General features: G+C 43.9%; 4 protein-coding genes and 1 long non-coding RNA gene across 7 annotated transcripts; 3 read left to right on the top strand and 2 right to left on the bottom strand.

Moving 5' to 3' along the window:
* Positions 1 to 27380: 27380 nt before the first annotated feature.
* CDH16 (cadherin 16) lies at positions 27381 to 131052 on the bottom strand. Its single transcript, XM_069968593.1, has 17 exons — positions 130984 to 131052; positions 130188 to 130268; positions 121264 to 121404; positions 118890 to 119007; positions 115244 to 115387; positions 106541 to 106737; positions 95562 to 95687; positions 93905 to 94055; positions 91705 to 91935; positions 86848 to 86924; positions 81435 to 81623; positions 68696 to 68946; positions 52775 to 52908; positions 44918 to 45145; positions 43086 to 43202; positions 29585 to 29701; positions 27381 to 29046 (listed from the first exon to the last, which is right to left on the bottom strand). Exons 1-17 carry the CDS (start codon positions 131026 to 131028, stop codon positions 28949 to 28951), a joined length of 2445 nt encoding a protein of 814 aa, XP_069824694.1. The 5' UTR covers positions 131029 to 131052; the 3' UTR covers positions 27381 to 28948.
* Positions 131053 to 152973: 21921 nt separating this feature from the next.
* LOC138789781 (GTP-binding protein RAD-like) lies at positions 152974 to 172663 on the bottom strand. Of its 3 annotated transcripts, none has more exons than XM_069968591.1 (5): positions 172588 to 172663; positions 156067 to 156423; positions 155136 to 155209; positions 153901 to 154105; positions 152974 to 153719 (listed from the first exon to the last, which is right to left on the bottom strand). In XM_069968591.1, the coding sequence occupies exons 2-5, from the start codon at positions 156419 to 156421 to the stop codon at positions 153442 to 153444; spliced, it is 912 nt and encodes a 303-aa protein (XP_069824692.1). In that variant the 5' UTR covers positions 156422 to 156423; positions 172588 to 172663; the 3' UTR covers positions 152974 to 153441. The 3 variants fall into 3 exon arrangements, with proteins under 3 accessions (XP_069824692.1, XP_069824693.1, XP_069824691.1); XM_069968592.1 differs by lacking the exon at positions 172588 to 172663 and adding an exon at positions 172426 to 172485; XM_069968590.1 differs by lacking the exon at positions 172588 to 172663 and adding an exon at positions 156959 to 157034.
* Positions 172664 to 180075: 7412 nt separating this feature from the next.
* LOC138789780 (uncharacterized) lies at positions 180076 to 182271 on the top strand. The gene is made up of 3 exons (XR_011362795.1): positions 180076 to 180211; positions 181489 to 181667; positions 182184 to 182271. It is a non-coding gene; the product is annotated as an uncharacterized lncRNA (long non-coding RNA).
* Positions 182272 to 182296: 25 nt separating this feature from the next.
* Positions 182297 to 221068, top strand: LOC138789300 (ankyrin and armadillo repeat-containing protein-like). Its single transcript, XM_069967905.1, has 8 exons — positions 182297 to 182402; positions 186873 to 187010; positions 209578 to 209822; positions 215787 to 215943; positions 217091 to 217238; positions 220295 to 220414; positions 220857 to 220927; positions 221013 to 221068. Exons 1-8 carry the CDS (start codon positions 182297 to 182299, stop codon positions 221057 to 221059), a joined length of 1032 nt encoding a protein of 343 aa, XP_069824006.1. The 3' UTR covers positions 221060 to 221068.
* A 9786-nt stretch (positions 221069 to 230854) lies between these two features.
* On the top strand, positions 230855 to 259596 carry LOC138788430 (fatty acyl-CoA hydrolase precursor, medium chain-like). Its single transcript, XM_069966280.1, has 13 exons — positions 230855 to 230971; positions 232726 to 232930; positions 233171 to 233309; positions 234563 to 234696; positions 238027 to 238180; positions 240449 to 240562; positions 240884 to 240979; positions 254596 to 254736; positions 255460 to 255537; positions 256008 to 256155; positions 257313 to 257462; positions 258226 to 258298; positions 259278 to 259596. The coding sequence occupies exons 1-13, from the start codon at positions 230911 to 230913 to the stop codon at positions 259462 to 259464; spliced, it is 1680 nt and encodes a 559-aa protein (XP_069822381.1). The 5' UTR covers positions 230855 to 230910; the 3' UTR covers positions 259465 to 259596.
* The last annotated feature ends 6663 nt before the right edge of the window (positions 259597 to 266259 follow it).

Here is a 266259-nt window from a genome sequence, read left to right as displayed (position 1 = left end):
AAATCTTTGCCCAGCCCAATAAAACTCACAGAACCTCTTGGATCGAAAAATCAAGTTCAATTTGGCTGAAATAAGTACTTCGTATGGGACCGCATGGAAATCCACGGCCGTGAGTTGGAACATTTCCGTCCTCAAACAATGGTCTTGTTCATTTTTCACGGCGCCGTATACGATCCGGTCGTAAGTTCATACGTAGTGTGCACTGTGCGGACGTATATCGTATACTTTCAAGAGAACGCATCAACCTCAAAACTACGTGCGTATATTCGCGGTTTGCACTACGGCCGGAAAGATACGTAGTGTGAACATAGCCTTAAACATCTACACTGCAAGTTAACTTGTATGCAAGAAATAAGAATGTATTTTAGTGCAATGAAAGAAAAACATTTTAGCAGCCTCTTACAGTACCAAAGTAGAGTTATGCAACCACCCGCCAATTATGCATTGGATGGTGGATAATATAGTGGCTCTGGGACACTGCACTGTCACCACAATCATTAGATAACTGTGCTGTCAACGTGCAGTTTTCATATCACTAATAATTTTCCAACAGTCACAGATTGACAGGTACTGGTTCCAAAACAGAAAAAAATTCTTACGTGTTTGGTGATATTAGTAGTTCCCCTTTTAACTTCAATTGTTGGTGTACCACATCAGAACAGCCCTTATGCTGTATGCACATATGGCATGACCGCGAGCACGCGTGATCACATATTTTCCATGTCATTTGGCTGTGCACATATCTCTGTGGGTAAGAGTGAGTTATGTTATATTTAGCCTGCGACATATTGCCCTGCTATAAACAGTAAGCCTTTCTAATCACAGCACCACTGCTCATTGAACTTTCTAAGTCTGTGTTCCATAAATAGCTGCAGTTCAATACCTTCCAATCAGAGAATGGCTATAAACAGGCCCTGCTTAGCCCTGGAGCATTTTCATTGTTCATTCCATGCAGTGGTTTTTTTTTTGGTTCTTTTTTCAGTGTTTTGTTGCTCGAGGTGTTGACTGCCACCACTTATATCCCAGGCTGATAGATCAACAGGCGGCTTTGTTGTTCCAGGGAAAGCTGTGTGTCAAATCTGTCACAATCCAAACACACATCTAACTCGATCGATACAACAGACTTTCAGATGCCATAAAACAGAAGGATATTTTTTTATTGTTTACCACAAACGATGGAAGAGATGGGGTATTAATTTAGTTTAAAATATTAGTGAATAGTGCAGAATAAAGGTTTACTGAACTCTTTATTGAAGCCGGGCCATTTGTTTATTCCAGTCCTGGAGTAATAAAGCATATGGCTTCAGTTTAGTAGACTCTGTATGGAACATCAGCACATAGCATTTAAGTTAAACCTAGGGTTCTTGGGAGATGATTTTGTGGAGGACAGTAACTTGTCCACTGCTGATCATAGGGACAGCAGACAAGAGGGCGGCAGGGCATGTTTAGAACAACTATTCTGAAACTCATAATCTTTTTCATTTTATGTTTGTGTAGCTCTTTGTCAGTGAAATGTTTCATTGATGTATAGTGGAGATTAAATAGTAACAAATTAATGAAACTAGGATCCCGTAAAACAACTGAAAACTTCACTGAACAGTTCTGCACAAATTCAATAAACATGCAATATTGTATAGCACAAGAAAAAGGACAACTTCTACACTTTAAAGCAAGAGAAGTTTGTCACTGTCCCTTTAAAAATACTACTAGCTTCAGATTAACTGGACACTTGGGGGGAGATTTATCAAAGGGTGTAAAATTTAGACTGGTGCAAACTGCCCACAGCAACCAATCACAGCTCAGCTTTCCTTTCAGCACTGCCTAAAGCTGAGCTGTGATTGGTTGCTGTGGGTAGTTTGCACCAGTCTAAATTTTACGCCCTTTGATAAATCTCCCCCTTGGAGTCTAAGGCACTTTGGCAGTTATGTATAGCTTTGTTGCTATTGGTCTGTATGTATCTACTTAATGGGGACTTGGTCCAATTAGACTAGATTTTGCTTACGAGGATCTTTATCACTTGCCCAAATGGTTAAGAGGAACTATTTATACTCACAGAAAAACTGCAGATCTCAGGGGAACTCAAATATGGTCAGCACAATCTCTCTCTGACTTGAGGCCTAATAGGAAAATGATAGATGGCAGGGGTTCCTTGAGTAGAAATTAGCTAACCCTGGACTAGAAGACAGTGTAGAAACATAAGGTTATTCTCACATCAGACTGGTGGCTGTGACTTGCTTGGATGGCGGGTTCAGGGGCCTGGAGAAAAAGCTGTCTCCTATGACCTGACTTTTATGGACAAGTAGCTTTATGATCTGGGCGAGCTCAGAGGCAATGTCAGGATCCTGAAACTTGGTCCTGGAACTACCTCCTTATTTGCTTGTCTCTCTCTCAGGTGTGAAAAATGTTGCTGAACCCAAGCAGTTGGGCAAGTTTGCTCAACACTATTCCTAAGAGTAAAGCTGTGTTCATACAAGGTCTTTTTTTTTTTTTTTTTTTTTAAACAAAAATATGGCCATAATGTGCATAATACGGCTTGTATTTTTTGCTTCAAACTGATTGCAGTCCAAAAAGGTGGCTGAAACATAGCCAAAAAGAGATGTGTGAATGTGTGACTGCCATTACCTGCATTTTAAAGTTCTGTTGGATTGTAGAGCCTCAGAATAGAATTTTATATCCCTAGTAATAAATATAGTGCGGTAATCCCTGCCTGCCTTCCCCACCAGTGATAAGTGCATTGCTAGAGCCCTTATGAAAGGTCCTTGTTTAAATATTTGTAAAGTTTAATCTGTCAGGAGGCCACAGAGAGCGCTTCAAAGTCTTGTGGGATTTACAAGATTATATTTAAATATTTCTACTCTGTTTTACACTTTAGTTTTTGGTAGTGACCACTTAACCTAATAATTCCCAGGATGAAACTAGGATCTGTGTAAGGGCATGACTAGAGAAAGGCTAAATTAACATGCTGCCCATTTTAGCTGCTGGTTTGTATTGGTAAAATCGCCATTGATTACAGAATAATACTTGTGGATGCAATTAGTAAAATCTCATCCACAGGCTACAACCTGCATGGAATTATCAATATAGTGTGAATTTTCACATGATTTGTCACAGATTTTGAATGTGGATTTTATTCTTTTTCCTTTTATGCGTAGCTAAATAGCTATGAAATCGCTTCATTATTGAGTTTTTAAATATCACCAACATATTGCTGTATGGCTAAGTTCATATAGGAAAATAAAAGCAAAATATTGTAAAATACGAAAAAAGTACAACCATTTTCTTATATTATAATGGGCTGCCTTAAAGTGTCACTGTTATAACTTTCAAAATCTAAATCAACAGTATATGTGACATAAAGCAGGTTTGCAATTTACATTCATTGTTTTGTTTTGTTTTTCTGTTAGGCTACATGCACACGGAGCAAAAGTGGCGGAATTCCGTGGCAGAATTCTCTGCCGTGGCATGCCGCCAGCCTCCCTGTCTATGGAAGGTTCATGTGCCTTCTTTCTTTACGCTGAAGGATGAACATGTTCAATTCTGCCACATTTGCTCCGTATGAACGTAGTCTCATAATGGAAAACACGGCACTTCCTGTTTTCTGAATCTTTTTTTTTTCTCAGAAAACAAGAAACAGTCAGAAAACAGGAAGTTCTGTGTATCCCAGGCCATCTGAACGCTGACAGAGAGAAGGCAGTCGTGTAATAGATGACACATTGAGCTGTGACTCTCTATACTGGCTGGAATTCCTGTGTTTAGTCTCTTTTTTCCAACCAGCACAAGCCAGAAAATCTGCCTTCAGGAGACTGGACCTGGATTTCTGGTAAGTTCAGCCTTGTTTTACAGCATTATAACAACAAAAATAATGAATGTATATTGCAAACTTGCTTTATTTCACTTTATCTACTGTTGATTTAGATTTTGAAAGTTATAACGACAGTGACACTTTAAAGTCTATGGAAAAAAGGAGCTGATGAAAGCTATGTTAGCCAAAACAAGTCCTCTATGTACAGTACCTGCTTGATTTACACTCAATAATTATTATGTACTGACATAAAACAGGTGAAGAATTAGAGCTTGTTTATTTGGTTATTTGTATGATTCCTAGAATTACGCTGATCATTCTTTGTATTGGAAATGTTGTTTTCAAGCCTTGCATAAGATCTTCTAGAATAGCCAGGCTGTAAACAGGTTATGATCATAAGTGATCTTTATCCAAGCACTTCATTGTTACTGGTAACATTGATACCAGCCATCACTGGGCGCCACAGATCAGGTGTCTTTCATACCTGACTGCTCTCCATGGAAAATCCAGTGTTTCGAAATGTAAATACAAAGACCTTGGTCAGATAAGTTTCACTTGACTATTCATAACACACTAGAACATTATACTAGTATGGGGTCTTTTCTACAATCCCACCATGAAAGATAGATGAACTTCTGAAAGCCCATTATGATGTACAAACTGTGCCAAGTTTCCAGGGAATGTAAGTGATAAGACCTGCAGAAGATACTAACCTTGTGTGTGGGAATAAGTCTTGGTGAAGCTGAAATAGAAACAGTTCTAAGTTTAATGCAGATAGCTAAAAAGAGGCGGCTTCACGCCTGCTATAATTAAGCTTCTTGGATGAGGTGCTCTTGTAAGAAGCCATGTACAGGGTCCTATATTTGGAGTGGCACACGGGCTGAAGTGATAGGAGCAATAGCTCCTTGGATACGCAAACAAACACAGTTAATCAGCTTGGGTGGGAGGAAGGCCAGGAGCGAGGGAAGTGTGATTCCTAAGCAGAGACAGGGAAGACACGGTGCCCCTGTCATGTGGTCATGCTGGGATATATTAATAGTAAAATTCCTTCTATCCAGAAGTACCCACTGGACCTGTTTACTTTTAGCACTTGGATCTGCATCATTTCACCTCAACCTATTTAAACTGGGGATATAGGTCTTTTACAGTAGCATTCAAAAATTTTCAAGGGCCTCAATTAGAGATGAGCAAAGTGAATCTAACGAATCACGCTGTCAATTCACTTTGTTCTGCTAAGCGAATTCACGGTGATTCATTAAGGAAATTTGCAAAAAAAAAAAAAAAAGGCTGACGCACATGCTGTCTGGAGCATCACTGGGCAGGAGAAAGGGATTAACCATAATCCCTAGCGCCCGTCCAATCAGCTGAAGGCCCCTCTGTGATGTCTTACCCCCTATATAAGGAGATTGGTTAACTGAGGTGGCCAGATGGCTGTGTGTGGAGGAGAGAGCAGGATGGCAGCAGGCAGTTACAGCAGAGCAGGGAGAGACTAACAGAGTGATATAAGGGCAGAGAGGAGAGGAATGGTGGTAATTGGATAATTGACTGGCTGATTGACTTTTTTTTAAAATTGTAATATTTTCCTATTTTTTTTACACTTTTACAACACACTTTAACATATTTTCCCTTCTGTAATAGTCCCAGTACTGTAGCTAATATAGTTTTGGCTGTTTTAATGAAGTTAGTTAAGATTCGATTCACAAATGTTAACGAGTTTGACAGAAAATACGTGAAGCTCGCAAAATGAATTTCCACCTGCTTTGTTCATCTCTATCCGCAATGATTGGTCATATTTTGGAGCTCACCTATCTTAGCATTGTGAAGAACAGGAGTAGCAACTTTACAATATTAGTAATATTGGTTCCTGCATTGAAGAAAAGCTGACTGACAACCAGAAAGCTGTAAAGATGATCATATTGGTTGTCACCTAATTGTCCGAATAACAGATATTACTAACAAACATATTCATATAAAATGATTTAAAAACTTTTTTTTTAAGTCAGAATCACATTTATGCTGATATATATAGTGTATTTTTTTTTACTATATAGTAAATATGCAATATTTTTATTTGATTTATATTTTTTGTGTACCATTTTATTACTACTAATGTCTTAACACATATGGGATAACATACTCTGCGCACATCTCATCATCTTTCAGCCACTGTGCAGATCTAAGACAATTGGAAAGGGATAGTCAGCATATGAATTAGGTGGCTGTGAGCTCATCTATCAGGGCTCTCAGTATACTATTTTAATCCCTTAACTATGAACTAGTTATTATATAACTATATATAAATATATAATTGGAAAGTGACCCTGCTGTTTGATGAAGCTCTTGATTGACTAGTCTTCTGGATTAACCCTTACTTGGCGTCTCTGATGTTGCCCTTGGACTGTTGGACCCTTCATTGCCTCTCAGTGTATTCATGCTCTCCAGTTTGAGATAACTTTCTCTAACATTGTTAAAGGGGTTAACCAGTGCTACAAAAACATGGCCACTTTCTTTCAGAGACAGCACAACTCTTGTCTCCAGTTCAGGTGCGGTTTGCAATCAAGCTCCATTCACTTCAATGGAACTGAGCAACAAAACCCCGCCCAAGCTGGAGACAAGAGAGGAGCAGTCTCTGGAAGAAAGTGGCCATGTTTTTGTAGCGCTGGATAACCCCTTTAAGGGATTTAGTTTTGGAATGATGATTTCTCATTCTTAGCTAGGCTTAATCATTCCAACAAACTCCACCAGTAGACAACTATTCTGTGGATGCCCCTTAGGGGTCCTAGCTGCAAAGTCCAGGTCCCTGTTCAGGACTTAAAAGATGAAAACCTAAGAGTTCTTTAGACTCTGTTAACCAGAGTAGCCTGTACTATATCTGGCTGTTAAAGTAAGTTTATTCATACTTCTGTTATATAAGGATTTTCTTCCAAGAAAATAAGATGTTTTGCTATTTTTACAGTTCAAGACATTGGTTTGAGGAAAAACATAAAATCTTCATTTAGCGAAATAATCTTGTGCCAACTTTTGCTTTATTGCAACCTTGGAGCTGTTACTTTCACCTAATGTCCTTGGTTTCAGGTAAGAGAAAGAATAAGCTTTATCCAGCTCCATACATTTTTTACAAAGTACTGAAAGTTGTTAAAAACAACAAAAGGAGTTGTGCTCCCATTACTAATCCCCTGCAGATCCTATGTCAATATTTCCCTGTATTACACCCAACCCTATAATTTTTGTGCTAATGCAATATATTACTAGTATTATAGCAGTGACTTAGTAGTGTAAGGGTATGTTCACACTGAGTAAAACAGGCGTAATTCCACGGCGAAACTCTCCACTGCAAAATTACGCCTTTCTCAGTGTGTCATATCATCTCAATGGGAGAGCGCTGTAACGCCTGGAGTAGTGGATCCACTGGACCGTCACCAGCGATGGCACTAACCTCACCAGGGAGCAGAGTCTAAGGGGCCGCTGGTTTTCACCAGAGCCCGCCGCAATGGGATGGACTTGCTGCGGCAGGCGACCCCCAGGTCGCTACCCCTGGCTTGGTTGCTAGTGACGGCAGGCGAGGTGTGGCAGGAGCAGTAGGCAGGAGATGGTGCTAGCAGAGGTCTGTAGGCGTAACCGCAGGTGACAGGCTGAACACAGGAGCAATAGTGTAACAGAGGAGCAGGAACCAGGAACAAGGACTAGGGACCAGGTAGCGGACAGGAATCAGGAACAAGGACTAGGAACCAGGTAGCGGACAGGAATCAGGAACAACAGGGAGCTGGGCCAACGCTATGGGAAGCATGTAGAGGCTCCAACACCTGGAAGGGGGCAGAGCTGGAACTTATAGGGGAGTGATTGACATATGGACCAATTAGGAGCGCACTGCCCCTTTAAATCTGAGACAGCCGGCGCGCGCGCGCCCTAGGAGGCGGGGACGCGCGCGCCGGCCGGCACAGCGACGAACAGGATCGCGGTGAGGTGAGGCGCCCCCCCGGGCCGAAGCAACAGCAGCGCCGGGTCCCTGCCTATGGACACCGGCTGCTGCAGATGTAGGAGAGAGGGTGCGGCGGCAGTCCGGAGCACGGGACGCCGCCGTGACCCTAACAAGCGCACGCTCCTTCGCAGCCGCCGCTCTCCGCTCAAAGAAGTGACATGCCGCAGAATTACGCCTATTTTACTCAGTGTGAACATACCCTAAACATATCAATGTTGTCAGTGAATGAATGTTGCGGTAACATATTGACATGCCATCATCCCTGGCAGAGGAGAAAATAAGTATTGGCATGCAAGCAGCAGGGCATTGGTCTTTTGGTAATATCCTTTTGGTATTTAATAGGGTTAAAGGACAGCTCCGGCGGGACCCCCCCAAAAAAAAAAAAAAACACAGACACACACAGACACCATACTCACCATCCCTCCGGTGACGATCGCCACTCCATTCACCCGCCGTCCGCCTCACCGTCACCTGCCTCAGCCGTCCAGCGATGTCTCTTGCTTCCGGGTCCATGAGAGAGAAAAGGCTGCCAGTGCGCTTGCGCACCGGCAGCCTTTTCATTGGCTGGAGCGCATCACATGGCTTCCAGCAAGCTCAGCCAATCAGGGCTGAGCAAGCTGGAAGCCATGTGATGCGCTCCAGCCAACAGGGGCGCCGCAATGATGAGGCGACCTGAATCGTCTGCCTCAGGCGGCGCCACCAGCTATCTTCATGGGGGCGGCATTCAGTGGCAGATTATAATATGAGCGGTTCGGGCGGCCGCCCACATTATAATCCGCCACTGACTGTACCCAGGGCCGCTTTAACCAGAGGGCACATGGTGCACGTGCACCGGGCCCACTGGTTAAAGGGGCCCCCCCGAGCAGGCCGGCCGTTGCTATGTGCGACCAGTGCGGTCGCACAGGGCTCCGGCCACCAGCCTGTCATGGGGGAGCGCCATGGATGGGTAATCTACTTACCCCTCCATGGCGCCCCCTGCAGGGCCCCCCCGTCCGCCGCTGCCCCCGTCCGCTGCTGCGGCGCTTCAGCGCTGCAGCAGCAGCGACACTGACAGAGAGAGAGCCATTGGCTCCCTCCCTGTCAGTCACTCTTGTGGCCGCACTTCCTGCGGTCACAAGAGGCCGCACTCTCCCTCTAGCGGCCGACGTCACTGAAGCGTCGGCGCGAGGGTAAGGGGAGTGCAGCCTCTTGTGACCGCAGGAAGTGCGGCCACAGGAGGGAAGAGAAGAGGAACGCGTGGACCTAGGTGAGTAAAAGTGTTTGTTTTTTTCAATGTTATATGGGAGGGGGAGCTATATACTATTGGGGAGCACAGGGGGCTATATACTATGGGGGAGAACAGGGGGCTATATACTATGGGGGAGAACGGGGGCTATATACTATTGGGGAGCACAGGGGGGCTATATACTATGGGGGAGAACGGGGGCTATATACTATTGGGGAGCACAGGGGGGCTATATACTATGGGGGAGAACGGGGGCTATATACTATTGGGGAGCACAGGGGGCTATATACTATGGGGGAGAACGGGGGCTATATACTATTGGGGAGCACAGGGGGCTATATACTATGGGGGAGCACAGGGGGCTATATACTATGGGGGAGCACAGGGGAGCTATATACTATGGGGGAGCACAGGGGGCTATACACTATGGGGGAGCACAGGGGAGCTATATACTATTGGGGAGCACAGGGGAGCTATATACTATTGGGAAGCACAGGGGGCTATATACTATTGGGGAGCACAGGGGAGCTATATACTATGGGGGAGCACAGGGGAGCTATATACTTTGGGGGAGTACAGGGGGCTATATACTATGGGGGAGCACAGGGGGCTATATACTATGGGGGAGCACAGGGGGCTATATACTATGGGGGAGCACAGGGGAGCTATATACTATGGGGGAGCACAGGGGGCTATACACTATGGGGGAGAACGGGGGCTATATACTATTGGGGAGCACATGGGGCTATATACTATGGGGGAGCACAGGGGGCTATATACTATGGGGGAGCACAGGGGAGCTATATACTATGGGGGAGCACAGGGGGCTATACACTATGGGGGAGCACAGGGGAGCTATATACTATTGGGGAGCACAGGGGAGCTATATACTATTGGGAAGCACAGGGGGCTATATACTATTGGGGAGCACAGGGGAGCTATATACTATGGGGGAGCACAGGGGAGCTATATACTTTGGGGGAGCACAGGGGGCTATATACTATGGGGGAGCACAGGGGAGCTATATACTATGGGGGAGCACAGGGGAGCTATATACTATGGGGAGCACAGGGGGCTATATACTACTGGGGAGCACAGGGGGCTATATACTATGGGGGAGCACAGGGGGCTATATACTATGGGGGAGCACAGGGGGTTATATACTATTGGGGAGCACAGGTTAGCTATATACTATTGGGGAGCACAGGGGCTATATACTATTGGGGAGCACAGGGGAGCTATATACTATTGGGGAGCACAGGGGTCTATATACTATGGGGGAGAGCACAGGGGGCTATATATTATGGAGAGCACAGGGGGGCTATATACTATTGAGGGGGAGCACAGGGGGGCTATATACTATTGGGGGAGAGCACACAGGGGGCTATATACTATGGGGGAGCACAGGGGGTTATATACTATTGGGGAGCACAGGTTAGCTATATACTATTGGGGAGCACAGGGGCTATATACTATTGGGGAGCACAGGGGAGCTATATACTATTGGGGAGCACAGGGGTCTATATACTATGGGGGAGAGCACAGGGGGCTATATATTATGGAGAGCACAGGGGGGCTATATACTATTGAGGGGGAGCACAGGGGGGCTATATACTATTGGGGGAGAGCACAGGGGGGCTATATACTATTGTGGGAGAGCACAGGGGGGCTATATACTATTGGGGGAGAGCACAGGGGGCTATATACTATTGTGGGAGAGCACAGGGGGGCTATATACTATTGTGGGAGAGCACAGGGGGGCTATATACTATTGTGGGAGAGCATAGGGGGGCTATATACTATTGGGGGAGAGCACAGGGGGGCTATATACTATTGTGGGTGAGCACAGGGGGCTATATACTACTGGGGAGAGTGCACAGAGGGGCTATATACTAATGGGGGAGCGCACAGGAGGGCTGTATATAACTGGAGGAGCACATGAGGGTCTATATACTACAGGGACACCTTAAAACTATGGAGGCATAGAGGGGTGTAACTATGTAGGAGTACAGAGGGGTGTAACTACTGTATAGGGGTACAAGGGACCTAACTACTGTATGTGTTGAAGCCTAAAATATTTGTCTGGCAGATTCTGGAGAGAAGATTCACAGCCAGGAGAAGACTTCAAGGTGGCCCACGCTGGATGGAGAGAAAAAGAAAAGGTGACAGACTCTGATCGGAGAAGACGCCTCCGGTGAGTCACTGGATGTAACTTCACTCTGTTATAGGCTTGTACTGATAGGGGTCATGGCATGGCGGTATTATGTAATGGTATCAATGGTGATATCTTTCTGTTTTGTTTAGTGCAGTTTTTATGTAATATGTAATCACTGAATGGTGGAAATAGTGTTATAAGGTAACTACTGTATGTATTGGGGCTCTTGATACAGTGTGGGGGCAAATTCAGTACATTATACAATGTGCAGAAAGGTAAGGGGGGGCCCACTCTTGAGGGCTGTGCACTGGGCCCACCAATGTATTAAAACGGCCCTGACTGTACCATGTACTGGAGCCCCCCCGCCCCCGGGCAGTATCTGTAATGAGATGCTGTGAGCGGGGGAGACTGTATTCATAAGCGCCGCGCTGTACTAAATCAGCCGCGCGGTGCTGATACTACAGCGCGGCGCTTATGAATACAGTCCCCCCCGCTCCCAGCATCTCATTACAGATACTGCCCGGGGGCGGGGGGGCTCCAGTACATGCATTCCACGTCCGTGATCCGTCAGGATCACGGAACGTGGGAATGCAGCCTTAGTCCCCCGGCTGATGTGCGGCTGCCCGGGGTGTCCCGTCCTGTCCCCGGCAGCGCGCGCATCAGAGAGCTCCCCGTGCGCCGGAAGTCACAGGCACAGGCGCACGGGGAGCTCTGTGATGCGCGCGCTGCCGGGGACAGGACGGGACACCCCGGGCAGCCGCACATCAGCCGGGACCAGACCAGAGAGGCTCGACGGGGGAACGGAGGGCAGGTGAGTTGTGTGCTGTTTTTTGTTTTTGTTTTATCTGCTGTGCAGGGGGGGGGGGGGGAGAGGGGGACCATCTATAAGGTAGGGGGGGGGGGCCATCTATAAGGGAGGGGGGAAAGAGGGGGACGATCTATAAGGGAGGGGGGAAAGAGGGGGACGATCTATAAGGGGGGGGACCATCTATAAGGGAGGGGGAGAGGGAAGAGGGGGACCATCTATAGGGGGGGCCATCTATAAGGGAGGGGGGAAAGAGGGGGACCATCTATAAGGGGGGGGCCATCTATAAGGGAGGGGGGAAAGAGGGGGACCATCTATAATTGGGGGACCATCTATAAGGGAGGGGCGGGAGGGGGACCGTCTATAAGGGGGGGGGGAAGAGGGGGACCATGTATAAGGGGGAGAGGGGGACCATCTATAAGGGAGGGGGAAAGAGGGGGACCATGTATAAGGGGGCATCTATAAGGCAGGGGGGAGAGGGGGACCATGTATAAGGGGGGAGGGGGACCATCTATAAGGGAAAGGGGACCATCTATAAGGGAGGGGGAGAGAGGGAAGAGGGGGACCATCTATAAGGGGGGGGAAAAGAGGGGGACCATCTATAAGGGGGGGGGAGAGGGGGACCATCTATAAGGGGGGAGAGAGGGAAGAGGGGGACCAACTATAAGGGGGGGGGAAGAGGGGGACCATCTATAAGGGGGGAAGAGGGGGACCATCTATAAGGGAGGGGAAAGAGGGGGACCATCTATAAGGGAGGGGGGAGAGGGGGACCATCTATAAGGGAGGGGGGAGAGGGGGACCATCTATAAGGGGGGGAGAGGGGGACCATCTATAAGGGAGAGGGGACCATCTATAAGGGGGGGAAGAGGGGGACCATCTATAAGGGGGGAAGAGGGGGACCATCTATAAGGGGGGAAGAGGGGGACCATCTCCTAAAAGATCAGCACCCTCCTCTCCTGACATCCTCTGTGCTGCTGGGACTTCTCCTATAGGATTAGCACCCTCCTCTCCTGACATCCTCTGTGCTGCTGGGACCTTTCCTATAGGATTAGCACCCTCATCTCCTGACATCCTCTGTGCTGCTGGGACCTCTCCTATAAAGTCAGCCTCCTCCTCTCCTGACATCCTCTGTGCAGCAAGGGACCAAACATTATGTTTATTGGGGACAGCAGTGGGGGGGCAGTAGTGGATTATAATGTGGGCGGATTGACGGGGGGGGGGGGCGTCATTCTATAGTTCGCCTCGGGCAGCAGAGAGGCTAGAATCACCCCTGCCAGCCAATGAAAAGGCTGCTGGTGCGCATGTGCACCAGCAGCCTTTTCTCTCCCATTCACTCTCAATGAAGACTCCGAGGAGGAAGAAGACCCGGACCGCCCCCAGCTCTGACATCACCCGACACCAGAGAAGAGGACCGTGACGACCGTAATAGGTAATGTATATATTCTTTAACTTCCGGGGTGGGGGGTCGGGGTCGGAAAGTGGGGGAAGGGGGCCAGACCGGGTATTTAACCACATTACAAAGTTATATAACTTTGTAATGTGTGTTAAATAAGCCCAAAAATTTTTTCGCCGGAGTTGTCCTTTAAAATAGCCACTTCACTTTCTACCATACTTGATTTAGTTCCGATTAATTTTAAACATCTTCACATTCTAAGTCACTGTAATAAGAAGACTGAAGTGTTGCTAGTCTACTAGCGGCTAGAACTGCTGCCAATAGGGAAGAGGTGTAAAGTGGTAATTGGTAGTGTTGAGCAGACTTGCCGAACTGTTTAGGCAAGTTTTGGCAACAGTTTCCTCCCATGCCTGCCTCCTGTTCTTCACCCCCAGCCAGGTACCCGTGTATAAAACGGGGGAAAAAAGGCTGTGGCACCGACTTCCCCGCACTGGCGCCGTTCTATACATGGGTAATAGGTACATTCTCATTAACAAACACCAAATAAATGATGCGTGCACCATTTTCAATTAGCAACCTGCTGAGAAGAAAAATATAATGGTGTGTATTGAATTAATATAAATAAATAGTTGAAATTCACAATTTGAAATCCATAGCACATGGGGTGAATGTACCCTAAAAAACTAAAACAAAAAAAACAAAAAGGGCAACAGCAACCTACAGGTGCAAGTGCTTATGGTATATTCTTCCCCCGAAATACACACAATCCTGCTCTGTAGATATAAAAAAATGAGGATCTTAGCAAACTATTACCGTATATACTCCCCCAGTGTACACACATTTTTTGTTTGTACTTAAGCCACATACAGCGTGCAACCTGCAGTGTGAACAGAAGCATAGTCGTGCTGCCAATTTTTCCTTTTTTTCTGGTAAATGTACCCTAACTATGAATAACTAAGAATAGTACTAGTACACTCATAGTCACATTTCAGTCCAATGATTTATATTGACAGATTTCCTCAAATCTAAATTTGACATTGCCATGGAGAGCTGCAGAGGAAAACTGATCAATAGAGACAGACCTTGGCATTACTGACCTACTTTTGACTATGAATGATTCTACTGGACACTGCAATTAGATTGTGTGCAGATGGTGTGTTTAATTATCCTAACATTGTCAATCATCGCCATTAGCAACAGAGACTGTGACGTCGGTAATGGAGCCCAGTATGCATAATCTGTCTGAAATATAATCCATTACAATCCTATGTCTGAGCTCATTGCCAGATGGTAAACTTTTACAGTTAGATTCAGCAGACTGAAAGGTAGAGGAGCTATGCACTAAATCAAGGTCCAACGTAATCTACAGTCACACTAATACAATAGCATGGGTGTTTTCTAAGGAAGTGGCGTACTCTTGTTTGGCAAGAGATATTAAAAGAATTTTTTTTGTTATTCGAAAAACTATTCCACTCAGGAGATTTTTTTGCTTGCATGCAATTGGCTTAAACATATATTAAACTTCCCCACCCTCCACCTGGTGATTGACAGTTCACTGCCTATACACACCATGGATATATAACTGCCAATCAGCAACCAGTGGGCGGAGTTTTCTGCTTCTCATGAATAATGAGGACTATTGAGCTCACGTAACAGAGAGGACTAGTTATTGTCTATGTTATTCAGAAAGATATCTCTGGATCAGCTACACAGAACAATGTAAGTGATACATCATTCTGCTTCTCCGACACTAGTTTATGCTACCCTTAGGGCCCATTCACACTGAGCAAAAGAGGCAGAATCTACGAGCAAAGTCTGTATGGCGGATTCCGCTTCATATTCTACCAATCCTATTGCTTCAGTGGGATTTCTCATGCGCCTCTGCTCTCTGCTCAAAGAATTAAGATTTTCACTAATTGAGCGGAGAGCAGGGGCCCACGAGAAATCCCACTGAAGCAATAGAACAGGCAGAATTTCAAGTGAAATCCGCAGCATGGACCCTGCTCGTAAATTCACCTTCTTTTGCTCAGTGTGTACAGGTCCTAAGATAGAATGACATAAACCTACTGACAGAGAGTCTCTTTAAGCCTTGGACATTGCGTGCCAGGGTAGTTTTGCCCGCACCCGATGATCATGACTTAACCCACTCCTCCCTATCTCAGATAGCTTACTTTGAGATGTGGAATCTCAGGTAGTCACTGCCAAGGAGCAGTTGGGTCAGTCGTCTTCTGCTCGCCATACAACCCCTTTAAAAATACAAAAGGAGGTTTTATGGGGGGCAGGTAGGAAGAAAAGAACACATTTTCAACCGTCCCCATCATGGGGAAGGTTTTTTTTCCGGCTGGGACAGTTGCATTATCAATTATATTGATAATGATTATGTGAGATGAAAAGCGTGGCTATTTACCCAGGGTAATGTTACCAGGGCACAGATTTGTGTACTGCTGTGCAGCAGGCCAACAGTCAGTGGGTAGGGAATGGCTATGTGCCTAGTCCTAAATGGCAGCTATTGTAAAGATCAACTGACAGGGGGGCCTGGTGGGGATCTGTGTTTTTTTTTTTATTAGGGCACTGCAGGTCAAGCATAGAAATAATCAATCGGGCAAGACCTAGCATACCATAGCCAGGAGCAAGCACAGCCCAGCTGTCTCTCGTGGTGACAAGTGTGAATAGCAGGTTTGCCCCTTATAATTGAAGGGAGCAGAGAGCAGGGGTGTTACTACGACTGTAGCAGCCATAGCGGCTGCTATGGGGCCATTGCATGAGGGGGTCCCATGGCCTGCTCCTACAATACATTGGGCCCCTTAAGTTGTCCTTATTTGCAGCACCAGGTGGCCGAGCACGCCTCTCGCGATCTGCAAATTTCCCTTTAATGGAAAGCACTCCTTACAAGCGCTTGCAGTTATGACTACACTTGACGGCTTAGTGGTCAGTCGAGAGGGGGGGGCAATCAAAAGCTTGCTATGGGGCCCAGCCATGTCTAGTTACATCCCTAGCAGAGAGGAGGGGGTGGCACTTGCAATGTAAGCTGACAGGTATGTAGACAGAATGCCATTAGAGGGAGCATACTGTAGGTAATTACTGTATTGGTGGAGGGGTTCAGATGATATAAACCGTCTAATTCTTATTTACCCTTTGGCAAGCACTCAACCTTTGTTATTATATGTTTGCAGTGTCCTTATGGAAATACAGATGGGATAATGAAACTCTTCTTTTTTATCGTTCCAAGTCTGCAAGTACAGTGTGAAAACTCTTTAAAAATAAGGTTAATGTCAAAGGATGCTATACTGTACATATAGATCAGAACAATATTTGTCTCAGAGTGCAATGCTGACATTTTGTACTAGAATGCTAATGAGTGTAGTGCCAGACAGCACAGGGATGAGTGGGTGTAACGGCAGCATTGGAATTACATGGACTTTAATTAGAAATTCGGTTGCTTTGTCAGCCCATGTTTTTAATTACTGGGGAAAGATTAAGGAGGAGAAGGTCGCTACTGTCTTGGAGCTTTCTTGACAAGATTAGGAAATCCTCTACTAGGAGAGAAATGTACAGAACAGATACTAGGAATAGTATAACACTATTTCTTCTCAAATTACCTGGTGATTTATTCCATTACAATACTCTGTTTGGTCTGGTATTAGCTCATGGCACCACTGTTCCCCATAGGGTTGGAGTGACTGAAGAGGATATGCAGAACCAATCTGCTCTGCCAGCGAAGCAGAGGATCCCCACTGATCTCAAGTTGTACCTTGATTTTTCCTGCTATTATACCTTTAGCTGCAAGCTATAATGATTTCTTTTCAAACTCATATAAGAGAAGAAGCTACCTACTTTCTCCATTGCTGATCAAACTGACTTTTATTTTTCTTTAGATGAACGCTCTGGTTAGTCTACGTTTAATGGAAAAATAAAATGAACAGTTGATTGCTAATAACAGATCACATTTATCACTCTGTGTAATCTGGAAGACATTAGAAAAAGAGAGGTGGCAGGCTTCTGGGCTCTGTGACTTAAAGGGGTTGGCCACTTTTTAGTAAAATAGGTCAGTACAAAGTATTAGTAAGTGTGCTCAATGTATATACTGACAGCAGCTCCATGTTTACCTCATAGAGCTAAAATCAGACTCTCCTCCTCCAGGCTGGGGTGCCCTGCTCTGTTTTGTTTCAGTCCATAAAATGGCTGACATGGAGGAGAATGTGACCATGCCCTGTCCCCTGTGTCCTCCATAGACATATACAGGCTCAGTGGTGGACTCTGGGAGGGGGCATGGTCACATGATCCTCCATGTAAGCAATCTTATGGACCAAAACACCACAGAGCAGGGCAGCCCAGCCTGGAAGAGGGGAGTCTGATATTAGCTCTATGAGGTACACAGGGAGCTGCTGTCAGTATATACAGTGAGTACACTTACTGATACTGTACACTGAGCAATTTTACTATAAAGTGGCCAACCCCTTTAAATACCAAAAGAACTAATATGCTGATAATGGGTAATACGAGAGCTAATTGTTATCTTTGGTGTCTGTTACCTTTTTTATATATTGATAGCTTTTGTGGTCATAAGCAACTATAAACAGCTATGAGTTGCATAGGTAGACACATAAGCTATAGATCACAAATAGCTTTAGGCCCTACAGAGAGTTTACATTTTAGAAAATTTGTCTGCTTTAAATCAAGGTTGTTTATTGCCGCCCAGGTTGAATATAATGTATGCTTCTCATTTATTATAATAAGAAATGCTGTTCCTGCACTACAGTGGGGTTAATAGATCACATTCTTCCACTGCATCTGCTTAGAACTCTAATACATGACATTTCCTTTAAGTCCTGTGCAGCATTTACTTTTTGGTGTCTAAAATCAACATGGGCTAAGATTTGGTGTAACAATAAGTGTAAGCTCTTCTATGATTGAGTCAAATGTCCTGCTGGGACCATTATGCAAAGACAGGAGATTTTTGATCTCTTGAGTTGAGAGAGCTATTTGTAATAATAAATTACATTGGAATATAGAATGGAAAATATTGCTAATTCTAATAAGTCACGTACGATTCTCATTGGGGAAAAGTTATCAATAACAGAGCATCACAGACTCTTAGACAGGGCAACATGTAACAGATTTAAAGTGAACGATTCCTATCAGTGAATTTTTCAATGTTTGAACCAATGCCGCCTATAGAAAAGCAACTGGAAATCAAATATTTCTCTTTATATTTAGGACCGTTTTCTGCCCCAGTGTAAAGTCTATTGCTGATCTGTTCATTAGGATTTCATGCCCAAGGTATTTTACTATATACAAGAATATGAATTAATACCATTTGCTCATGTATAATTATACCAGTTGATACTGAGGATAAACTAGAATGCTCCATATCACTATATGCAAAAAGATGTATAATGAATACCTTGTGAACATATACAAATATATCCCAAAATATTCTAAGGAGATACCAAATTGCTCTATATCACTATATAGATAAGAAGATGTATAATTTACACCATTCTTACATAAATAAGTAAATAATAGAAGATGCCCAAGGTATACCTAAATAGCCAATATCTCTACATAAAGATGCAAACATGCAAAACATACAATACATTCCAAAAGTCTTTAGACCCTTTCACTTTTTACTATTTGGCAGTGATCTCAGCCAGGTCATAAAGAAAATACTAAAGGCCCTATTCCACGGGCCGACATAGACATCTTCATTCCCCGCTGGCTGCTGCTGTTATTCCACGTGGCAGCAGCGAGCAGGTGAGTCCAGGGGAGGCTGCCCGGGTGATCGCTAGATCGTCCGGGCAGCCCATAGCATGCAGCAGTGGCCTGCTGCCGCCGCTCCTGTTCCGCTGAGCGATGGCAGCAGATCGTTGCTGTATGAGTCGTTTGTCTTTCAACATGTTTGAAAGACCAACGACGCAACGATCAGCCGACATGAACAATGTCGGCTAATCGTTGCCTTCTATTCCATGGGACGATTATCGGCCGATAATCGTTCCGTGGAATAGTCCCTTAAGATTTATAGGTAAAAAGTGGAAGTCCACAGCTCCAAGTAAAATGTAAAGTCTTTATTTAGAAATCCTCTTAAAATCCAAACATAACAATAAAAAACACGCCGACGCGTTTCAGGACACTGGTCCCTTAATCATGGCAAATTTATACTGAATATTACAAGCTTTTATAAGAGGATATGACCAGTATGTTACAAGGGATACGCCCCCCAAAAGGGAGGAGAAAAACATCACATGATGCTAACAGGTGTGTGCTAATAGTTGAATTAAACACACATATATACAACTTATATACACGACCTCCTCCTAGTGTGGACAGGTACGGCTGATGATGCTCATGATTTTGTTACATTCCTTAATACCAACAGTTTGAATTTAAAGTTCACTTTTCAGTTTGATTCAGAAAAAATGTCTTTTTTGGATGTTCTGTTGTTTTTTCAGGGAGGTAAGATACACAGTAGCCTATATCGCAAACCCAGTGCGGGCAATGGCCTTCTGCATGCATCTAGCCACCATCCACCCCATGTTGTTGAAAATTTACCCATTGGGGAATTTATAAAGGACCATTCAGAGTTGTTCCGATCTTTCCTTATATGATTCAGCCTGTAGGGATCTTACGTATCGCCTCAAGTCCAGGGGTTACACCATGTCTACTATTAATAGAGCTAAAGCCATAGCTGAGAAAAACACCAGATCGTTTCACTTACAGGATAGAGCTACACGCAGTAAACACCTCTCTAGCCCTTCCCATAACATGCCCTCCTTGGTATTTTCTACACCATTTAGCCCACAATATAAAACTATTTGCAACATTGTTCGTAAATATATACCTTTGTTATATCAGGATGCTACATGCGAAACCATTCTATCTACAGGGATTAAATGTGTAGCTCGTAGAGGGGTTAGTTTGGGCAATGTACTTTCGCCGAGTATACTTCCAGAGAACAAGCCAGTCAGCCAAACATGGTTACATATTCTAGGCTGCCATAAGTGTGCTTTATCTCGTTGTCCCTTATGTCGTTTTATTACTAACCAGTCTGTTTTTTGTTCTATTGCAACCGGCATTTCTTACCCTATTAAATCCTTTCTCAATTGCAATTCTACCTTTGTGATCTATCTGGCGGAATGTAGACAATGTCGATTGCAATATGTGGGTTCCACAAAACGTAAGCTAAAAACCAGATTTGCTGAACATCTTTCTGATGCGGTTTCTATACGTACTCGCACATCCAGCAAGTCTATGTCTGGTTTGTCCAAGCATTTTGCTGAAGTGCATGGGGGCGTGTGCAGTAGTCTGTCCATGTGTGCTATCGAGCAAGTCCATCCACCCTTGAGAGGTGGGGACCTTGTTCACACACTGAGAAAGTGAGAGGCGTTTTGGATTTTGCAGTTATGTACACGCATTCCCCAGGGTCTTAATTACAGAAATGGTCTCTCCTTCATTTATTAGACCACTTTTTTTTTTTTTGAAATTTTTTTTTTTTTTTGGGCATTTGTAAATTTTTTTTTTTTTTTTGAAATTTTTTTTTTTTTTTTGCATTTGTAAATTTTTTTTTTTTTTTTTTGGGCATTTGTAATTTACTCTTGTATATATTTATATTGTATATAAGTTGTATAAATATGTTTAATTCAACTATTAGCACACACCTGTTAGCATCATGTGATGTTTTTCTCCTCCCTTTTGGGGGGCGTATCCCTTGTAACATACTGGTCATATCCTCTTATAAAAGCTTGTAATATTCAGTATAAATTTGCCATGATTAAGGGACCAGTGTCCTGAAACGCGTCGGCGTGTTTTTTATTGTTATGTTTGGATTTTAAGAGGATTTCTAAATAAAGACTTTACATTTTACTTGGAGCTGTGGACTTCCACTTTTTACCTATTGCCACTGGAAAATGGCCCGGATCTCTGTTTCCTTCCACCTGCTCCAGACGTAATTGAGGACCAGCACCACTGACTATTGCACACATGGTGAGCTGATTTGCCTTTCTACATTCCCCTTAAGATTTATCCTCTTTTTAAATCCATTACTGGCTTTGGCTTAAAAAATCTGTCAGATAATCTGTCACATAATATCCGTGTAAAAAGACCCTAATCCTGTCCATTTAACTGACCTTACCGCATGTGACTCCAATCAAGGTGTTGAAACATTTTAAAGATGATCAAGAGACATGGGAGGCCCCAGAATACTAATATCTAGGAAATATCCATGAGAAATTTGTTTTTCCATTTTTATAAATTAGCAAAAGGCGCAAGGCCTCAACATAACAACATATAAAATGGTCTTTTGTGTACATAAAGTACATAAAGTGTAAACTAAAAGTTTGAGTAGACATTTTCATGCTCTGGTTTTTATTGTTCTTTTTTATTTTCTACATTGAAGATTCATATTGAAGACATGAAAACTATGAAGGAACACATATGGAATTAAGTACTAAACAAATACGTGTTAAACCAGAATATGTTTATATTTTAGATTCTTCAAAGTAGCTTCCTTTGGCTTTGATGACAGCTTTGCACACTCTTGGCATGTCTCTATTTAAGACATGAAGATCCATTAAACTGGAATATGGCAAGAACTCTGAAGATACCCTCAAGTGTAGTTGTAAAAACCATCAAAGGCTATAGTCAATCTACTCTCAAGAGGACTGCCTAAGGAAAGGGAGACCGAGAGTTACCTCTACTGCAGAGGATAAGTACATTAGAGGTAATATCCTCATAAATGGCAAATGAACAGCATCTAAGATAAAATCAAATCATAAAATAAAAATCAAATTGTATTTAAAGCATTACTGTCTTTTGTTTTGAGAATAACATTATTAAGCCTATGTTCACACACCGTCCAAATGAGGGCTGTTTTTATTAGACGGACATCATTTATTGGCAAAATAACGGCTGTTACTTTTCGTTAAATGACGGCCGTCCAATAAAAAAGTGTGTCATCTTGACAGTGTGTGAACATAGTCAAATTCTGCACATTTAGGTTATGTTCACACACAGTACTTCCATGAGTCTTTTGGTCTTTGTTTTTTTTTTCAACCAAAACCAGGAGTGGGTTGAAAACACAGAAACTGTGGCAAATTATACTTTCCATTATGATTTTGCCCTGTCAGTTCCACTCCTGATTTTGGTTGAAAAAATACTGACCAAAAGACTGACGGAAATACTATGTCTGGGGTAAAGTCACCTACCCCTGCTAAGTTACAACTCGGTTGATGGATGCCCTGCTCAGTCAGTCAGTAATTGGGGTGGGACACTGCCCAAGTCACTGACTGGCTGAGTGGGCTATCTCCTTCACCTTCCCACCGGGTCGTGACGTACCAAGAAAGAAAGAGGACTGCCATTGTACACTCTGCCTTTTAAATTTTTCATGTATGAAAAACATTAGGCTGCAGATCGTTTTCCTTTTGTATTATTATTATTATTATTATTATTATTATTTTATATATAGTATCACAGATCAAAGTCTGAGGAAATAAATAATATTTTGTGTGGCCAGGGGGTGTGGGGAACATAATAAAGAACCTATACTTACCGCTCCCTGTGCCTGCGCAGAGCCACATCCCGGACACCCTCTGGTTTTCTCCATCTCTTACCCCTGCTAAGTTACTCGGCTGATGGATCTCCTGCTCAGTCAGTCAGTAACTAGGGGTGGGACACTGCTCGAGTCACTGACTGGCTGTGCAGGCTATCTCCTGCCCCTTTCCATCGTGTTGTGACGTACCAAGAAAGGAAGAGAGAAATTACATCCAGCGGGGACCGGTAGTGTAGGTTCTTTATTATGTCCTTCACACCCCCTGCCTGCACTGTAATTTTTAGCTTTGCTGGATATCTCCAGGTCTCAGAATTGCAGATCTTTAGTCACTTCACATATAATAAAAATGGTAAAATAATCTAAAGTTGCATTGACCACAAACTGGTACCAACAAAAGTCATAGTGTAAAAAATTAGCCCTTGCACAGCTTTGTGAACAGAAAAAAAAAGTTGTAGGGGATATTTTTTAGCAGTAAAACAAAAAGTATACACATTTGGTATTGTTGTAATCATACTGATACATAGATACAATGAGCTAAGAATAAATTATTGTCCCACAAGTTTAAATATTTTTTTCATGGTTTCACAGTACATTATATGGTGAAACATAGTAAAATATATAAAGTAAAACATAAGCCCTATACAACTTTAAAAGGTCAGGAAGGGGCTACGTACATCCATTGAGAAACTACAGCCAATTTGAGAACCACAGTGATATGCACGTAATGTAGATTTACCCACATTATGACTGGCTCTAGGTTACAACAATAATAAGCAAAAAAAACCACAACAACTACTAATAAAAAGTATATCTTTTTCAGAATAAATCCCCTTTACCATATGTGAATTCACATTGTACATCTATAAGTAGAGATGAATTTAATATGGGTGCTCTGCCCATCACTGGCTTTGTCCTGTGCAGTAGAACACAGCATTAGTTATCCACTTATTGCGAGGCTGACTGGGTGGCTTAGGGTAAACAGACTTTTCGGGAGTGATTTAAGCCCAGACAAATGTTTCTGCAAAGTACTGCACTGTTGGCGCATTTAAGATGTGGAAACTTCCCTAAAAGCCAAATGGAAAAAGCACTGTTGAGTTTTTCTGTGGTTTATTTGATCAGTTGTCAGGCAGACTGGTGACTGCAGATGAGATTTCTCTTTTTTTATGTAACAAATGAGTTTCTTATGTTTCAGAAAATGGAAAAGTATAAATAGATGTCTTTGAAAAACTAATTATTTAAACCAGTGATTTTGATTTAGTGCCGCCATCTTGGGCTGATCACTTTGGGAACATGTAGTCTGATATGAGATGCCTTTGGCAACAGTCATTCTTTATAAGGACTACATTTTCAGTGATTTTAAAGAACTTATCTTCAGGGTGTTCTGCAATATGGTACCATTCATGTAAAGTAATTTAAGACAGTAGCTGTGCAGTATAACTGTTCTCATAGATGTACAAATAGTTTGGCCAATGGCAAAGTAATTAGAATCTGTGTTTATACAGTAGTTCATGGATTAAGGGTCAGGTAATTGAGAACAATGGCTCATTAACCTTCTGATAAATATGTAAAATGTTCTATAGATAAAGACTGTGTGTACATATTGCAAACATCTGAATGTACTGCTTATTATAATGGAAGGTCTTGTCACACAGGACTAAAGGGTCTGATGTTCTCTCTTCTCTCCATGCCTATTTCATGACTGTTGGGTCGATTTCTCATCTTTTTTGCTAACAATGCAAGTTTTCTAGCAAAACCTACCCAGTAGCAAAAAGCATGGGACCAACCAATGTATAGGCACCATCTTGCCAAGAGCCTCATAACAACCTCATAGTGGAATCACAGGCATGTCTCTCTTTGGAAGCAGACATAATTCAGCTTAAAACTGGTTTCATGGTAGAAGATGGACAGGAGCACCTAAGATGTAAACTGTAGTAGAACCACTGATTTCCCACAGTGTAAGGCAGATCTGGGCATCATACGGCCCGCCGGCCACATGCAGCCCGCTGTCCTACTGCGCCCAGCCCACGTCCCCTTTCAGTCACACAGTCACACAGCTTATAGGGATGCACCTCCGCTGTGATGTTTGATCTGCTCACTGCAAGGTAAGCATGCTGAACATGAGAAACAGAACAGAGCAGCAGGACCTGTCAGCGTCTTGCTGTTCTATTCATTGTCACTTTGTGCCCGCAGCCTATACAGCAGGGGGCATTATTACTGTGTGTGTGTGGGGGGGGGGGGGGGGGGGGCTGCATAGCTGGAGGAATTATTACTATGAGTGGGTGGTGTCTGTGCAATATTACTGTGGGTGATGGGGGTACATAGCAGGGGGCATAATTACTATGGGTGGGGGAGGCCTAGCAGGGGGAATTATTACTATGTTGGTGGGGACGCAGCAGGGGCATTATTACTATGGGGCTCAGGGGGGCCTTATTACAAATGATGGTGGGGTCACAGCAGGGAGCATTATTACTATGGGAGCACAGCAGGGGGAATTATTACTGTGGGGTTGCAAAGCAGGAGCATTACCAGTATGTGGGAGTGCACAGTAGGAGGCATTATTACAATATGGGGAATCCTAAATACAAGGTCAACCCACATACCTACACAGCCCGCTTTCCTACTGTGACTTGTTAGCGTCTTTCTGTTCTATTCATTGTCACTTTGTGCCCGCAGCCTATACAGCAGGGAGCATTATTACTGTGTGTGTGTGTGTGTGTGGGGGGGGGGGGGGGTGCATAGCAGGAGGAATTATTACTATGAGTGGGTGGTGTCTTTGCAATATTACTGTGGGTGATGGGGGTACATAGCAAGGGGCATTACTATAAGGGCAAATCAGGGAGCATAATTACTATGGGTGGGGGGATGCCTAGCAGGGGGAATTATTACTATGTTGGTGGGGACACAGCAGGGTCATTATTACTACGGGGCTCAGGGGGGGCTTATTACAATGATGGTGGGAACACAGCAGGGGGCATTATTACTGAGGGGAGCACAGTAGGGGGAATTATTACTGTGGGGTTGCAAAGCAGGAGCATTATCAGTATGCTGGAGTGCACAGTAGAAGGCATTATTACTATATGGGGAATCCTAAATACAAGGTCAACCCACATATCTACTCACTTTACTGTGCATGACACCAAACAACAGAACTACTACTGGATGGGACCCTATAGGTAGGAAAAATAGAAGGAAGTTGAAGGAAAAATGCAGAGTCTAAGATGTTTGTCTGACAGGTTCTGAAGAGATGAATTGTAGCTGGAACATCATGGGGGCCTGGGAGACATGGACAGAAAAAGAGAAAGTGATGCCTCAGATCAAAGAAAACATCATCCGTGAGTCACTGAATGAATATTTTGTTGAACATTATTTGGTAGGGGTGCCCTGAGATGGACAAGGTTGGGAAACACTACTGCCTCACCTCTGCCCCCAACAGAACCAGCATATTGGTCTGGTCCTCAAAAACCATTTCAATTTGTCATGTGGCCCCATGGGACAATTAATTGCCCAGATGGTAAATTAATTTCTCAGATGGTAAAGCTGCCCAACTGTATTCTCAACCTTTAGTCATGTTTTACACCCTGTATTACCTTTTATATCTAATCTATAGACACAACTTAATTCACAGCAAAATCCGCTGCGGACCCCTGGCCTGTAGTTTGTTTGGGAAGCCATACTCGCAGCAGGATGGACATTCCGCTGCGAGTATGTAAGGAGACCGCCTGGTTAACCCCCCACCAAACGGAGCATATACTGTACCTGCTCCAGGATCAGGCTTGCTTAGAGGGTTCCCGGCTGGACGTCCCGCTCAGCCAATCAGTGTGCTACATCAGTGTGCTAAATTTTTGTGTACGTTAAAAAATAAACAAAACATCAATTTTGATCCCTTTTTTTTTTATAATAGGCAACGGAAAAATTGATCCGATTTTTTCTTCTGTTTTATCCCCCATAAAACATATATGTTAAACGGACTGCAAAAATGCAGTGTGAACCCAGCCTTACCCAAGTTCCTGATCTGCTGCAAGCTGTGACTTCTCCTTTCTTCTTCCATCCATGAACCATGATTTCCAACTCAAGCTATTCAGTAATGGTATGATAAATGTGCAGAAAGACGCATGCCTTGGCATGCTATCAATTATGTTATTAATGGTTGTTTAATGAATGTTCTGCCACCCTGGATACATGTGGGCAGAGAAATCAACAAGAACAATGGCTGCCAGCCCTTTATCCAAATGTTGATCACGTTGCAGATGTGCTCAATGGAAGGCAGGTCCAGAGACGCTGTAGGCCATGGTATCATGTTTAGACCACACAGGAAGAGATCGGCTGATGTAGTAAACCAAGTTCTCTGTCATTATGATTCCTCACCTGATCAGCCTGGAGCCATTCCTGCCGCTGGAGGCTCAGGTAACTATGAAAACGTCCATGCAAGGTTGGTTCCATTCAAGAAATTTATTGGATCAGAAGTGACAAGTTACAATAATTGGCCCATTGATGAACAGGAGCCATTGTACAATCATACTGTGCTGAACTGATCTTTACTGATAACCCCTGACCTTCAAGTTTGCAGCCAGAGAACAGAGGTCAGGCGTTTTCAGAGCAGTGAAGCAGAGATCTCCTTGTCTTGTGCTTTTAACCCTTTTTTTGTGTTGCAGCATGTAAGTGAACACTGGATCAGTTACACACTGCAGTAAATAAGGGAATAAGCAGAAGAACACAGAACGGCTTTTATCTTCCCTGTGTATCCCGGGGCCCCTCCTACTCCACAGCCCCATAGCAGCTGCCAGCCCTGCCTCTATTGTAGCTACGCCACTGGGACTGCATATAAAACAACACCAGAAACATACTCCAATATTTATTGGTCAAAACAGAAAATATTTGTTCTTCTTCCAAGGAAATTCCGGTATTTAAAGGGAGTCTTTCAGCAAATTAGGTGGGGCCCAATATGCTGTAGTTGGCAGTCCCCTGAGCATGTGACCTTTTGGAAATTTGTCTGTGGAGTAGATTATGCATGATATCGGGTCTTCTACTGTAATGTAATGAGTTGTTGCTCAGTGCTGCCCAGTCCCCTGCTCACTTGCACTGTCAGCCAGTGTCTGCCTACAGAGGACTGATCTGCAATCTGCAATCACATATAGCCTAATCTTCTAACCTAGCTGTGTAGTAGCTGTAGTTTAGGGGTTGTCTAGAGACCAACAAAACATTTTTTTTTTCTGAGGTCGCTTTCCCTGATCGAAATGAAATTATTATTATTATTTCCATCAGGGTTATCAAACCCATATGTTTTTTTTAACTGGCTTCTAACCCTAACCCTAGACCATGGGTCCCAGAAAGTTAGGTTTGGAGATTGAACAATATTTATTTGTAGATCAGTTCTTTGTAAGCAGTTTCTGTCTGGAATAAACACTTAGAGACACTGGCTGAATGCAGATTATTCATAAAGAAGAAGGAGAAGGAAGCAGTGGTGAGGTGCGCCAAAGTGCAGCACAAATGCTAAGCCACAACTTCTCTTTGGTCTCCTGCTGTAATGAAGAGACAGATATTGTACATAGTCCACTCCATAGACAAATGACCAAAAGGTAACATGGTCACTAGGGGACTGCAAACTACAGCACACTGTCAGCACCTCGGGTAGGTCCCGGGTATTCCCTTTAAATACAATGTATTACAATACTACTATAGGTCAGTTATTGAAATTCTATTGGCTAAATTATTTAGAATCCTCAGGAGAACAACTATGGCTTGCTATGGACTTTTTGGGGGTACAGGTCACTTTCACCCTTAGAACCAAAATAACCCAGTTCTTACAATATTTTTTAAACTTGAATCTTTTGCAATCTTTTTTTTAGAACAGAAAAGTGAGGGAGTATAGTTTGTGAGATACATAAATATATTACAGAAAAAATAGTGGATACAGATGTTAACAGTGCCTGTGTACTGGAATTCATAAAGGAAACACTATTACAATGATACATAATAGAAAGATTGGCTGGTACAAACTGGATTTGCTGCAATGATGATTTCATGTTCCATGTGACAACTGTCCATTCAAGCCATGCCTTTCAGGGGGATGGTGTCTGGCGTCTCTATCTTCTTAATTGGGGGTGAAAAGGCCAAGTGACAAAAGATAATGATAAGAATAAGACCTATAAGAAAGAAAGTCTTATATTATAACAGTGTTTTTAGAGCCCCTATTACACAGAGCTATTATGTGCTGAATCACGCCAATTTGGGAAGATATCACTCTGTGTAATAAAGACAATGATAATGCCAAGGAGTTAGCAATCGTTAACACATTGGCTGATCGTGGTCTTTCAACATGTCTAAAAATCATTGTCTGTTGACCATGCATTGCTCTGTGTAATAGCTGAAGCATGAGCGACCTGTCACTGCAGAGACAGGTTCACAAATGTAAGCAGCGGCTGCAGTCAGCTGGAGAGGTAAGCATTATCTTTATTATTTCACCTTTATTAAAGCAAGGGCTGCACGGACATTGCTAATAGTGTTTGTGCAGCTTTGCCCTCACAATTATCGTGCCGTTTAATAGGTTTGGTAAGCGAGCACCAATCTAGCAGATCTGTAATGTTTGGTGAGTTTGCAGACACAATACTAATATTGAGAAGTATAAAATTTGTGTTTATTAATGGATTCAAGATGAGGCTTCACATGACATACAGTACTTACCTATTGCTGCCAAAGTGCCCAAGATGATGCCCAAGGCTGAAGACACTGTAGGCATGCCCTTCATCCTGTCCACATCTATCTTGCAGTGACCTCTGGTACCACAGCGACATACTGTGACTGAAAGGATAAAAGAAGAGTGTTACTCATATATTTATAATGTGCTTCTAAATAGAGGCTAACCGGTTGCTTTAAATAACATGTATAATTTAGGTTTTAAGGTTTTTTTGCTAAAAAGACAGATACACAAAAAATGTTCTGTTTTTTTTTTTTTAATGTTTCTACTTTCTGATTGTATTCTAATTTTTATTTTATTTTGTACCTTATAATGGGGGAAGCCATCTTTCCTAAGGTTCTACCTCTGCTCTGTTTTCAACATTTACAGATATGCTTCACAACATTGCGAGGAAAGCAGGAAACTAAAGGGGACTCGATTGACTTTTATGGAAAAGTGTTCTAAGTATGCTGTGTGACCTGTGCAGAGTTCATTGTTCAGGGATGGGAAGGAGAGAAGCTGTAGCATCACTGGTTGTCAGATCTCTTGTTAGCTGCTTCGGATGGTTAAGGCATATGTGCACTGTGTAAACAAGTGATGAATAGGAGAAATCCTGCCCAGGGGCGTTCCTAATGATGAGAAGGGAGGGGATGAAGAAAGGAGAGGCGTTGCAGGCCTGGGGCACAGACACTCTAGGCCACACCACATTGACTGCTACAGATTAAAAGATATTTTTTTTACCCTAACTAAGGCACAGGGCACATTTTAAAAGACACGACCGGAAAGGAATTTCGTCAAACAGGTGCTACCAGCGGTTTGGGGGGATACAGATTTAAACTTGATTTAAACAATAGGCCATTTTCTGATAACACATTCAGTTTAAAAAGTAGTGAAACCATAATTACCAGTCTGTCTCAAGTTACTGAACCTCTCACGGGAGTGGAGTAAAAGAAACTAGACATCAATCACATCACCCCATCCCCATCTCATAAATAAGTGTTTTTTTTTTTGGTTTGTTTTTATTTTAACTAATAACAATAGGATTAGATCTTCTTTAAAATGAAATTAATAACAAATCATACAAGAAGATATTGACACATGTACATGAATATAGAACTGGTAGGTAAATATCTGTGCAACGGCACATGGTCGTGTCTGTTATTGCCTACCTGCTTCAGGGTGCACTGCCACGTCCTGTTCACTCTCCTGCCCTTTCTTAGTGTGCTTGCCTTCTGGCATCCTCTCACCTATGCTGGCCAGGCTTCCTGGGGGATTGGGCTCTCTGCAGTGGCAGGTGTATCAACCTGTTAAGGCTCAGCACAGAAGTTCTAGTGAATTCTAGGCTGATCACCTGAGGGTATTTATAGCCATCAAATAGAAACTGTGGAGCGCTTGGCACTGTCCCTTTAACATCCAATAGTGTGGGTTGCTGGCATGCAGTCTTTAGCATGTAAAACGTCTCTGGCACTTCTAGGTGGTGCTCGGCATACAGGTCATCTGATACAGCAGAATGAAGAACCAAAACAGGAATCGGCAACTCACCAAAATAGTGCGGTTTTATTCAAGGCAAATGCTGTACATCAGCTCACAGGCAAGGCAATAACATCCCGATTGTGTCCCACTGAGGCTACGGCCATTTCACGCTTCCGCGCTTCAACTGGCCTCATATTACCAGGTAATGTTTTGGTTCTTCATTCTGCTATATTTATAGCCATCATCTCTAGACCTCTGTGCTCAGTTGTTGGTGTGTCTCTGCCAGCAACCACATCTGTGCTCCCTGGCTATCCACCACTTTCTCGCTTCCTAGCGACTTTCTAGCCGTTTGGATTTCGCTCCATTGCATTTTGGGATTTGACCGCAGTAGGAGAGCATCTGGTCCCGTGCTCCAGTACTCCTTCATTTCTTCAGTCGGTAGTGACCTGGGAGTTTCCTGCTGCAAAGTCCATCCTGCCTTGCAGCGGGTTCTGGTGAAAACCAGAGTCTGCTCCTTGGAGAAGGTACGTCAGCACTCCTCAGTAATCCAGGGGATCCACCTCGTTGTGCCTGGTCCATCTATTACAATCTGTCATCAATGTTTTTACACCTAGCTAATGTCCTTGTGTCAGGGCCACTATGTCAACCGAAATGGCTTTTCAGCCTAATAACTACCTAACACAATTAGAACATGTTATTAAAAAAAAACTTAGGGATGTGATCTTGCTCCGGAGATGATAAGACACTATTTGTTCTCATTAAAATTTTTCTAAAAAATTGTTATAATCAAACTTAATGGACAGAATAGAGCAGCTTGAATGAAGGATGGGCTGTTTTTGATGGGGCATAGGCTGGCATCCCCCTGAGACTTGGGCTGAGCTGCAGGACTGCCAGCTGCCTCTTGTATCTAAATGATCTTTCCTCAGAGAAGCTAGCTGTTACATACAAGCATACAGTCCCTGTGATTAACACACAATCCTCAATTTATTCTGTTGCTGGGAGAAGGGAAACCAGAACAGGAACAGTAAAAATTGTACAAAGCTGTTAAAAGTATAAATATGTAGTTTTAATGATATACAAGCACAAGACATGTACTAGCACTTGCCTTCTTTTCTGATATTAGAGGATAAACGCATTGTCCCTGCAAATATATATAGTTAAGCTAGGTTCAGACGCTGTAACTGTGCGGCTGTATTTGCGGCTGTAATTGTGCGGCGGTATTTTTGGTGGTTCGTGTGTATGCTTGGAAGTATAGGATATGCGGCTGCACAGTGCACACTATGTCTGAATCTACGGCCCTATCGTAAACGGACCCGTAAAAAATGAACAAGACCATTGTTTGCGGCTGGACATGCGGCCGAGGATTGACAGGCGGTCCGTACGGAGTACTTCAAAAATAGCCGGCAATGATGCCGAATGCCGATGCCTCTAATAGTTAATATATTAAATTACTAAAACACATTTTCTTTGTAATAAAGACACTTTCGTTGTTCAATAATTTATTTCTAACGAATCCATCATTTTGCAATTAAATATACTGTTAAAATAAATAGATATATAAATAAATGTATATTTATCTATATATTTATTTTTTGACAGTATATTTAATTGCACAATGATGGATTCGTTAGAATTAAATTATTGAACACCGAAACTGAATTTATTTCCACGAAAATGTGTTTTATTAATTAAATATTAATTAGTACAGGAAGCTCCATAAGCCGTTAATTCATATTCCCGGCAATAGAGCATTCTGTACTAATCATCACTTTACTTTAATTAAAACATCAAATGTTTCTTCTAATTATGTTATGACAATAGCATTATTAGAAGAAACATTTAGAATTATATGTGCGCTCAGCTGATTGGCTGTTCGGCTGAGCGCACATATAATGAGCCGATCCGCAGTACAGTCACTTCATTGTGCTGCGGACCAGCGAAGAGGACACATCAGGGTGAGTATAGAGCTCTCCCCACCCCCTCCCCAGCACTGCACCCCTCCCAGCAAGGAAGGGGGGGTCACTTAACCCCTTCCTTGCTGGGATGGGTGCAGTCTGGCATCAGTCTGGCCCCCAAGGGGTTAAGGGGGATGCAATACATCCTCCCTTAACCCCTTGGGGGCCAGACTGTAAGCAGCGATCTGTAAAGATGCTGCATACTGTAAGGAGCACAACACCGCTCACAATGATGGGTGTTGTGCTCCTGTTTGTGTGTTTTTTGTGTGTTTCTCCCTTTTTGTTTTTCAGATATCGGCATCCTGTGGATTACGTCGGATTCCGTGGACTACGTCAATGACCAGCGGTTGTTGTTTTAATTTTTTTAATAAAATGGTCAATGAGGGGTGTGGGGGTGTTTTTATTTGAATAAAAAAAATTTTAAACTTGTGTCTTCTCTTTATTTCTTTACTTTATAGACTTAGTAGTGGAAGCCGTCTAATAGACGGAATCCATTACTAAGTTGGGGCCTAGTGTTAGCCGGTATAAAATGGCTAACACTAACCCCCCATTATTACCCCAGTACCCAATGCCACCAGGGGTACTGGGAAGAGCCGGGTGCCAGTGGTCCCGGAGCGTCAAAATGGCCGCTCCTGGACCGGGTGGCAGCAGGCTGGTAAGATTTAGGCTGGGGAGGGCCTAAACCAATGGCTCTTCCCACCCTGGTGTTACCAGGCTGCTGTCGTTTGGTTTTTAACCCGGCTGGTTATAAAAATAGGGGGGACCCTATGCGTTTTTTTTTTAATTATTTATTTATTTAAAAAAAAAAAAAACGCATAGGGTCCCCCAGGCGGGAGCATAAGGGGTTAAGGGCGGTATAATTACATACTCGCTGCGGTCGTTTAGACCGCAGCAAGTATGTAGTGTATGGGAACTGCCAGGACCTGCCGGGCTCGCAGCGAGATTCTCGCTGCGAGCCCGCCCGTGTGAATATACCCTTATACATTGAAGCAGAGCAGTTATTTGTATCCCTTTCTGCTCTACAACGGTAAAGGAATGCTACATATGACTGAAGAGCTATGGCTATGGCCCCTTACATACTACCTGATGGGTTTCATAATCAGTTGTTATGGTCCTCCAACAGGTTCATATTTTGGCTACAGAACAGTGACATAGGCTAGGATAGGCTAGGTTCACACTTTGTAAAAATGATGGCTGTCTCTTATAATGACGTCCATTGTGAAAATAACAACCGTCATTTAAAAATAACGGTCGTTATTTGTGTAATGAGAACCGTTATTATGTAAAATGGTAGGTTATTATTACATAGTGTGAACCTGGCCATACACTGACACTTGCTGCTCAGTACAATGACAGGCATTTGGCATCACAGGACAATGTCACATTCACATTCAACAGACCCAAACCTTTATATTATGCAGCTATTTTTGTTCACCTCTTTGCCCTTTACCTAAATATATAAACGTCTGTCCTTGTCTAAAGGTCCAAGTGAACCTCAGCTGTCACATATAATTTGAAAAATCCATCAAATGCATTAATAATTCTCTGTTCATCCTAAAATAGAGAAGCAGCTGATATGATTCAATTTAGCCTAAAAGCTTTGTACTTGCAAGTTGCTGACGACTGCATTTAAAAAGAGCAGAGTAATATGGAATCAACCAGCAGGGGGCAGACTAAAACAGACCCAACTGAGAATCAGCCAGGTGGAGCATGGTGACTTTGTTAAGGGTGACTTTATTATACAGCTTGTTAAAACACCATCATTCAGCTGCCAGGAGGAATAAAGCTCATGTGAAGGAAGAAATGAATGCATTGTTATTGTGATTTTATTTATTTATTTATTTATATTTTACTTGACAGGGATTATACCAGGATACCATATCCTGGCAATGCTAAATGTCAAGTGAATTATACAAAATTAACTGTGGTCTTTGTAATGATAAAACCACAGCAATAATGTGAACTTACTTATTATGTAATTACACTTGCCCTTTACATGGGGAATAATAATCACCTTACACCTAAGGAGTTTACAGTGTTAATCTGCAGTATATCAGAAGCATGCTGCAAAAACTCTGATCTCTTTTAAAGGATACAGGGATTAAAGGGTCCCATGGCATAGACAGAAAACAGCTTGATAGAAGTGTCGATTAACTAGGTAAATCAATCGAAAATCCTCCAGCCAGGCCATTTATTGGGAATAAATGGACACATCACAGTTTTGTTGTTTGTTGTTAACATTTAAATGCACTATGTAAATGTAGTGTATGCTTGACAAGTGTCAGGAGCAACAGGTGTGGACCAAACTTGTGCTATCAAACTAGTTTGGCTTTGGTCATGATCACGAGTGGAGTCTAAATGGCCTCTAGGTGTTCACCATTTATCCTGCTCCAGGATGCAAGAACTGGAGTTCTGCTGCTAGAGAGTACTAGTTCACTCTATAAGCATAGTCCTGGTATTGAGAATGGCTGCCTCAGTGAATTAGATGGTACTGTGGTGTCCCAGCACAGGGTGCTGTTCCTTGGCACCTGTGCAAAAGTTCTCACTCAGATGCCAAGGAGATGTAGTACCTTATTTTCCCCACCAAGTGTAACCACTGTTTTTGTCTTAGGGGAGAAAATTCACTTAGGATAACCCTAGCCCATGCCAGAAACCCTTCTAAAACATGCAGGGCAGTTTCTTGACACTATAGGATCTGACCCCAGTAGGACAAAGCTACCAAGAATAGGTCTACATATGCTACTGCATAGCGCAGGACGACTGGGTAATCTTGGGAACCTGCTACACCTAGATAACCGATGACTGGGGCTTGTGCTACCCACCTAGGACGGGTTCTACAAAACTAGGGGTCAGACTATAGTCTATACATGAGTATAAGTATCTCTTCTTATATACACTCCTGTACCAGCAAAATACATATTCTACATTGGGCAGGGTTCCTCTGGCAACTCCTTTCCTCTTCCTTCTCTTTACAAAGAACCTACTTCAACAAAGCACTGGTTGGTCTACTACTACTACTCCAGGTTACCATGACAAGTGCCCAAGGGACCCTCAACACTCCCGGAGGTTACCGACCATTTGGGGACAACAAAACCGTCCAACACAGGCACCAACACCACACCTGTACAATACCACGGAACTGGCGTCAAGAGTAACATCACAGCACTGGCCGAGTACCACAGTACCAGTGTTTGACATCAGGGCATCAGGAAGGTAAAAGGAGTCAGCAGGCCGTGTCAAACATTGGAGAGTCAGAATGCTACCAGGAACATGGAAAAGGAAAGGTTAATATGAGCAGATGATCAAGCCAGATGGCCCTGGTTAAAGGAGTGGTGCGTTGTTTCAAAATTATTCACTAAATAACACACATTACAAAGTTATACAACTTTGTAATGTATGTTATGTTAGTGAATGGCCCCCTTCCCCGTGTTTCCCCCCCCCCACGCTAGACCCGGAAGTGTGATGCACTATACTCACCTGATTCGTGTCGACCCCCGTCCGCCATCTTGGGACAATGATGTCATCTTCAGGAGGCCGGCCGAGCTGCTCCAGCTGTCCCTCATGCTGGCCCCCTATGCCGCGTAATTAGCTGCTCAGCCGCGATTGGCTGAGCATAATTGTGCTCAGGCAATCGCGGCTGAGCAGCTGATAACGCGGCAGAGGGGGCCCGGCATGAGGGACGGCTGGAGCGGTCCGGCCGGCCTCCCGAATATGACATTGTCCCAAGATGGCGGACGGGGGTCGACACGAATCAGGTGAGTATAGTGCGGGCTGTGGCTGCTGGAGAGGATGATGGCAGGGGGGTGGTCAGTGTCCCTCCAGTGCCCTGTGTCCCTCAGTGTCCCCCTGCCATCATCCTCTCCAGCAGCCACAGCCCGCACAGCTCTGGGAGTCAGGTTGTGACATCACCATTTTATCCAGAAAGTGAAGCCTTGATGCAGTAGTAAGTGTAGGGAAAAAGTACTTTATGTGTATTTCCCATAATAAGCGTACATTGGTAATCTGTATAACTTTTGGGGGGCAATACAATACTTTATTTAAACATTTTGCCAGACTTCTGCTTTAAGTACTATTATCAATTTATAGTTAATACTGAGAACAGCTCTCTGGGTCTTGTTTAAAATACCTTTATTGACCATTGTTATAACACAAAAATATAACCCTCTATTATGGGGCAAAAAGAATAAGTCACTATAAAGAAACTTAAAGGCTGGGTTCACATATAGTATTTTAATTAGTATCCAAAAGTGGGTCCAAAACTCAGAAAAAAGGTGCAACTTGTTTCACTAAAGTATTTCTCTGTGTTGGTCCCACCCCTAGTTTTAGCCAAAAATATTGACCAATATTCTTAATGAATACTGAAAGCCATTTTTACTGGCCAATTATTGGTAAGGAGGGTTGCTAGGAATACTAGAAACTGCTGGAACATACCTAGTCAAAAAGTAGAAAAAGCTTTGCTGCATGGCAAAATAATGTAAGATAAGATTGGTAAACGTTTTCTTCCAATACCATTTACTATTTTTCTAGTCTCCAAACGACCATAGCAAACTAAAATTAGCTTTGCATGCCTTCACCTCCCTAGTCCCATGTGATGTGTGGCTGTGCATGTGTTTGGCACTCGGCACCATCTGCAAACAAAGTACACAGCCATAGTTCACCAGAAGATGTATGCAAGCAAGCGCTTAAAATAGAACAATATGTCTGCCTGGGGGCAGCACGAGTCATAAGTAATAGAAATTCTTCCTTGCTAAAAGAAAAGCTTATTGACCTAGAACCGGGATGGTAACCTATGACACGCATGTCAGCACTGACCAGCGTAGCCATAAAAGTATGCAGCCGCATGCAAACTACAGGACAGCCCCGCGACCTTACAGTGCGGCCTGACCCCACCACGTATTCCCCAACCCACGTACCACCTGGACGCAGCTGCTGTGACGTCACCCGACACAGTAGCTGCGTACTGCCGGCAACAGCGGTCTTGCTTTTGCCTCCAGCGTCGTCTCCTGGTGCCACAGCCCGCATCCTGGACTGCAGCACAATTGTAAGCATAATTGGGGTCGGGGATGGGTCGGTTGGGGTATTGTGTGTGTGTGTGTAGGGATGGAGGTCGGGGGATTGGGGTCAGGGTATCGGTCAGGTGAGAAATTGTGTGTAAGTGGGAAGGCATGGGGCCAAGTGGAGTATTGTGTATGTGTGTGTGTAGGGAGGGATGGGGTCAGGTTGGGTAGTGTTTATGTGGGTAAGGAGGTTAGGTCGGGTAGTGTGTGTGGGGATGGGGGTCAGGTGAGATAGTGTGGGGGGATGGGGTTCAGGTGGGGTAGTGTATGTGGAATGGTCAGGTAGGGTTGTGTATGGGGAGGGAAGGGGGTCAGGTGGGTTTGTGTGTGTGTAACAATCAGGTATGGTTGTGTATGGGGAGGGATGAGGGTCAGGTGGGGTAGTGTATGGGGAAGGATGGGGGTCAGGTGGGTTTGTGTGTGTGTGTGGAGGTCAGGTAGGGTAGTGTATGGGGAGGGAGGGGGGTCAGGTGGGGTTGTGTGTCTGTGTGGAACGGTCAGGTAGGGTAGTGTATGGGGAGGGATGGGGGTCAGGTGTGGTTGTGTGTGTGTGGAATGGTCAGGTAGGGTAGTGTATGGGGAGGGATGAGGGTCAGGTGGGGTAGTGTGTGTGTGGAACGGTCAGGTAGGGTAGTGTATGGGAAGGGATGGGGTAAAGTGTGGCTGTGTGTGTGGAACGGTCTGGTAGGGTAGTGTATGGGGAGGGATGGGGGTCAGGTGTGGTTGTGTTTGTGTGGAATGGTCAGGTAAAGTAGTGTATGGGGAGGGATGGGGTCAGGTGGGGTAGTATGTGTTTGTGGTTTTTAGTTTACTTCACACAATAATTATTTTTTTGGTTTATTAAGTAGAGTTATATATTACAATTACATATTTTTGTTATTTAAACTATAAATATTGCAAAATTATGTTTTTTTTTCCTGAAGTGACACACCATTCGAGTTATACTAGTTTTTTTGCTGACACACCAAGCTGACCTAGAGAGACAATTTTTCTATGTGACAAGCACATTATGCTGGGTTCACACTAAAGTTTTTCTTATTTGCTAACGGATCCGTCAGTATGAAATTAAACAGATAAGCATAAACTGATGAGCAGACTGATGCAAACTGATTGCAAAATGTCCGTCATTGTCCGTTTGCATTTTAGCTTTAAAAAACTGACTTTTGTCCATCAGTTTGCATCAGTCAGCATCAGTTATGTGGCCAAAAAAAATCTCTTGTGGCCAGAGGCAGAATCCTGCGTGCAGCCTCAACAGTGACTGGCAGTGCAGAGAGACAATGTCTGCTTGTTCTGTCCATCCACTGTATGTAACTATAACAGCCTATTAGGAGCCTCATGGTTATACATAGGTGCAGGAGCAGACTACCTTTTGCTTAACCTCTCATGTACTGCAGTGTGTAAGTGACCCAGTGTTCTCTTACATGCTGCAACACAAAAAAGGGTTAATAAGCTAAAAAAAATTAGCTCTCTCCTTCACTACTCCTGCACTGATAAGCAGAGGCGGATTATAATGAGGGCAATCCGGGCAACCGCCCGGGGCCCTGGGCGTTATAATAACGCCGCCACTCACCTCGGCCCCCCCAATCCAGTCCCCCCCGCGCACTGAACGACCGCGGCCGCCACATCTATTTCGGGCCGCTCTGCCCCTTTAAAATATTCTTCTTTAGCAGCAGACGTGCCGCGCGTAGGCACGTCTGCCACAGCATCCTCTGGCCTAGCTGATGTCACTTCCTGGACGCAAGCCGCGGCGAAGGAGCGAGGAGCAGAGGCCGGGAGAGAAGAGGACACAGGCGTCGCTGCGTGAGGAGAGAGACACTGCTGGGGAGCGATGTGACAGGTGAGTTTACTTTTATTATTTTGTTTTTCACATGGGGGCTGCCTATTCTCCATGAAGGGGAAGAAGCTAAAAAGAGAGGGCTACGGTATATAGGAGGGGATGCTACAGAGGGGACTATGGTATATATGGGAGGGGAGCAATCTACAGAGAGGGGGCTATGGTATATAGGAGGGAATGCTACAGAGAGGGGACTATGGTATATATAGGAAGGGAAGGAAGCTACAGAGAGGGGGCTATGGTATATAGGAGGGGATGCTACAGAGAGGGGACTATGGTATATATGGGAGGGGATGCTACAGAGAGGGGGCTATGGAACATAGGAGGGGATGCTGCGCTGGGCCACTCGGCTGAGGGTAGTAGTAGGTGGTAGTACTGGGTAGGAACCCGGGTAGCCGCTTGCCTGATGTTAGGTCACGGTTTTGGCTTGAGGGATAGCAGCTAACCAGCGGGAACCTGACCATGCAGAGGCCGAGCAATTCTTCGTTGTCAGGGCACCAATAATTAAACCAATGCCAGGGTTCAGAAACAACGATAGTTGTGCATTTATTGAAACGGTGATAACTAGTGGCAACAGTCTCTCCGGATGCAACCGGGAATAAGGCAGACTTGGATAAGGCAAAGCAATGGGTGATGCTGCAATAGGCTGTGATGATAGCGTACTGAATGATGGGAGTAGTAGTACTGAGAGTAAGATACTGGGCGGAATGAAGCTGAGACGAATACTTGCTGTGGATGATGATGGGAGATGATGAGAGGAATGGCTGAAGAATCAGCACCCAGATCTTTGGTTGAGATGAGAATCTTTAGCACTTGAGAAGGAAGAACACAGCCAGGTCCCAACTGGACTGGAACACTTCTGGTAACGCTGGAGCAGCAGAGCACACGTGTCTCTCTCCTGACAGTGGGGAGAAGACACACACAGCCTGTCCCCTTAAAGGTAGAAGACAGGACTCACACACACAACCTGTCCCCTTGAAGGTAGAAGACAGGACTGAGGTAGGCAGGAAGTCACATGGTATCCCCAGCCAAAGCTCGACGGCTATTGGGGTTACCATGGCAGCAGGGGCAGTCACGTGACATCAAGCCATTGCATCACCACACCATTAACACTGATAACTGAAAATATACAAGAAATAGATGAAACGACAGACCTGAATACTGAGAGGAGTGACACAATATACAGTTTGCAGTGGACCATAGTTTCCAGAACAGGGACAATAAAATACTGACTGACTCAAATATAAGGATAGTAATAGAAAACTCCGTAGCACTCTTTACATGCAAAAGTGTTCAACAGTTTATTTAACAGCGTGATAAGGACAAGGCCAGGTATATAGACAATATTGATGCAAAATAGAGAATAATGCTTGATTTAGGCGACTGATGACGTTTCGCAGTTTGAGCAGGAGCGCACCGGGTGTTCTCCTGTGCGTGTCAAGCGCTGTGTCGGGGAACACAGCATGAAAAGAGTGCTACGGAGTTTTCTATCACTATATGTTGGGGTTATAAACCCGTCCGTGAAGAGCACCTACAACCCATACCCGTAGTGCACCCCTACCTCTTCCTATCAAATATAAGGATACACTTTTGAGAAAGATAACAAGAGGAAAACTCTGTTCTGGGACACTGCAATGCTACAGAGAGGGGGCTATGCTATATAGGAGGGGATGCTGCAGAGAGGGGACTATGGTATATATGGGAGGAGATGCTACAGAGAGGGGGCTATACTATATAGGAGGGGATGCTACAGAGAGGAGGCTATGCTATATAGGAGGGGATGCTACAGAGAGGGGGCTATGGTATATATATGAGAGGGGATGCTACAGAGAGGGGGCTATGCTATATAGGAGGGGGTGCTACAGAGAGGGGGCTATGGTATATAGGAGGGGATGGAGAGAGGGGACTATGGTATATATGGGAGGGGATGCTACAGAGAGGGGGCTATGCTATATAGGAGGGGATGCTACAGAGAGGGGGCTATGCTATATAGGAGGGGATGCTACAGAGAGGGGCCTATGCTATATAGGAGGGGATGCTACAGGGGGGTACTACACAAAGGAGGCTGCTACATAGGGGGATGTTATACAAACGGTGCTGGTCTAAATGCTGAAAAGACGGCCTATAAATATATATATTCACAGCAAAGCCCTATTCTTCCTTTATACCTCACATAACCTGAAGGATTTATATACCATGTCCTCAGGCTATGTGGCCTATAGATACTGTATAGGGTTTTTCTGCAGTAATTTATATGGTTAATGGCCACAGAAAATCTCTCTGCAGCATTTATAGTTCACATAGCCTGAGGACATGTTATATAGCGCCCTCAGCCAGGATACTGTATTTGTTTAGAGGGCAAGGTTAGTGGCGTGGGGGCAGGGCTAGAGGGGGCGTGGTTGTCAGGGGGCCCACAATTTCTAAACTGGTACCCTTAATCCGCCCCTGCTGATAACCTCTGCAGGAGCTCAGAGAACAGAGGTCAGAGGTTATCAGAGTAGTGAGGCAGAGAGCTAATTGTCTTTAGCATATTAACCCTTTTTTGTGTTGCAGCATGTAAAAGAACAATGGGTCACTTACACACTGCAGTAAATAAGGGGTTAAGGAGAAGGACACAGAAGGCTCTTATCTTCCTTGTGCATCCCCGGGCCCCCCTCCCCCCAGGGGCCCCATAGCAACTTCCTTCCCTGTCTCTATGATAACTACGCCACTGGTTATAGGTGCTGTATTGTTATGTACCATAGAGACGAGTAAAAAGCTTTGATTTTTTTTGCTAATTTCACTTTTTTTTATTTTTTACTATAAAATTACATTGGATTTGTATAGTGCATGATGGCGCGCACTATCTACAGGGGCTTTATTCCTATCTGCATTTGCAAAGGTGAATGAGGCCTAGGGTATTTAGTGGACACCACTTTGTTCAATAAGGACAGTCACAGTGTTTACAATCTAGTGCAGGAATTGTTTAGGCGACACTATTGTTATGTGTACGATATTAATCATGTTGTTTACATAATTCCAATGTGTGCCATTTTCCTGATATGTTGTACTGTGGACATTTCTTTTTCATCCATATGATATATATCATGTTATGTTTAATTTTTTGTTTTATTAATACAAGCATATGATTTTAAAAGGGAAAAATGTGCTCACAGGTTCTTTGTTGGCATAATATATAACATTACAGTACCTTTTAGTTGCACATATTTACTCTGAGGATCAGTTGCATTATCAGTAATGATGACTGGTACATGATGAACTGCAGGTTCGATATAATGAACCGCCATGGACAGATAAGCATGGGTACCTGCAGAAGAATAGCACAATAGCTTTAATACCAATATGATACACTTTATCAATTGCACATGGCTTTAAAAAATACCTGTAAGTAAAAAAAAAACTTTTGACACATAACAGTGACAGAAGGGGAAGAGTTACACCGGGAGAGGAGCAGCAACAGAGGACCATGTGTTTGGTGAGTTTTTTCTTTTCATCTCGTGGTGGCAGCCATCTATTATAGGGGGCTACACAGGGAGCCATCTACTGTAGGGGACTACACAGGAAGCCATCGACTATAAGAAGACTACACAGGGGAAGGGGGGCATCTACTTTAGGGGGCTACACAGGGGACAATCTACTATAGGGGAACTACACAGGGGACCATCTACTATAGGGGGACTACACAGGGTGCCATCCAGTGTAAAGGGACTACACAGGGAGGGGAGGGGGACACATACTATATGGAGACTTTACAGAGTCATATATAAACCCCTTTAAGGATACACTCTAAGTCTCCCCACACAGTATAATCCTCATTTAGTGCTCCACACACAATATAATGCACCCAAAGTGCCTTCACATAGCATATTGCCTTTATACCGCTACTTATCAAAACAGAAAGATATTACCACACACCACCACACCAATCCCTAAACAATAGCACCACACCATGACCACTATTACTACCACTATAGACCCTATAAAAGAGTGCAGTTACATCTAGGTACTCACAGAGAGTGTCTTCTCTGATCAGAGTTGTTTACTTTTACTTTTTCTCTTCATTCAGACCAGTCCAAGTCCGCTCCTGGTTATTAATCCTCTCTCTCAAATCCAAGGCTCCTTACCCACATAGTAGTTAGGCCCCTGTTCCCTAATATAGTAGTTAGGCCCCTCTGTGCCCATATAGTTTTAAGGTCTTTCTAAGGTCCCAACATAATGTATGCTCTGTGCCCCTATATAGTGTAGGCCCGTCTGTGCAATCCCTATATAGTATCAGGCATCTCTGTGCACTCCTATATAGAATGAGACCCCTCTTTGCTGCCCCCAAATACTATAGACCCTGTGTGCAGTCCCTTTATAGTATCAGTTCCTCCCCCCCGTAGCCTCCATATAATATCAGTTTTCACCTGAATCCCCCATATAATATCAGTCCCCCCATCCCCCTCCTGTAGCCTCCATAGAGTATCCCTGCAGTCACCATTTAGTACCAGCCCCATTTTGTATCAGTCCCTCTTGCATGCCCAATATAGTATCAGTCCCCCCAGTCCCCATTTCATCATTTCCCTACCGCCACCATTTAGTAACAGTTCCCCCACAGTCCCCATTTATTCATTCCCCCCCTCATGCAGTTGCCAGTTTAGTATCAGTGCCCCCACTGTGGAAAAAATATTCACCTAGTTTCCGGCTCTGTCTAGCTTCTAGATTTCAGTCTGGATTTCAGTGACAGTGAGGTTGACATGTCAGCACATCACGCCGAAGAAGTGTGCCATTATTTCAATATAACAACCGTTGTTTTAAAATAACAGCAAATATTTGCCATTAAATAGCGGCCATCCACTCAATTTCAACATTGTGTGGACAGAGCCTTTCTGTGTTTTCAATCCACTCTTGGTTTTGGTTGCAATATGAGGACCACAATACTGACTGAAATATACGTAGTGTGAACCCAGCCTTAATAAACTCTTATGCAGCATTGTATTTAGATGAAAACACCACACTGTTCTTGTCATTTTCAGTACGTACCATTTAGAGCCGTCACCTTCCACTGTCGAAGAAGTGCAGCATTGTTAGAAAGCCTGAATGTGAAGGGAGGGCTGCTTCCTGTCAAATCTCTGTCATGGGCCTTAATGATCATCCTTTGTTTTTCTCTTTTGGGTGTACAGAAATAATCATATGTGTTGTTGTCAACGGGAGGGTTCTTGGCATATATCCGTATCATCACATCTGCAGTGGCTGATAGACCAACGTCACCTGAAAAAAGAACCATAACCTTTGTATAATCACATTTCTTTACATTTTCTCCTTATACAAGTCCTCAATGTCCAAATATGTTTTATTCCCTTTCTCAATATAGAAATGGGTTTCTAATAGAATTTCACTTCATGCTCCCCTTTCCATAATTTGTCAATGTTCCACCAACAAAAGATAAGGACATGCATATTAAGATTATCTTCTATCCCACTATTCCAATTGTTTGCACTGATAAATTGTGTCCTTACAGTAAAGAAAAATAGGTAGTATACAAGGACAATCCCCATCCGCTCATTCAGGAAATGTTCACACATAGTATTTTGTTCTTTATTTTAGTCAGTATTTTTTTTAACCAAAACCAGGAGTGGGTTGAAAAGACAAAAATATTGCAGTTTGCCATTAAACATTTTCTCTATTTTTCCACTCCTGTTACTTGGAATTCTGATCTCTTTCCCTGTCCTTTTTGACATTCGTTTTTGTCTGCTGTTTTTGTACTGTTCTTTTATCTCCAGCCAGACCATTCTATATTGTTTTTGTCTGTCTTGTTTTGTTCTGTGTTTTACTTACCCAGCATAGGGACTGATGCCCAATTGTCACTTGTGGTCTAGCACAAGACTAGCAAGTAGCCAGGGACAGTATTGGGGGGCCTAGCTCTAGGGCCCACACTGTTTGTCAGTCCTTGTCTTCAATGCAGGTCCTGGGGTCCCTGACAATATGTATATATGTATATCTGCTTTTTGGTGTGCTCCAGGCAGATGTTACTGCTCTGGAAACTGTGTACCTTTCTTGGTGGAAAATTTCTTGGTGGAATGACTACTATGCGTGTTGGTAACATACCTTTTTTTCCTTTTCCTTTTATTGTCTGCAATAATTCGGATTTGAATTAGAACATTGCAATGTCCCACTACGGGTTTTCTTAAATATCAACCAAGTAAAAGCTGTTCTTTCAGGTGCCACAGCCAAATTATGTAGTTTGCTGTGCATTACTCCAACCACTAGGTGCCACACTCCCACAGGACACAGCTGCAGTTAAGTTGTAAGGTTAGCCTACACACATTTTCTCTTAAACCTTTAGTTAGGGACTTCCTAGTTAGGTCAGTTGGGGAGTCTAGCCCCTGTCTGCAGGGCAGAGGGCAGGGTCTAGTTCCAGACAGAGGAGACCTGTTTTCAGAGTGAAAGACAACAGCAGTTATGCACTGAGAGACCTGACTTTAGGGTAACCAGAGTTATAGGAGTAACCCCTTGTAACCTCTATGTAGCCCCCTAAACCTTTACTGCACCTGAGTAAGGTAACTCCTTCGGGTTCACCTAAGTGGGATGAGGTATCCACGTCAGTTAGTGGTTTTCCCACTAGGTGTCACTAAACTATCTGTTATCTCCTATGTACGGCTGAAGGAGCCTAAGGGTTAACTGTTATGTGTCACATGTTGTTCTTCACCCAATAACAGGTGCAGGTGCTTTCCCTCCTTTTTTTCTATCCTATACTCTGTTCTCTCTCTCCTCACACACACAGCTGCACCAATCACAGGAGGGTTTAGACAATTCCCTGTAGGAAGGAGTTAGTTCCTGGTGGGAGGAGTGTAGTTAGTTGTCTGTAGTCAGTGCGAGAGGTAACAACACAGACAAGTCTCTTTGGCCAGGTCCTCTGACAGGGACACAAGCAAGCAAGCCACAGATTCTTCCTTATGAGAAACACAACCACTATGCAGTGCTAAAAAAGTACCAAGGGGAGAAAAGCCACACAGGGATCACCTTGTCCACGCCAGAAACCTCTCTAAATGTGCCGGGCAGTTACCTCAGCAGTCATAAGAACTGACCCCAATGGAACAAAGTTGCTAAAAGTCTACATATTCCATTGCGCAGTGCAGGATGACTGGGAAGTCTCGGGAGTCTGCCTAGCCCAGATAACTAGGCCCGGGGCTCGTACTACACTGACAGGACGAGTAGCTCGCAACTGTAGGGCAGAAGGCGGTCAGACTGAAGTCTATACATGAGTACAAGTGTTCTCTATATCTCTTCTACACACCTCTAACTGTTCCAGGCAGAGTACACTACTACATTGGACAAGGCCCTACAGACACTCTTGCTCCTCTTCTCTCTCTTTTGCAACACTCTCTCCTCAAAAGCACCTGATCTCTACCTCAGCTGCAAGATTGTTTCTTTGTATTGCACTGAACTGAATTCCTTCAAAGTTTGATTGTATTGCAGAAAGTTCTGACAAGTAAACTGTTCTATTTTTATTTGACTCTGGCCTACTTTTGCACACCCACAGCTACACACATTCACACTTGGGTTAAACTTTATGTACGCAGGGCACCAAACTGTCCAGGTTGGGTCCTACGCCACTCCAGGCTACCGTGACAAGTGTCCAAGTGACCCTAGGCCCACTCAGCTTCCACACCATTGTACCAGCTGACTCAGCAGTGCACCTAAAACCACTGGTGCTTCACCCCACTCATCACACCTACGCTGTGGATCCTAACCTTAGGAGAATCACCCCCTCAAGAAGGAGAGACAAAGGGGACTATACTGCAGTAGAGCACAGTGCAAGTAAGCCACTCTTTGTTCAACTAAGTAAAAAGGAATTTACTAGAAACAGAGGCCTGGGGCTCACGCTACCTTTCGAGACAGAGCCGGAAGCGGTCAGATAAGATAACTAGGAATTATTTTTACGCGAGTACGAGGATTCTTTAAAGATTTTACTTGACACATATCCCGACAGAGTACTGACACTACTTAGGCAAGGGTCTTGGGCAGTGTCAGTTCAAAAGTCTACTTCAATGTCAGAATAAAGAACTACAAGGACCAGCCCTTGCTCTAAAAGGTTTGATGCAACTGAAAACCCTTCTTGGAGCTGAAGCTTTGGTGATCAGCTATTAGACAAGCTGCTAAATGAAAAATGGTTATTTTGCTATAGAATCCTGTTTTGCTTGTTACATGAAAGAAAGTAAGTAATATGAAAGAAAAAAGTTGACTGCAAACTTGTAGTAGTTTGATGCATTTCTTAAACTGACTCTTTTTGAGCATTACACGAGCAGTTGTGGGTTAAGTCTGAGTAATGTGGGGCCACCCCCTCAGTGCATCATTTTCTGATAACCCTAATTCATCAACTATTCTGCATGATGTAAGGATAAAAAAATCTTTACTCAGCACTGTCAATGCAATGACAACAAAAAACCTTTCACAGAAAACAGACCTTGAGAGAAAAATAAAATGTATATTTAAATAGACAATTTATTACCAGCGTCAAGATAGGAACAGGCTTACAGGACTAATTAACTATTTCATAGCTTACCATTTATATGAAAACAATACATAGTGTACACTTAGTAGCATTTGTTAAAGAAAAAATTCAGAAGTGGTTTAAGTTGTTCCTTGTAGATGCCTTATGCATAAATTGTGTTTTACTGTATGGATTTCGATCTTACAATTTGCAATTGTATTGAAAAGTAACTTAAAGGCGTTATCTGGCACTAGTACATTTTTTTACATCTTGCTGCCATATAAGAAAACATAAACATTATATGCTTACCTCTCAGCAGTAACCTGGCGTCCTGATACGGTGTCGTCAGTGTCCCCCACTGTCTGTAGCCACAGTTACCGAGACAAGCTTGCCTTGAGAGTGATAGGCCACTTAGCCAGTCACTGGGCGCGGTGCTGTGCCATCTCAGTCAGTGATTGGCTGAGTGGCTGTCACTCCCAAGACAAGCTCATGTCAGAAGTCACAGCCGATACAGACAACGAAAGCGCATTGGGTCACTGGTAAAGCACGGAGAGGTAAGCATATAGGCGGACATTTACTAACATGCGCCTCTTGCATACGCCATGGACAAGGGGCAGATTCACTCCTTCTCCCTGGCATATGCTAGTCGTATTCCCTGCTCACCTGATGGGAAGGTATGGGGGCACGGCAAGGTTGGGAGGAGGCATGGCCTTCTCCAGCACCTGATTTTTTAAGGTACACATCTGGAAACAGGCGTAAACCAGGCAAAAATCTACACCTGCTCTAAGCAGGTGCACACCTTTGCGCATTGCCTGCGCCTAGCACAGCGCCGGCCGGCTGTACTTAGAGCCATGCCCCTTTAGTAAATCTGGCTGGGGAAAAGGGGGAAGGGCTGTATTTAAGACTAGCATACAAGTGATTGATTCCTACTCTGAATGGCCGCAAATATATGTGGTAATCCAAAGGTTCACTACTGGGCCCACTTTTTGTCAAGATATTTCTCAATAATATAGAGAATGGGATTAAACATACTATCACTATTTCTTTTTTGTAGATGCCACTATGCTTTGTAGTGTAGGGCAATCTATGGAAGATACTTATAACCTACAAGCCATGTTCAGGCATCCAGTTGACAAATGGCCTCCAAGGTGGTTAAATGTATCTGTGTACTAATAATCTGAATGCTTCACATATCCTAGGGAGAATAAAATTGTGAGAAAATCTGGATGTACTTTTAGATATAGGACAAGGCACATAGATGTCGGAAAGGGACATAATATTACTGCTTTAGGGTGCCTTCACACCTACCGTATCGCAGTAGAAAATCCGCTGCGGATCCGCAGCAGATCCGCAGCGGATTTAACTAAATGAATGAACATAGCATTAAATCCGCACTTACAAATCTGCTGCGGATCCGCAGCGGATTTGACTGTGCGTATTTAATGCTGTGTTCATTCATTTAGCTAAATCTGCTGCGGATCCGCAGCGGATTTTCTACTGCGATACGGTAGGTGTGAAGGCACCCTTACAAAGCTTTGGCAGCCTCTTCTAGAGTATGCTGTTCAGTTCTGGGTACTGGTTCATAAAACGGATTTGTTGGTGTTGAACAAAAAATAAATAAAAAGGCACACACAGATACACAGATGAACAGCTAAACTGATAAGAGGCCTGGAGAGTCTAGATATAAGGAAAGGTTTAAAGTATTACCGGTAAAGAGACATCCAAACGCCTCAGAATTTACACATAAAACGGTTAACATAGAAATAGCTAAGCAATGTTTCTGAAGTGATGTGACGGATTATTATACAAAAAATCTCTAAAATTTTACATTAGCAGTAGCTCATGTGTTCCTTACTAATCTCTTATGAACACCTCCTGTTGACATTGTACATTACATACTCTATTTCATGCAATCCTCATTTCAGTTCAGAATTGAACAATATAGCAATCATGGATAATTACAGTGCATGGCTTTTATACACAGCTGTCTGTAAATTATGTGGCATAATAGAGGACTGCACAGAAAAATGTGGAAAAAATAGCAAATTTGTTGAAAAAAACAAACGTACTACTTGCGATCTTTTTAGTTGGTTAGATACTGCAGTTGATATTACTTTAGTAAAACTGCTAGGAATGAACTACTTTGTCAGCATTATTATCTCTAATCCAAAATAGGGTGCAGTAAACCTCTTGAATTTCACACAAGTTAAATTTGTGTCTTATGGCAGAACAAAGTCGTGCACTTGGTTCATCTGAACAATTAAGAGTTTGGGCACTGAGGACAGTAATGCAAATTTCCAAGTGGTCATCCTCACTTTTCCGTATAAGCCACTACATGTGGGCAGCACAGTTATTAATATAAAGTGGAGACATGAGCTCAAAAGCATCACTGATAGTAATGACTTCCAGACTTTTGATATTGTTATGATAGTCCAGCAATTTCAGATCGGTGGGAATTGGATACCTGGCACGCGAATAATCAGTTAATTTAACTGGTCATGGTGCTGTGCTGCATTAAGTATATGTCATTGTTTAGCAGACATTGGTCCAAAATTTTAGTAGTGGCTTTGTCTGGCATTGAACCTCAGTATCCTTGTCCTTGCCACTAAAAAACACCCTCACAGCAGGATCCTGGCATAATCATGCTTCTCTGTAGGGATGGTATTGGGTATTGGGTGGGTGATGAACATTTTCCTCCAGACTTGATGCTTAGAATAAGGATAAAGGGGGTCATTTCTCAAACTTGCACCCAGTGTACTCTAGGAAAAGGGGAAACGAATTTGCGCAAACCATGCTGCTTGCACAAAAATCTGCAACTTTTTCCTGAAGTATACCCTGCTTGCCTAATGGGCAGATAGGGTGGCGAAGCATGCCGGGGTGGACATGGGACCTCCTCCTGGGCCAGATTTATTATGATTTATGACTGCTATAACAAGTAAATCATGGCAAAAGTCTACACTAGCTCCAGAGCTGGAGTAGATTCTCTGCATGTTGTTCAATTTCTGCGAATCTTAGTATATCTGGCATGGCAGTGCTTAATGCAAGAGTGGCGTACTTGTATGACGGCCTTGATAAATTCAATCCCATATGTTCAATCTTGTTTTAAACAAACCAAAGAATCCTTAGGGTGCCTTCACACATACAGGAGCCGCAGCAGATCTGCAGCAGAATTGATGGTGCAGATTTGATGCTGTGTTCAGTTATTAAGATCAAATCAGCTGCGTATCTGCAGCAAAAAATCCACTGCGATACAGTGTGTGTGTGAAGCTATGCCCGCTGTCCTTAAGGGGTTAAAAAAAAAAAATAAAATCACTGCAAAAAGATCCCACCTGTATAGCTAGTGGACATGAGTAAACTACATATACAAAAGAACACACTATTACTGGAAACATGTAGATTAAAACTTAACCAATTTTATTAGATATGCATTAAAAACGTGGTCCAGAGATAAAGGTCAATAATTAGTGTAGGATACAGCACTATATAAAGGAATAAATAAATTAGTGTGTTTACCAATCTGTGCAATGACACACTATACCCCTCACAATAAATCTGTCCTAAATATAATATAGTGGCACCTATCTGCCACCCCGGTCTTTGAGACCACAGTTACCCACAGTTAGCCTGGGACATTATTCTATATGGGAACAATAGCACGGTAAATGGCAAGAGTTCAGCTTAAGCAAAACATCTTTTTTTTGTGTGTTTGAATGTGATTCTGAGTGACATCAGGGAGGGATGAATCACTATGCTCAGTGGAATAAACAACCATCATCCTCTTTACATTATGTCACAAGCCTAGCGGTCACCAATAACTCTTGCACCCCCAGCCAAGGACACAGTTAGCTGCTTTTGGCATAACAAGACCTTCCCCCTCCCTCATGCTCTGTCAGTCAAAAGTTAATGGAAGATACTTGTTTTAAAGGTGGTTCTGGTTGAGTATTGAGTCAGCTCTAAAAATAAAATATTGAACAATATTATGCAGTGTTTTACTGTGTGTATTTTTGGAACAATGAGGAAGATAAACGCTGATGTTCTCACTGAAGGTTCTTTAATAAAACAGTAATGCAGAACGGAAACAAAACTATCCTTAAGGGAAAAAGAGTCCAATCAAATGACTATAAAATGGCAACCTGCTAAGGGCTAAACAGTTGTTATCAGTAATCCATAGCTAAACAGGCTGACATCACAATGTTTAATAAGGCCAAGGATTAGCCAACGAAGAAGCATCGGGTGATCGGGTCATCTGGACCTATCAAAAAACAATTGCTCATCAGTCACACCCCTTTCTGTGTAACAGGGGCAGACCCTCCACTCATTGCTAGAACAATTGTACCCCAAGGCATCTGCCAAATTTTATGTGTTGTTGAAATCAATAAAACTTGTTAAAATTATTAAAAACATACCTCTGTCCTGTGCTATGACCTGCATGCGATAAGTGTCTCCAACCTGCTCCCCGTCCAATGAATGGAGAAGCCGAATCTGACCAGAGTCCTCTTGGATGGAAAACCATTTTCTGGAATCATTTATGATGCTGTAGCTGTTCAAAATTAAGGCAGAGAAATCCAATGACATTTCCGAACATAACTGAATGTCAGAAAACAAAACAAATCAGGGTCAGGGAACATCCCTAGTGCACCAAAGAACCTAATTTAAATATTTTTTTTTATCTATTAGAACAAAATGACCCAACCAATTGAAAAGAAAGTGATATCTTTAGAATCTGCATCAGAACATCTACATGTACATGACAGCAGGTTCATATATATATATATATATATATATATATATATAAATCAGCTGTTAGTTTTCCTTTAAAGCATCTAGGTATATCCCTTATCCATTATCCCTCCAGCAGGATTTATGACAGTAGTTTGAAGCTGCACTGCAGTGTGGATTTATTCTAGAACATGTGTAATGACATTAAAGAGCATAAGATCTGAGATTATCTGCATCTTATATACCTGTTTAGAGCCCAGGTAGTAATAGCTTGGGCTCAGAAAGGAAACTACCTACTGGGGGCCTATATACTCGCAAAACTATCTACTGAGGCTTATATACTTTGGAACCTACCTACTGGGGACCTATATACCATGGAAAACATCTACTGAGGGCCTATACACTGGGTAACCTACCTATTGGGAGAAAACTACATACTGGACACCTATTGGGGCCTATATACTGGGAAAACTATTGACTGGGGACCTATATACTGGTTGAGCCTATCTATTGAGTGCTTATACACTGGGGAAACTACCTACTGGGTGCCCAAATACAGGGGAAACTACCTCCTGGAGATTTATATAATGGGGAAACTATCTACTTGGGCATCTTTATACAAGGTAAACAATCTATTGGGACACCTATATACAGGGCGAACTAAATACTAGGAGACCTATCTACCTGCTGGAGTGACCTACCTGCTCATTGAGAGACCTACCAACCTATTTCTTTCCACCAATGCACTTACCTACCCACTTTACTGTGCGGTACACTTAGGAGAAATTATTACCGTGTGGGGCACTATAGATGGGGGAAAGGTATGGAGGGTGCCCGAAAAGCACAATGTCATAATGTTTTTCAGGTTTTCCAGAAATGAGTTGTGGCTGGAAGAAATCATCTTAACATTCTGGGCCAGGTCGAGTTGCAAAAGACAAAACTAGATTTGCATTTCCAGGGAAATACATAGTGCTTGAAAAGAGCGCCCCTTTACCAGTGACTTCCCTTTAACAGAAACTTTAACCCTTGATACCCTCCCTTTAACCTCTTAAGGACATAGGACGTACCGGTACGTCCTATGTCCTCATTAGCACTTCAAAGCGGGGCTGCGCGGCGGCCCCGCTTTGAAGTGCCGCGATCCCGGGTGCCGCGTGTAGCCCGGGACCGCCGCTATTAGCGGGCACGGTCCGATCGCCGTGCCCGCTAATTAGCTAATCGGAGGCAGCTGTCAAAGTTGACAGCTGCCTCCGATTACCGGAGGCAACGTTTCCCTGGTGTCTAGTGGGGGAGATCGCTCCTCCGGGACCTTGTCCCGGAGGAGCGATCTCCGTTACTGATGCCGGCCGGGGACGCGTCCAAGATGGCGCCGTCCTCGGCTCGGCACTCGTTTGTTTCCGGCTGCAGCAGCCGAAAGCAAACGAGTGCCGATCTCATGGATCTCTGCAGCATATCTATGCTGCAGAGATCTCTATGAGAGATCAAAGTGTATATACTAGAAGTCCCCCAGGGGGGCTTCTAGTATATGTGTAAAAAAAAAAAAAAAAACGTGTTGTTAATAGTAAAAATCCCCCTCCCCTAATAAAAGTCTGAATCACCCCCCTTTTCCCAGGTTTTAAATAAAAGTAAACAAATAAATAAATAAATAAACATGTTTGGTATCGCCGCGTGCGTAATTGCCCGAACTATTAATTAATCACATTCCTGATCTCTTACGGTAAACGGCGTCAGCGCAAAAAAATCCCAAAGTGCAAAATTGCGCATTTTTGGTCGCATCAAATCCAGAAAAAATGTAATAAAAAGCGATCAAAAAGTCGTATATGCGCAATCAAGGTACCGATAGAAAGATCACATCATGGCGCAAAAAATGACACCTCGCACAGCCCCATAGACCAAAGGATAAAAGCGCTATAAGCCTGGGAATGGAGCGATTTTAAGGAATGTATATTGGTTAACAACGGTTTGAATTTTTTACAGGCCATCAGATACAATATAAGTTATACATGTTACATATCATTTTAATCGTAACGACTTGAGGAACATGCATAACAAGTCAGTTTTACCCCAGGGCGAATGGCGTAAAAACACATTTCCCCCAAATAAAAGAAATGCGTTTTTTTTTTCAATTTCACCACACTTTGAATTTTTTTCTGGTTTTGCAGTGTACTTTATGCAAAAATTCAGCCTGTAATTGCAAAGTACAATTAGTGACGCAAGAAATAAGGGGTCATGTGGGTTTCTAGGTGGAAAAATGCAAGTGCTATGACCTTTTAAACACAAGGAGGAAAAACCGAAAACGTAAAAACGAAAATGGGCCATGTCCTTAAAGGGTTAAGAGTGACTTTGGTACAGTCCTTTTAAGAGCAACTTTGGTACAGTCCCTTTAAGAGCAAATTTGGTACAGTGACTTTAAGAGTAACTTTGGTACAGTCCCTTTAAGAGCAACTTTGGTTCAGTCCCTTAAGGAGGGACTTTGGTGACAACGCTTTGAGTGACCTATATACTGTCCCTTAAAGACCAACTTAAGCACTCTCCCTTTAAAAGTGACTAAGGTACCACTTTGAGTCCATTTAAGAGTGACTTGGGTACCGTCCCTTTATGAGCGACTTGGGTACTGTCCCTTTAAGAGCGACTTGGGTACCGTCCCTGCTACATGGCTGCCTCAGCTCTGCTACTTTACTGACTGAACTCTGCTACTTATAATGTTAAAGATCATTGCTCGGTTACCATGACAACCTTACTCATGTCAGTGAGACAAAATCGTTAAGGACCTTCCATCTTCTATTGGCCAATAGTGGACATGTGACTGTGTGAATGTTGTGATATATTGCCTGACAAGATCTTAGACTTCCTATTGGCTGCTACATTTTAGCTATTTGCATATGTGCTGTGATTGGCTGTCAGCGTTTACAGTGTGGCCATTATTTCCAATGGGCCATAATTTCTTTGGGAAATTAGGGGTCTTTAAACGTAAATTTCTTAAAAACAACAAATCCGATCGAAACCGAAAAAAGATACCACACCTGTTACCGCCGAGGGCTTCGAAACGGAGTTTGAACGGAGTCTGTGAGCAAAGCGGTTTGGGCTGTATTAATCGCAGAAAAATGGCTAAAAGAAGAAGAATGCGGATTACAATATAATACTAGATTTGCATTTCCAGGGAAATACATAGTGCTTGAAAAGAGCGCCGCTTTAACAGTGACTTCCCTTTAAGAGAAACTTTAACCCTTGATAAGCTCCCTTTAAGAGCAACTTTGGTACAGTCCCTTTAAGAGCAACTTTGGTACAGTTCCTTAAGGAGGGACTTTGGTGACGCTTTGAGTGACCTATATACTGTCCCTTTAAGACCAGCTTAAGTACTCTCCCTTTAAGAGCGGCTTGGGTACCGCCCCTTTAAGAGCGGCTTGGGTAATGTCCCTTTAAGTGCGGCTTGGGTAACGTCCCTTTAAGAGCGACTTATGTAATGCCCCTTTAAGAGCGACTTATGTAATGCCCTTTTAAGAGCAACTTGGGTACCCTCCCTTTAAGAGCGACTTGGGTACCGTCCCTTTAAGAGCGGCTTGGGTACTGTCCCTTTAAGAGCGGCTTGGGTACCGTCCCTTTTAAGAGCGGCTTGGGTACCATCCCTTTAAGAGCGACTTGGGTACCGTCCCTTTATGAGCGACTTGGGTACCGTCCCATTAAGAGCGACTTATTTAATGCCCCTTTAGGAGCAACATGGGTACCGTCCCTTTAAGAGCGGCTTGGGTACCATCCTTTTAAGATCGACTTGGGCACCGTCCCTTTAAAAAAGACTTGGGTACCGTCCCTTTAAGAGCAACTTGAGTACCGTCCCTTTAAGAGCAACTTGAGTACTGTCCCTTTAAGAGCGGCTTGGGTACCATCCCTTTAAGATCGACTTGGGTACCGTCCCTTTAAGAGCGACTCGGGTACCGTCCCTTTAAGATCAACTCGGGTACTGTCCCTTTAAGAGCGATCCGGGTACCGTCCCTTTAAGAGCGGCTCAGGTACCGCCCCTTTAAGAGCAACTCGGGTACTGTCCCGTTAAGAGCGGCTTGGGTACTGTCCCTTTAAGAGCGACTAGGGTATCTTCCCCCCAGCTCTTCTATTTTACTGATTGAACTCTGCTACTTATAATGGTATAGAAAGATCATTGCTCGGTTACCATGACAATTTTACTCGTCAGTGAGACAAAATCGTTAAGGACCTACCATCTTCTACGTCTTCTATTGGCCAATAGTGGACATGTGACTGTGGATGTTGTGATACATTGCCTGACGAGACCTTAGAGTTCCTATTGGCTGCTATATTTCAGCTATTTGCATATGTGCTGTGATTGGCTGTCAGCGGTTAGAGTGTGGCCATTATTTACAATGGGCCATTATTTTCTATACGAAATTACGGGTCTTTAAACGTAAATTTCTTAAAAGTGACAAATCCGATGCAAACCGAAAATAGATAGCACACCTCACACCGCCGAGGGCTTCGAAACGCAGTTTGAACGAAGTCTGTGTGCAAAGCGGTGTGGGCTGTATTAATCGCAGAAAAATGGCTGGAAGAGGAAGAATACGGATTACAATATAATACTAGATTTGCATTTTCAGGAAAATACATAGTGCTTGAAAAGAGCGCCCCTTTACCAGTGACTTCCCTTTAAGAGAAACTTGGATCCCATTCCTTTAAGAGAGACATGGCTCCCTTCCCTATAAAAGTGACTTGGGTCCCATACCTTTAAGAGCGACTTGGGTCCCTTTAAGAGTGACTTGGGTCCCGTCCCTTTAAGAGCTACATGGATCCCTTTAAGAGCTACATGGATCCCATTAAGAGCGACCTGGGTCCCTTAAAGGGACCCAGGTCGCTCTTAAAAGGGACCCAGGTCGCTCTTTAAAGGGAATCATTTCGCTCATAAAGGGACCCAAGTCGCTCTTAAAGGGACCCAGGTCGCTCTTAAAGGGACCCAGGTCGCTCTTAAAGGCACCCATTTTGCTCTTAAAGGGGTAGTGCACCAAAAAAAAATTTCTTTCAAATCAACTGCTGTCATGAAGTGCCAGAGATTTGTAATTTACTTCTATTAAAAAATCTCAAGCCTTCCAGTACTTATCAGCTGCTGTATGCCCAGCAGGAAGTGGTATGATTTCCAGTCTGGAGAGCAGGAGAGGTTTTCTATGGGGATTTGCTCTTTCTCTGGACAGTTCCTGACATGGACAGAGGAGGCAACAGAGAGCACTGTGTCAGACAGGAAAGAAAACACCACTTCCTGCTGGACACACAGCAGCTGATAAGTACTGGAAGGCTTGAGATTTTTTAATAGAAGTAAATTACAAATCTCTGGCACTTCATGGCAGCAGTTGATTTGAAAGAATTTTTTTTTTTGGTGCACTACCCCTTTAAAGGGACATATTTCGCTCTTAAAGGGACCAAGGTCGCTCTTAAAGGGACCGATTTATCTCTTAAAGGGACATATTTCGCTCTAAAAAGGGACCCATTTTGCTCTTAAAGGGACACATTTCGCTCTTAAACGGACCAAGGTCACTCTTAAAGGGACCGATTTTGCTCTTAAAGGGACATATTTCGATCTTAAAGGGACCCAGGTCACTCTTAAAGGGACCGATTCTTCTCTTAAAAGGGACATATTTCGCTCTTAAAGGGACCCAGGTCGCTCTTAAAGGGACCTATTTTGCTCTTAAAGGGACCCAGGTTGCTCTTAAAGGGACATATTTCGCTCTTAAAGGGACTTATTTTGCTCTTAAAGGGACATATTTCGCTCTTAAAGGGACCCAGGTCGCTCTTAAAGGGACCCAGGTCGCTCTTAAAGGGACCCATTTTGCCCTTAAAGGGACATATTTTGCTCTTAAAGGGACCAAGGTCGCTCTTAAAGGGAGCGATTTTGCTCTTAAAGGGACATATTTCGCTCTTAAAGGGACCCATTTTGCTCTTAAAGGGACCCAGGTCGCTCTTAAAGGGACCCAGGTCACTCTTAAAGGGACATATTTTGCTCTTAAAGGGACCCAGGTTGCTCTTAAAGGGACCCATTTTGCTCTTAAAGGGACATATTTCGCTCTTAAAGGGACCCAGGTCGCTCTTAAAGGGACACAGGTCGCTCTTAAAGGGACCCAGGTTGCTCTTAAAGGGACCCATTTTGCCCTTAAAGGGACATATTTCGCTCTAAAAGGGATATATTTTGCTCTTAAAGGGACCCATTTTGCTCTTAAAGGGGCCCAGGTAACTCTTATAGGGGCCCAGGTCGCTCCTAAACTGACCCATTTCGCTCTTAAAGGGGCCCAGGTCGCTCTTAAAGGGACCCATTTTGCTCTTAAAGGGACATATTTTGCTCTTAAAGGGACATATTTCGCTCTTAAAGGGACATATTTCGCTCTTAACGGGACTCATTTTGCTCTTAAAGGGGCCCAGGTAACTCTTATAGGGGCCCAGGTCACTCCTAAACGGACATATTTCGCTCTTAAAGGGACATATTTCGCTCTTAAAGGGACCCAGGTCGCTCTTAAAGGGACCCAGGTCGCTCTTAAAGGGACCCATTTTGCCCTTAAAGGGACATATTTTGCTCTTAAAGGGACCAAGGTCGCTCTTAAAGGGAGCGATTTTGCTCTTAAAGGGACATATTTCGCTCTTAAAGGGACCCATTTTGCTCTTAAAGGGACCCAGGTCGCTCTTAAAGGGACCCAGGTCACTCTTAAAGGGACATATTTTGCTCTTAAAGGGACCCAGGTTGCTCTTAAAGGGACCCATTTTGCTCTTAAAGGGACATATTTCGCTTTTAAAGGGACCCAGGTCGCTCTTAAAGGGACACAGGTCGCTCTTAAAGGGACCCAGGTTGCTCTTAAAGGGACCCATTTTGCCCTTAAAGGGACATATTTCGCTCTAAAAGGGATATATTTTGCTCTTAAAGGGACCCATTTTGCTCTTAAAGGGGCCCAGGTAACTCTTATAGGGGCCCAGGTCGCTCCTAAACTGACCCATTTCGCTCTTAAAGGGGCCCAGGTCGCTCTTAAAGGGACCCATTTTGCTCTTAAAGGGACATATTTTGCTCTTAAAGGGACATATTTCGCTCTTAAAGGGACATATTTCGCTCTTAACGGGACTCATTTTGCTCTTAAAGGGGCCCAGGTAACTCTTATAGGGGCCCAGGTAACTCTTATAGGGGCCCAGGTCACTCCTAAACGGACATATTTCGCTCTTAAAGGGACATATTTCGCTCTTAAAGGGACCAAGGTCGCTCTTAAAGAGACCGATTTATCTCTTAAAGGAACATATTTCGCTCTTAAAGGGACCCATTTTGCTCTTAAAGGGACACATTTAGCTCTTAAAGGGACAAACTTCGCTCTTAAAGGGACCAAGGTCGCTCTTAAAGGGACCGATTTTGCTCTTAAAGGGACATATTTCTCTCTTAAAGGGACCCAGGTCGCTCTTAAAGGGACATATTTTGCTCTTAAAGGGACCAAGGTCGCTCTTATAGGGACTGATTATGCTCTTAAAGGGACATATTTCGCTCTTAAAGGGACCCAGGTCGTTCTTAACGGGACCAATTTCGCTCTTAAAGGGACATATTTTGCTCTTAACCCCTTAACGACATCGGGCGTAAATTTACGCCCTGATGCCGGTAAGGGAGTTCAGAGCGGGGCCGCGCGGCGGCCCCACTCTGAACCGCGCCGGTCCCGGGTGCCGCGTGTAGCCCGGGACCGTAGGTATTAGCGGGCACGGTCCGATCACCGTGCCCGCTAATACAGTAATCGGATGCAGCTGTCAAACATGACAGCTGCATCCGATTACCGGACGCAGCGTCATCCCTGGTGTCTAGTGGGGAGATCGCTCCTCCGGGATGTTATCCCGGAGGAGCGATCTCCGTAAATGAAGCCGGCCGGGGACCGCTCCAAGATGGCGCCGTCCCCGGCTCGGCACTCGTTTACTTCCGGCTGCAGCAGCCGGAAGTAAACGAGTGCCGATCTCATGGATCTCTGCAGCATAGATATGCTGCAGAGATCTCAATGAGAGATCACAGTGTATATACTAGAAGTCCCCCAGGGGGGCTTCTAGTATAAGTGTTAAAGTAAAAAAAAAAATGTCATTATTAGTAAAAATCCCCCTCCCCTAATAAAAGTCTGAATCACCCCCCTTTTCCCAGGTTATAAATAAAAGTAAATAAATAAATAAACATGTTTGCTATCGCCGCGTGCGTAATCGCCCGAACTATTAATTAATCACATTCCTGATCTCGCACGGTAAATGGCGTCAGCGCCAAAAAATCCCAAAGTGCAAAATTGCGCATTTCTGGTCGCATCAAATCCAGAAAAATTGTAATAAAAAGCGATCAAAAAGTCGTATATGCGCAATCAAGGTACCGATAGAAAGAACACATCATGGCGCAAAAAATGACACCTCACACAGCCCCATAGACCAAAGGATAAAAGCGCTATAAGCCTGGGAATGGAGCGGTTTTAAGTGTCGTATATTTGTTGACAATGGTTTAAATTTTTTACAGGCCATCAGATACAATATAAGTTATACATGTTACATATCGTTTTAATCGTAACGACTTGAGGAACATATATAACATGTCAGTTTTACCCCAGGGCGAATGGCGTAAAAACACATTTCCCCCAAATAAACAAAATGCGTTTTTTTTTTCAATTTCACCACACTTTGAATTTTTTTCTGGTTTCGCAGCATACTTTATGCAAAAATTCAGCCTGTCATTGCAAAGTACAATAAGTGACGCAAAAAATAAGGGCTCATGTGGGTCTCTAGGTGGAAAAATGCAAGTGCTATGGCCTTTTATGCACAAGGAGGAAAAACCGAAAACGCAAAAAACGAAATTTGCTCTGTCCTTAAAGGGTTAAAGGGACCAATTTTGCTCTTAAAGGGACCCAGTTCGCACTTAAAGGGACCAATTTCACTCTAAAAGGGACCAATTTCATGCTTAATGGGACCCATTGCGCTCTTAAAGGGACCCAGGTCGCTCTTAAAGGGACCCAGGTTGCTCTTAAAAGGACCCATTTTGCTCTTAAAGGGACATATTTTGCTCTTAAAGGGACCATTTTCGCTCTTAAAGGGACCCAGGCAGCTCTTAAAGGGACCAATTTCGCTCTTAAAGGGACCTATTTTGCGCTTAAAGGGACATATTTTGCTCTTAAAGGGACCCAGGTCGCTCTTAAAGGGACCCATTTTGCTCTTAAAGGGACATATTTCGCTCTTAAAGGGACCCATTTTGCTCTTAAAGGGACATATTTTGCTCTTAAAGGGACCAATTTTGCTCTTAAAGGGACCCAGTTCGCTCTTAAAGGGACCAATTTCACTCTTAAAGGGACCAATTTCATGCTTAATGGGACCCATTTTCCTCTTAAAGGGACCCAGGTCGCTCTTAAAGGGACCCAGGTTGCTCTTAAAAGGACCCATTTTGCTCTTAAAGATTTTGCTCTTAAAGGGATCATTTTCGCTCTTAAAGGGACCCAGGTCGCTCTTAAAGGGACCAATTTCGCTCTTAAAGGGACCTATTTTGCTCTTAAAGGGACATATTTTGCTCTTAAAGGGACCCAGGTCGCTCTTAAAGGGACATATTTTGCTCTTAAAGGGACCCAGGTTGCTCTTAAAGGGACCCATTTTTCTCTTAAAGGGACATATTTCGCTCTTAAAGGGACCAAGGTCGCTCTTAAAGGGACATATTTCACTCTTAAAGGGACATATTTCGTTCTTAAAAGGGACCAAGGTCGCTCTTAAAGGGACCGATTTTGCTCTTAAAGGGACATATTTCTCTCTTAAAGGGACCCAGGTTGCTCTTAAAGGGACCCAGTTCGCTTTTAAAGGGACATATTTTGCTCTTAAAGGGACCCTTTTTGCCCTTAAATGGACATATTTCGCTCTTATAGGGACCCAGGTCGCTCTTAAAGGGACCCAGGTTGCTCTTAAAGGGACATATTTCACTCTTAAGGGGACCCAGGTCGCTCTTTAAGAGCGAAATGGGTCTCTTTTAAGAGTGAAAAATTTCCTTTAAAGGGACCCAGATCACTCTTAAAGGGACCCATTTCGCTCTTAAAGGGACCCAGGTCGCTCTTAAAGGGACATATTTCGCTCTTAAAGGGACCCATTTCCCCCCTTAAGGGACCCAGGTCGCTCTTAAAGGGACCAAGGTCGCTCTTAAAGGGACCAAGGTCACTCTTAAAGGGACCAATTTATCTCTTAAAGCGACATATTTTGCTCTTAAAGGGACATATTTCGCTCTTAAAAGGACCCAGGTCGGTCTTAAAGGGACCCATTTTGCTCTTAAAGGGACATATTTCGCTCTTAAAGGGACCAAGGTCGCTCTTAAAGGGACATATTTCGCTCTTATAGGGACCCAGGTCGCTCTTAAAGGGACCCAGGTCGCTCTTAAAGGGACATATTTCTCTCTGAAAGGAACCCAGTTCGAGCGAAACGGGTCTCTTTAAGAGCGAAATATTTCCTTTAAAGGGACCCAGATCACTCTTAAAGGGACCCATTTTGCTCTTAAAGGGACCCAGGTCGCTCTTAAAGGGACATATTTTGCTCTTAAAAGGGACCCATTTACCCCCTCAAGGGACCCAGGTCGCTCTTAAAGGGACCCGGGTCGCTCTTACAGGTACTTAGTTCACTCTTAAAGGGACCCAGGTCGCTCTTAAAGGGACATATTTCGCTCTTAAAAGGGACCCATTTACCCCCTCAAGGGACCCAGGTCGCTCTTAAAGGGACCCGGGTCGCTCTTACAGGTACTTAGTTCGCTCTTAAAGGGACCCATTTAGAGCGGCTTGGGTCCCTTTAAGAGCGACTTGGGTACCGTTCCTTTAAGAGCGGCTTGGGTACCGTCCCTTTAAGAGCAGCTTGGATCCCGTACCTGCTACATGGCTGCCTCAGCTCTGCTATTTTACTGACTGACCTCTGCTACTTATAATGGTAAAGACCATTGCTCGGTTACCATGACAATCTTACTCATGTCAGGGAGACAAAATGGTTAAGGACCTTCCATATATTACATCTTCTATTGGCCAATAGTGGACATGTGACTGTGGATGGTGTGATACAATGCATGACGAGACCTTAGAGTTCCTATTGGCTGCTATATTTCAGCTATTTGCATATGTGCTGTGATTGGCTGTCAGCAGTTAGAGTGTGGCCATTATTTGCCATGGGCCATTATTTTCTATGGGAAATTTGGGGTCTTTAAACGTAAATTTCTTAAAAACGACAAATCTGATCGAAACGAAAAATAGATAGCACACCACACACCGCCGAGGGCTTCGAAATGCAGTTTGAACGGAGTCTGTGCGCAAAGCGGTTCGGGCTGTATTACGTGCAGAAAAATGGCTGGAAGAAGAAACTGAAGAAGAAGAATACGGATTTGTAATCCGTATTCTTCTTCTTCTGTTTCTTCTTCCAGCCATTTTTCAAGCACTATAGTGACTGAAGATACTCACATGTGATGTCTTCCCTGATCAGAGACTGTGTAGAGCTGGTATTTACCCCTGTGAGGTCTGTGTACATAATTTTTTTTAATTTAGTGACAATATGGTTATAATATCCTATTTTTTTAAGTAAAAGTCATTGGGGCTAAGTGTTGGCCTCTGTCCTATTTTTGTGTCCCTGCACCTGCACCTACACCTACACTTGGGCTACTCCTTTCCAGGGGAAATCCCTGTGTGTCCGGAGGTAGGTTCCAACACAACTCCTGGCCACTGTGACAAGTGAACAAGTGTACCCAGGCCCACCTTGCTGTGCCACCACCTCACACCACTATTGTGTACTGATACGTTCTTGTACACTTCCACCCATTTTTGAAGAAATATTAGTAAAGGCTTTTTTATTTGTTCTAATCAGGCAAACGGGTGTTCCTAGAATCGCCTATTCCTGATAATCGGCCTGTGTACAACTACCAGCGATCAGCTGACAAAAGAACAATTGCTCATTCATTGGCTTGGCTGAATTCTTTGTTCGTCTATTTAAATGATTATTATCACCCGCACATCTTCCTGTCTAAACAGAGGATTTGCGACCAATAACAAGGAATTTAAATGGACCGCATGAATGAGCCTTGTAAGGCTCTGCAAATGAGCATTCATCTCTCTGGTCCGCGCTTGTTTGATGCTACCGGTCTGGTCTTGTAAATTAGCGCTAAAGTTGAGACACTATTGAGTTCACCGTTTTAGAACATAGTGTTCCTGCCCCCCTCCAGCCTGTCTATGCTATATTTAACTTTCTTATCATTATGGAGTATCCTGGATGTGGCTTGTCGATGACTGGAAACTGAAATTATTACCACTCGGGTGCATTCTGATAGCTTAATCAGTGATTAATACCTGTAACTAATCTTTGTACAAATAACAGGATCAACTGCTTCTACGATATAGTAACACTAATAGAACAGAGCAGACATTAAATAAGGCCTCAATTACCCCAAGGCTTTATCTGAGCTAGGATAAGATAATGCATTGATTTTTCCATTTTGCAGACACAAAATCTCCAAGTGCGCCTTCTTGATATCATTATTGATCGGTGTTCCTTTTCATGCCTGCTGCTTGACCCTGGGCCAGGCACCTCTAAAGACATCATGAATGTGCTGACTGGTAATATAGGAGGTTTATTTTAAAACATTCAGTAAGCAACTCAAATGTTGTCAATGAAATTGTACTCAGATCCTGAATGGAACTGTCCCATATCTAACTGTCCTCATATCTATTTGATTTTCAAAGCAGCCATATTATCCACCTGTGATTGATTGAAAAAGTTAGATCAAAATATACCTTTTTGACACTGCATCTTCAATTCAATTGAACTGGTGTCAGAAAGTTATACAAATTACTTCTATTTAAAAATCTTCCTGTACTTATCAGCTGCTGTATGTCCTGCAGGATGTAGTGTATTTTTCCAATCTGACACAGTATTCCCTGCTGTCTGTAACTGGAACTGTCCAAAGAAGAAAAAAGTTTTTCTATGGGATTTGTTACTGCTTTGGACAGTTCCTGTCTCGGACAGAGATGCCAGCAGAGAGCACTGTGCAGAATACACCACTTCCTGCAGGACATACAGCAGCTGGTATGTACTGGAAGATTTTGTTTAAAAATATAATTAATTTGCAAATCTATATAACTTTCTGACACCACTTGACTAAAACAATCATTTTCTTTGTAGTATCCTTTTAATTATTTCACATAGATATTAATTGGGAAAAAAAGTTTATGTAGCATTATTGAATGTCCATGTACCCAATATACATTTTATATTTATGACTTTGTGCTTTAAAGTGTACCTGTGGTTTTAACTTAACTAAATCAAAATGACATGTGAAATAAAACATGTTTGCTATTTACATTAATTATTATTTTTTATTTATCATACTGTAAAACAAAGCTATACTTATCCAGGTCCAGTCTCCTGAAGGCAGCTTTTTAGTCTTGTGTTGGTTGAAAAAAAGACACTAAATGCAGGAAGTCCCGGCCAGTACAGAGTGTCACGGCTCAATGTGTCTATGAATCACATGACTGCCTTCTCTGTGAGCACACAGATGACCGGGACTTCATGTGTTTAGTCTCTTTTTTTTCAACCAGCACAAGACTAAAAAGCTGCCTTCAGGAGACTGGATGTCAGGGCCCCTGAGAACACAGAGACACAGGATAAGTGGGCCCTATGGCTAAGACCCCCACGCTGTCCCTACCTACTTGCAGAGCAGGCCCTAAACGACCGTGCGCAACTGGGCGGCATTCCCTACGCTGTAGTAAGTGCGAATACAGACAAGACACAGTACAGACGAATAAGGTACAATGACAGCAGACAAGGAAAAGCCACAAAAACACACAGAAGGAAAGGACCAAGAAAGCAGCAAGGAACTGAGGACCAAACGATCGGAGGACGAAAGCCAGGAATGAAACAAGGTAATGATGGAGCCAAAGCCAGAGATACAACAAGGTAACGATGGAGCCAAAGCCAGACATACAACAAGGTAACGGTGAAGCCAAAGCCAGAGAACATTGCAAGATGAACTGGGGACTGCACAAGGAACACTGAGGACAAGCAAGGCACACTGAGGACTAAAGGAGAACACTGAACCAAAAGACAAAGAAGGTAAAAAACAAACAAAGGGATCAGGAAACCAGACAATCTGAGGAAAGGCAGGATCTAGCTGACAGACAATCTGAACAACGCTATCAAGAGCACTGAGTGAAGGGAGAGGCACAGGTATAAGGAATCAGAAGTCCCAGGTTCCAAGCTGATAGGCTGAGCAGGAGAAACACACAAGAGAATCACAGAAAGCCAGAGGAGAAGAGACCTGTCAATTAAAACACAGCAGACACAATTAGGGAACAGACCACAGCAAGAAAAGTGCAGGGAGAACTAAGAAAACATGGACCGGATCACCGATGACATAAGCAGAGAACACAGTAAAACCAGGAACGGATCATGGCCAAAAGCGCAGTCTTTGGTGCAGAGGTCGAATCTTCGCAGCAGAGGGTAGCACTGATGCCTTTTCAGGTGTGATCATGACACTGGACCTGGATACAAGTAAGTAAAGCTTTGTTTTAAAGCAAAAAAAATAAATAAAAATAATATATATATATATATATATATATATATATATATATATATATGCAGTGTCCCAGAACATGCAGACTACTACTCCTATTATGGCCATTTCTCTTGCTGTGTCCATGCCTGTTCTGGTAAGTGTTTGCACTGCAACTGCTGCTGGTTTTCCCCTAGTATTCTCTGGTAATGTGCATTCTCATGTGTATTCTCATGTATTCCTGTGTATTATTGCATTGTACAGTGGTATGCAAGGCTGTTGATCACGTGACCTGTAACCCTGGTTCCTCCAATGGCCGATTAGCTCTGGCCAGAAGAAACCATGTGACCTCCCACTTCCTCCTAACAAGTGAGTCTTCCCCCTGCTTCCAAGCAAGGAGGATGTGTGTCGTCCCTCTCCTGCCTCAGAGGAGTTGGGCTTCTTCTCTGCAGCTCCCACTTCACCACTAGAAGTGTGGATCAGGTGCTCTGCTATATTCAAGTCTTCGGCTGTATCTGCCTGCTCAAGTGTCCGGAGTCTTCTCTCTCATCTGGGTGTCATTCCGTTATCTCTCCTCATCGCTGCAAGGATTCACAGCAAGTATTACTCTCAAGCTAATCCACCCAGCAACGCTATTTCTCTCATACTCCTACTCCCATCATCCGGCACGTATTCTCACAGCCTATGCAGCACCACTCCTGCTTTATTGGTCAAAGCCTGCTATATACCCGGTTGCATCCGGACAGAACTGTTGCTACTAGTTACCTCATCTATAATAAAACCGCTGTTACTGAACCCTGGCATTGGTGTCCACTAACTGGTGCCCTGACTAAGTGCAGCGAAGAATCGCATGCCCATCATCACCCGCAGATTCCACAGACCGGCCCTACAGCTGTGCTGCCCTCAGGCCTATACCGTGACAAGTATAACCCCTGCAGCTGCCCCGGTCATTGCCCGCTCATAACACCAGCACTGCGGAAGTGGCCCCCAGGGGCCAGGGCATCGCATATATATATATATATATATATATATTTACATATATTTATATATATACCGACAGTGCCCTTTTTAAAAGTTTTTTGGCACTTACCGTAGAGTGGTCTGGTCAGAGGCATCTGGATCAGAGGCTACCACCGTCAGTATTATTGTGCCAATTTGAGTATCTTTAGGTACCTGGGTCTCATATTTATTCACTGTAAATGTGGGTGCTTCATTTACATCACCAACATGAATAACAATGGTTGCGGTAGAGCTGTTGCTGTACTCTGCTCCTGAAAGTTCAGCTGTGTTCTTAGCTGTAATGACCAGCGTGTATTCATTAACTCGCTCATAATCCAGGTCCTATAAGGGATAAAGCAAATCAGTAATTGTTATCTACTAAAAGTGCAAAAACATCAAATATTGATAGTGAATTTATTATATAAAGTAGGGTAATGATTCAAATGATATCTCTTTGGTTACAAATCTTAAATTTTTTTGGATGGATGACCTACACACATGAAGGCTTAGGCTACAATCACACACTGTATAAAGAATGGCCATTGTTGCAAAACTCTGGTTGTTATTTATTTATTTATTTATTTTTTAATTCTGTTTATTTGTTCATTTTTCAATTTTATAAACTTTACATACCACAACCAGCAGTAAACCTGCTGCATAGACAGAAGGTACAGAATGCCATCAAAGTGTATGAGAGTTACAACGCTTTCAACCCTTGTTTCCCTACCCAACATGGAGGGAGGCACATTTCTTCAAGAAACCACGGTAAAATAAAACATAAATGTGAAAACAATAAAGGAGGGCAAGAAAGAAAGAAAAATATAGATATCTATACATTGGGGGAGGGCAATTGGGAACGTATAGAGGGGTCAAGTGAGCCCAAGTATCACACTTCTCGGTGCCAAGAACACCCCTAACTTACATGTAGTTTGTTCATACAATAACGACATCTATAGGAGAAACTCCCTTGACAAATCAGACACTGGAGGATCGGTACCTTCCCCCTGCCGCCGAGGCGGGAGCCTCAGGGGCCCTAAAGCATTAGCTAGGTCTGCTTTTAAGTTCCACGTAGTGTAACTAAATGGATGCACAATTGTATGGATCTCCTCTCTAGAGTAATGAGAGGTCAGGAAGGTTTTCCACTTCTTGAAGAAGGCAGCAGCCCTTTCTCCTTATGTTTCTCAGTTTCTATACGATCAATGCCCAGTAGAGACTTGATGAGGTTTATCAATTCCTGGATGGTTGGCATATTAGGCAAGAGCCAGTGGTTTAGGAGGAGGCGCTTTGCCGCTAGTAGGATAATATGTATCATCAGGGCCGGATTAAGGTTGGTGGAGGCCCTGGGTGACAATTTTTTGGGGGGCCCCCCATTCCCCCCCCCAAAAAAAAAATAAAATAAAAATAACTATACCGCAATCTATACAGATGGCTGCTTACTGTAGGCAACTTAGCACAGACCCCTCCTCACTCCTGGCTGTGTGACTCAGCATCCTCCTCTGTTGTGCACGTGATGGTCACTAGAGGCTGCAGTGCAGAGAAAGATGCCAGGCCCTAGAGACAGGAGCGGGGAAGGCTGACTATCAGGGTGTGTTCTCACATTGTGTTTGTGATAATAATCCGTAGCTTCTTCTGTACATTTAGGACAGGCAGTGATCCGATCCGGAAAGTTTGGGGTAATTGGAAGATTGAAACCGTATATAGCGTGAGCAATTCGGAAGTAGGTTTCGCACCAGCGTTCATTAACCCCTTAAGGTCAAAGCCTATTTTCGTTTTTGCGCTTTTGCTTATTCCATTTTAAGTTTAAAAGTCCATAGCGCTTGCATTTTTTCACCTAGAGACGTATATGAGTGCTTATTTTTTGCGAAATCAATTGTACTTTGCAATGACAGGCATTATTTTTCCATAACATATGCTGCGAAACCGGGAAAAAATCATTTGCGCTGTCAAATTGAAAAAAAAAACGAATTTGTTTTGATTTCGGGGAGTTTAGCATTTACGCCGTCCGTCCTATGGTAAAACTGACTTGTTATGCATGTTCCTCAAGTCGTTACGATTACTATGATATATAACATGTATAACTTATATTGTATCGGATGGCCTGTAAAAAATTCAAACCATTGTTAACAAATATACGTTCCTTAAAACCGCTCCATTCCATGGCTTATAGCGCTTTTATCCTTTGGTCTATGGGGCTGTGTCAGGTGTCAGTTTTTGCGCCATGATGTGTTCTTTCTATCGGTACCTTGATTGCGCATATACGACTTTTTGATCGTTTTTTATTAAATTTTTTCTGGATTTGATGCGACCAAAAATGCGCAATTTTGCACTTTAGAATTTTTTTGCGCTGACGCCGTTTACCGTGCGAGATCAGGAATGTGATTAATTAATAGTTCGGGCGATTACGCGCGCGGCGATACTAAATATGTTTATTTATTTATTTATTAATTTATATTTATAAAATGGGAAAAGGGGGGTGATTTGGACTTTTATTAGGGGAGGGGATTTTTTATTAATAAAAACTCTTTTTTACTTTTTTTTTTACTGTAACTAGAAGCCCCCCTGGGGGACTTGTATATAGACAGCACTGATCTCTCATAGAGATCAATGCTGTGTATATACACAGCAAAGATCGATTAGATCGGTCATAGATTACTATGGCCTGCTGCAGGCCATAGCAATCTATTGCCGAGCCGGGATCAGCGTCATTCCGACGCTGAGGCCCGGCACGGGCAGAAGAACGGATCTCCCCCCCGCGATGCGATCGCGGGGGGGAGATCCGTCCCACTAGACACCAGGGACGTGAGGTCTGAAGCCTCTAAGTGCAGCTGTCAGGTTTGACAGCTGCACTTAGAGGCTTAATTAGCCGGCGCGGCAACGGGACCCGCGCCGGCTAATAGAGGCACTGCCCGGCTGCACGTGTCAGCCGGGATCAGCGCCGTTCAGAGCGGGGTCCCGGCGGGACCCCGCTCTGAACACCCCGAGCGGCACCATGACGTATCAGATACGTCATGGGTCGCTAAGGGGTTAATAATGCACGCCCTAACTTTCACCATCCCTTTTTTGATTTTGGTCCCAATTTCCGGATCAGACACTACCCTTTCCCATTTGGCAAATACTTGTGCTGCTGACACTCTTAAAAAATTTTCTCTCATTGCTCTGTATAAGTCAGATAGAGATACCTGGCGAGGCCCTGTCCCTAAAATGTGATCAAAGTCAGTCGCTTGCGCCTCTTTGCTTACATTACGTAATCTGCTCTTGCAAAACGTGGTAAGTTTGATTATTTGTAAAAAATGGGAAGATGGGATGTCATAAGTGGCTTGAAGTTCATCCAACGCTTTTCAGTTGTATTTATCAGTTGTTTGGCTGTGGCAATACCTTTCAATTTCCATAGAGCATATTGCGGATCCTCCCTCCCTTGCGCAAAGTTGGGATGGTCCCATAATGGCATCCACTTTGTGATCAGGAAAGGCAAACTGAAAAGTTTTCTCAGCTCCTTCCATGCCACAACTGTGTCCCTGATAACAATGGAATTTTTGAGGCAGGGAGGAAGGGTCGAAACTTTTGAGTGCAAACAAGCTACTAGGTTCCACGGGGCTGCTAACTCTGCCTCCAAGCGTCTGTTCGAAAATCGATCCTTACTATGTACCCAGTCAAGTACATGGCGGAAAAGGCAAGTTAAATTATATCCTCTTATGTTTGGAAAATTGGTGCTCCCCTCAGCTCGATGGAGTATAAGTTTTTGCAGCGCAATGCATGGTCTCTTGCCTCTCCAAAGAAATTTAGTAAATTCAGAATTTAGACACTTGGTATCAGAGTGCTTTATGAGCACCGGTATGGTCTGCATGGGATATAGGAGTTTAGAAAAACTCAGCATTTTGAGTAAGTGACACCTTCCTAAAAAGGAAAGAGGCAGGTGGATCCACCTCTGCAGTTCTCCTATAATTTTTTCAATAAGGGGTGGATAATTTAGAGTGTATATGGAACTGGGCTCTCTGCCTATTTTGATCCCCAAGTAAGTCAGATGGGGTTTTGCTAAATTGCGTACGACCTGGAGCCTATCCCACACACGCGCGTGCACCCTCCTCCCTAATTCTAGTACTTCGTTTTTGGAGGAATTTATGCGATAGCCCAGAAATGACCCATACCAGTTAATGAAAGCTAGCAAGGGGCCCAGGTGCGTTGCTGGGTCTGACAGGAACAACAGGGCGTCATCAGCAAACAGAGTGAGCTTAATTTCTGATTGACCCAACATAATGCCTCTGTAAAGGTCAGGGTCCTCCAGATGTCTCGCCAGGGGTGCCAGAGCCAAGTCAAAACTCTGGTTGTTATTAAAGTCCACGATCATTAATAACAGGCATCATTTTACAACAGCAGACGTGGTTTAGTGTTAAATGACAACTGTCCACTAAAGAACATCCATCATTACTATGTAAACATAGCCTTATTTTGTAAGCACAACTATGTACACATACACACATTTAGTGTCAATGCTAAAGCAACTAACAGGTAAAGTGAATAACAGAGATTATTCAAGTTAATGTTAACAGCAGTAAAAAGTTAAGCATAAAAATCTCAGTGACTATGACAGGTTTTCCAGGAAGCGCTAGGCTGTATTAAACTTCTTCAGCCACTGGTTTTCAAATGCCGAACGACTGGACTCGAGCAGGTTAAAGTTGCACTCATCTCTTGTAGGTTGTAACAACTACATTCTAAGAACACCCAACAAGATCTGCTGTTTTGGAGATCATGGGCTAGTCTCTAGAATCTACCTATAGTTGTCTAACAAAGGACAAACAGTGGACATACAGCAGAGTCATGGAAACCTAAGAATCATTAATGCACGTGGTCAGTAGAGAGTAGCAGGCCTGGTCCAACCCCAGGGAAGAGCTATTATTGCAAAAATTACTGAAGAAGCCGAATCAGAGGAATCATGTTTTTTCCCCCCCAAAAATGTATGTGGATGGCCAAGTGTGTGTGCATCTTTTACTTGGAGAATAGATAGCATCAGGATACATTATAGGAAGAGAGCAAGCTGACAGAGGCAGTGTGATGCTCTGGGCTTTGCTCTGCAAGGAAACTTTGAGTCCTGGTATTCGTGGGGATATTACCTTCATGTGCACCACCAGCCTAAACATTATCGCAGTCCATGTGCGCCCCATGTCACCAGCATTCCCTAATGGCAATAATTAGTAAGAATAGTATGAGAAACATGGCAAATAATTTAAGGTGTTGACTAGAGCTCCACATTTGCCACATTTTAATCTGATTGAGCATCACTGGACAAACAAATCTTATCAAGGCCATCAAGGCCAAAAATTGCAACTTACTGCACTAGTAATAACACCGGATACTAAAGGACACCTTAAAGGTCTTCTGGAGTCCTTGCCTTGATGGATCAGAGCTGTTGGTTATTTGATTGGTCACAAAAGGGACCTACATAATATTCATTTTAAAGTTTTTAAAGGGGTTCTCCAAGTTAATTAAAAATCAAACTGCAGATAATCACCTGTATTTACTGTATTACTTTCAATTTGTAGGGTACTACACTGTACAGCATGCGGAAAGGAAAGTGCCCTTCAGCCAGTTAAACTGAAGTGTATTTCTGTGTCTGTGTCTTACTGAAACCAATTTGGAGAGGATTGTAAACAGGTAGGCCTTGTTATTTATAGCCCCCCATTTTTCCCTCCATTCCTGGAAGATTTGCTCTGTTCTCAGTGTGATTTTGCCGATTTTTTGCTATGCTTTTGACATTATTATGCAAATTTTAATAAATACTATGTGTGAACACAACCTAGGGGGAATAACGCTAGAACAACATTGCTCAATTTACAGCAACTAATTGTGCAGATCCTTTAGTGCATATTTTTCTCCGCAACTGGTTAAAAAATCTGTAATCTAGAAATTTTGCCTTTGTGCTTGTGTGGGAAAAATGTCAGAATTTCAATCTCACTCTTTCTTACTGTGCAAAGATGGAGACCAATGTTTTAACCCACTGTGACACAGAATGATCACGCCAGCTCCTTCCAATCAAACAGGTACATTACTCCAGGCTGGCAATCAATAAGTCTATATGATAGAGTCTGTTCACATGCAGTAAATCTCACTAAGTACAGCACTTTCCCTAAAACGCCTCCTCATTACCCAAAGGCTTGATCCATCCGCCCCCTCGCCACTCCAAAGTGCCAATTTAGGGCAGCAGGGAAGCTACACTGAGAGCAACCCTAAAAGGATGGAAGCATTTAAAAAAACAACTCAAAATTCATGGCACTTTCATAAAACCGGCAGGAGAATGGGGAGCGTGCAGTGTGTACAGAAAGGTTTCGATGATTGTAAGTCAAAGAAAGGTGGATGGAGAAGAAAGCCATAGTGTAAGAGTATAATAACACAGTCATTTGGTGCAGTTAAGAGTAATTCCTTTAAAAAAAAAAAAAAAAACTACAAAAGAATAAAATGTTAGGGATTTGTAGAAGCAGTATAATGGTCTTTTAATCTGAGCAGAATAAACTTTAACAAGAACATATCAAGGAAATAGTTCTGCTAAAAGAAGAAGCATTTACTAGACATGTAGTATCTGTCCTAGGGATATATAATAGTAAAAAAAAGATAACTATAGACATTAAATAGATGTCGATGAACTATTCTTCCTGACTCTCCTCATACACATGCATGAATGGCAGTAAAAAAAAATATCCATCCTAGGGAGAAGTCTTTCAAGTCAATCTATCATTTGCAAAACTTGCTACAAGCTGCGGATAGTGTTAGCAAGCTAGTAAAGAAAGAAGACACATTGGGGGAGATTTATCAAACATAGTGGAAATTGAATCTGGCTCAGTTGCCCCTAGCAACCAATCAGATTCCACCTTTCATTTTTCAAAGAGTCTGTGAGGAATGAAAGGTGGAATCTGATTGGTTGCTAGGGGCAACTGAGCCAGTTTCACTTTACACCATGTTTGATGAATCTCCCACATAGTATCTTTTTTACTTAAATGTCTGTGTTTCCAAACAGATAATAAAATAATTTTTCTTCCAGTGCCAAGTGACAAATAGGCGTTCCCAAGCCCTTCAAGTGCCACTGGCTGGAGTGCCTCCCCACTACCAGCCCTCTTATGTCTCAATTGGCTCAATTCTGGCTTCCAGCACTGAGCCCTGTCTAAATCTTGTACATGCACAGCGCATTCATCTTGTGGTGCATGAGCAGTGAGTGATGCCGTTACCCACAGTAGGAAAATTCTCCACATGTGCTTCACAATATGAATGACTGACACGCATATGGCATTTACACAGGATTTGTCACAGGCGCGTCTGTGACACTGTCTGCGCCCACCCCGTTCTCCGGCCAATGCTCTGTCTTCAGGCCGCTTTCCCCTTTCCTCAAAATGATTGACAGCCAGCTGTGCAAGATTTCAAAGTGAGACACTGTCAATTATTCTAGAGGAGGTGGTCTGAAGACACTGCGATGGACAGAGAGTAGGTGTGGAGGACACATGGTAATGTTGTGATTATTTGCACATGATTTTACTTGTGTTTTTAGTTACATGTGTGGGTTGGTTACCTCAGCATATAAGTAGAGGTGCAGGGGTGGTGATACTACAACAGTTGGTTTACCTGATATGATCCTAAGGCTTTGTTCACACACTGTCTTTTTTAGTAAAATAATGGCCGTCATTTAAAACTCAAAATAAAAGCCGTTATTTTTAGCTTTTATGATTTCTCCTGAAGTCTATAGAAACAATAGCTGTTAGTTCACACAATGTATAGAATAACATCCATTGTTCACAGCGACAGTCAAATTAAGGGGAGTCTGTTGCTATGTTCATTCCGCCTTAAATGAGGGAAGCACAAACTAGTGACTGAAATGCTGAACAGATTGGTGTATTACTTACATTATTTTGTTCAGCCATTCTCCTAGTATGCCGGAGAATAGGATGCCACACCCCTCCCCTCGTCCTCCAACTGCTGATTGACAGCTGACTGCCTATACACAGTTTGCTCATGCACATAATGGAGAGGACTACTTATTGTCCATATTATTCAGGAGGATATCTCTGGATCAGCTGCACAGAACAATGTAAGTGATACATCATTCTGTTCAGCTTCTCTGTCTGGTTTATGCTACCCTGAGCTAGCACAGCATTAAACCTACTGACAGACTCTCTTTAAAGGGGTTATCCAGTGCTACAAAAACATGGCCACTTTCTTTCAGAGACAACACGACTCTTGTCTCCAGTTCAGGTGCAGTTTGCAATTAAGCTCCATTTACTTCAATAGAACTGGGCAGCAAAACCCCACCCAAGCTGGAGACAAGAGTGGGGCTGTCTCTGGAAGAAAGTGGCCATGTTTTTGTAGTGCTGGATAACTCCTTTAATGTTCAGGACATTTATTTGCATCCGTTATTTAAAGTGGATCAATGGATCTTCAAACATAGCCATACCTAAAAGGTCGTTGAAAGCAGCCTCCATTTACCGGAGCTTAAATAATGTACCAACGGCGCCATTGCAATGACAGCTGACTACATATGTTAAACAACATTATTTGGTACTCAAAACAACGGCCATTATTTTGAGTATTACATAACAACCATTGAAAATCATTATGCGAACACAGCTTAAATTCTCCCTGTTTCCTTATAAGGGTCTTTTGTCCAGTGCATATATATATATATATATATGTTTTTTTTTATTTTTATTTTTTTCTACTGTGGTATTTAATGTTTTGCCCAAGGGACTTCTGCCCAGTGCATTTGTGAACATACATATACGACTGTGGTACTCACTTTTGCCCACTGTGTACTATATACGAGTTTATTAGCTATCTGACAGATCAGTGTTTTTAAATGCATCATTCTCTTTGTGGTTGTTTATACTATCTTGTTTTTGAATGTTTGGAGACGAAACATGAATAAAGTATAAATTTTCTATAACTGGTGTATTTATGTGTCCAGCAGTTGGTGTTCATGAGATTTCTGGTCACTGTGTGTATATTGTCCTATTAATAATTCATTTATACCAGTAATTTTATTAAATTTGGCTGTTAACAAATTAAAATCTTCTATTGTTCCCTGCTACCAATGCCACTGAATCCATTTCTTGATTCTGCTATTTTCTTAGAACATATTGTCTCACTTTATCCTAGTTGAAACTATTTTTTTAACTTGTGTTGGGGAATTTCCAGGCATAGAAGACTTTACACACTAAACATAGTCTGCTATTGTTAAACATTCATCCAATTGAAGTTTGTGTATTTGCACAGTAGACACTGTATATAAGTGATTTCCCAACAGACCTTAGAAAAGCGATTTCCATACTTTGTCAAAAATAAAATAATCTGACCCCTACAAACACAAGCAAATCAAGGTATTTGCTGCTACTGATAATCACTTGTTTTAAAGCGACTCTGTACCCACAATCTGACCCCACCCCCCAAACCGCTTGTACCTTCGGATAGCTGCTTTTAATCCAAGATCTGTCCTGGGGTCCGTTCGGCAGGTGATGCAGTTATTGTGCTAAAAAACAACTTTTAAACTGGCAGCCCATGCCAAATGGCCGGGGCTTAGATTGTGTATGCATTAGGCTGGCACACCCTCTCTGTCCTTCCTCCCCACCCTCCTCATCATTAGGAATGCTGCAGGCAGATTGTCTCCTATTCCTCAGCTGTGTGAATGCTGAACATGGGCTGGATCGTTAAGGCACCTGTGCAATATTCAGACAGGAGAAAATGTTCCAGTGGCATTCCTAATGATGAAAAGGGTGGGGAGGAGGGACGGAGGGGTGGTGCAAAGTTAGGGCACAGATACTCCTGTTGGGCACGGGGATGCAAGTTTAAAAGTTGTTTTTTAGGACAATAACTGCATCACCTGCCGAACGGACCCCAGGACAGATCTTGGATTAAAAGCAGCTATCCAAAGGTACAAGTGGTTTGGGGGGTCAGATTGTGGGTACAGAGTCACTTTAAATGCTAGATATTCCCCACACCTGTACACATTAAGAATCAAAGATAAAGCACACTACAAACAATGCATTTTTGTCTGAGGCATTTCCCCTCACTTTTGGTGCATTGTTGGGGTTTACTCTCTAGGTATGGATTTGTTTAATGGTGTTTTCCAGTAGATTTATCTATAGGTCATGAAGAACACTGGAAGAAAACATGTGTGGAATTAAAAAAAAATATATATACAAAATGAGAAGACTTTAATGCGATATAAGTGATATAAGTAATATACACTCTCGGATTGGCACCACCGTGCGGACACCAGTGGTGTTGTTTTCCATTGATCTGCGGATCGTTCCCTAGATATGGTGGGAATGAGGTAGGGGATCAATGAAAGATTGTCACCATTGGAACCAGTGTTGTGGCATTGATCCGAGAGTGTATAACCCATGTTATACCATGTATTTCATTTTGTATATTTTTTTATTTTATATATTAGCACCTGTGCTAACAGATTCACTTTTTTGGATTATCTGGGTCTAAATATTTGAATTGATGCATACACATAGGAACAATTATTATTCTTGTATGAATTCTTAATGAATGAATAAATGAATTAAGACATGCATAACTAGCATTACTGTTTAATAACCATACAACTTATATGCGTAAATGAGCTCTTTTTACTTTGTTGGTACATATTACTCGTCATATTGCTTCCACATTTCCTTTTTTCATATACACAGTAAGGGTTTGATTTGATTTTGTTATATGAATTTTTTCATTATGTACTAACGCTGAGACACGAATTGTCCATGTCCCCAGAGGAAATGTGTTCTGGGGACACTCGTCATACCTGATGACGTCTGTCGCAAAGGTTCCTGTGACAGTGCTGACTCACTGCTATGTGGCTAGTGGGGGATCTCATTCCCTGCCGTGATGAATTTGCAGCCACTTCTCAGGAAGCCAACGTGCAAACTTGTCTTTTCATTAAGATCCTACTGAAATGCCAGTTCACACTGAGATCCTTGCCAGCTTATTGTCATGACAAGTGCAGCTCGGAACAAGGCATTTCATTACTACAACCTGCATTATTCTGTGTATGAGATGTTCCTCAACAGAAGATTCAAGGAATCATGACATCATGTAGCCTATTGTTCTTCTGACTGGTGGACGCATCATCTACAACCAGTACAGACGTCAATATCAGACGTCATTATTGGAACACTAAAAATTAGTACTTAAAATATAAGAGTTTTTATTAGAGGAAAAAAATAGCTTTGAACAACAACTGGGTATTGTCACAAGCCGGCTCTGGCCTGAAGGACACTCCGACGGCATCCCTGGCAACTGGCCCAGCCCGGGGCTGCATCACTCCTGGCCGGACGTCTCAGGTGTTTCCATTTTACAGTGACACTCACTGGCAGGTGCAGCTGCCATTCAGCTTTAGGTATTGTTAGGAGGCTGGAGTCCCTGCCCAAATCAGGGTCTTGGGCCAAGACTTCACCTCCCTTATAGTTCTCTATGCGTGCTATAGCGCCTAACTTGTGTACAGCCTAAGCCAGCAATTATTCTGACTGATTTAACCCTGTGTAGCCTGGACCTTGGCTTTGTTTCTTTGACCCTTCTGCTGCCTTCAGACTTGGTACTTTGTAGACCGTTTATTGCCGACCAGGTTTGCTGACCTCGCTTATATTGTGTTTGTTTGTCCTGTCCTTGTCTTGTGTGTTTGCACCTAGCCAGTGCAGCTGCAGTCTTCAGGTTGGAGCGGAGTTGGCAGGTGCAGCATCTGGGCCTCATGCTGTCTTTGCGTCTGTGTTCCCTGATCACTATCACAAGTATATTCTGCAATTACAGTATAAGACTATATTCCCATTACGGTAATGATCATTATGTGGAGCCGTCATTATCAATAGACAAATGCCTTTTTCCGCTAAATTCCTGGAGTGGGAACATAGCTAAAGGCTATGTTCCCACAATTTGAAAATGACGGCCATCTTTGTGGACAGCCATCATTTTAGCACCAAAAGGAAGGTTGCAAATAATGATCATTAACATTATTTGTGGCCGTCTTTTGAAATTAAAATGATGGCCATCCAGCCATCATTTTCCTAAGAGGTAGCTGGATGAGAGCCATATTGAACTAGTTGGTAGGAGTATGTCAGTACATAGAATAAATCCACTTACTGTATCTCATTGAGCAGAACCTGTTATACAGATTATTTTGCAACAAATTATTACATTATAAATGTCCTTTACAGGCCCTGTTGCCCACTAGCAATCAAGATATTCCAACACAGAAAAAAAACCTTTTGGGGAATGTTCAGCCAAATTCTGGAATCCCTTTAACACATACATTATAAGGGGATGTTTCCATCCCATTTCCGTCCAGAAAGACGACTGTCATTTTTATATAATGGGAACACAGCCTGATAGGGATTTATGCACAGGAACCCAGATACACACACATTATTGCTAATTTCAAGCACAGCTCATTTAAAAGGTGACCTGTTTATATGTTCTTTTAGGGTAAATGGATGTTATGATCTCTATGTGAAGTGTCTTAGTACCTGTGTTCTAGATGTTATGGAATAAAGTTGTTGAGAGGCTGAGGAATCTCTCTCCAAATGTCTAAGTAGGGTGTATTGTGACTGTAACATGTATAATCTGTTATTTTGTCTGAGGGAGAAGTCTCACAGGTTCAACCCTTTTCCTAGGTTAGAACAAACCACTGAAAACCTAATCCAACTGTCTCTCCCTAGAAGGCTAAGGCTAGATTCACACTGCGTTTTTGCAATCCGTTTTTTCATCCATTTTTTGCAAAAAGTAAATTTTTTTTAAATTTTGTTTTGCATTGAAATTAAAATTGATAAGAGACTATTACCTTAGAGTCCTAAACTTACCTGTGTTAGGATGAGGGACACCGTATTATGTTCCTGATCAGCTGTAAGGCCAAAAGTATGGTCTTCATTCCCAGATACTATAGAAAAATCTGTTATTTTATTTTCTATATCCTCATCCTGATCGGTTACAGCCAATGTTGTTATTACTTTACCAATCTCTGTGTCCTCTGACACAACAAATGGTGGAAACTGGGGGAAAATGGATATACTGTAATTACTAGAGTGCTCTTTTGAATAGTAATATTAGGGTCTGCATGCACCTGACCTATGTAAAGTTTCATCTCAATAGTTCAATAATCACTGTCAAAGAGAAATATTGTAAACATCTGATTTTATCGTATGATTGAATCAACAAAACGAAAGCAAAGTCCAGCACCTTAGATGGAGTAAAAATTCATGACTTTATTTCACACACAATAATACAGAGGAACAGACACAAGCTCTGGTGGATGCGTTTCAGCGACACTTGCCTTGCTCACAACCATGTCAAATAAAGTTGTGAAGTTCTCCATGCAAGGTGCTGGGCTTAGTTCTCTTTTATGTTGGTCTTATTCTGGATTTTTCTGTGCACAATTAGGAGAGCAAGAGGCGGTGAGCTGACTGACAAGGGTTTGATGTAACAAATGACAAACAGTCCATCGCTTCTTGTAACACAAGTTATCCCAATTTATCTAGTCTATGGCCATCAGAAAGGAGGACAACTACACATCCCCCTTACAGGCTATGGACACCCTCACAGGTAAATGTTCATTTGTTTCCTAGTTTGAAAAAAAAAAAAACATCTTTCTAAATAATCTTCTATCCTAATTTCCTACCATTTAGCTGTCGCTTAGAATAAGGTAGGATGAACCTGTCAGATAGCAAAGAGAATCCTCAGTGGGCAGACCACACAGGCTGAAGACAGAGAGGAAAGCACTCAAAGGGGGTAATCACATACTGCAGGAAGTCATTTATTTATTTTTTCAAGAACTGACAGAAAAAATGTTGTGTGAACATACATCATCAGTATACAGTAATATAATTGTCCTAGATACAGCTACCCAGTAGACAGTAGCATGCATGATAAGATTAGATACAAGGGGGGACATGTATAAAAAGGCGTAAATGCCTTTTTTAGGTGCAGATGGGGCAAACCGTCGTGAAAATATTTGCAAACTGTATTTTTGCGAATATTTTTTTCCCATCTGCCCCATCTGCACCACCTTAGCCAGTGGGACGGAGAGGGGGGTGCGGCTGCTTGCAGAGGGGGTGCGGCCTCTGCGTGTACCGCGTTTATCTGAGCTGGCGTAGGTTTCAAAAATTTTGCGCACGGACTGGCTGGCTCTGTGCGATCGGGATTTATGTAGAGCAAGAAAACACAGCTAACGCTGAGCTCAAGGAGACCAGTGACAAAAAAATCAGATGGAGTACACACTGAAGAGTCTCCACTGATGCATTGCCCCCTATAAATTTAAATATGCAAAAGAAGGGTCCGTGGAGTCTCAGTTACGAGTCTCAAAACACGGGAATAGCCAGATATCTCTCCAGGGGAGGGAAGCCTATTGCCAAGGGGGTGCCTCCTATAGGGGGCAATGCATCAGTGGAGACTTTTCAGTGAGTACTCCATCTGATTTTTTTGTCGCTGGTCTCCCTGAGTTCAGCGACTGCTGTGTTTTGTTGGTCTATTTTTCATTGCCCCTGCTAGCCAGAATCCTACTCCACACTGACGAGGGGCAACTACCCCGAAACAAGCATCTGTGGATGGATGCTTGCCTTGGTAAACCCTTGTCATGTCGCAATACTCGCCACAGAGTTAGACTTTGACGTATAAGGGGCCACCCTGGTATTTCCCTATTTATGTTCCAATACTCGCAACCGAGTGGGACTTAAGGGGCTACGTATCAGGGTGGTTTGGTGATCTCCCCACTGGGAGGCACCCCCTTGGCAATAGGCTTCCCTCCCCTGGAGCGATATCTGGCTATTCCCGTGTTTTGAGACTCGTAACTGAGACTCCACGGACCCTTCTTTTGCAGATTTATGTAGAGGCAATACACCTCTATGTAAATTTCCGGGACAATGCGGGGACATTTGAAAGCCATAAATGTCCCCCAATGACTCACCAGCAGGTTTTACACATGGTAGGCTTATTAACAATCATCGGCCAAACTTGGCCGATTACAAGACGTTCAGGCCAATAATTGTTTAGTGCAGCGTTTCCCAATCGGGGTGCCGCGGCACACTGGTGCGCCGGGAGAACCCGCCAGGGGTGCCACGGGATCCCAGTGGGAAATGTGCACTGTCACTTTAAGCATCCCGAGAAGCTGCGGCCGCGCAGCTTCTCAGGATGCACCGATCATTTTGATGTTCCGCCCGCACAGTGAGCACTGTAAGCGGGCGGAACATTAAAGTGAGCATAATGTAGGAGCAGGAAGTGTCAGCATCCTGCTCCTACATTAACTCCTATAGGCTGCCGGCACTTCATACCAGCAGCCTATGGGAGGCCGGGACGTTACCTCTCCGGCAGGCGTGATGATATGACGTCATCACGCCTGCCGGACGTCCCGACCCCGCGGCTCGCATGATGGAGCCAGAAGAGGAGGAGGAGAGCTTCTGCCTGCAGCCACAGCGCGGATTAGGTGAGTAGGATGTTTGTTTTTTTTAGGGGCAGAGCAGGGGGCATTATTAGTTCATGGGGGCACCTCTGGGGGCATTATTAGTATATGGGGGCACCTCTGCGGGCATTATTAGTATATGGGGGCAACTCTGGGGGCATTATTAGTTCATGGGGGCACCTCTGGGGGCATTACTAGTATATGGGGGCACCTCTGGGGGCATTATTAGTTCATGGGGGGCACCTCTGGGGGCATTATTAGCTCATGGGGCACCTCTGGGGGCAATTTTTAGTATATGGGGGCACCTCTGGGGGCATTATTAGCTCATGGGGGCACCTCTGGGGGCATTATTAGTATATGGGGGCACCTCTGGGGGCATTATTAGTTCATGGGGGGCACCTCTGGGGGCATTATTAGTTCATGGGGGGCACCTCTGGGGGCATTATTAGTATATGGGGGCACCTCTGGGGGCATTATTAGTTCATGGTGGAACCTCTGGGGGCATTATTAGTTCATAGGGGCACCTCTGGGGGCATTATTAGTTAATAGGGGCACCTCTGGGGGCATTATTAGTATATGGGGGCACCTCTGGGGGCATTATTAGCTCATGGGGCACCTCTGGGGGCATTATTAGCTCATGGGGCACCTCTGGGGGCATTATTAGTTCATGGGGGAACCTCTGGGGGCATTATTAGTTCATGGGGGGCACCTCTGGGGGCATTATTAGTATATGGGGGCACCTCTGGGGGCATTATTAGTTCATGGGGGAACCTCTGGGGGCATTATTAGTTCATAGGGGCACCTCTGGGGGCATTATTAGTATATGGGGGCGCCTCTGGGGGCATTATTAGTATATGGGGGCACCTCTGGGGGCATTATTAGCTCATGGGGCACCTCTGGGGGCCTTATTAGCTCATGGGGGAACCTCTGGGGGCATTATTAGTATATGGGGGCACCTCTGGGGGCATTATTAGCTCATGGGGCACCTCTGGGGCATTATTAGCTCATGGGGGCATTAATTAGTATATGGGGGCACCTCTGGGGGCATTATTAGTTCATGGGGGCACCTCTGGGGGCATTATTAGCTCATGGGGGGCACTTCTGGGGGCATTATTAGTTCATGGGGGCACCTCTGGGGCATTATTAGTTCATGGGGGCCACCTCTGGGGGCATTATTAGCTCATGGGGGGCACCTCTGGGGGCATTATTAGTTCATGGGGGCACCTCTGGGGGCATTATTAGCTCATGGGGGCACAGCAGGGGATCCTACATACAGGGGGCATCCCACATTCCTACTCGCTTTACTGCACATAACACCAAACAGCGCAGTTACTTTGGGAGCCGACAGGAGGGAGAAAGGGAAGGAAGTTGCTAGAAATGTGCAGAGCCTAAATTGTTTGTCTCGCAGGTTCTGAAGATATGAAAAGTAGCTGAAAGAAATCATCATGGAGGACTGGACGGGATGGAGAGGAAAAGGGACGTCACCTGTGAGTCACTGTATGACGGTTTTCTTATTTTGTACAACATTATTTAGTAGGGGTGCCCCGAGGTGGAAAAGGTTGGGAAGCACTGGTTTAGTGTAATAGGGCATGTTGAAACGCTATGATCAACTGACATGCACTATGTTAGCTGATCGTGGTCTTTCAACATGTTGAAAGATAACAATTTCACATCGCTCTGTGTAATAGGAGTCCTGCCAGCAGATGCCGCAGATTTTAATGGACCGCCTGAACGATTAAGGATCCTTCAGGCAGCCCCTCCCGCTGCTCCCAGCTTGCTGTCTGTGTGTGTAATAGCACAGACAGTGAGCGGGTAACAAGGGGGAAGCGAGCGCTGAGCTGACAGGTCATCACTCCCTTCCCTTGATTATCGTGCCAGTGTAATACAGCCTTCATAGACAGCAGCTTAGAAGACAGTATAATCCAGCTACAATGTAACCTAAAATGATAAGGTAATGTAGAATAGATAATCTACTGGTAAGAGTTATTGGGCGTTGGTGGGGGGAAAGAAGTGCGATGTGTCAGGGTCACTAACAAGATAAGCATTTATAAAGTGACTGTGAAAGCACAGGCAGAAAAGAAGGCGGGGGAGGTTTTCACACATCAAATCCTCTCTGGCAGAAATCAATAAAAGCAATCTGAGTCGTATGTGTCCTCCACTGCGAGCTACCTTTCCTGTCTGATGTGTCCCTGTTACATCTTGTTCCTGGATTCAAGTACCAAGCACCTGGCACTCTCTGGCGAGCGGATGTGTGAAAGTTTAGACAAAACTTGCCAGAGTGTGTCATTCAGGGGTGAATATTGAACTGGAATCACAGACAATGATGACTTCATCTCTTGTACATGATTTGTTCCCAGAAGCTCTCAAGTTTATACATGCAATTTTTAAATTCTGTTCCTTCCATAGCACTAAGGGGAAATGCAATGAGCATCCAGTAATTTAAAACAGTGAAGGATTGTTCAGGTTTTCACATGATGCACGTCACCATAATCAACATCATTGACAATTACTATACACCGCAAGTGTCCCCCAGACGTGTATCCCCCTTCAGGACCCACAGCCGTCTTTAGATTGAAGGCTCCCCTGCCCCTTCTGGCCTGTTTGTCACCACCAGAGGTGACAAACAGGCCCCCTTTAAGGTTTTTTTTCCCATCAACATAAACAATATTTTACCTAAAACTCAGCACATTTGTATTCTTTTACAATATATGCATAGTATGCATCCAATTTTCCCAACTTTGCTAACTTTGATCCCAGAAACATAACAGTTCTGATAAAAGGGATTTCATTTCCATAAAGCCTAGTAAACCATTCTTTCTTACCTGATTCTTCACAAAGACCGGAGGATTGTTATTTAAATCCACCACGTCAATTATCACCATACAGCTGGTACTTAACCCTACAAGGGAATACATAAAGAAAGAGTGCAATACAAATGTATACGTAATGTAATACATGCTGTTGACATAAACTAATATTGTGGAGGCAGTTTTAAAGGGGGAACTACCAGCAGGTTAGATGAATCTAACCTGCCAATGTGTCCCTATTGCGCAGGAGGCGCTGAGGATGAAGATATGCCTTTTACCTTCCTCCTCAACGCCATTCCCATGCACTTATTCATTCACTCCACAGTCCGATAAGACCACCAGGAGCACTGGGGCGATGTTAGGAGCCCTGCCCCACCCCCAAAGTGTCGATCTGCCCCGGCCGGCTCGTTGCTAAGGAGGCGAAGCAGTGCTCCTAATGGTGCCCCAGTGTTCCAGATGGTCTTACTGAATGACTAAGTGCATGGGAACGGCGCCGAAGGTCAAGGTAAGAGACATATCTTAATCCTGTGCTTCTCCTGCTCAATAGGAACATATCAACAGGTTAGATTTGTCTAACCTGTCGATAGTTGCCCTTTAAGCTTTGGGAAGCCAAAGTTAAATCTGAACCTATTCCCTGATATTAACTTCTCTTAATCTCATATAAGACTACATATTTAAAGCCACTATTCTGTGTGCCAGTACACCACCTGCATATAGTGCTGCTGCTCTTGATGCCAGTCACTGCAGTCTTGCATACAGGCTATTTTGGATGTTATTTTGGAGTTATATAAGTTATAGATGCAATTTTATAATATGAATCAAGAGGAAGGTTCAATATGTGGCTTGCCTGTTTCCCTGTTTGCCTAAGAATTGTTTGCTTTGCCTTTGTGAAAATTAGCGTGTTTTGTGTTTTTTTGCACTTCAATTTTGTATGTTCTATTCATTTTCTGTCACAAACTAAGCCAACATAGATGTGGAATAAACTTTGAGGCACAGATTGGCTTTGTTCACACAACAAGAAGAAAGATAAAAGTCGCCTGCCTTTTCTATTTAAAAAGATGCCCGCTATTGCCACAATGTAATTGACTTCAGTGCAATGCATTGAAGTCAATGGAATGACGGACATCCAATGCACACAGTATATAAAATGATGGATATTGGCTGTGCTGACGTCAAAATAATGATCATGTCGATTATTTTCAGATGTCTGTTGCAAACACGTTGTGTGAACAAAGCCTGTATCTGTAAAAATAAAGCGATTGGCTCTCTTTTTTGGGCTGTTGTTTAAGTCATATTTTGTCACTTATTTTGGGCTGTAAACGGCTCAAAATATGTCCTGAAAGAGAATAGACAATTTTTGGGCTATAGCTATAAAAATTGTTCAAAAAAAGAAAAAAGGTGTAAAAACAGCCCAAAGGCTGTTGCAGTTGCTGCGCAGCCTCTTCTAGGCACCTTTCATGTCCTGGCTCCAGTCTGCTGCTCCCTTGGCCGTACGTCTCTAATTGTTTAATGTGTGCAAACACTTCCTTAAAAATCCCTGCCCTGACCCTTGTGTTGGAGCCTCTGCATGCTTTCTATAGTGTCTGGTCCCAGCTGCCCGTGATCTCTGCCTGTGATTCCTGCCTGTGGTTCCAGCCGTGTGTCCTGCTGTTTTTCTGCTGCCTGTGGTTTCAGCCGTGTGTCCTGCTGTGTTCCTTCTGCCTGTGGTTCCAGCTGTGTGTCCTGCTGTGTTCCTGCTGCCTGTGGTTCCAGCCGTGTGTCCTGCTATGTTCCTGCTGCCTGTGGTTCCAGCCGTGTGTCCTGCTGTGTTCCTTCTGCCTGTGGTTTCAGCTGTGTGTCCTGCTGTGTTTCTGCTGTGTTCCTGCTGCCTGTAGTTCCATCCGTGTGTCCTGCTATGTTCCTGCTGCCTGTGGTTCCAGCCGTGTGTCCTGCTGTGTTCCTGCTGCCTGTGGTTCCAGCCGTGTGTCCTGCTGTGTTCCTGCTGCCTGTGGTTCCAGCCACGTGTCCTGCTGTGTTCCTGCTGCCTGTGGTTCCAGCTGTGTGTCCTGCTGTGTTCCTGCTGCCTGTGGTTCCAGCAGTGTGTCCTGCTGTGTTCCTGCTGCCTGTGGTTCCAGCTGTGTGTCCTGCTGTGTTCCTGCTGCCTTTGGTTCCAGCCATGTGTCCTGCTGTGTTCCTGCTGCCTGTGGCTCTAGCTGTGTGTCCTGCTGTGTTCCTGCTGCCTGTAGTTCCATCCGTGTGTCCTGCTATGTTCCTGCTGCCTGTGGTTCCAGCCGTGTGTCCTGCTGTGTTCCTTCTGCCTGTGGTTCCAGCCATGTGTCCTGCTGTGTTCCTGCTGCCTGTGGTTCCAGCCATGTGTCCTGCTGTGTTCCTGCTGCCTGTGGTTCCAGCTGTGTGTCCTGCTGTGTTCCTGCTGCCTGTGGTTCCAGCTATGTGTCCTGCTGTGTTCCTGCTGCCTGTGGTTCCAGCAGTGTGTCCTGCTGTGTTCCTGCTGCCTGTGGTTCCAGCTGTGTGTCCTGCTGTGTTCCTGCTGCCTTTGGTTCCAGCCATGTGTCCTGCTGTGTTCCTGCTGCCTGTGGCTCTAGCTGTGTGTCCTGCTGTGTTCCTGCTGCCTGTAGTTCCATCCGTGTGTCCTGCTATGTTCCTGCTGCCTGTGGTTCCAGCCATGTGTCCTGCTGTGTTCCTGCTGCCTGTGGTTCCAGCCATGTGTCCTGCTGTGTTCCTGCTGCCTGTGGTTCCAGCTGTGTGTCCTGCTGTGTTCCTGCTGCCTGTGGTTCCAGCTGTGTGTCCTGCTGTGTTCCTGCTGCCTGTGGTTCCAGCTGTGTGTCCTGCTGTGTTCCTGCTGCCTGTGGTTCCAGCTGTGTGTCCTGCTGTGTTCCTGCTGCCTGTGGTTCCAGCCATGTGTCCTGCTGTGTTCCTGCTGCCTGTGGCTCTAGCTGTGTGTCCTGCTGTGTTCCTGCTTCCTGTGGTTCCAGCCGTGTGTCCTGCTGTGTTCCGGCTGCCTGTGGTTCCAGACGTGTGTGTCCTGCTGTGTTCCTGCTGCCTGTGGTTGCAGCCGTGAGTCCTGCTGTGTCCCATCTTGCCTGTCTTCATGTCTCCCGCTGCACCTCGCCCACCATCGCTAGCAAGCAGCAAGTCCATCCCACATTGTGGTGGGCACTGCTGAAGACCAGAAGCCCCTTAGGCTCTGCTCCCTAGTGTAACTTTGTCATCACTAGTGGTGGTAAAGCTGATACATGTCGTAATAAAGGCAAGAAAAAGTTGCTAAAACACATCTGTAATGCCAACCGCTTTGTTATGTTGCCATGTTTGCTATGTTCCCACAACATCTTTTTATGCCTGTCTGAGGCAATGTAATGGCTGTTATTTTATATTCATGCAGCCTTTTTAACATGAGTACCCAGATAAGTCCTGGTATATGCATTACATGTGTGCTGTCCCACTGTTAGGATCCCTAGGCACCTGTCATAAAGATCTCCCTCCAGGTTCAGTGGTGATAAAGGTAGTATTCTGTAGTCTCGCCACTTTCTAAGTCTAGTTATTTTATGCCAAGATGAAGTTAGGAATGGGTTACTCTTATTATTTTACCATGTGTTCTGTGTTAACCTATAGGAGATGCTCTTTCTTCTTCTACCTATCCCTATTCTTTATACACACACACACGTGGATGCTGATGCAGCTAGAGAAAACCTGCTCTTTCAGTATTTCCACTATATCTACTATGCCGTGCTAAACACTACAAAGGGAAAAGAGTCTGGGAACATCCTAGCCCACACCGAGAACCAGTCTACAAAGGTGCAGGGCAGTATCCTGTCCTGAGACACAAAGAGGAACTAGCCTGGATAGGGCAAAGCTACCAGAAGGTCTAAGTATCCTATCTTGCAGTGCAGGTGACCCGGAAGGCTTGGGAGCTTAGCTCGGATTATTTTTCCCCTTTCTGTTAGTGGCGGTACCAATAGTCGAAGTGGGTCAATTGCCACTCAGGACTACTGTGACAAGAGCCCAAGGAACCCATCACAACCTGGCAAATCACCGACCATTTCTGGGGAACACAGCCAGCCACAATACAAAGCAGGTACTACTTCACACCTGTGTGCTGGACTAGCATTGGCGTCACAACACTAACATCTTTGGCTGAGCTGTGACATCCACCTCTCATAACATAACCCGGTGGAGCACCACACATGGACCTAGATCCATTAACCACAGTATTATTTTGGCCTCAGATTTTGATATTATATTACTACATCTGAACATGGCCTTAGGTGTATATAACAAATAGTCTGCTTGTAACTTTCAACAGACTGGGGATTCAACAGATGTTTGTTTTTCTGCAGCAGATGGTAGGGGGAATGTAGACATGATGCTGTGGGCTGCTGTTTAGTAATTGCAGACAGACATGTGAGTCTTAACAGAGTGTGGTTTAATTGGTGAATCGCATAATAACTCAGTCAATAACATTGGCTGGAGACACTTGCACACCACCGCTCTGTTCAATGCCTCATCCTCAGAAGATAGCTAGTAATTATACTTTCATATTGTGCAGGCTTTACTAGGTCTTATCCTCTCTGAAGATGCTGTGCATCAATTACAATCTACAAGACTGCTCATCGGTTACATAACTCACACAAAAGCACAAAACTGGACATCTAACACATAACAGGTGGAAAATCCAGAATGTGTTGTTACAATGGAAAAGGAATCTTCCGCTTACAGGCAAGCATTGAAGACGTAGCTCAGGTCTTTCTTTCTTGCTGATCTGCCAGCATCTGAGATACGCGTGAAAGCGGTACTGTACCATGGACAAAAGCAGCCATACTATGTGTACATTATGTGTACTGTATATGGGCTAGTAGTTATCAATGTGTCACTTACCTCCTTCTGCTCCATCAAGATCAGTGGCTAACACTTCAAGGGTGTATCTCTTTGCAGTTTCAGCCTTTAGATGATCATCCAGCAATGTTACCTTCCCTGTACGTTCCCCAATGTGAAATATGTTGTCCCGGGGCAGCTGGGGCTGTTGACTTACAATTCTATACCTTATTTGTGAATTACTGGACTCTGGGTCATCTGCATCTTCAGCCTTAAGTTTAATAAGAAGGGCACCTGTAAAATAAATGTACTGGTTGAAATAGTCATTTGAATTCTCTTCTTTTTATTCACTTAGAATTTTATAAGTAATTTTATAGTAATTTATAAAAACTCCCACCCCTTCTATTTTTGAAGGTATTCTTACTTTGCAGCATTTTTCCCACACCCTCTGTTATATGGAAACCCCTTTCCAATATGTGGCCATAAACATGCAAGGGAGCTGTGGATTTCAGCTACGCTACATTACATTTAAGGGAGTTACAACCACTAAATAGTGCCAAAATGTGGTTTCTGCCTATAAACCCCAAAAATAGGTGTAATGACTAGTCAGGTACAAGAGCAGAGACACAGACAAGTGAGCCCTGAACTGACCCAATCCAGTGCCCCTGCCTACTTACCACAATCTGCCCTAGATGACAGCGGGTAACTTGGAGACGTTCCCTACACTGAGTAGGTGAAACACAAGACAAACAAAACACAATAAAGAAAGGTCAGCAATCCGGGTCATACACTGTCAGGTAGCAGAGGTACAGAGTCACAAGGCAAAAGCAAGGTCAGAACACAGGCAGAAGATCAGGGCAAACAGCAAACAAGGAAGGTCCAGGAACAAGCCAAAAGGTCAGAAACAGGAGACAATACAAACCAGGGAGCTGAGACACTGTGTGGATACACAGCAAAATACCCAGCAACTCCTACAGACACAGACTGTCTTATATGAGGAACCAGGAATCTGGTTCAGGACAGGATTGGCCCAGCCCCTAATCTCCAACCAGAGACACCTGAAACACATACACACACACACTGGGAGCAAACCTGCCTGTCACAGAATGCAAGCCAAACCAAGGTTAAGTCTGCAATTGCCAAAGAACACAACAGAGGCAACCTGAGCAGAGAAATAGGCCAGTGTACAGATTACCATCAGCGGCGTCTTGTCCGCGCGCCCTGAGCACAGGAGACCGCTGCTGATGCAAAGTCAGGTAAGTTGCTAACAATAGGATAGACACGTCAGAAATTAATATCCCCCTGTAGATTGCCCAAAATTGGTATATGTTTCGGGAAGACAACATTTTAAAGCGACGCTGTACCCACAATCTGACCCCCCCAAGCTTGTACAGTCAGAGAGCTGCTTTTAATCCAAGATCTGTCCTGGGGTCCATTCGGCAGGTGATGCAGTTATTGTCCAAAAAAAACAACTTTTAAACTGGCAGCCCCGTGCTAAATGGCCGGGGCTTAGATTGCGTATGCATTAGGCTGGCACCACCTCTCTGTCCCTCCTCCCCACCCTCCTCATCATTAGGAATGCTCCAGGCAGATTGTCTCCTATGCATCACTTGTGTGAATACTGAACATGTGCTGGATCGTTAAGGCACCTGTGTAATGTTCAGACAGGAGAAAATGTTCCAGTGACATTCCTAATGATGAAGAGAGTGGGGAGAAGGGGTGGTGCAAAGTTAGGGCACATATACTCTAAGCCCGACCATTTGACACAGGGCTGCAAGTTTAAAAGTTGTTTTTTTAGGACAATAACTGCATCACCTGCCAAACGGACCCCAGGACAGATCTTGGATTAAATGCAGCTATCAACGGTTTGGGGTGGACAGATTGTGTGTACAGAGTTGCTTTAATAGGTATGAGTAAGGCTGGATTCACACTGCATTTTTTTCATCCATTTTATGCAAAAAAAAAAGGGATGAAAAACCGATAGAAAAAACTAATGCATTTGTGTGCATCCATTTAAATCTGTTTTTCTATTGACTGCCATTATTTAAAAAAAAAAAATCAAAAACGGATCAAAACGCATCATTTTTTTTAGCGTACACGGAAACATAGTCAACCACGTTTTGCAGATAATGAAGCACTTTGCTTTGTTATTGCTGTAAATTCGCTCATATCTAATTTTTACAATTGGGACCAGACCTCCACACTGTACATTGTATGGGAGTTCACTAAAACGTATTCAATATCAGCTCCTGTCAGTACCCACCTTTTGCTGTTCCCTCTGTAACTTCCACATTATAGGTCTCTTGAGGAAAAACAGGTCTATTATCATTCCCATCTATCACCGTAACAGTAATCTCCAGGGGATCAGTATATGGGACATTGTCTATGTTCAAAGCCAGTACTTGCATCTGATACTATGGTGCAAATGAGAAAGAAGAAATCCTAAGAAGTCCTGCAAAGCACACCATAAGTCAAATATGATATTCAATATGTTGGCTATTATTTATTGTATGCAACTTGAGAAAACAGTGCAAATATTTATATGTGTGTTATACAGAGAAGAGCTATACAGATTTGTAAATTACTTGTATTTATAAACTCAAGTCTTCCAGTACTTATCAGCTGCTGTATGTCCTGTAGGAAGTGATGTTTTCTTTCCAGTTTTAGAGTGTGTTCACACTATAGAGTAAGTGAAGAATTTCAAGCGGAATCTGGGCTGTGGCTTCGGCTTTAAATTCTGCCTGTTCCATTAATTTAATTGACCTGTCAATTCTTTGTGCAGATTGCACTTAAAGGGGTTGTCCGGCGCTAAAAAATTATTCACAGAATAACACACATTACAAAGTTATACAACTTTGTAATGTATGTTATGTCTGTGAATGGCCCCCTTCCCCGTGTCCCACCACCCCCACCTGTGTACCCGGAAGTGTGGTGCGCTATACATTACCTGTCACGTGCCGACCATGGTCTCCGATCCTCAGCAGTGATGTCTTCTTCAGGCGGACGGCGGATCTTCCCGAGTGCCGGCCGCCCTCTGCAGCGTCATCCGAAGCTCAGCCATAACTGTGCTCAGCCAATCGCGGCTGAGCGGCTGATGATGCGGCCATGTCATCAGCCGCTCAGCTGCGATAGGCTGAGCACAGTTATGCTCAGCCAATCGCGGCTGAGCTTCGGATGACGCTGCAGAGGGCGGCCGGCACTCGGGAAGATCCGCCGTCCGCCCGAAGAAGACGTCACTGCTGAGGATCGGAGACCGTGGTCGGCACGTGACATGTGAGTATAGCGCACCACACTTCCGGGTACACGGGTGGGGGTGGTGGGACACGGGGAAGGGGGCCATTCACAGACATAACACACATTACAAAGTTGTATAACTTTGTAATGTGTGTTATTCTGTGAATAATTTTTTAGCGCTGGACAACCCCTTTAAGAAATCCCACTGAATCAATGGGACAGGCAGAATTTCAAGTGGATTCCGCTTAAAACTCCTTGCCTATTCCGTAGTGTAAACATACTCTCACACATGGACAGAGGTGGCAAAAGAGAGGACAATGTCAGACTGGAAAGAATACATCACTTCCTGCAGGGCATACAGCTGCTGATAATGTTCAGTTTTATTCCTAATGATGAAGAGGGTGAGGAGGAGGGACGGAGGGGTGTGTGTGCAAAGTTAGGGCACAGATACTCCTGTTTAGCAAGGGGCTTCAAGTTTAAAAGTATTTTTTTTTTTAGGACAATAACTGCATCTCCTGCCGAACGGACCCCAGGACAGATCTTGGATTTAAAGCAGCTATCTGAAGGTACAAGCGGTTTGGGGGGGAGGGGGGGGGGGGGCAGATTGTGGATACAGAGTCGCTTTAAGAAGAATACCATAAGCCAGAAAGAGCCAGTAAATATTTATGTAATGTATTGAAGATCACCTGTGATTGTTGCTCCCAGTCCAGTTCCTCTGTCACATAAATGTATCCAGACTCATCAACTGTGAACAAATCCCCTGCAAAGTTCCCTGACAGGCGATACTGGACCTCTGTACTGTTCCATAGCACCTGAAAGAGTCCATTTACTTTAGATAATAATATTAACAGTAAAAGTCCTTTAACCCCTTCAGGACCGGGCAAATTTTTGTTTTTGCGCTTTCGTTTATTCCTCCTCGTGTTTAAAAGACCATAGCGCTTGCATTTTTTCACCTACAGACCCACATAAGCCTTTATTTTTTGTGCCACTAATTGTGCGTTGCAATGGCAGGCTTAATGTTTGCATAAAGTAGGCTGCGAAACCAGGAAAAAATTAAATGTGTGATGAAAAAAAACACATTTTTGTATTTGGAGGATTTTTGTTTTTATGCCGTTCGCCGTGGGGTAAAACTGACTTGATATGCATGTTCCTCAAGTCGTTACGATTACAACGATATGTAACATGTACAGTGGTACCTTGGTTTAAGAGTAACTTGGTTTAAGAACTTTTTGGTTTAAGAGCTCACAGTTTTTCAAAATTGTGACTTGGTTTAAGAGCATTGCTTTGGTTTAAGAGCTCCCTGTACTGGGTGAGAGCGCAGGTGGAGGAGGGTCAGGGTCTGTATAGAGGGGTCTACAGCACTATACTCCGACCCAGGACGTCTCCCCCACCTTCCAAATCATAGCAGAGCCACTTCAGGCTGGGGCTTGCATCAGGGGACAGGACTGTGGAGGTAATCTCTCCATAGCTGTAACCCCTTTCTCCCAGGACAAAGAGTGCTGCTATACTGTGCGCACATCTGTCCTGCTCCTTCCTTCATGCTCCCTGCAGTCTCTGTCCGCCCTTGTGTTTTCCATCCTCTCCATTACTGTATAGTAACTTATAATATCACATATTTTGCTGTTTCTGAATGATTGTTTCATTTGTTTTACATGTTATTCAGAATAATAAATTATTATTTTTGGGGTGTGGAACCAATTGTCTGCATTTCTATGATTTCTTATGGGAAAATTTTTTTGATTTAAGAGTGGATTTGGGTTACAAGCACGGCCCCGACACGAATTATACTCGCAACCCAAGGCACCACTGTATAACTTTTATTTTATCTGATGGCTTGTAAAAAATTCAAACCATTGTTAACAAATATATGGTCCTTAAAATTGATTTATTACCATGCTTATAGCTCTTTTATCCTTTGGTCTATGGGGCTGTGGGAGGTACCTTACTTGCGCATATACGACTTTTTGATCACTTTTTATTACAATTATTCTGGATTTGATGTGACAAAAAATGCGCAATTTTGCACTTTGGCATTTTTTTGCGCTTACGCCATTTGCAGTGGGAGATCAGCAATGTGATAATTTAATACGTACCCGTTCTTCTGGGGGAAAGGGTTCACCCCGTGACCCATTTTGAACTGTCACACTTCTGACTGCTATCAGCTAATAAGCAATTTAAATGCAGTACAAAGCCCATCCCTCTTATCTAGTGGAGGGATCCCCACCCTTGCAATGAGATTGTGGAGGGCGATCCATTCTCCTGCCACCCAGCAACCCAAAGCAATGGAGCACTGATGTCATGGATTTATTCAGTACATACAGTATGTACTGCATTGATCTCAATGAGAGATCAGTTCAGTTACAATAGAAGTCCCCTAGGGGGACTTCTAGCTAGTGTACTGTAAAAAAATATATATATAATCGCCCAAGCTATTAAATTTAGCATTCCTGATCCCACAGGGTAAACGGCGTAAGCACAAAAGTGCAAAATTAGTACCAAGGCACCAATAGAAAGAACAGATCATGGTGCAAAAAATGACACTTTATACAGCCCCATAGACCAAAAAATAAAAGCGTTATAGGGAAGGTAATAGAGTAATTTTAAACACATTTAGTTATTTTTAAAAGGTTTTCATTTTTTAAAAGCAGTCAGATGAAATAAAAATTATATACAGTAAGTTGCATATCATTGTAATTGTACTGACTTGAGCAACATAGATAATATGATAACATCAGTTTTACCATACGATGAACGGCGTTAACACTAAACACCCCAAAATGAAAACAAATTGCTTTTTTTTTTCAATTTCACTGCGTAATTAATTTTTTTGCCAGTTTTGTAGAATATTTTATGGAAAAATTAAGTTACAAAGTACCAAAGTACACCAAAGTACAATTGGTGTTGTAAAAAATAAGGGCTCATGTGGGTCTGTATGTATAAAAATGCAAGCGCTATGAAGTTTTAAACATGAGGAGAGAAGAGGTTATTAATTCCATTGTTTTGCAACAACAGCCAGTATTTGCTTTTATTTCTACACTGGAACATAGCCTCAGAAAGACCTGACCTTGACCATTGGACAAAGAGACTGCAATTCACATTTCAAACTGCTGACACTGTTAGATAACTGTCAGGTCAAAGAGACACATAGTACCTTTCATATATCCAGCTTTACTTCCTTATCATAAAAACATGCTTTTACTTTCCTAGGCAAAGAGTCAAAGAGGCATTCCTGAGCTGCTGAGGTGCAGCAAGCTGTAACACCTCCATACAGTGACATAGCTACCATAGAGGCAGGGTAGGCAGTTGCTATGGGGCCTGTGCAGCAGGGGGGCATGGGGGAGAAGATAAGAGCGTGTGTCCTTCTGCTTAACCCCTTATGTACTGCAGTGTGTAAGTGACCCAATGTTTACTTACATGCTGCAACACATAAAAAGGGTTAACAAGCAGAAGACAAAGATCTCCTCTAATAATTTCTGTTCTCCAGCTGCTGTGTAGAGGTCAGGGGTTATCAGTACACAAGCAATAGGCAGATATCTCCTTGTCTTTTGAACATTGGGTCACTTACACAGTGCAGTACATAATGAGTTAAGCAGAAGGTAGTCTACTCTTGCACCTATGTATTTACCATAAGGGCTCCTAATGGACACTTATAGGTAAAAACAGTGGACTGTCATAGCAAACAGACATTGTCTCTCTGCTCTGCCAGTCACTCTTGTGGCTGCAGCCAGGATTCTGCCTCTGGCCACGAGAGATTTTATTTTTTGGCCACATTAGCATATACTGTATATATATTTATATGTGCAGTGCTTTGTGCTGTGCTTAGGGGAGGGGGGCCCCTTAAATTTTTTTACTATGGGGCCCCGTGAATCCTAGCTACGCCCCTGCCTCCATAAAACTGGCATGGAAAGTGTCAGGCAGCTGCTGCAAGGGCAAAAAAAGCTTTGAACACTTGCACACAACAAAGACATTTTTCCCAGATTTATCAAACTGCACAGTTCAGCTGGGAAACCAAAGTAATAAATGGAATGGGTTGGGTACAGTGCCCAGAAAGATTATCAAAATTAGGGTTACATATTTTAGAAAAAAGACGTCAGAGAAGTGACTTAGTTACTATACATAAATATGTTAAGGGGTAACACAGCAATCTCCACAATGATATATTTATACCATAAGCTATATCTACAGCTAGGGGGCACCCTCTACATCAGGGGTTTTTAACTGGCGGACCGCGGTCTGAACACGGACTGCGGAGGCCAGCTGTCCGGACCCCGGCTGCAGCTCAGTATACCTGTATGCTGAGCTGCGCTGCTCCCCTCTGCACATTAACTATGAGCGCTTGTAACGAGCGCTCATAGTTACCGTGCAGCAGTAGCACTGACAGAGAGGGAGCCATCGGCTACCTCCCTGTCAGTCACCCCTCTCTGGCCACAGCGGTCACAAGAGGCCACTTTCTGCCAGGACAAGGGGAGAGTAGCCTCTTGTGACCGATGCAGTGCAGCCACAACAGCGAAGAGAAGAGGAGACGCCTGGACCCAGGTGAGTATAAGTGTTTTTTTTATTATGCTGTTTGTTATATGCTATATGGGAGGGGGAGCACAGGGGGGGCTGTATACTACTGGGGAGCACACAGCAGGGATCTTTATAAATGGGGGGAGCACACAGGGAGGTCTCTATACAAACGGGGGGAACACACAGGGGGTCTCTATACAAACGGGGGGAGCATCAGGGGGGTCTTTATACAAATGGGGGGAGCACACAGGGGGTCTCTATACATACAGGGGGCATACAGGGGGTCTCTATACAAACGGGGAGCACAAAGGAGGTCTCTATACACACAGGGGGAGCACACAGGGGGTCTCTATACAAACAGGGGGAGCACACAGGGGGTCTCTATACAAACGGGGGGAGCACTATATACTACTGGGGGAGTGCTCAGGGGGCTATATGGGAGGGGCGCCCACAGGATGTCTGTATACTACCGAGGACCACAAAACAGGTGGCTATATAATACTTGGGGAGCGCACATGGGAGCTATATACTACTAGGGGAACACACAGGGGGGCTATATACTACTGGGGGAGAGCACAGGGGGGCTATAAAATACTGGGGGAGCACACAGGGGGACTATATACTACTGGGGGAGAGCACAGGGGGGCTATATACTACTGGAAGAGCGCACAGGGGGCTATATAATACTGGGGGAGCGCACAGGGGCACTATATAAGGGCTGGTGATAGAGAAAAAAATTCCAGTTTTTCCACTAATAAGCATCAATTCTGTATGTAAATACATGTAGTTCAACAACGTTTGTGAAATGTTAACAAAACACATTTACTACTGATGTTTAGCTCGGGCCTTGACCTAACAATAGACCCTGGTAAGTGGACCTTCACTAAAAATTGTTGAGTACCCCTGCTCTACATCTTGAGGAAAGAAGGTTTCTACAATAAGGGTACAAACACACTTGGCATATTCGCAGCGAGGAGCCCTGAGGCAAGGCTGAGGAAGCCGGGGCCGGGATGAGGTAAAGTATTAGCTACGGCGGCGGTTTTGTCTGCCATTGAGTAAACAGGGACAGCATCCGCAGCGAGTTTCGCTGCGTATTCGCAGCGAGAAACTCGCTATGGATACGTCAAGTGTGTTTTGTACCCTAACATAGAAGGGGGATTCTACTGTAAGAGCAGCACACTTTGGAAGAGACCTGCCGTTCCGTTACCCGGCCTGGTCATGGAACGACTGGTTTCTGAAAAGATCATCCCGGCTGGTACTGCAATACTGGCCGGATGATCTTTTCAGCCACAGAGTTCTGATGCGGGTTCTTCCGCGCGCGACCCGCATCAGAACTCCCCACAGCACGCTATGGAAGCCGCTCGTTCCATAGTGTGCACTGACATGATTTTCTTCAGCCGCTATTCATTGAATAGCGGCCGAAGAAAATCATGTCAGTGCACACTATGTCATGACATGACATGTCATGACATGGCACCACTAGGGATCCCGGCTGGAGCGTATACTATGGGGGACATTTATTAAGTCTGACGTTTTCTGCGCCGGACTTAAAAATGTCCCCGCAGCTCTGGTACTACGGAGATTTATGTAGAGGCGGACTGCCTCTACATAAATCCAGTAAGCACGGCACGGCAGAAAACCTACGCCAGCTGAGAGCTGGAGTAGGTTTTCTGCGTATCTTTAAGAGAAAACAATAATGAATCGCGCAGACTCTGAGTACGCGACCCCCGTTCCGCCCCCTCCACACCCCTTCCCCGGCCCCCCCAGCATACCCGGCGGAAAGTGCCCATTTGCGAATATTTTATTTGCAAATCGGCCATTTGCGAATAAAATCATTCGCAAATCGGCACTTTCCGCCGAAAAAACACATTTTGCCACTTAATACATGTGCCCCTAGGTGTATACACTCCGGCCGGGATTCCTAGGCAGCAATGGCACGTATATTTCCATATAAGTCATGACCGTTGTACAACGGCCATGGTTTTACGAAAATATACGGTGTGTGAACATAGCCTTAGGCTGCATCACACGGCTGCAAATTTTGCAGACCTAGGAACAGAGAATGCCTGTCCTGGATGGTTTCCCCGCAGGAGATGTTGCATCAACATAATGCCATGAGCAGGGAAACCCTTTGAATCTGTGCAGCACTGTAATGACAGAGCCACCCGGATCTGTCACTAGAGTTTTGCGCAGATTCAAAGAGTTTCCCTGCTCCCGGCATAAAATTGATACATTATGCCATGTGGGGAAGCACTCCATTCCCTGTCCATAGGGCCCATAACCTACAGGACATGTGAATAAACCCTTAGGTTTGCAAAGGAGTTGAAGTGCCAAAGCATAACAAATCCCCTCCAAAAAGACCCAATTTTGGATACAACATCCCTAAGTTTTTGATGCCCACAAATTATTAGAATTAGACAGAAATTTTATTTTTTTTTCCAATAATTTGTAGCTTACATTTTCATAACAATAAGTGCCCCAAACTTTTACGTGCAATTACTCTCAAGCATAGGAGTGCCCCATATGAGGTAATAAATAGAGATGAGCGAACCTCGAGCATGCTCGAGTCCATCCGAATCCGATCGTTCGGCATTTGATTAGTGGCAGCTGCTGAAGTTGGATAAAGCTCTAAGGTTGTCTAGAAAACATGGATACAGCCAATGACTATATCCATGTTTTCCACATAGCCTTAGGGCTTTATCCAACTTCAGCAGCCACCGCTAATCAAATGCCGAACGATCGGGTTCGCATGCTCGAGGTTTGCTCATCTCTAGTAATAAAATTGTTTAAAGGGAATCTGTCAGCACCTGGAGCTGACCTGGGAGGAGCTGACAGTGTGCATTAAGTGACAGTTAACTAGTTAGAATGGTATCTTTGCCTTAGCTCTAAGAGATGGGGATGCTGCCCAATTTAATCAAGTGTCAAAGAGAAGTTGTGGTGAAATTGTGCCGCACTCTGGCACGCCTCATCATTCCTTCCTCTTTTACTTTCTCCAGCCTCCAGCACGCTCCAGCAAGCTCCATGTCTGATGTTGTCAAGGGCTGTGCGCACCGTACTGAAAGTTTGCCAGTGATATCACAGGCCGCACAACTCTTCTCTTCATTGTTTACACAGGCTCTGTAGACTGGGGGAGCAGCCCACACTGAGGGGCTCAAGCCAATGCCCTCAGCGCACATGCACCACTCCCCTAGTCTACGATGCCTGTGCAAACAACAAAGGCAAAAGGTGCGCGCCTTGTGGCAAACTGTTAGAATGGGGCACACGGCCCTAAACAGAATCGACACATGTATGAACATGGAGGCTGGCGCGAGAATTCAGGAGACTGTCTGGCGCAGAATATTCATAGAGAAAGGGGAGGAGAAAGGAGTGGTCAGGCGCGCCAGAGAGTGGCACAAGTGCCTCATCACAACTCCTCTTGTACCTTCGGATAGCTGCTTTTAATCCAAGATCTGTCCTGGGGTCCGTTCGGCAGGTGATGCAGTTATTGTCCTAAAAAACAACTTTTAAACTTGCAGCCCGCGCCAAACGGTGGTGCAAAGTTAGGGCACATATACTCGCGTTTGACACGGGCTGAAAGTTTAAAAGTTGTTTTTTAGGACAATAACTGCATCACCTGCCGAACGGACCGCAGGACAGATCTTGGATTAAAAGCAGCTATCCGAAGGTACAAGTGGTTTGGGGGGGTCAGATTGTGGATACAGAGTCGCTTTAAGAATATGGTAGGGCTCATAAGGGAGGGAGCCCCCTCCTCCTGTCAACTTCATAAACACAGTGGTTGCTCTTGATGGCAGCATCTTTAGGGTTAAACTGCAGAGACACACACAAGCACCAATCTCTGCAGATGTGGCGGGAGCATGGCCATGATTAACGGGCGGCTCCCATCACAGATGATGTGTGCTCGGCTTCTGAAGCTTTAGAATGCCAGTGCCATACATGTATGTCAGCGTGTGTTACTCACCTTCCAGCTGGGAAGTACTTGTATAGCACTGTATGAGAAGGGGTAAATCTAATTGCCAGAGTTGGAGTTAAAAAGGAATATTTGGTAGAGAAAATAGCTTTCTACCTTAGGCTCAGTTCACACTGAGCAAAAACGGTGGAAATTGTGCAGCGGAGCTCTCCACTGCGGAATCCTGTTGTGCTCAGTGTCCTGTAGTGAGTGAAATGATGGCGCACACTTGTCCACTTCCTCCCTTCTCCGCTCAAAGAATGTGAATGTGAATTCTTTGAGCGGAGAGTGGCGAATTCCGAAGTTTTTGCTCAGTGTGAACTAGGCCTTATAAAGGTTTTTGGTTTCCTCTGGATCAATTTTAAAGGATATTAGGCTAAACTGAATAACTGTTAGTATGTTGAGTTTAGATTGTGAGCTCCTAATGTGAACAGGGACCAATGTAACTGGTGACACTCTTTGTACAGCACTTTGTCAGCACTGTATAAATATATAAGGCAGGGGAGACTTTATTTTTGGGTCCTTTCCTTTTCAATGGACACTTCAAAAACAGAATAGCAAACTAGTCTTGAAAAGAACAGTATAATATTCATGGACTACATTATATTCCCCTCATGATACTGAAGTAAAGCTATTTCACTGTTACTATAGTAATGGCAGACACAAATACTGGCTGCGAGCTGTGTGGAATGATGGCCTATCTAGCATTGTGAATGAAGTGCTCACCTCCCACACTGCACAGCAGCTCCTAACAAGGACAAAATGAGGCCTTAACTCTATCATAAATCAGAATTCAGGACCCCTAAAACTGTCTATGGAACACCTCAGATGTTTATGTTTGGGCTAGTGGCTTTCCAGCCGCCCTTCTGCTCTCTGTCATATATATGACCTCATTAAATGGAGATGTGACAGCACAGGGAGCGCGGGACAGTGGGTCTCATCGGGCAGTAATACAGTATTTATTCTTAAAGTGGTGGTTTTTCCAGCACAGAGGCTGAGGGATTCCCCACTAACATTCCATAGGAGTTTATTATTATCAACTGCTTAGATATTTCCATGGTATGAAAACATATGTATGTATGTAGATCAGGGCCGTTTCTAGGTAATTTTAACTACAGGGCGAATCTTGCTAAATGCGCCCTGTAGTTTGTTACTAGGGAGAAGCAGTGTGTGTATTATGGCATATTATTCATATTATTCAACCCTTTTCAATTTGAAGCAAAAAAAAAAAAAAGGCGTTTAGTAGCTCACAGGTGACATCTTCTTTGTTCTGAGGCGTCACTTTCCTTTTCATCCTCCATCCGGCCCAGACCACCATGATGATTTCTTGCAGCTACAATTCATCTCTTCTGAACCTGCGAGACAAACATCTTAGGCTCCGCACTTTTTCAACAACTTCCACTTTATTTGTGTCATCTGTAGTAAAGTCAGTAGGTATGTGGGTTGCCCCCTGTATGTAGGATCCCCTGCTGTACCCCCATATAGTAATAGTGTCCACAGGCCCCCCTGTGTGCATCTGTATAGAAGTTAGGCCTCTCTGTGCAGGTTGCCCGCAATGTCCGCAATGTAGCTAATCTCCACAGCACGTAGCAGGTAGGGATCCCCCCAATAGTAAGCCCACTAGTATGTAGTATTCCCTCTTTAGGTAATACCCCGTAAGTTAGCCCCCACCCAGTTAGGCATTTTGCCATAACCCCTGTAAGTAATCTCCCTGATAGTTAAACATCCCCCCCTATATATAGTAACCCCCAATGTGGGAGACATGGCAGTTTAGGTAGTTAGTTAGCCCCCCAGCAGATAGCATCCCCATGGTAGGCACTCTCCCTGGTAGTTAGCCCCCTGCCTCTTTTAGACATCTTCTCTGTTAGTTAGCCCTACTCACATACTATGTAGGCATCCCCACTATGATTTAGCCCCCTCACCCCGATTTAGGCATCTACCCTATGTAGGACCCCCCCTTACCCCCTCTCATGCAACCATCTCCCCTGTTATTTGAATCCCCCCTATGCAGCCATCCCCCTGTTAGATCCCCCCCCATATGCAGCCATATCCCCTGTTAGATCCCCCCCATATGCAGCCATCTCCCCTGTTCCCTGCATTTCCCCAGGCTCTCTGTATAAAACAACAAACAGTTATACTCACCTCAATGCACCACAGCAGGTCCTGCGTCCTGCGTCCTCTCTCCCGGCTCTGAGCACAAGCACAGGAGTGACGTCACTCCTGTGCTGGAGCTCTGGGGGGGGGGGGGGGGGAGAGAGCGGCCTCTTGTGGCTGGAGGCAGAATGCAGCCTCCGGCCACAAGCTGAGCAGAGCTGCAGGCGGTGGCAGATGATGGGGTAGGCGGAGGGGCGGCCAGAGGGGCAGATGATGGGGCGGGCAGGTGGGCGGCCGGGGGTGACACCAGCGCCAGCGACACCAGCGACACTAGCTGTCGGCGTCCCATGCGGTCACCCGGCCCGCCTGCCTATAGAAACGGCCCTGATGTAGATAGCTAAATAGATAGCACTTTATTAATTTGCAGAGGAGTATTTACATACTGTATGTATATCCTATATTATATAGCGGCATGTCCTAAGGGGATTTCAGATCCAGGAGCATTGGTTGATTTGCTTCTATTCTATACTACTATATAGCATCTGAAAATGAGCACCATTCTTTCTGTTTGGTTATTTAAAGAGAAACTATCAGCAGGTTTATACACGAACCTGCTGATAGGTACCTGTACTTGCAGAGCTGCAGAAGGCTGGTCTTTTTTGTCCTCTGTGGTGCCGTTTTTGATAACTAAATCTAATGCAAATATGCAAATTAGTTATTATGGTGCACTAAGGGTGTTCCTCTGCCCCTAAGTGCACCATTGGGGCCACACGCTGGCTTGTACACACCCTCGTACAGGCTACTTATGAATAGATGAATATGATGAATGGGATGTACAAGGTGGGATGGTACACTGAGGTGCTAAGGAACACCCCTAGTGCACCAAAAGAGCAAATGTGCATATTTGCTTTAGATCTAATTACTCGGAATGGTGCCACAGAGGACAAAAAGAAGACCAGTACTGGGATCTTCAGCTCTGCTGGTACAGGTACCTATCAGCAGTTTCCTACTGTATGTACAAAACTGCAGATAGTTTCTAAACAATTCACAAACCATATTTACATGTGGAGTAACTTTGTAAATAATTTACTTCTTTATGGAGAGATTTCCACTTACTTTAGAGATCATATGAGGATAATTTCCTTTTTGATTTTCAGCAATAGACACCGGACTTGGAGAGACCCAAGTATTTTCTGCAGTGATCATTTCCAAGATTCCAGACGCTATGTAACCCTTAGGGTTATCACCCATGTCTTTCACCTGAACTACAAGTTTAAAGTGTCTTTCATGAACTTGTGATAGGTAAATGACACCTGTGTAATAAAGAAGGGATAAAAATGAGACAAAAGGAACCATTTTGACAAACATGTTATCTATGTTTTTCAAGTCAGTACAATTTTATTTTGCTGCATTTAAAAAAAATGAAAACTATTATTAAAAAGAGCTAAATGTGTTTAAAATTGCTGTGATCCTCCTAATGCTTTTCATTTTGCACTTTGGTGGTTTTTGTGCCTATGCTGTTTACCATGTAAGTTAAGGATTCTGATCATTTACTTTAATTCAGCATGCGGCGATAGCAAATATGTTTATTCATTTATTAAAAAAATATATATATTTTTTTAAATTTATTTATTTATTTTAAAAAAAGGTTGATGATTTAAACCTTTATTATGACAAGGAGCAATGCACTGATTGATCACAGAGATCAATGCAGTACATATACATATAGTTAAGTACATCTACGCACTCCGTTATACTAATTGGTTCAGGTTGATCAGTAACAACAAGATTATGTATAACAACCGCACTCGACTCTCTGTGGAAAATTGCTTATTATGCCATCTTTTTATTTTTACTTTTCATATACAGGTTTTATGTACTTCAAGACACTTGTAGTGTACTTACAGTAATTAGGATACCCAATCGGGACGTTTCGGTCGAATGACCTTTGTCAGCCAGGTATACTAGGGGTGACGGAGGGAGTGAAATGAGTGCCCAAGAAGATAGGATTCCTGAGTCATGCTGCTTGCTATTTTGAATGGCGGCCGCCTTCCACTCAATATTTATTCAATATTTATCCAGATTGTGCAGTTTTTAGAAAATTCCAAAGTATGACTCCATAGTGGCACCTTGTGGATTTTGGGGCCTTCTTTTTTTTTTTTTTTTATTATGGTTTTTTCCATATTGGCATAGCAAAGGAGCTGAGGTGCCAAAGTATAACAACACCACCCCAAAAGACCCTTTATGGAGACTGCAAAATAGTTGTTTCAACTCTTTTTTTTAATTTTCATAAGGAACACAATAGAATAAGCACCCCAAAATTTGTTGTTCAGTTCTGCGCAAGTACAGCAGCACTCCAAATTGGGGTCATAAACTATTGTTTGGGCATATGGCAAGGTTCAGAGGGGAAGGTGTGCCATTTTTGCTATTTGTATCATGTTATAGAGCAGAAAGAGCTAAGGATATTGATATCTTTATCGGAAAAAGAAATTCTGTATAACTAGTAACTTATTGAGTGATATCCCTGCCCTGTCTATTTAGGTGTCCAGAGAACAGTGTCAATGAGGGATCGATCACCCACTGCACTCTTTAGTATGGAAAGATCAGAAACTCCAATCAATAAATGAAAAGTTATATTGAATCTTTTACATAGTAACATACTTAATAAGGTTAAAAAAAGACAAGAGTCCCTCAAGTTCAACCTACAGAAACCCTACTGCGTTAATGTAGAGGAAGGCAAAAACCCTTATGAGGCAGATGCCAGCTACACTATCACTGGAAGAAAAATTCCCTCCTGACTCTGATCATTGTCCTAGTGCCCATAACTCTTAATATATTATATTTTTCAAGGAGTGCATCCACGCCTCCAATGAACTTATTTAATGAATCAGCCATGACAACATCATGTGGCAGAGAGTTCCACAGTCTTACAGTAAAGAATCCAAGTCCTCCTCAGCATTCGTTTCAGTTCAGCCATGTCCTTCTTATATACTGGTGCCCAAAACTGTACACAGTATTCCATATGTGGTCTGACAAGTGGTTTATAAAGAGTCAAAACTATGTTCTAATCTTTAGCATCTATACCTCTTGATGCATCCCATTATTTTATTAGCCTTGGCAGCTGCTGCCTGGCACTGATCACTAAAGTTGAGTTTACTTTCCACCAATACCCCCAGGTCCTTTTCAGAAGCAGTTTTACATAGTTTTTTTTTATTATTTAAGGCATAATTTTACTTATTATTTCTACGGGCCAAATGCATAACCTATTTATCCACATTAAACTTTATTTGCCGTTTTCCTGCCTGAGGCTTCAGCTTCTCCAAATCCCTTTGTAATGTTATATTATCCTCCTATATGGTGATATTTAATCAGTTTAGTGTCATCTGCAAAAATGGAGATTGTACTATGTAGGCCCTATACATTGATAAATATATTAAAAAGAAGTGGACCCAACACTGACCTTGCTGGTAACTGTGACCCAATCAGAATATGCCCCATCAATGACCACCCTCTGTTTTCTATCACTAAGCCAGTTACGTACCCATTTGCATATGCTTCCCCCAGTCCCAGCCTCCCTTATTTTGTAAACCAACTTTTCATGCGGCACAGTATCAAATGCCTTCGAAATGTCCAGATACACAACACCCACAGCCTCCCCCAGGTCCAGTCTTGGCATTTCTGGGGCCCCAAGCGAAGTTATGACTGGGCCCCCCCCCTCAACACGCGCTCCACAACAATAGACCGCTGTGTGCTGCCCCCAGTAGTATATACCACTTGTGCACTACCGCCAGTAATATATACTCCTCATGTGCTGCCCCCAATAGTATATACCCCTTGTGTCCTGCCCCCCAGTAGTATATACCCCATGTGTGCTTCCCCCAGTAGTATATAGACCCCTGTGTGTTCCCCCAGTTATATATAGCCCCCCGTGTGCTCCCCCAGAAGTATATAGACCCCCTGTGTGCTGCCCCCAGTCGTATATACCCACTGTGTGCTGCCCACAGTTGTATATACCCCCTGTGTGCTCCCCCACTAGTATATAGCCCCCCTGTGTGCTCCCTCAGGGGTATTTAGCCCCCCTGTGTGCTCCCCCACTTGGATATAGACCTCCTGTGTGCTCCCCCACTTGGATATAGACCCCTGTGTGCTCCTCCAGTTGTATATAAACCCTCTGTGTGGTTTCCCCAGCAGTATATAGACCCCCTGTGTGCCCCACCAGTAAAATATAGACCCCTTGTGTGTTGCCCCAGTAGCATATAGACCACTGTGTGCTCCTCCAGCAGTATATAGACCCCTTGTGTGCTGACCCCAGTTATATATAGACCTCCTGTGTGTTCCCCCAGTTATATATAGCCCCCGTGTGCTCCCCCAAAAGTATATAGACCTCCTGTGTGCTGCCCCAGTTGTATATAGACCCCCTGTGTGCTGCCCCCAGTCGTATATACCCACTGTGTGCTGCCCCCAGTTGTATAGCCCCCCTGTGTGCTCCCCCACTAGTATATAGCCCCCCTGTGTGCTCCCTCAGGGGTATTTAGCCCCCTGTGTGCTCCCCCACTTGGATATAGACCTCCTGTGTGCTCCCCCACTTGGATATAGACCCCTGTGTGCTCCTCCAGTTGTATATAAACCCTCTGTGTGGTTCCCCAGCAGTATATAGACCCCTTGTGTGCCCCACCAGTATTATATAGACCCCTTGTGTGCTGCCCCAGTAGTATACAGACTCCTGTGTGCTCCCCCAGTTATATATAAACCCTCTGTGTGGTTCCCCCAGCAGTATATAGACCACCTGTGTGCCTCACCAGTAGTATATAGACCCCCTGTATGTTCCCCCAGTAGTATATAGACCCCCTGTGTGCCCCACCAGTAGTATATAGACCCCTGTGTGCTCCACCAGTAGTATATAGACCCCCTGTGGGCTCCCCCAGTAGTATATAGCCCCCCGTGTGCTCCCCCACTTGGATATAGACCTCCTGTGTGCTCTCCAAGTTGTAAATAGATCCCATTCTGCTGTCCCAAGGAGAATATAGACCCCCTGTGTGCTGCCCCCAGTAGCATATAGACCCCTCTATGAAGTCCCAGTAGTCTATATCCCCCCTGTGTGCTCCCCCAGTTATATATAGCCCCCCCCTGTGTGCTCCACCTGTTATATAGCCCCCCGTGTGCTCCCCCCATTTATATAGACCCCCGATGTGCGCTCCCTCAGTTAAACAGACCCCTGTGTGCTCCCCTTTCCATATAGTATATAACACAATAAAACAAACACTTATACTCACCTGGGTCCGGGCGTCTCCTCTTCTCTTCACTCTTGTGGCCGCAGGAAGGGTTTTCCCTGTGATCACAAGAGGCCGCACTCCCCTTGTCCTGGCACCGATGCTCCAGTGATGTCACTGGAGAACCAACACCACAAGGACAGAGCGGCCACTTGTGATCGCAGGGAAAACACTTTCTGCGGCCACAAGACTGACTGACAATCAATGTGGCCTATAGTGTGCAGGAACACTATTTTCCTATAAAGGTATAAAGCAATCTGCTCAGCTTCTTTTATTGATGTGGGTAGATCAGACTCCATGTACTATGTAACAGGTTCACTTTAACCCTTTAAGGACATGGCCCATTTTCGTTTTTACGTTTTCGGTTTTTCCTCCTTGTGTTTAAAAGGTCATAGCACTTGCATTTTTCCACCTAGAAACCCACATGACCCCTTATTTTTTGCTTCACTAATTGTACTTTGCAATTACAGGCTGAATTTTTGCATAAAGTACACTGCGAAACCAGAAAAAAATTCAAAGTGTGGTGAAATTGAAAAAAAAAACGCATTTCTTTTATTTGGGGGAAATGTGTTTTTACGCCATTCGTCCTGGGGTAAAACTGACTTGTTATGCATGTTCCTCAAGTCGTTACGATTAAAACGATATATAACATGTATAACTTATATTGTATCTGATGGCCTGTAAAAAATTCAAACCGTTGTTAACCAATATACGTTCCTTAAAATCGCTCCATTCCCAGTCTTATAGCGCTTTTATCCTTTGGTCTATGGGGCTGTGCGAGGTGTCATTTTTTGCGCCATGATGTGATCTTTCTATCGGTACCTTGATTGCCCATATACGTCTTTTTGATCGCTTTTTATTAAATTTTTTCTGGATTTGATGCGACCAAAAATGCGCAATTTTGCACTTTGGGATTTTTTTGCGCTGACGCCGTTTACCGTACGAGATCAGGAATGTGATTAATTAATAGTTCGGGCGATTACGCACGCGGCGATAGCAAACATGTTTATTTATTTATTTATTTGTTTACTTTTATTTAAAACCTGGGAAAAGGGGGGTGATTCAGACTTTTATTAGGGGAGGGGGCTTTTTACTATTAACAACACTTTTTTTTTTTTTTTACACATATACTAGAAGCCCCCCTGGGGGACTTCTAGTATATACACTTGGATCTCTCATTGAGATCTCTGCAGCATAGATATGCTGCAGAGATCCATGAGATCGGCACTCTTTTGCTTTCGGCTGCTGCAGCCGAAACGAACGAGTGCCGAGCCGAGGACGGCGCCATCTTGGACGCGTCCCCGGCCGGCATCAGTAACGGAGATCGCTCCTCCGGGACAAGGTCCCGGAGGAGCGATCTCCCCCACTAGACACCAGGGAAACGTTGCCTCCGGTAATCGGAGGCAGCTGTCAACTTTGACAGCTGCCTCCGATTAGCTAATTAGCGGGCACAGCGATCAGACCGTGCCCGCTAATAGCAGCGGTCCCGGGCTACTCGCGGCACCCGGGATCGCGGCACTTCAAAGCGGGGCCGCCGCGCGGCCCCGCTTTGAAGTGCAAGTGAGGACATAGGACGTACCGGTACGTCCTATGTCCTTAAGAGGTTAAAGGAGAAGTCCGGCAAAATTTTTTTATTAAAGTATTGTAATGCCCCCCAAAAGTTATACAAATCCCTAATATACACTTATTACGGAAATGCTTATAAAGTGCTTTTTTCCCTGCACTTACTACTGCATCAAGGCTTCACTTCCTGGATAACATGGTGATGTCATGACATGACCCCAGAGCTGTGTGAGCTGTGGCTGCTGGAGAGGATGATGGCAGAGGGATGCTCAGTGTCCTCTAATGCCCTGTGTCCCTCAGTGTCCTCCTGCAATCATCGTCTCCAGCAGCCACAGCCCGCACAGCTCTGAGAATCGGGATGTGACATCACCATTTTATCCAGGAAGTGAAGCCTTGATACAGTAGTAAGCGCAGGGAAAAAAGCACTTTATAAGAATTTCCCATAATAAGTGTATATTAGTGATTTGTATAACTTTTGGGGGGCAATACAATACTTTAATAAAATTTTTCACCGGACTTCTCTTTTAGCAATGAGCTTTAACTACCGAAAATCCAAGCAGATCATTATTTTCCATATAGGGTGACTCATATTAAAGTCCATTGACTTCACCCATTAAACTTGTTGCCTTGTGACTCAAAGGACTAGGACATGAAACCATCTTACATAACCACACAAGATTGCAGAATATTGACTAGTTACATAAAGAGCAGACCATTAGCTGACGTTCCTCTCTGCTGTGAAATGCTTGTCCTTGGCATTCTGAATACATAGGTTTTTCAGTAATTGAATGTATTGTACTGTATACTTAAAATGAACTCGTCATAGGCGCAGTAGAAGGCAATTAATGGAGCCTTGTATTGTGAGTGCATCAAAATGCTGAGATTTGTCCTTTTTTAAGAGCAGTCAGTTTACTCACGTCAAAATGAGAACATGGAAAAATAGTATGTGTCTGTTAATATATCAGTTCACTTACAGTTCTGTGCTGTATACAATTATCACTAAACAAAGTTTTCTTCTTGTCTCAGCATTTACCTAAAATATTGTAAATGATTATTTATAGATACGGGTTGCTGGGGGGGGGGGAGTATACTTATGTGAGCTGGCTTTCTTCTGTATTCTGGGAATACATGCTTATGATTTACCGCTAGAAATTAGCAAAATTTTCTGAGGTTTGGGTCAGCAGGTTGACCGAATTTCTAACCAAACCTTAAATAAACTGCATTAAAACAACTAAACTATGGCAGCTGGGACTACTGGGGCTCTTTTGCAGTGAAAACCGCATAAAAACATGTTTTTTTTATTTTGTTTCTTTTTTCAATGCAAAAAAGTTCTTCCAAATGTTCCGTTCATTTCAATGGGAGAAGCAGCTCTTCGGAGAAAGCTGCTTCTCCTCTCCTGTGTCTCCCGGGATCTGTGAGCGCATCTATATGTTTTTAGTGTATTTTATTTTTATGGGATCACTAAAGTTCCCCTTCAAAGCTGTCAGTAAGATGGCCTGTTCAAAAACTGTGTCTGGCAGTATAATAAGTGTCTTGTCAATGACAGTTATTCTGCTGCAAGACATGGTTTTAGAACAGGCCACTTGACGTAACCTGACAGGTGACTCACTGAGTTAACTTCACCCAGGAGAGCTGTGGACGGCATGTACTGACACACTTAGTGATAGGACAAGATTGATTTGACAGCTACACAACTTAAATTACTACCCTCATATTATCCTCTATCTGTCCCTAATACCTTACCACTCTTCTATAACCCTCTTTAACCCTGCCTCTCCCTGTATCTAGATATTTCTCCCTAGCTAGTGTCAGGGGGTTCGGGTGCCTTGCCTTGCCCGGCTGCAAGGGATTATTGATAACCCCTGCACCTAGGCTTTGGATGTAATGTAATTTGTTCAGCTGCCATTTTGAACCGGGTTCGTATGAACTTTTAAAAAAATTTGGCTTGTTCCTGAACCAAACTTTTAGCAAAATTTGCTCATCCCTTTTTTCTACATATAAATTTCCCTATAAACCAACGTCAGATCTGATTGGGTTACATACAGTATGCTGTCAGAAAGAGAATGCACCCACAAGTGACCAGCAAGGCGGTACTTTATTGAAGACATGAAGCAGTACTTTGTTGTGTACCCTTATAATAACTCACTCTCCCATCTTCCTTCTTCCTTGCCTGTCTTGATAATCTAACTATGACAATCTCTAAACCGAGACAGATGTAATAGCTAGTGTTTTGACTCATAAACTGTTACTCTGCCATTCGGCATTCTGATGGATGGTTTATTTTATAAAAGTCAGCAGGTTCTCTGTGTCACCACACAGGAATGTGATAGGACTGTTTTCTCTATGTTGATTCTGCGCTTATTCAGACATTGTGTAGGGGAAGGCTCAAAGGGATAGTCTCATTTGTGGAATCTTTTGATATGTTGTTCAGACATGTCAAAAGTTGAGATTTTACCGGGTCTCAGTCCTTGGACTGCTGTGATCATACTCATAGTTGGGGGAAATGGACGACTGCACTGCATTTCCCAGCCTGCCGCCCAATCCAACTGTCAGCAGGAGTCGGGCTTCATTGAAAGAACTGTATATGCAGCCTAATTCCTGCTGTCAGTTGTATCAGCTGGACAGGTGGGGAGTGAAGGGGCTGACTTTATGCTTTCCCTGGCAATCAAACATGTCAAAAGGTGAGCGTATTATAAATGACATTATCACTTTAAAGAGCTGACTGTCATGTGTAAAAACAGATTAATCATAGTAAACTGCAAAGTTCTGTATCTTTCTAATATACTTTGCTGTCCATTTTCAGAAGTTTGTTTGTTGAAAATCAGTGGACAATTTAGTTTACATCCAGTGGCTAAAATCATTCCGGACCTAGTCCTGCTCATAGAACTACAGATTGCAGCAAGATTTGTAGTTTCCAGAACATAATGAATTTATAAAGCAATACTATCCCATGTCCCTTAAAGCTTAATCCCATTCTAGATTTTACCTTCTTCTGTTAAGGATAATGCTCCTGTCCTTGCGTCTATCTGGAATAAAGTCTGGTCATTGTTGAGGATTGTGTAACGTAAATCTGCATTTTCTGACGCTGGATCATCAGCATCCGTTGCCTGAACATGCAAGAAAGCAACACCTGCAATGATAGTGAAAATGCACAGAAATGGGAAATGCTTAACATTAGTTACATAAAGATTTTATAAATAGTGAAAAAATTACGTTTAACAATACTTTTAATGAAAAAATGTGGCTGTAATTTTGAGGTATTTTTAATATAATAAAATTCAGGAAAAGAAACACGTAGTAGCACTCACCCGTACTTCAGCTTAGCGGCTTTATTGCATCCACAAGTTGCGGGAAGGGGAAGGGTTCAGGTGTGTTCGCGTCCAGGACGCGAACACACCTGAACCCTTCCCCTCCCCGCAACTTGTGGATGCAATAAAGCCGCTAAGCTGAAGTACGGGTGAGTGCTACTACGTGTTTCTTTTCCTGAATTTTGGTATATCTTGCCTCTGTAGTCTGCACCCCCACCCAGCAGCTGTATCCACATTTATTGTCTGGCTCAAGACCGTTCCACAGACCCATTCCACACAGTGTATATCTGGAGCGGTGCAGGTCTCTACATCTCACCACCTACAATTTTTTATATAATAGTGCACTTCATTGAAGTCAATGGGAAATCGTCTGGCAAACTGTATACAATAACAGCTGTAATCAATTACTACCATCCAGATAATAAACCCTTTTTGACCTATTTTAACAAAACATGGACATTTTTTTTTCACCTGTCCACACATTGTTTTGTTTTCACTCAAAATTACAGCCAAATTTGGATATTTTTTCTACTGTTTTTAAATGTTCCCTAAGGCTATGTTCACACACTATTGAAATGATGGCCATAATTTACTGGCAAAAAAAAAGTTATTTTATTACAATGGCGTCCATCATCTAAACAGTGTGTGAACATAGCCTGAGGCTGTTCATAATAATGGCAGCAAATAATGTCCAGCAAATTTTGCCTTTACCCAAACAACCTCTTTTAAATAAATAAAATTTTGTTACATAGTGTTATCTGAAATCAACTAAAGACATCTAAATGGCATATTTTCTGTGAAATACAGCAGTACAGTAAGCAAATCTCAATCAAATCTGTTCCGATGTTGTTTGTGTGGTGTTTGAAACCCAGCCAAATGGTATCCTGGCTAGAGATGAGTGAACCTCCACCATGTTTGGGTTTGTCCGAACCCAAGCTCTCGGCATTTGATTACTGGTGGATGAAGTTGGATGCAACTTTAAGGCTGCCTGGAAAACATGTGTACAGCCATAGGCTATGTTCACACAATGTTTTTGCAACATCGGCCGTAATTAATATGACACTTACATTGTGCTGCCATCTATGCAATCACTGCCGGAGTGTATACACATATAGGGACATGTATGAAAAGGTGTAAATGCCTTTTTTAGCCGCAGATGGGGCAGATCGGCGTAAAAATATTTGCAAATGGTATTTTTGCAAATATTTTTTTTGCATCTGCCCCACTTTCGCCAGTGGGAGGGAAAGGGGGCGTTACGGGGGACGAGGCCTCTGCGTGCACCGCATTTATAATTTTTCTGGATGAAAAATTATACTGAAACCTACGCCAGCTCTGAGCTGGCGTAGGTTTCAAAATTTGCGCATTGGACGGGCTCCGTGCAATCGGGATTTATGTAGACGCAATGCGCCTCTACATAAATCCCCTGAGCTCCGGAGCTGCGGGGACATTTGTAAGCCCGACGTAAAAAACGCTGGACTTCATAGATGTCCCCCATAGTATACACTCCGGCCGGGATCGCTAGCAGCCATGCAAAAACTGACATGTCATTTTTCTGTGGCCGCAATCCATTGAAAAGCGGTCACAGAGAACCTGTCGGTTCACACAATGGAGCGTGCGGCTCCGGCCGCACGCTCCATTGTGTGCAGTGGGGAATGTGTGCCTGCATCCGAATTCAGAAGAAGTGAAGATCATCCGGCAGGTACTGCAGCACCAGCCGGGATGATCTTCAGTAACACCGGCCGTTCTGTGACCTGGCCGGATCACAGATTGGCCCGTGTTATACATAGTGTGAACATGACCATAGGCTGTATCCATGTTTTCCTGGACTCACTAGGGCTGCATCCAACTTCTTCAGCCACCGGTAATCAAATGATGAGAGTTCAGGTTTGGTCTAATGCTGACATATACCACAGCTTACTTGAGGCAGATCCATTGATTTCAAACCTAAATCTAGTCTATAAGTGACTATGTTTGCTTCAGTTCTTAGCGAATATGGTGCATGTGCCCATGTTTTAGAGTCCTGAAGGAAATTACTATATATCCTTTGAGATGGACCAAACTTAGTCAATATAAGATCCATCAATGGATCCAGTGGAAATACACTAGGGTATACATTGACATACTATTCAACTGGTTTTCCAACATATACCATAATTATACTGTCAAAATAAATGTGAATGAACCTAAGAGTTACACTGATGTTCCTTATTTGCCATCCAGGAATCTAAGGAAGCTGAAAAGCACATATGAGAAGCAATCTTAAACCTTTAAAGGATTACTCCGGCGAAAATCATTTTAATTCAAATCAAATTATTTTAGAAAGTTATATGGATTTGTAATTTATTTCTTTTTAAAAACCTCCATTCTTCCCATACTTATCAGCTGCTGTATGTCCTGCAGGAAGTGGTGTTTTCTTTTCAGTCTGACACATTGCACTCTGATGACATCTCTGTCCGAGACAGGAACTCTTGAGAGCAGTAACAAATCTCCATAGAAAACAACTTCTGCTCTGGACAATTCCTGACATGAGGTGGAAGCAGAGAGCACTGTGTAAGACTAAAAACACCACTTCCTTCAGTACATGCAGCAGCTGATACGTACTGGACGACTTGAGATTTTTACATAGAAGTAAATTACAAATCTATATAACTTTCTGAAACCAGTTGATTTGAAAGATAAATATTTTTTGCCGGAGTACCCCTTTTGGACCTTGTAATAAAGACATAAGCTCCAGCAGCTGCCATGGTTTAGTGTTGTAGGGTCTGTGGACCTCTCAGCACTAACAGTGCACTGTATCTATTACCGTGTGATAAAATAGGCCAGTCTTTGAGATTACAAGGCTATAATGGTCCTATATCTCTAGCCTGACATTTTAGCAGCGAGCCTTAGGGTGTGGGAAGTTTTGTACTGACATCTAAAAGCAGATCCGCAGCTGCACTTCCAGAAGAGGACGTGGAACAATCAGTCACATGCTTGTTGTATTTTCATTCTTTGTTCCCATCTCCAGAATGTCATCTCTGAAGGGTCAGTTAATCCCACCTCAAAGCCTCAACCTCACACATCCACACATTATCCAACCTGAGGGCCCTGTACAGTAAAATAAGAAGCCAGTCCCATTCTGCCCTGGCAGCAGACTTTGCTATTGCCAGGCAGAGCACTGAACATATTTTGCATGTCATTTAAAGGAGACTTTCATTGCAAAAGATGTAACCCACAACAACATTGCCAGACACACAGAACTTATACTAATTATTGTTGGTGCAGATATTACAAGCCAAATTGGTGTATACAAATGAATATAACAGTTTCCTGGTTTCCAATTACCTGCTCTGCTTCCTTTGTTGACAATCCCAAATAATGAGTGAGGGTTCAGAATGGGCATGTTGTCATTATCATCTGTCACCTCAATGTGTACAGTCACTGTCCTGTTTACTCCAGTAACCTGAATAAGCAGAATATCATTTATGATTATATGGTCAAGAACATAATTCCTACAATACTGCCCCCTATCTACAAGAATATATTAAATGAGTTGGCTACTTTCTAGTAAAATAGTTCAGTGTACAGTATTTTTAAATGTACTTGCTGCACTTACTGACAGCAGCTCTCTGTGTACCTTGTAGAGCTAAAATCACACTCCTCCCCTTCAAACTGTGCTGCCTTGCTCTGTGGTGATTCTGTCCAGAAGATGGCCTACATGGAGAAGCATGTGACCATGCTCTTCCCCCAGTGTCCTCCATAGACCTATACAAGCACAGTGGAGGACACTGGGGGGCGGAGCATGGTCACATGCACCTTTATGATCGGCCATCTTATGGACAGAATCCCCACAGAGCAGGGCAGTACAACCTGGAGGAGGGGAGTCTGATTTTAGCTCTATGAGGGACAAGTGTCACTATCGTTATAACTTTCAAAATCTAAATCAACAGCAGATGTGATGTAAAGCAAGTTTGCAATATACATTCATTACTTTTTTTGTTGTTATGTTGTCATTGCTCAATGTGTCCATCAGTTACATTTTTTTTTTCAATATACAAACAGGATTAAAAAAAAACATGCCAGCACATTTCAAGACATACTTCTCTTACTCATATATTTTTTATGGATGTGAAAAAAAGCATAGTTGACGACAGTCCCGGTTTTACCGGGACTGTCCCGATTCTGAGGAAATAGCCCCGGCAAAACCATGTCCCGGGTTGGTCCCGGGAAGCTCCATCCCGTCGCGGTAAGCCTTGCCCCCTCCCAGCGTGAGTGATGTCACTAATGCAGAGCAGGGAGAGGTGTCCCTGGGGGACTAGAGGAACCATACTGGTGAGGTAAGTATAGCTATTTTTTGTTTTAAATATAGATGAAGGGACAAGAGGATGCTGAAGGGCATACTGGTATAAGTATAAAGGGACAGGAGGAGGATGAAGAGGGACGTAGTATGATGATGGAGAAGCAGGGGGATGAGAGGGGCAGTACTATGATGATGGAAGGGCAGGAGAATAAGGGGGTAGTAGTATGATGATAAAGGGGAAAAGAGGATTAGAGCGGTAGTACTATGATGATGGAAGGGCAGGAGGATGAAGGGGTAGTAGTATGATGATGGAGAGGCAGGAGAATGATGAAGTGGTAGTAATATGATGATGGAGGGGCAGGAGGATGAAGGGGGTAGTAGTATGATGATGGAGGGGCAGGAGGATGATGAAGGGGTAGTGATATGATGATGGAGGGACAGTATTATGAAAGGGGTAGTAGTATGATGATGGAGGGGCAGGAGGATGAAGGGGGTAGTAGTATGATGATATGGGGTGCAGCTGCATCATATGGGTACAAACTACCAGTATGTCCAGTCAGTCATTAGAATGCTATCTCTGAGTCTGGCCCTGCTCTGAGTGGGGTGTGTAATATACTGGGGACCTGAAACTGGGGTGAGTAATATACTGGGGACCTGGAACTGGGGTGTGTAATATATTGGGGACCTGAAACTGGGGTGTGTAGTATACTGGGGACCTAATACTGGTGTGTGTAATGCTCCTTTTGTGTTGTTCTGAGTGTAAATTCTAACTGGAAAATTTTGAACCCACACCCATGATAGGCCACACCACACCGAGACCACACCCACAACAAGCCACACCCTCCTTTACTGCTAAAGTGTCCATGGAATTTTTTTTTTTAAATGTTGGCAACTATGAATAAAGCCTTTCCAATATTTTATATTGCATGGAGATGTGAACCTTCTTCTGTTTTCGCATGAAACCTATGGTGGAAGGCCCATTATCCCCCTGCCATGCATCACATGGGTTGCTGCTAACTGCTTTTTCAAGCACATGGTGAGCTGGACTTATTTCATTACAAATTGCAAACTTGCGTTATACACATCTACAGTTGATTTCGGTTTTGAAAGTTATAATGACAGGTACACTTTAAGGGGAGAATTTATTAAGTTTGGACAAGCAGAGTAGTTTGGACAAGCAGAGGATACAGCAAGCGTACGCCAGGGAGAAGGGGCATATTCCCTGGCATATTCCCCTGCCAGAACACAATGTCCCCCTAAGTGTCTAGAACTAAATAGATTTGTCTAAAAAAAAAAGACATAACTCAAAATTTTATCTGACGAACAACTGAATATATATTAGCTATAAATATGTAATGTATGTGGGTTTAGAAATACATGCATCTCAATGGTCATTATATATAGAACATAGTTTGTTACCGTTACAGTGTATGAATCCTTGTTTTCCCGATCAAAGGGTTTGAGAGCACATAAAAATCCTGAGTCTGGTTCCAACTCAAATATTCCTTCATCGTTTCCAGCCAGCTCAGGAACATACTGGCCATCTGCTCCCAGCTCTATCTAAAATAGAATTTACTGTAAGGTTAATTGAGAGAATATATTTGGCAAAGACCCTAAAAGATCACCAGCAGGCATCCAGAAAGTCAGAATACAACATGTTCCTGATTGTGTAGTATTAACAACACATGCTAAGATATTTTCTGATGGTTCCAAATAGAATTATCAGAGGGCAATCCTGTGCCCAACTCAGCAAAACAGATCAGATGTCGAGTAATGAGGTTTATTAATAAACATTTGGAAAGTTCACAATATAAAATGGAACTGTGACTGATTGAATGTGATTTCTGGGCAGCAGATACTTTGCCAGTGTTTGGTCAACGGCAGTGACAGTGGGCAGCTCAAGGGCAAAGATTGAATCAGTCATGTGAAAGACAACCTAAGGCTATGTTCACACACAGTAAATTAAAAGAAAATTGCGACAGTAAATTAGGTATAAATGCGGTCATATTTTGAATCTAATCATCTGCTCTATTAGGCTATGTTCAGACCTCGTATTAGACCAGTCGTTCCGTGACCCGGCCGGGTCTATAAAAAGATTATCCTGGCCGGAACTGCAGTATGATCTTTCGGCCCACAGGATTCCATAGGCAGTAATATAACGTAAATTTTCATATAAATCACGACCGTTATACAACGGCCGTGGTTTTACAAAAATATACGTTGTGTGAACATAGCCTTAAAGTCTATGGAAAAATGTTAATCTGTGCACACATTATAAAAAAAATAAAAACGTCTGTTTTCCCATGGGCTTTAAAAGGGTTATCCAGTGCTAGAAAAACACAGCTACTTTGTTCCAGAGACAGCACCACTCTTGTCTCCAGTTTGGGCGGGGTTTTGCAACTTTGTTACACTGAAGTGAATGGAGCTTAAAGTGTACCTGTCGTTGAAACATGTCAAAAGATTTGATCGCCCCGGGTCTGAGTGCTCAGACCCATACCGATTGGGAGATAGAGCTGGGAGAAGACTGCAGCGTTAATAAGTCTGACTCTTTATTTCAATTCAGAGCCGAGAGTGGAAGTGCTGCAGCGCGCACTTTATCTCCTGATCTGAACACTCAGACCCGGACTGATGAAAACTTTTGACATTTCTCTATGACATGTCAAAGAGACATGCTTCTATTTTACAGCATGTGAAAGTATGTTAAAGTGAATGTACCATCAGGTACATCGCTGCTATTTTTAATCTCAATTGGCGCCACTGCTTTCTTTGAAACGCCACCCGATTCCCACGTTCGGCACCAGTCTTTTGCTGAGCACTGGCCCATCCTGGAGCACTGGGGGCAGGCCCGCTGTCCCCCAGTGGGGCAATATCCCCTCCATTTGATTCTAATGGAGCCATGTCAGAGAGGAGAGGGGGCTTCGTCACACTGAGGGCAGCGGGCCTGCCCTCACTACTCCAGGAAGGGCTGGTGCTGAGCACAGGAAAAATTTAAAAAAAAAGACTGCGCCACCCCACACTGGCACTGTTTGATTAAGGAAAAAAAAAGCTGAGATGTACCTGATGGTACTTTTGCTTTAAGGTGCACATAGGCCTTATACTAAAGTAGGTAAATCCACTGACTTTGTAACATAGTAACATAGTAAATAAGGTTGAAAGAAGACAAGAGTCCATCAGGTTCAACCTAGGAAAATCCTACTGTGTTGATCCAGGAAGGCGAAAAACCCCTATGGGGCAGAAGACAACCGCCCCACCACAGGGAGAAACTCCCCCCCCCCCCCCCCCCCCCCCGACTGCAATGGCAACCAGAACAATCCCCGGATCAACGTATCACCAGAAATCTAATGCCCATAACTTGTAATATTATATTGTTCAAGAAAAGTATCAAGGCCTCCCTTGAACTTATTTAATGAATCGGCCATGACAACCTCATGTGGCAGAGAGTTCCACAGTCTTACCGCTCGTACAGTAAACAACCCGCGTCGATGCTGATGATGAAATCTTCTTTCCTCTAGACGTAGAGGATGCCCCCTTGTCATTGTTACAGACCTAGGAGTAAAAAGACCACTACAAAGATCTCTGTACTGTCCATTCATATATTTGTACATTGTGATCAGATCGCCTCTAAGACGTCTTTTTTCTAGCGTAAATAACCCCAAGCGTGATAACCTGTCCTGGTTCTGTAACCCACCCATTCCCTTAATGACCTTTGTTGCCCTCCTCTGCACCCGCTCCAGTTCACCTATGTCCTTCTTATATACCGGTGCCCAAAACTGTACACAGTATTCCATATGTGGTCTGACTAGTGATTTATAAAGAGGCAAAACTATGTTCTCATCTTTAGCATCTATACCTCTTTTGATGCATCCCATTATTTTATTAGCCTTGGCAGCTACTGCCTGGCACTGATCACTAAAGTTGAGTTTACTGTCCACCAATACCCCCAGGTCCTTTTCGGAAGTAGTTTTACCCAGTGTTTTATTATTTAGCACATAACTGCACTTATTATTTCTATGGCCCAAATGCATAACCTTACATTTATCCACATTAAACTTCATTTGCCATTTCTCCGCCCAAGCCTCTAGCTTCTCCAAATCCCTCTGTAATATGATATTATCCTCCTCTGTACTGATTACTTTACCCAGTTTAGTTGTCAGGTTCAACCAATTGTTGAATAAGTAAGGCGACCTCCCTACTCTCCCTGACAGATGATATCAGGAGAAAGAAGGGCTGATTTTTACCACCAGACCCTATTTTTCTTGGAGAGATAAGCCAGCATCGAAACTGTATATCTACACTTACGGTTCAGGCGTCAATATAAGGTGGATATGAGTCTCCTGAGAATCCTCATCTGAAGTATTAAGGCCCTGCTATTGTTTGCTATTACTGACTATGGAAAAGATCACTATATATAAACAGGCTACAAATGAGTTGGTTGCTGCTCAGTCTGGGTTTGTATTCATGAGCTGGCCCATAATAACTGTGAGGTGGCTGAGCAGGCCGCAGAGCTAGACAGCTGAACTAACACTTGTTCTCTGCAGATGACATTTGATTATGACAGGAACACACAGGACAAAGATTCTATTTGTTTTGCTTTCTGCACAAAGTGAAACAATATTTTTTTTTACTATGTTTACTATGTATGTATGACAGAGCCACACAGAACTGACCAGTTACTATGTACATTGCTGTATTCAATAAGAATAAATAGTGCTCCCAGTTGGGAATGTTTTTCCTATTCACCAAATAACATATAAATAATAGTTTTGAACAATGATGAAAACAGAAAGGTGGCACTCACCATGCAAAAAGTTTGGTCTTTATTGTTCCTTCATGCCAATGCCGAAATGTGCAGAAATAATACAGACAGTGAGCACGTATTAACTGCCTTAGTGGAACGCACCCGCTGTCTGTATTATTCCTGCACATTTCATCATGGCATGAAGAAACAATAAAGACCAAACTTTTTGTATGGTAAGTGCTGCCTTTCTGTTTTCTTCATTGTTTGATATCAGCTTCTTCTCTGGCACAGCACCATTATCCACTCCAGAGCCACCAGTGGCAACAGGGGTACCAGTGGTGTGACCCATACTCAGCCCCCAGGGGTTCCCATTATAAGTCCCCCAATCTATAGTGCAGCAATGTTATAAGAGGAGCAAATGGTGGTATTCATACAGATAGTGCTCCTTACCACTGGAGATATTACATAAAGTAATTATCAAGCAGGCAAGGAGGTTTTAATTTATTGCATACAACAGTACAGATTTAGGTGCGCTGTTTCTTTAAGTTTTTCACATACAACAATCTTATACTTGTTGCACTGGAAGAAATCACTAAATGGAAAATTACAGCTTTGTTCATGAAAACTAGCTGTGCCATTCTTCCAAGCACATGGCAGGCAGCCTTGACTCCAAGGTAAAACTCTTGCAATTTAATCACCATAATAAGATCAGCATCATCTTTGTAAATGTTGCCTCGCACGTGTCTCTTTATGCTCTCACAACTTTTTTCATTAAATACTTCTGACAAAGGTCTAGTTGCTCTAGCGGCACATGTCCTATGCTGCGTCACTGCCTTCCTCCAATGCTAATTGTCTGCTACAAAGCACTTTCCCAGCCCTGACCTCTCACACAAAAGCTGTTAAACCAGCAGTGATGCTGTGGGATGCTGACAACTCACGTGGAGCTGTGGTACGGTAACTGGATGGAAAAAAAAGCAAAAGATTGTACAAATTTGTCAATTAAATGGAAGAAACCTTGTCATTTATAGTTTTAGCAGTTTAGTTGCTTTTGTCTTTTGGCAACAGCACAGACTGGAACCTGATCTATTCGGTGATATGTGTCCTGCAGCCCCCCCTCCACAGCATTGATGTACATGTGACAATAGGACAACCTGCTTATTGTCTTTATTTTTACCACCTGGTCAACAAGATCATACGCTGTTGTATGCAGATTACATATAGTTATTTGCAGGGGGATACAGTGCTTCCTGTAGTAAACTGTTCATATTCTAGTTGAGACAATGGCTCCATGTGACAATGTGGACCAAATAAGTAGAAAACTGGTGCACACCAAAATATTAGCATTATCCACTTAAAGGACTATTATTGTGGGACACAGCAAAGTAGCACATCACCCAAACATCATACAATGGTCAGTACACAGGTTGGCCACGTCCTCCATAATGTATGCCTCTGTTTACAGTGACCTTCCCCTGATACTTATATGGTCATTTGGTCATGTCCAGAATGGGAATTCATTTAGAGGGGTATAATAGATGTTATCAATTCTGAATTAGAGTAGCCCCCAAACAATTGGAAGGTATTTTAGTTTAAGTGGAACATTTTACCATGGAAAAACCAGGTAAAACTTGGTTTCACACATACATATGCTTAACATAGCCTGTAAATTACAAGCCCAGCATTGGTTACAGTCATCTCCTCTTAGCGTGGGGAATTTATTCAAGCAAATATTTGGATATATGTTTACAAAGGAGTGCATATAAAAAGTGGTAAACTTGAAATTTGATCAAATATGACCTCCTGTGACCTTGTTAAGTTTTGGGTTGATTTTTTATAAGAGCCTATTAATCTCTATGTTACAGCTGCAGGGCAGCCATTCGAGATGAGCGAACTGGTTCAGCCGGTATGGGATCCGGTTCGGATTTTTCCAAAAGTCCGAGTCCTGTCAGATTCGGATTTTTGGAAATCCACTCTGAATTTATTTATTTTTTCTTGCTTTCTATAATGGCAGCTGCCATTTTAGAAAGCAGGAAGTGTTCTGGGCGGGAAAAGCGCTTTCCCATGATGCCCGGAACACATCCAATCAGCAGGGATGTTGCACTATCCCACCCCCTGTGTGACGTTGGTATTTAAGAAGAGCATTCACATGACCGCATGAGGCAGTCTGCACAGAGAGAGGAAGGAGACTGTTAGCAGTGCACAGAGCTCGTCAGTGACAAAACGCTGCTGCTGCACGCACTGAGAAGATATTGTACAAAAGCAAAGACAAAGGGGGAGATTTATCAAAGGGTGTAAAATTTAGACTGGTGCAAACTGCCCACAGCAACCAATCACAGTTACTCTTTCCTTTCAGCACTGCCTAAAGCTGAGCTGTGATTAGTTGCTGTGGGTAGTTTGCACCAGTCTAAATTTTGCACCCTTTGATAAATCTCCCCCAAAAAGATTATTAGGAAAGCGGAGAGGAGAAACATATAGTGAGAGAGAAAAATAGAGAGGGCGAAAGATAGATAGGTAGATAGATTAGGCATAGCAGAGCAGAGGGTGCACAGAACAAAAATATGCTATACAGATATCCAAGTACTGTACTGTCACCCTTGCGAGAGTGTATATGACATAGGTGTTTTCCTGAGGCACAAATATATACCTTGTGCATGTGTGTAAAATAAAACTCTAAAAAAAAGTGCTATACACATATACAAGTAGTATAGTTGGACCCTTGGAAGAATGTATATGACATAGGTGTTTTTCTAAAGCACAAATATATACCTTGTGCATGTGTGTAGAATAAAACTCTAAAAAAAAGTGCTATACAGATATACAAGTACTATAGTTGGACCCTTGCAAGAGTGTATATGACATAGGTTTTGTTCCTGAGACACAAATATATACCTTGTGCATGTGTGTAGAATAAAACTCTAACTGATCCTGCCTGGCCTCCATGTTGACTACTGTTGATCCTGCCTGGCCTCCATGTTGGCTACTGCTGGGCCTTCACTGGCCTCCATGTTGACTACTGTTGCTCCTGCCTGGCCTCCATGTTGACTACTGTTGATCCTGACTGGCCTCTATTTTGACTACTGTTGCTACTGCCTGGCCTCCATTTTAACTACTGTTGATCCTGCTTGGCCTCCATGTTGACTACTGTTGATCCTGCCTGGCCTCCATGTTGACTATTGTTGATCCTGACTAGCCTTCATGTTGACTATTGTTGCTCCTGTCTGGCCTCCATGTTGACTACTGTTGATCCTGACTGGCCTCCATGTTGACTACTGTTGATTCTGCCTGGCCTTCATGTTGACTACTGTTGATCCTGCCTGGCCACCATTTTGACTACTGTTGATCCTGCCTGGCCTCCATGTTGACTACTGCTGCTCCTGTACTGGCCTCAAATGACTATTGCTGGACCTCCACTGGCCTCCAATGACTACTGCTGCTCCTTCACTGCATTTGTGACCTTTTTTCTGCATAGACCCTGTAATGGTGAATTTCCTGCATAGACCCTGTAATGGTGAATATTGAAGTCTAAAAAAATAAAATTGACTTTGAGATATTGAAAAGATAATGATGTTACTGACATGTAGAGCCCTAAGTTCAACCAAACATACCACCCCCGTATTATATTGATGCTTTAAACTATAAAATGTGAAGAAATCCGAAATTCAGCAGAACCAAACTTTTCAAAAAAATCCGGAAGTCCGGTCGGAACCAACTTTTGAAAAGTTCGCTCATCTCTAGCAGTCATGCATGCTTTCTTGACACCTGCTGTATAGAGTGTTACACTTACCTCCTTTAGGGTACAAACCCACTTGCCGGATCCGCAGCGAGTCCCCTTGCTGCGTATTTGCAGCGAGACTTGGCCCCCGGATCCGGCCCCTATTCTTTCAATGAAAGACAAAATCACAGCAGGGATGTACATCCCTGCTGCGATTTTGTCTGCAGCCCGCCCTATTAACCCCCCGGCCGCCTGACATTTTACATTACCGGGTCCCCGTACCTGCTTGCTTCGGGGCTCCCGGTGTTTTCACGGCCCGCCCGGCCAATCAGTGTGCTGCAGCGGGGCAGCGCACTGATTGGCCGAGCGGAACGTGCCGGGAGCTGCCGAAGCAAGCAGGAGCCGGGATCAGGTAATGTGTATCCTGCCCGCCCCCCTGCAGCCCCGATCGCCCGCAGCCCCCGGCGGCCGGGGGGTTAATGGGGCAGGCTGCAGACAAAATCGCAGCAGGGATGTACATCCCTGTTGCGAGTTTCTCTGCTATTGAAAGTATAGTAAACCAAGAAAACACAAAATTGAGTATTGTAGCATAAATTTATTTCACACCATATTAAAATACAAAAAGAATCTAACAAAAATGTAATTAACACTAAAAGCAGGGCGGCAATCCTGGAGAGATATCATATGTAACAACCAAATGTAAGAACAATTCATGAAAAAGAACACTGAGACTGGACAACAAAGTGCTAAGTGCAAGATAGTAACGCTGGAACAATGTCCTAAGTATATAATACAAGTCCGTCCCACCCCATATCTGAACTGTATATATTACCAACAAGTCACAGGAATCAAACCACTCTCCAGGACGCCACCACCCCGACGCGCATTTCGTATCCTTCGTCCGGGGACGTTCGTTGACCCCCGGACGAAGGACACGAAACGCGCGTCGGGGTGGTGGCGTCCTGGAGAGTGGTTTGATTCCTGTGACTTGTTGGTAATATATACAGTTCAGATATGGGGTGGGACGGACTTGTATCATATACTTAGGACATTGTTCCAGCGTTACTATCTTGCACTTAGCACTTTGTTGTCCAGTCTCAGTGTTCTTTTTCATGAATTGTTCTTACATTTGGTTGTTACATATGATATCTCTCCAGGATTGCCGCCCTGCTTTTAGTGTTGATTACATTTTTGTTAGATTCTTTTTGTATTTTAATATGGTGTGAAATAAATTTATGCTACAATACTCAATTTTGTGTTTTCTTGGTTTAGTTTAGCTATGTTGAGGTAGCATCACGGCTTAGGCACCATCTTTTGATGGATACCCATTTGGGGATTATATATGTGTAACAGTGGGTGCCTTACGTTTATGCGATTTTGGTTAATATATTGAAAGTATAGGGCCGGGATCTGCAGCGAGTCTCACTGCAAAAACACAGCGAGGAGACTCGCTGCAGATCCGTCAAGTGGGTTTGAACCCTTAAAAGTAATCTAAAAGCGGGTTAGAAGACTTTAATGGGGTATTCAGGACAGGACCCCTTTTTATGCCTGGGAAGGGATGGGTGAAAACAATTACATCTACTTATCTCCCTGGCTCCAGCACTGCTGCCAGATGTAATTGTTTTTCACCCACCTGCTCCCAGGGTATTGCCAATAAAGAAATACCCCTTTAACCTGATGTTATATTCCCATAGTGCCAGGCATGCTTAGAATGAAGGTAATTTTATTACCTTCATCATCAGTGCCATTTTTCTTAAACAGTCAGTTTATTAATATGTAAATTATGTGGTTTGTTGCTCCAGGGGTAGGGCTGCAACCCTTTTCCCGCCCATTGCCTTCTCATGCCATTGATCTGTCCTGTCTAGTAATGATCATGTTGGACTATTTTCTTACCTTGGTTATGTACCAGGGGAAGGTTCCTCTGTAATTTTCAGGAACTTGAATTGTTTTGACATAAGTGGAAGAAATGGTGACCTGGATTGTATGAAATAAATCCACAACAGATCATATATCTCTATAACATAGGCAGTCATAAAAGATAAATCTTGCAATAGTTTAATCTAGAAGTGGTAAAGTGGAAGTCTTTTTTAATAAACAGTTTTGCTAGGGTGGGTATACCCTAAAGTTTTCTCTACAAACTAATTTTTATACTTTTGCCCATCCAGTAACTATGTCTGCCCAATAATCCAGAATTTAAAAGTATGCTATAAATCTGAAATCAGTATTGGTGAATTAAAAAAAAATTTGGTCTGCAGCTCCCACTATATCCTGACAGACACACATCAGTTACCCATGCATAGGTGAAATGCATAAATTGAAAGAAATAGCAATGGACCCAAGCCCCGCCTTTTAACAACCAGAACATTACCTAAATACATTTCAGTCCGACCACTGCTTTTAGAGCAGAGTAGTGGTCGGTAACCTAGACAATGAACTGTCAACAATGGGAGGAAAAGATCAGGAAATGAATTACCAAATTTATGTATTTCTAAATATAATTAACTTGATGAGTCCCACAAGCCACTCCCCTGCCAAGAGGCACACAGATATCTTGCAGCAAAGAGTTCACCTAGTATATCTAGCTGCAATATAACTTATATGGCAACATATGTGTCCAACATTCCCATACCCTCCCATTCATCCACATCTCCTTTTCAACTGTACTATGTCACTATGAAATATATGTTACCTGGATAGTAGCAGACAGGATGGTTATGAGACATAAGCAGTTCATTGTATCGGCACCTCTGTAAGAGAAATATACTCTATGTTATCACATCTAGCTCGCTTGCTGATAGATGACTATTACCACTTGACCCTGACTTGTCTTAAGGGCCCCTAATGACATGAAAAACTGAATTCCTCAATCTTCACCCTTGTTGAATTGAACACATTAAATTCAGGTTCTCTGTTGGAAAATATTAACACATCCAAGTCAGCAACAGTTTAAAATGACTAATTTGGTTTATTGACTCACAAGGAATGTTCACTGTAATAAATTATTAACATCCTAACCCCTTATACCATGCCTGGTATTGTGTTATACACAGCCACGTGTAGGTTCAATTGGTTTTTTTTTTTTCCACTTAAAGGAGAAGTTCGGCCAAAAGTATTTTTTAATATGTTATTACTTATGCAAAGTTAGAGCATAGTATGAGCAGATGATGGGGGAGTATTACCAGGGAGAACCCCATCACCAAGCCCCCCCAGCCGACATCACATGAGCAGATGATGGGAATAGTAGTAGTGTGTATCTGTCCCACTGCACCGAGCAGGGAGGGAGGGCAGAGGTAGTTAGATGCACCAGCAACTCTCTCCATCCCTGCTCGGTACCCTCCATGTGGAGAGCAAGTGTCCTTGCTCCCCAAATTATTCCATAAACATAATCCATCAATAAAGGGTAGTTTACATGACACTCAGTGGCGTAGCCACCGTGGTCGCGGGGGTCGCCGCCGCGACCGGGCCCGCCACAAGGGGGGCCCGCGGGGCCCCCCGATCAATCACTCTTGTGACCGCAAGCATTGTTTTGCTTGCGGTCACAAGAGTCTGGCTCCGTCTTTCCCCGACTGCTGCGCGGCTGCCGGGGGTGTCGCGTCTTACCCCCGGCAGCGCGCGCATCCCAGAACTCCCTGCGCGCCTTGGGCCCTGACTTCCGGTTTCCGGCGCGCAGGGAGTTCTGGGATGCGCGCGCTGCCGGGGATAAGACGCGACACCCCCGGCAGCCGCGCAGCAGTCGGGGAAAGACCAGGAGGAGTGAGAATCAACGTGGGAGCGCGATGTCAGGTGAGTTAAGTTTTGTTTTTTTATCAGCCTGTACGGGTGGGGGGAAAGGAGGGGGGCATCTATGAGGGTGGGGGGAAAGGAGGGGGCCATCTATGAGGGTGGGGGGAAAGAGGGGGCCATCTATGAGGGTGGGGGGAAAGAGGGGGCCATCTATGAGGGTGGGGGGAAAGGAGGGGGCCATCTATGAGGGTGGGGGGAAGGAGGGGGCCATCTATGAGGGTGGGGGGAAAGGAGGGGGCCATCTATGAGGGTGGGGGGAAAGAGGGGGCCATCTATGAGGGTGGGGGGAAAGAGGGGGCCATCTATGAGGGTGGGGGGAAAGAGGGGGCCATCTATGAGGGTGGGGGGAAAGAGGGGGCCATCTATGAGGGTGGGGGGAAAGAGGGGGCCATCTATGAGGGTGGGGGGAAAGGAGGGGGGCATCTATGAGGGTGGGGGGAAAGGAGGGGGCCATCTATGAGGGTGGGGGGAAAGAGGGGGCCATCTATGAGGGTGGGGGGAAAGGAGGGGGGCATCTATGAGGGTGGGGGGAAAGAGGGGGGGGGCATCTATGAGGGTGGGGGGAAAGGAGGGGGGCATCTATGAGGGTGGGGGGAAAGGAGGGGGCCATCTATGAGGGTGGGGGGAAAGAGGGGGCCATCTATGAGGGTGGGGGGAAAGGAGGGGGCCATCTATGAGGGTGGGGGGAAAGAGGGGGCCATCTATGAGGGTGGGGGGAAAGAGGGGGCCATCTATGAGGGTGGGGGGGAAGGAGGGGGGCATCTATGAGGGTGGGGGGGAAGGAGGGGGGCATTTATGAGGGTGGGGGGAAGAGGGGGCCATTTATGAGGGTGGGGGGAAAGAGGGGGGCCATCTATGAGGGTGGGGGGAAGGAGGGGGCCATCTATGAGGGTGGGGGGAAGGAGGGGGCCATCTATGAGGGTGGGGGGAAGGAGGGGGCCATCTATGAGGGTGGGGGGAAGGAGGGGGCCATCTATGAGGGTGGGGGGAAAGAGGAGCAATCTATGAGGGTGGGGGGAAAGAGGGGCCATCTATGAGGGTGGGGGGAAAGAGGGGCCATCTATGAGGGTGGGGGGAAAGAGGGGCCATCTATGAGGGTGGGGGGAAAGAGGGGCCATCTATGAGGGTGGGGGGAAAGAGGGGGGCCATCTATGAGGGTGGGGGGGGAAGGGGACCATCTATAAGGGAGGGAGGAAGGGGACCATCTATAAAGGGGGGGAAAGGGGACCATCTATAAGGGAGGGGGGGAAGGGGACCATCTATAAGGGAGGGGGGGAAGGGGACCATCTATAAGGGAGGGGGGGGGAAGGGGACCATCTATAAGGGAGGGGGGGGAAGGGGACCATCTATAAGGGAGGGGGGGGAAGGGGACCATCTATAAGGGAGGGGGGAGAAGGGGACCATCTATAAGGGAGGGGGGGGAGAAGGGGACCATCTATAAGGGAGGGGGGGGGGAAGGGGACCATCTATAAGGGGGGGGGGGGAGGGGACCATCTATAAGGGAGGGTGGGGGGAGAGGGGGCCATCTATAAGGGAGGGTGGGGGGAGAGGGGACCATCCATAAGGGAGGGTGAGGAGAGAGGGGGCCATCTATAAGGGAGGGGGTATAGGGGGCCATCTATAAGGGAGGGGGTAGAGGGGGCCATCTATAAGGGAGGGGGTAGAGGGGGCCATCTATAAGGGAGGGGGCCATCTATTTGGGGGGGCAACATAGGGGGAGAGGGAATACACAGAGGGGGGCATATATTATTAGGAGGTCACATAGAGTCAGGGCTACCCACTAAATGAGGGTGTAAAGGGGCCAGTACAGATGTGCAGTGTGTAGAGAGATGGAGATGGTGTCAGAGTGTGGAGCCTAATATGTCTGTCTGGCAGATTCTGTGGATTCGTGGCTCGGAGAAGTTCTCATAACGGCCCAGGACAGATGGAGAAGATGATGAAAAGGAAAGAACTCCGATCAGAAAAGACGTCTCCTGTGAGTCACCTGATATAACTGCACTGTAATGTATATGGTGTATAGAGCCTGTGTAGAGCTGGGGCCACCTCTATATGACTGGATGAGGTGATTTAGTATACTGGATTTGGTCAGTAACAATATGGTGGTGATGGTAGTGGTTGTGGTGTGGCGGTTATGTTTCCTCCCTATATACTGGTATTACTGGTAATATTGGTCTCAGTATACAGGATTTGGTCGGTAACAGTATGGCGGTAATAGGTAATATCTGTCTTGGTGTGTGTGTGTGTGTGTGTTTATATATATATATATATATATATATATATATATATATATACATACAGTGGTACCTTGGTTTAAGAGTAACTTCGTTTAAGAGCGTTTTGGTTTAAGAGCTCACAGTTTTTCAAAATTGTGACTTGGTTTAAGAACATTGCTTTGGTTTAAGAACTTCCTGTATTGGGTGGGAGCGCGAGTGGAGAAGGGGCATGGCCTGCATAGCGGGGTCTACAGCACTGTACTCTAAACACCTTCCAAATCATAGCAGATCCCCTTCAGGCTGGGGCTTACATCAGGGGACAGGACTGTGGGGGGGGGGTAATCTCTCCATAGCTGTAACCCCTCTCTCCCCGGACAGAGAGTGCTGCATGTATGTGCCCACATCTGTACTGCTCATTCCTTCCTGCTCCCTGCAGTCTCTGTCAGCCCTTGTATTTCCCATCCTCTCCATTACTGTACAGTACAGAATAATAAATATATTTGGGGTGCGGAACCAATTGTCTGCATTTACATGATTTCTTATAGGAAAATTTGCTTTGGTTTAAGAGTGGATTTGGATTACAAGCACGGTCCTGGAACGAATTATGCTCATAATCCAAGGCACCACTGTGTGTGTATATATATATATATATATATATATATATATATATATATATATATATATATATACACACACACACACAACAATAGCATCACTTGGTCGTGAAAGGAGGGGGGGGGGGCCCAAGTTGGCCTCTCGCACCAGGGCCCAGGAGACATTAGCTACGCCCCTGATGACACTACATTACATTGCATCTTCCATAGACAATACAGTGCCTTAGACTTCTACATATAGAGCGCCCCCTGCTGGACACTCCATAAGAATTACAACTGATTCGTGACGTCACGGTTTTTTAGGCCAGGTTCAGACTATGTAACTGTGCGGCTGTATTTGCGGCTGTAATTGTGCGGCGGTATTTTTGGTGGTTCATGCGTATGCTGGAAAGTATAGGATATACGGCTGCACAGTGCACACTATGTATGAATCTACGGCCCTATCGTAAACGGACCCGTAAAAAATGAACAAGACCATTGTTTGCGGCTGGAAACGCGGCCGTGGATTGACAGGCGGTCCGTACGGAGTACTTCAAAAATACCGACAATGATGCCGAATGCCGATGCCTCTAGTAGTTAATATATTAAATTAATAAAACACATTTTCTTTGTAATAAAGTCCCTTTCGTTGGTCAATAATTTAATTCTAACGAATCCATCATTTTGCAATTAAATATACTGTTAAAATAAATAGATATATAAATATATATTTATATATATATATATTTATTTTTTGACAGTATATTTAATTGCACAATGATGGATTCGTTAGAATTAAATTATTGAACAACGAAACTGAATTTATTTAATCGAAAATGTGTTTTATTAATTAAATATTAATTAGTACAGGAAGCTCCAGTAAGCCTTTAATTCATATTGCCGGCAATAGAGCTTTCTGTACTAATCATCACTTTACTTTAATGAAAACATCAAATGTTTCTTCTAATTATGTTATCACAATAGCATTATTAGAAGAAACATTTAGAATTATATGTGCGCTCAGCTGATTGGCTGATCGGTTGAGCGCACATATAATTAGCGGGTCCGCAGCACAGTGACTTCATTGTGCTGCGGACCAGCGAAGAGACAACATCGGGGTGAATATAGAGCTCTCCCCACCCCCTCCCCAGCACTGCACCCCTCCCAGCAAGGAAGGGGGGGTCAGTTAACCCCTTCCTTGCTGGGATGGGTGCAGTCTGACATCAGTCTGGCCCCCAAGGGGTTAAGGGGGATGCAATACATCCTCCCTTAACCCCTTGGGGGCCAGACTGTAAGCAGCGATCTGTAAAATTGCTGCATACTGTAAGGTGCACAACACCACTCACAATGATGGGTGTTGTGCTCCTGTTTGTGTGTTTTTTGTGTGTTTCTCCCTTTTTGTTTTTCAGATATCGGTATCCTGGGGATTACGTCGGATTCCGTGGACTACGTCGATGACCAGCGTTTTTTTTATTTATTTTTTTAATAAAATGGTCAATGAGGGGTGTGGAGGTGTTTTTATTTGAATAAAAAAATTTTTTAACTTGTGTCTTGTCTTTATTTCTTTACTTTATAGACTTAGTAGTGGAAGCCGTCTAATAGACGGAATCCATTACTAAGTTGGGGCCTAGTGTTAGCCGGTATAAAATGGCTAACACTAACCCCCTATTATTACCCCAGTACCCAATGCCACCAGGGGTACTGGGAAGAGCCGGGTGCCAGTGGTCCCGGAGCGTCAAAATTGGCGCTCCTGGACCGGGCGGCAGCAGGCTGGTAAGATTTAGGCTGGGGAGGGCCTAAACCAATGGCTCTTCCCACCCTGGTGTTACCAGGCTGCTGTCGTTTGGTTTTTAACCCGGCTGGTTATAAAAATAGGGGGGACCCTATGCGTTTTTTTTAATTATTTATTTATTTTAAAAAAACGCATAGGGTCCCCCCATTTTTATAACCAGCCTGTTAAAAACCAAACGACAGCAGCCTGGTAACACCAGGGTGGGAAGAGCCATTGGTTTAGGCCCTCCCCAGCCTAAATCTTACCAGCCTGCTGCCGCCCGGTCCAGGAGCGCCAATTTTGACGCTCCGGGACCACTGGCACCCGGCTCTTCCCAGTACCCCTGGTGGCATTGGGTACTGGGGTAATAATAGGGGGTTAGTGTTAGCCATTTTATACCGGCTAACACTAGGCCCCAACTTAGTAATGGATTCCGTCTATTAGACGGCTTCCACTACTAAGTCTATAAAGTAAAGAAATAAAGACAAGACACAAGTTAAAAAATTTTTTTATTCAAATAAAAACACCCCCACACCCCTCATTGACCATTTTATTAAAAAAACAAAAAACAAAAAAAAACGCTGGTCATCGACGTAGTCCACGGAATCCGACGTAATCCCCAGGATACCGATATCTGAAAAACAAAAAGGGAGAAACACACAAAAAACACACAAACAGGAGCACAACACCCATCATTGTGAGCGGTGTTGTGCTCCTTACAGTATGCAGCATCTTTACAGATCGCTGCTTACAGTCTGGCCCCCAAGGGGTTAAGGGAGGATGTATTGCATCCCCCTTAACCCCTTGGGGGCCAGACTGATGTCAGACTGCACCCATCCCAGCAAGGAAGGGGTTAACTGACCCCCCCTTCCTTGCTGGGAGGGGTGCAGTGCTGGGGAGGGGGTGGGGAGAGCTCTATACTGACCTATACTGTCCTCTTCGCTGGTCCGCAGCACAATGAAGTCACTGTACTGCGGACCGGCTCTTTATATGTGCGTTCAGCCGATCAGCCAATCAGCTGAGCGCACATATAATTCTAAATGTTTCTTCTAATAATGCTATTGTGATAACATAATTAGAAGAAATATTTGATGTTTTCATTAAAGTAAAGTGATGATTAGTACAGAATGCTCTTTTGCCGGCAATATGAATTAACGGCTTATGGAGCTTCCTGTACTAATTAATATTTAATTAATAAAACACATTTTCGATTAAATAAATTCAGTTTTGTTGTTCAATAATTTAATTCTAACGAATCCATCATTGTGCAATATACTGTCAAAAAATAAGTATATATATATTTATTTATATATATATATTTATTTTAACAGTATATTTAATTGCAAAATGATGGATTAGTTTAAATTTAATTATTGAACAACGAAAGGCACTTTATTACAACGAAAATGTGTTTTATTATTTTAATAGATTAACCATGAGAGACATCGGCATTAGTGCAGAGGATTGCAAACCCCGGTAATAGCAATTCATGTAAACTGTGTTCCCTGCTTTCCCAGATGCATCCAGAGGTGTTTGCATCACTTTCTTAAGATTTTATTTGTTATTTTTAGTTGAACCAGATTTCCAAGTAAATGACCGTATGTCTATTTTTTCCCACGGCCGTAGTTTCATCCGCACATTTACAGCCGCATAAAAAATAGAGCCGCACAGTTACATAGTGTGAACCTAGCCCCCGGGAATTTGAAGCCTCCCTGATTTACTAAATTAAGGGAAATAGCACTATATGTGCATTTCCAATAATTAATGTACATTATGAATTTGTCTAACTTTCCTTAAGTAATAACATATTAAAAAATACTTTTGGCCCGAGTTGTTCTTTAAGTGTGGTGGGACAGTTTAGCACTGCTACAGTACACGGCCGGTGATGGTAGTTGTTGTGATGCCAGTGCTAGTTCAGCACACAGGTGTGATGTTAGTACCTGCTTTATAGAATGGCCGGTCTGTAGTTTTCCCCAAATCGTTGGTGACCTGCTGGGTCATGACTGGTCCCTTGGACTCTTGTCACGGTAGTCCTGAGTGGCAAATGACCCACCCTGACTATCAGTACTGTCACCCACAGAGAGGGGAAAAATTCGCCAAGTGAGTAGCGATGTGTATAGGTGCTGGTGCTGATGTAAGGAAGACTGAGTCCCAGTAAAATAAATATAACAGCTTTACTGTACAGTCTCTGAACAATATAAACACTTGGGCAGTAGATAGCTTATCTTGATACAGACTTTAGGGATTCACTAAATCTGTGCTGCGGAGATACTTGTAAGTGCTGAATACAATGAAGGTAGTAGTAACGGTGCTTAGATAGTTGAGAGTAGAGAAGAGTAGATGTTAGGAAGGGGACTGGGAAGACAAATAGACTGTGCAGTCTCTGTCGCTGACACCCACCCCAGCTGTCCCTACTTGCTTGCCACACTCTGCCCTAGGCGGCAGCAGACAGCTTGGCGACGTTCTCTCACCTGCGGTAAAGTGAAACACACAAAACAAGACAAGAAGAATACACACAATAAAGGGTAGTCAGCAGTCCAAGTCAGCAACATTTGATATACTCAGGTACAAAATCAGGGTCCAAAAAGAATAGTTAAGGTCCAATAGCCAGAGGTCAGGAAAACAGGATAAACAGGTCAGAGGAATGCTAGATCAAGATACACTAGGGTTACTAGGCTCTATCACAGGCAAGGAGGATGAGAAGAGTGAAGGTACTTATGGAACTAGAAGTCCCAGCCCAGCCCAGATACCGACAGCTGATTGGTAGTGTCGGATGTCAATCAAAAATCACTAAGATAACAAACACTTAATGCTAATCAGCCGGGGGAGTGAAACCCCGGGGACTGCTAGATCAAGGGACAGCAGAGCAGAAAAGCAGTCTGGCTGCTATGGATGCCGCCGGCATGACCCTAGCAACCAGTCTGAGTTTGTTACGTACAGAAGAAGAGAAGAGTTTGTCAATGGAGTCCCAACCCAAAGAATACTTGAGAGATACTTGAAAGTTTACTTGTGCCCATGTTAAGACTGTGTCTGACCACCTTCTGTGCTACAGTGTTGAGTTACCCGTTCTAATAGGGTAACACAAGCCCCAGCCGTGGTTACCTGGGTAAAGCTAAGTGTCCGAGCCTTCCTGGTGTCACCTGCACTGTGAGATAGGATACGAAGACCATCTGGTAAAGCTTTGTCCTATTCAGGCAAGTTCCTCTTGTAGCTTAGGATACTGCCCTGCACTTTGTAGAGTGGTTCCCGGCATGGGGCTGCATAGTGAATATAGGTAGACTATAGGAACTGAGTGTCTCTGGTTGCTTCATACACGTGGGTCTCAGACTCACTAACACAACTGGACAGGCCGTGGCTTGGCTACAGCAGGGACGTCTACTCTGTGTGTCCTCCTTCCATGAGAATCTGAGTAAGACTGATGCTACACTTCCTCCCACCAAGTGACTACTTCTTACAGGCATGTGTAAAAGACCCTGTGAGTGGTGGAAAAGAATGTGTGCAAAGGAAAGAAGAGAAAGGATAGGCTAGAAAAGAAGAGTATCTCCATTGGTCAATAAAACCAAATAATACATAAGAGCAGTAACCCTTTGCTTACTTCAGCTGTGCAATAGAAAAGAGTATACATAGAAAATACTGACATCTAGTGGTGAAACAATAAACTACCTTCATCACCACTTAGCTTTGAGTAAAGAGCTTTTGCGACAGGTGTGTAATACGAAACACCCGTAGTGGGATACTACATAAAATTGTCTCAACCCCTTAAAAGGGCTGTTCCAAGATTGCAATATGTCACCTATGCACACAGTTGGTGGCAAGTTTTTGGTGTCAGAGGAGTCCAAATGTTGAAACCCTTCTCACCTCTAGAGTGATAGCCTGCTCAGCCAATCAGTGACTGACTGAGACGGGCACTGTCACTTCTGCCGACCAATCACTGGCCATAGCGCTGTCCAATCTCAGTCAGCCATTGGTTGTGCGGGCTGGAGGCACAGGAACACAAACTAGCACACCAGGGGAGTGTGAACAGGTAAGTAGTACACCAAAGCTTCACTAAGCTGTTTTGGTGCAGTTCATTAAGGTTGGGTTGGCAACTTAGCGAATTTCACGCCAAAAATTTGCAACCTGGCTAACTTTGCTCATCTCTAGTTAGAACATTTTAGTTAAGTTCTAAAGTGACTTTAATGTGCCTACATTAAATATGTATATTAAAACCGGCACAATACACCATGCTAAGGCACTCTGTTTGCAGTGTCCCTGTACTGGTTTCACAGCAACTTTATGTATAAGGTTGTCATTTGGTTGAGGAGATAAAGTGCCTTGATGCCACCCCCACAGCTGATTGGTACAAACTCCTGGCCCTTCTAATGGCCTGAGTGACATATCCCCTGTGCAGATTAGCTGAACACCTGTCACTCAAAAAGCCTCTCACAGACCGTCTCCTTGGGAGGGGCTGCAAGTCTGGAGAATGCACAGCTGCTCCTTACAGTCTGGAAGCTGACCAAGTAAGTGAGTTCTGACAATAAACCTGCAGTGCCTCTCTTTTCTTCAGTGGCTTAAGATAATAAACGCCAGAGGTGTCACTATGAAGAAGAAAGGCGGGGGGGGGGGGGGGGGGGGGGGGGTTCGGAGGGGGAAGAAGAAGAGAGAAATACTGCAAGGCATGGATGCCCCTAGGACCCGCCTCTTTGACCCTACTTCTGCAGAATAAAATATATTGTTTATGCAAATAACAGAACCAGCAGCAAAATAGACCAGGCCATTGATTCAAGGTGGTTATACAATGGTTTGGAGTGGGTGTCATGTGAGGGTACAGATTCAATTCAAAAGCAATGAATGTTCATCTAGCAAAAGGTGTGAGAGGTCTAGCCCAAGGTGAACCTTTATAGCTAATGTGGTGTGAGCCCCGGAGATGTTGGGTTGGAGGTGGTGGTTGGCTGAGATACAGCTGGACCTTGAGTTGTTACTTAGTGATGCCAGTGCCGGTTGGGCACACAGGTGTGATGGCCCGCCTGCTTTTATTTTACAAGGCCGGTTGTACCTTTTTCCCCTGTGGTCACTGTCCTGCCGGGCTGCTACGGGGTCCCTTGGGTTAGTGTAATCATGGATAACCAGAGTGGTGTAGTGACCCTCCAGGACTATCGGATCTGCCACCCACAGAAAGGGAAAGTGTCCCAAGGTTGTGGTGTTTGCTGTGTCCAGGGCCGGGACAAAGAGTAGGCAGGGATAGGCAATGGCCTAGGGCGTCAAACGTCAGGGGGCGCAGTCTGGATGGGTAAGTAATTAATTTATTTACCCATCCATCCTGCCCCCCGCTCGCCCGCCCTGCACTGTAACTATGAGTGTTTGTAACGAGCGCTCATAGTTACATACAGCAGCACTGACAAAGAGGGTGCCATTGGCTCTCACCCTGTTAGCCACTCTGGTGGCCGCAGGCAGCGTTGTGCCTGCAGTCACAAGAAACCGCCCCCCTCCTTGCTGTGTTAGTGCTTGAGTCAGTCACTGGAGCACCCACCCAGGGTCGGCGCTCCAGTGATGTCACTCAAGCACTAACACCGCAGGAGAGAGGGTAGAAACTAGAACAGAATGTCTAGAAGAGGTGTAAAGGACCTTTGATGACATCATGCCCATGTGACCAGTGTGGGAGGAGCTATCTTCCTCTGTTAGGCTTTCTATGAGGCTGCTGGTTTCCTGGGCTGTTTCTGAGGCGGCAGTATAGTGAGTGCAGTGAGGTATAGGATCAGCAGGAGGTAAACCACATTGAGGGCACTGTTCTGCAGCGTCAGGGGTGTGTGGGTGCAATGTTCTGCAGCGTCAGGGGCAGATTCTGCAGAGAGGAGTTACAGCGGGGGGAGACATCATGGTGGCCCAGGCTGGATGGAGAGAAAAAGAAAAGGTGACAGACTCTGATCAGAGAAGACACCACCTGAGAGTCACTGGATGTAACTGCACTGTTATAGGGTCTGTAGTCATAGTGGTCATGGTGTAGCGGTACTATGTAATGGTATCATTGGTGATATCTTCCTGTTTTGTTTAGATCCAAAAAGGAAATACACAAAAATATAAGTACCTCACTGTTGCTATTAATAGCTGAAATAAGCACAGTCTCTAAATCAATATCCCAATCCGAAAAAGATTTTACACCAAGACCTTGTATGCAATACACTATAAGTAAAGAGGGTCAAAACTTGACATGTATCTAAATCAATTCTATATTGATTAAAAATAGGCAGTAAAAAATGTCAAAAATCCACACATGGAAGACGACACCTCAGGTAGAGCATATTAGGGCGACCTCATGATAAAGTGAGCACATGCGCTGTAAACCATTAGTAAACAAATCTACCAGTACTCACAATGGTTATCGGTTATCTGCTGGGCTGATAGCCCAATATATCATTATAAGTAAAGTGACTGGTGCAAAATGTAAACAAAAAGCGCCAAGTGCCTTACATACCCATTATCAGTACTCTGCTCTCCTGGGATGCCGCCAAACCCCGACGTACGTTTCGTCTCCTTCATCAGGGGGTCAATAAATAAAGAATTGATTAAAGGCCCTATTCCACGGGCCCTCATAGAGGAGCAAACGAGCGCTCTCAGCGCTCGTTTGCTCCTCGTCCCTTGCTCGCTGCCGCCGCTATTCGACGCGGCAGCAGCGAGCGGGTGAGTGCGGAAGGGGCGGCGGGGAGGTGCGGGGGGGCTGCCTGGGTGATCCAGGCAGCCCATAGCATACAGCAGAATCTGCTGCCGATGCTCCTATTCAACTGAGCGACGGCAGCAGATTACCGCTATATCAGTCGCTTGTTTTTCAACATGTTGAAAAACAAGCGACTGCAACGATCAGCTGACATGAATGATGTCAGCTGATCGTTGCACTCTATTCCACGGGATGATTATCGTCCGTAGCAGCCGATATCGACCGAATACGGACGACAATTGTTCCGTGGAATAGGGCCTTTAGATACATGTCAAGTTTTGACCCTCTTTGCTTATAGTGTATTGCACACAAGGTCTTGCTGTTTTCTTCAGAACAGTTTTCATGTAATATGTAATCACTGTATGGTGGTAGGAGTGTTATAAGAGAACTACCATACGTATTGGGGCTCTTAATACAGTGTGCGGACACTTTCAGGGCATTATACTGTGTGGGGAGCACAGATTCTGATAACGATTGGTTCGGGGGGGGGGGGGGCATTTGCCTTCTCTGCCTAGGGCACCAAAACTCTTTGTCCCGGCCCTGGCTGTGTCGGTGTGAGGCGAAGGATCACAGAGTCTCTTTACCATAAATGAGTTCGTTTTTACTGAAAGAATACATGCTTGCGGCAAGGTTACATGACTATGATGTTTCTCTTAATAAAGCACTGGATAATACACTTGATAACACTTGTAGACAAATACTTGACAATACAGCAACCGAATCTGCGATAGGAATGTAGTGTAGGATACAGTTGTGCTGACTGAGTAGTGTGCTGAGCGATAAAAAGAAGCAGAGTAGCAGAGATGAGGATGTCGTAAGAGTCTCAACCCAAGTAGTACTTTGCTCTGCCGGGATGTTGGAGGATGAAGGAGGAGAATACTTTTGCCTGTGTAGTGACCTTTTGTTAATCTTCACACCACCTTATTCCCACTAGATTTGGCTGAACCGTCCTAGAGGGTGACACAAGGCCCATACCTTGTTACCTGGGATGAGCGGAATGTTGAGGGTTCCCTGCTGACTACCGCGCTGCGAGATAGAGTCCCTAGGCATACTGCAACTTTGCTCTGTCCGGATCAGTTCCTAGCTTACTACTGTCTGTGGATACTGTCCTGCTCTGTGACACTCCTAGTCCACGGTGTGGGTTGAGGTTGTCTCTGACTTGTCTCCTCTCGAAAGGGGTTTAACATTGCATAGTGCTGTAGAGTGTTACTGAGTAGAAACTGTGAGCTGCGTCTTGCTTCCTACCCATACGGGGTTCTAGCTAAGACTAAGACTTTTGAGGGTACAGGGACCTGGCAGAGATCCAAGGCCCAGAGAGGACCGCTGTAGAGAACTGTCTAGCTTGCTTCCTTCCTCTACAATATCCAACACGAAAGACTTATGCACTTCCTCTACCCATGTGACTTTCTTTCTCAGGGCAACTAAAGTACGCTGTGAGTGGGTGAAGAGTGCAACAGAAGAAGTAAAGAGAGATGATAAGAGAGAAGAAGAACAGATTCCTATTGGTCCACAGATCCATGTGACATACAAATGAACAATAACCCTTTACACACTTCAGCTGTGCGGCTTCTGAACACACATATCTAGTACAGCAACATCTATTTCCGAAACTTCATCACTACTTTCATCACCACATAAGTACAATAAGTACAAGCTTTTACGAAAGGTGTATATAATAGTAACACCCGTGGTAGGGCACCACACTAATATGTATTATATCTATATTCTTAGTCTAATAAATGTATTTCTTATTACAAGAAAGGTTTATTAGATCATCATGATAGGTGAACACAACATCACTGGGTTTGGAACTGTGCAGCTTTCTTTCTAATGTATTTCTATATTTCAAGATTGGACTGGATTGTGCCAGGTCCTATGTCCTCTGGTAGAATAAGCCAAGGTGCTTCCTTATTACAAAGCTTACTGTGGCTTCTGTAGCACCAGAGTGGATGCCAGAATCTCACTATGATAGCGCTGGCATGCATATTTATAATAAAGGTAATGTAATACTTCAGCATACCTCTACTTGGAATGGAAGTATTCAGATTTGCATCCAGATAACAAAAGAATGTATTTAGATCTGCAATAAAGGTACAGTTTGTTACAAGTTGATCATGTATCTGTATGCAGCATGCAAGTGGGTTGATTTGTATCCTTTTGCAAAAATTTGCCCATCACTTTAAATGGACATTAGGCATCCAAAAGGCTGCTCAGCGATACATTTGTGCAACTCTATCTGTGGAATTATGTACAAGTGAATGTACATATGTTAACCTTTTTATTCTAGGACCACTGGCCAGTGGGCTACAATACCTGACAGAGCAGTCATGTAGGATTACTGTGGTTATAAACAGGGATGAAAACTTTCTGGCCAGGCAACCATTCGGGGAAGAGCAGGTACTTGAGAAAGCCCTGGAAGAGCCTAGTGATGATAGACATATAAGCATTGAGACATCATGCTGTGTGAGAGAAGCCTTCATAGTTGTTTAAAGTCTGGGCTTTGGAGAATGTGGACATCCCTGTGTAGAAAATGGGTAGGCCTGCACATCAGGATAATAAGCATGTATTTCTGCTGTGCATTGTTCCAGTACATTTACACAATTATTAATAATTTGACACATCCCTAAGGCCCCTTGTACACTTGCCACATCTGTATACAATCCGCAATAGCGGGTCCACAATTAGTGATAGTATGGGACTTGTTTTATTGTATACGCCAATTCACCAAACTATAAGCCAAATGGTCCCTGCATTTGCCTAGACCACAAAAACATAGGACATGTCAAACACTACAAAACCACAAAAAGACAAGTGCAGGTCCTACAGTACTAAGCATGAGCAGAATGCCTTAAGTTCAGGAGCATTATATATAAATGTAAACATACATGTGTAGCTCACATACACATGGAGGGTTATAGCAATGTAGACAGGAGGAGCAGTGCTTACAGGGGGATTCTGGGGCAGCTTATACCATAGAACATAATTAGGAATGGCTGAATTTCTCCAGCTCTGCTAATCTCTGTTTCCCCAAGATCATTTGGTATTAAGGGCATACAACATTGGGGAAAAAGATTCATGACAAGGCAAATTTGTACTTGGTACATGTTACTACCTGCATGTGCAATGCTTATCCTTTAAGCTAGCAGGATAACTATCAGGAAGTCTTGTAAAATTATCATGCAAATCCCCTATCCCCATGCAACAATAGGTTACCTTCTCTTCAAATGAGTCCTATATTTAGTTAGTATGAGCTACAGTCCTCTGATACCATAACTGGTCTGCACAACACTGTCACCATAACACTAACATCTGTAGCTGGCAAATCACATACACATCAAACTAACATTTTCAGCAAAAAAATAAGCTTTTATTTAAGAAAACTCGTTACACAATAACAAGCAAAAAAAGTTCCTTACCTGACCTGACGCGTGAAGGACAAAAATCCAAATTAGTCGCTTGATATAATAAAACTGCTTTCAAGTTAATAATTGACTCTATAATTAGAAATACACCAATCGCTTGCGAGATTAAGTACCGGACACCTGGAGCCTGGAGCTGCCATTTCTCTGGATCAAAAGAGCAAGATGTTGTTTACATTCTATATGTTCAAATATATAATAGAATGATATCTGCTGCTTCTATAGGTTTGTGTGTGTTATAACTACGAGTTATTACAGAGGAGTTACTGTATTTTTTGTCATGTAAAAATATCAGACACCTGTGCACACATGTCAAGTACCTCCTATCTTTCCCATTCTACCTGTAGGAGCTATGGTGAGTACAAGATCATATTAACACTTGTGTTGTTTGGCGGCAGCTTTCTCCGCCGGTGGTGCCTGCTGGGTTTTGGGGGGCCCTTTGGGTTTGGTCCTGTGACACGCTTGTGCTTGTGCACGCTTTGTGGGGTTGGCGGTCGTTGACCGACAGAGTGTGGAGATAGTGTAGGGACCTATGTGAACCAGGAGACCGGCACGTAGTACATGGGGCAATATGGTTTAATCAAATTATATACCAACATCCTGGCATTGGTTTTTAAATGTGACCGAGAGGCATTAATGTCTGCCATAGATGTGATGTGCAACAGCTCCTTTCTCTCAATGTCGTATTTTACTTTTCTCCTTTTTCTTAGCAGTTGGCACTCCTCTTTGTAAGACCCACATGACCCAAATTAGCAGGAGACACCTGTGCACACATGTCAAGTACCTCCTATCTTTCCCATTCTACCTGCAGGAGCTATGGTGAGTACAAGATCATATTAATGTGGCCGAGTGGCATAAATGTCAGCCATAGGTGTGATGTGCAACAGCTCCTTTCTCTCAATGTTGTATTTTACTATTTTTAATTAAATTCATTTGTATGCAATTCCTGAATATTCGCAAATTCATGTGAATATTCGCGAACTTCACAAAGCAAATGTCCGTGTGATTAGCTTATCTCTACATACAATACTTCACAATAATGTAGTTGTTGTAATAAACAGAATGAACACGCAATATTCCAACACAGGAACATGTACAGCTGCTGGCCAATCAAAATTCACCAACACAGTGTTAGTTTGTGCAGAGCAGAAGGACAACTGACATAACTTCCTGCCAGTAAGAAACACCTAGAGGCTGATTTTATAGCATTATAACAGAGCACAGAACTAACTAGCCAATCAAAGCACATATGCAAAAAAGCTGAAATGTAGCAGCCACTACATGGTCCCTATTGGCCAATAGAAGATGTAAAAGATGGCAGGTCCTTAACGATTTTGCCTCACTGACATAAATAAGATTTCCACAGTTTTCGAGCAGTTTTCTTCAACATTATAAGGCTGCTGTGCCTGTCATTGTTAATGAGTCGGTATCAAATTGACTCTTATAGGGCTGGCACCAAAGTCGTTCTTACAGAAACGGTACCAAAGTCGCTCATAAAGAGACAATACCAAAGACACTAAAAAAGGGATGGTACCAAAATCACTCTTAAAGGGACGGCACCAAATTTGCACTTAAAGGGGAGGCACTAAAGTCACTCTTCAAGGGGAGGTACCTAAGTTACTTTTAAAGGGACAGTACATAAGTAGCTCTTATAAAAAACAGCACCAAAGTCGCTCTTAAAGGGACAGCACCACAGTTGCTCATAAAAGGAGGGTACCAAAGTTACTCTTAAAGGGAGGGTATCAAGGGTTAAAGTTTCTCTTAAAGGTAAATCACTGTTAAAGGGACACTCTTTTCAAGCACTATGTATTTTTTTTCCCTGAAAATACACATCTAGTTTACAAATTGAAATTTAGTACTTAGGGCTTCCCATTTAAGATATTTCTACACATTGATTGGAGTCACCTTTGATAAATTTAGTTGAGTGGGCATGATTTGTAAAGACACCTCCGTGACTACATAAGGCGTCACAGCTGACATATAAAGCAGAAAACAAGCCATGGTTCCCAAGTGTCAAAAGCCAACCATCACTGAAGCACTCTAGTCCTTTTAGTGAGTCCAGTATTTAATTCTAGAAAGGGTTAACGTTCCTACGGCTGACTTTACTGAACATTAATACAGCATTAGAGGAATGCAGAATCCGATCTCCAGTTAATCAGTTTAACTCTGGAAATATTTAATTGAAGATGTGCTGTGATAACAACACAGAAATTGGAAGACACACTTAAATCTGGTAGAGTAATACTGTACTAGTCTATTAAATGGGAAACAACTCACTTTATCCTGGATCCCAAGCTGTGAGATCACCTTCCAATGTCCGGTCAAAATCCAGGGAAAGCGACACACCAGCTCACATTTAAAGAGGACCTGAACTGTGGCTGGTATAAAATATTTAGTTTATAATCTTATAGCCCTGTTGCCCTAATTCCAACACTATTTTTATTTTGTTGTTATATGTTTGCACTTTTCTCTAAATAGTCAGATGGGTGGAAACTTTATTTAAAGCGGCACTATTAGCAGGTTCTTCCCAGAGAACCTGCTGAAATGTCGCAGTAGCTGGGTCCCTCAGTAGTATATGGCGGTTAGTTTAACCCCTGGCTGCCCCTGCATTGTTTCTAAAGACGCTAAATGCTCTTATGCAAATTATTTGCTTAAGAGCATTTAGGGTGTTGCTTGGGGCCGGAGAGCATCGTTGCGCCCCGCCCCCTCCCGTCCTGCCCACTATGCATATTCAAACACGCATAGTGGACTCTATACACGGCGGCTGCGCAGGGAAGCAGTCCCGTCGGAGACAGACTGGTTCCTGCGCATGCACGAATCCCCCGGGCCACCGACGATCCTCCCAGAGGTCCTTCAGGAGGTACGTATAAGATAGACTTTATACTTACATCTTGAGAAACCTCCGGGAGGATCGGCGGTGGCCCGGGGGATTCACGCATGTGCAGGACTGCTCCAACTGGACTGCTTACCTGTGCAGCCGGCGTGTATAGAGCCCACTGGGCGGAGTAATTTGCAGAGAGCATTTAGCGACTTTAGAAACAATGCTGGGGAGGACAGGGGGTTAAACTAACCGCCATGTACTACTGAGGGACCCAGCTCCTGCGGCATATCAGCAGGTTCTCTGGGAAGAATAGTGGCGCTTTAAAAAAAGAGGCGTACAGTAAATCAGTATCAGAGGGTGGGAATATGAGACTTAGCGTCCATTCACACCGAAAGATTATCTAACAGATTATCTGCCAAAGATTTGAAGCCAAAGCCATGAATAGATTTGAAAAGAGGAAAAATCTCAGGTTTTCCTTTATGACCTGATCTCTGTTTATAATCCATTCCCGCCTTTGGCTTCAAAACTTCGGCACCCTCCTCCAGACCTAACACTTTTTTAAAGTTCACGCCTATCTGACTATTCAGGAAAACTTGCAGATAGTCAACCAAAAAGTAACATCCATATATATCTCGAAAATATTAGCTTGTAGCAACAAACAATGTTACAATCAGGGCCCCTAATGAATGCATTTCTCAAGCATAATCCACCATCCTTTGCGTGAAGGGCGGATTGAGCTTTAGAAATGCATTGAGTCAATGGGACAGGCGGTACTTCAAGCGGACTGTGCTGTGAGGTCTCCATTCGAATAGTCGGTAGTATGAACATAGCTTTATCCTTACACTGCCTCAGCAAGCCTTAGCCCATGTTTGCCCAGCTCTCTTATGCTACAATGGAAATCAGACAAAACCAAAAGTGTCATGCAAAAGGATTAGCACCTTAATAAAACCAGTGATTTTAGCTGTATTTAGGGGGGAAAAATCCCTTTAATTCTGCTCTAAGAACAATACAAGGATCTGACTCAGGTTTATTTAAACATTCTTTGAATTAGATTTTAAGCAGGAAGATGTCTTACAGAAATGAAGGGATTCCCCTTCACTGTGTTATAAATAGAGCAGAACGTAAGAGCCAATTGCTCTCCATATGGTTCATCTGGCTGCACCGCCTGTTCTGATCTCTGTATCTCATACCGAGCATTAACTCTACTGCTTCTGGACAACATTATAAGATGCAGCAAGGACATTTACAATAACAGTCAAGATACATCCAGACCATGGTGATTTACAGTGACTGATTCATTGCCAAACAACGGCAAGGCTCCAGTTTACAACAGTAAATATAAAATGGAAAGCATACTAAAGAAAATCTAAAAGGATTCTGGATATATATATATAATTTTGAGAAGAACTAGATCCCACCACATGCAACTGTACAGCAATATAAGCAATCCAGTACACCAGGTTCAGTCTATTGCTGCCTCCCTGAGTAGAGGTTCAGGATCTATGCTATTGAAGCAATATGATAGCCAAGTTGTATCTGTTCTAGTGACAAGCCAGCGCCAAACAAGTATTAATATCTATGTCGTTCTTCTTCCTACTAAGAGTTTAGTTAACGGACATTTCCACTTTTTAGCGATTGAAGCTCACTGGTTTATAAAAAGTGCATGCTGCCATTAAAAATGTAGTTGGGATAGCTTTCAGTGTTTAAAGTGCAAGTGATGTGATGAAAATGGGGTCTATTAAAATTATAGCGTTCCCCAAAAATATATACACTGGCAGAGTTTCTCTATAAAAGGGCACTCCTTGTAAAATGCTCTCCACCTTTAAATTTTTTATTATACAGCCCTGATACAGGGCATCCATCCCCCATGTTGGTGGCTCCTATAGGCTGATGCTTGAGTCAGGGCTTAGGCTCCTCTTTTGGCCTTATGGCATTAATCCTCACTTTCCCAGCTGCCTCTTCTCCCTCCACATTCCCAATTTTCTCATATGTCTGGAAGTTCAATGCCTGTTGGCTGCAGTCTCTTTCTGACCCTCACATGCATGTCTCTTAGTGGGCAGCACTCTCATCCATACTGGTGGTGAACACTACCAAGCACCATTACAACTTTTAGCACGTGACATTTCTCTTGCAGCTCAGAATACCCCAGCCACTCTCTTCTGCAGAGACAACCTTCTGATGATGTCTCAACACCTGCTCACACAGCAGTCACAGCAGCTTATTTCTAGAATCTCAGGCAATAAGAGGACTCCCTCTCCTCCCACGCACACAACTTTATCACTGTCTACTCCACTTGGTGGCACACTTGCAAGAAAGAGATTCCCACCTCCACCACACTCTTTCCCTTTGCAGCGCCATGTTAACTGTGGGTGATCACTTTGGCTGCATTGATGACATTTTCTGTTCCCTCTGCTCAGCCAAGTTCTCACTTGTTCTCATATCGGAAAAGTAGAAGAGCCTAACTGCCAATTCACCTTTCCTGCCCTTGTTCAGCTACACATCACACACCACACAGGGAGTATGTCCACTCTTGCTGCACTAACTAATCTGCTTTCTCAGAGCTTGAATCTCCCAACATCCTCTGCTTGCGTAGTATCTGCACAGAGCTTGTTCTGATAAATGACATTCTAAGAAGTGTCATGTTTTACCATGGCACTGTTCAGTCATCAGATACAGGAAAACAAACTACCATGGTGCCAGGTAGCTCAGCTAAACATTTAGGGGAAGATGATAAGAGAGAGTTGTAGATTGTAGAGCTGTAAAGTGATCCATACAGCATTGTAGTGAAAGGTGACACCAGTAGATAGCAATTTCAATAGATGATGTGTACTCCCCCTCCCTGTGGAATGAGCTCTTCAAAGGTCACAGAGTATGCAGAGTAACATTTCCTATTCATGACAGTAGTCCATGGGGCTTACTGTAAAGCAGTGGTGTACAACCTGCAGCCCTCCAGTTGTTGCAAAACTACAATTCCCATACATCTTGTCTGTCCAGGCATGATGGGAATTGTAGTTTTGCACCAGCTGAAAGGCCACCGCTTATGCCCCTCTGCTCTATATCTAGATTCTTTGAACTACAATTCAGACTGGAGGACTGCCTTAAAGTTTTGACTAAAGCCATTATTAAAAAAAAAATAGCATGTTTAACTATTTGTCTATAATCATTCAAAAATCCCAAGCAATACATTCCCTTTAAGTGTGGGAATTTAGGTGCAATGACCCTACAATGATTATTGTGTTTTAGGGCATGCTGGGATTTGCCATTTCACAAACGCTGGATTGTCACAAGCCATAGACCAGATAGTGTTATTTCTTTAATGTGCATATCCATTTCACACCAGTTAGGAGACAAGAAACCGAGATGTATAACAGTCAATAGTTTATTATAAAATAGCTTATGTAAACAAATAATAAATTCAAATTGATAACAATTCATTGAAGTGCAATACAGTTCAAAAATCATTGTAGTCTACATGCCCTCTCTACAGAGGTCTCTGTGCCAATGTGATCGCATGAACTTGCAAGGTAAAAATGGGAGTGGGGTGTACGAGCCTGCGTACAAAAATTCAAGTTTTAACACAAAGTAGATATTATTTCTCTTTTTTGAACTCCAAATGAAGCAGTTCCAATCGGACACAGAGCACATCAGGAGGAGGCACAAAGTCGCTGACTGCCGATAAATCCTTACATAAAATGTTCCAATTTCCTAATGCCATATTCCAGTCCCGCTTATTAAGGCATAAATTAGAAATGAAAATCTGAGTTTTAGATCAGTTTTAATCTATCACTTTATATGTCTCCATTTCAAAGAAAGTCAAGTATTTCCTCCAGGTGTTCAGTGGCCTCCTAACAGGTCTTCAGAGCACAGATAAGTCATGGCAAGATTTGGATTTCTGCTTAAATGCCATCTTCTTGTTATTTTTGGCCACAATCTTCCCCAGGAATCTCTTGGCTTTTTTCCCTATGCTCTCCCGCCTCTTGCTGCTGGCCATTCTCCTTGCATTGTCCTCTTTGCTGTCTTTGCGCAGCCTGATCTGACGTACAATGCCTTCAAAAAGGTCCTTGACGTTGTGGTGGAGGGAAGCTGAGGTCTCAATAAACTTACAATCAAATACTACGGCACAAGCGCGACCCTCTGTAAGACAATATGAGAAGAAAGTTACAAATACAGCAAATACAGACAAACATAAGATGAACCCAACCTAATTCTGGTCCCAACTCATTTAGCCAATTGTTCTATCCTCACACAGATACTCACTGATATTAATGCTAAATATCTGTAAGTATGGAATGTATGTCCAATAATTTCTGCTCACCTTCTACAGAAACTTCCCGTGACCGCACCAGATCACTCTTGTTTCCCACCAGAATAATGGGGATGTCCTCTGACTGGCGAGCTCTGCGCAGCTGGATTCTGAGTTCAGATGCTTTCTCAAAACTTGCCTTGTCTGTCACTGAGTACACGATGACATAAGCGTCTCCCATCTTCATGCACTGATTGTGCAGCCAGTGGTTGTCATCCTAGAAGCATTAATGTTAAATGTTAATTACTCCTAAATTTGCAGCGATTATCACACATCAGTCACTTAGCTGTAATTATTTATGCAAATTAGACAACTAGATACCAGCACTGAACACACATTAGCTTGTGTTTTAATTAGCATCTGCATTGAAAGCTCATCATCTCTTCAAGTATCATCCGAGTTTAAAGGATGCTGTTACAGTCTACTATTATTGTCTATATGGGAAACAGCATCTCCTGGTGGACATTATTAGAACATACAATTAAAGAAAACGGGAGCACTATTGTTATATTACTGGAGATTTAGCACTAAGTATAAGAAACAACACTAGAAATGTCTGTCTATGGAAGCAAATATATACATTAACATAACTTATAGCCTTAATCAATCTATTAACATTTTATATAATTTATATGTAGATGTCCTCTCCATAAAGTGTAGTTAATCCATATGTTTACTGTAATTCTGAGTTACATATTGTTTTAAGTAAGATAATAAATGTAAATAGTGGCTCCACCAGCAGAAGAGTGAGTGCAGCTCTGGAGTATAATACAGACCATAACTAAGGATCAGTACAGGATAAGTAATGTAAAGTATGTACACAGTAGCCCAGACTTACCAAACTGTTTAAAAAAGAGACTGATATAAACCGTTTACAATATCCAATCACATTTCAGCTTTCATTTTACCAGAGCTGAGCTATGATTGGCTGCTATGAGCAGTTTACACCAGTTGCTATTTTACACACTGATAAATCTGCACCAGTGTCTCCACCATCAGAATAGTGAGTATAATACCGTCTATATTTTAGAACCAGTACATATGTAATGTAATGTACACAGTTCCAGGAGCAGAGATGTACAGTAACTGTACAGTAGCTTGTACAGTAGCTCTGTAGTACTGAAATGGTAACATATTTACTATGTGACTTTTGTATATGTAATAGATTGTACACAGGTGACCAGTGATGTTGACGGCATAACTAAAATATCATTTCATGGTAGAGTAGAAAGAGCTTTATAACATACCTGCTCCCAAATATCGAAGACTAACAGACTGGCTTCTTCCCCATCAACCATAATGGATCTGTCATATGTATTTCCTAGAGAAATAAAATAGATTTGATCAGTGATCTGACTGCATTGTGACTGTTCTTGGTCTGAGATGTAACTTTTCATAGATACACCCGAGGGTTAAACTGTCACATGTTAAGTAACAGCTCAACTTTCCAATCAATTGAAGCTAAATATAACTGGAATCAGGAAGGATGGTGTCATTAAGTGATGCAGGACTAAATTAGTATTATATATGTCACTGAGTGCACACTCTACTGAAAGCCTTATCCAGGGTGTTCTGACACTTTGCAGACATATAGAGCATAGTGCTACCATATTGGGACCACATAGTTAATCTAATAAGTATATCGCTGAAGCCCTGCACCAAGAAAACAGAAGCCCTGCAGAAAACATGAAAGAGCACTGATGATTTTCGCATGGCAGCCTAACATCACACATGTGTAACCAGGCTTTCCAACAATAGTAGATTTAGCAGTGATGGGCACTACTATGGGGGCACCATGGCTGTCACTTTAATGGTAACGATAGATAGATAGATAGATAGATAGATAGATAGATAGATAGATAGATAGATAGATAGCAGTTGACTCTTTCTGCAGTGAAGAAGGTTTGCATGGTGTGCTAAACTTCACATGCATCAGACCCTTTTTATTTTAATTATTGCTGTGACCATAAGGGAAAGACTTTTATGATGCACCCCTACTGTCCTATCACTCAGTATAGCTACCAGAAAATAATCTTTTCTGAGCGCTAGAATAGAAGATTATAGAGGAACAAAAAATGCTGAAACAAATTACTTCAATTTCTTGCATGGAAGCCTTTGTTTCTTGGGGTTGAGAGAATATTTCTCTTCTAGTGACAACGCTTTCTTTGTAACTCTTACCTGCCTCCTCTACATCCTGGAGATCCTCCACACCACCAAAAATCCTTGCCAAGCTGGACTTGCCAACTCCGTGTTCCCCAAGCAGAATCACTTTAAATAGTTGATCTTCAGAGTCACTTCCAGAGGAGATGACAGAGTCTGAGGAATCGGAGTTCCAGCTTTCCCGGTGCTCATCAGTTGGGTTGTAGGAGGGGCAACGAACCAGCTTGGCCAACTCGTTGGCTTTAGAACTTCCATGTAGCTCCTTGTCATCTACCGGCATGCTCCTCCGGTGAAGCTGCTGGTGCACAGCGAATGGCATGCTCCCTCGTCTCTTCTCCAGGCCCTTGATCCGGTCACTACGGTTCAGGGTCATGTCTTAAAGGGAAAGAAAAGATCTGTAAATTTCTACATGTTAACACATTGTGATGCTCCACTATGTTATTCAGTATGACCCCCATGATGCCTTTGTAACCTTTTAAATAATCGAATCCTGAAAAGATGTCCGGTACATTCATGTGAGGCATCCCCTCATTACAGAAGCCTTATCCTCCCTTTACCAACATCATCTTTCATTCAGATAAACTGCTCATCCTAATAGAGTAAATGCAGCTTCCTAATTAAATAATCTGACAATAAATATGACTCTGTAAGATATTCATATTCACTTATTCTAGTATGTCATGCAAAACGAATCTATAGAAACAGGATATATACATTATAAATTGCAATCTAGTTTATATGCTTGTCTACAAGCAGCATGTGCTTCTGCAGAATGTACAGGAGCTGCAGTAACTAGCTTCAACATTTATACCTTTAATGGTAAATTGCATTAACGTAAAGAATATATATATATATATATATATATATATATATATATATATATGTATGTCAGTTGCAAAATGACACTTACTTTCTGCAGTGAATAAAAGCGGAGAGTCCCTGCAGTAATCCTTGGAATGAGCTGCGCCTGTGTCTCAGGAGTTGCTCCTCTGTGTTAATCATGCTGCTAGCTGTGCTCTTATGTATGCTGAGGGGCTAGCACCCTCAGTGACGTCACTGTCAGCCCAGCATATGGGAGCCCTGCACCCTCCCTACTTCCATATTAGTCCAGAGTGTGACATCACAGGCTCCCATGCTTAGTCAGTCTCTCCTGCATTTACAGTGCTACCGGTCCTTCCATGTGGCACAAGAGGATTGGTATTCCAAGACCCTGAACATCTGCCACCCTCCATGAGTCGGCGTGCTAATTCGGCCATGTGCCTCTACAGTTTAAGACAATGACATGAATTTGTTCCATGCATGAAAGGCACAAAAGAATATACCTGCACTGACGGACTTATGCACTGACTTCCTGCGGTCAGATTAACCCTTTATAAACATGCAAAGAGGATTGAAGAGCCACTAATTTTAAAGAGGGCAGTTTGTTATAATGCATTATAAAATGAGGGTCTCAGTAACATATATTTCAGAGATATGTAACATAAAACAATGATCATGTGGACTGGGAGCTTTCTACACCTCCTGTCAATCAAGAGAGGGCTCCGCAGCCTCTCATCAGCTTGTATTGATATCAGGAGATAATAAATTGTATTCACCCCCATAGTCTCTATACAGCCTGAACTATTGGCGGTATTTATCTGTCCTACAGTCAGCCCCACCCCCTTCCATCTTATGTGTCTGATAACAGAGAGCAATAGATGACTTTTAACTATGCCACATATTAACATGAGCTTGAATCGATTCATTGACCCTATAATGCACAGCAGGGGATTGGTAACAAGTTTCTGAAGGATTAGTGAAAGAGGGAAACTGTGAGGAATTGTCATTCGATTAACAATGTTCTGATGTGATTCAGCTACAACATTGATTTCTGTAATGATTCACTGTGGAAGATTCCAGTTTGCATCTATGAAATGTCATCATTCTGGAATGGAGTAGATTGAAGATGTCTTGTCTGTGTGTATGGTTGCTAAGTGCAGGGAAGTGAACTTGACTCCCTTAGAAACACAGACAGTGACGTTGGCGGATTGGGTTACAGCTAGGCCAAAAGCAGAAGCTGGAAGTCATGCAAAATGCAAGATGACCAGGCAATCCCTATAGGTTGGATGTGGTTTCCCTACAGCTGTCCCCATGACAGGTGCGTCTCAGGAAGTGATACTATGTCAGAAGCCTCTGTCTGAGTCCGGTCTCCAAAATAAACAACAGCAATGTGATCACATCGAGGATTCATCCACTGACTGCACAGCATTTTAAAGGGAACAAATCACTTAAAAAATGCCTGTAACGCTATGGGAATGTGCTGTAGCAGCACCCAGCACACTTCCCAAACATGCTTTTACACCCCTGTCCCTGGAATGTACAGGCCGAAAACTTACTTTACAAACTTGGCGCCCTGTATGTAAATTGCCCCCAAGTAGTCACGGTGGGCGGTGAGCCGCGGCAAGTAGTCACGATCCCCTGGGCGTTCCGGAGCGGTAATCACGCCCCTCTGGGTGTGATTAGTCTGCATAATTGTGGCGACATCAACGAGAGGCGCGCTGTCTCTAACGTCAGCAGATATGTTCTTGCTGTGCCACTCATGCGTTGTAGAGCGGGTCCAATCTGCACCGTACTGCACAGGTGCAGAAAGCCTCAAACTCATTGCTGGAGATCCGGCAAAGAGTTTGAGGCTATTTTGCACCTGTGCAGTATGGCGCAGACCGGACTCGCTGTACTGCGCATGAGTGGCACAGCAACAACGTAGGCGTGCTGACGTTAGAGACAGCGCGCCTCTCTGTGACGTCGCCACAATTATGCAGACTAGGGCGTGATTAACGCTCCGGAACACCCAGGGGATGGTGACTACTTGCCACGGGTCATCGCCCACCGTGACTACTTGGGGGCAATTTACATACAGGGCACCAAGTTTATAAAGTAAGTTATACAGCACATTCCCATAGCGTTACAGGCGTTTTTTAAGTGATTGGTTCCCTATAATATCAGGAATTCACAATGCCGCTGGGGTTTTTGCTACCACATCCCTATGAATCAGGAATCATGGATTACAGGGGCATTTGTTATCTTAGAATCAGTCCACAGATTAATTCCCAGCTGCTTTAAAAGTGGAAAAGAGGAATGTATTATGTGCCTGTTTTCGTGCAATGTTGCTTATGTTTTCACACTATTTTTCTCAGTCCTGGATCCAGGACATTTGTAAGCCCGGTGTAAAAAAAAAGCAGGACTTCATAAATGTCCCCCAATATGTCCTGCAGGAAATGTTGTTTTATTTACATTCAGAAACAGTGCTCTCTGCTGACATCTCTGGCCGAGACAGGAACTGTCCAGAGCAGGAGAGGTTTTCTATGGGGATTTGCTACTGTTCTGGACAGTTCCTGACATGGACATAGGTGTCAGCAGAGAGCACTGTTTCTGAATGTAAATAAAACAACACTTCCTGTAGAACATACAGCAGCTGATCAGTATGGGAAGACTTGAGATTTTTAAATAGAAGTAATTACAAATCTATATAACGTTCTGACACCAGTTGATTTGAAAGAAAACATTTTTCGCTGGACAACCCGTTTAATTTAAATCTCTATTCTGTTCTTTCAGTTTGTACTTCATCATCAACACTTCTGTTTTTTAAAGTATTCTTACTTTGCTGATTTTTTTCCCCCTCCAGTGTCTTAAAATAGGCCAAAGCTTGCTTTTATTATAGTATACTAAATGTCCTTCCAGTCAGTCACTTTATACAATCCTCATTCCAATCTCCTGTCACCTCTTTGGTAAAATATAACTCTTCCTGTTAGGCTTTGGCCCTATTAATAACACTGGCATCCAGTCCTCACATACACCAGCAATGCCAGTATAATAAAGCCCAGGCTGCCAGTCACTGCAGGAGCTAGAGGAATATCTAGTATCTAGTATGGAAATCTCTTTATATATAGGAGCAAGAAACCAGAAGATCAACACCTTCCCATTAAAAATACTCAATATCAAAGTATAATTATGCATATAATATGTCATTCTGATCCAGACTAAGCTGAAAAGGGCTGCAAACAGAATGGCATGTTAGAGTGCAACACCAGGAACAGATGAACTTTGTCCTGATTAATATTCTTTCCATATTATAGCAGTTATATTTGTGTATATAAGAGGCAGGATTATAGTAGTTATATTCTTGTACATAGAGGGCAGTCTGCATCCCCTGTATACCTCTCCCCGCTTCTCATGAAAATGAAATAAAGCTCGTCCCTGCTTCATGGACCGGTGAGTGATGGAAATTCTTTTTCCTTCTGTATTGCATTTTAGTAGTTATATTCTTGTACAGAGGGCGGTATTATAGTAGTTATATTCTTGTACATAGAGGACAGTATTATAGTTATATCCTTGTACAGAGGGCAGTATTACAGTAGTTATATTCTTGTACATAGAAGGCAGTATTATAGTAGTTATATTCTTGTACATAAGAGGTAGGATTATATTTTTTCACATAGAGGGCAGTATTACAGTAGTTACTATACCTTCTCATATGCAGTAATATACTTGCCCTAAAGAGAAAGGGTGCGCTGATCATCACACAAGACATCATCCTCATCACCGTTCAGGATTTGGTTTCATGTAACCCGAGGTTTCCACAGACAATTATTACTAATACAGTAGATTGTGACTTAGAGGTAACCTAATCTTTTCCAGTCCTCCTGGACACTAATGCTAGTTGGGTGTGAGGTTTTCAAATTGTTGCACAAATTTTGATGTGACAAAAATTTATATTAAAGAGCAAATACGCACCTCCCATTTCAAACAAATTCAATATTGAAAAGACTATCCTCCGTTCAGTCCACATAAAGGTAGGCCATTTATTGATCTAAGGTTTCAGAGCGCAAAACCACAAGGGTAATATACCGTCCTGTACAGGACACCATGTATAGACCAAAGTGCTGTATTTTCCAGCATATAAGGCGACTGGATGTATAAGACGACCCCTAACTTTTCCAGTTAAAATATAGAGTTCGGGATATACTCGCCCTATAACACTATCCCTCTGCCAACACACACCAAATAAAAATTATTACAAAATAACAGACAGCAGTGACATCTGAGAGGCAAAGAAGGAGGTGCAGTAATATCGGTAGGATACTAGGGTGGGCCAGACAGGTGAAAGAGGTGGGTTTTTCTGGGCACAGCGTAACTCTACCGTATCTTTTTTCCATACCCCGGATGCCTGCAGCTTGCTCTGACTTTCATATGGTCACCGCATACGACATGGATGGGAGCTCTTTTGAGCTTCCCCACCGTATGCGGCGACCACAGATTTTCCAGTATGGTTCCGAAATATTTCAGTACCTGCCCTAAAAGACGACACCTGGCGTAAATGACGACCACTGACTTTTGAGAAAATTTTTCTGGGTTAAAAAGTAGTCTTATACGCAGGAAATTGCTGTATTTATATGTGGCCAACCCCTTTAATACTATAATGCTGCTCTGTCTCTGTGAGTCAAAGGGGTAAGTAACACAATACCACTCTCTATCTCTGCCTCCTCTATGACTCTATAACTAAATATAACACCCTAAGGCCATGTTCCCACGTAGTAAGAGACCGTCCGTTCCATGACCGGACACTCCATTGTGTGCCCTGACAGGTTTTCTGCAGACGCTTTTCAGTGAATAGCGGCCTCAGAAGACTGACATGTCTGTTTTTTGCGCCGCCGCTAGGGATCCCGTCCGGAGAGTATACTATGTGCATACACTCTAGCTGGGATTCCCTCAGCTGCAGCACTACGTGAGTTCCATAGTAGTCATGGCCGTGATTACTAAGGAACTTGCACAGAAAGAGGGGATCCATGCTCTAAGAAGCAGCAGCAGCTTGGAGGATATTATAAAGCAGTACTAAGCAGTCTGAGATGTTATTCAAGCCCTGGGGTGAAATCTAATACTCACTGTAAATGTACAGTCTCTCTGAAGTCTCTCTGTTTGCTTCTCTCTCTCTCTACAACACGGGTTAGTCACCCACCTGCAGTTTTATCTTTCATCTTCAGCATTATTTTTAGTAGAATAGACAGCCAAGTCTACAAGATTAATGAAATTCTACATAATTGCCTTTCTTTGCTTTGGAGACATTTCTCAAAAAGATTCATATCCATAACAATTAGGATGACTCAAGCGTAGGGTAGTCATCAGCAGTGCTTTCTCTGATGGCATGCCATCATGTAACCTCCACTGATTATTCTTAGAAGGTGGCTTTAGCTATCATCACAATCACTAATATTGATAGAGGCCACATTTTGTAATTTAATTTTTTACCAGTTTTTCCTTTGCTTGTTGCATTGCAAATGTGTTGTACTCCAGTCACAACCAAAGCTGCAATTAGTGTTAAAACCACATCCATAAAGTTATCCAGGATTAGAAAAACATAGCTGCTTTCTTGCAGAAATAGCACCACTCTTATCCCCAGTTTGTGTGTGGTATTGCACTGAAGTCAAGGGAGCAGAGTTGTAATACCACACGCAATCTGAGGACAGGTTTAGCACTGTATTTGGAACAAATAAGTGTGTGTGTTTGTGTGTGCTGCCGTGCATTGATTGGCTGAAGAGGGGAGCTGGGAATTTCAAACGGCTCACCTTCAGCCAATCAGTGCTGCCTTGCATTGATTGGCTGAAGAGATGAGCCGGTAATTTCAAATGGCTCCCCTTCAGCCAATCAGGGATCTCGAAGACCTGCTGCGCGGACCAGGTAACGTATGCTCATGGCCGCGGCGGCGGGGCGATCGGAGCGGCGGCGGGGGGGGCGATCGGAGTGGGGGGGGGCGATCAGAGCGGCGGCAGGTGGGGGTGGCGATCAGAGCGGCGGCGGAGGGGGTGGCGATCGGAGCGGCAGGGGTGACGATCGGAGCGGAGGCGGGGGTGGCGATCGGGGGAAGCGGGGGTGGCGATCAGAGCGGCGGGGGGCGATAGGGGCGGCAAAGGGGGCTGCGGTTGACCGTGGGGCCGGGCTGCGGATGAGCGGGGGGCCGGGCTGCGAGCGGGGTGCTGCCTTGCATTGATTGGCTGTAGAGATGAGCCGGGAATTTCAAATGGCTCCCCTTCAGCCAATCAGGGATCTGGAAGACCTGCTGCGCGGACCAGGTAACGTATGCTCATGGCCGCGGCGGCGGGGCGATCGGAGCGGCGGCTGGGGGGGGGGGGCGATCGGAGTGGGGGGGGGCGATCAGAGCGGCGGCGGAGGGGGTGGCGATCGGAGCGGCAGGGGTGACGATCGGAGCGGAGGCGGGGGTGGCGATCGGGGGAAGCGGGGGTGGCGATCGGAGCGGCGGGGGGCGATCGGGGCGGCACAGGGGGCTGCGGTTGACCGTGGGGCCGGGCTGCGGATGAGCGGGGGGCCGGGCAGCGAGCGGGGTGCCGGGCAGCGGGCGGGGCTGCGAGCGGCGCGTGGCCGGACTATCGTGCGACGACTGTTTACACGTAACGATCTGCGATTTTTTTGCGATCGGCTAACCACGATTTATGAACATGTTAAAAGATCAAAATGAGCGATTTTTTGATTGTTCGCCGCATTTACACGTACGATTATCGTTCGAATTTGATCGTTATTGCGAAAATTCGCCCGATAATCGTTTCGTGTAAACGTAGCATTAGGATGGTATTACACGGGCCGAGCAGGGCCTGATAATACCTGTAAAGGAGCGCCGATCTGCTAGATCATCGCTCGTTTACTGGGCCTTTTACACAGCCCGATAATCGTTTAACAAGAGCTGCAAGGACATCGTTACCGATGTCCTTGCAGCCCTTGCTAAACTGGCATACATTACCCATCCATGTTCCAGGGCTGCTCCTGCCGTCCGCTTCTCCCCGGGTCCCGCGCGCTCTAGATTCACAGCGGCCTGTTAGCTGATAGGCCGCTCAGCCAATCACAGGCCGGGACCGCCGCTGCCTGTGATTGGCTGAGTGGCCTATGAGCTGACAGGCCGCTGTGAAGCTAGAGCGCACGCGGGACCCCGGGAGTAGCGGATGGCAGGAGCAGCCCTGGAACGTGGATGGGTAATGTATATCGTTAGTGCACCGCCCGTGCACCGCTATTACACGCAGCGGTGCGCAGTCGGCGCCCGACAAAAGTAGGTTCTAACCTATATCAACGATCAGCCGATGATCGCTGTCATCGGCTGATCATTGCATTTATTACACGGAGCGATAATCGGCCGAATCGGGCCAATTCGGCCGATTATCGTTCCGTGTAATAGTACCCTTAGACTATATAAGCAAAAGGTACAGTAGTGGCACTCACCAGTGGATTTCGTTGTGCAGGTATCTTTATCTCAGTAACGCAAGGACATATACAGGGCGGACGCTAGGCTGGTGCAGGTGCACCAGCCTGGCGTCCGCCCTGTATATGTCCATGCGTTACTGAAAGAAAGATACCTGCACAACGAAATCCACTGGTGAGTGCCACTACTGTACCTTTTGCTTATATTGTTACCGGATGGGACTATATTTCTAGTGAGCACCCCAGGATGCATCATTCATGATGGGATTCAATGTCTTAGTTCCCATTTACACCTGTAGTGCCGATTACTCCTAACACTACTAGTACCCTTAGACTATGTTCACACATAGCATTTAATTAATGTTAATTAGCATTATTTTGCTGCTAATTGCACAAATTAGCGCTAATTAACGCTAATTAAATGCTATGGGTTAACACCCCCCGCTGTGTTCACATATCGTTATGTTAATGGCCGTTCTTAAAAATAAGTCTTAAAATAATGCACCTGCCTATTTTTTCCGGAAGCTGTTCAGTGAACAACGTCCGGAAATAATAGCTGTTCACACAACGTAATGTATGGCGGCTGCACATTACATTGAAGTGAATGGCTAATTGATTTGCGTGCTCACCCGACGGTGCCCGCAAATCAATAGTGAAGAGAGAACGTTCCTGCAGCCAATACAGAGGTACCGGCTGCAGGAATGTCCTAAATGCAGCCCGGCGGCCGGCAGTATAACAACGTTCATTGCTATGCAATGGACGCTGTTAAACATAGTGTTAACATAGCGATACAAGCAATTCAATTATTACATCGCCTGCATCACAATTAGGCTTCTTCACACATACTTTTTTGGCCTAAAAGAACACCACAAAGAACTTTTTTTGTACTCCATGCTAAAGTTTCTGTGCCATTTTTTCATAATGGCACAGATTTGTCAATCAGTAGGATACCAAATTGGAGTGATTTTCCCATAGCCCATAACTTAACCCCTTAAGAACAGAGCCTAAAATGACCTTAAGGATGGCGCCAATTTTCATTTTTGCATTTTCGTTTTTTTGTCATTGCCTCAAAAGCTATAACTTTTATTTTTCCATCAACAGGGCCATGTGAGGTCTTCTTTATTTAGAAATAAGTGTACTTTGCAATGGCGTTTTTCAATCTACCATAAAATTAATGATGGAACACGCAAATTCGTTTATGGGGTGAATTTGGGACAAAAAATGCAATTCTGCAAATTTTTTTTTTGGGGGGAGGGGGGTTTCCGTATTCACGTACTGCCCTTTACGGTAAAACCAACATGATATCTTTATTCTGTAGGTCAGTCTGAATACTAAGATATGCATGATTTTATAGCTTATCTAATGTTTTACTGTTTTTATTAACATATAATACACACGAACAACAGCTATAGGGAAAAATACAGATAGTTTTAATTAATATATTTAGAGAGAGAGAGAGAAAGAGGTACCTTGGTTTAAGAGTAACTTGGATTGAGAGCGTTTTGCAAGAGGAGCTCACAGTTTTTCAAAATTGTAACTTGGTTTAAGAGCATTGCTTTGGTTTAAGAGCTCCTTGTACTGGGTGGGAAGGGGAATGGCATGGTCTGCATAGCATGCATAGCATAGCCCAGGAAGTCTCCCTCACCTTCCAAATCATGACAGTTCCATGGCTTGCATCAGGGGACAGGACTGTGGAGGTAATCTCTAGCTGAAACCTCTTTCCCCAGCAAGAGAGTGCTGCATTTATGTGCCTAAATACACCCAGCTCATTCCTTCATGCTCACTGCCTTTGTGTTTTCCATCATCTCCATTCCTGCTATAATGTGCCTGCACTTACACTTCACTATACACACGGCTGCTATAATGTGCCTGCACTTACACTTAGCCATTCACACTGCTGTATAGAAAAGTTTCTGTCACTATGCTCCTGCACAGCTCTGATTCTCACTTGCTAAACACATACCCCTTCTCCATTGTTGTCACGTGACCCCACAGACCTCTGACAGCAGCCCTGCTTCTCTATTCTAGTCTATTGCACTAGGCTACTGCATTATGGGGATCTGCAGTGTCATCCTGTATCTCCAAGCTGCTGCTGTGTTATCAGGGTTAGGCACTTACTATACATTATACACCACATGCTGTTTGCTATATTGTACAGTAACTAATAATATGAGATACTCAGCTGTTTCTAAATGACTGTTACATTCGTTTTACATGTTATTCAGATTTTAAAAAAAATTCATTATTTTGGGAGTAGGGAACCAATTCTCTGCATTTTAATAATTTTTAATGGGAAAATTTGCTTTGGTTTAAGAGTGATTTGGATTACAAGCACAGTCCCGGAACGAATTATGCTCGTAATCCAAGGCATCACTATATATATAGTGCACAGCAGCTTTGTACAGTGATGCAGGGAACCATATCAGCCCAACTGAGCTAATTGGTTCCCTTTAAAGGAAAAGTGACCAAATGTTCTTACTCCCAAGCTTATAAGCTGTACCTATCTTTTGCTATATGAGGCTGTAGGTTTATGGGCTTTGTGCCACCACCACTCTGAAACATGACATTCATTTTACACTACTGCACCCAGCTAGTTCTGCACCACACCATCTGTTGCAAAAACACATACATGTTTACAAATGCATTTTTAATGCATGTTTTTCAACCTACAGAGGTCTATAGGAGTGAAAATATAGTCCGATAAAATAATTTCATATGGAATCCTCATAACTGACGTCCTTTTCAGATTTTGCATTGGAATCAATTGGGCTTGGATTTAAAACAGATTTTGAGGTAGAATCCACATGAAAACCTCAAGATCTTTATTTTTGTTGTTTTTATTTAAGGGTATGTCTAACACAGTCAGCATTAATTGGATAGTCACAGATAGTGTAGGATCATGCCTCCAACAGGTAACACCCAAGTGGCTATTTAGTCGTACACTTCATACACTTTTAGGCCATGTTCACACTTTGTATAACACCGGCCGTTCTGTGACCCGGCTAGGTCACAAAATGTCTGGTGTTACTGAAGATCCCGGCCAGTACTGCATTTCTGATTAATTCGGAAGCACACAATGGATAATGCATCCGGAGCCACACGCTCCATTGTGTGAACTGACAGATTCTCTGTGGCCACTATCTATTCAATGAATGTTAGTTTTTCGTGCGGCCTGATGGAATCACGGCCGGAACGTATACTATGCGTATATGCTCCGGACGGGATTTGATTCATTCACAATACAATGTATGTTTTGTGTAAATCACGGCCGTCAGAGATTGTTCACACACTGTATTTGTTTTTAAAGAACTACCTCGGTTTGCAGTGAAAACGGCGACCGTTCTTTTCAGCCTGGGTGGCATTGCATTGAAATAAATGCAATGTTGCCCATTCCATGTGCACCAACTACGGCCGTTGTTTCCCCTAAGGCTGCATAAATAATTGTTATGTCAATTATTTGTGGCTGCTAATGCAGAAAGAACAGCCGTTGTTCCCACTCTGTCCACACAATGTAACAATGTATTGCCGTTCTGACGGCTCTACATTACATGGACTGCAATGATTAATTTGAATGCAGGCACACCCAAATGTGCCCGCAATCCAAATAAAATAATATGGACTGCAGGAACATATCAAACGGCGGCCATTGTTTTTACATAGTGCGAACTCAGCTTTAGTTAGAATAACAGATGAAAGGCAAAGAGAGGTATAAGAAAAGATTATCTCGAATTATTTCATGAAGAATACACATATTTACTATAACAGACAGGTCCTGAGAGGCGACTGGTCCTTTTTTAAAAGAGAAGTTCAACAAACATTTTTATTGAAGTATTGTATTGCTCCCTAAACGTTATACAAATCACCAATATACAATTATTATGGGAAATGCACACAAAGTGCTTTTTCCCTGCACTTACTACTGCTTCAAGGCTTCACTTCCTGGATAAAATGGTGATGTCACGACCCGACTCCCAGAGCTGTGCGAGCTGTGGCTGCTGGAGAGGATGATGGCAGGAGAACACTGAGGGACACAGGGAACTGGAGGGACACTGAGCATCCCCCTGCCATCATCCTCTCCGGCAGCCACAGCCCGCACAGCTCTGGGAGTTGGGTTGTGACATCACCATTTTATCCAGGAAGTGAAGCCTTGATGCAGTAGTAAGTGCAGGGGAAAAAAAGCACTTTATAAGCATTTAATTAGTGCATATCCGGGATATGTATAACTTTTGAGGGGCAATACAATACCTAAATAAAAATTGTCAACGGACTTCTCCTTTAACGTTATTCGGCAGTTGGTAAATTTAATTATTAGAGTAGAAATTATTTTAGTCCCCGATACATATAAGATCATCTCTTGCTTTAGACAGATTGCTGGAACAGATTTTTTAAAGTTTAGTACTGGGCTGTGTTCAAATAGCATAATACTACATATAACCTGAGGACATGTCTGAAATAAAACATTTAAGTTTTTCTAATGCTAGATAACCTCACACAATATTACAATGATGACTTATTTAGTCTCTTAATAATAAACAGGCCTGATAATCGTACATCTACAGTTCAGTGGTATATTTTGTGCCATTTTAAAGGTTAACATTGTTTCCATCCTTTTACTTCATCCATTCTCTCATCATAACAATGAACCAGTTTGCTTCCTTTGATCTGATCTGATCAATGTCGTCACTAGCCAGCATTGCCATATATGTGCAGGTGTCTGTAATAACTGGGTAACCCTACTGTATGGATATTCAATATAAATATAACTGCGTATGTGGGTGGATGTTTTGTATTATAATGTAGGTTGGGATTGGAGCTTCAGCTTTCCATTAAAGCAGCTCTTGTGCATGTTAATGCATCTGCAGTAAGTCAGTTTTACCATATAATAGAACATGAGCTGTGATGTGACATATGATGTTGGAGCCATCTAGTGGTGAGTGACATTTATGAGCCAGATTTCACACCAGCATTGTTAATTTGAATGTTATTTATTTTACTTTTTTCATATTATTATTACATGTAGTTTTTTAAATGATGTACAAAATACACCTTTAATAATGTATGTTGGTATCTGATCTGTGAAGTGGATAGTCAAGGTCTAAAGCAGTAGTATAAGGCAGGGGGGTAGTTGCTACAGGCCCATAATTCTTAGGGGTGCATTGTACAGGGTGATGTACAGAGCCTAAGAAGTTTGTCAAAAAGGTTCTGAAGAGGCAAGACATGGTTGGAAGAAATGTTCATGGTGGTCTGAGACAGATAGAGAAGAAAAGGAAAGAGAATGACTCCAAGAAGCAGCTGTGAGTTACTGGATGTAGCTGCATTGCAATTACTTATACAGTGGCCATGGTGTGGTAGAATTAGTCCCTTGTTATAGTTGTGTTATTGGTGATTTTGGGCGGTGTTTAGAGATTTTTTATGTAGTAACATTATGATGGTATTCTTTAGTAACTGCAGTAGTATTTTATTTTATTTCAACCCCCAACCCTTGAGAAACCCCTGCGTACACCTCTGGTAAGAGGCTATGCATACACTGTATGAGTTGCAACTCTTAAATGTTCACAGACCTGCTTGAGGAGAGTGCAAGACTTTGCCTTGCCCCGGGTGTTGACAACCCATTACTGCCCAGTAGTATTGCTTTATTTATTTATCCATTACCTGTTGGACTAATATTCCATACACTACTCTCTCTCAGCTCCAAGCGCCACTGCCTATCGTCTAGATGTTGTGTGTGATGGCACAAAGAGCTTCTTAGTGCAACATTCTGACATAAAAGACTATGCCCTCTTCAGCTATGTACCCTCAGCAGCCAGGTACCAGCCATCTCGCGTGGGCAACACTCAAGAGTAATAAAAATTATAATTTTTTTATTTATATAGAGCCAACAGATTCTGCAGCACTTTACATTTCTGGGGGTACATACAGTGCTGGCCAAAAGTATTGGCACCCCGGCAATTCTGTCAGATAATACTCAATTTCTTCTAGAAAATGATTGCACTCACAAATGCTTTGGTTATAATATCTTAATTTGTTTTGCTTGCAATGGAAAAACAAAAGAGATTGAAAAAAAAGTCAAATCATTGATCATTTTACACAAAACTCCAAAAATGGGCCGGACAAAAGTATTGGCCCCCTCAGCATAATACTTGGTAGCACAACCTTTAGGCAAAATAACAGCGAAAAACCGCTTCTGGTAACCACCAATGAGTTTCTTACAATGCTCTGCTGGAATTTTAGACCATTCTTCTTTGGCAAATTGCATCAGGTCCCTGAAATTTGAATGGTGTCTTCTCCAAACCGCCATTTCGAGATCTTTCCACAGGTGTTCTATGGGATTCAGGTCTGGACTCATTGCTGGACACTTCAGAAGTCTCCAGTGCTTTTTCTCAAACCATTTTCTAGTGCTTTTTGAAGTGTGTTTTGGGTCATTGTCCTGCTGGAAGACCCATGACCTCTGAGGGAGACCCAGCTTTCTCACACTGGGCCCTACATTATGCTACAAAATTTGTTGGTGGTCTTCAGACTTCATAATGCCAAGCACATGTTATCCACACACCACTCTTATGATATGGCAGCGTCAGGTGTTGTGAGTGCTGTGTCAGGTCTCCTAAGTGTATCTTCTCTATAGCACACTTGTTAGGCAGACTCCATTGTAGTGAGGTTAACCCTTTGAGGACCAGGCCCAAAATGACCCAGTGGACCGCGCAAATTTTGATCTTAGTGTTTCCGTTTTTCCCTCCTCCCCTTCTAAGAGCTCCAGCACTTTCAGTTTTTTATCTACAGGGCCATGTAAGTGCTTATTTGTTACAGGAATAGTTGTACTGTGTAATGGCGTCATTCATTTTACCATAACATGTATGATGGAATCCCAAATATATTATTTATGAAGATATAAATTGGTGAAATCGCAAAAAAGAATGCAATATGGTAACGTTTGGGGGGTTCCTGTGTCTACGTAATGCACTATATGGTAAAAGCGACATGATACCATTACTCTATAGGTCAGTACGAACACAACCATATGCAGGTTTACGCAGATTCTCTAATGTTATATATTTTTTTTAAATGAAATCCTTTTTTTTGGCAATTAATTATAAATAAAATGGGACTATTGTGACGCTTATAAAGGTTTTATTTTTTCACCTACGGGGCTGTATGGGGTGTCATTTTTTCCGCCATGATCTCTAGTTTTTATTAATACCATATTTGTGAAGATCGGACGTTTTGATCACTTTTTATTAATTTTTTTATATATATAATGTAACATAAAATCGGTAATCCGCGCACTTTTTTCCCTCTTTTCGTGTACGCCGTTTACCGTTCGCAATGACGCTTGTTATATTTTAATAGATCGGACAATTACGCACGCTACGGTATATTATATGTTTATCTATTTATTTATTTTTATATGTTTTATTTATATAATGGGAAAGGGGGGTGATTTAGACTTTTATTGGGGGAGGGGTTTTGGGGTAGTGTGTTAGTGTTTTTAACTTTTTTTTTTTACACATTTGAAGTCCCTTTGGGGGACTTTTACATTCACTACTTGGATTTTTACACTGATGAATGCTATGCCATAGGCATAGCATTGATCAGTGTTATCGGCGCTCTGCTCATTGAGCCTGCCTGTGCAGGCTCAGTGACCAGAGCGCCGATTGGACCGCGCGGAGGCAGGTGAGAGAGCTCCGGCGGCCCGTTTTACCGATCGGGACCCCCGCAGTCACACTGCGGGGGTCCCGATCGGTAAGTGACAGGGGACTCCCCCTGTCACTTACACTTAAACGCCGCGGTCGCGCCGCTATCGCGGCGTTTAAGGAGTTAATGACACGCGGCAGCGCGATCGCTGCAGCGTGTCATTACCGGTGAGGTCCCGGCTGCTGATTGCAGCCGGCCCCCACCTGCTATGAAGCGCGCTCCGCTCCGGAGCACGCTTCATAGCGTGAGAAACACCCAGGGCGTACAGTTACGCCCTAGGTCGTCTGGGGACAGACTTCCATGGCGTAACTATACGCCCTGGGTCGTCTAAGGGTTAAACAGGTTTTATTCTGGTACATTATCCATACAATAAAACTCCATCAGCCATAAACATCAGAGTGATACAATATTGAAATGATTCTTCACATAGGGAGGGTATGTTTCAGGTACCTGTATTTATCTGTCCTATCCTGTAACACCCTCTGCTGCTTCCCACTGGGCTGGAGTCTCCCTGTGGTAAATCCTGGTCTCTCTCTCTGTGGTAAAACTTGGTCTGTAATGTTATTTTCTGGCTCTTTATATAGAACTGATTTTCTCTGTGTGTTTTTTTACCTCATAGTACAACAGGATCTCTTGTTCATTTCTGTCTTTTTCACACAACAGAATCCTGCTTCTTTTTACCTCATAGCACACACACTGACTCACAGACTCTGACTGAATCTCCACACAAGATACTTCTGAGCTCCTGCCCTTTTTTTCCCAGCACACATCTGCCTTTTAACTGCTTCACTGCTGGACAATTAACAATATTGTGTGCTGCCAAACAGTGGTCATTATTACCCTTTACAGTAATAGTCAATATTACCCTGGGCCACACACACAGTCAAGCAGTCCAGTGCCAGAGGCAGCAAAGCAACCCTAAAACATCAGGGAACCTCCGCCATGTTTGACTGTAGGGACCGTGTTCTTTTCTTTGAAGGCCTCTTTATTTCCCTGTAAACTCTATGTTGATGCCTTTTCCCAAAAAGCCCTACTTTTGTCTCTTCTGACCAGAGAACATTCTTCCAAAAAGCTTTTGGCTTTCTCAGGTAAGTTTTGGCAAACTACAGCCAGCATTTTTATGTCTCTGGGTCAGAAGTCGGGTCTTCCTGGGTATTCTACCATAGAGTCCCTTATTATTCAGCAGCCGATGTATAGTACAGGTTGACACTGTTGTACCCTCGGACTGCAGGGCAGCTAGAACTTGTTTGGATGTTAATCGAGGTTCTTTAGCCACCATCCACACAATCTTTCGTTAAAATCTCTCGTCAATTTTTCTTTTCCGTTCACATCTAGGGAAGTCAGCCACAGTGCCATGGGCATTAAACTTCTTGATGACACTGCGCACGGTAGACACAGGAACATTCAGGTATTTGGAGATGTACCCTTGAGATTGCTCATGCTTCCTCACAATTTGGCTTCTCAAGTCCTCAGACAGTTCTTTGATCTTCTTTCTTTTCTCCATGCTCAGGACAGAGGTTGAGTCAATTTTAATCCATTTAAACTGGCTGCAAGTGTGATTTAGTTATTGCCACCACCTGTTATGTGCCACATGTAAGTTACAGGTGCTGTTAAGTAAACAAATTAGAGAAGCATCACATGATTTTTCTAAGAGTGCCAATACTTTTGTCCACCCCTTTTATGTTTGGTGTGGAATTATATTCAATTATATTTATATTTCAATTCTTTTTGTGGTTTTTCATTAAAGACAAAGTAAATGAAGAAATTAATATGGAAGCATTTGTGATTGCAATCATTTTCTGGAAGAAATTGAGTATTATCTGACAGAATTGCAGGGGTGCCAATACTTTTGGCCAGCACTGCACATAGACAAAAAGAGACATAACAGAGATATACATGTAATTATCAAGCAGCACATGAGGAGCGAAGGCCCTGCTCACAAACACAGACTATGAGGAGGGGAGTAGCCATACCATACTTGCAGCTTTGATGCAGTCTTTATGGCAAATGTCTGGAGTGGGTTGTTAAGGGAGGAGATGTGTGATGCGGTTCTGCAGCTTCTTGTACTACTCGACCGGTGATAGTAGTGTTGTGACGCTAGTGCTAGTCCAGCAAACAGGTGTGATGTTGGTACCTGCTTTATTGTGGCCGGTTTGTAGTATTCCCAAAATGGTTGGTAACCTGCCAGGTTGTTATGGGTCCCTTAGGCTCTTGTCACAGTAGTCCTGGGTGGCAATTTACCCACCCGGACTATCAGTACCGCCAACAACAGAAAGGAGAAAAATAACCTAAGGTGTGCGGCTAGTGTGTATAGGTGCTGGTGCGAAGAAAAGGATGACCCAGTAATATAAAAAAAATATAACAGCTTTACTGTGCAGTCTCTTAGTAGTACAATACACTTTTACAGCAAATAAATCTTTACATGGACTTTAGTGCTTGAACTTGTTTGTGCTGTGGGGATGCTTGAAGAAGTAGAGTAGAGTAGAGGTAGTTGTAGCGATGCTCGAAGAGTTGAAAGTAGAGTAGCGTAGAGGAGAAGAGTTTGTCAAGAGAGTCCTAACCCAATGTACTCTGCTGGAACTTGATGGAATACACCGCCATCTCAGCTCTGCTACACCATCTCAGCTCTGCTACACCATCACCGCCATCTCAGCTCTGCTACACCACTGAAACCCCCCTCCCTCTCACCTGCGGCACCCCCAACACTCCGGTGTTCACCCGTGCATGGCGTTCATCTCATCTCTGCTCACCATCTCAGCTCTGCTACACCATCTCAGCTCTGCTACACCATCTCACCATCTCAGCTCTGCTACACCATCTCACCATCTCAGCTCTGCTACACCATCTCACCATCTCAGCTCTGCTACACCATCACCGCCATCTCAGCTCTGCTACACCATCTCACCATCTCAGCTCTGCTACACCATCTCAGCTCTGCTACACCATCTCACCATCTCAGCTCTGCTACACCATCTCAGCATCTCAGCTCTGCTACACCATCTTACAATCTCAGCTCTGCTACACCATCTCACCATCTCAGCTCTGCTACACTATCTCACCGTCTCAGCTCTGCTACACTATCTCACCATCTCAGCTCTGCTGCACCATCTCACCATCTCAGCTCTGCTACACCATCACTGCCATCTCAGCTCTGCTACACCATCTCAGCTCTGCTACACCATCTCACCATTTCAGTTCTGCTACACCATCTCAGCTCTGCTACACCATCACCGCCATCTCAGCTCTGCTACACCATCTCACCATCTCGGCTCTGCTACACCATCTCACCATCTCAGCTCTGCTACACCATCTCACCATCTCAGCTCTGCTACACATCTCACCATCTCAGCTCTGCTACACCATCTCACCATCTCAGCTCTGCTACACCATCTCACCATCTCAGCTCTCCTACACCATGTCACCATCTCAGCTCTGCTACACCATCTCACCATCTCAGCTCTGCTACACCATCAGCGCCGTCTCAGCTCTGCTACACCATCTCTCCATCTCAGCTCTGCTACACCATCTCACCATTTCAGTTCTGCTACACCATCTCAGCTCTGCTACGCCATCACAATCTCAGTTCTGCAACACCATCATCACCATCTCAGCTCTGCTACTTCACCATCATCAGGCATAGGCATTGCATGATGGGAAATGTAGTTTCCTATCTTGATAATAGACCATCTTTTAGAAAAACTTGTAACTCAGGAACGGCAGCAGCTAGAAAGATGTGAGATGGCTCAAAATACTCAGGGGGACTTGGTGAGTAAGAAAGTAAGTAAGCTAGGTTTGGGGGCATTACATTTTTTTTGCTCTTGGGGGGAATACCCCTTTAACCTGAAGTGAGAACTTTATGACAGGTGCCTATAGCACTTAACAGTTGGACACCACAGATGTATATAGAAAATATTCTAGTTATTTTTTATACTTCCAGTTACTTCACTTCTAGTTTTGGAATCCAAAACTGCATTAAAATGACTTTTGTGAAAAGTACCATCCGATAGATCAGACCTGTTGCCAGCTGGTAATCCATAAGCTGAATCTTGGACAGTACTAACATACTGAAATAATTGTTTGTCTATGAATACAAACCATCCCCATTTTTCTCTTCCTCCACGGCCACTTAACATTGCGGTATTTTCTGCACATATTTTATTCCCACAGATCTCACCTGGAGGTACAATGTAATTTAGCACTGTCTACCTTCGGAGCAATAGATTAATCCCAGTACAGAAATGCCTAATCCCAATCAATTATCCTAATCGTCTTCAGATCCCGGTTACATCAGTTCCCTTTATACCTGAGCCAGGACTCACACATATTAGAGTGTAGCACATCTTTTCAAAGATAAAGGTAACATAAGTCTGGATGTGGGAAAAAAGCTTCTGTTACTTGAAACTCTATCTTCATCATAGTTTGCTTTTATAATGCAACAGTTTAATGTGGAGCATAATTTAGAGCTAATGTCAGTCTATGGGACTATTGACTTTCCCTTGTTTAGAAGACAAATCATCATTTTTATGTAGTTTTTATGCCATTGTTTAAAGAAAAATAAACCTGCAAAATGCTGGTGCCACCCATACTTGAGCCTGGTTTGGATCTGCATTTTCTGCACATGTGAAGTTGCTAAGAGCCTGTGTAATTAATGGCAGCTCAGCCCTGTACACACAGAATAAAGGCTGGGACACTCCCTCTGCTCACTGTTCCATGGAATCATAGAGTTTATCATTTCTCTCAAGATTTTGCACAGGATGAACTTAGGAGCAATAATCTAATCTGAACCTTCATCCTCCTCCTTGTACATCCCAAATACAAGAGCTTAACCCAGGTAAGAGACATGTCTGCTTATATAGTTTGTGTACTGAAGGATTTATACTGTGCTATTCAGTATTCATAATTGACGGTGTCCACCAACTACTATTGCATTACTAGTATTCCTAAGTCATCATAAATAATTCCATATGACCTATTGATCTGTTCAGAATCTAACATTTGCACAGCAAAACTTAAAAGCAAAAAGCGGAGCCTTTAAAGTTTTTTTTTATATACAGGAATTCATTCTAAGCAACTAGTAGAGATCTTACAAGGTTTTATTGTAACTGACAATCTTCAAACCGCTTTTGTTTATGCATAGAACTTTGAATTGTGGGTATGCCAGTAACTTGGAATAGTAGCTATGACTGTGAACCTGGTTCAAGGATGCTTTCCCCGCTTAGTGGATGAAAGGCACTTATAATCTGACAATATGCTGCATATGAATGTCACGCAACACCTGAATGCAAGGACACTCTAAAAACTCTAAAAGAGTCATGAGTCAGAGATGCACAAGAACTTCTAAATGCATTTCTCTCCATTCCCGACAAGGCTTTTATAAGTTCTGTGTGCAATATTGCGTTACTTAAAGCCTAACCGTCATTTCAATGTCATTTAAAAAAAAAAAAAAATATATCAACAGTACACGCAATTTTAAGAAACTCTGTAATAGGTTTTATTTAGCAAAATAGTTTCCTTCTGTACTGAAAAAGCTGTTTTCCTAGCTCCCCCCCTCACTTCAGAAGAAGCAGGATTTCTGTGTCCGTTATGCTCTATGGAGAGGGGAGTGGCCCAGAGGAGTGAGTGAGCACGGAGGAGAGAAATATTAGTCCTGCACAACACCTGTCTAGCGTTTTGGGTGCCTAGACAGTCTACAAACAGCTGACCTTTTTGTCTCTTCTTCCTGCTCACTCATCTCCCTCAGCCCCCCACCCTCCATAGGATATAATGGACACAGCAGAAGTCTTCACTTTTCTTCTCTGAAATGAAGACAGATTTGCCTGATAATGAACAGATAAGAAGTGAGGGGGAGGCTGGAAAAATAGCTTTTTGAGTACAAAAAGAGGCTTTCTTGCCTAATAAAACATATAAAATATTATATAGTTTCTTAAAATCGCTTATACTACTGATTTCTAGTGTTACTAGTGTTAAAGGGGAACTCTGGATAAGAAAAACTTGTTTTCTATTAAAAGTACAATAAAAGTTATATAGTTGTGTCTATATAATGTATTATCATATCTGTACAGTTCTGCCACACTGGTAGCTGTTTGAAATCCAGCAAGAAAAATGGCCTCTGTGCCAATCCACATTGTCTCCTGCTCCTTCTGCTATGCCCCTTTAGGAGACAAATATTCCATGCCTCTGTCTCACATTGTGTGTGTTTGCTGAGATCAGGCTGATGATGCAGACAGGGGGCAGAGCGTGATCTCCCAGGAGGCTTGGCTGGATCCCCCAATCCCCTAAGTGATTCACCATCTCTGACTAGCCAGAAGCAGGTGTTGCACTGATTTCGCTGCAAAACTAGGGATGGGTTCACACATGTGTTGGAGTGTCATTGCAGTACTGCAGCGTATTCACAAAATGATGCAGTAACACAAGTAAATGATGCTAAACGGCAGATTGGATCAGAGCCTTATTGTGGGGCTCAACTTCAAAGATAAAAGATGCTTGATCATAATATGTGCGTGGAAATGAAAATAAAAAAAAATAAAAAAGTTCTTTACTTTATTCCAATATCAGCGTTATAGGTAGAGAATACACTGCTGTGTGGTGTTACAGGGAGAGAATACAGTGTGTTGTGTGGTGTTACAAGTAGAGAATACAGTGTGCTGTGTGGTGTTACAGGTAGAGAATACAGTGTGCTGTGTGGGTGGGTGGGACAACAATGAAATCATAAAGTACTGCAAATAATTCAGTAACACAATGAAACTACAATGTGTGAACACAGCCTAGATGTTCTGTAACCGATTTGGACGGGGAATGGGCAGGGTGGGGGACTGTGATGAACAGCTGAGGAAAAGCAATGCATTCTGGAACCTGTAGTACTGTGTACAGCTGCTCAACCAGGAAGTTCAGAAACACAAAACAGAACAAAACAAATGGATTTTTGGTAGTTTCAAAACTGGAATAGATAGGTAAGTAATGCTTTATGCTTCTGCAGAAGTTTCATTTTTTTAACCTCTACCTGGAGTTCCCCTTTAAGTTCTCTTAAAGAGGTACTACAATTCCAGACACTTTTAGCAACCTAATTCCTATATACTGTATATATGACACCACCAGAGACACCTTCCTCTCTATCAAGTCTATCAAGTATACAGTACATACTGAAAATAACTTGGAAAACTTCTTCTGTGTTACAGATAAATGATATGGCAACCATGAATGACTCTGGGTGGTCTCCTATTCATCATGCAGCCTTCAAAAACCATATCACACTTGTGGAACGTCTCATTGAATCTTCAGGATATGAACACATTGAGAAGAAGACTGATGATACACTCCAAAACACTCCTTTGCTTTTGGCCGTTACACATGGAAGTCGCCCAATGGTTGAACTATTGGTCAGCCATGGAGCTGATGTCACATATCTAAACACATGGAGACAGGGAGTGATAGAAATCTCTGCTCTTTTTGGTCACATAGACCTAATTAAATACTTTTTGAGCCTTCATAATAAACATGTAAATGTATATAAAAAACTAGTAGCCCTTGTAGACCATGATTTGGAAGATGATATCAGTGGAGCTTGTTCTATCATCTCAAAACTGACCAGTTTATCTGAAGATCAAGAGTCAATATGTCATTTGAAGCATCTTGTAGATGAAGGCTTGGTCCTCCAAATGGTCAATGTCCTTAGGAAGAACATTGCTGAGAATGTAAAGACGCAAACTTTAAATTTGTTTAAATGTATCTTGTGGAACAAGAATGTGAGGATAAAGATAATGGAGGTAGAAGGGTTTCAGGTTCTTGTATCTCTAATGTTCAGTAGTTCTAAACTTCTCCTTCCTGGAGTTATGGGCTGTTTATGTGAACTGGCAACAGATAAAGACTTTGCAGAAGACCTTTTGGCCACTGTCATTCCGGCACTCAACAAAGTGTTTTGTAGTTTAGAACAAGAGAACCAAGACAATGTTCTACTGTCAACTTTGAAAGTATTGGACCATCTGGCATCCCACTCAGTCATATGTAAGAACACTATAGGCAAAGAAGCTGGTCTTCTTAGCACCTTGGTAAAACTCTTTAAAGCTTGTCAAACAAACTGCTTACTACTTACTTGGAGTGATGCCATCAGCAGCATTGCTGAAGGAAATCTAAATAACCAAGACATTTTGTTTAGTGAGAACATTGGTTTATGTATCCATCATCTCCTAAAATCCCATAATAGAGAAGTCCAGATGTCTGCAGTAAAAACTCTTTACAGGTAATAGTACTCAGGAGTAAATAGCTGTGGTTGAACTTCCATGCATAGTAGGTACAGTACATTTGCCTGCCTCAACCAACAAGTTACAGCTTTGGAAAACTATGGGGTAAGATATTTACAAGAATGATATCTCAGTAGGCTAATATCTGATAATTGGGAAAAATTATAAACCATATTGGATGCTTTCAGGTGTTTAACAGTGACTTTGGGATGGCTTAGGATCTGCTTTATGGCTAGGATCTGATTATGATGACCAACCATTTTATGAAAAATGTGTAGTCCTTGTGGGGAGTATGGAGGGATATTTGCTAATTTAATAAAACATAAATAGGGTATTAACTAATATTACACTACTCATAATGTAACACTACTATTACACTTCAATTGTAATTTTTCAACTGGAACATGGCAAAAGTGTATTCTAGGTTACATCCGTTTTTGCATATACACACATAAGAACACCAACAAGCCATAAATAAAACAGAGAAAGTGAATACCAGAGATTATCCTATGACAATGGCTCGTGTCAACAACATTAGCTGTTGATGTTGATGTGTTGGAAGCAGGAAAAATGGGCAGTTGTAAGGATCTGAATTACAAGGAGCAAACTGTGATGGCTAGATGACTGGATCAGAACATCTCCAATATGACAGGTCCTGTGCTGTGTTCATGGTATGCAGTGGTTATTATTTAGCAAAGTGGCCTGTTCAGTCCCGTAGAAGATCTACTGTACTACAAATTGTTGGGTATGCTTACAATTTGTAATGTATGGGGCTGCATAGCTGGAGACCAATCAGAATTATGCTCACCCTATGCATTGCCTGTAAACTATAATAATAATAATAATAATAATAATAATAATAATATTTATTTGTATAGCGCCAACAGATTCCGCAGCGCTTTTCAAAAAAAAATATAAAAATATATATTTAAGAAAAAAAACAAATAAATAAATATATATATATATATATATATATATATATATATACATATATATATGTGTGCTTTATGTGCTGCACATACTGTACATCAGCAGATGTTTCCAGCATATACCATAGACATAAAGGAAAAACACGGTATGAACATAACCTGATGTGTTTAGCTTACAGACAATAGATATAGGTGTAACATTTGTATGGGTTTGCAGCTTCTGACTGTACCAAAAATGCTGCCGTTCACTGACCTCAAACAGATCTTAAAAATTTTAATGAATTGAAACATAAAGCTTTTTTTCATTATACAATGCTAATACTTAAATGTTGATGGTTATTCTGTAGACTTGTGGAAGGGAATCTTCAAGCTCAGACGAAAGTCATTCAGTCTAACAACTTCTCTCCACTCATACGCCTGCTGAGAAGAGGCAAGTCCCAGTCAACACATGAAACCATTGCAAAGACACTGTGGGCCCTGTCAGGACTTGATACAGAAACTCAGAGGATGGTGGCGGCCAGAATAGGTTGGTATCAGGTGACGGTTTGGTTTTGGAACCTGTTATTATTTCATTAGGTTCCAGGAGATGTGGGTATTACGTGTCCTTATCATAAATGGTGCTTTATGAACAAAGAGCCAATGGGAGGAAACACCAGTAATTACTCAGAATTTAAGGTACAAATCTACATGAGGAACAGAAACAGTCCACCTTTATAATATCTGCCTCCATGATGTCCCATTTGCCTCCATTCTTGTTCTCCCATCTTGACCCTCCCCTGTCATTTGGAGCTTTTTTATCTCACGTCGCGTGAACAAATTACTGCCCTCTTCAAGATCAGCTATTTTCTTGAAATATTTTGTGCTGCTGTGGTTGACACAATTCCATAAGCTTTTATTTAAACGCTGGTACACACAGGTTCAAAGCAGTCATTAGCTAACAACATGTATTTCACCACCAAGTCCATACACCTTAACATAAGGATGTTAGTCAATAGTATTAAAGTACTTTTAAATTATTTGCTCCTTTTCGCTTATTTTTCAGGTGTGCCTTTGTTGGTTGATTTCCTCTCCTCTGCATCTTACATTTTAAATTTGATTGGAACCAGAGGACTGAGGGTCTTGGTGCAGGGACCCTATGACCTGAGGAATGCAGTGATGTCTGCAAATGGAACCCACCATCTTGTGCGCCTTCTGAGATCTCCCCGGGAAGATGTTGTTCTTAGTGCAATACAAGCACTGCAACACATATGTCTGGGAGTTGGTATGTAGACTTCATCCAGAGATTGCTTTGGGCATGAGGGGAGCTATTTAATGGCAAGCTAGAACCGCTGGCCATGGCTGTGTCCTAATGCAACAAAGGTGCAGTTTAAGGGTAGCTTCACACGTACCGTACCATGAAATCTACTGCGATACTTTGTAGTTCCATTCCCTATGGTTCTACAAACTCGCAGCGCATTTTCATTCCACCGCGAGAATGTGGCCCCTGCCAACTTAACCCACCAGCTGCCGGGCCAATATATTACCTGTCCACGCTCCTGCCTACTGCTACGGCTCCCTGGCATCCCGCTCAGCCAATCAGTGAACTGTTGCGCCGCAGCCTCTGACTAGCTGAGTGGGACGTCATGGAGCGGAGAAGTAGGCAGGGGCGTGGACAGGTAATATATTAGCCCAGCAGCTGGTGGGTTAAGTGGGCAGAGGCTACATTCTTGCAGCGGAATGAAAATCTGTTGTAAGAATGTAGCGCTATAGGGAATGACACTACTTCAGCAGATTTCGCTGCAGAAATTGCAGTGTAAAATCCGCTAACATACTATACATCTGAAGGCACCCTAAAGCAGTGCTTCTCAATTCTAGTCTATATGGCCCACAAACACGCCATGTTTTGAGAATATCCCATACAGAGAACACCTGTGATAATACCCGATGCACTGAGTATAATTATATCACAAACATGACCTGTTAGTGGGCCATGAGGGCTGGAATCGAGAAGCACTGGTCTAAAGCATGGTGCTAAGCCTTCTGGATAACAAAGCAAAAACATGCAGTATGTGTTAACTGTATTCTTATCTTTCTGCCTTCTGTTTGGGATAAACAATTGCTGTGCAATGTCTACTAAGCCAGTCAGAAGCTGCAATGGTTTTCCATCTCAGACACTTATTGGCTGAGTGACCATTACACATGCTGACCCCCAAAGAGACCACTATTTAACAGAACCATTCCCAGAAGGACAATCGCAGTGGCAGGAGTTAAGTACATGTCTTCAGTGGTGTAGCTCTTATGTAGGCAGACCATGCAACTGCTATGGGGCCCAGGCTCTCAGGCACTACTGGAAGATCTCACTTCTAATAATAGCCCATAGCTAATCTCTACAGGGTTCATGAGTCCCATACAGTTTTTTGCTACGCCCCTACATGTCTTTGTTATGTTTTCTACAAGGCTGAGCACTCTGAATACCCCAGGAGGGTGATTATGAGAAATACTACTTGTATTTTATTTTTTGTATTTGTATTTTATCATTTGTTTGATATATGTCATTTTACAGACTGTGTAAAAGAAGAACTGTCTTTGTTGTCTATAGCAACCAATGACAGTGCATTTCTTATAGTTCCCCTAACAAAATGAAAGCTGAGGTGTCAGACAGGTTTTCTATTAGACAGCTCCATAAATCTCTCTGTTGGCTCTAGATAGGTCTCAGCTAAAAGGTTGTTCTGGAAAGTAAACAGCATCTGTCAGACTCACACTAAAAGTTACTGACATGTGTGCAAACAGGAAAACTTGTAGGCAAACCACAGATGGAAGTCAACAGTGTATCCAACATAACACAGCACCACTTCACACGGTATGACAGAAAAACCTTCTCTACATCACTTTTTAGTATGTCAGCATGTTTAAGGGATTCAAACTAGCAGGATATCAGTTTTAGGCTATGTTCCTTCTACAGGAGTGTGTCATCCTATATGGGCGAAAGGCAGTCGTCTGTTGATAATGATAGTCATTATTTGTAGTCCTCAATATTAACAGATGGTCGCCTTTTCCAGCTATGATCTCGTAAATAGCGGGTACATAGCCTTATGCTCCTCTGTGCTAGCCACATTTACATCTAATAAGTAAGATTCAGAGCATACTGTGGCATACTTGTGCCGGATCTATTCAATTCAATGGATCAAGTTACTATGTTTGGCCAGTTTCCCAGCATACACTGTTATTTTGCAGGACTCAAAAGCACACAGTTTACACTTGGAAATGAACCAAACACAGTTACTATTAGACGTTGTTCAATCCTTCTAAAGCAATAAACCCAGCACGGGTATACCCCAAAACACATGCTACTTATCAGATGTTAACGTCGCCTTGTGTTATCTGTCCTGCCTTTTCACAGAGATATATCTTTTAGGTCAGATTATGAGTCACAAGTATGCATGTCTTTGAAAATATTCTAACGCGTAATTGAGACATGGCATAAGATGTTATTGATAGAGGTCCATGAGCAGAGACCCCTACCACTTATTAAAATTAAAGGAGTAGTCTGGGGTCCAAAACAACAGGCATTTACCTCCCTGGCTCCAGAGCATAGCAGTTTCTTTAAAAATCAATCTCCATACAGTATGTGTATCTCATGCCCCTACAAAAAGTTTTCCTTCAGATGGCTATCGTGTGATATCAGAATAAACTATACATACAAATCAATTCTTATGCTATTCTATTCTTTTTTTTTTTCTTTACAAAAATCCTATTCTATTGTTAATAGGAAGAAATAAATTGCACACAATATGATTTGTTTCCTCTCATTTTGCTCCCTAACTTTTGGTTCAAATGAGTGTTAAAAATATGTTTGCATTCAAGAAAAGTACATATCTACATATCTTGTGGCTCTGCTAGACAATTCAGTTCTGGTGGTCTACTATTATACTGCCATGGTCCTGGGGGCTAAATTGTTATGCAGCAGGTGGGCTTGGTGTTTTAGCTGGGACGCTTTTCACTAATCCCTGGACACATGGGCACTGGCTCTTGTAAGGGTAACACAAGGTGTGGGTCAGGGCTGGCTGCAGGTTTTAGCGGGCCCTCAGGCGACGGAGCCTCAGCGGGCCCTTCCTCCCTCGACTATGCACCCATCATCCACACACTATGCACAATCACTTCAGACACTACTAACATACGCAAACACACATTATTGACACAGACACTGACTGACACACTCAGACACTGACACACAGCAATTAGAGCTCAGTCTTTTTCCTCTTCATCTCTGTCGGGTTTCTCTCCACACTATAAGGTTGAGGACCTTTAGGTCATGTGATCAGGTCCTTCACACTTTTCTCTCTCTGTGCAGGTCCTGCTCCATCTCCTGTGTCTTCTGATGTTCAGTGCTCACCCTGCACTACAGTGAGTGGGTTGAACATCTGAACAGGCCCCTCTCCCTCTCTGGGCCCCTAGAGGCGCTGTGGGCCTCGGCACTTGCTGGGTAAGCCCTGTGCTGGCGCTGGCCCTGGTGTGGGTGCAGGTGCGGCACAAAAGAGTCCAACACTTAAACAAGGAATGGCTTTACTTAAAGTCTTAAGTGCAATACAGTTAATGGCAGTCCACAACTAGGATAGTTGCAGGTGTAGGTGACAGTAGTGCTTGAGGTAGGGACTTGGAAGGATAATAAGTGACTTAAGTGAGACATACTTGAATTTAGAAGTGTAGCTAGTCTTGGAAGAAGGAACTGAGGCAGTCTTGGGGGCCTTGTCTAGTGTAGCAATGTACTCTGTCAGGATTGTGTTGAGAATAGTAGTTAGTGTTGAAGAAGAGAATACTTGTACTATATATAAAAGACCGCTTTCTGCTCAACCAGATGAGAGAATGCCAGTTTGGGTAGTACGAGCCCCAGGCCTATACAACTGGGCAAAGTTGATTTCTCGAGTCCTCTCAAGGTAGCCGTGCGTGATCAGTAAGATACTTCAGCTTAAAGCGAATGTACCATCAGGTACATTCACTTTAAGTCCCAACATGTAAAATAAATTGTGGCACTCACGAGGAATAGTTGCAAACAAATAGAAAAACTTTATTCCATGTCTGGTAACTGGGATGCGGATCAACGGGCGACAATCATTTCGCGTGCGCACCTGAGTCATGCTTCCTCTCGGCTTTAAGTATTGCACATGAATAGAACGGCGTCAGGTGGGAAAGCTGCTGCCCTGGTCCTTTTTTTGAACCGCGGCCTGGTTCCCTCTATGACGTGGCTCCATTAAGTTACCTTTACCAGGATGACAGATTTGTTACCTAAGAAGCTGGCATGCAATCAACTCTCAGTCCTAAAACATTTACTCCCCCCCCCCCTTACACTCCCTACGCCCTCCTAGCTCCTTTATCCAACCATGTTACTGTTGGTTATACAGGTCCAGATAATGTAACGTATAGCTAATACTTTTTTTGTTTGTTCTTGGTGCACATTATGTTGCATTTCCTGCTTGATTTTCTACTATACAGAATTGTACTAATAATATCACCATTACTGTAGCTGACACGTATGAGTAAGAACAGCTTTGGTTGTTTTTATGTTATGTTATGTTATGTTATGTTATGTTGGCCATGCTCAATCAGTTGCATGTTTTGTTCATTATAAAACCTATGAAAAATCAATAAAACTTTATAAAAAAAATATGTGGCCCAAAGAACATGAAGAAATGCACAATTATATCATGATAAATCTGGTCCACTGTTGGTACTTTCTTATCTTCTCTTTTTTCAGGCTTTATTCCACATGGAAAAATCCAGAGCGCTGTAGCCAGTTCCCGGGGACTAAAGTTCCTGATAGCATTGATGCGACACTCTCAGTCGGAACGCATTAAGGTGGAGGCAGCACTTGCAATTGCAGCTTCAGTTCTGGGTAGGCCTGCAAATTCCATATATCAAATGGAGACTTTTTTTCTTTAATATTGGCCAGTGCTGTGATGTAACTTGTGATGCCAGTTCTGTGGTATTGTACACAGAAGGTGCTTTGCAGAGGAGGAAGAGGAGAGGAGTTGCCAGTGGGGCCTTGCCCAATGTAGAATATGTGCTCTGCCAGAACAGGAGTGCAGATAAGAAGAGATAAGTCATACTCATAATCTATCCTGCCCCCTAGTTGCGTAGAACTCATAATAGGTGGTAAGCACGAGCCCCAGTTGTCAGTTATCTGGGTGTAGCAGGTTCCCAAGACTTCCCATTTGTCCTGTGCTACGTAGACCTTTACTATGGTAGCTTTTTCCTACTGGGGTCAGTTCCTCTTGTATCAGGAGACTGCCCTGCACGTTTTAGAAGGGTTCTGGGCGTGGGCTAGGGTTATCCTAGGTGGCTTCTCTCCCTTAACTCCCTTAAAAGGCCATAGCACTTGCATTTTTACACCTACAGACCCACATGAGCCCTTATTTTTTGCGTCACTAATTGTACTTTGCAATGAAAGGCTGAATTTTTGCATTTCTTTTATTTGTGGGGAATGTGTTTTTACGCCATTTGCCCTGGGGTAAATCTGACTTGTTATGCATGTTCCTCAAGTCGTTGTGATTAAAACGATATGTAACATGTATAACTTATATTGTATCTGATGGCCTGTAAAAATTCAAACCATTGTTAACAAATATACGTTCCTTAAAATCGCTCTATTCCCAGGCTTATAGCGCTTTTATCCTTTGGTCTATGGGGCTGTTTGAGGTGTCATTTTTTGCGCCATGATGTTTACTTTCTATCGGTACCTTGATTGCGAATATACGACTTTTTGATGGTTTTTTATTACATTTGTTCTGGATTTGATGTGACCAAAAATGCACAATTTTGCACTTTGGGATTTTTTTGCGCTGACGCCGTTTACCGTGCGAGATCAGTAATGTGATTAATTAATAGTTCGGGCGATTACGCACGCGGCGATAGCAAACATGTTTATTTATTTATTTGTTTACTTTTATTTATAACCTGGGAAAAGGGGGGTGATTCAGACTTTTATTGGAGGAGGGGGCTTTTTACTAATGACAACACTTTTTTTTTTTTTTTTTTTTTACACATACACTAGAAGCCCCCCTGGGGGACTTCTAGTATATATACTTTGATCTCTCATTGAGATCTTTGCTGTATAGATATACAGCAAAGTTCAATGAGATCGGCACTCGTTAGCTTTCGGCTGCTGCAGCCGAATACAAACGAGTGCCGAGTCGGGGACGGCGCCATCTTGGACGAGTCCCCGTCCGGCATCAGACAGGGAGATCGCTCATCCCGGAGGAGCGATCTCCGCCACTAGACACCAGGGAAATGCTGTATCCGGTAATCGGATGCATCTGATTACTGTATTAGCGGGCACTACGATCGGACCGTGCCCGCTAATACCGGCGGTCCCGGGCTACAAGCGGCACCCGGGACCGCCGCGGTTCAGAGCGGGGTCGCCGCGCGGCCGGCTCTGAACGCCCGCACCCGCGCGAGGATGTACAGTTACGTCCTCGTGCGGGAAAGGGTTAAGGTGAACTTAGCACTGCATAGTGAAAGTAGTTGCTTGTATGAAAGAAAGTCTTTTGTTACATCCTTGGTTCCTGACAGGGGTCCTGGCCAAAGCCAGGCCCTGGCTTAACTTCAGCAGGAACTGGATCTCTTTGTGCCCTCTCACTCTGAAAACTAACTAAGAACTGACTCACTTCCTTCACTAGGTTAACTCCTCCTACAGTGGTAAATGTAAATCCTTCTGTGAGTGGTGGGGCCTAGTGTGGGTAAGAGAGAAGTAGGATAGGATAGATTAAGAAGAAAGAGCACCTGTGACTGGTCAGCATAGCAAACAACAGTTAACCCTTAACTCTTCAGATGTGCATAAAAGACATAAAAACCTAGTGGGGAAAATAAGGTACTACTTCTCCCACTTTGTTAACCTGAGAGTACAACCTTCTAAGGTGCATAGGGCTACACCAGTGGTGGGACACCACACCTTGACCTGGGGCATAGTACCATATAGTGATCAGTATGTCAACATTGGCACCCAGCAAAGCTGCTCTTTAGTTATCTTGTCCAGCAGTGTCCACTAGACAAAATGCAATGTTTACCACCCAGCTCCAGTCACACAGAAAGTTAACTTAATGAGAGTTGAAGAGGTAGACCTGTCAGGGTATGTTCACACTGAGGAAAAGGCAAGTATTCAGCAAGGAATTGAAGAGGAAAGTTTTCTGCTTGCAATTCCTTGCGTATTCATCTCTGGCAGAATAGAAGCAGAATTTGAGCGGAAGTCGAGCGGAATTCAAGCGGACTACAGGCTCATGCACACTGAGCAAAAGACGAGGAATTGGGGTATATGCACACTGAGCAGGGGTATGTGCACACTGAGGAAAAGGCGAGGAATTCAGCTTGAAATTCAGCTCGAAATTCAGCTTGAAATTCCTCCCGTAAAAAATGTACAGAGCAAAGTCCCATTGTGTTCGGCTATGTGCACACTGAGGAAAAGGCGAGGACTTCAGCTTGAAATTCAGCTTGAAATTCAGCTTGAAATTCCTCCCGTAAAATATGTACAGAGCAAAGTCCCATTGTGTTCAATGGGTTTTCTGCTCTGTTGTTCACACTGCAGAATTTCCAAGCAGAATTTTCTGCTGTAGATCTGCTAGAGGAATCCTATAGAAGTCAATGGGGGGCTTAAATTCTGCTTGAATTCTGCCTGAAAACTTTCAGCTACAATTCCTTGAGAATTGCTCAGTGTGCACATACCCTAAGGCTATGTGCAATTTCAAGCTGAATTTCAAGCTGAATTCCTCCCCTTTTCCTCAGTGTGCACATAGCCCAACAGGGATTCCGTAGTGTGAACTCACCCTTGGGGTATGTGCACACTGAGGAAAAGGTGAGGAATTCAGCTTGAAATTCAGCTTGAGATTCAGCTTGAAATTCCTCCTGTAAAATATGTACAGAGCAAAGTCCCATTGTGTTCAATGGGTTTTCTGCTCTGTTGTTCACATTGCAGAATTTCCAAGCAGAATTTTCTGCTGTAGATCTGCTAGAGGAATCCTATAGAAGTCAATGGGGGATTTAAATTCTGCTTGAATTCTGCCTGAAAACTTTCAGCTACAATTCCTCGAGAATTGCTCAGTGTGCACATAGCCTTTGGCCAGAAAGCAGATCTGCAGCAGAAAATTCTGCTTGAAAATTCTGCAGTGTGAACAACAAAACGGAAATTCCATTAAACGCAATGGGACATTGCTCTGTTCATATTTTACGGGAGAGTGGCTTCCTCTTCAATTCCTCGCCTATTCCTCAGTGTGCACATACCCTGAGGGCGGGTTCACAATACGGAATTCTCGCGGACAATGTCCGCGGAATTCCGTCAGCTGTCCGCCCGCACGGGCACGCGCTTTTCCGCCGGCTCCATAGACACCATTCTATGGGGCGGCGTATTCTGCGATCCGCTGAAAGAAGTGACATGACACTTCTTTCAGCGTATAGTGGAATACGCCGGCCCATAGAATGATGTATATGAGGCCGGCGGAAAGGCGCCCAGATGTGCGGGCAGACAGCTGACGGGATTCCGCGGACATTATCCGCGAGAATTCCGTAGTGTGAACCCGCCCTAAGATCTAAAACAGTGCAGTGACTAGTTTCTTGGTATGTTACATCACTCCACTACTGTTTCATGGGTCCCTTTAAGCAGAATGCATAGTAAATTAAGACACAGTTTTGCAACTTGGTTCCATTGAATTAATCTGAATTAAGGTGCGTTTACACGTAACGATTATCGTGCGAATTTGCATGATAACGAATGAATTCGAACGATAATCGTACATGTAAACGCAGCAAATGATCAAACGACGAACGAGAAATCGTTCATTTTGATCTTTGAACATGTTGTCAAATCGTCGTTTGTCGTTCCAAAAAAATTCGCAGATCGTTCCGTGTAAACAGTCGTTCGCCGATTTACCCAATGTGTGAGATAGGCTTAAGCGATCACAAAACGATTTTCCGTACGATATAATGTACTGTCTAAACGCTGATCGTTATGAAAAAAAAATCGTTACTCCGACATCGTTAATCTTATTTTTTGGGAAGATAGCAGCAATGTTTTTCTAAACCCAGGTAAAACCTTTAGGCTATGTTCCCACACAGTATTTTTGCTCAGTATTTTGGTCAGTATTTTGCAATAAAAAAACAGGAGTGCATTGAAAACACAGAAAGACTATTGTGGTGTCCCACAGCGGGTGTTGCTAATTTGTCCGTGCCTCGCAGGAACCTGTACTCTAGGTGGAAGTGGTGGTTAAGTAGTACCTAAGTTTTGCCACTAGATATCGCTAGTATGTATGTCTTGTACCTATGTATTGCACAGCTGTAGTACTCAAGGGGTTATTCTTGTTTGTGATTTGTGCACCAATGAGAGCTGTTTTCTCTTCTTCACCTATCTCTATTCTCCTTCTTTTGCACGCTCTTCTCCACCACTCACAGCAGATATTACATACCCTGTGGGAAGTTTTCCCATGGGGAGAGGGGGTGTAGTCTCACACTAAGTAAGTCTTAGTCTGATCCCTGTACAAAGAGGACACAAGCCAGAACGGTCCCTACAGCAGTCACATTGGGCCCTGGCTTATGCCAGATCACCTGTTAGAGGATAGTCCAGTGTAGTCTGAAGCAAGATAGTGGACAGACACACATGAGAAGCACGGACACTCTTTTCTTGAAAGCAGCAGTTCTACACACTATGCAGTGCTAAATGCTCACAGAGAGGACAAAGTCAGAGATCTTCCCAGCCCATGCCAAGAACAAGTCTAAAGGTGCAGGACAGTATCATGAAGCAAAAGGGAACTGATCCGGATAGAGCAAAGTTGCTAGAAGCCTACATACTCTATCTCACAGTGCGGGTGTAACTAGGAAACCTTGGCCACTCTGCTCAACCCAGGAAACAAGGTCTGAGGGTTGTGTCACCCTCATAGGATGGGTCACCTGACACTGGGGGGGCAATAGGTGGTGCAAAGACAAGAAGTCAAAACACAGGCACAAGTATTCTCTCTACTCTCAAGTATTCTACTTCTAAAGTTCTGGCAGAGCACATTACTACTTGGGTTGGGACTCTTGTGACATTCGGCTCTCTACTTCTCTGTACTCGCTCTACTTCTCAGCACGCAACCAAGCCAGCACGGCTGTTCTACCTCTCAAGTTCTCAGCACAAGTCTTGTCAGTCAAGTCAAAAGTATATTGTCAAGTCGCAAGTCTACTGTATACTACTGTACCAAGTATTCCTAAAGTAAAGAAGAGTTTATTTATGGTAACAGGACCGATAGTCTGGATGGGTCCTAACTCCACTCCGGACCACCGTGATAAGCACCCAAGTTACCCTCTCATTGCCTGGCAGGTCACCAACCACAGGGGAAAGGGTATAGTTCGCCACTCTAAAATAAAAGCAGGTGTGCCTCCATACCTGTGTGCCCACCTGTCACTGGCGTCACAACACTACATTCTTGACCAACCACCACAGTAGTGGCGTCACCCAGTAACACTTAGCAAGTGACCAGTCAAGCCTCACAGCAGTGCACCACACTATGTTCACACCTCATTTATTGGCAAATAGTTGCCATTATTTAAAAACAACCGCCATTGTTCTAAAATAATGACCCTTACTTGCTATTAAATGACTGCCATTCACTTAATGTCAGACATTTGCACAAAAATGTGCAAATTTTCACCAAAATGGTAAAAGACCTTGTTACAGTGGTTGTCTGGTGCTACAGAAATATATCTACTTTTTTCCAGAGACAGCACCACTATTGTCTCCAATTTGGATGCGGTTTTGCAATTCTCTTCTGTTGAAGTGAATGGAGTTTACTTGCACTTGCAAACCACACCTGAACTGGGGACAAGTTTTTGCAGCGCTGGATAAACCCTTTAAATAACCGCTAAAAATTACCACTACCTTTCCTTTCATCCACATCTTCTTCCTTCTCCTGGTTGAGCTTGATGAGTGGAAGCCTGTGTATAAATAGGGTGGCATCTGTCTTTTTTTTTTTTTAAAGGGGAAATAGAGAATAGTATTAGTTATCATAATACAGCCCCAATAATGGTGCCATATAGTTTTCTTATACTGCACCAACAAAATAGTATCATACTGTAATCAATAGCATCATACCATGATCATAGTCAGTTCCTGAACAAGACCCTGGCAGGCAGGGTAAGCAGAGTGTGAAGGTCCCAGAAGGTAGATGCACAAGGCAAATGCTCTTTTTGTCTGTGCAATTTTCCTCTTTGACTCTATCCTGCAGTTATATGTGCTCCAGTGTCATCAATCCACAGGTTATATTATTTTACTAGTTATGTATCTCTTCACAAAAGAGCAACCAGTGTAATATTTTCCTGTTCCTAAGCACGCTGCAGCAGAGCATGACAAGTTGGTAAATGGTTTCCAGGGCTCAGAGAAATTCATTTGTAGTTACTAAAATAGATTCCCTGGTTATTAAGCAAGTGAGCACACGCCTCTGATATTGTTATGTTATTGTGTGAACGTGGGGACCTATAAATAGAGTGCAGAATGGCTCAATGGTTACTAGAACAATAAGGAGTAGAGATGAGCGAGTAGTGAAATATTCAAATTTTTAAATATCGAGTCGTGTAGACCCCGACACTCGACAATTCGAAAGTCTATGGGGAAAAAAAACTCGACACTTACAAATAAAAAATTCGACCACTTGGAGGTCACCAAGTCCACAATGACACCTCAGAAATTATGCCAACACTTCTGGAATGCAACTGGGACAGCAGGGGAAGCATGCCTGGGTGCATCTAACACGCCAAAGTTGCAGTATTACGTCACTATCACAGCCTATCAACTATACACTCCAAACACAATATAACCTCTATGTAAAGTGGAAAAAATACATGGAAACATTCTTTCCTTTACAGTAGCATGGTGAGAAAGCCACATTTTAAGTCAAAGAAATATTTTCATGCACCCCTTTAAATCACGTTGCCTATGACAACCACAGATAGCATAGGCAAGGGGGAAATCACACAGCACCCACCGCTAACTGTCATTGTGTGTGTGATGCGGACTCTTTAAATTTTCAAAGTCATCTGCCACATCTACAGTATATACCCTTATTACACATAAGGGAGTGTGGGTCTCATAGCACACAATTAGTATACAGCTGTATACCCTCTCTGATGTAAAATATGTATACCCTACAGCAGGCAACAGGCGTTCGACTTTATTATGTGGTGCACAGCACGCAGAACAGTAGTACCACACTTAGATTTTTTGCCTTGGCACACAAGGAGTATACAGCCGTATACCCTCACTAATATAATACAAGAATGCCCTACAGCAGGCAACAGGCGTTTGACTTTATAATGTGGCGCACAGTACGCAGAACAGTAGCACTAAATTAATATACAGGACTACATCTCCCAGCAAGGTGTTTGTGGTAATATACAGGACAACATCTCCCAACATGGTGTGTGGTAATATACAGGATTACATCTCCCAGCATGGTGTGTGTGGTAATATACAGGACTACATCTCCCAGCGTGGTGTGGGGTGGTATACAGGACTACATATCCCAGCATAGTGTGTGGTAATATACAGGACTAGGGATGAGCGAACTTTTGAAAAGTTCGGTTCGGTTCGATCCGGCGAACTTTCGTGAAATTTCGGATCGGTCCGAAAGGAAACGGAAACGAACCTTGCTCTAACGGCTGAATAATTGCAGCTACAATAGTGGGAGTGTGATAGGGTATAGTTTCGTTTAGTTGCAGTTGATATTACAATGAAATAAAGTGGGGAAAAAATTTTCCAAAAATAATGAGAAAAAAAATAATAATAATAATAATAATAGGAATAAAATTAATAAAATATAGTGAATCAAAGTGCCAAAATAGTGAAAAAAAAGTATTGGAAAAAAAAGTTTACAAGGAGGATGCGGCAGCACTTGATTGCACCCAGGCCAGTATTGTTGAGAAGAGACAAGTTGAGAACCAGGAGGAGGCAGCAGTAGATTGCTCGCCTCTCAGTCCAGTATTGTTGAGAAGAGACAAGTTGAGCAGCAGGAGGAGGCAGCAGTTGATTGATTCCAGTCCAGTATTATTGAGGAGAGGCTACTTGAGGAGGAGGCAGCAGTTGATCGATTCCAGGCCAGTATTATGGAGGAGAGGCTACTTGAGGAAGATGAGGCAGCAGTTGATTGATTCCAGGCCAGTATTATGGAGGAGAGGCTAATTAAGGAGGAGGAGGCAGCAGTTGATTGATTCCAGGCCAGTATTATTGAGGAGAGGCTATATGAGGAGGAGGCAGCAGTTGATCGATTCCAGGCCAGTATTATTAAAACCAGACTACTTCAGGAGTAGAAGGCAGCAGTTGATCGATTCCAGGCCAGGATTATCAAGGAGAGGCTACTTGATAAGGAGCAGGAAGCAGTTGATCGATTCCAGGCCAGTATTATCGAGGAGAGGCTATATGAGGAGGAGGCAGCAGTTGATTGATTCCAGGCCAGTATTATCGAGGAGAGGCTACTTGAGGAGGATGAGGCAGCAGTTGATCGATTACTGGCCAGTATTATTGAGGAGAGGCTACTTGAGGAGGATGAGGCAGCAGTTGATTGATTACATGCCAGTCTAATTAAAAAGAGACTACTAGAAGAGCAGGAGGAGGCAGCAGTTGATTGATTTGGGTTTGACGGCAACCAGCAGAGCACAAACGGACAGCTTTTGTGGGGCACTGACTTCGCCTCAAATAGAACAGCTGATCACAAACAAATAAACAAACCACCTTTTTTTTATTTTTTTTATTTTTATTTTTTTTAAACTTTTTTGGTTGCGGGTGGCTAGAGAGGTTTGACGGCAACCAGCAGAGCACAAACGGACAGCTTTTGTGGGGTGCTGACTTCTCCTCAAATAGAACAGCTGATCACAAACAAACAAACAAACCAATTTTTTTTTATTTTTTTTGAAGGTTTTTTTTAAACTTTTTATGTTGCGGGTGGCTAGAGGGGTTTGACGGCAACCAGCAGAGCACAAACGGACAGCGTTTGTGGGGCGCTGACTTCGCCTCAAATAGAACAGCTGATCACAAACAAACAAACAAACAAACTTTTTTTTATTTTATTTTTAAGGTTTTGTTTTTTTTAAACTTTTTTGGTTGCGAGTGGCTAGAGGGGTTTGACGGCAACCAGCAGAGCACAAACGGACAGCTTTTGTGGGGCGCTGACTTCGCCTCAAATAGAACAGCTGATCACAAACAAACAAACAAACTTTTTTTTATTTTTTTTGAAGGTTTTTTTTTTTTAACTTTTTTGGTTGCGGGTGGCTAGAGGGGTTTGACGGTAACCAGCAGAGCACAAACAGACAGCTTTTGTGAGGCGCTGACTTAGCGTCACCTAGAACAGCTGATAACAAACAAACCAATTTTTTATTATTTTTTTTTTACTTTTTTGGTTGCGGACAGCTAGCCAGGGTTAACGGCAACCAGCAGAGCACAAACAGACAGCTTTTGCGAGGCGCTGACTTAGTGTCACCTACAACAGCTGATCACAAACAAACAGACGTCTAGCGTCTCCTCTCTGTCACGGAACAGCAGTTGGTTCAATGCTACGTGTCCTGACTCCTGAGTGACTCTTCTCACTTTTCTCTCCCTATTTCTTTTTTTTATCTCCCTATCTCTCCCTAGATATCACGATTTTTCAGTTAGATGGCTCTCTCCCTCTCTCGACCTAACTCTTGATTTCTCAGCCTCTTTCACTATGTATGAGCTTATCAAGCTTTCCCTGTATCTTGCGATTTTTTTTTTTTATCTTCCTCTCTCCGGCTTCTCTCACAAACAATATATACTCCTTCTCTATCTCTCCCTGTACTTATCCAGTTGTTTTGATATGTAATCTATGTGTTTTCCCTCTAACGTACACCTCCTCTCTCTCTTCAGTCTAGACACACAATGAGAAAGAGCATGGACGCTCAGGCACTTCCTGTTCCTGGAGTGACGTCACACACCTTGATATTCACATAATAACAGGATACAAAGGATTATAGGAGTAATAATCCCTTGTAGCCTGTTCTATTCTCTGATTAAAGTACAGTTTTGCGACGCCATTGCGATTTTAACGAACTTCGTCACGAACTTTTTGACAGTTCGGTTCGGTTTTGCAAAGCTCGTAACAAATCTGGTTCGTAACGGTTCGGTTCGCTCATCCCTATACAGGACTACATCTCCCAGCATGGTGTGTGGTAATATACAGGACTACATCTCCCAGCATGGTGTGTGTGGTAATATACAGGACTATATCTCCCAGCATGGTGTGTGATAATATACAGGACTACATCCCCCAGCACGGTGTGTGGTAATATACAGGACTATATCTCCCAGCATGGTGTGTGGTAATATACAGGACTACATCTCGCAGCATGGTGTGTGGTAATATACAGTACTACATCTCCCAGCATAGTGTGGGGTAATATACAGGACTATATCTCCCAGCATGGTGTGTGATAATATACAGGACTACATCCCCCAGCACGGTGTGTGGTAATATACAGGACTACATCTCGCAGCATGGTGTGTGGTAATATACAGTACTACATCTCCCAGCATGGTGTGTGGTAATATGCAGGACTACATTTCCCAGCATGGTGTGTCGTAATATACAGTGCTACATCTCCCAGCATGGTGTGTGTGGTAATATACAGGACTACATCTCCCAGTGTGGTGTGGGGTGGTATACAGGACTACATATCCCAGCATAGTGTGTGGTAATATACAGTACTACATCTCCCAGCATGGTGTGTGTGGTAATATACAGGACTACATCTCCCAGTGTGGTGTGGGGTGGTATACAGGACTACATCTCCCAGCATAGTGTGTGGTAATATACAGGACTACATCTCCCAGCATGGTGTGTGTGGTAATATACAGGACTATATCTCCCAGCATGGTGTGTGGTAATATACAGTACTACATCTCCCAGCATGGTGTGTGGTAATATAAAGGACTACATCCCCCAGCTTGGTGTGTGGGGTAGTATACAGGACTATATCTCACAGCATTGTGTGTGGTAATATACAGGACTACATCTCCCAGCATGCTGTGTTAATATACAGGACTTCATCTCCCAGTATAATGTGTGGCAATATACAGGACTACATCTCCCAGCATGGTGTGTGGGGTAATATACAGGACTACATCTTCCAGAATGGTGTGGTAATATACAGGACTACATCTCCCAGCATAGTGTGTGGGGTAATATACAGGACTACATCCCCTAACATGGTGTGTGGTAATATACAGGACCCCCATAGCCACACCCTCATATCCATGTCACCTATTACCATTATATAAAAAACAAATATTATCACCTCATAATGACTTATATCCCCATACCATTACTACATAACATCCACTATACAAAGACCACTACACTACACTGACCCATATGGATGTAGATACAAATGCTGCACTCGCTCTTTACACCATATTCTTTACACCAGGGGTCCCCAAACTACGGCCCCCTGAAGCTTTTTATCCGGCCCCCTGCACAAAAGAAGGGGCACCTCTTTTTTATTGGTGGTCACTAATTGAGGGTGTTAAGGGGGAGTAAGGGGAGGCTAATTGAGGGGGAGTGAGGGGGAGTGAGGGGTTGAGTGGGGGCTGGGTGAGGGTTGGAAAGAAAGATGCTTTTACTTTGGGGGGGGGGGTTGTGGCATTTTGCATTGGGATTTGATTATAGTTTTTTTTTTTTTATAGTCCGACCCTTACGGACAGTGAACTGGCCCCCTGTGTGAAAAGTTTGGGGACCCCTGCTTTACACCATATACATGATTACAGTACAGCTACATTCAGTTACTCACAGAGGGGCGTCTTCTCTGATCGGAATTGCTCACTTTTTTTCTTCTTCTCCATCTGGTAGAGTGCATCATGAAAACCACTCCTGGCAATAGTTTGTCCCTGAAGAATCTGACAGGCAAATATTTTAGGCTTTTTGCTTTCGCACAATCCTCATCATCTATACAAAGTCCCCATCTATATTGCTCTGCACTGTAACAGTGCTCATTCTATGCCACCCTGTAGTGTTTAGGCCTGCTGTGGACGCTCAAATAGTACTTAGGCCCCTCTGTGCCCTCATATAGTAGATAAGCCACCTCTGTGCCCTCTTTTAGTAGTAAGACCCCTCTGTTTTCCCCATATAGTAGCTAAAACTCTCTCTCCCCTGGTAGCAGCAACCCCCCCTCCCATGTAGCCATTGCCTCCTGTCCTGGTAGTATGTCCCCCCTCCCATGTAGCCATTGTGCCTTGGTATGAAGTCCCCCCCTCCGCCCCCATGTAGTCACTGTACCCTGGTAGTAAGGCCCCCTGGAGAACCTACATCCAGTCCTGTATACAATGTATCAGTATAGAGAAACTATATCCAGTCCTGTATACAATGTATCAGAATGGAGAAACTATATCCAGTCCTGTATACAATGTATCAGTATGGAGAAACTATATCGAGTCCTGTATACAATGTGGCAGTATAGAGAACCTATATCCAGTCCTGTACACAATGTATCAGTATAGAGAACCTATATTCAGTCCTGTATACAATGTATCAGTATAGAGAACCTATATCCAGTCCTGTATACAATGTATCAGTATAGAGAATCTATTTTCAGTCCTGTATACAATGTATCAGTATGAAGAACCTATATCCAGTCCTGTATACAGTGTGTCAGTATAGAGCAGTGCTTCTCAAACTATGAGGCGGGCCTCACCAGTGAGGTGCCCCCTAGTTGTTGGTGAGGCCCAGCTGAGGAGCCAGTTTTCACAAAATAACTATGATCTGCACAGTCCTTTTGCTGTTTGCAGAAATCTCCATTTTAACAACATTATTAGTTCATTTTGTACTTAATTTTTTAGTATATAGAGCTTGGGAGACGGGTGAAAGGTAGCCCTAGCATTATTCTCAGCTTTTAAATGGACTTTCACCACAGATAATGAGGCCCAGGCATCCTCTTGGTCAGTCTATTGAGGCCCAGGCATTGCCTTGGTCTGTTGGTGAGGCTCCAGTAGAAAAAGTTTGAGAAACGCTGGTATAGAGAACCTATATCCAGTCCTGTGCTGTACAGTGTGTCAGTATAGAGAACCTATATCCAGTCCTGTATTCAATGTATCAGTATAGAGAACCTATATCCAGTCCTGTATAGAATGTATCAGTATAGAGAACCTATATCCAGTCCTGTATACGATGTATCAGTATAGAGAACCTATATCCAGTCCTGTATACAATGTATCAGTATAGAGAACCTATATCCAGTCCTGTATACAGTGTATCAGTATAGAGAACCTATATCCAGTTCTGTATACAATGTTTCAGTATAGAGAACCTATATCCAGTCCTGTATACAGTGTATTAGTATAGAGAACCTATATCCAGCTCTGTATACAATGTTTCAGTATAGAGAACCTATATCCAGTCCTGTATACAGTGTGTCAGTATAGGGAACCTATATCCAGTCCTGTATACAGTGTATCAGTATAGAGAACCTATATCCAGTCCTGTATACAATGTGTCAGTATAGAGAACCTACAGTATATCCAGTCCTGTGCTGTACAGTCTGAGCTTTATACAGTGTACCAGTATATATAACATGTAACAGGCAGCAGCTGCAGCTCACAGAGCATTGTCTGTGTCAAGCTCGCAGTCCTCCAGCTGTTCAAAAACTATTATTCCCATCATGCCTGAACAGACAAATCTTTAGATATCCAGGACTGATAGGAGTTGTAGTTTTGCAACATCTAGAGGGCTGCAGTTGGGGTTGTAGGTTGGGGTTGTGGAGCAGTATGCAGCTGTCAGAACATGCTGGGGATTGTAGTTGTGGAGCAGTATGCAGCTGTTAGGACATGCTGGGAGTTGTAGTGTTGGAGCAGTATGCAGCTGTCAGGACATGACATGGGAAAGCTGATCCCTCCATTACCTCTACCCCCCCCCCCCTTTCAACCTCCCACCCAAAAATGAAGACAAAGACCCGGCTCTTTGGAAAACTTTTGGCCACAGCAGCCAAATTTTATTAACAAACGTACAAATAACATAAAACATTATGCAAAAATGATACTGCCACTACTAACCCCCCCCCCCCCCCCCCCAGCTATCTAAAACCCAGAACGGGAAGGAGGTCCTTGAGGCTAAAACTATAACCGGCCACCCATAACTGTTCCACAAAGTATCTGGCTATTACCACTCATTTCCGACCCCCAGCCGTTTCCCCAAGGCTCAGGAGCCCTACCGCAAGTCCAATGGCACTGGCCGATTATCCACAAACCATTACTCCCCGGGACACCACCCAGTCAGGAGCCCAGCCTCCTCCAAGTCCCTCGAAAATCCTTAATCAAAATGAGGGGGAATGGGGGTGCACCTCACCTCGTGTACCCCCCTTATACTCAATTTTTTCCAACCCCAAGGACCCCCTAACCCGCCAGCAGCTGCTATGACAAAATGACACTCCAACCCTCACCCCGAACTAACCCAACCACGACCCATACAATCCTGCTTTCCACAACTAAGGGAGGGAGGGCGGGACTCTTCACTGCTGCTCCGCATGTGCTGACCAGATACAGGAAGAGCCAGTAATATATATACCCTCCCCTGATTCCCTTACCCCTCCCCTTAGCAACTCCCGCTCAGCCAGCCAGTTCTCCAGTTAACCCCTTCCGTGCCAGCTCTCCTGTCATGCTGGCCTCCCTTAACTCCGTCGCGTCCGGCCTTCTCTTGACATGGGAAAGCTGATCCCTCCATTACCTCTACCCCCCCCATCCCACCCAAAAATGAAGACAAAGACCCGGCTCTTTGGAAAAGTTTTGGCCACAGCAGCCAAATTTTATTAACAAACGTACAAATAACATAAAACATTATGCAAAAATTATACTGCCACTACTAACCCCCCCCCCCCCCAGCTATCTAAAACCCAGAACGGGAAGGAGGTCCTTGAGGCTAAAACTATAACCGGCCACCCATAACTGTGCCACAAAGTATCTGGCTATTACCATTCATTTCCGACCCCCAGCAGATTCCCCCAGGCTCAGGAGCCCTACCGCAAGTCCAATGGCACTGGCCGATTATCCACAAACCATTACTCCCCGGGACACCACCCAGTCAAGAGCCCAGCCTCCTCCAAGTTCCCCGATAATCCTTAATCAAAATGAGGGGGAATGGGGGTGCACCTCACCTCGTGTACCCCCCTTATACTCAATTTTTTTCCAACCCCAAGGACCCCCTAACCCGCCACACGAGCACTTGGGAAAACCTCACATGTGCGAGCTCCCCCACAAACACAGGGCTCTCTCCACACCTTCCTGAATCGCAAGCGCCCACAGATCAGTCCCCACCGCGTTCAGGTGAACCCCGTCACCCAGCCAATAGTTGCCAGAACAATCCTCCAAATCCCTATGCCGAACAAACACCCCCCCATTACGCGCCACAAATGCGCCTACCACCCTGTTGACCTTCACCCGCGCCTTATTGAGTTTCACCACCGATCTGGCCACCCTCCAAGTCCTCCTGGGCACGATGTCCGACCAGACCACCCGAACCCCCGGAAAAATCCTCCAGAGGCGCAGGAGATCATAGCGCACATCCCTAATCAATTCACGGAATGGGCAGACCCCCAGATCATTACCTCCAATATGCAACACCAAGATATCCGGGGGCCTGTCCAGCCGTGCAAAACGGTGAAACTCTGGCAGAACTCTATTCCTTTGCCGCCCCTATTCGGAAGGAATGAGGGGCAAACGACCTGCCTTCCAACCCCAACTCGCCCAAGCACCTCCTAAAAACGGCCGTAAACTGGTAACGGGATAAGAACGACCCATCCACATGCCGCAACAACGGCCCGCCCCCCCCCACCCCCCAATGCAAACAACTCCTTAACGCACTGTGCCGGGCACATCCTCGACCCCCCCACTGCCTGCAACACCACGTCGCGCCCCCTATCCCGCTGATCGGTTTTTGACCGCCGTATCCGAAAGACCACTCTGTCCTGTTCCAGCCAAACATCCCCCCTTAATCAAACCACCAGCTTTCCTAACTGACGGGGACACAAGCTCCCCCACCCTCAACGCCCCAAAAAACGCCCAAGAAAAAGCCAAACGAAACAGAACCACTTCCGACTCCGACCTACACACCGAACCCAAACACTCACCAAGCCGTTCCAACAGAGCAAAAGACACCGGCCGCCGCATATCAGGCTGTGACCTCCCCCTACGAAAACCCCTCAGGGCCTGGCCCACTAAAAAATTCTTTGTGACGTCCCTGAGCCCCCGCACCTTAAGGCCAAAGGCCAGAGCCGCCACAAAACGATTGACCTTAGCCACAGACCAGCCCGCCGCTGCCACGGTACCCAGCCACCCAAGCACAGCCAACACCCGATCCTCATCAGACTGCACAACACCCCATTCCCTCTCCCATGCCACCCACTCCCCCCAGGCCACCGAATACGCCCTCCAAGTGCTACCAGCCAGCGAACTCCTCACGAGTTCCCCCGCCGTCCTCAGACAAGCTGCCACAGATGTAAGGGGCATGGGATCCCGTCTTCCGCCGCCTCCGGCACCAACTCTCAGAACCGCTCCCACTCCTGACGAGACAAAGAGTCAGCCACTGAATTCTTGACACCCGGTACATGAACTGCCACCACCCACGCATTAAGGGACAAACAACAAAGGACCAGATGACGCAGCAGGCGCACCACCGGGGGCGAAGACGCCGACCATGAGTTAACCGCCGAGACCACCGCCATATTGTCGCAGTGGAAACGGACCTTCCTGTCCCGGAACTTCTCTCCCCAAATCTCCACCGCGACTACTATAGGGAAAAGTTCCAGGAGAGCCAGGTTCCGCACCAACTCCCCGTCGCTCCATGCGCTGGGCCACCTCTCCGCACACCATTGGCCCCGACAGTATGCCCCAAAGCCGACCCCCCCTGCAGCGTCCGTAAACAGTTCCCAATCAAAACTGTCTACCACCAGAGCCATGAACAACGACCGTCCGTTATACTTGTCCAAGAATGTCGCCCAAACCCCCAAGTCATCCCGCAGCTCCCTAGTCACCCTGAGGAAATGATGAGGAGACCGCACCCCCGCCGTCGCCCCCACCAGCCGCCGACAAAAAACCCTCCCCATGGGCATTTTCCCGGCAGGCAAAGTTCAACTTGCCAAGCAGGGACTGCAGGTCCCGTAACGTTACCTTCCGCCAAGCCAGAGCTCGTTGTACGTCCTCCTTCAGAGCCTCCAGCTTGTCGGCGGGCAACCGGCACTCCCTCCGCACGGAATCAATGGTGATTCCCAGGAATTTAAGCACCGACGACGGGCCCTCCGTCTTGTCCCGGGCAAGCGGCACCCCAAAACGACCCGCCACCCACTCCATGGTGCACAGCAAGTTCCCACAAGTGAGAGACCCGGGGGGACCTATGAACAGGAAGTCATCCAAATAATGAATGACCGACCGCACACCAGCCATATCCCGAACCACCCACTCGAGGAAGGAGCTAAACGCCTTGAAATCAGCGCACGAAAGTGAGCAACCCATGGGAAGACACCTATCCACGAAGAAGGCGCCCTCCCAGAAGCAGCCCAGCAGTCGCATGCTTACCAGATGCACGGGGAGAAGACGAAAAGCTGACTCGATGTCAGTCTTCGCCATCAAAGCCCCTTGACCATACTCCCTCACCCACGCCACTGCTGAGTCGAACGAGGTGTAGACCACCGAACACAGTTCGGGATCAATCCCAGCGTTCACCGACCGCCCGCGCGGGTGAGAGAGATGGTGAATTAGCCTAAATTTGTTCGGCTCCTTCTTGGGGACTACACCCAGGGGAGACACCACCAAATCCTCCCACGGGGGAGAATCAAAGGGGCCACCCATCCTGCCCAAGGACACTTCCTTAGCCAAATTCTCAGACACTACGGAGGCGTATTGATAGGCCGACTGCAAATTTCGCCGTGAAGAGGGGACCGTGTGAGAAGGGGAAGGAATAACAAAGCCGTCAGTAAACCCATCAGTGAGCAGAGCCGCCTTGGCCCTGTCTGGAAATCTGTCGAGGAAGGGGCGCATCGCGTCCACCCTCACCGGAGTCACCCCCATGGCCAGCACCCCGCCCTTTTCCTTTCCTGTAACACCGGGCGGAGCCATGGGAAGATCCGCCACACGCGCCACAGACATGCCTAAACTTACAGGCCGTCCCGTATTTGCACTGGCCATCATTAAACTGCCAGCACAAACCAGCCTTCCCTCCCACGGACTGGGACGACTGCCCCTGAGAACCCCCGGTCCCCCCAAACTGCGAAGATTGGGCGGCAAAGCCGCCCCCCCGGGAAGGGGCTGCCCCTGACGGGCCGGCCCCATGACCCGCAACCACAGACCAATGTCCTTCTGGTCCCATCTTATACTTGGCCGCACCGCTTTCCACTGACGAAATTGCTCGTCATAACGGAGCCAAGCCTGCCCCCCGTACACCCGATACGCTTCTCCAATTGAATCCAGATAGCAGAAAAGACCCGAACAATTATCGGGAGCCTTCTCCCCAATCACACTTGCCAGAATGGCAAATGCCTGGAGCCAATTGGAGAACGTCTGAGGGATCAGACGCCACCAGCATTTTTCCTCCTCCTCCTTTTTCCATTCAAAACGCTTCGTCTTGTCTAAATTAAATTTCTCTAACGGGAGAAGGGAGAAAATCTCCACATATTCATCCCCCCAGATTTTTTCTCTAACCTCCAACTTCAAGTGTGCCCCCAAAGGCCCCTCAAAACACACATAGACCTCCCCACGCGCCCTGTCATCCAACCGCACCCAATCCACCTCCTTCTCCTTGTCCGTCTGCACAGATACAGCCACCCCCGCAGCGCAAGCCACCACCCCACCCACGCATGCTGGCACGACCGCAGGGGCCTGAGGCGCACCCACCCACGCTGCAACCGGGACCGCCCCCCCCCCCCCCCGCCGGCACTTGCGCGCGACTACCGACACTGAACTCAGGCTCAACCCCTGACCCCCCACCGCCCCTGGAGACCAGCAGCCGCAGGCCCGCCAGCAACTCCTGCAACTCTGCCCCCAGATTAACCAAAGGACCCCCCACCCCCTGCCCCGCTCCCAGCCCCCCAGACTCTCCCCCCCAACAGACATCAGTAATGAGCACTCACCAGGCTGCCCAGGTGCTGTGGGCCCGCCAGCCGGGATATCCGGATCCAAACGCCGCCGGGGGTCAAGCCGGTCCAGACCGGGCAGCAAGGAGTCCTCTCCCGCGCCGAAAGGGAAGGCCACCGAGGAGGAGACTGAGGCAGGGGCAGGTTGCCCCCCACCCGCAGGGAGGCCGCTGGGAGGCAGGACCACTAAAGACCGCAAGGAAGCCTGGGGGCAGCCGCTGGCAGTGACGTCACTCTCACCGCGCCCGGCCGCCGACTGCGACCGGCGCGCTCCGCTACCGGAAGTTCCCCCGCCGGTGGCATTTCTGGCAGGCTCTCCGGCCCGCACGTCACCAGGAGAGCCCACCGCATCCCCGGGAGACAGCTGGAGACAGGAGGAGGAGAGGACACCCAGGGGAGGGGGTGGAGACCTCTCCTGCTCCGCAAGGCCCGGCCGCGCTCTCGGATTCCTCACAGGCCGGGAGGCCCGACCCCGGGAGCTGAGGTGAGTCCCCCGACCTGGAGGGTCCCCGGAGGGGCTCCTGCGTCGGCGCCGGGTCCTGGGAGGAGAATCGGGGCTGAGGCGGGCGGGAGGCCGAGTCCGCCGGGAACTCCGTTGCCGAGGAGGGGGCGGAGACTCGGCCGAACCAGTCAGGCCTAGCGGGGAAGCATCCCAGGGGCTGGAGGAAGGACCCGCGACCGTGGAGGCCCCCGAGGAGGGACCGGGGGCGGCAAGCACAGGTAAACTCACCGCCCAGGGAGCAGCAGGTGGGGTCGCCATGATGGCCTGCAGCTGACTGTCCAGCCAGGCCCTGTCTTCCGATCCGGCCACCGCTTCCCGCAATTGCTGCAGGATCTCGTTCAGGGGGAGAGCCATAAGGTAACCACTCTCAGACTGGACCCCTACTGCCAGAAAAACAGCTCTCCTCACACTCCTCTGGTCAGCACACTGCACTGCCACTCTTCACTGCTGCTCCGCATGTGCTGACCAGATACAGGAAGAGCCAGTAATATATATACCCTCCCCTGACTCCCTTACCCCTCCCCTTAGCACCTCCCGCTCAGCCAGCCAGTTCTCCAGTTAACCCCTTCCGTGCCAGCTCCCCTGTCATGCTGGCCTCCCTTAACTCCGTCGCGTCCGGCCTTCTTTTGCTGGGGGTTGTGGAGCAGTATGCAGCTATCAGGACATACTGGGGGTTGTAGTTGTGGAGCACTATGCAGCTGTTAGGATATGCTGGGGGTTGTAGTTGTGGAGCACTATGCAGCTGTCAGGACATGCTGGGAGTTGTAGTTGTGGAGCAGTATGCAGCTGTCAGGACATGTTGGGGGTTGTAGTTGTGGAGCAGTATGCAGCTGTCAGGACATGCTGGAGGTTGTAGTTGTGGAGCAGTAAGCAGATTTCAGGACATGCTGGGGGTTGTAGTTGTGGAACAGTATGCAGCTGCCATTGTCCCTTTGTATTAAGCCCCCCTCAGGTAGTCATTGCCCCCTGGTAGTAAGCCCCCCCCCCCTCCCCCCGAGGTAACCATTGCCCCCTGGTAGTAAATGCATGCTATGTGGGGTCATATAAAGGACTACATCTCCCAGCATTGTGTGTGGTAATATACAGGACTACATCTCACAGCATGGTGTGTGGGGTAATATACAGGACTACTTCTCCCAGCATGGTGTGTGGTAATATACAGGACTACATCTCCCAGCATAGTGTGTGGGGTAATATACAGGACTACATCTCCCAGCATAGTGTGTGGTAATATACAGGACTACATCTTTCAGCATAATGTGAGTGTGGTAATATACAGGACTATATCTCCCAGCATAGTGTGTGAAATAATATACAGGACTACATCTCCCAGTATGGTGTGTGGGGTAATATACTATACAGGACTACATCTCACAGCATATTGTGTGTGAGGTAATATACAGGACTATATCTCCCAGCATAGTGTGTGGAATAATATACAGGACTACATCTCCCAGCATGGTGTGTGATAATATACAGGACTATATCTCCCAGCATAGTGTGTGGAATAATATACAGGACTACATCTCCCAGCATGGTGTGTGATAATATACAGGACTATATCTCCTAGCAAAGTGTGTTAAATAATATACAGGACTATATCTCACAGTATGGTTTGTGGGGTAACATACAGGATTACATCTCCCAGCATTGTGTGTGGTAATATACAGGACTACATCTTCCAGCATAATGTGTGTGAGGAAATATACAGGAATCCTGGATACACCCCTGTGTATACTTTAAACAGACATTTACACTGCAGCCTATTCCTCACATTGAATACACTCTAACTGCCTGTCTGAACACCCCTATATGACCTATGTGCTGATAGCCGGTTTAATAGCTGTGTATCTTTGGGTAAATGTGTTCCTTCTATAGCTTTAGCCCTAAGAAGGGCTTTTGGGGGCCTCCTGCCTAAAATCACCTAAATCCTGACTGTCCCTACTACACAGTGTCTCCCTCTCTAGCTCCAAGTCTCATCTAAAAACAAATCTTAAATCTACAATTTGATTACTGTAAAGGTCACATGGCTTAGCCAGCCAATGAATGTAGGTGATTTTTTTTACTGTCTGTGTGCTTCTAGTGCCTGTAACCCCCCCCACACACACACACACACATAGTTATTGGTTAAAAAAAACACCAGGGAAGAGCTCTGCTGCGAAATTCCGCTATGTTTGCTCAGTGTAAGCGGGGCCTAAGCCTGCAAACTAGGCATGTTGATTCATAGAGAGGACTTACCTCAAGTATATAATAGAGAGGAATACATGTGTTTCTAATAAAGTGGGCATTTAGTGTATATTTAAAGAGGTTATCCGTTTAGGTTAAATATATCTTGAATCATCCCCTCCTCCTGGAGACTAACAATTCATTCCATACATGTCATTACCTTTTCAGTCTCCTTCCCCCAGTTCTGCACATGCCACCGAAATCTGTATCTGAGCTGTTCATTCCGTACCTGCTCTCAGCCCCCTCCTCCCCCTAGTTGGCTGTTTATACACTGTGCGAAGCCCGGAGAGTGCAAGTTACTTGTGACCTTACTGTGATTAACCCTTCCTGCTGTACAGAGAAAGGAAACAGTGCAGTAATAGTCAGCAAGGGAGCTGTTTACATGAGCCATCTTGGAAGGGGGAAGGGAGAGATGGACTGAACAGCTCAGATACAGTTTTCTGTGTCTTCAGCAGAAAGCAGCATGCTCCGAACTGAGGGAAGGAGACTGAAAAGTTAATAAAATGTATGGAATGGAAACATACATGAACACCATAACCCTTGCAATTTTAGATTTGTTGTGCAAGTTTGTTGAGCCACATGAGTCCTCTGTCATGTTTTTCAGGGCACAGTGAGAATCTGGAGCTCATTGGGAAAAGCTCCAGCTTTTCTTACTCTTATGTGTTTCTCTTGTTGCACTCGTCTGATGAAGAAGTTCGCCTGACCGCTGGAGAAGCTTTGGCTACCTTTGCTTTTAAAAGTACTAGCCTGCACAAAGAGATTGTTCAGAATGGAGGACTGATGTGGAAAGACTTTGCCACATTCATAGAGTCAACCAATGAAAATCACAAGGCTTTAGGAGCATTTCAGGTACAAAAGAAAAATGTCGCTCATGCACATTTTAATCTGCCCAGATACTACAAAATATCTGCAGAATTATTTTACATCTTTTGCAATATTGGGACACAAAAAAGAACTACAGTGCTATACAGTGTTGCTCACCTATAGGAATAGCTTAACCCATCTATGGTAACTGTGCCCTTCATATATGTTCTGGACTATTAAAAGCTCACATTATATAGTCAAATGTTGTGTTTTACAACAATTCCATTGGCTTAATTAAAAAAATTCCTAAAGGCTCTTACACATTGACCTTTCTGTCTATAGCAACAGGTAATATGCCTCCCACTGATTTATAGAAAACTAAAAGTTACCTATAAATAAAGAGATCACTGAGGTCAATGGGCAGACAAGCTACAAGATTAATTGTGAATGACTCCCAGTGTCCTACAGCCTCCACTCATAAAATCCAGACACAGAACCCATGAAAGGTACTCGGCAATCCCAGCTATTAATCTCAGCTATCAATATCAATTCACAGTAAATTAAACAGGTTTCCAGCTAGGCAGAGGCATGGTATAAAGCTCCTGGGCCCCAAGGCAAAGTGCACACCAGGGGCTAATGCAGTACAAATCATTTATACTACTGCTGTCTTCCTGGTCTAGCAGGGAGGTATTAGTTCAAGTTATATAATAAATAAAAATAGTGCTATTGTATGCTGTATACACATACAAAGCAGTATATCTGGAGAGTTCAGGCATTCTTTAAAGCATCTACATTCTCCATATGCAGATACAGTCAAATAGAATGGTGGAGCAAGGAGCTGTCAGGTCCCTGCTCAACTCACTCTCATAGGCTACTTGGAGCATTATTGTTGTGTCTTTATTCCACCTGGGAAAAGTGCCTTTGTCAGGTATAGAGGATGAAGGTGTTGTTATGTTTCTCAACTACTAGTCACTCTTTGTTTTAGTCTTATGTCTTTCTATTAGGCACAGCTAAAGGAGAGTAATAGGTTAGGGTTTATTGTCCTTCTCTTTTATATCTATTACTCTTCTCCTCTCTCCTGTCTCCAGCATCCCCCCCAATCAGAGAGCACTTTAGGTACCCCTATAAAAGGGAGGTTAGTTCCTGGTTGGTGGTCTTTGGTTTTTGTTAGTGGTGTGGAGGGACTAAGACACAGCTTTTAGCTTTCCTGCAACTGAGAGATCTGCTCCAGTATGCAGTGCTAAACCCTTAGAAGGGGTAGCCGTCCTCTGAGGAAGCCCTTGTCCATGCTGGGGACCCGTCTCCTGAACTCTCAGGGCAGTTACCACAGCCAGGAACTGACCCCCAGCAAGACAAATAGCAACACCACCTCACATCTCCCCCGGGCCATGGCATTATGGCAATATTGGGCACAGCAGGGGACATGAATATATGCGTTCACAGGGGGCATTATAACTATAAGAAGGCATAGCTGGGGACATTATAACAATATGGTGGCACAGGATGCATCAGAGGAACAGCAAGAGACATGAATATATGGGTGTACAGAGGACATTCTGCAGCGACTCAGGGTGCCAGGTGTTATGTGGCTGGGCTAGCTGTTGTAGTACCAAACGAGGAACGTGTCACCGTGACCAGGAGTGGTATGTGTCCACCCTAGGATACACTGACACACGGCTTCTTGATTTTGTAGGACAGGTGTGTGTAGCAAGATGTTGTGTAGGAGGAACCACAGAGTGGCTGATAAAAGTTTTACTGAATCTGATAACAACAATCTGCTGAATCTCTTGTAGGACAATACAGAATATCACAATAGTACAATAGACAGTGGGCCACATGTATCATCTGGCGAACGGATGATTTTCGGCAGAAAGTGCCGATTTGGGTATTTTTTTATTTGCAAATGGCCGATTTGCAAATAAAATATTCGCAAATCGGCACTTTCCGCCGAGTACGCCAGGGGGGGCGGAAAAGGGGGCGTGTAGTGGGCGGAACGGAGGGCGCGGACTCAGAGTCCGCGCGATTTACCATCCGTACCGCCCAAATGTACGCAGAAAACCTACTCCAGTCCTCAGCTGGCGTAGGTTTTCGGCGGTGCGCACCGGCGCGCACGGGATTTATGTAGAGGCAGTCCGCCTCTACATAAATCTCCGTAGCGCTGGAGCTGCGGGGGCATTTATAAGTCTGGCGTAAAAAACGCCGAACTTAATAAATGCCCCCCTGTGTGTTCACACTTGCAACAGATTTAGTAAAAAGACAAATACTTGTAGTTCCTCACTGGTGTGATTAGACACAGAATCCCTGGGAAGGTCACAGCTGGTAGAAAATGAAAGACACCACACACTGATCACAGCTCTAATGCTGGTAACGTTATAGACAAGAACTTGACAGAGTTTCTGGATATACAGTAATATACACTTGACTTGGTTGTAGTGACTTAAAGACAGTAGTGGGCTTACAGCTGGCTCAAGGTAGTGGGGCCCTGTCTAGAACCTAGGATTCTCAGCTGTGGGGGCTTTAAAGAAGAGTTACCTAAGCCCAGGGGTATGAACTTCCACCTTGCTGTCTATAGGCACAGAGTGACACAGATCCAGTGATGTAGGCCCCACCTTCTGGGTAGAGCTAAACACCCTTTAGGAGTCCTAGTGTATTTGCAGTATAGATTCGGCTTATGCACTCAGCTTAGCTTCCAACTTGTACCTGGAACGATCCTCAGGATGAAAGAAGCATAGCTGCCCAGCCTAGACAGGGTTTTCCCTTGATCTCCTTTACTGCAGCCTCGCCACATTTAGGCACTAGCCGAACATGGCTAGGAACAGTCATGTCAAACTCTGGCCCACGGGCCAAATCTGGCCCGTGGTGCCATTATTTTTGGCCAGCAATTCAGAGTTTTAATTACATCTGGCCCGCCATGGCTACGATATAAGACAGGGGTCTCAAACTCAAATACACAGTGGGCCAAAATTTAAAAATTGGACAAAGTCGCAGGCCAACCCTGATAATTATTGAAGCGCAAATGCCGCGGTCATAAATGACATGACATGATAAATTGCTATGACATGATTAAACCCCAACCAGTATATTAGCCAATCCCCCCAAAATTGCCCCACATTAGCCAGCCATTCCAATAGTGCCCATATAGTAGCTAACCCCAAGTGTCCCATATAGTAGCCAGCCCTCCCCCATAGTCTCATATAGTAGCCAGTCCTCCCCCATAGTCTCATATAGTAGCCAGCCCTCCCCCATAGTCTTATATAGTAGGCAGCCCTCCCCAATAGTCTCTTATATAGTAGCCAGCATTTTCATAGTCTCTTATATAGTAAAAAGTCCTCCCAATAGTCTCTTATATAGTAAACAGCCCTCCCATAGTCTCTTATATAGTAACCAGTCCTCCCCCATAGTCTCTTATATAGTAGACAGCCCTCCCCAGTTGTCTCATATAGTAGACAGCCCTCCCCTGTAGTCTCTTATATAGTAGCAAGCCCCCCCTATAGTCTCATATAATAGCCAGCCCTCCCCAGTAGTCTCATATAGTAGCCAGCCCTCCCCAGTAGTCTTATATAGTAGTCAGCCCTCCCCTGTAATCTCTTATATAGTAGGCAGCCTTCCCCCATAGTCTCTTATATAGTAGCTAACCTTCCCCCATAGTCACATATAGTAGCCAACCTCCCCATAATCTCTTATATAGTAGCCAGCCTTCCCCATATTCTCTTATATCGTAGCTATGGTGGGCCAGATGTAATTAAAACTCTGAATTGCCTGGCGGGCCAAAAATAATGGCACCACAGGCCAGATTTGGCCCGCGGGCCAGAGTTTGACGTGACTGATATAAGAGACTATGGGGGAGGGATGGCTACTATATAAGAGACTATGGGGAGGTTGGCTACTATATAAGAGACTATGGGGGAAGGTTAGCTACTATATAAGAGACTATGGGGGAGGGCTGGCTACTATATAAGAGACTACAGGGGAGGGCTGACTACTATATGAGACTACTGGGGAGGGCTGGCTACTATATGAGACTATAGGGGGGCTGGCTACTATATAAGAAACTACAGGGGAGGGCTGTCTACTATATGAGACAACTGGGGGGGCTGTCTATTATATAAGAGACTATGGGGGAGGACTGGTTACTATATAAGAGATTATGGGAGGGATAGCTACTATATAAGAGACTATGGCGGAGGACTGGTTACTATATAAGAGACTATGGGAGGGCTGGCTACTATATAAGAGACTATTGGGGAGGGCTGCCTACTATATGAGACTATGGGGGAGGGCTGGCTACTATATGAGACTATAGGGGAGGACTGTCTACTATATGAGACTGAGACTATGGGGGAGGGCTGGCTACTATATGGGACAAATAGAACTGAAGAAAATGTAGATCCGGCACTCCAAAAAATCAGTAAAAGTTATAAATTTTATTAATCCATGTTAAAAAACAGCAGAGCAACCAGTGCTGTGTGGCCCAGTGGATTGACGCGTTTCGCGCATGCGCGCTTAGTCATAAGATTATGACTAAGCGCGCATGCGCGAAACGCGTCAATGCACTGGGCCACACAGCACTGGTTGCTCTGCTGTTTTTTAACATGGATTAATAAAATTTATAACTTTTACTCATTTTTTGGAGTGCCGGATCTACATTTTCTTCAGTCCTATTCATCTACTAACGGCTAGCCAACGCATTGGAACCGTGCACCCTCTTGAACGTATTGAAATCCTAAACAACATTATATAAAGGTGAGCTGATTCCTAATTTTCATTTTTACTATATGGGACACTTGGGGATTAGCTACTATATGGGCACTATTGGAATGGATGCCTAATATGTGGGGCAATTTTGGGGGGATTGGCTAATATACTGGTTGGGGTTTAATCATGTCATAGCAATTTATCATGTCATGTCATTTATGACCGCGCCATTTGCGCTTCAATAATTATCAGGGTTGGCCCGCGACTTTGTCCAATTTTTAAATTTTGGCCAACTGTGTATTTGAGTTTGACACCCCTGGCTAGGAAGATAAGGCTTCTAGAAAGTAAAATAACCTTTTGCATAAAGTCCTGCAAATGGGTCCTGGCCTAACGCCATGGCCTGGGAGAATCTCTGCAGCAGGAACTCTGTATATACTTTTTCTCCAACCTCCAAACTAAACAAACCAAACTTCTTCTTTCTTTTACATCTCCAGTGAGATCTTGGATTGGGGGAAATGCACCTTGTGACAGGATCTGAAGCCTCTGATAAGCTGGGTGTAAGGAGTGGGTGTTGCGTGAGGTACCCCTGACAGGGATTGGATCTCAGATACGTAGCTTAGAATGAGACCTTGTGATAGGCCAAAACACATAATTAGTTCAAAAAAGTTATCCCATACATTACTTTTCCCCCAGCTGTAACTTCGTAGGCTGCATTTACACATTCATACATTTTGTGGACCAACGGACGGTAAATGTAGGTCTGCCAAATCTACAAACGTGTAAATGCAGCCTAAGGCTGGGTTCACACTACATATATTTCAGTCAGTATTGTGGTCCTCATATTGCAACCAAAACCAGGAGTGGATTGAAAACACAGAAAGGCTCTGTTCACACAATGTTGAAATTGAGTGGATGGCCGTAATTTAATGGCAAATATTTGCTGTTATTTTAAAACAACGGCTGTTATATTGAAATAATTGCAGTTATTTACTGTTATATGGCGGCCATCCACTCAATTTCACCATTGTGTGGACAGATCCTTTCTGTGTTTTTAATCCACTCCTGGTTTTGGTTGCAATATGAGGACCACAATACTGATTGAAATATACGTAGTGTGAACCCAGCCTGTCTAGAAAACATGGATACAGCAGTAGGTCATAGGCTGGATCCATGTTTTCCAAGACTTCCTAAGACTGCATCCAGCTTTCTGTCCTCATTGCCCTATGAAAAAAGGATCCTATTCTTGAATGTTCGATTAACTATTATATTGAATTATTATCATTTGTGTAACTATGAATAGTGTTTCTCTTGCAGCTGGTGGTGTTGGCACACAGCATTTCTGATAAGGATCCATCCTATTCCTGTGCTGTTGGTATACAGACACTGGTTGAGTTACTGGAGACTACACATTCCTATGATACCCTGGCACTGGTAGCAGACTGTGTAGCCAGGTTATCACATACTCGGGCAGGTAACATATGTAACCAGGTTTCAGTAATGTACTGCTTGCAGTATCTGTATGCACATATTTGTCTCACAATTATCAGGTACAGGTGAAAACATGTCGGCATGCAGTGACCAATGGCTGCAGGATGTTGGTGCAACATCAGAAAAATTGTGCAGGCATTGGTCACTTTTTGACAATATCAAATATATTTTGGTTTTGGCATTTTTTTTTTTACATGGGAAAAGGGAGAGTGATTTGTACTTTAATTAGGGGAGGGACTTTTTTCACTTTTGAAAGTCTCCCTAGGGGACATTTTATATGTAATGATCTCATTCCTTATACTGATAAGCTCCTGAGCCGGCTTGATATGCAACAACCGCTAAGCCACCATAAAAAGGAACATCAGTGATAAACAAATTGGTAATATTGGCACATCTGGCACTAGCGCACTCTGGCATGTAATATTACATTTACTTTAAAAGTTGCGGCTTCATGCAGAGATACAGTGGAGGTAGAGAACCTTTAGAAGCCTAAGGGCCCTATTACACGAAGCGATAATCTGCCGAATCTGGCCAATTCAGAGAATTATCTCTCTGTGTAATAAAGCCAGACACATCGTCTGATCGTGTCTTTTGGTCCTGCCTAAAAATCATCTGCCACCGGGTGGGCATCGCTAACAGCAATGTGTGGCCGAAGGATGATGACTGTGTGAAGAAAAAAAAACTTTATACATACCTGTCCACGCTCTCCAGTGTTCTTCTCACTTCTGCAAACTCACTGCCATTGCAGCTGAAGCTTCTACACTGGTCTTTGAAGTGACAGGCCGCTAAGCCAATCACTGGCTGCAGCGCTGTCCCATGTTGGCCAGAGATTGGCTGAGCGGCTTGTCACTTAACAGACCAGCTCTGAAGTTCCAGCAGCGGCTGCAGGGAGCAGGCACAAGCATGAAGAACACTGAGGGGTGTGAAGAGATAATGTATATAGTTTATTATTTACTATATACAGCAAGGATTGCATGGACATCGCTAAATATATATATATATATATATATATATATATATATATATATATATACAGCCCTTGCTGCACAATTATCAAGCCATGTAATAGGCTCAGTAAACGAGCGCCAATCTAGCAGTGTCCTGACCTCCTTGTTATATTTTGCTCATAGGACTTTCTGCAGCTTTGGTCTCCACTGATATAGTAAATTTGTTGTGTCCACTACTGACCAGCCCATCAAAGCAAGTGAAAGGTTCAGCCTCCATTGCTTTGTCGTACTTGAGCTTCAACCCCCTGGCTGAGAGGCAGCTATTACAGAGGTGATGTATGCATGTATGATGTGCGTTGAACGAATTCTACAGGCTTTAGAGTTATATCTCCCAGCACTCCCTGCAGGTTAAGTGCTTGCTTTGTATCTATATAAAGATGTATCTATATATATTTATGTATCTATACAACGAGACGGCCGTCATGCCTGATATGTTCCCGAGGCCTTAAAGTGTAACCACTATACCAGGCACAGTACAGAAATCTGATGCAGGAGTAACAAACTGTTCCACTGTCCTGGGGATGCCCAGCTAATCGGTTAGGAGTACCCATCAAAATGCTTGCTGACTATTTCAAATAATAACTGGCAAAATAATCAGTACATCTTTAGAGTACAGGCTGCAACTCCAGATCAGTAAAAGATAAGTAAAGTGATACACCATGACTCTGCCAGCAGAATAGGGACTCCAGCTCTGGAGACTAGTGAGAGCAGTAAAAGGTAAATGGTTCCACCAGCAAAATAGAGAGTGACATGAATTTACAAACTGACTCCACTTTGTGCAAAGATTGTGTTATATAAATTGTATACAAAGACTAGCATAGACATAGTAAATAAAGATTGTATACTATAATTAGTATTTAATTACCAACATATACACTCACCAGCCACTTTATTAGGTACACCATGCTAGTAACGGGTTGGACCCCCTTTTGCCTTCAGAACTGCCTCAATTCTTCATGGCATAGATTCAACAAGGTGCTGGAAGCATTCCTCAGAGATTTTGGTCCATATTGACATGATGGCATCACACAGTTGCCGCAGATTTGTCGGCTGCACATCCATGATGCGAATCTCCCATTCCACCACATCCCAAAGATGCTCTATTGGATTGAGATCTGGTGACTGTGGAGGCCATTTGAGTACAGTGAACTCATTGTCATGTTCAAGAAACCAGTCTGAGATGATTCTAGCTTTATGACATGGCGCATTATCCTGCTGAAAGTAGCCATCAGATGTTGGGTACATTGTGGTCATAAAGGGATGGACATGGTCAGCAACAATACTCAGGTAGGCTGTGGCGTTGCAACAATGCTCAATTGGTACCAAGGGGCCCAAAGAGTGCCAAGAAAATATTCCCCACACCATGACACCACCACCACCAGCCTGAACCGTTGATACAAGGCAGGATGGATCCATGCTTTCATGTTGTTGACGCCAAATTCTGACCCTACCATCCGAATGTCGCAGCAGAAATCGAGACTCATCAGACCAGGCAACGTTTTTCCAATCTTCTACTGTCCAATTTCGATGAGCTTGTGCAAATTGTAGCCTCAGTTTCCTGTTCTTAGCTGAAAGGAGTGGCATCCGGTGTGGTCTTCTGCTGCTGTAGCCCATCTGCCTCAAAGTTGGATGTACTGTGCGTTCAGAGATGCTCTTCTGCCTACCTTGGTTGTAACGGTTGGCGATTTGAGTCACTGTTGCCTTTCTATCAGCTCGAACCAGTCTGCCCATTCTCCTCTGACCTCTGGCATCAACAAGGCATTTCCGCCCACAGAACTGCCGCTCACTGGATGTTTTTTCTTTTTCGGACCATTCTCTGTAAACCCTAGAGATGGTTGTGCGTGAAAATCCCAGTAGATCAGCAGTTTCTGAAATACTCAGACCAGCCCTTCTGGCACCAACAACCATGCCACGTTCAAAGGCACTCAAATCACCTTTCTTCCCCATACTGATGCTCGGTTTGAACTGCAGGAGATTGTCTTGACCATGTCTACATGCTTAAATGCACTGAGTTGCCGCCATGTGATTGGCTGATTAGAAATTAAGTGGTAACGTGCAGTTGGACAGGTGTACCTAATAAAGTGGCCGGTGAGTGTAAGTCAGATCTAACCAACATATAAAACCAATTCAACCTGAGCAGTTCTACAATTAAAGGGGTTATCCAGTGTTAGAAAAACATGGCCACTTTCTCCCAGAGACAGCACCACTCTTGTCTTAGGTGTGGTTTGCAATCACTTCAATGGAATTGAGTTGCAAAACCCTACCCAGACTGGAGACAAGAGTGGTCCTGTCTCAGGAAAAAAAAGTGGCCATGTTTTTCTAATACTGAACAACCCCTTTAATGTGTCCAAACACATTGTATGAATATTGGCCAAACCAGCTGATTTTAGCAAGATCGGCCAACAATCTTATAGCTATGCAGTTGTCACATTTAACCCCTAGAAGTAGATTTGAGATGATGGTCAGATCAGGCAAGTGGGATTTCAACATGCGTAATCTATAGTTAACTATCCTATGGTTCTTATAAGATACTTACATATGTATTACAGCCACTTTCTTAAGGAATTTTCTAGTTTGGACATTCTCTTTCTATTGAGAGATCACATTTAGAGACGAGCGAACCTCGAGCATGCTTGAGTCCATCCGAACCCGAACTTTCGGCATTTGATTAGCGGTGGCTGCTGAAGTTGGATAAAGCCCTAAGGCTATGTGGAAAACATGGATATAGTCAATGGCTGTATCCATGTTTTCCAGACAACCTTAGAGCTTTATCCAAGTTCAGCAGCCATCGCTAATCAAATGCCGAACGATAGGGTTCGGATGGACTCAAACCCAAACCCATCACTCATCTCTAGTCACATTACATCCAGCAGGAAGAAATCTCAGTCTTTCCTTTCAGTTTCCTCTTGTTTTTGAATCCACTTTTGGCTTTGTTTTAGGATTTATGTTCCCTTAAAGGAACTGTGTTATCAGAAAATGACCCATTGTTTGCATTAATTTTGCAAATTTTTGCAGTTTCATGTAAACTTCATGTTGTGTAGATTTTTATTTTTTTTTAACAGCCACCTTTTGCCTCTTCCTACACAATGGCCTCTGCACAGATCACAATGCATGCCTAGAAAACTCTCCCATATACACAAGTCCCCTTCTGTCTGTTGTTTCCCATGTACATGAGGCTGCTGTAAAGAAAAATAAACATTTTAGAATCTGGTTTCAATTGGTGAGAAAATAAAATCTAAGCTTTGCCTGCTGTCACCTTCATACATGTGTATATATAAATAAGTCTTAATACATCTATTACTGATTGTTCTGTGGCTTTGGTACCAGGTGCAGAAGAGACCCAGAGATCATGAAGGTTTTAATTTACTACAACAAAAAGAGGAGATGGTCGGAGAGTTTCCTGGAGAGATGGAGACACATCAGAGAGCTGACGCTACCCCCAATCCGGTACATGATAATAATATTAATTTTATCCCTATAATGAGGCTGGGTGCACAGGTGCAATAAAGCCAAGGCTAGAGCAATTAGGAAGGCTCCATTCAAGGAAATCTATTTCTAGGGAATATTATATATCCAAACTGTGTTATATTTTATGGGAACTACTGTAATTGCCACATTTTATGTAAGGACAAGAGAGCTTGCATTGTATGAGCCATTTTTCCAGATTTACACTATATAAATCACAGCAGCCCAGTGGAGGGGCACGGTGACAAACCCCAGGCTATCTTTTCCCAGTGAAGCTGAGTGATAACCAGTGTGGCAGGTGCTACAGTCTCCACAGAGGATGTGGATCCTGCTTTCCCAGACTCCGGAATGGGCAGATATTCCTGTCTCTTTTTTTCTCTGTGTAAGTGGCTGGTTGTGATAGAAGTATTGTCATGTGTCTTAGGAGCACTGCAGTATTTGTGACATCCTCTGGGAGGCAGACAAGAGGCAGAGGAAATATCCCGAACTCTGCAGGTAATATGACTACATATGCTAAAATATTAGGTCTACATTGTGAGTGATATATTTCACAGTAATTGCTTATTCCTCTTCTCTTCAGGGAATCAGAATGTGGAATCAGAATGTGGAAGTATTACAAACAAATAACTATAAAGTGTCTATGTGAGACAATTAATAAATACTAGATTCATCTTTGAATACGTTTGAATGCTGTGATTTCCTGTATATTGACATGAGGCACCTTTACCACTGAGCACCAGGACCCTTTTAAGGAGGGAAGATTTATATAACAAAAAATCTAAGCACATTCACTTCAGGTTTATTCAAGTTGAGAAGATTTAGGTGGGACAGCACACATTACAATATCTCTTGGTACAATGTGTATACACGCACTGCAAAGTATCAACTCTTGCCTCTTGTATGCTGTGTGTACTGTAATTCTCAGTATCTCTTCCTATTCCTATTCCTATTCCTATTATGTAAAGACACTGCATAGTACCAGTCTTTGCTCCAGTTAGGCTAGGTTCACATTGCGTTTTCAGCATCTGTTTCACATTGCGTGTGCATCAGTTTTTGATCCGTTTTTCCATTGACTTCCATTATAAAAAAAACGGATCAAAACGGATGCATGAAAGAAGTAACATGCTGTCACCTCCCCCCTCCAGCACTGGTGCTGATATCCCGCAGTTCCAGTCGCCTGGTCCCGGAAACTTCTAGGTCTGAGTGGGCGCCAGGGACATAGCACATTAGGCCCGATCAGCCAGTCAGCAGCTTCCCCTTTCCAGCACTCTGCCAAGCACTTCCAGCCCGGAGTTCACCCTTAACTATTTAAATGACAGTAGCAATTAGACAGTAGTGTCACAAATCGTTTGTAGTATAGTAGTCGAATTGCCTGTCTGCAATAAGATCACAGAGAGATGAGCTGTTGTTACATATCAGTCTTCTGAAGGCTTATAAAGTCTGCCACAGACAGGTTGTACCAGCACAGAACAGATAAATCCATCCAAAACCTTGAAACAGCAATGCATTGAATTGAATTAAATAAGCAATTAAATGATTGTTTTTAATACCTTCCTAGACCTAACCCAAAAAACAAATTCAAGACCAGCATGTGAGATTCTATCCCCCCCCCCCCATGTTCTGCAGAAAACATTCTTCTCACCATCAAAGAGTTAGGGTATGTGCACACTGAGTAATTTTGACGGAAACTCCAATGCGGAATTTTCAGCTCGACCCAACTCCCGCACTGCGGCGGGTGCGTGTGTCTCCGCCTGTGTCATAGACTCCATTCTATGCACGGGCGGATTCCGCTCTCCATCCAAAGAATAAACTTGATCATTCTTTGGAGGGATAAAAAAATCCACCCGTGCGTACAATGGAGTCTATGACACAGGCGGAGACACGCGCGCCCGCCTCAGTCTGCGAGTGGGCGCAAACTGAGAATTCCACAACAAAGTTTCCGTCAAAATTACTCAGTGTGCAAATACCCTTACAAAGAAAGGTAACAGCTATATGTAGCTGTTCTAGTTCTAGCAACTCTACTATTCCCCTCAAGTTCACTGTTTCCTATGGTTTATGAGGCTGCAGTAAAGTATATCTCTAAGTACTGTTAAGAAAGGCTTTGATAAATTTTCATGAAAATTTTAAAAATCGATGCAAAATTTTGAAGTCCTCTAACATCCTAAAAAGTAAAAGGAAGTTCACCAAATTACGTCACCATAAAGTAGACATGTTGTAGAGGTTGCAGTAATAATACGTTTATGTAGCCTGACTATATCAACCAAAGTATACCACAAACATAAAGAGGAATATGTCACGAAAAAACAATCTCAGAATAACTCGATAGGTAAAAGCATCGCAGAGTTATAACTACATAAAGAGAGATAGATCAGATTTGAAAAATAGGCCCTGAGCATTAAGGCCAAAACATGCTGCAGAGGAAAGGGGTTAAAAAACTTTCCAAAAGGTCTGCTTTAGTAATAACTAGAAAATGTACCCGGCGCTGCCCGGGTATAAAGTGTCTGTGTGTTAATTAGATTTGTTCTAAGGTGCCCAGGAGGCCAAGCTAAAGGTATTGTTTCATCTGAGTTAATCAGTGGAATTAGTGTATATCTGTAGTGCATAGTTGGAGGGGTTCTGTATACCCACAATGTATAGTTTTTAGGGGTCTCGCATATCTGTAGTGCATAGTTGGGGGGGCTGTATACCTATAGTGTATAGTTGAGGGAGGTCCTGTATACCTGCAGTGTACAGTTGGTGAAGGTCCTGTATACCTGTACTGTATAGTTCGGGGGTCCTGTATACCTGTAGTATATAGTTGGTGCTGTATACCTGTAATGTATAGTTGGTGGAGGTCCTGTATACCTGTAGTGTAGAGTTTGGGGTCCTATATACCTGTAGTATATAGCTGGTGGAGTTCCTGTATACCTGTAGTATATTTGGGGTCCTGTATACTTGTAGTATAGAGTTGGTGAAGGTGCTGTATACCTGTATTATAGAGTTGGTGTAGGTCCTGTATACCTGTAGTGTATGGTTTTGAGGTCCTGTATACCTGTAGTGTATAATTTGGGGTCCTATATACCTGTAGTATATAGTTGGTGGAGTTCCTGTATACCTGTAGTGTATAGTTTTGGGGTCCTGAATACCTGTAGTGTATAGTTTGCGGTCCTGTATACCTGTAGTATATAGTTGGTGGAGGTCCTGTATACCTGAAGTATATAGTTGGTGGAGGTCCTGTATACCTGTAGTATATAGTTTTGGGGTCCTGTATACCTGTAGTGTAAAGTTTGGGGTCCTGTATACCTGTAGTATATAGTTTTGTGGAGGTCCCGTGCACTTGTAGTGTATAGTTTTGGGGTCCTGTATGCCTGTAGTGTCCTGTATACCTGCAGGGTTGTATTTACCCGTATGGCAGTGTTATTCAGTCACAGTGTGTCGGTATTGGTCATGTCTGGTATGGGGGTGTTATCCAGTCACAGTATGGCGGTATTGGTCAGGTCTGGTGTGGCGGTGTTATCCAGTCACGGTATGGTGGTATTGGTCAGGTCTGGTATAGCGGTGTTAACCAGTCACAGTATGGCAGTATTGGTCAGGTCTGATATGATGGTGTTATCCAGTCACAGTATGGTGGTATTGGTCAGGACTGGTGTGGCGGTGTTACCCAGTCACAGTTTGCCGGTATTGGTCAGGTCTGGTATGACAGTGTTATCCAGCACAGTATGGCGGTATTGGTCAGGTCTGGTATGGCAGTGTTATCCAGTCACAGTATGGCGGTATTGGTCAGGTCTGGTATGACAGTGTTATCCAGCACAGTATAGCGGTATTGGTCAGGTCTGGTATGGGGGTGTTATCCAGTCACAGTATGGCGGTATTGGTCAGGTCTGGTGTGGCGGTGTTATCCAGTCACGGTATGGTGGTATTGGTCAGGTCTGGTATAGCGGTGTTATCCAGTCACAGTATGGCAGTATTGGTCAGGTCTGATATGATGGTGTTATCCAGTCACAGTATGGTGGTATTGGTCAGGACTGGTGTGGCGGTGTTACCCAGTCACAGTTTGCCGGTATTGGTCAGGTCTGGTATGACAGTGTTATCCAGCACAGTATGGCAGTATTGGTCAGGTCTGATATGATGGTGTTATCCAGTCACAGTATGGTGGTATTGGTCAGGACTGGTGTGGCGGTGTTACCCAGTCACAGTTTGCCGGTATTGGTCAGGTCTGGTATGACAGTGTTATCCAGCACAGTATGGCGGTATTGGTCAGGTCTGGTATGGCAGTGTTATCCAGTCACAGTATGGCGGTATTGGTCAGGTCTGGTATGACAGTGTTATCCAGCACAGTATAGCGGTATTGGTCAGGTCTGGTATGGGGGTGTTATCCAGTCACAGTATGGCGGTATTGGTCAGGTCTGGTGTGGCGGTGTTATCCAGTCACGGTATGGTGGTATTGGTCAGGTCTGGTATAGCGGTGTTATCCAGTCACAGTATGGCAGTATTGGTCAGGTCTGATATGATGGTGTTATCCAGTCACAGTATGGTGGTATTGGTCAGGACTGGTGTGGCGGTGTTACCCAGTCACAGTTTGCCGGTATTGGTCAGGTCTGGTATGACAGTGTTATCCAGCACAGTATGGCGGTATTGGTCAGGTCTGGTATGGCAGTGTTATCCAGTCACAGTATGGCGGTATTGGTCAGGTCTGGTATGACAGTGTTATCCAGCACAGTATAGCGGTATTGGTCAGGTCTGGTGTGGCGGTGTTATCCATTCACAGTATGGCGGTATTGGTCAGGTCTTATATGACAGTTTTATCCAGTCACAGTATGGCGGTATTGGTCAGGTCTGGTATGACAGTGTTATCCAGTCACAGTATGGTGGTATTGGTCAGGTCTGGTGTGGCAGTGTTATCCAGTCACAGTATGGCGGTATTGTTCAGGTCTGGTATGGCAGTGTTATCCAGTCACAGTATGTTGGTATCAGGTCTGGTATAGCAGCGTTATCCAGTCACAGTGTGGCAGTATTGGTCAGGTCTGGTGTGGCAGTGTTATCCAGTCGCAGTATGGCGGTATTGGTCAGGTCTGGTATGGCAGTGTTATCCAGTCACAGTATGGCGGTATTGGTCAGGTCTGGTATGACAGTGTTATCCAGCACAGTATAGCGGTATTGGTCAGGTCTGGTGTGGCGGTGTTATCCATTCACAGTATGGCGGTATTGGTCAGGTCTTATATGACAGTGTTATCCAGTCACAGTATGGCGGTATTGGTCAGGTCTGGTATGACAGTGTTATCCAGTCACAGTATGGTGGTATTGGTCAGGTCTGGTGTGGCAGTGTTATCCAGTCACAGTATGGCGGTATTGTTCAGGTCTGGTATGGCAGTGTTATCCAGTCACAGTATGTTGGTATCAGGTCTGGTATAGCAGCGTTATCCAGTCACAGTGTGGCAGTATTGGTCAGGTCTGGTGTGGCAGTGTTATCCAGTCGCAGTATGGCGGTATTGGTCAGGTCTGGTATGGAGGTGTTATCCAGTCACAGTATGGGGGTATTGGTCAGGTCTGGTGTGACAGTGTTATCCAGTCACAGTTTGGTGGTATTGGTCAGGTCTGGTGTGGCAGTGTTACCCAGTCACAGTTTGGTATACCTGTTGTGCCCTGTATATACATGTACTGTATGGATGGAGTAGGGGGTCCTGTATATACATGTACTGTATAGATGGAGTAGGGGGCCCTGTATATACATGTACTGTATGGATGGAGTAGGGGGTCCTGTATATACATGTACTGTATAGATGGAGTAGGGGGTCCTGTATACATGTACTGTATGGATGGAGTAGGGGGTCCTGTATATATGTACTATATAGATGGAGTAGGGGGTCTACCAGTTATATCTGTGGATGTTGTGAGGCAGCTTCCCTAGCAACCATTGCTCCCTGTGAAAATGAAAGCAGTAATCCTATTGGTTGCTAAGGCTCCAACTGCCGTGTCTACTGCAGCTAATTATATCACCTGTGTTTGCAGTGAGGAGATTTTCCCATTCATCTCTATGGGGCGCCTCTCTTTCCCCTCCCCCTCCCCTCCTGTACATCTGGCGGGGACGGGACCTTCGCAATAACCTTCCCGGGCACCCAATGTATCTGTGTGCCAAATTTGGGGTCAAACGGTTCAGGCGTTTGGAAGTCTATAGAGGACAGACAGACAGACAGGACAGACAGACAAACAGACTTTGATTTTTATGATATAGATTAACTCAATAACTTTTACGACTATGCTGCCATCTGGTGACCGAACTAAACAGCAACACATAAAAAGCATTGAAGCGCATATTTACTGATGTTATAATTATCATATGTGAATGGGTTAAATACAGTCCATTAACCCTTAGGGGACATAGCCAGTTTTGGTGTTTATGACACGGCCAAATTTTTCAGATATGACATGTGTCACTTTATGCATTAATAACTGTGGAATGCCTTTTCCGATCCTTCAAGATTGTTTTTTCGTGACATATTCTACTAAGTGGTAAATTTGGGTCGATACCTTTGTTTGGGTCGATTTGTTTGTGAAAAACTTCAAAATGTTGTGAAAAATTTAAAAATAATGGGGGCACACAACAGGGCTCAGAAGAGAAGAAGCACCTTTTGGCTTTTGGAGAATGGATTTAGTCAGAATGAATGTAGGAGACCATGTTGCATTAATAAGGCCCCCCCCCTAGTGCTGAGACAGTGGAAAGCCCCCACAAGTTACCCCATTTTGAAAACTACACCCCTTAAGGAACGTAACAATGGGTACAGTTGGCATTTTGACCACACAGGTTTTTCACAGTTTTTGCAAACGTGGGCTGTAAACATTAAAAATCTAATTTTTCACACTTACACGTTGTTGAATCCTCACATTTTCCAAATTTCAAAACACTTGCAGGAGAAAAAGCCCCCCAATATTAGTAAAAATACCCCATTTGTGAACGTAAAGTATTGCGTGGGCGCACAACAGGGCTCAGAAGAGAAGGAGCACCTCTGTGTGTGTGCACTCCTGCTATAGCAGTAAATGCACAGACGTTTACTGACATTTACTAACAGACGCTGACACTTACTAACGGACACTGACACAAACGGAGGCTGACTGACACTAACAGACGCTGACTGATGCTTACTAACCGACACTGACACTTACTAACGGACACTGACTCATGCTTACTAATGGACACTGACACTTACTAACGGATGCTGACTGACAAGAACAGACACTGATGCTTACAATCGGGCACTGACTGGCGCTTACTATCGGACGCTGACACTTACTAACGGACGCTAACTGACACTAACAGACACTGTCTAACGCTTACTAACGGACACTGGCACTTACTAACGGACACTGACTGACGCTTACTAATGGACACTGACACTTACTAACGGACGATGACTAACACAGACGCTGACTGACACTAATGGACATTGACGCTTACTAATGGATGCTGAAGCTTACTAACTGGCACTGACTGACGCTTACTAACGGACACTGGCGCTTATGGACTCTTATGGACGCTTACTTATGGACACTGACTGGCGCTTACTAAAGGGTGCTGATGCTTACTAACGGACGCTGACTGGCGCTTACTAACGGACACTGATGCTTACTAATGGAAGCCAACGGGGGGGAGATGTCCTGGTGCGGAAAGTAACCTCCTGCCAGGACATACTATAACTGCCTGGTGCAGCTAAGGGTTAAGCAATATACACTATACAGAATAATAACATTGGGGGATGGAGTTTATAGAAGGTTTATGCCAGCATTTTAGCATCAAAATATCTTTTTTTATTAATTTTAAGCCAATATTTTTATGATGCCCTCACCAATTTATTTAAATGCATGGAGCTAAGCATGAAGTGATGTGGCCTCCACACCTGACAGATTTACTAGGGCTGTGTTCAGGTTTTTAATCACAATTAAAAGCCTTGCTTTTTTGTAAAAAAAAAAAAAAAAAGTTAGCCAACCCCTTAAATAGACCCAGAATACTTCTAAACCTCTGGGAGTATAGTACTGACAGTGATACCTCCAGAACACAGTTGCTCAAAGCAAATTTTTTGACTATTGCAGCTGTACCATTACTGGAACTTGTTCTCACTTGTTTGGTGAGTGCAGATGCCAGTATAAAGCTGGCTCTGAGTGTATTCCTGGCTACAGAAAAGGGAGTGCACCTCTTCCCTATCCCTTGAAGAAGATGCCAGACACCAGGCTTTTTAAACAAGCCAGAACACCTCTGAGTATATAAAATCCAGAACCTTTAAGGGGACAGATCAGTTTAGCAGAGCACCTCTGGGCCTGAAAAAGAACCTCTGCCACATGTGAGCATAAGAAAAGAACATGTGTGGCCCTTTACACAGGGTATCATAAGGCTGATTGCCATTCATGAAGTTAACTCGTTGATTTATTGCATGCTAACTCTGCCACAGTGGGGGAGATTTATAAAACTGGTGTAAAGTAGACCTGGCTCAGTTGCCCCTAGCAACCAATCAGATTCCACCTTTCCTTTTTCAAAAAGTCTGTAAGGAAAGAAAAGTGGAATCTGATTGGTTGCTAGGGGGAACTGAGCCAGTTTCACTTTATACCATGTTTGATAAATTTCCCCCAGTGTTTTTAAATATGTTAACCTGTTTCTGTTTAAGTACTGCGACTGTACTGGTGACAGTATTTCTAAAACTGAGCAGTTTGAGAACTGTCTGTGTGCTACTGTTGAGAAAGTGTATTTTGAGTGGACACATAGCACCACTGCAAATAAGTGATGTGGAAACTGCGGAGCACCATGTGAAAGTTGCAAGGTAGACGTAGACTGATGCACTACAATGGAGCAGCTCACTGCCAAAATAAATCCAGGCTGCTAGATGTGTGTCTAAAACAATAGCCTTGAACCCAATAGAGCATCTGTGGACCACCTTGATTGTCACGTTCATTTAATAATTGAACGTGTGAACACACCCTAAGTTTGGGGAACACACCCAGTACACTGCCTCATGTAATGAATTATAATATTGGTGGTTTGGTAACTACCTGAGACCCATGGCTCCTGGGAGGCTCAAATCATCCATATTCTGCTGTAACCCCTACTTTAGGAATACAGGTCTACAAGCCCAGCATTCCTTGATGAGAAACACTTTTTAATAACAGAGCAAAAAGCCAAATGCTCCCTGCTAGGGATGAGCGAATTTAGTGAAGTGCTTCGCTAGTCTCGGTCTTTGACTTGTTAGCTATCCACCTTTGAACTCAGTGCCGCTCTGTGAGGCTCCTCTCCGGGTACCTGGAAAATCTGGATCCAGTCCTGGGAAACTGGGAAAAGTTTCCAAGGACTGGATCCAGCTGTTCAAGACACCCAGAGCAGTGTCAAAGGCTGACGGCTGACAAGCCAATGACCGAGACTAGTACTGTAAACTCGCTGATCCCTACTCCCTGCCCCATCACTTTTCTTTGTCAGGCTTGGCTGCTGAGTTTTTAATTTAGCATGGCAGAGGGAGGCCACATACATCTTTATTATGTGGATTTGCTGTGGCATTTTTGAGTAACTTTAAGTTTTATTATTAAGTAAATGAGGGCATTCGGTGCCCTGGGAGTGTTCCTTTAGCCCTTGGTGCACCAAGCTGCTCTTCCCCTTCACAGTTGCCTAGAGTTTATCACTGTAGAGCCTAATATTCATTAGTAGGTGTTCTGCAGGAGCCAGTGGGTGGCTCGGTGCACTGAGGGCTACAGAACCAGCCCCAGTGCGCTGATTGCCCTAAGTTACATATTACATATTACAGCTACTTAATAACGCCATACCATATCCCCCATTCTCTTGAACAGACACCTGACTTCCCCAGCCAAATGGAGAAGCTTTGCCTTAAAGTTGTCACATATAGCCAAAAACAGCACTTGCCTATCTCCAGCAGCTCCATAAGGAATGAATGGAGCAACAGTGAACATGCTTGTCTCAATGCTTCATTCAGCTGGTAAAGTGTTACTGATCTATCACTTGCCGCAACTGTAGTGTGACATGACTACACTCTCTCTGCCTCTGAAAAGCCAGAGGCATCATGGGAATGTAGGCAGCATTAGGAAACCTTATCAGAGGGGAAATATGAATCAAGATTACAAACACATGCATGCCACATAATAAAATAGTTTAAACAAGAGCCTCTACATTATTCTTTATTGATATGGTGGACTGCTTAAATAAGTGAATGCTATAATGTAGAATCCCAAAACCTTTACTCTCATATACAGTCTGATCTGTGCAGTGATTAGAGGGCTGGTAGTTTGGACCTGCAGCATACATGGGCAGGTGCCAAGGTGAAGAGTTGATGGCTTATACTTACAGTGGGTGTAGCTGTGTTTCTTGGATAACAATGCCAGCAGCGGTAAATCTGTAATTTGTTAACCAGATATCTAGTTTTATTACTAGTGACATTGTTTTTGATACTGCAGCTAAGGACTCTGGAAAAGAAACACAGTATTTACAGAGTGACTGCATAGCACAGGACATGGATATTCTGCTATATATTCTGTTCTTTAGCCTCATCCTTCTAACTGTGATCGGAACAGGTAAGAACTAGAACAAGGGATGCAATTGGAAGTACTGTATGCAAAACTTAACAACATACAGCATGTCAACGCATCAGCAACCAAATACACCATTTCTTATCATTTGGTATATTTTTTATTATGTATATACTGTGGTATTGTATATGTTCCCGTTATTCCCTTACAGAAGGTGTCATATGGCTTTCTTAGGTAAGTAATATTTTAATAGTTATAGGTTATGTTCACCCACTATGGCTATGTGCACTCTTTTGGTCAGTCTTTTTTCAACTAAAACCAGGAGTGGATTGAAAACACAGAAACTGTTCAAATCTTTCTATTTTAATTTTGCCCTTTTAGTTCCACTCCTGATTTTAGCATTTAGTTCTCCTACTTTTGCATGAAATAAAGAGAAGATTCTCCAAAATGATGAGTGCCACTTGTTGCATCTTTTTTTCTTCATACTTGAGAATGTAATATGAAGATATCCTGTGTAATATAGAGAAGGGGGAGGAGACGTTATAAGTAGTGTAGCAGTAACTCAGTATGGTTATAGCTGCAGTAGGCTGTGGGTGTATGTGTGGTCTCCCACAATGGTGTTGCTATTGGTTACACGCTTCGTAAAAGTCTGTACTTATTGTGAGTCAGTGGTGATGAAGTAGTGATAAAAAATCTCTTCTACTTCTGTCCTATCATCTCTCACTTTACTTCTTCTAATGCACTCTTCACCCTCTCACAGCGCATCTTAGATACGCTGAGGGTAGGAAGTCTCGTGGGAGACAGAAAGAGTAGGTCAAATGAATAAGCAAGACGCAAAGAAGAGTGCACTCTTACATGTCCCTAACATGTCCATAGAAAGAGTAGGTCAGTCTTAGGTTCTTGTATGTTCCTGAGTAGAAAGCAAGACAAGACGCAGCTAACAGTTTCTTCTCAGCTTACTTCACACAACACTATGCAGTGTTAAACCCCTTACAGGAGAGGACAAGTCAGAGATTAGCTCAACCCACACCATGGACTAAGAGAGTCACAGTGCAGGACAGTATCCACAGACAGCAATAAGCTAGGAACTGATCCGGATAGAGCAAAGTTGCTAAGAGCCTAGGAACTCTATCTCGCAGCGCAGTTGTCAGCAGGAAATCCTCAGCATTCCGCTCATCCCAGGTAACAAGGTCTGAGACCTTGTGTCACCCTCTAGGACGGGTCCCCCAACACTGGTAGGGCATTAGGTGGTGCGAAGACCCAAAGGTCAAAACACGGGCACAAGTATTCTCTTCTTCTTCTAAGTATTCTTCTACCTCATCCTCCAACATCTTGGCAGAGCACAATACTACTTGGGTTGGGACTCTCATGACATCCTCCTCTCTGCTCCTCTGATTCTTTGTATCTCTTTGTACCTAGTCAGCACGACTGTACTCACTGTATCACCTATCACTGTATCACCTATCACAGATCTGGTTGCTGCATTGTAAAGTGTGTTATCAAGTGTTTTATCACGGGATCCATTAAGTGTATCGTACCCTGTCAAGGGAGAGCTGTATAACTTGCTACACACAAGTACTTTCCAAGTAAAAACAAGATTATTTATTGAAATTTCAGGACAATCACAAAAATGTAAACTAAAGCTGCAGAAAAGGAAAGTGTGTTGGGTGTATTACTACTATATATTCTGAACCCATAGATCTGGATGGGGAGGGAGGGGTTCCACTATGGACAGGAGAATAAGAAACCTATAAACATTAATAGAATTGCCTATAGCCTCACAAAAATTATTTTTGTAGGTCAAAATGATGAAAGGCCATTAGTAAGCACAAAATATGGACAACTGTGGGGAGTTATAGTACCAGTAAAGGAAACAACTAGAATCGTAGATGCATTTTTCGGAATCCCTTTTGCAAAACCTCCAGTTGGTTCGCTTAGATTTGCTAACCCGGAACCTCCTGAGCCTTGGAGGTCTGTGAGAGAAGCTTCTGAGTACCCCCCAATGTGAGTATATTGTATTTGTGTTGCAGCTGTAATATATACTTATTACACTAAAATGCCTGTCAGTATCATTATGTCTGTGCGAGACATGCATTCGCAGAACCAGAACTTTTTATAGATAGGGTCAGTTTCCCCGTGGCAGGGCCTGTACCCATGGGCTAATAGCCACTGTGCAGTTTCCCAATAAATCCATCAAGTAAAGGATTTTTATAAAAATCCTATTTCAGATTGTGTACATTTCAGGTGTTTACAGGTAGAAGATTTCATGAATGGGTTAGGAAAATATTACCAAACATCGTTGAAGATGCCCAAGCCCTCAGAAGATTGCCTGTACCTGAATGTCTTTACCCCCACCGACAGAGACAAGAAGTCAGAATTACCTGTAAGTATTAATAAACAAGGGGTTAATACTTAGATTCTTATTGGAATCAGTATTGTAAATTTTCAGTGCATCGGAAACCAATCAACCCAAAAAAAACTCCCCTGTGCCGAGGTTGGACTTTTTCCTGAATGTTGTGCTGTTTGATTGGAGTTAATTGGGTCCTTGCAGGCAGAGGATATTGGGATCTTTGGTGAGATGAATTTGCTTTGTTTTGTAGCTATATAAGTATAGGAGGACAGCATCAGAACATAGAATGATCATCGATCCATACCCAAGGTTGGTATGTGAGCCATCAGGGACCTGACAGATTGACTTTAATTACCCAGAGAATGGTTGCAATACTGACTGAAATATACTGACTGAAATATACATGTACTGACTGAAATATACGTAGTGTGAACGAAGCCTAATACTGCATAATTGATTCATATATCTGTCTGTGCTTCCATACTCCAAAATGCTTTTATTCTCCTGTGCAACATATCTAGGAGGCTTTCCCAAGCTTCTGAAATGCTGAAATGTCTCCTCATTCCCCCTCCCAGTCCTGTCTCTGTTTGACTGACAATCAGCTGGAACCTTAGTCCCATGCAGGGTCAGGTTTTGGAGGGGAAGCAAGGAGGTGTCCAGCCCGCAGCATTTAAGAGGCTTAGGAAACACTTTGCACAGGAGAATAAAATCATTTTTCTGCATTCTGGAAGCACAGATGGATATATGAAAGGTGCTGTGTGTCTCCTTGACCTTGAATTGGAATTGAAAATTCTGCATTATAAAAAGATTTGAAGAAAAGGTGGCAATCTTTGTTTACACTGCAGCAGCAATATTATAGGCCTATATATTCATTTCACCACTGCAGCCAATTATTGTCTTCAGCAGTCACATACCATATACCACCAAGCCCAGTGATTGCCTGTTACGGGTATAAGGGAAGAGCTGCATGTGTGTTAAACAGAAAGTACATCATTTATTGGCTATGTTTTTAAATAATTTTACATATCCATAGCCCTTCTATACCAATATATGCAACAATACATTTCATTGCAGATTTAGTGTGGATTTTAAGTCAAGATGGAAAATCTACAGCATGAGCACCACATCTAAACATAACCTTTATATTACAAATCTCAAATACATGTGAGTGATATCAGATGCACATTATAACTGTCACTTTTTCATGAGATGCTGGCTTATGATATATTGGAATTTTAAGTATCATGGCTTTCCCTTTACTTGGAATCTGTTCCTTTTCCCCCTAGGTAATGGTATATATACATGGTGGTGGACTGGTATTGGGGTTGGCTAGTATATATGATGGTTCTGCACTCAGCGCCTATGAGAATGTAGTGGTTGTAGTCATACAGTACAGACTGGGGATCCCAGGATTCTTCAGGTAAAGATAAGTACTTTGTAGTATATGAAGTGTCCACCATGGTTTATCATTGTACAAGTTATATATAGGCTTATCGCATATCAAACTTCGACTCTGTACCCACAATCTGCCCCCCCCCCCCAAACCACTTGTACCTTCGGATAGCTGCTTTCAATCCAAGATCTGTCCTGGGGTCAGTTATTGTCCTAAAAAAAACTTGCAGCCCGTGCCAAACGGGAGTATCTGTGCCCTAACTTTGCACCACCCCTCCGTCCCTCCTCCCCACCCTCCTCATCATTAGGAATGCCCCAGGCAGATTGCCTCCTATTCCCCACCTGTATCAGCCCGGCACATGGGCTGGATCGTTAAGACGCCTCTGCAGTGTTAAACATGGAGAAAATGTTCCAGTGGCATTCCTAATGATGAAGAGGGTGGGGAGGAGGGACGGATGGGTGGTGCAAAGTTAGGGCACAGATACTCCCGTTTGGCACGGGCTGTAAGTTTAAAAAGTTGTTTTTTAGGACAATAACTGCATCACCTGCCGAACGGACCCCAGGACAGATCTTGGGTACAGAGTTGCTTTAAAGTGTTACTGTCATTATAACTTTTAAAACTTAAATCAACTGTAGATGTGAAATAAAGCAAGTTTGCAATACATTCCTGTTTTTTATTTATTTTTGATGGAAAGCATGGCACTTCCTGTGTTCTGACTCTTTTTTTTTTTTCAAAGAGTCTAAGCATTGGAAGTCTCCCAGGTGTGTCCCAGGTTATAATTATTGTAAATTGCAAACTTGCTTTATATCACATCTACTGTTTATTTACATTTTGAAAGGTATAACAACAGTGACACTTATGTAATTTTACATAGCTTATCTTGTTTGCATCTTAACTATCCATCTGCATTGTAATTCAGAGTAACATTCACAGCTCTGCTCATTCTTAGTGAAAGCAGACAGCAAGCTTCTCTACAAAATAGCTCAGCTCAAAGGGGTTTTCAGAATAATAATATTAGATCAGTGGAGTTTTAGCTCTTGGTACCCCTGGCTGTGTGAAGGAGCCCTTATGCTTGGGCATGAGGTGCAGCCTCTTCATTGTTCACATCTGATCATAACAACATGCCATACATGTTCACACATAGGGGGACATTTATTATGTCCGGCGTTTTTTACGCCGGACTTAAAAATGTCCCCGCATCTCCGGCGCTACGGGGATTTATATAGAGGCGGACTGCCTTTACATAAATCCCGTGCACTCGGCCGAAAACCTACACCAGCTGAGGACTGGAGTAGGTTTTCGGCGTATCTTTTGGCGGAACGGATGGTGAATCGCACGGACTCTGAGTCCGCGCCCTCCGTTCCGCCCCCTTCACACCCCCTCCCTGCCCCCCGGCGTACTCGGCGGAAAGTAACAATGAAGAGGCTACAGGCCACTTCATACAGCTGTGTTTTGGACCCCACACTGATCTGGTATTGAAGAAAGGCAATTGATTTTATAAGCCCACTAGCAGACTTAGGGTGGATTCAGACTACGGAATTCGCGCTGATAAATTCTGCGGAATTCCGTCATCTGTACACGCTCATGGCCGCGCGCTTTGTGCGTGAGGTTAAAGAAAATGTGTCAGCTGTAATTCATGTTCCAAACTGCTTACACAGTTACATACCTGTTCGGTCAAGGGAACATATGATACTTTTCAAATATTTGTCTGTTCTTCCAGAATGTAGGAAAATGCCTTTATTATTTAGTACAAAAAGTTAAAGAGGCTTTCCCGCCCTCCTGAAGTGAAGCAAGCTGTAACACCTCCTTACTTCCCAACCCCCAAACCTGATCCTGCTTGGGACTCACACTTCCAGGTGTCAATCAACCAGGCGAGGGGGAGAGGCATTCCAGCATGCAACAGATCAGGGACTTGGAAAAACCTCATTGTGCCGGAGAATCAAAGCATTTTTCTCCATTTTGTAAGCACAGACAGTGGTACATAAAAAAGTACTGTGTGTCACCTTGTCCTAACAGCTATCTAACAGCAGTTTGAATTGCAGCTGACAATTTCAAATATATGACAATATCCAAAATATATAATAAAGTAAATATTTTACTACAAAATGCAAAATGTTTTATTCTAAGAGTTGTCACCATAGCTGAATGGTCATGTTCAGAATATTAACATAGGGCTCATTGTAACTAAAAATATGTGGGACAGACTGCACACTTCCATTAATGTGACTGCAGCCTTTGGGACTGACCACACTCTTCCAATAATGTAACTGCAGTCTGTAAAACAGACTCTCCATCTCTAATAATGTGACTTCAGCCTGAGAGACATCTCTAATAATGTGGCTGCAGCCTGTGAGACAGACCCTGCATCTCTAATAATGTGGGTGCAGCCTGTGAGACATACCTTGTATCTTTAATAATGTGACTGCAACCTGTGAGACAAACCCTGCATCTCTAATAATGTGGGTGCAGCCTGTGAGACATCTCTAATAATGTGGCTGCAGCCTGTGAGACAGACCCTGCATCTCTAATAATGTGGGTGCAGCCTGTGAGACATACCTTGTATCTCTAATAATGTGACTGCAACCTGTGAGACAAACCCTGCATCTCTAATAATGTGGGTGCAGCCTGTGAGACATCTCTAATAATGTGGCTGCAGCCTGTGAGACAGACCCTGCATCTCTAATAATGTTGGTGCAGCCTGTGAGAAATCTCTAATAATGTGGCTGCAGCCTGTGAGACAGACCCTGCATCTCTAATAATGTGGCTGCAGCCTGTGAGACAGACCCTGCATCTCTAATAATGTGGGTGCAGCCTGTGAGACATCTCTAATAATGTGGCTGCAGCCTGTGAGACAGACCCTGCATCTCTAATAATGTGGCTGCAGCCTGGGAGACATACCTTGTATCTTTAATAATGTGACTGCAACCTGTGAGACAGACCCTGCATCTCTAATAATGTGACTGCAGCCTGTGAGACATACCTCGTATCTTTAATAATGTGACTGCAAGCTGTGAGACAGACCATGCATCTCTAATAATGTCTGTGCAGCCTGTAAGACATCTCTAATAATGTGGCTGCATTCTGTGAGACATCTCTAATAATGTGACTGCAGCCTGTGAGACATCTCTAATAATGTGGCTGCAGCCTGTGAGACATATCTAATAATGTGGCTGCAGCATGTGGGATACAGTCCTTTTAGGTTATACAAGTACAGCCTGTGAGACATATCTAATAATGTGGCTGCAGCATGTGGGATACAGTCCTTTTAGGTTATACAAGTAGACCAGATGATTGGAAAGAAAATGTTTTCATTTCAATTTCACACCGTTGCCCCTAAACCTACTTATGTTATTTCAGTATTAGAGATGACCAGTCACGTGGCAATTATGGGTTTTTCGACCAAGTTGCTGCCCTTCAATGGGTACAGGAAAATATTGCAGATTTTGGAGGTGACCCTACATCTGTCACTATATTTGGTGAATCTGCAGGTGCTGTCAGCGTCTCCACTCTTGTAAGTTTTAGCGATTGTTAGAAGATTGAAGGCAGAAAAAGACCATCTGGTTTATCTACTCTGCCCTTAAAGAAAATCTGTGATGCCCTTACTGATTACCAAAATGGTGGCATCGCTGGATAGCTATCAATTAAATGATTGTACTGATATGGTTCCCAGCAGCACAGTATAGATCTACCGTGCAGCTCCCTGAGCATACCAGCCACAGCTGCAGCAGTAGCTTTATATCAAGGAAAAAGATGTTTTATTCTGTCGACTAATGGCCACTAATTGGTGTCTATGCCTGTCAATCATCTGCCCGTCGGGCAGAGAACTGTAAATGGTCACGGGTGGCTCCCTGCCCAGATGACTAGTTTCCGCCCCTCTCCCGGCCTTGTACACAAGAAAAAACACCTTTTTCCCCCATGTAAAGATACCGCTGCAGACGTGGCTGGTATACTTGGGGAGTTGAACAGTAGATCTATACTTTGCTGCTGGGAACCATATCTGCACAATCATGCTGATTGATCACATTTAAAGCATTCAAAACATACCTATTTTGCCTAAGGGCCCTATTCCACGGGACGATTATCATTCAGATTATCGTTATATCGCTCGAATCTAAACGATAATGGTTCGTTTGAATAGCAGTTAATGATTAACGAGCGAACGAGAAATCGTTGATCATTTAATAAGACCTGGACCTAATCGTTCGCATTGAATAAGATGTCGTTCGCAGTAGTGACGAACGCAATAGCAACGACAAGATGACCGCAAGAATGATCATAAGTAACGATTATCGTTCCATGTAAATGGGTGAACGATTTCAGGTCTTTCACAATAGCGGTCGTTTGGATCTTTTATCGTTAACGATTATGCGAACGTTAATCGTCCCGTGGAATAGGGCCCTAAGTCTGTGATTTTATTTTCATTAAAGGGGTAGTCCAGCGAAAATTATTTTCTTTTAAATCAACTGGTGTCAGAAACTTAGATAGATTTGTAATTTACTTCTATTTCAAAATCGCAAGTCTTCCCATATGTATAAGCTGCTGTATATCCTGCAGGAAGTGGTGTTTATTTACATTCAGACACAGTGCTCTCTGGCCGAGTCAGGAACTGTCCTGAGTTGGAGAGGTTTTCTATGGTTTTGCTACTGCTCTGTACAGTTCCTGACTCAGCCAGAGATGTCAGCAGAGAGCACTGTTTATGAATGTAAATAAAGAACACTTCCTGCAGGACATACTGAATAGTAGCTTATAAGTATGGGAAAACTTGAGATTTTGAAATTACAAATCTATCTAAGTTTCTGACACCAGTTGATTTGAAAGAAAAAATTTTTTGTTGGACAACCCCTTTAACAAAAAATAAAAAATAAAATTATGTGAATAGTGTCAAAGAGGCTCCTTAGGCCTAGCACCTCTATGCCTCACTGTGTTCTATGTACAGTGTATGTCGCTAAATATGCAAGGGGCAGGCATACAGCACAGTGAGGTGGAGCAGTGCCAAGGCCAGGGAATAATAGGCTCCGCCTCTGTCACTATTCACAGCCCAAATAATGTTGTTGTTTTTTTTTTCATGAAAATGAAAGCATCGGCAACAAAGGTATGTTTTGAAGATTTTTATTGTTGTTATCTATCCAGGGGTGTCGGCATCTCAGTAGGCAGTCAGGAGTTGCAAATATATATATATATATATATTTTTTTTTTTTTTTTTTTTTATTATTATTATTATTATTTTATTTTGGGCCCCTGTGCTGCTACCAACATTTAGTGTCAGGAACTGCAGGGCTGTGTATGCTCTACAGCTCCTGGAACACTGCACCGCACAGTGTTGTACAGAGCAGGGTTCCATCCCCTCCATCCCTGTGTACCATATATTCTTACATACAGAACCTGAGGGGAGGCTGCTTGACATTATCACACAGTGCAGCAGCCTCTCAATGTTTTTCTCAACAGTGCTACCCAAGGGTTTATGATTAGAGACGAGCAAACCAGCCGGATTTCTGGTTCGTATGAATCAGAAATCTCGGCAGCTGACTCCCGCTGCCTGCTCCCTCCGTGCAGCGGGTGGATACATTGTAAGGAACGCCTGGAAAACTGGGATACAGCCAATGCCAATGGCTGTATCCCAGTTGTCCAGGCGTTCCTTACGATGTATCCATCTGCTGCACGGAGGGAACAGAGAGCGGGAGTCAGCCACCGAGATTTCTGGTTCATACAAACCAGAAATCCGGCTGGTTGGCTCATCATTATTTATGATGTGACTAAATTGAATTGTCTCCTCTTCTAGGTGCTCTCTCCCTTATCCAAAGGTCTGTTCCACCGTGCCATTGCTGAGAGTGGAACCATAATAATGCCAAAATTAGCTGTAAGCAAGTCTGAAGATTTCAAATTCTATATAAATGTAAGCATAATCTATTGGGGAGGAACCTGCATTGTTTTATTGTTGCATAAACTGAGCTAATACTCTGCTTATGATAAAGAATGTCTCTCACCCCATTTATCCCCATATAAAGATCACACATGTTTGCTGAGCTGACTACATGTTCAGAGGAGTAGAGAAGCATTATAAATGGTGGCTGAAAAACATTCACAACCTCTGCATCTCCTATTGCTGCTTGGCTGAGTGAATGAGTGAGTGAGTGAGTGAGTGAGTGAGTGAGAACTGAACTAAGGACACCAACAACCAGTGCAGAAATGAATATATGAAATATTTGCTTTGCAGTTTGTATCAAAAGTATCGGGCTGCGAGCTGGCCTCCATCACCGACTGTCTGAAGAAGAAATCAGAGGAGGAACTGCTTGCTATTGCTAAAGTGATGGTAGGGGTTGTGTCATGCTATAAACTGCTAAGCTCTTTGAACAATTTGGGATCTCAGTGACCTACTGTAAGTTACTGCATTTGCTCTTTAGATACCTCCCCCCCCCCTATAATGGATGTGGTTAGACTTAATTTATTTTTCAAATATTATTTATTTTTAAAGCACTCTTGGTTCCAGAGCGCTATACAAATGATAGGGGGTGATAAACAAAACATTACAAAACCACAACCTACAAAAACATATAGCTGACAACCCCAATGATATTAATAAAATTACTTTTTATTGGTGCTTAATTAAAAATACATATCGAATAACAGATAGAGGAAACAGAACTGAAATGGCAAGACACATGGGCTACATACATTAATGGTGAACAAACATCTATTGGAAATTACACAAAGGTAAAGACGCTGGGAGCATCATAATGCAGCTTCCCCTTAATATGGTCCAACAAACGAGACTAATAACATCAGTAAGCCTCAAAAAAGTACAATATTCAATACCTTGTGTGTGTTAGTACACAGAAGCCCAGTGCCGTGCGGGGCGCACGGCACTGTCTTATTAGTCTCGTTTGTTGGACCATATTAAGGGGAAGCTGCATTATGATGCTCCCAGCGTCTTTACCTTTGTGTAATTTCCAATAGATGTTTGTTCACCATCAATGTATGTAGCCCATGTGTCTTGCCATTTCAGTTCTGTTTCCTCTATCTGTTATTCGATATGTATTTTTAATTAAGCACCAATAAAAAGTAATTTTATTAATATCATTGGGGTTGTCAGCTATATGTTTTTGTAGGTTGTGTTGCTAGTTAGTGCTGAGTTATTCCCTTAATTTTTCCCAATACGATTTATGACACTAGTCGGTTATTGGAAGCAGGGAAGTTAAGTCTCACTGTGGCATATAAGTGATAAAACATTACAAAATAAGAAACACATTGCAGGTAAGTGGCAGACTGGTACTTAGGGAGTGTGGATCCTGCCTGCGAGGGCTTACAATCTACAAGGTAAGGGGACAGAGACAGAAGGTAAGGGGGCAGCTAATCAAAGTGTTCTGCAGAGTTATTGTAGGATGTACCCTATTTTAAAGAGATGGGTTTTCAGGTTGCTTTTGAAGGTCTTAGGGGTAGGTGAAAGCTCAGAGTATGGGGGAAGCTCGGCCAAATTCTTGGAGGAAGTTGTGTGAGGTATGAACAAGAGGGAAGCATGAACGGAGGTCATTACTTCATTTTTCAATATCATAGCCATTTCTCTGTGTAGTGTGGGGGCTGAACAGCTGATTGACATGGGTGCCGGGTGTCAGCACCCAACCGGTCAGTGATTGATCAGTCCGTTTTGCCCGGAAAACCTCTTCAACAAAACAGTGAGTTTTGGCTTTGTCAATGTATCCAGTTTTATGTTTTGCATTTTCGTTTTTTCCTCTTTACCTTCCAAGAGACATAACTGTTTCCCTTTTTTTCCATCTACAGAGCCACGTGTGGCCTGTACACCGATTGTGGGGCCAGTTGTACTTTTTAATCTATTATTTGCAAAATATATTCAAATTACCATATCCCACAATATATTTTTTCATCTACTGGGCCTTTTGAGGGCTCATGCGTAATTATCTATGGTTTTTACTGTTACTGGCGGGCTTTTATTGCATAGCATGCCTGAGGAGGTGCAGACCCAGTAGCGAAATTAGATGGGGGCAAGGGGAGCGGTTGCTCCCGGGCCCACTCTGGCAGGGGCCCACTGAGGTCTCAGACAGTTAATTAATGCTGTCTGCAAAAGCTATAGCTTTTGCAGACAGCCTTAACACATGTCTGTAGTGGCCCCCAAGAGGGCAACTGCACCTGGGAATAGCGGGCCCCTGCTCCTGAGGGGCCCACTCAGCTGTCGGATGCCAAGCCCGGCCAGGGCTGGATCTTCTTCCTGCTGCTTCTTCCTACACGCAGCTGTTGCTGGCCCCTCCCCCTCCTCTCCCTCACTGGCTGCAAAACGTTGTATGAGGAGGGAGGACAGCAGCTGGAGGGATCCTCACCGTCTATGGTTGCCAGGGGGGACTGTGAAGACGTCCAGCAGCAGCTCTGGAAGTTGTCAGGTACAGAATGAGGACTGTGAGGGGAGTGAGGACTGTGAGGGGAGTGAAGACTGTGTGAGGGGAGTGAGGACTGTGTGAGTGGAGTGAGGACTGTGTGAGAGGAGTGAGGACTGTGTGAGAGGAGTGAGGACTGAGTGAGGGGAGTGAGGACTGTGTGAGAGGAGTGAGGACTGAGTGAGGGGAGTGAGGACTGTGAGAGGAGTGAGGACTGTGTGAGGGGAGTGAGGACTGTGAGAGGGGTGAGGACTGTGTGAGGGGAATAAGGACTGTGAGAGGGGTGAGGACTGTGTGAGAGGGGTGAGGACTGTGTGAGAGGAGTGAGGACTGTGAGAGGAGTGAGGACTGTGTGAGGGGAATAAGGACTGTGAGAGGGGTGAGGACTGTGAGAGGGGAGTGAGGACTGTGAGAGGAGTGAGGACTGTGTGAGGGGAGTGAGGACTGTGAGAGGGGTGAGGACTGTGTGAGGGGAATAAGGACTGTGAGAGGGGTGAGGACTGTGAGAGGGGTGAGGACTGTGTGAGAGGGGTGAGGACTGTGAGAGGAGTGAGGACTGTGAGAGGGGAGTGAGGACTGTGAGAGGGGTGAGGACTGTGTGAGAGGAGTGAGGACTGAGAGGGATGAGGACTGAGAGGGGTGAGGACTGTGAGAGGGGAGTGAAGACTGTGAGAGGGGAGTGAGGACTGTGTGAGGGGGCTGAGGACTGTGTGAGGGGGGTGAGGACTGTGAGAGGGGAGTGAGGACTGTGAGAGGGGAGTGAGGACTGTGAGAGGGGAGTAAGGACTGTGAGAGGGGAGTGAGGACTGTGAGAGGGGAGTAAGGACTGTGAGAGGGGAGTGAGGACTGTGAGAGGAGTGACAACACACACACAACCACCCACACAACTGACCAGACTCAGCAGCCAGTTATATATATATATATATATATATATATATATATATATATATATATAGCAGTGACCAAATGACAAGGAGGAACTATATATGTATATCTGTGTGTCTCCTGCGGTTTATTTGGTCTCTGCTGTATATACATATGTGTCTCCTGCTGGTCACTTTGTCACTGCTGTACATATATATATATATATATATATATATATATATATATCTCTCACTTGGTCACTGCCATATATATATGTGGCTCCTGCTAGTCACTGCTGTGTATATATTTATATATACTGTATATATACAGCAGTGACCAAGTGACCAGCAGGATATATATATATATATATATATATATATACACAGCTCTGACTTGCAACAGCTGGAGGGCCTGAGTGTAACATCCTTGCTGTAGTCAGTGTGTAATGGAGGTTACCCAGCTTTCCTAGTATCCTGTAGTCAGCATAATAGAGGTCACCCAACTTTCCCAGTATCCTGTCGTCAGTGTCATGGAGGTCACCCAGTTTTCCCAGTATCTTGTATAGTAGTCAGCATAATGGAGGTCACCCAGCTTTCCCAGTATCCTGTCGTCAGTGTCATGGAGGTCACACAGCTTTCCCAGTATCTTGTAGTCAGTAGGATGGAGGTCACCCAGCTTTACAGTATCTTGTAGTTAGTATGATGGAGGTCACCTAACTTTCCAGAATCTTGTATTCAGTATAATGGAGATCACCCAGCTTTCCCAGTATCCTGTAGTCAGTATGATGGAGGTCACCCAGCTTTCCCAGCATTTGTACTCAGTATGATGGAGACTGCACATGGGTCTGTACTAAACACAGGAGGGATGAGTGTACTACACACAGGGGGCAATACAATAGAGAAGCCTGCACTCCAGAGAGGGGGGCAATACCACAGAGAGGCATATACTACACAGAGGCTGCATAGAGGGGGCTACACTACAGAGAGGCCTATACTACACAGAGGCTGCATAGAGGGGGCTACACTACAGAGAGGCCTATACTACACAGAGGCTGCATAGAGGGGGCTACACTACAGAGAGGCCTATACTACACTGAGGCTGCATAGAGGGGGCTACACTACAGAGAGGCCTATACTACACAGAGGCTGCATAGAGGGGGCTACACTACAGAGAGGCCTATACTACACAGAGGCTGCATAGAGGGGGCTACACTACAGAGAGGCCTATACTACACAGAGGCTGCATAGAGGAGGTTACATTACAGAGAGGCCTATACTACACAGAGGCTGCATAGAGGGGGTTACACTACAGGGGGGTTACACTACTGCTCAGCCCTTGTCACATTTTCACAAGCGCCCCCAACACATTTGACCCCCTTGTTGTACCTGCACCAGCATGTAGTTGCAATTGCAGGTATCTATACACCTTATGCTAAAGTAAGTTAAAGAGGTGCAATTTTTATTTTTTAAATTAACTGGTTTCCGGAACTTTTATAGATTTGTAAATTACCTCTGTTTAAACAATCTCAATCTTCCCATACTTGATAGATAGATAGATAGAGAGAGAGAGAGAGAGAGATAGATAGAGAGAGAGAGAGAGAGAGAGAGAGAGAGAGAGATAGAGATAGATAGATAGATAGATAGATAGATAGATAGATAGATAGATAGATAGATAGATAGATAGATAGAGAGTTAGATTGACAGAGATAGATAGATAGATAGATAGATAGATAGATGCATAGAGAGATGGATAGGAGATGGATAGAGAGATGGATGGATAGAGAGATGGATGGATAGAGAGATGGATAGATAGATAGATAGATAGATAGGAGAGTTAGATGATAAATAGATAGATTAGAGATAGATAGATAGATAGATAGATAGATAGATAGATAGATAGGAGATAGATAGATAGATAGATAGATAGATAGATAGATAGATAGATAGGAGATAGATAGATAGATAGATAGATAGATAGATAGATAGATAGATAGATAGATATCTAGCAGCTCATCACATATCTTGGATTGTACATACATGTATGATCACAACCAACTCACCCCTTTTAATGTCTACAAGCTTATTACCAATACCACTATTATTTTTAGGCAAAGACAATCTGGTTAAAAGGGTTCTCCAGAATTAAAAAAAAAAAAGGTTAGTGTGTGAAAATCACAACTTGGCTCTATTCACTTTAGTCGAATACCACACACAAACTGAGGACAAGAGTGGTGCTGTCTGTGGAAGAAGGCAGCTATATTTTTCTAATGTTAAGCCCTTTTACTTTTTTGTGGTTCTATATTTCAGAAGTAGAAAGCCTCTCACACTGCTCTTTATCCTTATTCAGTATAAGTAATGTAGAAGAATATTCCCTTTATTATTCAGAAATCCTTGTCACCTGCTGAGGTTCCCTATGTGTAACATAACCGGTTGGGGGCCCACTCAGACTCACTCGCCCCCCCCTAGGCTGAAACCCTAGCTACGCCCCTGTGCAGACCACTGAGTGGGCAGCACTGAGCCCACCATTTTGCAGGGGGTACTGATCAGTTAGTGATAGGTGCCGCCAGTGTCGGACTGGGGTACCTTGGGCCCACCAGGGAATTTAATTCTAGGGGCCCACCCTACATATAGCAGATATAACCAAACCTTTGCACAGCGCTGTGTATGTGACCAGCAATGCTGGCTCACTGCTGGTAACTTGTCAGACACTCTATGCAAACAGTATAGGGTGCCACATAAGTATCTTGAAAGGAAAAGTCCCATTAAAAGAGAACTCCAGGTAGAGGTTAAAAAAAATGAAACTTCTGCAGAAGCATAAAGTTTTACTTACCTATCTATTCCATTTTTTAAACTACCAAAAATCCATTTGTTTTGGGGGGTTTTGTTCTGTTTTGTGTTTCTGCACTTCCTGGTTTATCAGTTGTACACAGTACTACAGGTTCCAGAATGCAATGCTTTCCCTCAGCTGTTCATAACAGTCCTCCACCCTGCACTTTCCCTGCCCAAAGCAGCTGCAGAACATCTAGGCTGTGTTTACACATTGCAGTTTCATTGTGTTACTGAATTATTTGCAGTAATTTATGATTTCATTGTGGTCTCACACAGCACGCTGTATTCTCTACCTGTAACACCACACAGCACACTGTATTCTCTACCTGTAACACCACACAGCACACTGTATTCTCTACCTGTAACACCACACTGCACACTGTATTCTCTACCTGTAACACCACACAGCACGCTGTATTCTCTACCTGTAACACCACACAGCACACTGTATTCTCTACCTGTAACACCACACAGCACGCTGTATTCTTTACCTGTAGCACCACACAGCACACTGTTTTCTCTACCTGTAACACCACACAGCACACTGTATTCTCTACCTGTAACACCACACTGCACACTGTATTCTCTACCTGTAACACCACACAGCACACTGTATTCTCTACCTGTAACACCACACAGCACACTGTATTCTCTACCTGTACCACACATACGCTGTATTCTCTACCTGTAACACCACACAGCACGCTGTATTCTCTATCTGTAACACCACACAGCACACTGTATTCTCTACCTGTAACACCACACAGCACACTGTATTCTCTACCTGTAACACCACACAGCACACTTTACTCTCTACCTGTAGCACCACACACTGCTGTATTCTCTACCTGTAACACCACACAGCATGCTGTATTCTCTACCTGTAACACCACACAGCGCACTGTATTCTCTACCTGTAACACCACACAGCACGCTGTATTCTCTACCTGTAACACCACACACCACGCTGTACTCTCTACCTGTAACACCACACACCACTGCTGTATTCTCTACCTGTAACACCACACAGCACGCTGTATTCTCTACCTGTAACACCACACAGCACGCTGTATTCTCTACCTGTAACACCACACAGCAGGCTGTACAGTAATACCTCGGTTTTTGAACGCTTTGGAACTCGAACTGCTTGGTATTCGAACAAAAATTTACCCAGAAGTAGTGTTTGGAATTCGAACTTTGCTCGGTTTTCGAACGTTTTTGCGAGCGTGGATGGTGGGTTGTACCTGGCGAGTTAAGCAGTGGTGAGGCTTCACATACAGTACAGTGCTGTATAAGACTGCTGAAGTGCATATACAGTGCAGTAGTAGTACAGGCAGTGCACCACCATCTCCCATACATTACAGTGCTTGGATGGGGGGGACGCTATACAGTAAAGGATAGGTGAGGAGTTGGTGACTACTGTACTATAATTGCTGGTTCTGATAAACATTTCTTATGTTTAATGTCCTGTACAGTATAGTGCTGTTCTGTACTGTACAGTAATGATTATACTGAGCACTTATCAGTGTAATAAATGAGTACTGTAGGTAATTATTGGTGGCTGCTGAAACCAATTAATCACATTTACATTATTTCCTATGGGAGGACACTGCTCGGTTTTCAAACTGCTTGGTTCTCAAACTGCCTTCTGGAACCAATTAAGATCGAGAACCGAGGTACCACTGTATTCTCTACTGTAACCCCGATATTGGAATAAAGTAAAGAACTTTTTGAATTTTTTTTCCTTTTCATTACCACACACATATTATGATCAAGCATCTATTATCTTTGAAGATGAGCCCCACAATAAGGCTCTGGGCCTCTCTGCCATTTAGCATCATTTACATGTGTTACTGCATCATTTTTGTGTATATGCTGCAGTACTGCAATGACACTCCAACATGTGTGAACACAGCCCTAATTTCACTGCACACTTCTGCACAATTAGAGAAATCAGTGCTGCACCTACTTCTGGCCAGTCAGAGATGGTGAATCACTCAGGGGATTGGGGGATCCAGCCAAGCCTCCTGGGACATCACGCCCTGCCCTCTGTCTGCATCATCAGCCTGATCTCAGCAGACACACACAATGTGAGACAGAGGCATGGAAGATTTGTCTCCTAAGGGGGATAGCAGAAGGAGCAGGAGACAATGTGGATTTGCACAGGGGCCATTTTTTTTTCACTTTCTGGATTTCTATCAGCTACCAGTGTGACAGAACCATACAGATACGGTAATACATTGCATAGACACATATATTTAACTTTTAATGTATTTTTAATAGAAAACAAGTTTTTCTTATCCGGAGTTCCCCTTTAAACTGACAAATCTCAGGCAGTCAAGTACATAATAATGAAAGTATACTTACCTGTACCTGCACTTACGCTGTTTACTGTGCATGATCAGGAATGTGATCGTTTAATAGTTTGGAAGAATATGCAAGCAGCAATACCAAATATGTTTATTTATTTATTTGTAAAAGGGCAGTGATTTAAAAAAAAGCAAGAATGTGAGGTATTTCAGTATGAATTCTGGGAGTCTATGTAGAACAGATGGTATAAAGTGGCCTCCATCATAACTATATGGGAAGGTATGGAGGTCATGGAGCAAAAAGAATAAAAACTTGGTGTGAACGAGACTTTAATATGGTGCATTTTTACAATGTCTAGTCTAAGTTTCCACTGTCAAGCTAACTGACTTTTTTATTTAATTTAAAGAGGTACTCTGCCAAAAACTTTTTTCTTCTCAAACCAACTGGTGTCTGAAAGTTATATATATTTGTAAATTACTTCTATTTAAAAGTCTTCCAGTACTTATCAGCTGCTGTATGTCCTGCAGGAAGTGCTGTGTTCTTTCCAGGCTGACACAGTGCACTGTCTCTGCTGCCACCTCTGTCCATGACAGGAACTCTCCAGAGCAGTAGCAAATCCCCATAGAAAACCTCTTCTACTCTGGACAGTTTGTGTCATGAACAGAGGTGGCAGCAGAGAACACTGAGTCAGACTGGAGAGAATACACCACTTCCTGCAGGACATACAGCAGCAGTTTAATAAACGTTAAATACAAATCTTTATACACCAGTTGATTTGAAAGAAAAAAAGGTACCAATTTAATTCTACTGAATTCACTACAAATGTGAACCAAGATTAAGACTGTCGCACATCTTCCTGCTTTTTGGTGTTTTTTCTGGCACTTTTTCTGCCATGTTCTCATTTTAGTGTAACGTTTAGTTCTCATTTTATCCCCTGTGGGGCTTTTTCAGTACAAATCATGTGATTCTTTATGATGTGATTCCAGGTTTTATGTTGATGAACTGGGGGAAAAACACTAATTTCCATATAGACATGACAATATTCCCCCCTATAGAAGCTTGTGGCAAAACACAAAAAAAATCACCATAGCAGAAAAATTTTCCCCACTGACTAACATCTGGTCTCTGCGTTTTTGAACCCCAAAAATGCCATATGACATATTTAAGAAAAATGCCTAGTCTGAGTCCAGCCATATAGTACATGAGAACATACCCCTCTCCTAGTTATTCACAGGATAAGGGATAACAAGACCTAAAGAGAATTAATGGAGCACTGTCCCCACTGTTTATTTGAGGGGGATATGTTTCCCACATTCTCATAACCACTGGGACCCCAACCAATCAGCTGGATATCCCCTATCCTGTGGACTTTGCAGGGGGAGGGGGGGGGGCAGCTACCTAGCCCACACCTGCATGTATGGGTGTGGGGGCACAATACTCTGCCTTGCCCCTGATCCTGCTCACACACACTGGGTCACTGGGTTATGTATATATGATGTATATTTATGGTGGTGTCCGTGTTGCTATGATTGGTGTGACCCTGTCACTTGATAAAACTTTTTGCCAAGCCTTGTAGATGTAGGTATAAGCCTTGTGATACATGTTTTTTCTTCAAGATTTGAGTGTTCCTTTAATCCAGGGATATGCACATACAAGCAGGAGTTCCACCAGCCACCGCTCTATACTACTTGCGCTCATTGTGCAGGTGATAGATCTGTGTATTAGGCAGATGTCCAGCTTTATGACTCTGCAATATGTGATGGACCCCCAACTCCCCCAAGTTAAACCAAAGAACGCAAAATAAAAACACAACACATTGTAATCAGGTGTCAAAGGGTCCCAATTTTATTTAAAATTACATGACACTGAAAATGGCAGACCCCCGACTCACGAAGAGTCACCCTCCAGCACTCAGGTGAGGAAAAAACCCCTGTGGGGGAAACCTCGAGGGAGCCATGGCTGGAGAGCTGCCCCTCCCCTGGGCTTAGAGGGTAATACCATACTATAAGTATAATAAACTGGATGTGAGAGAGATGAGGCTGCAATATCTGTCACCTTATTGATGGCTAGGCGGCTGTATCTCTTCTCCTTCACAGATCCAGGTCCCCTGCTAGAACCTCCAAAGCTCAAGGTCCTCTGGTGCATCCAAGATGGCACTGATCAGGGCGCGGTGCAGTGCTTTATGGAACCTTCTTTATGACATAAGTGCTTGTCATCACAGTGCATGGTTGCCATGGTTACTGCAGGTAAACACATCTGAAGCATTAACCCATTAATGACTGGCGATGGTCTTTACTGCAGAGGTCACTGAACACACTTGTGACCAAGCAAACAGCCTATGGTTAGGCCACACTAAGAACACTAAATAATATGGTTTGATGTGGCCCATAGCAACCAATCACATCTCAGCTTTCATTTCTCATATTATTCTGGTAAAATAAAAGCTGAACTGTGATTGGTTGCCATGCACAATTTAGATAGTCTAATCTGCCCATAGCAACCAATCAAAGCTCAGCTTTAATTTTATAAGAGCTTGTTAATATATGAAAGGTGATCTGTGATTGGTTGCTATAGGCGAATCAGATTGTGTTTTGTCTCTGGCAGGTTGATAAAGGTGCTTCATTGCTGTAAAATCTTATGATGATGATGAAGACTAAAAACACATGACATCAAGCTTCCCCATAATGCTTTGCAGTCAGCCCTTCCTCCATACCTCCCAACTTTTTGGAGGGACACTTGTGGTTCACAGACATTTCTATACACAGTTTAGAAAACCACTGGTATACAGTTATATACGGCGGATTTGTTAACATGAATGAGACAGCTGACAATCTGATTTTGTTGTATGTGGAAAGGGCAGCCGAAGAGTAATACTACATTTCCCAGGCTGTCATAGGAAATTGGTGATCACCCGATTAGTTGATCAATGGAGAAACTGCACTGACTGTACAAAAGGGGCTGTCAAGTTGTTTAAGGTTACAAACACACTTGGCGGGTCTGCAGCGAGTCTCCATGCTGCGTTTTTGCAGCGAGACTCGCTGCAGATCCCGGCCCTATACTTTTAATGGCAGACAAACACGCAGCAGGGATGTACATCCCTGCTGCGAGTTTGTCTGCAGCCCACCCCATTAACCCCCCGGCCGCCGGAGCTGATACTTCACCTGATCCCGGCTTCGGCGGTTCCCGATGTCTTCAGCAAGCCGGAGCGGGGACCAGGTGAAGTATATGCTCCAGCCAGCCGCCCGCAGCCCCGGCCGCCCGATCGCTCGCACGTCCCCCTGCAGCCCCAGCCGCCCGATTGCCCCCCCCCGATGGGGGCTGCAGGTGGGCGATCGGTGCTGCGGGGGGGGGGGGGGCGTGCGATCGGTGCTGCGGGGGGGCGATCGGGCGGCCGGCTGGCTGGAGCATATACTTCACCTGGTCCCTGCTCCGGCTTGCTGAAGACATCGGGAACCGCCGGAGCCGGGATCAGGTGAAGTATCAGCTCCCGCGGCCGGGGGGTTAATGGGGTGGGCTGCAAACAAACTCGCAGCAGGGATGTACATCCCAGCTGCGTGTTTGTCTGCCATTAAAAGCATAGGGCCGGGATCTGCAGCGAGTCTCGCTGCAAAAACGCAGCATGGAGACTCGCTGCAGACCCGCCAAGTGTGTTTGTAACCTAAAAGTAAAATAGTCCACAGTATTAAAGATGTACTCCAGCAAAAAAAAAAATATTTCAAATAAACTGGTGCCAGAAATTTGTACTTTACTTCTATCAAAAAAATCTCCAGTCTTCCAGTACTTATTAGCTGCTGTATGTTCAGCAGGAAGTGGTTATTCTTTCCAGTCTGACACATTAATCTGCTGCTAAAGTAAGTAACTGTCCAAAGTAAGTTCCTGGCATGGACAAAGGTGGAAGCAGAGAGCAATGTGTCAGACTGGAAAGAATACACCACTTCCTGCAGGACATACAGCAGCTGATAAGTACTGGAAGGCTTGAGGGGTTTTAGTAGAAATAAATTAAAAATCTATATAACTTTGTGACACCAGTTGATTTGAAAGATTTTTTCCTTAGCTTGACATCCCCTATCCTATGGATTTCAGGGGGAGCACCACCTTGGGCCCACCTGGGAATTTGATTCTTGGGGCCCACCATACCTTACACCAGATATAATAAGCACCAAACCTTTCACATTACTATAGTGACCTTGCACAGAGCTGTGTATGTGACCAGCGATGCTGGCTCACTACTAGTAACTCTTCAGTCTATGCGAACAGTATAACTCGCCACAGTCCAATGAAACTAACAAATCTCAGGTAGGCAGGGGGGTCCAGGAACATAATAAAGAAAGTATATTTACCCAACCCTGTGCCCCCAAAGCTCTTCCTTAATGTGCCCGCTCAGACAATCACTGACTGGGGATGGACACCGCTGCAGTTATTGAACAGAATCTGTTCGAAAATGACTGGAAAACTTCCAGCAGCTGTGGCAGAGAGCGCGGTCCAGGGGCACAGGGAGCGGTGAGTATAGTTTATTATCTTCCCACACTCCACTGCCTGACTATCATTTGTTACGAGACTTCTGTCAGCTGTAATTCGCGTTTCAAACTGCTGACATTGTTAGATGCTGTTAGGTCAAGAAGACACATGGTACCTTACATATATTTGTCTGTGCTTCTATAGCATAGAAATTGTTTTTATTCTCTGGTAGAAAGAGTCAGACAGGGAGGCCCACCTCCTGCAAGGGGCCCACCAAGGGGTAGGGCCCACCGGGGAATTCCCCTGTTCCCCTGTATTCCAGACCGAGCCTGGGTGCCGCTCCTGTAACTGAAGCACTTAAATGCTATGATCATTATTGATCGTGGCAGCATAATCACTGATTTCAGTCATTAACAGTGAATGTGGGCTGCAAATAGCATCTGGTACTTACTATCTATGTCTAATAGAAAAGTGTGCAGCTTAGGCTGCCATGCCATACATGTATGGTACGTCATCATTGAGTTAGTGTGTGTTTACGTAGAGAGATTTATCTGACAGATCTTTGAAGGGGGGTTGGGTCTAAAAAAAAACCAAAGTATTGTATGTGCTAAGACTGCCTTAGGGTGAGTTCCCACAAAATCTGCTGCGATTCCCAGTACTGTCAGATTTTTAATTCCGCTGTCAGTATGTAAACCCTGTCCCCTTAACCCACCATGGCCCAGTGAATACAATAATGGTCTACGCTCTAGTTTGCTTTTGTGGCTCCTGGAATAAAGAATCCACTGCAAGTATGTAAACCCAAACAAACTGACATTACTAGGAAGCAGATTTTGCTGCAAATTCGCAGTGTGAAATCTACTGCGATTCCAGTATGTGTGAACCCACCCATTCAAAAGTGATTTCACACAAGGCATCCTTATCCACCTTGAAAGAATCAAACCTTTTTCCAATACTTGTGTATATAGGTTATTCCTTCATCCCTGCTTACCACTGCTTACATATACAGTGTAGTACATGTGTGGTTATCTGCTACACAATATGTATGTTTAGGTCAATATTCTGTCACTATGCTGTGTCTGCAGGGCATGCTGCTTCTTCCTGCCTCTGTGGATGGATTTCTTCTACCTAAACCACCAGAGAAAATGTTGGCTAACAAAGAAAGCAACAAGGTCCCATTTCTCATTGGAATGAATAATCATGAGTTTGGCTGGTTTGCTCCAGCGGTAGGTATAAAGTACTTCTAATAACATCCCCACACACAAATACGTACACACACTACTGGTGGTATCATGTAAATCGAAGGTTTCCTAGATGGGGCATGTTCACACATCAATTTTTTTGCCATTTTTTAGGACAGCTGTTATTTTTGAGGCCAAATAACAGCCCTTACTTTGTAATTCCAGCCGTGACTGTACAAATAACAGCTGTCATCATAAAATAACGGCCATTATGTGGTCTCAAAATGAAGGACGTCCTAAAAGGCGGATGTCAAATGGGCACAAAAAGATATTGTATGGACATGGACCTTAAGGAGATAATTTTTTTTCCTTTGAGCAGGCCCACACTGAGCCCTTCCTGCACTTACATTGGGAAAATCAGATCTGGAGCAAAAACTCCTGGTCCAACAAATCAAATACTATGCTGAGCCTTTATGTGGCTCATTGAATCATGCGGCCATCAATCACTGTATTGTTAGTGCATCCTATCCTAACCTTATCATAGTTGATCGCACATTTCCGTTTACATGGGAGGCGATCGGCCAGTGACAGATTACTTGTCCATCGGCTGATCACTGGCCCTTTTACATTGTTTATCAAAGGACACTAAGAAGGCAGAAGCAATCATTTGTCATTTGAGAAAGTTTATCATTTCAGTAAAACGATGTTTTAAAAGATATTCCTTTGTAATAATACATTATTAATTTTATTACTTTCCTTGTTTTTTAGCTATTTAACATAACAGGTATAACAGAAGGTATGACGAGGGAGTCTGTAGTATTGAATCTCCAGAAACTGCCTTCACTGGTGAGAGCAGATGATCCCGTCTCACTTTGGCTAGATTCACACTGCGTTTTTGTAAGCCGTTTTTTTCATCCGTTTTTTTTTGGGAAAAAACGGATGAAAAAAACTGATGCATTTGTTCGCATCCGTTTTGATCTGTTTTTCCATTGACTTCCACTGTAAAAAAAAAACGGATGTTTTTTTAAAGGACACAAAAGTAGTGTCAGCTACGTTTTTGTGTCCGTCAAAAAAAACGGATCCGTTTTGATCCTTTTTTTTTTTTTACAATGGAAGTCAATGGAAAAACGGATCAAAATAGATGCACACAAATGCATCCATTTTTTTCCTCCGTTTTTTATCCGTTCTTTGCAAAAACGGATGAAAAAAACGGATTGCAAAAACGCAGTGTGAACCTAGCCTTATACTCTGTCCTATTACACAATTAGTTTTCTATGAAAACACTCTTTTTATTTTGCTTAATGTACATTTTATAGGGTCTGAGCCCTGAAGTCATTCCTTTTGCTGTTGACAACTATCTTGGTGACACCACTGATCCAATAGAGATTCGCAACCGGTTCCTGGATTTGTGTGGTGATGTAATGTTCGTCATACCAATTCTAAAGATGGCAAAATCCCATCGAGGTACACCCCATTCACCTTGTAGTTCAGATGACTTTTCAGGCAAGAGATGTTGATTGTTAGGACATGCAAAGAGTTATAGTTTTCACAACTTATAAATATAATGTTAGTATGTTATATTAAATACTAATAGTGTACAGTGCAAGAACAGCGAAATGATGAAGAGTTATATATGCCAGGTAATTATCCACTGTGTCGGCTGTAAATTTGCAGCATGTCAATTTATGTTGGGAAGACACTGTCTGCAATAACTTTAGTGCAGGTTTTTCTACGGAAACCTTACAGTTCCATAATATGCAAAAGAAGGGTCCGTGGAGTCTCAGTTACGAGTCTCAAAACACGGGAATAGCCAGATATCCCTCCAGGGGAGGGAAGCCTATTGCCAAGGGGGTACCTCCCAGTGGGGAGATCACCAAACCACCCTGATACGTAGCCCCTTAAGTCCCACTCGGTTGCGAGTATTGGAACATAAATAGGGAAATACCAGGGTGGTCCCTTATACGTCAAAGTCTAACTCTGTGGCGAGTATTGCGACATGACAAGGGTTTACCAAGGCAGGCATCCATCCACAGACGATCGTTTCGGGGTAGTTGCCCCTCGTCAGTGTGGAGTAGGATTCTGGCCCCTGTTAGCCAGAATCCTACTCCACACTGACGAGGGGCAACTACCCCGAAACGATCGTCTGTGGATGGATGCCTGCCTTGGTAAACCCTTGTCATGTCGCAATACTCGCCACAGAGTTAGACTTTGACGTATAAGGGACCACCCTGGTATTTCCCTATTTATGTTCCAATACTCGCAACCGAGTGGGACTTAAGGGGCTACGTATCAGGGTGGTTTGGTGATCTCCCCACTGGGAGGTACCCCCTTGGCAATAGGCTTCCCTCCCCTGGAGGGATATCTGGCTATTCCCGTGTTTTGAGACTCGTAACTGAGACTCCACGGACCCTTCTTTTACAGTTCCATAGTAAAATCGGCAACTGTACATTGTCTTTTTTTTTTGCCTTGTGTACCACACTCAAAACCTGTCTTTTTTTTGCCTTGTGTACCATACTCAAATCCATTACATACTTTTTGTTCAGAAATGTTTGCAGATTTTCCATTATAGAAAATCCACAGAATATATTCCACATTTGTCTTACTATCTTATCGTTTTTTAGATATGGGGCTCCCTATTTTCCTTTATGAGTACCAGCATCCACCAAGCAGGATGGCTCCCGTGAGACCAGACTTTGTTAAGGCTGATCACGCAGATGAGCTCAACTATGTATTTGGAGGACCCTTCCTGAGGAATGGTGTATTATTTGCTGGTGAGTGTGGTTACTAAGCAGTGTGTCCCTAGCAGGGCAAACGTCAGCCCAGGGCTAACCAGGGCAAGTGCCGGGGGCCACAGCACCTCTAGGGGCCCAGAGAGGAAGAGGGTCCGGTTTTCTAATGTTCAGCCCACTCACTGTAGTGCAGGGTGAGGGGCTGAACATCAGAAAACATAGGAGATGGAGCAGGACGTGCACAGAGAGAGCAGAGTGAAGGACCTGATCACATGACCCAAAGGTCCTCACCCTTACAGTGTGGAGAGCAGCCAGACAGAGAGGAAGAGGGTCAGTCAGTCTCTCAGTGTCTGTCAGTGTCAATAATGTGTATTTGTGTATGTTAGTGATGTCCCAAGTGATTGTGCATAGTGTGTGGATGATGGGTGCATAGTGCATGGATCGTTCGCCTGTGGGCCCGCAAACACCTGGAGCTGGCCCTGGTCCCTAGCTACCAGGCATGACAATTCAATACAAAGGTCACAGTCCCATGTGCACAAAAATTCTCATTTTACGCTGCTCTTGCCATTTGACTGTTGTTTTGAAATAACAGGTGTTATTTGCCATTAAATGAAATCTTAGCCTAAAAATTTTCCGTAACTTATGCCACATATTGGAATACATAGAAGCTGCATCCTATGCTGCCATCCAAACAGCCAGGACTTCACACTGATACATTTTATCTACATTGATGCGTCAATACAAACTATCAGGACAGGAGATATTGAATGTCAGTCACTAATAGTGATATTGTTTTCTTTCTAAGGAAATGCAACCCATGAAGAGAAAGTCCTGGCCAGGACAGTTATGAGATACTGGGCAAACTTTGCTGGAACTGGGTAAGACCGCAACACAGATCTAGAATGACCATACATTAGCTATCCTGGTATCCTTTTGCAAAAAACAGATGAAAAACTGATGAAAAAGATGGATGCAATTGTGTGCATCGGTTTTGATCCATTTTTTTCCATTGTCTTCCATTATAAAAAAAAGGATCAAAATTGATCTCTTTTTTTTAACGGACACAAAAATGAGGTCAAACACTTTTTTGTGTAAGCTAAAAAAAACGGATCCGTTTTGATCCCCTTTCTTTTTATAATGGAAGTCAATGGAAAAACAGATCAAAACAGATGCACACAGTTGCATTTAATGGATTATTTTTTTTAAGTAAAAAGTAAAAAAATAAAAGTAGTAAAATAAAACAAAAGCTATTTAAACTTTGGACTTAGGCTGTGGACTTAGGCTGTGATGCAGTACGTTTAACATATACATTTTAAGAAAAAAACAGGATGAAAAAAATGAATGCAAATACAGGTACTATTGTGTGTAATCCGTTTGGATGCATTTTTCCATTGACTTCCGTTTATAAAAAAAAAAAAAAAAGAACAAAACAAATACAGCGTTTTTGCTTTTTTTTTTAGCATACACAAAAACGTGGTTGACCACATTTTTGTGTACATTAAAAGTAACCATCTAAAAGCGGATATGTTAAATGGACTGCAAAAATTCTGTCTGAACCAAGCCTTATATGGCATAAAAAGGAAAGCCCTCAAAATTAGCAAAATTGTTTAGTTTTTTTAATCTTACAAATTTTGTTTTGTTTCTTATTTTATGCTATAATGAAAAGTGCTATTAGAATTTACAATTGGTCTGGCAAAAATCAAGCCATACATACAGCTCTGTATATGGAAAAATAAAGTGTTATGACTTTTATAAGGCAAGGAGGAAATGAAAATTGGCTGAGAAGTGAAAGGGTTATTAATAATAATAATAATAATAATAATAATAATAATAATAATGCTACATTATTGGTTGCAGGGACCCCAACAGTCCAGGTCTGACACCATGGCCGCAGTACGGAGCAGATGAACACTATCTGGAGATTAATCTACAGCAGAAATCGTCTTCAAAGCTGAAGGAGGAGAAGTTCAGGTTCTGGACTGAGGTCCTTCCTCAGAAACTCCAGTCCCAGAAAGAGGATGGAAGTGATCGCATTGAGCTGTAGATTCTAACAAAGAGGTTTCCTACACATGAAAGAACAAAACATTGTAAGGAGGCTGAGACATGTCCCACTGGTAAATCAGAATAAAGAACAGGATTTTTATTCCACTTTTCAATAAATCTTAGTCAAATTAAATTGTTTTTTCTTCCTTATGCGTGAGGGGCCAAATGTTCACAGGCCGCTAAACCCTTCCCAGTAATGCATTGACAAGGAAGCAATGTCCAACGTCAACTTTTCTTGCAAGGATAGAATGAAACTGAGAAACAAACTAAGGTGTACTGACATGTGGCAATGCAACTATGTTACTATGCAAAACTATACAGATTCAAACATGTATGACAGTTGAAGAGAACCGACCATGCCGCTGGTGCTCTGGAAACCACTGCCAGTACCTCATAGCTGCTGAGCTTTTTCTGACGCTTTTTTAGCACATCAACGTATTTGCTTGACTGGACACGTTACTGCTTCCTACATTTCTCTCCTATTGAGGACCCTGCTATTTCCACAACATAAGTCCGAGTATCTGACCTCCCTCCCACAAGTTCCCACGCCACTGCCACTATGTTAGGCAAAGTTCACATCCTGTTGGAACATCATGTGTTTTTTGCATTTTGTATTCTTTTTATTTTTATTTTTTCGTTCTTTTGTGGTGCAGGCTTGCAGGTGGTGTGGTACGACTGCCTCACTTGTCACAAGGATAGCTTCACAAGACCCCAACACACACCCCGAGAAAGTGTTCCTTTTAACCCCTTTCCACAATGTGTTGGTGAAAGACACAATCACAAGGAATTCAGAACTTGAACTTTACTTAAAGTCTTGAAGGTGCAGTACAGAGAACACAGTTAATACAATCCTTGTTCAAGGTTAGCTTGGGAGCAAGTCTGTCAGGTAATTCCCCTTTAAGAGAGTTTGGTGCAGGAATAGTGAGACTTTTGGAGACTTTAAAATTAATGATGGACAGTCTATAAATTGGGTTACTTTAGAGAGTTTTAAACATTAGTAACAGGGCAGACTACTTAGAGGGGGGGCACTGTCTAAATAGAACTGTGCTCTCCTGAAGAAGGTCTTGACAACTTTGGCTCTGCCAAGAGCCTCTTTAGTGATTCTTGCGAAGTTGATAGCAAGAAAAAAGTGCATCATGGTTCATCAGAATGTAATAAAAAGACACTTACCCTGTAGCATTCTATTGCCATAGATTGACATTCAGACTCGGACTGGCCCACATGGGAGCAGGGGAATCCCCCGGTGGGCCCTACCCTTTGGTGGGCCCCTAAACAGTAGGTGGGCTTCCCTGTCTAGCATCTCCAGGATGACATATAATCCCCCAACACTGCTGCACATGCCTTTCATCTGTTGGTGCTATACAAATATTATATTATTATTATTATTATTATTATTATTATTATTATTTACTGCCTCTATCTAGTAACCTGGGATTTCATTGTATAATATAGAGGCAGGGAGTGACTGGAGTGACAAGCAGCAGCATGTAGTGTGCAGATTTAGCGCGGCCCCTCTCCTCTCTTCTGGAACCCTCCACCACCTTCTCTTCTCAGGCTGCCTCTATATGCTCTATGTGCTGCTGCTGCTGCTGCTGGCAGTTGGGACACAGGAGGAGAGGAGGGAAAGGGGCTGCAGCCTGCCCAGTGTGGCCCTGGGGCTGAAAATCTGACAGCATGTGAGCTGTACCTGGTGTTTTCCTGTACCAGAGGTAAATATGTGTGTGTGGACATGAAATATGTATATTGTGTGAGCCTGTGTGTATGGTGCATGTGTGTGTGTGTGTATTATCTATACATATATGTAATGTGCATTTATTTAGATGTGTAGATGTATGTATTCTGCGTGCATACATGCATGTGTGTGTGTACAATGTATGCATATAGGTAATTTCTTTATTTTTGTGTATGTTGTGTGTACTATGTGTATATATAGGTAACGTGCATTTCTTTATATCTGTGTATGTATTGTGCATATTTGTATATAATATGTACTGTATGTACATGTTATGTGCACTCACTTGTAACTTCCACACCTAAACCTACTGAGGACTCAGCTTCCAGGTGTCAATTAAGCAGGGAGGGAGGAGAGAGGAGACTTTTTAGCTTGCAGCTATTCAGGAGTTTGGAGAAGCCTTTTTGACTCTTTGTACATATACTTAATAGTAAAAACATTTTCTATGCTATAGAAGCACAGACAAATATAGTTACGGTACCATGTGTCTTCTTGGCCTAACAGCATCTTACAGTGTCAGCAGTTGGGAACATGAATTACAGCTGACAGATTCCCTAAAGGAGAAGTCTTGTGAAACTAACAAATGAGGGGCAGGCAGGGGTGTACGTGAAGATAATAAAGAAAGCATACTCCATACACACCAGTACACCAGTCCCCATGCCCCTGCACCGCTCTCTCTCCCACAGCCGCTGGAAGTCATTTTCAGTCTTTTTTACTGGGTTCCGTGTATTTCACAGCCCCAGCTCCTTTAGCTGCAATGTCACACACCCGGCTGATGGATTGCCTGATCAGCCAGTCAATGACTACAGTGGTGTCCATCCCCAGTCTGTGATTGGCTGAGTGGGCAATCCATCAGCCAGGAGCTGCAGGAGGCCAGTGGCTATCTATATTATAAAAATGAAAGTCTGTCTGTCTGTCCCATATAGACTTCAAAACGCCTGAACCGTTTGACCCCAAATTTGGCACACAGATACATTGGGAGCCCGGGAAGGTTTTAGCGAAGGTCCCGTCCCCGCCAGATGTACAGGAGGGGAGGGGGAGGGGGAAGAGCGGCGCCCCATAGAGATGAATTGGAAAATCTGCACACACATAATTAGCTGCAGCTGCCCAGAGAAAACGGCAGTTGAGAGCCTTAGCAACCAATAGGATTACTGCTTTCATTTTCACAGGGAGTTGTGGTTGCTAGGGAAGCTGCCTCACAATAGATCCACAGAAATAAGTGGTAGACCCCCAAATCCATCTATACAGTACATGTATAAAGGACCCCCTACTCCATCTAGACAGGACATGTATACAGGACCCCCTACTCCATCTATACAGTACATGTATACAGGACCCCCTACTCCATTTATACAGTACATGTATACAGGACCCCCTACTCCACAATGCCATACCAGACCTGACCAATACCACCATACTGTGACTGGATAAAACCTCCATACTAGACCTGACCAATACCGCCATACTGTGACTGGATAACACCGCCACACCAGACCTGACTAATACCCCCATACTGTAACTGGATAACACTGCCATACCACACCTGACCAATACGACCACACTGTGACTGGATAACACTGCTATACCAGACCTGACCAATACCGCCATACTGTGAATGGATAACACCACCACACAAGACCTAACCAATACCGTCATACTGTGACTGGATGAATCTGCCATACCAAACCTGACCAATACCACCATACTGTGACTGGATAACACTGCCATACCAGACCTGACCAATACCACCATACTGTGACTGGATAACACTGCCATACCAGACCTGACCAATACCACCATATTGTGACTTGACCAATACCACCATACTGTGACTGGATAACACTGCCATACCAGACCTGACCAATACCACCATACTGTGACTGGATAACACTGCCATACCAGACCTGACCAATACCGCCATACTATGACTGGATAACACTGCCATACCATACCTGACCAATACTGCCATACTGTGACTGGATAACACTGCCATACCAGACCTGACCAATACCGCCACACTGTGACTGGAGAACACCGCCACACCAGACCTGACCAATACCGCCATACTCTGACTGGATAACACCGCCATACCAGACATGACCAATACCGACACACTGTGAATGAATAACACTGCCATACCAGACCTGACCAATACCACCATACCCCCCTCGAAAAGACACCAGATTTTCTGGCAAGTCTGAATGGGAGGGTACTGCCCCTCTGCAAGGTTCTACCCTACGCACCAGACCATGGGGGCCTAATGGTAAATACGACCCTGCAGGTATACAGGACACTACAGGTATACAGGACCCCAAAACTATACACTACAGGTGCACGGGACCTCCACCAACTGTATACTACAGGTATACAGGACCCCAAACTATACACTACAGGTATACAGGACCTTCACCAACTCTATACTGCAGGTATACAGCACCTTCACCAACTCTATACTACAGGTATACAGGACCCCAAAGCTATATACTACAGGTATACAGGAACTCCACCAACTATATACTACAGGTATATAGGACCCCAAACTAAACATTACAGGTATACAGGACCTCCACCAACTCTATACTACAGTTATACAGGACCCTCAAACTATGCACTACAGGTATACAGGACCCCCGAACTATATACTTCAGGTATACAAGACCTCCACCAATTATACACTACAGGTATCCAGGACCTCCACCAATTAAACACTACAGGTATCCAGGACCCTCAAAATATAAACTACAGGTATACAAGACCTCTACCAACTATACATTACAGGTATACAGCACCAACTATATACTACAGGTATACAGGACCCCCGAACTATACAAAACAGGTATACAGGACCTTCACCAACTGTACTCTGCATGTATACAGGACCTCCCTCAACTATACACTACAGGTATACAGCCCCCCCAACTACACACTACAGGTATACAGGACCCCCCCCCAACTATACACTATAGGTATACAGCCCCCCAAACTATGCACTACAGATATGCAAGACCCCTAAAAACTATACATTGTGGGTGTACAGAACCCCTCCAACTATGGACTACAGGTATACACTAATTCCACTGATTAACTCAGATGAAACAATACCTTTAGCTTGGCCTCCTGGGCACCTTAGAACAAATCTAATTAACACACTGACACTTTATACCCGTGCAGCGCCGGGTACATTTTCTAGTCTATATAAAAAAGATGAAAGTCTGTCTGTCTGTCCCAAATAGACTTCCAAAAGCCTGAACTATTTGACCCCAAATTTGGCAGGCAGATACATTGGGTGCCCTGGAAGGTTATTGCGAAGGTCCCGTCCCCGCCAGATGTACAGGAGAAGAAGGGGAGGGGGAAGAGCGGCGCCCCATAGAATTGAATGGGAAAATCTCCTCACTGCAAACACCGGTGATATAATTAGCTGCAGCTGCCCAGCAGAAGCGGCAGTTGGGAGCCTTAGCAACCAATAGGATTACTACTTTCACAGGGAGCTGGAATGTGAATGGTTGCTAGGGCAGCTGCCTCACAACATCCACAGAAATAACTGGTAGACCCCCTACTCCATCTATACAGTACATGTATACAGGACCCCCTACTCCATCTATACAGTACATGTATACAGGATCCCCTACTCCATCTATACAGTACATGTATACAGGACCCCCTACTCCATCTATACAGTACATGTATACAGGACCCCCTACTCCATCTATACAGTACATGTATACAGGACCTCCTACTCCATATATACAGGTATACAGGACCCCCTACTCCATTTATACAGTACATGTATACAGGACCTCCTACTCCATCTATACAGGTATACAGGGTAGTATTACCAGCTGCTGCTGCCCTAAGCACTAAACCTGAAGATGCCCCATCCTCACTCACCAATTAGCATCAGGATAGGTAGGTAATAGCTCCAGACTTCACATTTATCACCGCCACACCAGACCTGACCAATACCGCCATACTGTGACTGGATAATATCGCCACACCAGACCTGACCAATACCGCCTAACTGTAACTGGATAACACCGCCACACCAGACCTGACCAATACCGCCTTACTGTGATTGGATAACACTGCCATACCAGACCTGACTAATACAGCCTTACTGTAACTGGATAACACCGCCACACCAGACCTGACCAATACCGTTATACTGTGACTGGATCACACAGCCTCACCAGACCTGACCAATACCGCCACATTGTGACTGGATAACACCGCTATACCAGACCTGACTAATACCGCCTTACTGTGACTGGATAACACTGTCATACCAGACCTGACCAATACCGCCATACAGTGACTGGATAACACTGTCATACCACACCTGACCAATACCGCTATACTGTGACTGGATAACACCGCCACACCAGACCTGACCAATACCGCCATACTGTGACTGGATAACACCGCTATACCAGACCTGACCAATACCGCCATACTGTGACTGGATAACACTGCCACACTAGACCTGACCAATACCGCTATACTGTGACTGGATAACACCACCACACCAGACCTGACCAATACCGTCATACTGTGACTGGATAACACCGCTATACCAGACCTGACCAATACCGCCATACTGTGACTAGATAACGCCGCTATACCAGACCTGACCAATACCGCCATACTGTGACTGGATAACACTGTCATACCACACCTGACTAATACCGCCATACTGTGACTGGATAACACTGCCATACCAGACCTGACCAATACCGCCTTACTGTAACTGGATAACACCGCCACACCAGACCTGACTAATACCGCCATACTGTGACTGGATAATACTGTCATACCACACCTGACTAATACCGCTATACTGTGACTGGATAACACCACACCAGACCTGACCAATACCGCCATACTGTGACTGGATAACACCGCTATACCAGACCTGACCAATACCACCATACTGTGAATGGATAACACCACTATACCAGACCTGACCAATACCGACACACTGTGACTGAATAACACTGCCATACCAGACCTGACCAATACCGCCATACTGTGACTGGATAACACTATCATACCACACCTGACTAATAC

The sequence above is a fragment of the Dendropsophus ebraccatus genome, chromosome 4 (genome assembly GCF_027789765.1).
Source record: "Dendropsophus ebraccatus isolate aDenEbr1 chromosome 4, aDenEbr1.pat, whole genome shotgun sequence".
In the NCBI taxonomy this organism is placed as follows: Eukaryota; Metazoa; Chordata; class Amphibia; order Anura; family Hylidae; genus Dendropsophus; species Dendropsophus ebraccatus.
Note: the sequence above shows the minus strand (reverse complement) of the source record. Positions and strands in the feature narration are given on the sequence as shown.

What these genes read in the sequence shown, in the direction of transcription:
- CDH16 (XM_069968593.1), bottom strand. Translation starts at nt 131,028, where the DNA reads ATGAACTGCTTATGTCTCATAACCATCCTGTCTGCTACTATCCAG. An exon ending in ACTGGGAGCAACAATCACAG is followed by an intron (nt 94,056 to 95,561) that starts GTGATCTTCAAT and finishes TTTGCACCATAG; the next exon opens with TATCAGATGCAAGTACTGGC. An exon ending in TCTTGATGGAGCAGAAGGAG is followed by an intron (nt 86,925 to 91,704) that starts GTAAGTGACACA and finishes ATTCCCTTGTAG; the next exon opens with GGTTAAGTACCAGCTGTATG.
- LOC138789781 (XM_069968591.1), bottom strand. Translation starts at nt 156,421, where the DNA reads ATGACCCTGAACCGTAGTGACCGGATCAAGGGCCTGGAGAAGAGACGA. An exon ending in CCAGGATGTAGAGGAGGCAG is followed by an intron (nt 155,210 to 156,066) that starts GTAAGAGTTACA and finishes TTATTTCTCTAG; the next exon opens with GAAATACATATGACAGATCC. An exon ending in TCTTCGATATTTGGGAGCAG is followed by an intron (nt 154,106 to 155,135) that starts GTATGTTATAAA and finishes TAATGCTTCTAG; the next exon opens with GATGACAACCACTGGCTGCA.
- LOC138789300 (XM_069967905.1), top strand. Translation starts at nt 182,297, where the DNA reads ATGTCTGCAAATGGAACCCACCATCTTGTGCGCCTTCTGAGATCTCCC. An exon ending in ACACATATGTCTGGGAGTTG is followed by an intron (nt 182,403 to 186,872) that starts GTATGTAGACTT and finishes CTCTTTTTTCAG; the next exon opens with GCTTTATTCCACATGGAAAA. An exon ending in CTGACGCTACCCCCAATCCG is followed by an intron (nt 220,415 to 220,856) that starts GTACATGATAAT and finishes CATGTGTCTTAG; the next exon opens with GAGCACTGCAGTATTTGTGA.
- LOC138788430 (XM_069966280.1), top strand. Translation starts at nt 230,911, where the DNA reads ATGGATATTCTGCTATATATTCTGTTCTTTAGCCTCATCCTTCTAACT. An exon ending in CTGTCAGCGTCTCCACTCTT is followed by an intron (nt 238,181 to 240,448) that starts GTAAGTTTTAGC and finishes CTCCTCTTCTAG; the next exon opens with GTGCTCTCTCCCTTATCCAA. An exon ending in GCAAACTTTGCTGGAACTGG is followed by an intron (nt 258,299 to 259,277) that starts GTAAGACCGCAA and finishes TATTGGTTGCAG; the next exon opens with GGACCCCAACAGTCCAGGTC.